This window comes from Marmota flaviventris, chromosome 2 (genome assembly GCF_047511675.1).
Source record: "Marmota flaviventris isolate mMarFla1 chromosome 2, mMarFla1.hap1, whole genome shotgun sequence".
NCBI lineage: Eukaryota > Metazoa > Chordata > Mammalia > Rodentia > Sciuridae > Marmota > Marmota flaviventris.
In genome coordinates this window covers 89,750,952-89,980,306 of record NC_092499.1, presented here as the reverse complement: position 1 = coordinate 89,980,306, position 229,355 = coordinate 89,750,952, and the positions used below count along the sequence as shown (strand labels likewise).

Below are 229,355 nucleotides of genomic sequence, written 5' to 3'. Positions count from 1 at the left end.
CCAATACCTAAATAAATAAACAAATGAATAAATAAATAAATTGGAGGATGGATTAAAAAGGGGCAAGAATTATATGTGGATGTCTTCTATAAAAATTCTGTCACTGTTAGGCATAGTGATGCATCCCTGTAATCCCAGCTACTTGTGAGGCTGAAGCAGGAACATCATAAGATCCAGGCCAACATGGGCAACTTAGTGAGATCCAAATGTTCAAAATGGAAATAAAAATGACTGGGGGGTGTAGCTCAGTGGTAGAGTATCCCTGGATTCAATCCCTAGTACAAAAACAAAAAAACAAACAAACAAACAAAAGAACTAAATGACTAACTGACTATGATATGGGTGAAGAGATTGGTGTCTTGGTTGACTCCTAGATTTTTGGTGGGCATCTGTTTAGGAATTGGTGCCTTTTAAAGAGAGGAATACATTAAGGGAATAGTTGAGGAAATGTGATTTGATATAAATTGAATTCTATGTGCTTCTCATTTCTCACTTGGAATTTCTAAATGGAAATATCTAATAAGCAGCTGGATATATGGGGAATAGAAAAGAAAAATGATCCAAGACAGATTGTAGTATGTAAATGGCTCTTAAATTCATGGACATGTACAATATTTTCCATGGTTTGATCATAGAGTGTAAAAGAAAAGAAACAAGAAAAAATTATATTCTAAAAAGAAGTGTAAAGGGGAAGAGATTACACTGAAGCCAAAAAGAAAAAAACAAATAGTAAGAAAATTAGAATAATATCATGTAAATAGAAGATAATTCATTTGTAGTTTGATGAATACTCATTGTGAGTACATAAAGCATGAATTATTGTAACTAATCTTTATAATTCACCATTGAAAGTATACAATTCATTATTTTAGTATGTTCACAGGGGTGTACAACCATTACCATATCTAATATTAGATTTTTTTTAATATACTGGGATTGAGCCTTGGGGCATTCTATCCCTGAGCTGTATTCCCAGACCTTTTTTAATTTTTCACTTTTTTTTTTTATACTGAGGATTGAACCCAGGGGTGCTTGGCTTCTGAGCTATGACTCCAGGTTTATTTTTTTATTTTAAGACAGGGTCTCACTAAGTAGCTGAGGCTAGCTCAAACGTGCAATCCTACTGCCTCAGCTCCATGAGTAGCACATGGAATTACATGCATGTGCCACTGTATTCAGTTAATTTAAAAATATTTTATCTCCCCTAAAAGAAAGACTATATCCACTAGCTGTCACTTTCCATCTCTCCTCCACCTTTTCCCAGACCTGAGCAACCAGCACTTTGGATAATTCAATGAATGAAAGCATATAATCTGGTAATTTGTGACTGGCTTTTTTTTTTTTTAAGATATTGATGCATCTTTATTTTATTCATTTATTTATATGCGGTGCTGAGAGAGTTGAACCCAGTGCCTCACACATGCTAGGCAAGAGCTCTACCACTGAGCCACAACCCCAGCCCCAATGACTGGCTTTTTTCACTTAGCACAATGTTTTCAAGGGTTATTTATGTTCTTGTATATATCAGTACACCATTCCTGCTATGATTTGGATATAGTTTGAATTTGTTCCCCATGGGTTCATTTGTTGAGAGCTTGGTATTTAGTGTGGTGATGTTAATAGATGATAGGTCTTTTAAAAGATGGAGCCTAATGGGAGGTCCTTATGGCTCCTCCTCTCACTTTGGCTTCTTCTTCCTTTTTTATTATATGTTAATGACCTTTATGTTATTCATTTATTTATGTTCGGTGCTGAGAATTAAACCCAGTGCCTCATACATTCTAGACAAGCTCTCTACTACTGAGCCACAACCCTAGCCCATGGGTTCTTGTATTTCTGTGATCTCTCTCTTTCCCACTTGGAGCATTGATTGGTGAAGTGAGTTACAACCCAGTTCTTTGCACTTTAAAAGGTCAGTTTTCCTGGGTATAAAATGGTTGATTCACATTGTCAATGATTGAGTGTTTCAATATGTTACTCCATTTTCTTCTGGCATAAAATTTGGCTGTTGAAGGCTATTAGTTAACTGATTTTATTTCTAATTTTGTGTCACATGGTATTCTTGCCAGATACTCCAAGGATTTTTGTCTTTTTTCTTTAAAGTGAAATAATTTTTCTAGAGTTTAATGTGGTGGTTCATGCCTGTAATCCCAGTAACACACAAGGATGAGGCAAGAGAATCACAATTTCAAGGTCAGCTTGGGCAATGTGAGGAGATCCTGTCTCAAAATAAAAAATAAAAAGGACTGGGGGATGTAGCTCAGAGACAGGGCACTCTAGGTTTCCATACCCAGTACCACAAATAATAATAATGATAATAATAATTTTTCTAGATTGTATCTTAGTGTTGGTCATTCTGGACTAACAATTTCAGAATCAGAGCATGCTTAATATTTATTTATTTATTTATTGGTACTGGGGATCCAACCCAGGGGTGCTTAACCACTGAGTCACATCCCCTTTTTTATATTTTGTTTAGAGACACGGTGTAAGTTGCTGAGGCTAGCTTTGAAATCATGATCCTCCTGCCTTAGCCTCCCAAGCCAACACATCTGGTCAGAACATGCTTCTTCTTTTTTCTTTTAATATTTATTTTTTAGTTGTAGTTGGACACAATACCTTTATTTCACTTATTTATTTTTATGTGGTGAAGAGGATCGAACCCAGGGTCTCACACGAGTGAGACGAGCGCTTTACCGCTGAGCCCCAGCCCCAGCGATGCTTTTTTAAAATATTATTTTAGTTGTCAATGGACACTTATTTTATTTGTTTATGTGTGGTGCTGAAAATTGAACCCAGTGCCTCACACATGCTAGGCAAGTGCTCTACCACTGAGCCACAACCCCAGCCTCCCCAGCTCATTTTTTAAAAATATTTTTTTCTAGTGTTGATGGATCTTTATTTTATTTATTTATATGTGGTGCTGAGAATCAAACCCAGTGCCTCACACATGCTAGGCAAGTGCTCTACCACTAAGCTACAACCCCAGCACCCCCAGCTCATTTTTTAAATTTTATTTTGAGGTAAGTTCTCACTAGGTTGCTGAGGATCTCACTAAATTCCTGAAAGTGGCCTCAAACTTGTGATTCTCCTGCCTCAGCCTCCCAAGTTACTGGGATTATAGGCATGTGCAGCCTCATCTTTTCTTTTTTTTTTAATATTTATTTTTTTAGTTGTGGTTGGACACAATATATTTATTTATTCATTTTTATGTGGTGCTGAGAATCAAACCTAGGACCCCACACTTTGTAGGTGAGCGCTCTACCAATGAACCACAACCCCAGCCCTGTTTCCTTTTTTAAAATAAAATATTTCACTGTGTAATTTGTTCTTGTGGTTTTTTTTATTCATTATTCTTTAAAAAAATTTTTTTAGTTGTAGATGGACACAATACCTTTATTTATTTATTTAATGTGATGCTGAGGGTCAAACCCAGTGTCTCATGTGTGCTAGGCAAGCACTCCACCACTGAGCTATAACCCCAGCCCCAGTTTAGTTGTTTTCTTTTCTTATTATATTTTTATGAGTTGTTGATGGACCATTAATTAATTAATTAATTAATTAATTTATTTATTTTATTTTATTTTATTTTTTTATTTTCATTTTTTGAAAGAGAGAGAGAGAGAGACAGAGAAATTTTTTTTTAATATTTATTTTGTAGTTTTCGGCAGACACAACATCTTTTTTTTTTTTTTTTTTCATTTCTAGGAATTTATTTTATGGAAAAGATTACGTGATGCATAAAGTCTTAAGTTTAAATATATCCTTCTTAGTGTTTATAGTAGTGAATATTTGGAAACAACATACATTTCCATTAGCATAGAACCTGCTGAATAAATTACGTGCAGCCCTACAATTGAATACAATGAGACATTTAAAAAAATAACAACATAAGTCTATCTTTAATGGCATGGGAGTACGTTCATTATATAACATTAGTAAATGAAAAAAAAAGTGGCATAAACATATTTAATATGACACCTTTTTCCAAAAGTATAATAAAGACATTTTTATTCTTAGAAAAAGGTGGACTATTTTGCATAAAATATAAATAGTAGTTATCTTTGGATAGTACATTGAAAATGATTATTTTCTTTATCATTTTAATGTTGTTTCTATATTTTTAATAATGGAAATTTAATACTCTTCTAATCAGAACCTTCCCTATCAAAACTACTAAAAACTAAGTAAATTGGTCTATGTTTTATTTTTTTTTATTGGTTGTTCAAAACATTTCAAAGCTCATGATATATCATCTTTCATACATTTGACTCAATTGGGTTATGAACTCCCATTTTTACCCCAAATACAAATTGCAGAATCACATCGGTTACACACTCACATTTTTACATAATGGCATATTAGTGACTGTTGTATTCTGCTACCTTTCCTATCCCCTATTATCCCCCCTCCCCTCCCCTCCCATCTTCCCTCTCTACCTCATCTGCTGTTGTTCAATTCTCTCCCTTGTTTCCCCCCCCCCCTTCCCCTCACAACCCTTATGTGTAATTTTGTGTAACATTGAGGGTCTCCTACCATTTCCATATGCTTTCCCTTCTCTCTCCCTTTCTCTCCCCCCACTCGTCTTTGTTTAATGTTAATCTTTTCCTCATGCTCTTCCTCCCTGTTCTGTTCTTAGTTGCTCTAAAGAGAGCGACACAACATCTTTGTTGTATGTGGTGCTGAGGATTGAACCCGGGCCACACGCATGCCAGGCGAGAGGGATACCGCTTGAGCACATCCCCAGCCCCTATTTAATTTATTTATTTGCATGCAGTACTGAGAATTAAACCAGTGCCTCACACATACTAGGCAAGTGCTCTACCACTTAGCCACTTCCCCAGCCTTATTTTGTATTTTACTTAGGGACAGGGTCTCACTGAGTTACTTAGCACCTTCTATTGCTGAGGCTGGCTTTGAACTCTAGATCCTTCTGTCTCTGCCTCCCGAGCTGCCTAGAGTACAGGTGTGCGCCACTGTGCCTGGCCTAGTCGTTATTCTTAACATGGTTTTAAACCCTATACCATTAATTAATTTTTTAGATTTTTGTCACCTCATTTCTGAATATTTCCTATCCTTATTTATGTTCTTTCATATCTTATATAATATTAATGCCTTTTAGCTTTTGTATGCAAAAATACATTAGAGTGTTTATTTGGTTTTGAATGTAACTTTCTGAAATGATTTTATTTGGATGTTACTTTTGCTTCTTAGAGTATACTTGCATGGAATTTGAATAGCAACTTTTTTTTCCCTCATATTTATGTGCAATTTTTTTTTCTTAAAAATTTAGAAGAGGCTAGGGTTGTGTCTCAGTGGTAGCGTGCTTGCCTTGCAGGCTTGAAACCCTGTTTGATCCTCAGCTTGACATAAATAAATAAAATAAAGGTATTGTGTCCAACTACAACTATTTTTTTTTTAACTTAGAAGAATACTTTATTCAATTTTTTTTTTTAACTTCAAAGTTTCCACTTTTCTTGTTTTTGTGTAGTCTTAAAACTATGGTGATTTTCTTTCTGAGATTTCCTGGTTCTCTTTTCCTCTTCTACCTTTATCTGTAGTTTCTTTTTCCTTCTCTCTTATCCCTTCCCTTCTCAGTTTTTATTTGATTTCTAGGAGTTTCTCCACATGGTGGGAACTTGTCCTGGAAGGGAGCCATGGTTGGTTATTTTCCACAGTTTATAGGGTCTAAATTACTCTTGCCTGTATAAATCTTCATACAGCAGAATCTTCACACTTGCTTGCTATTTAAGTGGGCAATACTTGGTTTCAGCAACTGTTCTTAAATTGGCCATTAATGTATTCTAGTTACTACCTGTTGGCTATTTTAGGGGTTCTTCTTAGGCCTGTCAAATACCTCAATACTTCCCTATTTTTTTCCTACATGGATGTTGATACATTTAGGTTTGTTCCTACCTGTTTATACTTTCAGGCTATGGGTCAACTTGTTTTGTAAATATTATTCTCTGGTCTTGCTTTCTTATCATTCTGTTTTTATGTGGGGATTTGGGAAGATCTGAAGACCATGCAATCAATTCTACTGCTACTATCTTTCCAGAATCTTGGTTAGATTTTAATCCTTACTGAAAGGCCTACTACTGTGGTTTCCATATTGAGTATACTTTGCTCTCTCTCAGATCACTTGCTCTGGGAATTCAGCTGCCCTGTTAGGAGAATATTCAGCCCTATGTAGAGGTCAACCTGCCAAAGAATTTAGGGTTCCAGCCAACCACCAGTAAGGGACTGTGTCTTCAAAAACCACATAAGTGAGTTTAGAATTGAACCCTCTTTTTGAGCCTTCAGATGACTGCAGCCCAGTCCACCATTGGCCTGCCACCTCATGAGAGAACCTGAACCAGAATTACCTAGCTCAACTGGTTCTGGATTACAGGCTCAAAGGAACTACAGGATAATAAATTTGCTTTTTGCTTCTTTAAACTGCTAAATTCTGGGTAGTTTGAAATAACTTATATATCTATGAACATGTGATCCCTCTTTGTGGGCCTAGAGGTCTTGCTGCTTCATTGATGTTTTTCTAACATTTTATCACACAACATTTCCCATCTACAGCAAAGTCAAAAGATTCTGTAGTGACCACTCACAAACACAATACCTAGATCTCTATTTTTTATTTTTTGGTACGATGCTTGAACCCAGGGGTGCTCTACCACTGAGCCTCACGCCGAGCCCTTTTTATTTTTTATTTTGAGACAGGGAAATATAAATAATATAAATAAAGTAATAATAATAATAATAATAATAAAAGTTGTTTAAGGCTTCTCTAAATTGGCTGAGGCTGGCCTCAAACTTGTCATCTTCCTGCTCAGTCTCCCATGTTACAGGCTTGTACCACATGTCAGGGTTCTTCCTAGTTTTTAGTTGAATTTTATTCATCTGAGTTTTCTGTAGTTCTCCCAAGTTCTAGGGAGAATAAATATATTTCTTCCATGTGATAGCAGTTTGCTTGGAGATGAGTATCGTGACTTTGCTGAGCTGCCTTTCACCTTTTAGTGCCCCTTTCTTATCCTTCCCTTGTTCTCCTGCTTCCACTATTTTTTAGCTGTGTTTGGCTAGTCGTGAGCAGTGGTGGAAGAAACCCAAAGGGAAAGACCAGGATATCACAACCCCCAATTCTGCCCTGGATGGTATCTCCAGCATTGGCTGGGTTGCGTCTCCTCCATGGCTCCTGCCATGTTTTCAGCTTCTAAACAAAGATTCAGATTCCTCAGTACTAGTAATACCACTTTTTCACTTACTTCCATCCGGCAAGTGTCTTCCTGCTGTTGATGATCTCTGGACTGCCGCATCATCCACCATTGGCTTTTCATCTCCTCCATTAGCTGTATAATTAATTCCCTGCGTTAATTACCTGTTTCAAATTCAAATACTTGGGTGCTTCCTGTTTTCCTGGTATGGAAACACACACACACATATCATATCATTTTTTAAGGAAGATATATGCCATAAGAAGACACCTGCAGTGCTTACCAAGTCATCTGTGATTTCTCCCAGAGATGGGACATTGTGTCATATGGATTTGTGTTAGCTGCCATCCATGTAATGACTGGAGGAATAAGAGAAATCTTGTTTTTGGAGATGCATTGCAGTTAGATGACAATAACTTTCAATAATGATATTTTGGAAAATCTTGTATTTATGGGCTGTAAATGTAGGGAAGGAAGTGAATTTTGGAGTAATATCCTAGAAGTGAGACCAGCAGAACAATGAAAACCAAGGAGGAATTAGGAAATTAATGTCAAGCAGATGACCAGAAAGCTTATTGTATTGAAAATCTCCCTTCAATAAGAAAAAATAAAAGGCCTAGTCAAAATGAAACACAAATACCAATGAAATTTTGTGAGTCATTGCTAATGTTTAAAAAACCAACAGGGAAATCAAAGTATTGTCCAGCAATAGTGTTTCTCGTTGTAAGATATAGGTTAAATATTCCATTTGTGTTATTTTTTTAAAATATTAATAATGTAACATTATTATTTTTTATATTTCCATGTATGCTGCAGATACTGAACAAATAATAGAAATTAGGAAAGAATGAGCACTAAATATTGAACTTCAAAAAATGTTTCTGGAAATCACCATATGCAACTGTGATCTCAACACTAATAAAATAATGGAATAAATATTTAAAAAGAAAAAATGTGTAAGCCTCTAAAGAATGAAGGAATCCTGACAAATCAACAGCAGTGTTGAATTGTAAACAGTGGACATTGCCAGATTGGTGTGAGTGGTTTTCTGGGGAGTTTTTGGATTAAGAATTCCAGGAACAAGAGAAGCAGCCAAGTGTTAGATACTCGGTATTGAGCTATCAGTATAGCATTTTGATCTACATCTTGTGAAATCTCAATTACGAAAATAATTGAAGTGATTTCCAGGTGAGAGTGATGACTGGAAATGTTCAAGGAAGTCTTAGAGGAACAAATGAGCAATGCCAGGGAATTTTTTTAAAAATTCTTTTTTATTGTGAAATATACATAGAAGTTAATATAAAAAAATATACTGTTTAAAGAAAATCTAAAGTAACACCAACTTTAAGAAATACACCTTGTTCTCACATTACAATTCCCTTTCCTCTCTCCACCCCTAGAGGTAACCTTATCCTGATTTTTTCAGGAAGAAGGAGACAGGGACTGGGAATTAAACCCAGAGGTACTTAACCACTGAGCTACATACCAGCCCTTTTAATTTTTTTATTTTGAGACAGGGTCTCACTAAGTTGCTTAGGGCCTTGCTAATTTGCTGAGGCTGGTTTTGAACTTCCAATCCTCCTCCCTCTGCCTCCCAAATTGCTGGGATTACAGGCGTGTGCCATTGCTCCCGACTTTGAAAATCAGTTCTATAAAATTAATCTGAAATGCAGGTATCATGTTCACCACATCATAATTGAAAAAAATTTTTTTTAGTTGTAGATGGACACAATACCTTTATTTTATTTATTTATATGTGATGCTGAGGATCAAACCCAGTACCTCACACATGCAAGGCAACTAGCACTCTACTACTGAGCCACAACCCTAGCCCCAATTGTGAAGAAAATGGAGATAACTTAGACATTATGGGCATAATTAAGTAAATTATCATAAATCTAAATAATGCATCTATTAATAAGGTTTGAAGAATTTTTAATAATGTGGGGAAATGGTCATATTACATATTTTAGAAAGCAATCATCAAAATTGAATATCAGGTGAGGGGATGGAGGGGAAAGTTTGATCAATGGGTACTAAGATCAAGGAGTAATAAGTGCTATTACAGAGTAGGGTGACTATAGAGACCAACAGTACGTTTTAAAAAACTCAAAGAGTATATTGGAAGTTTTCACCATAAAGAAATGATAAATATTTGGGAAAATAGATATGTTTAACCTGATTTAAACATTATATAATGTACACATGTATTGAAACATGTTATCAGTATGTACAATTTTTAGGAATGTGCCACTGTGCCCGGCTCAATTACCTATTTTATTTATTATTATTATTATTATTATTATTATTATTATTATTATTATTGGTATTGGAGATTGAATCCAGGGGTGCTTATCCACTGAGCCACATCCCCAAACCTTTTTATTTTTTATTTTAAAATAGGGTCTCACTAAGCTACTTAGGGCCTTGCTGAATTGCTGAGGCTGGCTTTGAACTTGGGATCCTCCTGCCTCAACCTCTTGAGTTGCTGGGATTATAGGCCTGTGACATCATGCCAGCTTAAGTATGTATTCTTTGTTTTGTTTTTTTTGGTGTTTGGGGGCGGGGAGAGAGGGTACCAGGATTGAACTCAGGGGCACTCAACTCCTGAGCCACATCCCCAGCCCTATTTTGTGTTTTATTTAGAGAGAGGGTCTCACTGAGTTGCTTAGGACCTCACTAAAATGCTGAGGCTGGCTTTGAACTCTTGATCCTCCTGCCTCAGCCTGGGATTACAGGCCACCATGCCTGGTTTCAAGTATGTATTCTTACTTCCCCATCTCACTGAGTTCCAAGAAAGAATCCTTAGTCATTGTAGAGCATGTTCCAGAGAGACTTCAGAATTGGAATTGCAGCTCTTGTTATCATTTACAATTAGGATAATATTTATATATTTTGTCTGATTTGTAGAAGTTTCTTTGGTTGGTAATCCCACTTCATCTGGGTTGAGAGAATTGAGAGTTTCTTGAGTGAGAATGATACTTTTATAAATTATCTAAAGTGATTTCTCTGAGGAAGAGAGATAGGATCAGCAACCCTTACTTAATTCTTGATGTTTCCTCGTGTATTCTGTCCTTCAGGAAATCTCTGATGCCCCCAGGCTGGAATAGATGTGTCACTTAGCTCCCTATCCATATTGCTACATTTGTATTCACTCTGTTCATAATGTTTGGCCACTGTGTTTGTTTTCTTCACCAGTTGACCTCCTTGAGGGCAGAACCAAGCTTTGCTCAACTTTGCATCCCATGTGTCTGGTACATGGTCAATATTCAATTTATTGGATGAATTAATAAAGAACAAATAAATGTATGGCAGATTGTACAACAGGCTGGTGAGAGTAGAACTGGATACAGGAGAATATCAGAAAGGAGATTTTGCAGACCATCATACTGAGGAGCCAAGAGAACAAGTATCAGATTTTGGGAGTCAGTCTTGGATGGACCAAATGGCAACATAGGGGAAGCATTCCCTGTGATGATGCTAGTCATCAGGGAATAATGGGAATTTACTGGCAAACAGATTATTTCTCAAGTCAGTCTTGATCAAAGTCTGGTTCCAGGCCTGCCTGCCTCACAATCACTATGTACTGATTTATAATGCAGATATCTAGGCCTCCTCTCAAACCCTTCTGAGGCCAAGGAATCTGCCTTTGGAACAGCTGCCCAAGTGGTACCCTTAAGTACCCTCCAGTCCACTGGAGTGGTGATTGAGTGCTACAATTTGAGCTCTGATAATTTACTTTGAAAAACAGGATGCGTGTCAATAACACCTGAGAAACATAAACCCACCACAACCATGAGTCTATGGCCATACTCTCCCTAATTGGTATTCATTAAGTCTAGTGTAAATCCTAAGGATATATATGTGACAAGTAGGTGACAAGTAGGAACGAGGATTTGAGGATTTAGCTCAGTTGGTAGAGTGCTTGCCTAGCATACATAAGACCCTATTTTCAATTCTTAGTACAACAAGAAAAAAAAAAGTGGTATAAACTCAGCAAACTGAGTATATTTTTGGACATTCCAAGTTATCCAGTTTGAGAACAAGAATACTTTTCCCCAGTAAATTATGAAAAAAGTATATATATATAAATATATATAAAGTATATATGAACACAGTGAATACAAATATGTATTCAAATATGGATAGGGAGCTAAGTGACACATCTAATCCAGCCTGGGGGCATCAGAGATTTCCTGAAGGACAGAATACATAAGGAAACATCAAGAACTAAGTAAGGGTTGCTGATCCTATCTCTTTTCCTCAGAGAAATCGCTTTAGAAAATTTATAAAAGTATCATTCTCACTCAAGAAACTCTAAATTCTCTCAAAATTATATTATATATATTATAATATATATATGTATATATAAATAAAATTTTCTTTTTTGCACTGGGGATGGAACCCAGGGGCACTTAACCACTGAGCCACATCCCCAACCCTTTTTATATTTTATTTAGAGACAGGGTCTCGCTGAGTTGCTTAGGGCCTTGCTAACATGCTGAGGCTGGTTTTGAACTTTCGATCCTCCTGCCTCAGCCTCCCCAACTGCTGGAATTACAAATGTGTACCATTGTACCAGCTTATCATATATTTTTACTGGTTTGTTACTTATATACTCTATGTAAATAGTACACTAAATACTATAAGAAATCCCCAGCACTGTGGGGGGAAAAAAGAAAGAAATACAATATTATTATATAATCTACAGATCTTTTTCAGATTTTGCCAATTGTCTTTATGATATCCTTAACAGCAAAAGAAACTCTAGGAATATATATATTGTATATAATTGTCATGTTTCTTTAGTATTCTTTATTCTAGAATAGATCCTGAATTTTTTTTTTAAAATTGTATTTCATAATGTTGGTATTTTTGAAAATTTATTCAAGTTATTTACTTTTTGCAGCAATGGGTATCAAACCTAGGGCTTTGAGCAGGGTAGGAAAGCACTCTATACCTCTGAGCTACACATCCAGAGTGCAAGTTGTTTCGTTCTTTTTTTAAATTTTTTTTTTTTTTTTTTAGTGTCGATGGACCTTTATTTTATTTATTTATTTATTTGCAGTGCTGAGAATTGAATCCAGTGCCTCACACATTTGAGGCAAGCACTCTACCACTTTTGAGCCCCAACCCCAGCCCCAACAAGTTGTTTCTTAATTGAGCTCTTATTTTGAGATGATTATAGAATTACATGCAGTTTAAAAAATAATGCAGGTCTGGGGTTGTGGCTCAGCGGTAGAACGCTTGCCTAGTATATATGAGGCCCTGGGTTTGATCCTCAGCACCACATAAAAATAAATAAACAAAATAAAGGTATTGTGTCCAACTACAACTAAAAAATAATTTTAAAAAAAGGAATAATGCAATAGAATGTGGTATAGCTCAGTAATAGAGAGCTTGCTCAGCACATGTGATGCCCTGGGCTGTACTCCTAGCACCACAAAAAGACAGGAAGAAAAGAAAAATAATACAGACAAATTTTGTGTACCCTTTACCCATTTCCCCCCAGGGTAATATCTTGAAAAACTATGGTATATTTCAAACCATGACATTGACATTAATAGTATCAAGATATAAAATATTTCCATCACCAGAAGGCTCCCTCATGTTCCCTTTTTCTAATCACTCCCACTTTTCTTCCCTGCTTCACCCTTCGTAAACTCTAGTAATCAGCAATCTGTTCCCATTTCTATAATTTCATAATTTCAGGAAAGTTCTAGCCAGGCTCCGTGGTGCACACCTGTAATTCCAGTGGCTCTGGAAGCTAAGGCAGGAGGATGGAGAGTTCAAAGCCAGCCTTAGCAACTTAGTGAGGCCCTAAGCAACTTAGTGAGATCCTGTCTCAAAAAAAATATAAAAAGGTCTGGGGATATGGCTCAGTGGTTAAGCAACTCTGGGTTCAATCCCTGATACAAAAGAGAAAAAGTTTTACAAACACAATCATACAGTATATAATCTTTTGGATTGCCTTTATCATGCATATTATGCTTTGGAGTTTCATCTAGGTTGCAAGTAGCAATAGTTCCCTCTTACTCAGTAGTATTCCATGGTATGGATTACCACAATTCTTTTAACCATTAACCTGTTGAAAAATATGTGGATTGTTTTGAATATTATGAAAAAAGCTGCTACAAACACTTGTGTGAAGTTTTCTTTGAGAACATGTCTTCATTTCTCTGGGATAAAGCCCAGAAGTGCAACTATTGGGCTGTTTGGATTTTTAAGAAACTGCAATTGTTTCCCAATGGCTGTACCATTTTTGTATTCCCTAAAGTGATCTGTTGTCTCCAAATCCTTACTAAAACTTGTACTGTTTCTCTTCTTTATTTTGGCAATGGGAATAAGAATGAGGTGTATCACCTCTATTTTGCATTTCCTGGTGGTTAATGATGTCAAATATCTTTTCCTATGTTTGTTTGCAATCTTCTTTGTTGAAATGTCACTTTGTGTCTCTTGCTCATGGATTGTGCTATGGTTTGAACATTGCCTCCAAAATTCATGTTAAAGTTTAATTGTCTGTAGTCTCAACTTCTCAGGAGGCTAAGACAGAAGGATTGCTTTACCCCAGGAGTTCAGGGTCAGCCTAGGCAACATAACAAGACTCCATTTCTTTTCTTTTCTTTTTTTTTTTTTTGGGTGGGGATTGGGGATTGAACCTGGGTCCCCCACCACTGAGTACATCCCAAAGCCCTTTTAATTTTATTTTGAGACAAGTCTCTCTAAGTTGCCTAGGTTAGCTTTGATCTTGTGATTTTCCTGCGTCAGCCTCCTGAGTAGGTGGAATGACAGACACATACCCATTGTCCCATTGTACCTGAGACTTCATTCTAAATAAATAAACAAACAAATAAATAAATGCCATTGTAACAGTATTAAGAAGTGGAAACTTTAAGAGGTTATTATGTCACAAGGGTTTTGCCCTCATGAATGCATTAATGCTATTTTTATGGGGTTGAGTTCCTGATAAAATGGATGAGTTGACACAACTTTCTCTATTTGCTTGCTTTCTCTTCTGCCATACTATGCCATGAGGCAGCACGAGGACCCTTACCACATGTGTTTCCATGCTCTTGGACATCTCAGCCTCTACAATCATGAGTCAAATAAAGTTCTATTGTTTATGATTTATCCAGTCCATGATATTCTGTTATAGTAGCAGAAAACAGACTAAAATAGATTATTTGGATTGTTTGCTTTCAGTTTCTTTCCTCTTTGCTACTGAGTTTTGAGTCTTCTTTATATATTCTAGTTACTTGTCCTTTGTCACATATGTGGTTTGCAAATATATTCTTCCAGCCTATAGCTTGTCTTTTCATGCTGTTTGTTTTTTGGGTATCGAGCATTGATCCCAGGAGCACTTTATCCCTGAGCTATACCCCCATCCTTTTAACTTTTAATTTGAGATAGGGCTAAGTTGCTGAGGCTGGCTTTGAACTTGCAATCCTTCTGCCTCAGCCTCCTGAGCTGCTGGGATTACAGGTATGGGCCACCTTGCCCAGCCACAATTTTGAGGTCAGCCTTGACAACTTAGTAAGACCTTTAGCAACTTACCAAGACATTGTATCAAAATAAAATAACAAGGATTGGGGATGTAGCTCAGTGATAAAACAGCTCTGGGTTCAAACCCCAATACCAAAAAGAAAAAAAAGGGGGCAGGGAATGGTGAACTGTATGGTAGGTTAATTATATACCTCAATACAGTTGTTGAAAAGTCAGGCACATATGGCTGGGATATAGCTCAGTTGGTAGAGTGTTTGCCTTGCATGCACAAGGCCCTGGGTTTGATCCCAGCACCCTAAAAAAAAAGGCACATATGTTCAGGTCTATATTTGGGGTTCTCTAGTCTGTTCCTTTGATATATGTGATATATCTGTGCATCTCTCACCAATACCATATAGTTTTTTTTTTCATTTTTTATTTATTATTTTTAGATATATATGACAATAGAGTGTATTTTGACATATTATACATATGTGGAATATAACTTATTTTAATAGGATTGCATTCTTGCAGTTATACATGATGTGGAGTTTTACTGGTCATACATTCCTATATGAACATAGGAAAGTTATGTCCAATTCATTCTACTGTGTTTCCTAGTCCCATCCTCCCTCCCTTCCTTTTATTCCCCTTTGTCTAATCCAATGAACTTCTATTCTCCCCGCCCCCATTGTTTCCTTTCTATTTAGAGAATTCCTTTAGCCAATTTTTCTAAGATAGGTTTGATGACTACAATTTCTCTTCATTTCCCATTTTTCTATGAATGACATTTTCTCTAGGTATAAGATTTTGGATTGTCAAGTTTTTAAAAAAATCTCTATAAAACATAATATTACTTTATTTTGCCTTCCATAATTTCTGATTAGAAATTCACTGCCAGGCTGGGGGGGAGGGTAGCTCAGTAGATAAGCACTTTCATGGCATTCATCAAGGCCCTAGGTTTGGTCTCCAGCATCTTATAAAAATTTTTTTCACTGTCATTCGAAATTTTTAAGTGATGTGTTATATATAATCTTGGCATTGACTTCTAGTAATTGTCTTTATTCATTATGAGGATTTTTCTGGTTCTGGGTGATTCTGCATTGAAACCTGGATATTTTCATATTAGATTCAGGATCTCATTCAAACAATATTTAGTTGGCTTTCTTCCATACTATTCCAGCCAGGGAAGGGTAGGGGACAGTCATCTTTTTACTGCCAAGTGGAGATAGAAGTCCTTGCTTTCTATTTATTTCCAAATGGGATGTTCCCCCTTACTACCTGTTGGGTGTTGAGAGTTCCAGATGCTCACAAGATCTCTGCTGATACCCTGGCATACAGGTCCTTGTTATCTCCAGATGGGGATGCATATCCCAGCTCCTTAGTTTATTTTCTCTGGTGCCATCTTAGAAAGAATATTGGGGTACCTTTTTACAGCCTTCCACAGAAGCCTAGGTTTTCCACCAGCATTTGCTGGCATCAATATGTGCTCGATGTTTTTCTTGTGGTATTTGGCTGGAGTTGTACAATTATTATGTAAACATTTTTTCTTACTATGCTGCCTCTTTCCTGGTCCTTTGGCAAGAGAAAGCAAGCTTTTATATCTGTATCCACTGACTTCATGATTGCCAGTTTCTTCAGATCCAAATCTGATATATGAGACAAAAGGAAACCACAGGGAATTCACCATGATATTGTTCCTTGAGTACTGAGGTCCTTTGTTGGTCTGTTTTCTCTCCACCTTTCCAACTCTTATGTTTATTTTACAACTAATATCTGGAGATATTAGTTGTAATTAGTGGTAGGAATAGGGAAAAAAAAGTTTGTCTACTCCACCTTCCTGGAAACCAATGATTTTGTGAGATAATGTTCATCAATTTGTTTTTCTGATATCCCCTCATGATTTTATTTTGGTTAATTTAGCTGTAATTCTACAGAAGTGATGTTGAGTTCTTTTCAGTGCATTATATTGGAAGGTACATGCTGGTTTTCAACATCAGTGGTGTTAACTTTGTTTTTACTTGGTAAAAGTGATGTTTGTGCCAGGCTTCTCCATTGTGAAGCTATTTTACCTTTTGTCAGTAACAAGTACCTTCCAGGGAGATACCTGACCTTTGAGGGCTATCTTCCTGAGTAGAGCACTCGCCAATAAGTGAAGGCTGTCAATAATTCTCACCCTGCCCCCAGCTGCCCATTGCTGAATCTAAGTTCTGGGCAAATGAGGAGGCTACCATCTTCTGCCCAGCCCCCATAACTGAAGGAGGTTATGTGTTGGGTGTGACTCTTCTGAAAACACTGGGGCTGGCTCTGAAGGTGGTGATTTCATACCAAAAGAGGCAAGCCAAAACTTGTGCCTACTGCACATCCATCCATCTAGCTCTCAGCTCCTAGGGTGCAAAGATCATTGGAGGAGAAGTGTGTCATTGTTCCTCCCTCAACCCAGAGATTCTGCCTAGAGATTTTGCCTGTTTGTCAAAAGACAAACACCAAATACCATCAACAAAATCCCCTATCGCCTAACATGCACAAGGCCCTGGGTTTGATCCCCTGCACTGGGATAAAAACACACACACACAAACACCCATACATGGAAAAAAAAATTAAAAACTATTAGAAACTTTCTGTATTTTCACACTCACAACTAAATTTATTGCATCTTTCCTCTTGCCAGCCTTCTGAATCAAGCATCATCTGAAAAAGATCAGTTGTCATTATCACTAAACATATCTAATTTATTTTCTTTGCATTTTGATTACTTAACCTACTGTCTTAAAGCTCCAATGTGCCCTAAGTATTTCAAAATCCTTGCATAGTGCCTCAGAGCTCTTCACCACAATGCTGATTTTCCCTTCCTTCCTTTCTCTTTCTTTGGAACCCAGGAGCATTCAACTACTGAGCTACATTCCTAGCCCTTTTAATTTTGAAGCAGTGTCTTACTAAATTACCCAGCCTAGCTTCAAACTTGTGATCCTCCTACATTGGCATCCTATGTCACTAGAATTCCAAGTATGCACCATTGGGTTGGCTCTTCTGCTTTTCTTTTATGATAAAACAAAAATTCTAAGACATCCTAAATTTAAATTACAAGGTCTGGAAAATGTTGTGAGGAAGAAATAAGGTAAGATAATTAGTTTACTGGTCAAGAAAAAACTTCCACATTCCTGAATGTTGAAATTTGACTAAAATTCTAAGATGGTTGACCACCAGGGAACACTGCTTCCAGTTTATGAATGAACTTTTCTATTTGCTACAACCTATATATAAGCAGCCAGTACTTTTCTTTGCTTACTATTCTATCCCCAAAATTCCCTGCTTCACATTATGTCATCCCACTTATCTATAGCCTATGTAGAGTCAATAAATATTTTATAATTTTTTCCCCCTAATTTTTATTATAAAAATGCTCTTGGTTCTGAGGCTGCGGATGTGGCTCAAGCGGTAGCGCGCTTGCCTGGCATGCGTGCGGCCCGGGTTAGATCCTCAGCACCACATAACAAAAATGCTCTTGGTTCTCAGGTTTGGTGGAGATCTTTCCAGCTAGTATTTAGCCTTGTAGCTAGTAATTGCAGATTTTTTCCTAGGAAGTAGTTTCTTTTTGAATAGCATCAGTTACAACTCAGTAAAAGCCCTCTTATATTTTTATTTTTTTTGGTACTGGGGATTGAACCCAGGGCCTCATGCATGTGAAGCAAGTACTCTACCAACTGAGCTATATCCCCAGCCCCAAGCCCTCTTTTATTTAAGAGAATCTTTTGTTTCAAGAATTTTGGTTTAGCCAGGCATGATGGCCCATACCTGTAATCCCAGTGACTTGGGAGGCTGAGGCAGGAGGATTGCAAGTTCAAAGCCAGCCTCAGCAACTTAGTGAGGCCCTAAACAGCTTCGTGAGACTCTGTCTAAAAATAAAAAATAAAAGGGCTGGGGAAGTGGCTCAGTGGTTAAGAGTCTTGGTTCAGTCCCCAGTACCAAAAAATAGAAAACAACAACAACAAACCGCAAAGAACTGCATCTTCTGTTGATGCCCATTATAAAACTGTCAGGACATTCCATCCTTTATTGTGAACAAGACTTTCCTCATGACTCAGGCTGTATCATAATTTTTTTAATATTTATTTTTTAGTTTTAGGTGGACACAATATCTTTGTTTTATTTTTATGTGGTGCTGAGGATTGAACCCAGTGCCTCATACATGCCAGGCGAGTGCTCTACCACTGAGCCACAGCCCTAGTCCTATACCATAATTTTTATGTGATAAAAATGTAGTTCATCTGGGGAGGCGGGGATAGAAGGGCATATCTATAAAAATTTTTTAGTATGGCCCTATGTATAAACATGGCTGTATAACCAATGTGATCTTGCAATCTGTACACGTGGAAAAATAAGATTAATAAGATTACGTACCCCATTTGAATCAAATGTATGATATGTCAAGATCATTGTAATGTTTTGAGCAACTAATAAAAAAATTTTAAAAAATGTAGTTCATCATTTCAATTAGGGATTTCAGTAAATATTTGAGTGCCAAGAACTTAAATTTGTGTGGGATTTTTGTTGTTGTTATTTATAAAGCCTTTTAGATGAAGATGCATATACCCCACAAATTAACAATTTGAATCATAGGTACACACCCCCAGGGACTCCTGAAGGAAGAATATACAATATAAAACAGAAGGCAGGGCTGGGGTTGTGGCTCAGCAGTAGAGCACTCGCCAAGCATGTGCGAGGCCCTGGGTTCGATCCTCAGCACCACATAAAAATAATAAATAAAATAAAGGTATTGTGTCAACTACAACTAAAAAATATTTTAAAAATAAATAAATAAAATAAACAGAAGGCAACTCTTACAACGTATTAACACATCAGATATAGCAATATCTGAGAATATCAAGAAATTAGGAATAAGTCTAATAAAAGTGGTCCAAGACTTCTACAGAAAAAATTATATATTATATATTAAGCCAGGAATACTCGTGCATGCCTATAATCCCAAAGACTCAGGAGACAGAGGTAGAAGAGGTTGAAATAAAATTAATAAATATAGGATACAATATTTGTGGGCAGATTTAATATCAGGAAATGCCAATTTTCTCTAAATGAATTCAATGTAGTAAAATCAAAATACCAACCATATTTTTAAATAAAATTTCTATTACTAAAATTTAAATGGAAGAGTAAGGGTAAAAGACCCAAAGTAGCCAAACACTTCTGAAGAAGGACTAAGGCGAGGGACTTGCCTACCAGGTATCAGGACTCATTTTGAAATTATAGTAATTAAGACAAACTGCCTCGGGCCAAGGAGAGACAAATTGATCAGTGGAATGCAATAAAGCACAGGAATAAACTGTTGTATGCTAGAACTTTAGTAAAAACCAGGGCATAATAGAGGAGTGGGAAAAGAGGCAAATGGGTTTGGGGCAAAAAAACGGAAAATGATGAAATTGGATTTTTGTTTTCTACTGTATGAAAAAGTCAATTCCACTTGAATTAGAAATATATATGAAAAAAATTAAACTCAGTGGAAAATATTGGTGAGGGCTAGGGATATAGCTCAGTTGGCAGAGTGCTTGCCTCACATACACAAGGCCCTAGGTTCAATCCCCAGCACCACACACACACACACACACACAAAAAAAAAAAAAAAAAAAAAAAGAAAAGAAAATATTGGTGGGTATTTATCAGACTTTGGACAAGGAAAACTATCTTAAACAAAGCATCAAAAATATTTTTGTAGGCCAGGTGCAGTGGTGCACACCTGTAATCCCAGTGATTTAGGAGGTTGATGCAGGATGATCCTAAGTTCAAAGTGTAAGGGTAAAAGAAATTGAAGTTAAAGCGTAAGTTAAAGGGTAAAAGACCGGGTGTTGTAAAGTTTCTAAGCTGCAAGGTCTGAGTTAAAATGTAAAGGATTAGGTATTGTTAGGTTTCTATGTTACCTGCAAAACCTGAAATCCCTGTAGCTGTTAGGACAATACTGGAATTGCCCAGTAAACATTTCCCCTGGCTGTTTGGTTATTTAATAACTGAAGGGCTCTGTGTAACTGGTCACATAGTCCTTTAGGCCCTAAAACCAATCAGTTTGAATGTGTACCCCGTTTAGAAATGACCTATCACTCCGGCCTGACCTGTTCCCGCCAATGAATGAACTAATCATGTTTAGGAGTTGTTGTTCAATTTTCCCGCGCCTCATGATGATTTGTTCTGATGTATACAAAGCCCTCCGCCCTCCCCAAAAAGTGTACTTAAGCAGTGCTCAGCCCCTGCTCGGGGCTCTGGGCTGCTTTCCCTTCTTGAGTGGGCACGGAGCCCCAGCATGCTGGTTCAATAAATCCCCTTCTGCCAATTGCATGAGTGGTCACTTGGTGGTCTCTTTCTCCGACGCTTTGCCTGACCCTTACAAAAGCCAGCCTCAGCAATTTATCAAGGCCCTAAGCAACTTAGCAAGACTTTGTCTCAAAATAAAAAATAAGGGCTGGGGTTGTGGCTCAGTGGGAGAGCACTTGCCTAGCATGTGTGAGGCATGAGGCACTGGGTTTGATTCTCAGCACCGCATACAAATAAATGAATAAAATAAAGGTCAATCAATGTTTAAAAAATATTAAATACAATTCACAATAGCAAGACTGTGGAACCAACCTAGATGCCCTTCAATAGACGAATGGATAAAAAAAATGTGGCATTTATACACAATGGAGTATTACTCTGCATTAAAAAATGACAAAATCATAGAATTTGCAGGGAAATGGATGGCATTAGAGCAGATTATGCTAAGTGAAGCTAGCCAATCCCTAAAAAACAAATGCCAAATGTCTCCTTTGATATAAGGAGAGTAACTAAGATCAGAGTAGGGACGAAGAGCAGGAGAAGAAGATTAACATTTAACAGGGATGAGAGGTGGGAGGGAAAGGGAGAGAGAAGGGAAATTGCATGGAAATGGAAGGAGACCCTCAGGGTTATACAGTGGAGGGGGTAGAGAGAGAGGAGGGGAGGGGAGGGGAGAGTTGGGGAGGGGGGAGGGTGGAGGATGGGAAAGGCAGCGGAGCACAATAGACACTAGTATGGCAATATGTAAATCAATGGATGTGTAACTGATGTGATTCTGCAATCTGTGTATGGGGTGAAGGTGGGACTTCATAACCCACTTGAATCAAAGTGTGGAATATGATATGTCAAGAAATTTGTAATGTTTTGAACAACCAACAATAAAAAATTAAAGAAAAAAAATTAAATAGGGTTGGGTATGTGGCTCAGTGGTTAAGTGCCTCTGGTTCAATTTCCAGCATGTATGCATGCACACACATATCGATCTATCATCTATTTTTTAGTGTGTATAGCTATCTATATTTATATCTTTGTAAAGCTAGGAATGGTGACACATGCCTATAGTCCCAGCACTTAAGAGGAGCCCTTAAGCCTATGAATTTGAGACCAGCCTGGGCAACACAAACCACAAGGCTGGACTTGATGTCATGTGCCTGTAATCCCAGAGACTCAGGAGGTTGAGACAGGAGAATGGCAAGTTGGAGGCCAGTTGTAGAAATTTAGTGAGATTCTGTATCAAAATAAAAAGGGTTGGGGATGTGGTGTCCCTGATTTCAGTCCACAATACCAAAAACAAATAAACAAAACCAACATTAAAAGCATTATTATAAAAGATTGATAAATTTAGCAGGATGCAGTGGTGCATATCTATAATCCCAGTGATTTAGGAGGCTGAGGCAGAAGGTTTGCCTCTTCAAGGTCAGTCTCAGTAACTTAGCAAGACCCTGTCTCAAAAGAAAAATAATGAAGGGCTAAGGATATAAGTTGGTGGTAGAGCCCCTTTGGGTTCAAATCCCAGTACCACAAAAATGAATAAAAAATAAATACATAAAAATAAAATATCAACAAATTTGAATGTATTAAAATCAAGAATTTTTCTTTAAAGAGGATATTCTGAAGAAAGTGAAAAGGTAAGTAGTAGTCTGAAGGAAGACATTCATGATAGAATTAGCAAACAACTTGTATGAAGAATAAATCAAGAACTTTTATAGGAAGGGCATTTTTGCAAAGAAAGTTGGTCAAATTATACAAAATTGCAGTTAGACAAGAAGCAATAAATTCAAGACAATATAGTGACTATAAAATCACTAAGAATAGATTTTTTTGGGGGGAGGGTGGGAGATTAATGGGGCTTAAACCTGGGTAATTAATCACTGAGCCACATCCCCAGCCTTTTTTATTGTTTTTTGTTTCTTATTCTGCTTTAATATACCAAAATATCTGTGCAAATGGGACTGTGCTACAAAACAAGTCAGAATCTGTAGACAAGTATGTCTCACTTAGAGGAAAACTGATTGGAGAGAAGGCACCGGAAATTACATTTTGTTGGATTACATGTAGACAGTAAACTGGGGGAAATATTCATCAAGGAGAATGGAACTTCTGCTGTCATTTTGTAGGCACATCCTAAAGAAGAAAGCTGGCCTCACTCGCTGATGCTCAGCCTCCACCTTGCACTGTTGTGTAAACAGTGTCTGATGCTAAGGAGAGATACCCACACAGCCTCAGTGCAGAAGGGCATGAAAAGGAACGGACATAAACCTGTGGGTCCTCTTCCCTCTCTCACACAGCTCCCGAGGGGACTCAATTGGAAGTGCTTTGCAATGTGCTGTTTATCAACAACTATGAAATGGAAAAATCAAATCCTAAAAATCTGGGTAGATACACTTTGTTTCTGTCCATATTCTTCAATCAGATGACATGGATAGGTCCTGGGATGGAAGGACATACAGCATCTGGCAGGTCTTCCTAGGTGATTACAGTGGGTGCAGTGTATCTTGTCTTCTCCTGGAACCGGGACACCTTTAGAGCAATAGAAATAAGTTGGGGTGGAGGGCGGGGGCGCACGACATGACCTGGGGGTTCTGATTGATTTTGGCAACATCCTTCTCAAAGCTGTCAATGTATAGTCGAATGGTGGGCCCTGCATTCCCAGTGCCATTTAGTTGGAAGATGATGTGAGAACTGTTTGCAAAAGTGACTCACAAGCTCTAATTTCTTGAAATGCTTCCTCCATGGGGTCCCTGAATTCAAAGTTATCAGCTTTCTCCAAAGTGTAGACTTTGTCACTTGCAGAGAACTGCTTCGCCACAAAGGAGCAAACATCAGTCTCCAGGTCCTTCCTCATCTTGCTTGCACCCTCTGCTTCCACCTTCTCGTAATCACACCTCGTAAAGAAGTTCAGGCCATACTTTTGCCAATGATCTCTACAAATATGCTTTGAACTGTGTTTGCAGGTGGCAAGAATGGAGAGCCCCGAAAGGATAGCCCACAGTCTACCTTTCTCACAAATGTGATCACAATCAGTGCCAAAGCCCTCGTCCTCTCAAAGGGACAGTTTACTTGCATCCATCAAATTCCCAAAAAAACTTCCAGCCAGTTGGGGTCTCATACAAAGCCATCTTTGCAGCGTTAGCCACCCAGTCCAGAGCACCACTTGTAGGCATGCTGCGTGCAAAGCCACAGACCCCAGTCCGCTGGAAATATGGAATGCTGCAGATATTGGCAGCAATGATAGCCACAGAGTCTGAAGGGTTCACAAAGAACCTATGCTTGCCCAGAATCATGTTTTGATTCCCATTTCCATTGAACACAGCCCAAAGTCATGCTCTCCAGACTTCATAGTCTCCACTTGGTCAGTTGGGGTCAGGGGAACACAATTTTTTTTTTTTTTTCTTAGAGAGAGAGAGAGAGAGAGAGAGAGAGAGAGAGAGAGAGAATTTTAATATTTATTTTTTAGTTTTCGGCGGACACAACATCTTTGTTTGTATGTGGTGCTGAGGATCGAACCCGGGCCGCACGCATGCCAGGTGAGTGCGCTACTGCTTGAGCCACATCCCCAGCCCCAAGGGGAACGCAATTAACTGCTGAATTTTCTGGGGTGCCGAGTGCCGAGTTCTTCAGAGATTCTTCTTTACGTATGGGCCCACAACTCCATGCATGGCATCCATATGGATCTTTAGCCTGTTCGGACAAGAAAGAAGTTCTTTCAGTGCATTGAAACCAAAGATATTTCTCAGCATTGAGGCATAAGCTTCCACTGAATTCACAATTTCCACTGTGAAAGGCTTTAACTTGTTTTCCAGGTCAAACTGTTGCTTGGCCAGAACACCAAGGTCCACTTTCAGATCAGAGCAAATTTCATACTGTTTGATAGCTTTGGAAATTTTTATCAGTAATTGCTTCTGGAGCAGGTTCTATGTTAAAAAACAGTAAATTTGATTCCAAAATCTCCATTAGGTCTCCTGGGTTGTGGCTGGCTGTCAGAATGATCCCACCAATGGCTTTGATTTTTCTAATGGTGTAGGATACAGCAGGGGGTAGAGAGATTCTATTCTCTCCATGCCCTTCTGACACATGCACTAATCTGATTATAAGTTTGCAAATCAAAATTTAACTGTTGTTCCCAATCAGTAAATTGTCCTGTACTAGTCAACATGTCTACCATAATATTATTAATTCCATGCCTTCTATTAACTTCTGCCTGCTTGGAGCAGAAATCCACCCAATTAGACCTCCACAGTAAACAAGCGCCTCTGGAAAGATGCACTTTTGCTAGTGTGACCCAATCATAATGTGGCAGAGCTTCACTAGATATTGATTCTATCAGGCTTTGAACAAAAGGTAAGTTCGAGCCATGTGGAACAAGCAAATTTTCATTCTTTTAATGTTTAAAAAAAATGGCAGAGGGGCTGGGGTTGTGGCTCAGTGGTACAGCACTTGCCTAGCATGTGTGAATCACTGGGTTCCATTCTCAGCACCACATATAAATGAATGAATAAAATAAAGGTCCATCAACATCTAAAAATTAAAAAAAAAATTTAAAAAAAAAAAAAGGAAAGAAAAGAAATGGCAGGGGGGTGGGGTAGGGCAAGCTAATCTGCCAGATCTAGCTTTCTCCACAAAAATGGAGCCTGTGCCTGCCTTATTTACATAGGCCTTACCATAGAATGTTCTCCACCAAAATAGGATAAAGCTGGGCTGTTTAGTTCTTAATAGGATACACCCATCTCCAGTACTACTGTGAGGGGCATTTCTAGCAGAGCGGAGGGGAAGTTCACGTGCTTTAGGCGATCTATTGACACCGGGAAAACAACGGAAAGTTCCCAGGTCCAGGCCTATCCCTCTCTGGCTCCATGCAGAGAAAAAACTATTTGTACAATGTGTGAAGCACACATCCCTAAAGCTCCATCCATTCCTTGTTATATGAGAAATTCTTTGGCTGAGAAGTTAATGTTCACCATTTTTTAAAGTTTTCTGGAGCCTCAGAACTGGCATCCATATAGCACTGGTATTCTTAATAGACAGAGCTCTGAAGGATCCTCCTGAGGTTTTTGTTTAACCTCTTGAACACTCTTAAGAATCTCTACTTTAGGGACTTTTCTTTGAAGTCCTGTCAGCACGCATCTACTATAATTTTTGAGATATGGCGATCCATGGTTATTATGTTGAAATTGGGTTCAATTGTATGGACACCTTTTTTTGGGTTCTGCTCTAGCATGATTAGATAGAGCCATGCGGCTCTAGTCATTATCATAATATTCACCAGAGCCTGAGTGTCAGCCCTGGTGGGTTGATTGATAAGTAGCAAAAATGGAGACAAATAAATCTTCCATGGTGGATCGATTGTTCTGATATGAAGGGCTATTGGTTGATTTGGAGCAGTTATTTCTTCGTCTTTCTCCCCTTCTGTACCAGAAAGTCTGGGCTCAGGTTTTCCTGCCTGTTGAAAACCATGATTTGCTATCTCCGTGAGCAGCTTCATTTTGATATAACATGAAGAAGTGCATATGGAACTTCTTTCCACTTACCTTCTCTCTTACAAAATAAATTTATATTGTCAGATGATATGATAACTTAAGGACCTGTTCATGGACCATTTCCTCCACAGCTAAAGCCCATTAAAACCAAGCAACAAAAAGAGATCATTTTCTTCCTTTTCAAAGGCTCATAATTGAAAGTAGTTGAACTCAAAAAGATACATCCTAATAGGCTACAATCTAAAACCAGATTTGAGTTGCCCACGACATCGGGGCAGACAAAAAACACAGTAAACAAAACAACTCCTGCAGGAAGATCTAAGGGCTTAAGTCCAACAATTCCTTACACTTATTCAAAGCGAGGATCCATTTATCAAACTGCCCTAGGCAGTCGATCCTTTTACATGATACCTAAGAAAACAACAAGGGAAAAAAGAATTCTGTGGTCGCACGTGCCGAGGCGACTCATCCGACTGCTTTAAATGGAATGTGCACCAAAGCTTACTCGTTTCTCTGTTCCAAGAAGTTTTAAGCCTGGGTGGGTGACACCGTCTGAAGACGATTTGGAGAAGTCCCCAGGCGAACGGTGCCCAGGCAGGTGCAGGCACCCTCAAGCGCCAATATCGTATCTGCATGCACCCACCAAAGCATAAAACTTACCGCTAGTTAGTCTCCCAATATTATCAGTGTTCGGTAGCCCCTCCCACCTCCTACCTCTGAGAACAAATATTCCCAGGATCCGGGGCGGTTCCCATTGACGTTATTTCCGGGAAAACTAACCTTTCTTTGGCGGTTGCGGATCTAAGAGCTCTCGCGAGATTTGCTCCCCCGAGATCTGCTTGCTCACTCTAGCGAAGACATCCTCCTCCTCCTCCCCGCCGCCTTTCGGCAATCTTCGCCAGTCCCAGCCCCAACCAATCTGCACGCAGATGGCATGGATGAGGGTCTCCCCCCGAACCCCGGTCCACGCGGGGCGTCAGGCGGCAGCCGCGGGGTACGAACTGCACGAGACTGACGACAGCGGCACTGCGAGCGGCCACGGGCTGGCGAGTAGCAGTGAGCGTGGGTGGGGCGGGGGTAAGCCAGCCGAGTAACGGCTCGATTGTTCTGGCCTGGCTATGGCGCCTCTCCTCCCCCCCGCCATGGCTCCCCGTGTCCCTGCTCCGCTCCTCTCAGTGAGTGAAAGTGGCCGCCGCCGCCGCCGGCCCAGCGCCCGCAGCCGCCTCAGCGCCGCCGCCATCTTGGGGTCCCAGGAGCCGCCGAGGGAGCGAGCTAGGAGCGTTCACGTCCACCGCAGTCACCGTCCCACGGCCTCAGAGAGCGAACCGCGGCTCCACCGTCGGCGGGGCGACCCCCCCCTCCAGACCCCGCCCGTACCCCGCCCCCCCTCCGCCGCCGTCGCGGCGGCGGGGCCCCGCGGCCCGAGGTGAGGTGATTAGATGTGGGCGGGCGAACGGAGGGGGGGTTGTGTAGGCCCCGTTGCGCCCCTCTCTGCGGGCGACGACTGGGCCGCGTCTTAAAGGGGCCGTCGCCCCCGGCCCCTGGATTTGTTGGGGATAGTAGGATGGGTGTGGACACTCCCCGCAGGGTTGGGACCTCTGGGACCTGGGCCTGGTCCTTCCCCTTCCCCCTCATACCTCTGGAGACCCAGGGTCACGCGATGACCTCAGATACCCGAGGAAGCCCGTGGGGCACCCACATGTTGGGAGTGTGTTAGACCAGGTGCACGTGGGACCCGGTGGGGCGGTGTCGGGCTAACACGTGTGTGGGTTTGGGGGTGGGTAGGGGCAGGGCGGAGGCTGCTCTTGCTGGAGTGGGAATCAGTGAGAGTTATGCCTGTCAATTTAAACAAATGAGATCTAAGAGCTTGAGTATTCAGTGTCAATTTATGGGGAGCAAGTTGGTATGTGGATGAATCGTGCACGTTGCTGGTTGTTTTTGGGTGGGGGCAGACTAACACGTGCACAGACTTAGGAGTGTGTAGGTGACATCCTTTCTGTTTTTTTTTTTTTTTTAGACTTTTGTAGTGCGTCTAAGCAAGTGTCATCTTATTTTGACGTTTCTTCTTGAGCTTGCTGATGAAAAGTACTACTTCCGTAATCACTGAGGATGGAAGCCCCCTACAGTTTAGGAGTGATAGAGCCTAAGAAGGGACTATTTTAGTTAGTAACCAACTGCTCAAAATTTTTTGATTCTCACTGTCCCCGTTTTCCTGTTCTTGTACTTGTTTGGAATGGAGGAGAGAATTTGGAGATGACCTCTCTTAACATAACAGATAATCAGCTTAGATTTCCAGTCAGTGACTTCCATGATTTCCTTGTGGCTTACCAGTGGGAACCTTTTTTTTTTTTTTAAGAATTAGGGAGGGCTGGGGTTGTGGCTCAGCGGTAGAGCGCTGGCCTATCATGTGTGAGGCGCTGGGTTTGATTCTCAGCACCACATAAAAATAAATAAAGTCATTGTGGCCATCTATAACTAAAGAAAAAAAAAACAACTCAGGGGTGCTTAACTACTGAGCCACCTTCCCAGCCCTTTTTAGTTTTTATTTTGGAACAGGGTCTCGCTCAGTTGCTAAGGCCTTTGCTTAGTTGCTGATGCTGGCTCTGAATTTGTGTTCCTCCAGCATCAGCTGCCTGTGCACCACTGTGCCCAGAAACATATTTTTTTAAGAGCTTTATTGAGATATGATTCACACATGCACGCACACACGAAAAAGTCAGCTGAATTAGGTACAATAAAGTGATTTTTAGTGTATACATAGAATTGTATAGTTATTACCACTATTTGTCACCCCCCAAAGAAGCTCCTATGCAGTCGCTCCCCATTTCCTCTCTTCCAGCTCCTTCCTTCCTTCCTTCCTTCCAGTTCCAGTAATACATAATATACTTTTCTTTCTCTTATTTTTGTCTATTTTGGACACTGCCATTTCATATAAAGGAAAATTTTACAATTGGTGTTCTTTTGTGACTGGCTTCTTTCATGATATTTTCAAGGTCCTTACCTGTTTTAGCATGTGGACTTTGTTCCTTTTTATTGCCGAATAATATTCCTTTTTGTTTATGTTTTGTTTGTTTGTTTTTTGTGGTGCTGGAGATTGAACCCAGGGCCTTGTACATGCAAGGCAAGCACTCTACCAACTGAGCTGTATATCCCCCAGCTCTTGGTTATGTTTTATAGTTGAAATTCTCAAGCCCTTCCTATAAGACAATTTTGAGATTATTATGAGTCATTATATCCATGAGTTCAGCATTCTTGGATATATCCAATTTTGGGTTGAAAATATTTTTCAAATTTCCAGAAAATTCCAAGAAACAAAACTTGAATTTGCTATGGGTCAAGCACTATGAAAATCCACAAGAATGAATTGATAAATAGACACTCTGCTGTCACTCCTCCCATTTCACAGATCCTTATTCTCTCTTCAACACTTGTTTGAGCATTGTTAACTTTGCATGTCTTTTTTTTTTTTTTTTTTAGTTGTTGGACCATTATTTTACTTATTTATATGTGGTGCTTAGAATTGAACCCAGTGCTTCACACATGCTAGGCAGGGGCTTTACCACTGAGCTAAAACCCCAGCCCACTTTGCATGTTTTTCTGTACTGTGTAGCTCCATCTGTGATGATTGTGTCTGGACTGTACACATAGACTTTTTTCCTTGTTCCCTGAACAATGCAGTATAATAATTTACATAGCATTTACATTGTGTTAGGTATTAAAAGTAACCCAGTGATGGTTTAAAGTATATGGAAGATGTGTGTAGGCTACATGTGAATACTATGTCATTTTATATAAGGGACTTGAACATTCTGGGATTTTGGTATGGGGGGAGGCCTGGAACCAATCTTCAGGATATTGAAAAATGACTGTGTAGTTAAGTGTCACAATGATATTTTGGTAAAAATTGAACTACATACACAGTGATGGCTGTGTGTAGCTGAGGTGTATAGTAGGTTATACTATCTAAGTTTGCATAAGCACACTCTGCAATGTTCACAGGACAGAAATAGCACATTACTTTCTCAGAATGTAAGTGAAGTATGACTGCATATGTAAATGTTGCATGCCTTTTAGATTCTAAAGTGAATTTTGTTTTTAAGGGATTGAATTCCATTATGTTAGTTTATTGTGTTCTTTTCCTTCACATTTTGTTTTAGAAGAATTCAAGCCTATTTTTGGTGCTCTGCATCTTTTGATAATAAATAGCTATAGAGAATACAAATGTGATTAGAAAAGTTTATAGCTAATAAAAACATTTTGAATGTGTCAAAGTGGAAAATGGGTTAAGTCAAGGCAACTGATCATAAACTGGTATTATAATTTTACTTAATCAAAGTTTGTCATGGTAATACTGAAGGAAGGTATGTTGGCTTTGACGGATGGTTTTTCCATCAACATGGGTAGGTAAGAAATAGACACCTTTTCTACCCATGAGAAGATAAAATTTGGCTTAGGAATTTAATGTCAGCATACAAGTACACAAAAAAAACATAAATGTCAAAATACTGTGATTTTTAGAGTAGTCACAATTGGATAGGATCAATGGGAAACTGCATTTGTGTAGGAAAGTAAGTGAAGTTAAAGACAAGTTTAAGGGCTAGGATTGTGGCTCAGCAGTAGAGTGCTTCACTGGCACATGGGAGGCCCTGGGTTCGATCCTCAGCACCACATAAAAAATAAATCAATAAAGATATTGTGTCCAACTTAAAAAATCTTTTTGTTTTTTTGGTACCAGGGATTAAACCCAGGTCACTTAGCCCCTGAGTCACATTCTCAGCACTTTTTTGTATTTGATTTAGAGACAGGGTCACTGTTAGTTGCTTAGGGTCTCTCTTAGTTGCTTAGGGCTTCGGTAATTTTTGCTGAGGCTGGCTTTGAACTTGTGATCCTCCTGCCTCAGCCTCCAGAGCCGCTGGGATTACAGGGGTGTGTGACTGTGCCCACCTAGAAGTTGGATCTTTTTTTTTTTTTTTAATATTTATTTTTTAGTTATAGGTAGACACAATATCTTTATTTATTTTGACGTGGTGCTGAGGATCGAATCCAGTGCTTCTTCACACATGGTTGGAGTCCTCTACCTCTGAGCCACAACCCCAGCCTAGAAGTCGGATCTTAAGTATCAGAATTTTAATATGGTAGGCTGTAGCGTGTAGAGAATGTAAAGAACTTATCACTGATATCAGGTAAAAACTTGTTAAGAGCCATATTATGGTTGGACATGTTGGCATACGACTGTATTCCCAGTTACTCTGGTGGCTGAGGCAGGAGAATTGCAAGTTAGAGGCCAAGCTCAGCAATTTAGTGAGGCTCTAAACAACTTTGTGAGATCCCCTGTCTCAAAATAAAAAAATAAAAAGGGCTGAGGTTGTGGCTCAGTGGTAAAGCAACTCTGGGTTTAATCTGCAGTACCCGCTTCCAAAAACAAAAAATGGCCATAGTATGTATCTTCTGATCATTTAATCCTCAAAAAACCCTCTCTATATATCCCATTTCACAGAAAACAATCTGTTCATAGATAACAATCTGTGAAATCAGCCAGTAAATGACAAAGTCAGTGTTCTCTTCTTTTTTAAAGCTCTTTGCCCTCCCACAAATGTTCTGGAGAGTATTTTGTATAGAAATATAAAGGTATCAATAAGATTTTTCATGTAATTCATATCAAGTTTCAGTTGTAGGAATAATGGATTTGGTTTCTGATCCTGAGAGAGTGGATTTACTTGGGGTGGAAAGTTGATCACAGAGAAGCTTAATTCTTGTGTCTTCAATAACTATATAAGGGAGATTTCCTATGTGTTAGGTCAGAGGTAGAAGATCAGTAATAGTAAGCTTAGTTGACAAATTAGATACAAAAATCATTGTGACTTAATGAGGTCTGTATTTTTTTTTTTTTTTTTTATGGTGCTGGGGATCGAACCCAGGGCCTTGTGGAGGTCTGTATTTTTTTTTTTTTTTAATATTTATCTTTTAGGTGTAATTGGACACAATGCCTTTATTTTATTTACTTATTTTTATGTGGTGTTGAGGATCGAACCCAGGGCCTCACATGTGCTAGGCGAGCGTTCTACCACTGACCCCCAGCCCCAGCGGTCTGTATTTTTAATGGACTAAAGGAAAATGAGTAAATGATGCTGTGCATTTATATAAAACCTTAACTAGCAAGGATTGATAAATAGTCTCTGTGATGGTGTCTAGAGCAGGGTTCTTAAATTTATATAGAGTATCTTTGATTCCTTGGCAGTCTGAAGCCTTTGAGCCCCTTCTCAGAACATGCCTTCTTTTGGTGGTGCTGCAGATTGAATCCAGGGCATTGCACATGCTAGGCAAATACTCTACAACTGGGCTATGTTCCTGTCTCAGAATATGACTTTTAAATGCAAAATACAGTTCATATATTTAAAAAATAATTTTTTAAAAAATATTTATTTTTTAGGTGTAGATGGACACAACACAATACCTTTATTTATTTATTTATTTTTTATGTGGTGCTGAGGATTGAACCCGGGTCCTGCTCGTGCTAGGCGAGCACTCTACCGCTGAGCCACAATCCCAGCCCCCCAAAATAATTTTTAATATGAGAAATTTTCTTATTATTATAAACTAATAATTAGAAGTAGCCCTGCTAATACTGCTATTAGCTGCCTATATTCCCAATAGTAGGAAATGCTAATTTCAATTATAGGTTAACAAAAATAAAAATGTAAATAATAATTGTTACTGTTATTATAGTAGTGGGGATTGAACCAGAGCCTCTGCACATGTAAGCAGGTGTTCTACCATTAAGCCACACCCTGAGCCCCTTTATTTTGAGACAGGATCTTGCTCATTTATTTGCCCAGGCTGATCTCAAATTTGCAATCCTCTTTCCTCTGCTTCTTGAGTAACTGGAACACCGTGCCTGGCAAAGATGTGAATTTTTTCCATCTGAGTTCATGGACCCCAGTTTAAGAACCCCTACCTTAGAGAGTCCTGGGCATATAACTAAGGTATTTCATATAGGGCACAATGGTGATTTCGGTAAGTAGGAATTTTTTTTTTTTTTTTGGTATCAGGGATTGAATGCAGGGGGCACTCAACTACTGAGCCACCTCCCTAGCCCTATTTTGTATTTTTAGAGATAGGGTCTCACTGAGTTGCTTAGTGCCTCGATTTGGCTGAGACTGGCTTTGAACTCAAGATCCTCCTGCCTTAGTCTCCTGAGCCATTGGGATTATAGGCATGTGCTACCGTGCCTGGCAGGATTGACTTTCGAGTCATGTTCACAAGAACATGAACATGACTCCTTATAGGAAAAGAGCTGTTCATAGTTTCCTTAAGGAAAAATCAGTTAGTATTGTGGGAAGATACTCACTGGTTTTGGACTTAAAAAGACCTTAGTTCGAGTTTCAATTCTTAATTGTAAAATGGAGATCATAATAATTTCTCCCGTCTGAAAGTTAATGATGTATTAATTTAAACAAAGCATATCAATAATGTTAATGGTTTTTCTTCTTTGAAGATATAAACATACTAAAAGCTGTGACATACATTTAGTTTTGATTTAGAGGAGGGGAAATTATTATAATGTAGGTAGGAACAACATGTATGGACATGAGGTTTTTCTCAGGGTATTCAAGTATATAGTATACCTTTTAGGAATGTCATGAAGAATATTTTTATTTCTTATAAAAGAAAAATAAGGTGCCTCCAGTTTGGTATGTTATAGTTAGGTTTTCTGGTAAGAAGTTAGTAACTAAGCAGAATAAAGTATGGATAAGTCTGTCATATTTGTATGAATGAATAGAAAAAATGGCTAGTAACAGTGTATCAAAAAGGATACTAGGCCAAATGGTCAGTTTATCCTTGAGAATTTTGCCTGAATATATTGCCAGAGAGCCAAATAAAATGTTAGACATGGACTGAGGTTGTGGTTCAGTGGTAGAGCGCTTACCTATCATGTGTGAGGCACTGGTTTTGATCCTCTGCACCTCATAAAAATAAATAAATAAATAAACAAAATAAAGGCATTGTGTCCATCTACAACTAAAAAACAATTTTTTAAAAATATTAAAGTCATTTCCAAGAAGAGAATGAAAAATAAAATTTGAAAATGTACTGTTGATAGCTCAGTAGTATATTACATGTGCTTAGCATGTATGTGCAAAGGTCCTGGGTTCAATCCTAAGTACACACCAAAAAAGAACTGCATCATCTTGTAAGAAACCACATGTATTCACTCTTAAACTTTTGAATGGTTTCCACTAATTTTAACTAAAGAAAGAACAAATTGAGCAGAAGAGAAATTTCCAGAAAGTGGCAGTAAAAATGAAGGTAATGGTCAGGCTTGGTGTCCAGCTTGGGTGTGGCTCAGTGGTAGAGCACTGGCCTAGGTTGCTTGAGGCCCGGAGTTTAATCGACAGACTGAAGTAGACTATGAATTTTTTTTTTTTTTTTAACATTTCTACCTACCTATCTATCTATCTATCTATCTATTTATCTGTTTATTTATTTTTATGTGGTACTGGGGATTGAACCCAGTTCCTCACACATACTAGGCAAGCGCTCTACCACTGAGACACAACCCACTATGAATTGTTTTGAGTTAAGAAAAACACGAGGGTTTGGGTATGTATCTCTGGTAGTCTGGTAGAGGAACACTTGCTTGGCATGTGCAAGGCCCTGGGTTCAATTTCTAGCACCACACACACACACACAAAAAAAAAAATACAATGAGAAAAAAAGAAAAGAAAAACATGAATAATACTGGAAAATTAGAACTAGTTTGAAAGATGAATATTGCTTGACTGAGCTTTAATAGTGAGTAGTTTGTTTTTGAAACTTACTAGAGCAGAAAGTAGTTAAAAACAGACCAGATATAATTTAAGGATTATAAAGCCAAAGACTTTTGCGATCCAGCCCTAGATCAGTTCTGGTTGATAAAACATTTATTGATATTTGTACCTAAGGGTTTATGAAACTCCTGTTTTGCAATATATTGAATTTTTTAGGTCAGTCTCTAAAATATTTTTGTCTAGGATGTCATTCTAATGTTGGTAATTATTTTTGTTTTAGAATCAGTACACAATACATAATATAATAATAGATTAGGCCCTAGAACAGGCCTTGGGCAGATTTTTCTATAAAGGGTCAGATAGTAAATGTCTTAGACCTTACAGCAACTCCTGCTATTGAAGTATAAGAGAATCCACAGTTGATGTGTAAGTGAAGGAGTGTTTTCTGATGAAACTTTATTTATTGATACTGAAAACTTAAATTTATATAATTTTTAGGTGTTACAAAATGCTGTTTTTTGTTTTTCCACCATTTAAAAATGTAAAATCCAGTTTAGCTTTTATAAAAAACTTTATCAAACTGGGTAGCAGGCAGGATTTAGCTTATAGGCCATTTCTGTTCCAACCCCTGTTCTAGAGTCTTGATTCTACCACTCTCTGCCTATGGTTACTTAACCTTTGAACCATAATTCTGTCTTGAAATGGGAATAAGAACAGACTCTACTTTATAGAGTTATTAGATATAAACAAGATAACCCATGTAAAGTGCTTAGAAAGTACCTGACACATAATAAATGGAATATATTATTATCATATTGAACACCTTTATTTTACAGTGAGGTTGTTGGGCCCCAAAAGGTGAGCTGATCGTGGTCTATGGCTTATCAATACATTTCAAGCTACAGCTCTTCAGCTACTCTTTCTACCCTATTGTGCTGCTTCCATCGTCACAGGAGGGTGGTACCATTTAATTCTATTAACATTACTGCTTGAGCCAGGTCTGGTAGTGTACACCTATAATTGCAGCAACTTGGGAAACTGAGGCAGGAAGGTTGCAAGTTTAAGTCTAGCCTCAGTAACTTGGTGAGACCCTCAGCAGCAATTGAATAAATTGAAATATTGCTTGAACTACTCCAATGGTGTGGTTCATGTCCTAGGAACCTCTTTGTGGCACTTTAGCCTACACACATACACACACTCACACACACTCTCTTGTCTGTCCTTCTATTCATCCATCCATCCAGTCCATTCTGGGGATCTAAACCAGGGGTGATCTGTCTTCCCAGGACTGGGAATCTAACCTAGGAATGATTTACCACTGAGCAGCATTCCCAGATCTGTTTTTATTTTTAGACAGGTTCTAAGTTGCTGAGGCTGGCCTGGAACTTAAAATCTTCCTGCCTTACTTAGCCTCCTGGGTTACTATTACTGGGATTACAGGTGTGTGCCATTCTGTACTGTTAGACAGTTTTGGAGTCAGACAATGGATTTTAATCCTGGCTTTGCTACTTCTGGCATTATGACCTTGGACAAGATACCTGGCCTTAGTTTCTTGTAAAATGGGATTATAATAGTATGTACCTGATACAAGGCTTGAGTTAATGCATATGTAAAATGTACATGTACATAAGATGTTTTTGGCACATCAGTAAAATGTGTGTGTAGCCTCATTATTACAACAATATCTGATAAGAAAAAAATCACAGAATTTGTACCAACCTTGGAATTCTTTGTAATGGAGGTTCCTCCTACCCTGAGACTTCTTGCATAGAGGAAAAAATGTCTGACATTAATTTAACAAATATTTATTAACTAGGACCTAGTTTAGTGTAAGCATATCCCCTTGCTCATATTTGTTAGACTGTATAGCAAAGAGAAGGAAAATAATTATATTTGCTGTTAATATAACCATTACAGACCTGAGTGGCTGAAATATCTAAAGATCTAAAAGCAAGACCCAATTAATGTATGATTCAACTCTTGTTTATTTACAGAAGGTTTGTCTATAGGATGAAATATCTGAACTTTGATTTTCGGTATTCCCTTGGGAACTAGTTCTATGCAACTTCTCTCTTGGCACTAACATCAGTTAAACAAGTCCATTCCCAAAGTAAAAAGTGACATTTAGTATAGGAAAACTAATTATAAAAGTCATTTGGAATATCAGCTGTTTCTGGATGTCTTTTACATTGTATTCTCTATAATTACCTATCATTTTTGTAATAATAGATGGTTAACTATAAAGAACTGGTAACTAAATTTCCCCACTCCTTTGTATGTGATTCCTATTTCTCACAAGTGACTGCTGAGTAAGCTAATGCTTTATTCCCTCTGCTGAGTTATGAACTGGGCTCTCAAGTTTCTTTGGGCTTTGAATTCAGTTCTTTATCGCTTCTGCAGGAGGTTTTTTTTTTTCTTCTCTGCTAATTCTGAATACGGTAAATGTTTTCATCGTTCGTGGTTCTAGCTTTGGAAGTTGTTGGAAGTCACTGGTTCTTCACTGAGAAGAATTTTTGGCTCTTTTTTTTGTTTTGTTTTTTTGGTTCTGAGGATCAAACCCAGGGCCTCATGTATGCTAAACATGTGCTTTACACTGAGCAACACTTCCATTTCAAATTCTTAATTGGATAAATTGTTTTTATTTATTTATTTATTTTTGTATCAAGTTTGGGTGCTTTAATACCAGAAGAGTGTGTTTTTTATGGAGCGGTACTGGGAATTGAACTGAGGGGCACTCAACCACTGAGCCACACACCCAGCTCATGAGTTGCTTAGTACCTCTATTTTGCTGAGGCTGGCTTTGAACTTGTAATCCTCCTGCCTCAGCCTCTCCAGCTGCTGGGATTATAGGCGTGTGCCTGGCCCAGAAGAGTTTTGAAGTGTATCCTAGGGGTCACTAACATAGCTATCTTTTTTTTTAGAATTATTATATGAAAAAATCTGTCAACTTTTTCAGGAAACATTTATCCCCTTTGAATTTCTTTTTAATTTTGGTTCTGGGGATTGAACCCAGGGGTATTTTACTACAAGCCCCATCCCTAGCCCTTTTTATTTTTTTTTAATTTTGAGACAGGGTCTCACTAAATTGCTTTAGACCTTGCCAAGGATGTGGGGGGAAGAAGAGAAGTTCAGTGGATTAGTCAAAGGGAAATGAAGGGAAGGCAGTGGGGATGGGAATAGCAAAGACAGAAGAATGAATCACACATAACTTTTTCTGTGTTCATTTATTAATACACCAGGGAATCATGTACAGCTATAAGAATGGGATCCTAATTAGAATAATTTATACTATGTCTATGTATAACATGTCAAAATACACTCTACTATCATTATATCTAAAAAGAAAAAAAGAATTTTAAAAAAACGCATGTGGTTAAAAATAAAAAAAGACCTTGCCAAATTGCTGAGGCTGACTTTGGGATCCTCCTGCCTCAGCCTCCCAAGCTACTGGGATTACAGGTGTGTACCATAGTGCCTGGATCCCCTTTAAAATTTCTCCATGTAGTAATACTTAGACCCTAAAATACTTTATAAAGAGGAATTAAACTTGTTTGGTCAATGTTGTGCCCCAGTTGTACAAGATAAAACTCCCCTGAGGCATTTGTGCTAATAAAAGCTATTTCTTTTATTGTCCTGATATTTTTGTTCTTTGCCTTCTTGAACATTATCTTCTAGGAAGTTGAAATGATTCTTTCCCAGAAGAAATCAAATGCATCATTATGGACTTTTTTGTTTGATTATATGGTCTCCGTTCCGTATCTGTGGTGTTCTGCAATTGAGGATTCAATTATTTGATTGAAAATACTTAGAAAAGCTTGAACATGTACAGACTTTTTTCTTACTATTCCTTGAAGAATGTAGTATAACAAGTATTTACATTGCTTTTACAGTATACTATAAGTAACTTAGAAATGTGTAGTGAAGTAATCTAGAAATGATCTAGTGAATAGGAGAATATACTTATAGTATATGCAGATTCTATGCTATTTAATATGAGAACTTGAACATCCATTAATTTGGGTCCAAGAACCACCTGTGGATACTGAGGATGACATATATTTAATTTGGGAAATAGTATTAAGAAAAAAGGAAGGGAAAATAAATGGGCATTTAAAAAATTTTTTCACATTTAAAATACAAGTACTATTTTTATCTTTGGAACTCTCTGCTTTGAGTAAACTCTAGGCTTGTGAATTTTCATGATTGTATAGTGATCCCTTCATTTAAGCAAGTTGTTTCTGGCCTCCATAAGAAGGCTCTGCCTGCCTCTTGTTGAGGGTAAGATCTTTTTCTTTGTTTCATTTTTAGTTATAGATAGACAGAATACCATTATTTATTTATTTTTATGTGGTGCTGAGTATTGAACCCAGTGCCTCACACATGCTCTGCAAATGCTCTACCACTAAGCCACAACCTCAGCCTTGAAGCTTTTTTAATCATTTTAATTTTTACTAATTTGTGGTGATGGGGATTGAATCCAGGGCCTCACAGATGTGGTAGGCAAGCACTGTACTGCTGAGCTACCCCCAGGTGCTTCTTTAAGTTTTCTTATTCTACAGCAGAGGCTGGTTGTGAAGAATTGGGCTTTGGAGTCATTGACAGTAGATTGAGTTTTAACTTAGTCAAGTCATTGAAATTAACCAAAACTAGACTAAAAGTTTATGACAATGAAGGTTCTCATACTGGTGGGCTCTTATTCTGTGTTATAGGCCATCAGGCCATAAGTAGAATTTTTACCTTCAACTGAGGCTAGTTTTGAATAGCTCTTTTTCTGGTGAATGGATTTGAGATTAAGTGAAACATTTCATAGAAATCAGAAAGGTTTTTCATATGAGCCATTGAGTTTTTGTTGTGAGATCATAGTATATTTATTGTGGACAGGAAACATCCTATCAAGCCTAATTATTCTTTAAATATTCATGAAAAACTTTCAATTTTTTTTGTAGAATTGCTTAAAAATACTTTAATAATTTAGATCTACCAAAATAAAGATGTCATTTTATGTCAACTAAATGGATAATGTAGGGCTGGGGTTGTGTGTGGCTCAGTGGTAGAGTGCTTGTCTAGCATGCATGAGGCACTGGGTTCAATCCCCAGCACCACATAAAAATAAATAAATAAAGATATTGTGTCCATCTACAACTAAAAAAATATTTTTTTAAAAAATGGGTAATATAAATGAATAAATGTTATTTAATAAAAAGTATAGTAATGAACATTTCATTAAATTTATCAATATTTATATTGTATAAAATTATATATGTTTTTATATTGTGTTACTTTCTCCCATATGAGGGTTTGATGTTTTACTAATTTAACCTATTTTAATTTATTTGTGGGGCTTTGTTGTGTTTTGTTTTGTTGGTGCTGAGTATTGAACATATACCTGGTACATGCTAGACAAGCACATCAAGCCACCCCGCAGTCCTGTGTTCTTTATAAAAAGAAACAAAAGAAAAGCAGTTTTTTTAATATGCTTTGTGCATTAGTACAGACATCCATGCTCTGCACTGAAGAGAACCGTTCTGATATTAAGAAAACTCCTTGTATTTTGTATGATTCCTTACTTGTTAAACAAAAGATAATTAGTTCATGCAAAAAGACTTATGATAGAGAACAGTTACAATACGTATTAAGCTAAGAGAACTAAGAGAAATGGGAATAATTTAGTGTGTTCATGTAAACACTAAGTTGTCATTTCCTTAAGAGAATTAAGGATGGGTCTCTTGCTTATTTTATCAGAAAGAGGTGCTAGTTACGTTCAGCTTATGCTATAGTATCCTTTAGTATTTCTACCTTAAACTGATACTGGAGAAACACAGAATTTAGAGCCAAAAGGCTGTAAATTGAATCCCAGTGTAAGCTGGCCAAGAGAAAGTATACCAGCATATATATACTGTATAATTCTGGGTGAGCTTGGCACCCATCACACTTCTTTGAGAAGTCTGGCAAAGTTATAATATTTGTATTAGAGGGAATTCATGCATTTAATTAGTGTAGAGTTGCATAGGATGCCACTTAGATACACTATTTGCTGTGTCTTCTACAGACTGATTTAAAAAATATTTTTGCAAACTGATAGGGAGTTAAACCAGAGAGAATGGTTATATATACATATATATATTTTTAATGCAGAAGTTTATCTACCCCATGATCTCAAAGATATGCTCTTAAGTTTTCTTTTAGAAACTTTATCAATTTAACTCTACATTTATCTGTGATTCATGTTAATTTCATTTTATTTATTTATTTATTTATTTTAGTTATCGGCGGATACAACATCTTTGTTTTGTATGTGGTGCTGAGGATCGAACCCGGGCCGCACGCATGCCAGGCAAGCACGCTACCGCTTGAGCCACATCCCCAGCCCCTTAATTTCATTTTTGTGTGTGGTATTCTGTAGGGATTTGAAGCTTATTGTTTTTCCCCATATAGATCTCCTTTCGGTTTGAAAAATTTTTCCTTGTTAGATTGTTTCATTGCTTTTGTTGCTGTTGATCATGTAGGTTTCTTTCTGTAATCTCTTCCATACCATTAGTCATTTTGTCTATACCAATGTAATGTCATCATGATTACTATAAATTTAGTCAATCATGGATTTAGGTTAGGTAAACTTTAACTTTCTCCATCTTCTCAAACTTGTTTGGAGAATCCTATGTCCTTTGTATTTCCATATCAATTTCACACTCAGTTACCAGTTTCTTCTAAAATCCTCTGGATTTTGATTGGGAATGTGTTGAATTTATAGATGAATTAGGAGAGAATTGATAATATCCATGAACACATGTAAATAATATGTATGTACATATATAGTAAAAGAATTGTCTATACTATATAAAGGACTTCAATAACTCAGTAATTAAAAAGAGAGCTATTTTTTTAAAGGTATTTAAAAAACTTATAAAAAGAAAGTTATACCTTAGGTTGAGGCTGTAGCTCAGTGGTAAAGTGCTTGCCTCCCATGTGCCCAGCACCAGAAAAAAAAAAGTGTATGGATTTGTTTTTTCTGGACATTTCATATAAATGGAATCAGAATATGTGGCCTTTGGTTACTGGCTTCCTTCACTTTGCATATGATTTCAAAGTACATCCATGTTATAGCATTTCTCAGTAATTCCTTTTTATTGTTGAATGATATTCCATTGGATACATGGATCACATTTTATTTGTCTATCATCAGTCAATGGACATTGGGGGTTTTTATCACTCTTGGCTATTGTGATACTACTGTGAAGATTTAGATACAAGTTTTTGTGTAAATGTTTTAATTTTTCTTGGGTATAGTGGATTTGCTAGGTCATATGGTAACTTTTTATAAATCTTCAGAGGAACTGCCAAACTTCCCAGTGCCTGCACCATTTTACATTCCCAGGGCAGTGATTTAGGGCTCCAGTTTCTTCACATCCTAGTCACCGCTTGTTATATTCTCTCTCTCTCTCTTTTTTTTTCTCTTTAATAGCCATCTTACTGCAAAGCAGTGCGTCATTGAGCGGTAGTTTTTTGTTTATTTGTTTTGTTTTGAGATGGAGTCTCACCACATTGCCCAGGCTGGCCTCAAACCCCTGGACTCAAACGATCATCCTGTCTCAACCTCCCAAGAGGCTGAACTACAGATAAATGGCGCTGCTTGTGATTTTGATTTATTGTGCATTTTGCCAATAGCTACCAGTGTTAAAGCATCTTTTCATGGGCTTGCCTTTGGCATATCTTCTTTGGAGAAGTACCTATTTCAAATCTTTTGTTCATTTTTATTTTTTCAATTAATTTATTTTTGCAGTGCTAGGGATTGAACCCAATTTGCTCATTTTTGAAATAGCTTATTGTCTTAAAAAAAATTTTTTTTTTTAGTTGTAGATGGACACAATGCTTTTATTTTATTTATTTATTTTTATGTGGTGCTGATGATTGAACCCAGTTCCTCTTATGTGCTAGGCAAGTGCTCTACCACTGAGTTAAAACCCCAGCCCAGCTTATTATCTTTTTATAATTGTTTTAAGAGTTTTAAAAATATATTCTGGATACTATTCATTATTAGCTAAATGATTTGGAGATATTTTCTCATGGGTTTTATTTTCAATATCTTCATGGTATCATTTATAACACTAAATTATTATTACTTTTGCTGTTGCTCAGACTGGCCTTGAACTCATGATCTTCCTGCCTCAGTCTCCCAAGTAGCTGGGATTACAAATGTGAACTGTATTAAGCCTAATTTATCTGTTTTTATTGCTTCTGCTATTGTTTTAACGCTAAGAAATGCTTACCTCATCCACTATTGCTGTTTTCTTCCAAGAGTTTTGTAGTTTAGCTCTTAAATTTAGATCTGTGATCTTTTCTGAGTTGACTTTTGTTTGCTTTAAAAGGAAGGGTCCAGGGACTGGTGTTGTGGCTCAGTGGTAGAGCGCTCGCCTAGCACATGTGAGGTGCTGGGTTTGATCCTCAGCACCACATAAAAACAAATAAATAAATAAAATAAAGGCATTGTGTCCAACTACAACTAAAAACAATAAAAATTAAAAAAGAAGGGGTCCATCTTCATTGTTAGCATGTGACTATCCAGTTGTTAACAGCACTATTTTTTGAAAAATTTTATTTCTTTGTTGGTTTATCTTGACATTCTTGTTGAAAATCACCTGATTATAAATGTAAAGATTTATTTCAGCGCTTTTGTTCTAGTCTATTATTGTATATATCTATCCTTTTGTAGTTTCTGCATTGCCTGAAATATTGCAGCTATTTAGTAAGCTTTGAAATTGAGAAATTCCAGCTCATACTTAAAAAAGAGTTATCTTTAAAATCCTTTTGGTTATCCCAAGTCCCTTGTATTTCCATAGGAATTTTAATTTAGCTTGCCTATTTAAAAAAGAAAAGAAAGCCAATTTGGATGTTGGTAGTTATTATATTAAATTTATATTTATTGTCATTTTAATAATTTATTGTATCATTTGATCCATGAACATGGAATGTCTTTCCATTTATTTAGTTCTTCCTCCTCCATCTTTTCTTTCCATTTTCTTCTTCTTATTATTTATTTATTTTTTAATGAGACAGTCTCTTGCTATATTGCCCCTTACCTCATTTGCTCAAGTGGTCCTCCTATCTCAGCCTGTTCAGTAGCTGGGATGACAGGAGTTAATTCTTTAATTTCTTAAAATAATGTCTTCCTGCTTTTGATATATAAGTATTGCACTTATTTGGGTAAATTTATTTGTAAGTATTTTGTCATTTTTAAGGCCTCTAAATGAAATTGTTTTCTTAATTTATTTTCAGATTGTTCACTCATAGTGTTTATAAATATAGTTCATTTTTATGTATTGATCTTATACCATGGAAGATTTCTGAGCTTATTCTAATCAATTTTTTTCCAGTTGATTTGTTAAAATCATGTTAACTATATAAATAGAGAAAGTTTTACTTCTTTGTCTCTAACTAGGTGCCCTTTTAAAAAATTTCTTGCCTCATTGGCCTGGCTAAAACTCTCAGTACAATTTTGAATACATATGATAAAAGTAGACATTCTTGTTTTGTTTCTGGTTTTAAAGGGAATAGCATTTTGCCTTTGCCACCAAATATGATATTAGCTTTGAAGTTTACATATATACCCTTTACCAAGTTCAGGAAATTTCTTTTTATGCCAAGTTTGTACAGTGTTTCTATCTTGAAAATGTGCTGGCTTGTGTCAAATAATTTTTCTGTGTCTATTTAGATGATCATGTATGTTGTACCCTTAGTTTTACTGATGTGTGTAGCACAATTGATTTCAGATGTTATACCAACTTCATTCCTAGGATAAATTCTGCTTGGTAGTAGTATATAATCATTTTTATGTGTTCCTGGATTTGGTTTGCTGATATTTTGTTGAGGAGTGTGTGTGTGTGTGTGTGTGTGTGTGTGTGTATTTTATAAGGGATATTGATATATAGTTTTCTTTATTTCTACTTGGTTTTGGGATCAGAGTGCTATTGGTCTCATAGAATAATTTTGGTAAGTGTTCTTATCTCTTCTAATTTGTAGAAGACTTTGTGAAGTATTTGTATTAATTCTATTTTAAATGTTTGGTAGAACTCATTGGTGAGCCATTCGGTTTGGGCATTGATTTTATATGATCATAATTACTAGACCTTTTTTTTTTTTTTTGGTGCCTGGATTGAACTCAGGGGTACTTAACCCCTGAGCCACATCTACAGCCTGATTTATATTTTATTGAGATACAGAGTCTTGCTAAGTTGCTCAGAGATTTGCCAAATTGCTGAGGCTAGCTTTGAACTTGTAATCCTCCTGCCTCTGCCTCCTGAGCTGCTGGGATTACAGGTGTGCCCTACCGCCCTGCTTAGACTTTTCATTTTCTGTTTTTAAGATCATATGTCCATGGAAGGACCTTCCATATCCCAGCCCATTATTTCTTCATCAAAAATTACAGATATTATAAAGGATGTAATCATTAGGTATATAAAATTTTCTTGAAACATTAATATAGTCTAATATCTAAGATAATCATTGTTTCCTAAAATCCTATAGCACTTTATCTAGGGATGGCTCAGAGGCAGAGTGCTTGCGTAGTGTTTATGAAGCCCTGGGTTTGATCCCCAGCATAACCAAGAAAACTAAACTATAACACTTTATCTGTACATCTCTTAAGTCGCCTAATCAAAAGTTTTTTTGTTTTTTTTTTTCCATTTTGCAATGCTGGGAATCAAACCCTAGGCTTTGCATACACTAGGCAAGTGCTCTACCCCTGAGCTATATCCCCCAACCCCTGTGTGTGTGCATGTGCATGTACACAGTACTTAGGATTGAACCAAGGGATGCTCTACCACTGAACTATATCTCTACCCCCCCGCCCCCCCCTTTTGAGACATTGTCTCACTGAGTTGTCCAGGCTGGCCTCAAATCTCTTACTCTGCAGCCTCCCAAGTAGCTGGAATTACAGTTATGTGCCACTGTGCCTGGCCCCAAGTATGCTTTTTATTGTAGTTATTCTATTGCAGTCTTACCTCTTGTGTTAAAAGAAGTTCTCTGAAGGAAATACCCTTTTCTACACCGCACTTAAAGATCATCATGCTGGTGACTGAAATGTTAATCTAGTGTTTGTATCATTTTTTAAAAAATATTTTTAGTTGTCAATGGACCATTATTTTATTTATCCATACGTGGTGCTAAGAATCGAACCATCTATTAAAATATTATGGAGTTTGTTTATTTGGCTTGATTCTGTTATTTATGGCTTAGCACTATGAATTATCAGTGTTACCTGTGGATCAGATCTGGACATAATAGATTTGGGCAACAGAATTTCTCAGATTTGGAGCACAGGTGGGAAATTTAGATTTTATAGTTCCTTAATATTTGGCCTTTTGTATAAAGCACTGTTTTTAACTAGCTTCATGCTGTCTGTCTTCATTTATTTTTAGTATGGGGATTGAATCCAGGGGATGCTAAGCCACATCCTCAGCCCTTTTTTTATGTTTTGTTTTTATTTTTTGGTACTGGGGGTTGAATTCAAAGGTACTTAACCACTGAGTCACATCCCCAGACCTTTTTATATTTTATTTAGAGACGGGGGTCTTGCTGAGTTGCTTAGGGCCTTGCTAAATTTCTGAGCCTGGCTTTGAATTTGGATGCTCCTGTTTCAGCCTTCTGAGCCACTGGGATTATAGATGTGCACCGCTGCACCCAGTTTATGTTTTATTTTAAGACAGGGTCTTGCCAAGTTGCTTTTAACGTTGCTAAATTTCTGTAACTGGCTTTGAATTTGTAATCCTCCTGCCTCAGCCTCCTCCTGAGTTATTTGGATTACAGACATGTGCCTTACCATTGAGCTTTTAATCATTTAAATGCTTTTTAAGTTACAGTTCTTTCCTTAAGAGGCATATTGCCTTTATTCAACCTTTTTTTATTTACATTTGATAAATTTGGGAGTTTTATTTAATTTTTTTTTTTTTTTTTTTTAAATGCTAGGGATTGAATCCAGGGCCTTGCAGTTATTAAGTATGCATTCTACCTTTGAGCCATACCCCTAACCCTTTTTATTTTGAGCCAGGGTCTCACTAAGTTGCCCAGCTGGCCTCCAACTTGCAGACCTCTGCTTCATGTAGAAATTAGTTCTTCAAGGCTGATATGATTTAATTTATGAGTTTAAATCAACATTCTTGAACTAATTTTCTCAGATATTTTGATAGGTATTTTGTCCCCCTCCCCCCCTCAAAAAAAAAAAAAAAAAAAAGGAAAAGAAAAAAAAAAGTCCACTAAGTTTGGAATTCCTAATGGAGAAGAGACAAAAGAGCACATTACCATAATGTAAATGATAAAATAAAATTAAAAAAATATAACTCTTAGGTCTAACTTTAATGCTTTATATTTTTAATATTAGTAGATATTTGTCTGTATTTTTTAATAGGAAGGGCCTTGTTGAGGGTTGAACCCAGGAAATCTAAATGTGTAAATAATAGGACACATTTGTAATGGTTATGATTGTAATTGTAGTAGTGTATGTGGTGTTCATTAGATGTCATTCTTTGTGTGTGGACATGGGGTGGGGCATGTGTGTGCTGGAAATTTAACCTAGAGCCTCATGCATTCTAAAAGCGTATGTTTTTCCACTTAGTTACATCACTAGTCTATATATTGTTTTTACCATTGAGTTAGGGAAAAACAATCAGTGCATTCTCACCCATCTTTAAACAAACAAATAAATGCAACCAAACTAAAAAGTGTTAGATTAAACTGCCATTTGAACAGCACCTCTTATTTCATTTCTATCTAGAGATCAAATTGCTTTCTCTTCAAATAGGTATCATTATTAGGCTCTTCATTTAGGGGAAGATATAAAAAGTTCTGTTCTTTTTGTTGGTGTGTTGGTGCACCCCTGTAATCTCAACAACTCAGGAGGCCGATGCAGAAGGATTGCAAATTTGAGGCTAGTCTCAGCAGCTTAGATCCTGTCTCAAAATAAAAATGAAAAGGATTGGAGATAGAGCTAAGTGGTGTAACATTCCTGGGTTCAGTCCCCACCCCCCATTCCTCCAAACAAAACAAAACAAACAAAAAAAGTCCTGTCCTCAGGTAAGAATTGGTGATTGGTGCAGGTGCATTTCAGGTTCTTGTCTAAAACTAAAACCTTGGTCTCACTTGCCCAATATTTAAAAACCTGTCTGAAACTCAGTTTTAATGATCATTTGTCTGAAAGACTATCAATTCATGGAATTCTCCTGTCCTTGCTCAGCAGAAGTAAGATAATGAATGATTGGACCCATTCTACTTCTTAACTTTTGTATCTTTTAGTTTGATTTAAACTTTTGTTCTCAAATGTATCCAAGATGGGGCTAGAGGCTAATGGTATTAACTGCAGATTGTCTTTATGTAGAATGTAACATTAGAGCTATAGTTTTGTAGCCTTGAAATTTAGACTGTGTATAAAAGTGGAAAATAGGGGACTGGGGTTGTGGCTGAGTGGTAGAACACTTGCCTAGCATGTGTGAGGCACTGGGTTCGATCCTCAGCACCACATAAAGATAAATAAATAAAGGTATTGTGTCCATCTACAACTGGTCATGAAGTGGCATACCTGTAATCCCATTTACTCAAGACCCTCAGGCAAGAGCATCATGAATTTGAGGCCAGTATGGACAATTTAGGAGAGGAGACCCTGCCTCAAAGTAAAAAATTTAAAAGGGCTGGGAATGCAGTACATTGCTTGCCTAGCATGTGCAAGTCCTAGATTCAATCTCTAGATCTTTCCTACTACTCCCCCCCAAAAAAAAGAAGGAAAAGGAAATTAATGTAATTATTTATAAAATATCAGAATCAAATAGATTCATGAGATATGAATTCCTTTCCCCAATAATTTAGAGTTTAATAGGGGAGATATCTATCTACACACACACACACACACACACTAAATAGAATATAAGATCATATAAGCACCATGTTTTCTATTACCATTCAAAAGTTCAGAGGAGAGAGAGAGAATAGTCTTAGCTAAAGATAATCTAAAAGTGTTTTCCATAACAATGTATTTCATTTTATCTTTGAAAGATTTTATTGCAACCTGGTAAAACATCTTAACAGGCATTTTCATAGGACAAGGGCAAGACATCATTAATAAAGATATAGCAGTAACTCTTAACTGTAAACTATCAGTCTAGGATCACTCATGAACACAGTCTGTTATATGTGGGTAAGGTTCAGAAGCAGATACTTTACTGTGTGGACAGTAGACTGTTATAAGAGGAACTGAAGTATGATCAGAGTCCAGTTTCAGGATAATTAGGATGAGAGAGCCTGTGGAAAGACCAGTCTACAGTGAATTACTTTGACAGCATATAATTTGAAAAAGCTTTTGAATTGAAGATTGGGGTGGGTCTACTAAGATGTTAGGAGATATTTTTACAGGAATTCTCAATTTATCTGTAGTGGGGCAGTAAAGATTAAATTGGAAAAGATAATTTGAAGCCAGATGGTAAGGTCTTTGAATTTCAGTCTGAATTATTTAGACTATTTAATTTTGGAAAAGTATTGAGGGGTAATGACATAGTCAGAATGATGTTTTGCGGGTACTGGTTTGACAATAGCTATGAGTATGAATAGATTAAGATGAACTTGGGAAACTACATTTGGAAGCAGTGGTCTAGATGTGAGTTAAGAATTTAAAGGAGAACTTTAATAGGGAAAGAAAGGTCTGGTACCAGACTTGGTTTCCAAAGAACAATCAACTACACATTGGTTACAAGGTAAGAAGAGAAGTAGAGGGGAGTATAAAAAGTGATTCCCTGAGTTTCGAGTCCAAATAACTATTAATGCCAGTGGCTCCGGAGGCTGAGACAGGAGGATCACAATTTCAAAGCCAACCTCAGGAGAAGTGCTAAGCAACTCAGTTGAGACCCTGTCTGTAAATAAAATACAAAATAGGCCTGGGGATGTGGCTTAGGGGTTGAATGCCCCTGAGTTCAATCCCTGGTACCAAACAACAACAGCAACAAAACAAAAACCCCCAAACCTGAAAACACATAAGAAAGAAAGAGGAACTAGCTGGTTTGGGGGCAGAGGAGAAATTTGAGTTTGTAGGTGCTAGTGGTAGAATAGGTACTATCTAGGGTAGAATTTCGGGGATGGGACTATAGCTCAGTGGCAGAGCACTTAGCCTAGCATGTGTGAGGCACTGGGTTCCGTCCTTATCACCACATAAAAATAAACAAAGGCATTCTGTCCATCTACAACTACCAAAAAAAAAATTTTTTTTTTTTTAAAGGGTGGAATATCCAACAAGCATCTAGAATGTGTACTTTGTAAGTTTGGGGCCAGGGAATCAATCACATAACTGTTCATTGAAGTCCTGGTTATAGATGAGATTTCCTAAGAGTAAAAAATGGATGAAGGAATGAGTGGACTTTACACAGTTACGCTAAAGAAGTTTCAACAGAGGGGATAAAGAAGGAATAGGACAGAAGTTTCCAAAGAGATGGAGAGTATCCAGAAATAAGATTTACTTAGTCAGCAATATCAGTCATTCTGATTTTCAAATTGGTTAGCTCTAATTCTGCCTTATTACAAGTATCTTATAATCTCTCTTTTTTTAATCACCAAATGAAATCTGTAGGTAGTATTATCTATAATTAAAAACAACACAGTATGCCCAGTTGTACTATATTGGAGAACCATAAATAACTTAAGAGTAAAATAATATTTTAAAACATGAATTCATGGGCATGGCACATAATGGATGACATAGGAAATAGATCCTTTGCACAAGTACACAGAATCACCTTGACTGAAGAGTTGCAATTGTAGACTGATAAAGTCAATCTGTCTTATTAACTCAAATACCACAAATAAGGAGGAAACCAGTGAGCTGAAGTCAGATTTTTTTTAAAAATGGAGATATTTGCTCCTCAAGCCCTTCCAAGGTGAGGAGGTGCATGACTTAAGAATTTTGAAGAAGAAAGGATTTGAAGTAATCTTTGTAGAGAGTGATAAGAAGTGGGTAAAAGGGCTGTTGAAGTGTCAAGTGCTCTGCTGAATTTGTATAACTAGTGGGTCAATTGGCCATGGCCCTGCAATTTTTTTGTAGAGAATAAAAGACAAATGTAGGAGTTGAATGTCTAAGGCTTTTAACAGGCCAATCAAGGCACCTGAGCTGAAACTAGAGTCCACCAATCTTTTTTTTTTTTAAATATTTTTAGTTGTAGATGGACATAATACCTTTTCTTTTGTTTATTTAGTTTTTTTTAAAAATATTTTTATGTGGTGCTGGGGATCAAACCCAGTGCATCATGCTTGTTAGGCAAGTGCTCTACCACTGAGCCACAACCCCAGCCCAAGTTCACCAATCTTAAAAGGGAGTTTAAAAATAAAAATTAAGGATAGTTGCACACCATTGTGAATATACTTAATGCCACTGCCTGTTAAAGTGGTTAAAATGGTAAATTTTATATATTACCACAATAAAAAAATAATTGAACACTTTAAAAATATTATTGCTTAAGTTTCCAGATACTGTCATGAAACCTTTTGTGGAGATTGGTCAAGAACTTCATGCCTGTAGCACCTTCTGGTAGCTCTGTGGACATAAGGGAATGATTACCATCAGGATTACCATTTCAGCCATCAGAGATGATTACCTACAGAAGTGATGCTGGGACAAATGATATTTTTTTATTTTTTTAATTAATTTATTTTTTTTTTAAAGAGAGAGATGAGAGAGAGAGAGAGAGGGAGGGAGGGAGGGAGAATTTTTAATATTTATTTTTTAGTTTTTGGCGGACACAACATCTTTGTTTTTGTATGTGGTGCTGAAGATTGAACCCGGGCCGCACGCATGCCAGGCGAGCACACTACCGCTTGAGCCACATCCCCAGCCCGACAAGTGAGATTTTAAGACTCATGACTAGGAAGTCACAGCATTTCATGAGTACTCATGTAACAAGGTTGTCTATGTTGAGCATTGTGCAATTATGGACATAATTAAGCTTTCCTGGAGAAATAGATTTTGACTTCACTTAGCCCAGTTACTGAGAAATTAATTTTGAAAATATTTTGTTTTGGTACCAGGGATTGAGCTACACATTCCCAGCCCTTTTTACTTTTTTTTTTTTTTTTTTATATTGAGACTGGGTCTCACTAAGTTGTTTAGGGCCTTGCTAAATTGCTAAGGCTGGCCTTGAGCTTGGGACTCTCCTGCCTCAGCCTCCTCAGTTGCTGGAATTACAGTCATGCCATACCATGCCCGGGGAATGAGGGAGTTTTGGTATTTTTTTATTAAAAACAAGTGAAACATGTTAGGTCTCAATTTACAGAGAAGAATTTATTGAGACCCCTTTTTTTAAGTTTTTTTTTAAATTTTATTTTTAGTTGTAGATGGACACAATAACCTTTATTTATTTCATTTTTTTTCATATGGTACTGAGGATCAAACCCAGTGTGTCTCATATGTGCTAGGCAAATGCTCTACCACTGAACTATAGCCCCAGCCTTTAAAAAAAGTGTTTTTAACATTCTTTTTTTCTTGAACTATGTTACCAAGACTGATAATTTAAATACCATGTAATTCATTTCAGTTTACAATTCATTGATGTTTAGTGAATTTTTTGGAATTCTACATCAACTACAATGTGGTTTTAGAACTCTGTGTGCGGGAGGGTGACGGGGGTTACTGGGGATTGAACCTAGGATTTTACATATGCTAGGTAAACATTATACCACTGAGCTACATCCCCAGCCCTAGAACATTTTTGAGCCTCCCCAAAAGATCTCTTATATCCATTTAGAGTCCATTCTCTTTGGTACTTCCAGACAACCCTAGTTTACTGTCTCTGTAACCTTTGTTTCCTGATTTTTTTTTTTTTTTTTTTGTGTGTGTGTGTGTGTGTATGTATGTATGTATTTGCACACAATACATATTGAATCTGGGGCACTCCACCACCAAGCTACATCCCCAGTCTTTCAAAAATTAGTATTATTATTTTCCCCTTGGGCTGGAAACCCAGGTCCTCACTTATGCCAAGCTAGTACTTTACCACTGAGCCATCCCAGCCCCTTTTTTGTTTTTTGAAACTGGGTCTTACTAAGTTGCTGAGGCTGGCCTCAAATTTATGATACTCTGCCTCAGCCTCCTGAGTTGCTGGGATTACAGCATGAACCACCATGGCCAGTGCTGAACACTTAATGTATGTGGAATCACAGAAAATGTGGTCTTCTATGTCTGGTTTCTTTTACTTAACAATCTTTTTTTTTTATTTTAATATTTTTTAGTTTTTGATGGACCTTTATTTTTTTTATTCACATGTGATGCTGAGAATCGAACCCAGTGCCTCACATATGTTAGGCAAGCACATAACATCCCTCTTCCCTATCTAGAATTCATCTTTGTTTTTAATTGTAGCCGTTCTAGAGGGTATAAAATTGTATCATGCTGTATCTTTAATTTGTATTATTTATTGATGTTGAACATCTTTTCATCTATCTAGGAGCCATTTGTATATCTTCATCATGAAATTTCAGAACCTTTTGTCAGTTTTAAATTGGGCTATTTGAGAGGTGTTTATATATTGTAGATATAAGACTTTAAAAAAAATATTTATTGTTTTTAATTGTAGTTGGACACAATACCTTTGTATTATTTATTTATTTTTATGTGGTGCTGAGGACTGAACCCAGGGCATCGTACACGCTAGGCAAGTGCTTTACTGCTGAGCCACAACCCCAGCCCCAGTATATAAGACTTTTATCCAATAGATGATTTGCAAATATTTTCTCCTAATCTGTGGTTTATCTTTGTTTTCTTAGATGGTGGCTTAATTGCTATATATTGTCATTTCATTATTTAATCCTAGCTAAATCCTGTAATTCTTTATAGATAGAAGGTATTACATAAAAGACAGTTGTGGGGAAAGTTGTGCTGATATGATAATTCCTCAAGTGAAGACATTTTGACTTCATGTTTAACAACATGAGGCAGCAAAAAGAATGCATAAGCTCTGCCTGTTTTTGTTTTTTTTTTGACCCTTCTATTCTTTTTGCTCCAGTTTTCTAAATCATTTTAAAATTAAACCCATTATGACATTTTTACAAGAGATTGTAAAAAACTCTGTCAATATGTCAATTCCGCTGTAAATAGAATACCTCTCACATGTGTTATATTAATGCAAAATGAAGAAGCAACAACTACTTCTAAGGTGATGCTGATAAGTACTCCTATAGTTCTCTCCTGTGAAGTGCATAGCAGTGAATTTGTTGTATAGATTCGGGTAGTTATTTACTCATAGTTATTATAAGTCGTTGTTAATTGTAGGAGAAAAGGGTACTATTTCAAAAATGTGTAATACAAATTTTCATTGTAACATGACAGTGTTACTATATTTTGGTATTCATCCTATGCTTTTAATTTCTGCCTTAGCACTAACAGGCATTGTCTAAGGAGTTTTTTTTTTATTATTATTTATTTATTTTTTTTAGTTATCGGCGGACACAACATCTTTGTTTGTATATGGTGCTGAGGATCGAACCCGGGCCGCACGCATGCCAGGCGAGCGCGCTACCACTTGAGCCACATCCCCAGCCCTGTCTAAGGAGTTTTATCATGATCCTTCTACATTGTTTTATGTTTTTTAAAATATTTTAAAATTTTTGATGGACCTTTGTTTCATGCTATCTTCTCAGTATCTTGTGTTCTAGATGGTCTGACTTGTCTTCATTTTGTGAGAGAGTAGGCAAGAGAAAGAAAATGAATAGTCTTTTTCATTTTTTTACTACTTATCTCTGTTCCTCAGCTGTGTAGTTGGAGGCCCTTGTGCATGAAGACAGATTTGTTCTATGGCCTCAGAGTTGGGTGCCGGGGACGATGGCGGCTGCAGTGAGCTGGCAAAGCCCCTCTATCTTCAGTATCTGGAGAGGGCCCTCCGGTTGGACCATTTCCTGCGACAAACATCAGCCATCTTCAACAGGAATATTTCTAGGTATGTTATTTCATCTTTGTAATCTTATAATGTACCGCATTTCTGATTCCTTTTATCCCTGTAAACTTTAGGGTTAAAGTATTTTAGGACTTTTGTTATCTTTGATGTTTTCTTTTTTCTTCTTTTAAGTAAAATACAGTTAGCCTTTTCTAAGAATCAATTTCTTCTATAAAATATCCAGTTTTACTAACTTTAAAGTATAATGTTTTGCTGGAGGAACTGTGACTATTGACTTGCTATTCAATTTATAGCGATGATAGTGAAGATGGACTGGATGACAGCAATCCCTTATTGCCCCAGTCTGGGGATCCCTTAATACAAGTAAAGGAAGAACCTCCAAATTCATTGCTTGGTGAAACTTCTGGAGCAAGCAGTTCTGGAATGTTAAACCCGTACTCGCTGAATGGAGTTCTGCAGTCAGGTCTGTGTGGCTTGAGATCCCTCTTTGGTCTAGCAGTTCTCTTGGTGTAGTCATTCTTTCATTTTTATTTCATTTTATTTTTGTTTCTTTATACAGAATCAAAATCTGACAAGGGGAATTTGTATAACTTCTCTAAGTTGAAGAAAAGCAGAAAGTGGCTAAAGGTAAGAAATAAGGCAGAATGTTTACAATTCAAATAATCTGCTGATATTGCTAATAGAGGGCAAGTTGTTAACTCATTTTTATAGATTGACAGATTGTTTTTATTTCTCATGCTGGTCCTGGGGATGCACATTCTAGGCAAGTGCCCTACTACTTAGCTATACACCCTAGGGGCCTAGGGGTTCTTGGTTGTGGTATTTTGAAGAAGGTTCAGTGACATCATTTTAGCAAACATTGGTAAAGCACAGTGGAGAAAGGAATATAGTAATCAAATTAGATAAGATCTTTGCCCTTGTTGGCTCATGTCATCAGGAATATCAATTTTCCATCAGTCCATGAGTAGTTCAATCATGCAATAAATGTTGATTGAGTGCATTCATGTGCCAGGAGCCATTGAACATGGACTGGTTTCTTGCCCTGTGGAGCTTATATTCTAAATGAGGAGGTAGTGAGTAAGCCTGTAAACAAGTAAACTTTCAAACAAGAAAACTTTCAAACAAGTCAACTAGGAAGTCACGGCATTTCAACTAACTTGTGAATGACCAGAGAGAATCATGTGAGGGTCTAATTGTAAGAGCATTTCAAATAGAAGAAACAACTGTGGGATTCATGAGTTAAAAAAGCACCTTAGGGGGCTGGGGCTTTGGCTCAGCAGTGGAGCACTCGCCTAGCATGTGTGAAGCGCTGGGTTCAATCCTCAGCACCACATAAAAATAAATTAATTAATTAAAAAAACAAAAGTATTGTCAATTGCAACTTAAAAAATATTGAAAAAAAAAGAAAAAACACCTTAGTGCTGGGTGAGGTGGCACACACCTATAATCCCAGTGACTTTGGAGGCTGAGGAAGGAAGATTGCAAGTTCTAGATCAAATTCAGCAACTTAACAATACCCTGTCTCAAAATTAAAAATAAAAGGGGCTATAGGTGGGGCAGGGGCTGTAGGTGGAGCTCAGTGGTTATGTGCCCCTAGTTTTAATCCCCAGTACCAAAAAGAAAAGAATCAACTTGGTATGTCTAGGGGAAAAGGAAGGCCAGTGTGGCCAGTCTGTTGGAGCACGGTGAATGGAGGGCAGAGGTAAAAGATGAGATTGGAGGCTGTGATAACACAAGGCCTCATATATCCACTTAAGGAATTTGTATTTAATCTAATAATAATCATAAGCCATTGGAGTTTTAACAAGCAGCACCAGTGGTATAATATCATTTACATTTCTTACAATGTTACTATTAATGGCCAGACTTGAATTTAGGATAGTATTTCTTCTGAAAACTATTTGGGGCTGGAATTGTAGCTCAGTGATGGCAGCTACTTGTCTAGCATTTGTGAAACAACTACGTTCGATCCCTAGCACCACATAAAAATACATAAATAAAGGTATTGTATCAGTCTACAACTAAAACAAATTAAAAAAATAAAGACTAATTGTTTTTCCCTTAGCACGCACAAGGTCATCAGTTCAATCCCAAGCGCCAAAATAAATAAATAAAATAAAACTAATTATTTCACTGTTTCATTCTTTTCCTGTGAAAAGCTAAACGAAGTGTAAATTCTTTACTATTACCTCGTGCACTTTAAAAGGCTCATGTGTAAAAGGTCTGATTTACTCAACGTCAGTAAGGCTTTGTTCTGGTAGAAATGCATAAATCTTTATACGTAGCCATGACATTTTAAAAAATTTAGATACACTTCACTTGCCATAAAATTTAACCTTTTAAAACATACAGTTTAGTAGTTTTTCGTGTGTTCACAAGGTGGTTCTCAGACATAACCACTGTCTAATTTGAGAACATTTCATTACTTCATAAAGAAGCTGTGTAGTCATTAATAGCCACTCCCTACTCTCTAGTTCCCCTAGTCCCTGCCAGCCACTAATCTGCTTTCTGTCTCTTTTGATTTGTCAATTTTGGAAATTTAACATAAATTGAATCATCATTTGTGGTCCTAGCTTCTTTCAATTAGCATAATTTTTTAAGCTTCTTTATTTTTGTGACACATATTAGTACTTTTTTTTTATAGCTAAGTAATATTTCATTATCTGGATATTCCACATTTTGTTTATCCATTCATCAATTAACGGCTATTTGTTTTTTTTCCCTTTTTTTGTTATTGTGGCTTACTTTTTCTTATTCTTCTATATTCTATAGGTAGATTTTGGTTTGGTTTTGTTTGCCTTGGAATTTAAAATTTAGCTTGAGAATCTTATGTATAGTGTACTCAGTGCAATATAACCTTCCTATTAGGTTTAATAGTATCCTTTTTTGTTTTTCAGTTGAATTAGTAAATGGAATATAAAGGAAACTGAAATGACTGTTCTCCAGCTGTTTTTGTCATTGTTTTAGGATCTGGGGAAAAAATTCTTGGATTATAAATTGAATAACAACATAGCGAAAATTATATTTTCATTTTTTCCATTTTCCAGAACATTCTTTTAAGTGATGAATCCAGTGAAGCAGATTCTCAGAGTGAAGACAATGATGATGATGAAGAAGAACTCAATCTTAGCAGAGAAGAACTTCACAACATGCTTCGACTACACAAATATAAGAAACTTCACCAAAATAAGTATAGCAAAGACAAGGAGGTGAGGGTTTCAAGAGAAAACTCAGACCTTCATGCTGGGTGTTTACTCTCTCTGGTTTGTAGTCATTAATGAGATATATATTTAAACTTTATATTTAGGTGGTGGTGGTTGTGAACAGCTTATTGAGACATAATCCATACACCCAAAATTCAGCTTTTAAACACTTGCTAATCAATAGTTTTTGGTATATTTATAGCATTATGTTAGAATCATCATTAATTTTGTAAAATATTTTCATCACTCTGGAAAGAAAACTCATATTCCTGAGCTGTTGCCATTCATTTTCTTCTTTTTCTTTAGTGTCAGGCAACTATCAGGCAACTTCCAGTCTATCTTATTTGTTTGGGGGCTGTGCTTGATGTCAAATCAAGGGACTTAAGAATGTACCTTTTTTTTCTGTAAATGTTCCCATTCTCAACATTTCGTACAAATGGATTTATACAACGGTATCTTTTGAGTGTGCAGCTTCTCTCAATATAATTTTTTCAAAGTCCATCCCTTTTATAGCCTGTATTGTACTACATTCCTTTTTATTGCCAAATGTTCTGTTGCATATATACCATATTTATCTGTTCTTCAGTTGATCAACTGATTGGCTTATTTCTGCTTCTTGCTACTTATGAATAGTACTGCTGTGAAGATTTGTGTGTAAGTATTAGTGTGGATATATGTTTTCAATTCTCTTAGGTGTGATCTTAGCACAGGAATTGCAGGGTCATATGGTAACTATGTTTATTTAACCCTTTGAGGATCTGCCAGAATGTTTACATGCAACTGCTCTTTTTTTTTTTTTTTTTTTTTAAAGAGAGAGTGAAAGAGGGAGAGAGAGAGAGAGACAGAGAATTTTAATATTTATTTTTTAGTTATTGGCGGACACAACATCTTTGTTTTGTATGTGGTGCTGAGGATCGAACCCGGGCCGCACGCATGCCAGGCAAGCGCGCTACCGCTTGAACCACATCCCCAGCCCCGCAACTGCTCTTTAAAAGTGTTCTGTCTTGGAAAATTCCTTTTTTTCACCTACTAACATTAAAATGATGATAGTTTTAAGTGATAACTATTTGACACTCTTACTAAAGTGTTTTGATTTTTGCCGGAAGTATAATTCATTGTCTGTATGAAAAATAGCATATTTGGAAACAAACAGTTTTCCAGCAATTTCTTATAGTCCAAAGTTAGTTCAGAAAGCTTTGAATATAATATGCTGAAACTTATAATCTGATAGAAGTGATAAGGAGAATTCCTGAAAAATTTAATTCAAATTGTGTTTTTTTTTTTGTTTGTTTATTATAGTCTAGTGATAAGGCATGTAACTTCAAATTTCCTCACTTTAAAAATTGAGGTATAGCGGGTGGGGTTCTGGCTCAGTGGAAAGGTGCTTGCCTAGCACATGCGAGGCCCTGGGTTCAATCCTCAGCACCACATATAAATAAATAAATTAAATAAAGATATTGTGTCCAACTAAAATAAATATTTAAAAAAAAATTGAGGTACAGGGCTGGGGTTGTGGCTCAGAAGCAGAGCGCTTGCCTACCACGCGTGAGGTACTGGGTTCAATTTTCAGCACCAAATAAAAAATAAAATAACTAAAAAAAAAAAAAAAACTAAAAAATAAGTATTTTTTAAAAAATTGGTACAGAATACCTGTAGAAAAGAACACAAACTAAGCATACAGCTTGATGAGGGCTCATTTAATTTTGACCTTTGAGAATCTTGTAAGAGTTCTTCATATTACACTTCCATTCTAGTTTCAGTCCTTGGACAATACTTTGTCTATAATCCAGGTAAAAATGTCAATTGTGGACTACCTGATTTTAATTAATTTTCATATTTATGCATTAGCAATAAATAAGACAGAATTAATGTGAGATTTGGCTGTCAATTTAAGTGAAATTTTGAAATGATTCCTGGATGGAAACAATTAGATTATTCATGTTAGAATTCTGGTAATACAGGAACTATCCATAATAATGGTAGACTCTCTTAATGGGAGACAAATAGAGAAGACTTGAAAGATTGAAGAATTTGGTTGACTGGTAAAGGTCAGACTGTCAAGCATCAGGAACCTGGGGACCTATTATTGGTAAGAGAAATATTTCCAAGGGGAGATCTTTCTGTCAGGAATTAATTTTATCTCAGGTATATCAGGAGCAAATAAATTATCTGGTATAAATTCAGAAGCCTCAAGATTTTTTCCTAAAGTTTTTTTTTTTTTTTTTTTCAGCATTCTGTATTATGCATAGCAGTTAAAGTTATTTTGCTTTGAAGTTAAGGAAATTCCCTTTGATGTAATAAATTCTTACTGATCTCTGTAGGAAGAATATTTTATTTAGGAGCTATGATTTCCTATGGTTCAGCTTTCTTTCACAGTGATGATTTTAAGGCTGGTCTGTACAACATAGGCAGGCCTATTACACACTTTGCATTTTTCAGTTGCAGCAGTACCAGTACTACAGTGCAGGCCTGCTTTCTACATATGACCCTTTTTATGAGCAACAACGACACTTACTTGGACCCAAAAAAAAGAAATTCAAGGAGGACAAAAAGCTTAAAGGTGAGCATGTTGATCTGCCTTCCACATATACTCATCCTTAATTTTCAGAATTTTGTGTGGCTGGCTGGACACTGTGGTGCATGCATATAATCCCAGCTCCTTGAGAGGCTGAGGCAGGTGGATTGCAAGTTCAAGGCCAGTTTGGGCATCTTAATGAGACCCTGTCTCAAAAAAAAAAAAAGGTGTGGGGGATAGGGCACTGTGTGTATAGCTTTGTGGTTCAACACCCCTGGGTTTAATCCATAGTACAAGAAAAGAATGAATTATGGGTGTCCTGCTAAAACATAAGCATAATATATATACAGTAAAAATTTGCTTTACCTGAAAAACTCTAGTCTCCTTTCTGTTCGGAAGTATTAACCTTATTTCATATTTGGTTTATGGTCTTTTTGAGAGTTGGAAAAACGTAACTAGAGATTCCTGGTCAAAGATTTTCAGCAAATTAATGTATTTGTTGTTTTCTCTATGCACTCTGGCAATGTTGAAAGTGATTTGGAGGCCGGGGTTGTGGCTCAGTGGTAGGGCACTTGCCTAGCATGCATGAGGCACTGGGTTCGTTCCCCAGCTCCACATAAAAATAAATAAAATAAAGATATTGTGTCCATCCAAAAAAAAAAAAAAGAAAGTGATCTAGGATGGGAAAAAGTTGCTTATGCATCATTAGGTATGACGAGTAACCTGAAATATATGGAGTAAGTTATAATTGTTGTTGGCTGAGGTGATTTAAAATAGATCACATCCTGATGATCTCCTGTAGTGTTTGCAGTTTTATATCTTTCTTCTCTTGTTGAGCTCTAAGCAGCTGGAAACCAGGAAGGAAACAGGAAGGGAGAGTCTTAAACTATCTGTGGAAGGCAAATTTTATTCCCTTGAAGGTATGAGTTGAAGTCAAAAAACGTCTTTTTAGGTTTCCTCCCTTCTTATCTCCCACATCCTCCTTTTATATCTGTTTTCTCATTTTCTATTCACTCGCCCCACTAGCTTTTCGCACAGATTTTAGTGTCATATAACTTAATGTATTTAGTGTCATATCACTTAATGTTACTTTTCTTCAGCTTACATGACCACCAAATACAAATTGGTTTCCTTTTTTATTTAATAACTCCCTTATTAAATACAGTGTTAGTAATGGACTACCTGATTCACTTATATGGCCACCAAATACAAATAGGTTTCTTCCTTGAGCCTGATGATATTTGTAAGCCTTTTCTAGTGTTGAGTTCAAAAAGAAATTTGGTTCTAGGGCTTTATTATATATTTCTCTTTCATGGAAACAGATGGAGTATCCAGTATTCTTTTCCAAGTTAGTGAGATTTTTCTCTTGGTATATTTATGGGCCTGCATAGATAAAGGGAGCAATGTTGCCAGCTTCAGGTAGAATGAGGAAAGCACCGAGAGTTTTCTTGTAGTGATGAGGTTTCTGTATGGAATGGAAGAAATATAGCTTCATAAGCATCTGTTTTCCTTTTTAGCCAAGTTGAAAAAAGTAAAGAAAAAAAGACGAAGAGATGAAGAGCTTTCCTCTGAAGAATCCCCTCGTCGCCACCACCATCAGACCAAAGTATTTGCCAAATTTTCTCATGATGCGCCTCCCCCTGGCACTAAGAAGAAGCACTTATCCATTGAGCAGCTTAATGCTCGACGTAGGAAAGTGTGGCTCAGCATTGTGAAAAAGGAATTACCAAAGGTAAATGAATTACCAAAGCTTTTTCTTCCCACCCTCTAAGAAGCATTTGTGAGAGCTAGATCCTTTCAGGAAAGGAAGTAAAAATAATGAAGGTAATCTGTTGAAATTAAGAGAATAGTAATAGGATTCTCTTTAGTTAACTTTTCCCAGAATTTGGTCAGAATTCACAAGACAGTTTCATCATATTCCTTGGTTAAAAGAAAAAAAAAATGGAGAAGTGTAAAACTTTCATGACTTGGACATACAGTAATTGTGTGTGTGTGTGTGTGTGTGTTTTCCCGTTCAAAAAATTACAGCATAAAACAAAATGCCAGAGGGGAAACCTCTTTGGTGGACGAATAACTAGCTTTCTTTTTTCTTTTTTTAAATGTAGATGAATGTAATATCTTTATTTATTTTTTTAACGTGGTACTGAGAATCGAACCCAGTGCTTCACATGTATAGGCAAATGCTCCTAGCTTTCTTTTTTTTTTTTTTTTTTTTTTGTGCTGAGGATTTAGTCCAGGGAGTTTTACTATTGAGATGCATACCTAGCCAGTTTTGTTTTTTTATTTTGAGACAGGGACTCACTAAGTTGCTGAGGCTGGCCTTGAACTTACAACCCTCCTGTGTCAGCCTCCTGAACTGCTAGATTTACAGTTATATACCACCATTCCCAGTGCTTTCTTTTCTTTTCTGATGCTGGGGATTGGACCAGGGCCTTATACATGCTAGGCAGGCGCTCTGCCACTGAAATTTGTGCCCAGCTCAGCTTTTTTTTTTAAAGTATTTATATATTTGTTTATTTTAGTTTTAGGTGGACACAATATCTCTATTTTAAATTTATGTGGTGCTGAGGATCGAACCCAGTGCCTTATGCATGCTAGGCGAGCACTCTACCACTGGGCCATAACCCCAGAACCCCTCAGCTCAGTTTTTTAATTTTATTTTGAGACAGGATCTCACTAGTGTGCCCAGGTTCACCTCAAATTTATCTTGCCCCTGCCTCAGTCTCCTGAGTAACCGTGATTATAGGCATGCGCCACAGCACTTGGCAAGAAAACAGTTTTCTTAAAAATAGCAATAGATACTTGACAGCAAATGGATAGGTGTTAATAGAGAAAATTAAGTAAAAAGGAGATGTTTCTTAGAGAATCCATACACACTTAGATAACATTTTATTCTGATATTATTTCAAAGTTAAAAGTAGTAAGGATAGTTCACCACTCAGATTTACAACTTGTTTGCTTTTTACCCTTTATGTAAATTGAGTATATCTTGATAAGATGAAATATTTCATTATAAGTAGGATATTTTCTAAACAGGATATTTTATGAATTGAGAAAAATTGATACTAAAGTTTATATGGATACAGTCAGTATTCAGGAGTAGCTAGGGAATATTGGAAAAGCCCTGTTAAACATTGAAACATGGTATAAAACCTCTATAATTAAAAAAAGTCTGGTATTGACACATGCATAAGCAAATAGTCTGGTAGAATAAACTAATGAACTTTCTGATTAATGGTTTTGGGACAATTAGATAGCCATTTGGAAATAGATAATATAAGATGTGTATTTCACAAATATGTTATATGCCCCAAAGGGAGTAGAGACCTCAATTCGAAGAAAAAAATAAATCCTACAAATGCTGAAAGAGACATGATTGCATTCCTCATAAAATTTACATGAGCAAGAAATAACTAAAATTAGAAAACAACAGACAAAAAATTGGGAGAAATTATTTCTATTAAATATCACATTCAGAGGGCTGTTTACTCTGATATATTAAGAAATCTTGTTGGATGTAGTTGTATATGCCTATAATCCTAGCTACTCAGGAAACTGAGGCTGGAGGGTTAAAAGTTGTAGATCATCCTTGGCAGCTTACTGAGACCCTTTCTCAAAAAAACAAATAGAAAATGGCCTAGGGAGGTAACTTAGTGGTAAAGTGCTCCTAGGTTCAATTGCCAGTAATACCAAAAAACAAAACAAAACAAAACAAAAAACCAACCTCTTGAAAGTCGAAAGACAAAGGACAGACATGTTTATTACATTGGTAAAAAATTTGAAAGTGAACACATTCTATTAGGAATGCTGTGGAGAAAGGCATTCTGATGCATTACATGTGCATAATAATATTTATCACAGCAGTATTTGTAGTTATGAAATAATGGAAACAACCTAAAGGCCCATCCTTGAAAGAATACCTGAGTAAAACTGTGATAGATTCACACAATGAAGCACTATGCAGCTGTTAAAAAATATCAGACTTCTCTTTGTTCTGATATAGAGTGATTTCTAAGGTACACTGTTAAGTAAGGAAAAAAGCACAATCGTGTATATTACTCTTCATGTAAGAAAAATGAGGATACAAGTAAATACACAAATAGTTGCTCAGTTCTACAAAAAAAAATTCAATAAGGGTAAACAAAAATTAAGTAATTTTCTTTGCAGACCCGTGAAAGAGATTTTTATGAAAGGGATTTATGGGAACAGGGCAGCAGGAATGAAGAGGAGTCTTGAAGTCTATCTTTTAGTGTAGGGATCACTTTTAGAAACATTAATATTTCAGACACTCCTCACGCATCCCAAAATAAATAGAACAGATAAAACTAACCAAGATGTAGATAGATATGTATGTAATACTGTATTGCGGCAAGTGAAATACAAACACTAATAAATGAACTTAATTGTGTTTAAAAATGTATATCAATCACATTTTAGGGAGTGGAAAAGAAATGAATTAACCAAAGTAGCAGAAGAAAACAGTGACTGTATATGAGAGGCTAAAGACCAAAAGAAGTCGGCAGAAAGGCTAAAGTTAACATTGTAAATGTGTTTCTCAAAGGGGATGGATTAGCAATTTAAAAATTGTATAGCTGGGTGCAGTGGCACTCTGCCAGTAATCCCAGTGGCTCCGAGACTGAGGCAGGAGGGTTGCATGTTTAAAGCCAGCCTCAACCATTTTGTGAAGCCCTAAGTAATTTCTTAGTGAGACCCTGTCTTGAAACAGAAAAACTAAAGGGCTGGGGGATATGACACAGTTTGTAAGCATTCCTGGGTTCGGTTCTTGGTACAAAAACAAAACAAAACAACAACAACAAAAAACTATGAACAACTGAGGTAATTGTATTGTAGATGAGAGCCACTTTCGTACTGTGTGATAGTGAAGTTATAAATAAAGATTGGGAAAGCAAAATGAAGCCTGGAGTTAAATTTGAATCAAAGATCTTTCTGTGAACTCATGGTGACATACATACAGAGGATACAGAAATATAGGTGAATGTATTAATTTTCCAAACTGGCAGAAAGTGTCTTAATCAAATATTCAAATAAACATCACTAATACTTTAAATCTTGACATCAGGAATCCCTCGATTTAATGCACTAAGATGAACACATTGTTTCTGTGTTACTTGTATCAAAATACACAACCTCATTTTTATCATAAAAAATAACAGAGCTGGGGTTGTGGCTCAGTGGTAGAGTGCACACCTAGCATGCATGAGGCACTGGGTTCGATCCTCAGCACCACATAAAAGTTAAAAAATATATTGTGTCCACCTAAAACTAAAAAATAAATATTAAAAATTAATTCCCGCTTTCAAAACAAAGAAGTTTAAAAACAAAACAAAACAAAACAAACAAAAAACCCCAAACCCCAAATTGGAGGATATTTTTCATAAATGATTAGTACGTTTCAAAAGTGCCAAGGAGCATGGCACATGCCTGTAATCCTAGTGGCTCAGGAGGCTGAGGCAGGAGGATTGATAGTTCAAAGCCAGCCTCAGCAAAAGCGAAGTGCTAAGCACTCAGTGAGACTTTGTCTCTAAATAAAATACAAAATAGTGTTGGGGATGTGGTTCAGTGGTCTAGTGCCCCAGAGTTCAATCCCTAGTGCCAAAAAAAAAAAAAGACGTCAAGGACACAAAAGAAAAGACCTACACACAGAGAGAAAAGATGAATTGCTATGTGGGATTGTGCATATAATCTTGGAACAATAAGAAGATATGAGTTGAAAAATTCTTAACCTTCCAATAAGATCTGTAGTTCAGGTAATAATTTCGTAGCCTCCCCAGGGGAGTATGTAGCTCAGTGTTAGAGCCTTTGCATAACATGTAGGAGGCACTGGGTTCAATTCCCCATGTTTCTTACAAAATTATAATAGTAATAATATATCACTGTTAAGTTTCCTTTTCCTAATAATTATTCTGAGTTTATGTATAAGCTGTTAAATTAGGGAAGCAGGTGGAAGTGTAAGAAAATGTACTATTTTGCAACTGTTTTTAAATCTAAAATTAATTCAAAAATTTAAAACATGGCAAGAATAAATCAAGGATCTGCCAAATATATTTTAAAATTCACACTTAGCAATTGTTTGTCTCATTAGCTTCTGTTATGTACATATGTATCTTTTTTTCTTTTCCCTCAACTATTTTCAGTTTTTATTTTCATTCAACTATATATTTTGAGACAGTCTGTTAAACTTATTCCTAATACTTCATTGTGTTTTTTAAGGAAAAGGAATTCTCATACAAAAGCACAATGCAGTTATAAGATTAGGAACTTATAGTGACATAATAATATTATCTGATCCATAGTCCATATTAAAATTTCATTAGTTGTCTCAATAATTCCTTTATATCCCTTTTTTTCTCTGAATTGAATACAGAATACAATCTAGGACTACATGTTGCATTTAGTCGTTAAATCTCTTGAATCTGAAACAGTTCCTCAGTGTTTTGTGAAATTGTTATTTTTGAAGATGTTTTTGAATTTGGATTTGTCTGCTTTTATCAGGTGATTATGTTTGGGTTATCCATTTTGGTAGGATTATCATAGAAGTCATATGTCCTTGGTATATCAGGTGACACATGATATATCTGCCCCAATATGATAATACTAGCTTTGATTCCTTGGTATGATGGTGCTTCACCACTACAAAAATTATTCTTTTTTCCCCCCATAGTATTTCTAGAAATCGTTTATGTCTGATTATTCTTAATAGGAAAGTTAATGGGAAACCTGGCTTTAGTACCTGATGAAGGAATTTTAGATGATGATGTTCCAATGATAAAGGCTTTTCAGTGGGAATGTTTGAGATTGTTGGCTTAGCTACTGATTCTTAAAGAAAGTATTAAGAGGAAATTTTTGATTAAAGGCTTAAAAGTTCCTGTAAGCAGGCTATCTGAGGTAGGGATATTATAAAAATGGCCTCTGGCTGTCTGTAACTTTGAATCCATTGTTTCTTTAGCATCAGAGGAAGTGGCTGAATTGTCAGAGAATCTTTTCTATATTCTTCCATGTTAAATGGACACAAGAAATTGGGTTTCTTTATTGAGGTTTGTTTTGTTTTGTTTTTTAAGTTGGAGTGGAAATTGTTTTTCTTTTTTTTTGGGGGGGGGGTTAATCAGGAATTGAACCCAGGAGCACTCAACCACTGAGCCATATCCCCAGCACTTTTTGTATTTTATTTAGTGACAGGGTCTTGCTAAGTTGCTTAGGACCTTGCTAAGTTGACAAGGCTAGCTTTGAATTCATGATCCTCCTGCCTTAGCCTCCTAAGCCACTGTGATTACATGCTTGGCATGGAGTGGAAGATTTTAAAAGCTGTAGACTGGATTCTGGACTGTCAGTCATCTTATGTTAGGTCTGCCTCGGAGAAAATGAGACTTTGAGAAATAGTGGCAGTAGGTTTGTCCTGGTTGGTGGTGGGACTGTTGAAGGTGGAACTGGAAAGTTAATTTACTTTCCTCATAACGGTCTTGGATCTGGGTATCTGGGTGTACTAACAGCCTTGCAGGTTGGTCCTGGAAAGCAGTGTGCTGTAGTCAGGGTAGATTAAAGTTTGGATGTAATATATTCTCTTGGTCTACTTCAAGACTTATAACTTAAATTCTTTTCATTTATATTCATAATATTTAGGCCAACTATGGCACTAGGTTCTTCTTAATGCTACTTTATTAGCTTTGTGTGTGATTCCAAAACAGTACATCTGTATAACTTTTAGAGGTAATGTATATTGCATTTACTTGACATTTTATTTTTCAGTCCTCTAGAAATTAAATAAAAGACACTGTCAGGCTACATAATCTTATTTGAAAAATGAATCCTAAATGAAATATTACTTTTAAATGTTTTAGGCCAACAAGCAGAAAGCTTCAGCTCGTAACCTGTTTCTCACCAATAGCCGAAAGGTAACATTGCAGTTTTGTATTTCCATTTCATGTTTTGCTGGTATAAATATGTTCCTGTTCTTTGGATCCATTCTTCCTGCCATTGTCTGTTAGGACCTGTTGATTATAAATCTAATAATACCTAAGAGAGTTTCTAAATATCCTCAATCTACTTAATAAGTAAAATTATTATTCTTCACATTACTGGTATCTGGGGGTCTTTTTTTCATAAGACCATCAATAGTCTGTTTATTTCCTTGGACAAATTATTGTGCTCCAGCTTCTTTATCTAAGAAATGATGTTATGAAAATCTTTTCTTAAAGGGAAACAATAGAACTTTTGTCTTGAAGATCAGATGAGGTAATGCTACTAGTTGTATTTCTGTGGACTAGTCATTCAGGCTTTATGTTTTCTCATCTATAAAATGAAATAATAACAATTTCATGGGTTTGGGAAGATTGAATTAATGTATGTTAACTTTAAAATAGTATAAAAATTAGTGATAGGTATTCACTATTAATATGTGTGATAATGCTTGATAACTTCCCTGATCCTTCTTAGTAATTATACTTTGTTTCATCTTTTAAGGTTGTAGATGTGGATAGATTTCTTATCCTTGATATTACCTCAGAATCTAAGCCTGGGTTATAGTATTGTACCAGGGACATTAATCAAGTTTGGGAAGAAAGATGTGACCATAGGAGGAGTGTTCATACTGAACACTCCTCCTGTGGTCACATACTGTCCAGAGAGAACTGTCACTTAGTGTTTGTGTCTCCCATCATGGCAACGTTGTATCTTGTAGCTTGCCCACCAGTGCATGAAGGAGGTACGTCGAGCAGCTTTGCAGGCCCAGAAGAATTGTAAGGAAACTTTGCCTCGTGCTCGCCGCCTCACTAAGGAGATGCTTCTGTACTGGAAGAAATATGAGAAGGTGGAGAAGGAACACCGCAAGCGGGCCGAGAAGGAAGCTCTGGAGCAGCGGAAGTTGGATGAGGAAATGCGGGAGGTAGGACAAGAGCATAAAATTTTGAAGATCATAATTACTTCCACCCTATCAATGCTTTGAACATTGTACATCTAATTAACCAATGAAATTATCAAGGCAAAAAAAATTTATTTTTGTGGTATCTGGGGGATTGAACCCAGTGGTGCATGCATACCAGGTAAGTGCTCTAACTGCTGAGCTACACTCCCACCTCTAGAAATCTTTTAAAGATCTAATTTTGAGGATAGTGACTACTCCACTAAACCAATTTCTGTTTTTATTCTTCACTAAGGCCTTCCTCTGGCCTTTTGCCTCTTTTCTTTATGCTATCTTCTTCTGTTCTATAAATCTCATTCCTGTATGTGTCTGGAGGAACAACATCAGCAAAGGAATGAATAAAAGGAAAAGAAAATAGCTTATCGTTTATCTTAACTTGTTTCTGTGTATTGACTGTAGTTTCAGTTTATTGGATTATGGGCCAGATTTAGATCAGAGAGGTTCAATAGACAATTAACTCAGTTTTCTAAGACCTCCCTCTATCTCACAGTAGCTTGGTTTGCAAAACCATCTAGGTTTGTGAGACCTACATTCTCTTGACTTATTGGTAGATAACTGATGGTAGTTTCAGTCGCGGTTATGTTGATTTGTATGTTTTCTTCTCAGAATTTTTGAAATAAACTTTTTGATGTATCTTTATTGTTCCCTTAATACTTTGTTCAATTAAACCAAGTAATAGGGCTGGGGTTGTGGCTCAACAGTAGAGCACTCGCCTGGCATGCGTGAGGCCCTTGGTTCGATCCTCAACACCACACAAAAATAAATAAACAAAATAAACGTATTGTGTACAACTAAAAAATAAATAAATAAAATAAGTTTAAAAAAAAACAAGTAATAGTTAACTTTAAGGTGAAAAGGAGATCTCGTGTTTTAAAGTGTTTTAGTGTTGAAAGATTTTTTTAAAATCTTTTAGTGTTGAAAGATTTTCTTGATGACACTTTGGCTTTTAAAATTTTCTTTTGATTTGAATTTGGCTCAAGTACAATAATGTCTTAAAGAGAAAAGGGGGACCTGGGGTTGTGGCTTAGTGGTAGAGTGCCCACCTAACATGCAGGAGGCACTGGATTCAATCCTCAGCACCATATAAATGTAAAATAAAGATATTGTGTCCACCTAAAACTTAAGAATGAATATTTAAAAAAAAAAAAAGAGAGAGAGAAAAGGGTCAATTTTATATAGAGTACTTCTTCGTAAAGTAGTACTTTAGAACTTCAGACCTTACTTTGCAGTATGCCTTATTTTATGTTTTCCTTTTGGGGAGGTGTATTAAGAACAAATCAAGTATACTTCATTTGAATTTTGTTATAAAATATTCAAAATTATGAATTTGGTTTCATAATTATAGTATTTACTATATTCCATATAATTCAGGATTGTTGTTTTGATTATTTACTCATTGTTTATCTTAAGGATGATTTTATTTATTGACACAATGATTTTTTTTTTCTTTACCTATTTTTTTTTCTTTTAATTTTTTCACATTTTCAAGAAAGCACTATAGGGCTGGGGTGTAACCCATTTATCAAATGCTGGTTACCAGAAGCAAGGCCCTGGGTTCAATAACCAGAACTTCCCCCATCTAAAAAGTATGTGTTTGTGTGTATGTGTGTCCATATTGGTCCACATTCATGTTTTTGTTCTTTGGTGATGGTATATTACTGTGTTACCCAAGCTGGCCTTGAACTCCTAGACTTAAATTGTCCTCCTTCAGCCTCAGCTTCCTATGTTCTGGGCCTATACCCAATTGCTATTGTGTTAGTTTATATTCATGTTTTGCTTATATTTATCATTATTACAGATGAAGTATAGATTGTTTTGGAGAGGGTTTTTTTTTTCCTTTGTCCTATTGTTCCCACATACTGACTTTGAGAATAATTTATAGCTTCTACTCACTTATTTTGCCTTTTAGTTATTATTATTATTATTATTATTATTATTTGTACTAGGGATTGAACCCAGGGGCACTTAAGTACTGAGCTACATCCCCTAAATATTTTTAGGGCCAGGGTATCACTGAGTTGCTTAGGACCTTGCTAAGTTGCTGAAGCTGGCTTTGAACTCAGGATCCTCCTGCTACCATGCCTGGCTAGAGAAGAGTTTTTAACACATTTTTTTAAATAATAAAGCTATACATATTACCACCCGGATTATAACATCTGTTTAAATTCAGTTGATGTCCCAGTGCCATTATCAAAAAGTAATGTAGCAAAGACATAAACATTTTATACAAAAATCTGTGGGACGAAAGTTTTCATGTTGTAAAGAGAGGAAAATACCAGTTATTATTAAACTATAAATGAAAATTATTCCTTCTTGCATTTATTACCAGTGACTTGGCTAAATAGAATTGTTCACTGGTGGTTCTACCTTCTTAATGTTAAAAGGGTAACTTTTTAACACCAGCTAGTAGCTCACACTTGTAATTCCACCACTTTGGGAGACTGAGGCAGAGGATCACTAATTCAAAGCCAGCCTCAGTAACTTACCAAGGCCCTAAGTAACTTTTTTTTTTTTATAATTTTTATTGTTGGTTGTTCAAGACATTACATGGTTCTTGATATATCATATTTCCCCTCCCCTCCCCTCCCCTCTTCTCTCTCTACCCCATCTACTGTAATTCATTTCTCCCCCCCCCTTTTTATTTTTCCCTTTCCCCTCACTTCCTCTTGTATGTAATTTTGTATAACCCTGAGGGTCTCCTTCCATTTCCATGCAATTTCCCTTCTCTCTCCCTTTCCCTCCCACCTCTCATCCCTGTTTAATGTTAATCTTCTTCTCATGCTCTTCCTCCCTACTCTGTTCTTATATCAAAGAAGACATTTGGCATTTGTTTTTTAGGGATTGGCTAGCTTCACTTAGCATAATCTGCTCTAATGCCATCCATTTCCCTGCAAATTCTATGATTTTGCCATTTTTTAATGCAGAGTAATACTCCATTGTGTATAAATGCCACATTTTTTTATCCATTCGTCTATTGAAGGGCATCTAGGTTGGTTCCACAGTTTTGCTATTGTGAATTGTGCTGCTATGAACATCGATGTAGCAGTGTCCCTGTAGTATGCTCTTTTTAGGTCTTTAGGGAATAGACCGAGAAGGGGAATAGCTGGGTCAAATGGTGGATCCATTCCCATCTTTCCAAGAAATCTCCATACTGCTTTCCAAATTGGCCGCACCAATTTGCAGTCCCACCAGCATTGTACAAGTGTACCCTTTTCCCCACATCCTCGCCAGCACTTGTTGTTGTTTGACTTCATAATGGCTGCCAATCTTACTTGAGTGAGATGGTATCTTTAGGTGGTTTTGATTTGTATTTCTCTGACTGCTAGAGATGGTGAGCATTTTTTCATGTACTTGTTGATTGATTGTATGTCCTCCTCTGAGAAGTGTCTGTTCAGGTCCTTGGCCCATTTGTTGATTGGGTTATTTGTTTTCTTATTGTTTAATTTTTTGAGTTCTTTGTATACTCTGGATATTAGGGCTCTATCTGAAGTGTGAGGAGTAAAGATTTGTTCCCAGGATGTAGGCTCCCTATTTACCTCTCTTATTGTTTCTTTTGCTGAGAAAAAACTTTTTAGTTTTTTACCGTGCCTGCAAGGTAGGCAGACCTGCGACCGACCGGCAGAACAGGCCCAGCGACGCGCCGGCATGGTAGACACGTCGGCCCTAAGTAACTTAATGAGACCCTGTCTCAAAATAAAATATTAAAAATGTGGGGGATGTGGCTCAGTGGTTAAGCACTCATGGGTTCAATTCCTGGTACCAAAAAATAAAGTCAAAGGGCTTGTTAAGTAATTTTTGCAAAGTGTATGAAATTTTGACAAATTCTGTTGACCACCAATGATTTTGATCTATTTTTACTTTTAACTTTCCCCTGGTTTAGGCTAAGAGACAGCAGCGAAAACTCAACTTCTTAATCACCCAGACAGAGTTGTATGCCCATTTCATGAGTCGCAAGCGAGATATGGGTCATGATGGGATCCAGGAAGAAATCTTAAGGAAACTGGAAGACACTTCTACCCAGAGACAAATTGACATTGGTGGAGGCGTTGTAGTTAACATCACACAGGAAGATTATGGTGAGTACTGAGCCAGAAGCTAGACAAAGCAGGTTCTCTCCATTTTTCATATCTAAGGTTATTAATTCTTTTAAGCTTTGTTTTGATTCATAGGTAATATTGGTTAGAAAAGGGGAATTGATTGTATTAGAGAAGAGAGGGTGTTTCTAGAGAAGATGCCTATAAAATGACTGATAAAAGAATTTGCAAAGGAAAGGATATGGTTATGAGATCTTGCAAGTTTTGGAATATATTATGTTTTGGAATATATTATATTTTGTGATTTGTTATTAGAAATTTAGTAAACTTTTGTAGCAGAGAAATTCACCTCTTACATAACAAGATCCTTGGTGATAAAAGCATGAGAAAGAGACTAGTCAGTTTTGGTATATTTGTGACCACAAGGGGAAGGAGAAATCGGAATGAAGTTTGAGAAGAATTTCACAGATAGTAGTGATCAAGATTATGTAGTCCTAGATATAAATAAGAATGGGAGCGTTTTAGAGTATATTGGGGTCATACACACCTTTGTTGCCCAATGTGGTATCATATTGTAGAAGAAACCCCAGTACTGAGAGACAGTGGATCTCTATGCCCAGTGGTTTTTATGAGCTGGCTTTGGCTATGGAAGACCAAGGCAGCCCTCTGCCTCTGTTATGTTTCTAACTCTGTCAAAGAATTTAGCCTTTCTTCTCCTCCATCCTTTGTGATCTTAGGGATTAGTAGAATGGGGAAATCAGGGATCCATATGTTGGCCTGAATTGTCTTTGAAGGAGATGTGGTGTGATAATCTACAGGTTTTCCTTTTCAGATAGTAACCATTTTAAAGCCCAAGCCCTGAAGAATGCTGAAAATGCTTACCATATTCACCAAGCTCGGGTGAGTCTTAAAAATGAAAAGGTGTGGTATAATTGGCCCTGGAAATAAAGTATAACCTTTAACTTTGGTGTTTGCCCTTTATTCTTATCACATTTTCAATTAAAAGCATTAGCCAATATGTCATTGTGTATATAGGGTGGTAATTGCGCGTCTCATTACTTCAGAATAGTGGAACTACTTTAAGAAAAACAGAATAATGAATGTTCACTTTTCTAAGCATTAAGAGTATATTGATAGAAGTCAAAACAGTTTGCTTCCCCCCACCTTCCTTGAGTAATATGGTTAGTATATGAAATGTATCATGGTTGTTTTAGTTAAAAAGATCACAGTGTTGGCTTATTGAAAGAGTAATATGCCTTAAGGAAAATGCTAGCTATTGTTCACTTTAGTAATTACTTGCTCTCTGTTATTACCTTATATGGAGATATTTAATAAAATCAGAAAAAGTACAGTTAAGTTGAATTAAGAAAATGTAGTTAAATATATTGTGTAGGAGACTCTTCGTTACTTTCACAGGGTCCAGATCAAGGATCAATATAAATGCCTTCACCCACCACCTCCAATCAGTCAAACAAATTTTATATTGAATCTTTAATAAATTTCTTGATGTAACAAGTAATATTGTAATGTGGTTTAGTGTATGTGCATTGAAAACATGATATTAAAATATTCTTAATATAATTGTATGTTAGATAATATCAGTAATATGCTTATAGTATATTATGAATAATGTGATAGAATATCAAATTATAATATCAGAAATTTTGTTTCCATTTTCTTAGTACAGTAGATATCTTGTTTTGAATTTTATTTGCATTTAATATTTTTTTCTACTATTATTCTTTATTTCTAGACGAGGTCATTTGACGAAGATGCAAAAGAAAGTCGAGCAGCTGCCCTACGAGCAGCAAACAAGTCTGGCACTGGGTTTGGGGAGAGTTACAGCTTGGCAAACCCATCTATCCGGGCTGGTGAAGATATTCCACAGCCCACAATTTTTAATGGGAAGTTGAAAGGTTACCAACTGAAAGGCATGAATTGGTTGGCCAATCTGTATGAACAGGTGAATTTTAGAACTATGTCATTCCCATTCTTTTTTGTTCATTGTCTGTTTTTCTTTTGGTTATGTAATTGTGAAACAAATATACGGTTAGATTTTAACTCTTTTCAAAAACTTTCTGTTGACAAGGGGCAGAAAGCATTTTCTATGTTTATAACCTGGAGAGTCTTCTGAAGAATGTTTATATCATGCATGTAGTTTTGTCTTTTGTGGTCTCGATAAACCTGATTGTTTGCCTCTGAGTATGGGTTAGATGAACTAAGGAACTGGCCATGGCCTATTGGTCTCATATATCAGTGCTGTAGGTTTGGCAGAATACATCATTATAGACTTTGGTGATAGTACCAAGGCTGTGTATCTGCACTCACTTTTGTTTGATCAAGTCTGATAGTTGTTTTGGGCAGTAGATGGAATTCTGTGTGATGAAAGGTACGAGGTGTTTAACATGTATTCCTCCCCTCTCTTTCCCCCATCCAGGGTATTAATGGCATTCTTGCTGATGAAATGGGCCTTGGTAAAACAGTACAGAGCATTGCCCTCCTGGCCCATCTGGCTGAGGTGAGTAGATGCAGCCTCTCAGTCTTTTGCTCTCCAAAACTGAGGGTCATTTTTATATTGAGAAAGTTACTATAGGCTCCGTAGCATAACGAGAATATGACTTGATCTTTGTCCTGAAGCTCTTTACAGAACAGAATGGTTCTGTGTAACATTTTGATTTTCAAGGGGAGCCAGGACAGTATTGAATATGTGTGGTTTGAATCACTGTCTCTCACCGCCCCCCCTTCATTGACATCTACCAGTGTAGTAGCCAGTAAGTATACTCTGATTATTAGATCAGAAGTTCTGTGTTCATGTCAAGGTTGTACCCTACCTGCAGAGTACACTTGAGCAATCCATTTAACCTTCTGAAGCTGATTTCACTTTAATTGTGTGAGACTTAGTTTCCTTTTCTGTAAAATAGGGATATCATACTTAATTACATTTTTTTTAGTTTTCCTTCAGTTGCCTTACCCAGTTTTTCTGTTGCAGAGAGAGAACATTTGGGGACCTTTCTTAATAATTTCACCTGCTTCTACACTTAACAATTGGCACCAGGAGTTTACTAGATTTGTTCCTAAATTTAAGGTAAAATCAATCTAACAAAAAACTTATTGCTCTTTAAGGTAAACTTTCTGACTCTTCTTTTGTTTCCTTGCTAATATAATTACTCTCCTTTAAAATTTCTTATATTTATTATATGTTTCTGAAATGCCTATGTCCAGTCCCTATAAAAATTACTTATGGGAACAATAAGAGAGTATATTACATCTTTACATTTAATAAGTTAGAAAGCCAAAGTCCTGTTTGAATACATTGCTGTATTTGTTGCTCCTGGTCACATTGTCATATTATACCCTTATTTGGTTATGAGTTTGGCAAGTCTTATGAAGATACATATCCTAGATGGACATGGTGTAGCACACCTATAATCCCAGCAGCTTAGAAGGCTAAGGCAGGAGGGTTGTAAATTCAAAGCCAGCCTCAGCAATTTAGCAAGGCTCTAAGCAACTTAACGAAATCCTGTCTCTTTAAAAAAAACTTGGGGTGGAGTGATGGTTTCGTGGTCAAGTACTCTGGGTTCAATCTCCAGTATCAAAAAACAAACAAACAAACAAAAAACCGTAATTTGTACATTGCTCCCTCCTTTCTAAGCATTTATGAATTGCCTGTTCTTAAACTTTTTTTTCTTTTCCTTTTCTTTAGACTGGGTATTTCTGTGTTGTCAAGGGTGTTCTCTAACTTCTGGATTCAAGGGATCTTCCTGTCTTAGTCTCCTGAGTAGCTTACAGGTGTGCCTGTAGGCTCTGGCCAGTCCATCTGGATCAAAGCCAGATCTTTGGTCCTTATAATTCCTGAGGTAGATAATGTAAAAATTGATATAACTAATTTAGAAGAACAGAATTGATATTGAGGAAGGAAGTGATAAGCAGGGAAGCAATGTTGCATCAAGTTGGCAAGACATGGACACAATTTAAACAGGAATTTAGGACTAGGGGATAGCTCAACAGTAGAGTGCTTACTCTAGTGTAGTCCCTAGATTTGATCCCAGCCCCACAAAACAAAACAAATATTCAGTTATGGAATATTTTACGGATTTAAGATAGAAGAAGGGGGGCTGGGGTTGTGGCTCAGGGGTAGAGCGTTTGCCTAGCATACGTGAAGCACTGGGTTCAATCCTCAGCACCTCATAAAAATAAAACAAAGATATTGTGTATATACCTATAACTAAAAAAATAATAAATATTTTTAAAAAGGAAGAGGTGGGATAGGATTGATTACATTGCTTATAATTTAGAAGGATGGAAATGAATTAAATATGTGATCTGTCTTTAAAGACTAATGATAATGAGGTTGCTTGCTGTATAGGGAGAATTTCTTGGAGACTATATATTAAGACTATATATTAATTTCCTGGAGACTATATATGTTGACGTAATCTTTTGATTTTTATTCTTTTTTTTTTAAAGTCATAGATGGACACAATATCTTTATTTATGTATTCTTTGAGGATTGAACCCAATGCCTCACAGATGCAAGGCAGGCACTCTACCATTGAGCTACAGCCCCAGCTCCTGATTTGTATTCTTTATAGTGGTCATGGGTTGCATACAGTTTAAAGGGTAGGGGTTAGAGTGGAGATAAAAGATATTTTTCTGGCATGTTTTATAAGGAATAGGAATATGGTTGGGATTTCTCACTGTGGAGCAGCTTTATGACTGCTCTTTGTGGCTGAATTATAGATATAGAAACTGTTTACAAGGAATACTAAGTATATAGCTTTTAACTTGGTGCACTCATTTTTTAATTGTAAGGAGAAGGTGAGACCATTCTAACAGTTTTTGAATATTTTCGCTTGAATTCTTATCCTTGTGGAATATGGAGATCAATTTCTTTTTTCTACTTCTTTTTCATACAATGTTTGGTACATGGTGAACAATCAAGTTGCTGAAAAATAAAATCTTTAAAATTTCTACCAAACTACTTGTTTTCACTTTCTCCTCCATTTGCTGTTAGATAACAATGTAGTACTACTTTTGTCATTGAACCTCTGATTTTATTTTTCTATGCCTGAAGCTGAGCTCCCTGTATATGTTGAGCTTCTTTTTCTTCTTTTTTAATACCTTTATTTTTACTTATTCATTTTATGTGGTGCTGAGGATCAAACACAGTGCCTCACACATGCGAGGCAAGTGCTCTGCCACTGAACCACAACCCCAGCCCCTTGAGCCTCTTTTTTAATACTCTAGTATGGGGTATGTAAAATAGAGCCTGTAGATCAATTCTAGTTGCCACTATTTTATTTATTTATTTATTTTTAGGAGGTACTACGGATTGAACCCAGGGTGCTTTACCACTGAGATACGTCCCCAGTCTCTGTACCTGGCTGATTTTTTTTTTCTATATTGTATAGTCTTTATATTTGGTTAAAATTTTAATTTTAACCATTTACAAGTATACATTTTGGAGCAATAAGTATATTTGTAGTATTGTACATCATCACTTCTAAGTAATTCAAGGACTTTTTCATTATCCTAAGCCAAACAAAACCTCATACCCATTAAATAGTCATTCCCTATTCTCTTCTTCCTCCAGCCTCTGGTGGCCACAAGTCTGCTTTCTCTATAGCTAGATTTGCTTATTTTAGATATTAAAAGCAAATAGAAACTATGCAATTTATGGCCTTTTATATTTGATTTTTTTCAGGTAGCAAAGTTTTCAAAGTTCCACCATGCTGTATGATGATGCTTCATTGCCTTTTTTTTTTTTTTTTAATACTTTTTAAGTTGCTGATAGGCCTTTATTTCATTTATTTACTCATGGGAATCGAACCCAGTGCCTCACACATTCTAGGCAAGTGCTCTACCACTGAGCCACTTCCCAGCCTGCTTCATTGCCTTTCATAACTAAATATTTAAATATTCCATTAGGTTGAGTGTATCGTGTTGTTTATCCATTCACGTGTTCATAGATATTTTGTGTTTTTTCCACCTCTTGGCTGTTGTCAACAGTACTGATGTGAACATTCATGTATAGTTTTTCTTTGAATATCTGTCTTGTTTTCATTGCTTTTAGGTGTATTCCTACATGGATTTGCTAGGTCATATGGTAATCCTACTTATTGAGGAATGCACCACATATTTTCTGTGGCCTAAGAACTAAGAATAAATTGTATTTTTTAAAACTGTTGATAAAAAATATTTTTGTCACAGAACATGAAATTCAAATAAATATCTATTGGAACCTAGTGATACTCTTTTGTTTATATGTTACTTATGGCTTAATTTGCACTATAACAGCAGAGTTGAATTTTGTCAGAAACCTTATGGGCTGAGGTATGTAAAATATTTACAGAAAAGGTTTGCTGAGCCCAAGTTATATCGATGCATTGGTTTTTTGTTTGTTTTGTGTACTGGAGATTCAACCCAGGTGTATACTCATTCTAATGAGTTACATTCCCAGATATTTTTATGTTTGATTTTGATATAGGGTCTTGTTAAGTTGTAGAGCCCCATCTGGAATTTGGCAATCCTCTTGCCTCAGCTTCCTGAGTAGCTGGGTATAAAGCCTGCACCACCACACAGCTGATTTATTGTTTCTGTTGCTATTACCCTTAGATTGTTGGAAATATTTTTACTTTTCGACAGTATACAGTTAGATGTATACTTTTCTCAGGTTTATAGCTTGATTATATTCAAAGATACTTAGGTTTTTGATAATACCTAAAAGTTTATTGTATTTGACAGGCATCTGAGTAATATTCTTCATAGTTCTATTATGATCAGGGCCTCTAACATCTTCCTTTTTTCTCGGCTTTTTTTAACCCAGGCAGTGGGATTTTTTTCTTTTTAATGGTACTTGTTCCATTTTTCATTCCTGAAATTGGTGTATTTCATGTATTTTTACTGTTTTTATTTTTTCTCTACTTTTCTTCATAAACGTTTTTCTAATATTTTGAGATTTTTCAGTTTTTTATTTGTTCATTTAATGGGGTGTTAATTGCTTTCTTTGCATGACTTTAACCAAAGTTTTGATGTGTTATATGTTCATTATCTTTCCATTCAAAGTAATCTCTAACTCCTACTCCATATTCTTTCCTAGCATATGGTCAGGTTTTATATGCATATAAATGTTTTGAAGTTATAGGTATTCTCCTTTTGTTTGGTGCCATGTTATTTTTATATATATATATATATATATATATATATATATATATACACACACACATATATATATATATGTATATATATATATATATATTTAGAGAGAGAGAGAATTTTTTTTTTTAATATTTATTTTTTAGTTTTCGATGGACACAACATCTTTGTTTGTATGTGGTGCTGAGGATCGAACCCCGGGCCGCACGCATGGCAGGCAAGCGTGCTACCGCTTGAGCCACATCCCCAGCCCTGTTCTAGATATTTTTACATACATATATATGGATATGTTGATTAGTCAAATTTCTTAACATATTTTGGTGGTTTTGTATCTTTTCTGATACATATATGTATTTTGTTTTGTTTTGCCTGCTTGTTTTATCATAGACTTGAGACTTAAGTTAAAAATGACCATGACTGTGGATTTGTCTGTTTCTATTCTGTTCATATATTTTGTAGCTTTAAGATGTATACAAATTGGGCTGGGGGTATAACCAGTATTAGAATGCTTGATTAGCATGCACAGGGTCCATTAAAAAAGAGAAAGGAAATAAAAAAAGAAGAAAGAAAAATATACACAGATTTATATTCTTGGTAAATTGAATCTTTTATTACTATGAAATTCTTTTTTACTTTTTTGTATTTGAATCCATTTTTCATAATATGTAAACTAGCTTTAACTTAATTTTTTATAGTATCTTTTTTTTCTTTTTGACCATTTTCTATCCTTACATTTAAGGTATATTTCTTGCCTTTATTTGAAATATTTGTGCTTTTAATGTAATTTTTGATCTTTTGACATAAGTCTTATTACTTTCTACTTATTTTACCTCTTCAGCTTTCCCTTTTCTTTCTTGTGCCCTCTTGGGAAATATTTTTTTCTTTTCTTTTCTTTTTTTTTTTAATAGTACTGCAGATTGAACCCAGTGGTGCACTACCACTGAACTACATCCATAGTTCTTTTTCTTTTGATTGAAACAAGATCTCGCAAAATTACTGAGGCTGGCCTTGAACTTGAGATCCTCATGCCTTAGCCTCTTGAGTAGCCAGAATTACAGGCATATGCCACCTTGTCCAGCTCTTGTGTCCTTTTGAATTGATCATAGTTTATTACTTTTTATCCTCCCTTAGCTTGCTGGCTTTCTTATATATTCATTTGATCTTTAGTAAATAATCTGGAGAATACATCATATATTCTTTTTTTTTTATATATTTATTTTTTAGTTGTAGGTGGACACAATATCTTTCTTTTTATGTGGAGCTGAGGATTGAACCCAGTGCCACTCGCATGCTGGGTGAGCACTTTACCTCTGAGCCACAACCCCAGCCCACATCATATATTCTTGTCTTTTTAAGAAAATATGGTATTACCTAAAGTGTTATTACTTTTCAGATGGTACAAAGACCCTAGTATATTTTTAGGTATATCACCCTTCCCTAGTATTATGTACTGTTGGTTTTGTGTGTTTTTGTTTTGGTTGACACCAGGGAGTTAACCCAGGGGTGCTTAACCACTAAGCCACATCCCCAACCCCCCTTTTTTAAAAAATTTTTTTAGTTATACATGGACACAATATCTTTATTTTGTTTATTTATTTATTTTTATGTGGTGCTGAGGATGGAACCCAGGGTCTCTCATGTGCAAGGTGGGCGCTCTACCACTGAGCCACAACCCCAGCCCCCCCAACCCTTGTTTAGATTTTATTTAGAGATAGGGTCTTGCTGAATTGCTCAGGACTTTGCTAAATTGCTAAGGCTGGCTTTGAACTCATGATCCTCCTGCTTCAGCCTCCTGAGCTGCTGGGATTAGAGGCATGTACCACCATGCCCACTTCTTTTGTGTATTTTTTAATATTTTAATACTCATGAAATATTTTATTATTTACGCACTTTATATTCATATATTCATTTGAACATATTCATATTGCATAGTTTTATTGATCTTCATTTTTTTTATATACCTTTATTTTATTTGTTTATGTGGTACGGAGGATCAAATCCAGTGCCTCATGGATGTTAGGCAAGCGCTCTACTACTGAGCCACAAGCCTCGTCCCTGATCTTCATTTCTTTATATTTGTACTTTGATTTGGCTGAAAGTTTTTAAAAACCCAGAAGACAAGATGGATAAAGAGAAAAGAAACCCTTTTCTAGGAGTATAACTGAAAAGGACACTGAATTTTGCATTCTTTTTTTGTTTATTTTTTAATCTAGATGTTTTCTTCTGATCTATCATTTTGTTCACTAAGTGGGTCTTCTGCATTTAATTTCTCATTAATCCTATTCATTGAATTTTCAAATTTATTGTATTTTTTCACTTATAAAAATTCCCTTTGGTTCTTTCTTCCCTTGTTTCTTCCTTTTCTTTTTTTTTCTTTCCATGTTTTGGTTCTGGGAAATTAACTAACCCCGGGCACTCTACCACTGAGCTACATCCCCAGCCAGTCTTGTTAAACTGCTGAGGCTGGCCTCAAATTTGTGATTCTTCAGTCTCAGCTTCTCAAGTCACTGGGATTACAGGTGTGTGCCACTGCACTTGCCTTTTGATTCTTTTATAGTTTATAGTACACTACTGAAATTCTCCATCTTGTTTCTCATGAACAAATTAGCATATTTTTTAGGAAGTCTTTTTTTGTTTGTTTTTTTGAAGTCTTAATTCTCATATTTTTATCATTTTGATCTCCTCTGACTTTGTTTATTTTTTTAATATTTTTATGTAGTGCTGAGAATCAAACCCAGTGCCTCACACATGCCAGGCAAGCAAAAGAGCCACAACCCAGCCCTGGTTTTTAGTTTTATGATACTGTCTTTCCATGACTGTTTTTTTTTTTTTTTTTTTTTAATTGTATGCCACACATTGTGCAGGGAAAACTCTATAGAGATATTCATGGGCTGTGATTAATGTTTTCTTCCAGACAGGATTTATATGAGGTTTTATTTATTTATTGCCAATAGCAAATTTTTTTCCCTCAGTACATAAATAATCCAAAGTCATCTTAAATTGAGTTCTTGAGATGATTCAAGACTGAGATTCAGTACCCATTAAGGCAAGTATATGTGTGGTTTACCTTTACTAGTAGTGTTAACCCTTAGCTTAGAGCCAGTGATGTCAGTGCTTAACAGAGTTCCATCTTGAAATGTGTGGTTTTGTTTTTGTTTTCTGAGTCCTACATCTCCTTTTAAAAAAGAAACAAACAAAAAAAAAAACTCAAGTTTCTTATCCTCTCAACTAGAACTTTTGGAATGGATCAACACCAGCAGAGAGAAAATACACCACATTCCTCTGTGGGCTGTCTTTTTAATTCCTGTGTTGGTTCCATAATTCTCCATTGCCTCAGTAGCTCTCAGTATTATTAGCTGCTTTTAAAAATCATTCTGAATAACATTTGTCATGATACTTTTATGGTTATCAGTAAAAGATAATATACATATTATCCTCTTTTTCAGGTGCTACCATATTGGGGTAATCCTCATGATAGAAAAGTTATCAGGAGATTCTGGAGTCAGGTAACTTTCAACTACCTATATACATATGTATACATACATGCAGTTAGTATTCTCCATTTGATACGAATAATTTCTCATACATAAGATCTCATAAATGATATATTTCTCCATGCTGGGCCCAGTGTACTTTACTGATGCAGTGTTTTTCCTGTTACAGGCACCACCTGGACTTAAGTCCAGGGTTTTTTAAAAACAACTTTTTTTCTTCAATAAGCTGGAGATTATTTGTTAAAATACTTTATTACTGCTTTGAAAACATTCATAGTTCATCTCACTGCACATCTCCCTACTATGTGGGAGAAGTATCTTTAGGGTTGTCTTGAGCTTCTTGTCCCTAAAAACTAAACCATACTTCATTATTTTATTTTGAATTGTGAGATACCCCTTTTTACCTTCTGCATCTTATGTTTACAGAAGACCCTCTACACTCAGGATGCCCCCTTCCATGTGGTTATCACCAGCTACCAGCTGGTGGTACAGGATGTAAAATATTTCCAACGGGTCAAGTGGCAATACATGGTACTGGACGAGGCTCAGGCGCTCAAGAGTAGTTCCAGGTAACATATGTTGTAGAAACCAAACTCTATAGATAGCAATGAAAACAAACACATAAACACAAAGATTAGAGAAGTGTTAGAACATGGCATGATGTGGTCTATGCCATAACTGTATACGAAGAACAAAATTCTCATTTATAGGCTAGGGTTGTAGCTCAGTGGTTAGAGTGCTTGCCTAGCATGAAGAGGCCCTGGGTTCCATCCTCAGCACCACATAAAAACAAATAAATAAAGGATAAAATTTTTTATTTTTATTTTTTTGAGAGAGAGAGAATTTTAAAAAAATATTTATTTTGTAGTTTTCGGTGGCCACAACATCGTTATTTTTTATTTTTATGTGGTGCTGAGGATCGAACCCAGCACCCCTCGCATGCCAGGCGAGGGTGTTACCACTTGAGCCACATCCCCAGCCCCAAGGATAAATTCTTAAAATATTTTTTTCACATTTTGTATTGGGATACAAACATTGATGCTTAATGTACATAGTCTTTTTTTTAAACTTTTATTTTCCCTTTCAGTCATTATGACATCCTAACAAATCCTTTTCTGCAGGGAAAATTGCTGTATAGAAGAAGTCTTTGCCTTTTGTTTTAATCATTTTAGACTAGAGTTCTTGGTAAGAAGTGGAATATTAAATTCGAAGGACTGAAGTTTCTGTCTTTATTTATTTATTTAAGAGAGAGAGAATTTTTTAATATTTATTTTTCAGTTTTCAGTGGACACGACATCTTTATCTTATTTTTATGTGGTGCTGAGAATGGAACCCAGCGCCCTGCGCATGCCAGGCGAGCGTGTTACCGCTTGAGCCACATCCCCAGTCCTCTGTCTTGTTTTATATGGGTTATCTTAATTCTTGCATGATTTATTAGATCTCTAAGAATCTTTATTGTAAGATATATGTTTTAAGTATTTCAGTACCTTTAAGGTTTCAAACCAAATATAAATGTTTGAGTTCTATATGTTGTTATTTGGTGTTATTAAACCTTGAGTGAGATGTATTTCTAACTCTTGATGAGTCCGTGGGACTTTTAAGAGGTCTATACTAACCAGCACATGGTTGTTTTAAGTTGTCAATAGACCTTTATTTTACTTATTTATATGTGGTGCTGAGGATCGAACCCCCTGCCTCGCATATGTGAGGCAAGCAGAACTCTGCCACTGAGCTACAGTCCCAGCCCCAGCACATGGTATTTTTTCATGGAACCTTTTCATCCTTTGAAGGGTATTATTTCATATTGTACTTTTGAAAGAGGACATGCCTGTGGCCAGGAGCAGTGGATACTCACTTTACATCTTCTTCCCACATTCTTCTCCTTCCTACATTGCTCCCTCTTAATTCACAGTGGAAGAGCACAGATTAATAGTTTTAACACTATTATAGGTAAATGCCTTTTAAGTAAATGAGTTTTGTTTTAAAATAAAAAACAGATCAAGGGTGGTAGAAGGCTTCTAACACAAGAAAGAATCCTGCTTGTCTTATTCATGGGCTGTTTTTTTTTTTTTTTTTTTTTTTTGACACCCTAAAACCATGTTTTTAATGTAGAGGAGTTAATCCTGCTGAAATTGAATATTATTTTGCAGTTGTTTACATGATGGACTACATAATTCTGAGTGTTGTATGAAAAGCATTTTTAGAAATATGAGGTTGCAGCACTGTAACTAAGAAAGATAATATTGCTTACTTGGAATTCATAACTTACTTTACAGTGTTCGTTGGAAGATCCTCTTACAGTTCCAGTGTCGCAATCGGCTTTTGTTAACTGGGACCCCCATTCAGAACACCATGGCAGAGGTAAGCAAGTCAAGGTCCCATATTTATGTCTTTATAAGACAGAGTTTCAGCACAGCATAGAATTCCTTACCCTTATTTCCCTAGAATGCTATTGCTTTGTACAAATTATATTCCCCACATCGAATGAAAAATTGACTGCAATTTTCCTTAAGTAGTCTTTTAGTCATCATTTTTTTATTTTGTTTTTATTATTTCTTTTAATATATTCTTATTTCTTATTATTTTATTCCTTTATGTTTATGTAATAGTGACCATAACAGAAATGTTACACATCTAATTCAGAGATGTTTTTATGCAGAATTGAAAGGTAATACGTTAATACTTAACACCAAAAGGAACTAAATTCTTTCTTTAAGGAAGACAGTTCATTCTCATCTAGAATAATCTTTAGAAGACTTTCTGTAAAGGTCCAGATAGTAAATATATTGAAATATTTTAGTCCATACACTTACTGTTGCAACTACTCTAAGGTTTTGCCTGTGTAATGTGAAAGCAACCATAGTTATGGATGTGTTACCATAAAATTTTATATAAAAAAGTAGATGACATGGGCTGGGGATGTGGCTCAAGCGGTAGCGCGCTCGCCTGGCATGCCTGTGGCCCATGTTCAATCCTCAGCACCACATACAAACAAAGATATTGTGTCCACCGAAAACTAAAAAAAAATAAATAAATAAATATTAAAATTCTCTCTCTCTCTTAAAAAAAAGTAGATGACAGAACAGACTTGGCCCCAGAGGCTATAATTTTGTGTAGCAAGTTATGGTACCTCAGATTGTGTTCAATTGTGGAATGGATTTTTTAATATATAGACTTGTGTGTGTCTTTAAAACTATCCTGCTGTAATACTAAAGCAGTACTTGTACTTTTTGTCTTATTGTTTTAAATCATATTTTCCTACAATACCTAATAGAATTAGGATTGATTAATGAAGCATAAACTTGTTCTCATTTACTTTCCTATAACTTACACAGGTACAAATATTAACACACACACACACACACCCATGACTATCTATCTTCAAACCCTAATGTATCATCACACACTGATACTTTGTTACTTTACAGCCATTTATTTTATCCTTTATTTTTAGCTCTGGGCTCTGCTACATTTCATTATGCCAACATTATTTGATTCCCATGAAGAATTTAACGAATGGTTTTCCAAGGACATTGAGAGCCATGCTGAAAACAAATCCGCCATTGATGAGAGTGAGTACTACTAAGAGCTTTCTTTTCATTCTACCTATTAGTGTGATTAACTGCATTGTGATGTATTTTCTTCTGTGAAAAGAATTTTTCTTACATTAAACATAGAATAATCTGGGGGGGAGTATTTTCTCCTATAAAATAATAATGTACTTTAGATGTGTTTTAGAGACAAAATGAACTAATTTAGGTAATAGCTATCTAGTCTTTTGATTTTAATCAAGAAAAACAAACAGTACATAAAATACTATATTTTGGCTCATAGAGTCCTCATTTACCATATATATCCTGAAAAACTCATATCAGAATTATATTCCCTGTGTAATGTTCATGATTTTTTTCTTTCTTTTTTTTTAAATTTATTTTTTAGTTGTAGTTGAACAGAATACCTTTGTTTTATTTATTTTTATATGGTGCTGAGAATCGAACCCAAGGCCTTGCATGTGCTAGGCAAGCGTACTACTGCTTAGCCACAATCCCAGCGCCTCATGACTTTTTTCTTAAGATCAAAACCAAAATTACTAGAAGGGTCATTTTTGTTATTCACTATATATTTTTTTCTTTGCCGTTCTTTGTTGAAGAAACATAAAACTTTGTTTATCAATACTTTTGGCCTCATTGAATGATATCTGCCTGATATTAAGAATAGTCTGGGATGTTTACTACATAAACATAAGGTGACATATACCAACTGTAAGAAAAAGTTCTTTAACCTGGTGTTGAACACCTATAATCCCAGCCTCTACGGAGGCTGAGGCAGGAGGGTCACAAATTCAAATCTAACCTCAGCAAGTTAGTGAGGCCCTATGCAACTTAGTGAGACCTTATCTCTAAATAAAAACTGTAAAAGGGGCTGGGGATATGGTGTAGTGGTTAAGTGCCCCTGGGTTCAATCCTTAACACCAAAATAAATAAATAAATAGATAGATAAATAAGTTTTTAAATGATTTACACTATAGGTTAATTTGTCATCATCCTTTGAAAAATCATTTTTTTGGAATAAATAACTTTCATTAGACGTATATTAGGAAACTATTTAATGAAATGTTCCAAAAATGCTCTAAAAGTAAATTCTAATAAAAATAGAACCATGCACTGGGGATGTAGCTCAATGATAGAGTACTTGCCTAGTGTACGCGAGGCCCCAGGTTCAGTCTCCAGTATCATACACCATAAAAATGAAAAGAAAACATCCTAATGTATGTGCCAAGATCCTCTAGAAAATTTAAATTCCTTGGTTTTTCCTACTTGAGAAAAAGTTCTAATTTTCTTTCAGAAAATCATTAAACTGGAAGGTAAGTTTGGAGAGTTTAGGAGAGATGAGTATGATGTTTATTTTGGTTGGTTGTATTAAATCAATTTGATATATTATTGTTTTATCAGATCAACTCTCTCGCTTACACATGATCTTGAAGCCATTTATGCTGCGGAGAATCAAGAAAGATGTAGAGAATGAATTGTCTGATAAGGTAAGGAAAGAAGCTTCAGAAGGCTCAAAATTATTATTGGGGGGGTACTTGATGTATTTATTGGAAGGGTAATTAGTTTGAGAGAAGGCCTTTAAAGTTGAGTGGTTTAAAGTTAAAGAGGACTTAAAATAAGTCAAATAATCAAGGAAGGTAACATTTTATTCCTTCGTTTTGTTTTATACTTATGTTAGTGGAGAATTTGAAGCATTAGAAAAGTAGAAAGAATAGTATAATGAATTCCCTTTAACCTATGTATATCACCAACAATGATCATTTGTGATTATCCATACCCCTCTGGATTATTCTCATGCAAACCCCAGATATTTTATTTCATTCACAAATATTTTTATAGTATCTCTGAAAGATTTGCTCTAAAAAACAAAAGACAATCCCTATACAATTACCACTTTTCCTAAAAAAAGCAGTAGTTCTATAACAATATTGCATATCCAGTCAGTGCCCAAATATCGTTTGTTGTCTTTAGATCTGTTTGTGTCTATCTCAAATTTAAGCGAGGTCCACAGATAGCATAGGTGGTATGTAGTTTTTGATCACTGTCTTCTTTTTTCTTTGCCGTTCTTTGTTGAAGAAACTGAGTTGTGCTGTTGAGTTTTCCATAAACTAGATTTTGTTGATTGTATCTATTGTGGTATTATCTAACATGTTTCTTTGTCTTTTGTACTTCTGCAAATTAAGAATTGTAGAAATTTAGTTTGCTTTGGAGTTTTTAACTTTTTTTTACTAATACAAAACCAGTGATTTTAGTTTGTTAAAAGTTGCTTTTTTTTTTAATCCTTCTCAAACTTCTGTAATTTTCTGTTAACTCCTTGAATCCTTCCTATCAGTCTTTCTTCTTTTTCTCATGGTTTCCAGTCCTTTAGGGGTTTTCCTCATTTTCCCTGTATTGCACCTGTTATAATTCTCTCTGCCTAAAAGCCTTCTTCCCTGATTGTTGGTACTATCCTCTATTCACTGACAGAAGATTTGGTCATACTGAAATCAGTGACTCCTTGGAAGATTGTTGTGTGGGAATATGGCTTCAAGGAGAGGAGTAGAACCATCTCTCTCTTGTTTTATTCCTTTTTCTAACATCTTAGTTACTTTTTGTGAAATTTCTGGTTTTAATAACAGCCATAATATTAGGAAAACATTTTATGAAATATGGATCCTTGAAATATTTAAATCAAAAAGGGTTTTTCAAATAATAACAGCATCATAACTTCTGATGTTTAGTGGTAAAGGGAAGTGATCAGATACAGTGTGGTTTTTTTGTTTGTTTGTTTTTGTTATTGTTGGTTGGTTGTTTTTTGTACCAGGGAGGCTGGCATTGAACTTGCAATTCTCCTGCCTCAGCCTCCTGAATCACTGGGATTACAGGTGTGCACCACCACGCCCGGCTGTGGTATGGTTCTTAACCACTATAGATAGTATACATTCTTTTCTTTTTTTGTAGTTGTAGATGGACAGAATGCCTTTATTTTATTTTTTTGTGTGTGGTGCTGAGGATGGAACCTAGTGCCTCACTCATGCTAGGCAAGCTCTCTGCCCTTGAGCTACAGCCCCAGCCCAATTTCTTTTCTTTAACACATATTTCTTCTTTTAATGGATGCAAAGTGGGATTCATTATGCCATTTTCATATTGATGCTAAACAAAACAGAGATTGTTAGAGATGAAAATAGGAAAGTAAACATTCAAGGTTGGTATCCTCATCATTTCATAGACAGATGTCTACATAGTACAGTGTTTTCTTACCATTTCCCTTTCTCTTAGGTGTGTAATCACCCAGTTATTTGAATGGCCATTTTCATATATGTGTGTAACATAATTTGATAAATCTCATTGTTTTAGACATAATTTAATGTTTCTTTTTTAATGCATTTTTGTAGTTGTAGATGAACAGTATGTCTTTATATTATTTGCTTCATTTTTATGTGGTGCTATGGATTGAACCCAGTGCTTCACACATGCTAGGCAAGCACTCTACCGCTGAGCTACAGCCCCAGCCCCTGTAATTTAATGTTTCTGATCTCTATAGTTCAGTTAGGGAAGATTAGAGAAGGTATCAAAGCAGAGATAACTTTTGAGCTGGGTCTCCAATGATAAGCTGTCATATTCTAGAAAAATATGGTATGTATGAAAGATTAGGCAACAAAGGTAGAACAGTGTTCAAACATGTAGTGTATTTTGCCAAACAGTATTCAGATCAGCATGGCTAAATTGTTAAGAGGAGGTAGTCTGGGAGGATAAGGTGGATTACAGTATGGGAGTCCTTTTCTGCCTAGAGGAAAAGTTTTTAATATTTTACCTTAGGCAGTAACACTTATTGTGGGTTTTATAGGAGTTGAATTACTTTGGAAGGTTTTTATGAGAAATGTTAGAACCAGAAGAGACTAAAGGCAGGAAGACCCCAAAATAAACTAAATCTGATGAGCTATGGGAGTGGTCAGAAAGGGTGGATAGTGACAAATTCCCAGGTAAAGTTCAAGATCTGGGAAATAATAAAACACAGAGAGAGGTATAGGGGGCAGTGGGCTAGAGAGAGATATCAAAAGCTGATCCAAGTTTGTCTTTGGACAACTGAATTAATGGTAATGCTATTAACCCATTTAGTAAACTGTGGAAAAGGTAATTTTCCCCACCCTGATATGTCCACATATGCAGTTGTTGCAGACTGACTGGTACCTTCATAGTTGGTACTTAAATATTGGGCTGGGGTTGTTTGGAAATATATTTTCCCAAGTTACTGTGAAGAGTGATAGTTAATGTTATCAGAAATCCAAGAGACTGTCGAGAGAGAGAGAGAGTGTGTGTGTGTATGTGTGTGTGTGTGTGTGTGAATAACAACAGAAAGGTCAAGGAAAGAACATTGTTTCTGAATGAAAATCCACATCATAGGTTTATAGAGATTATGAGTTCATAATCTGGTTTGCATGTGTTTTCAAGTTTAGGTTGATATTAAATTTTCTTACAAGCATTTTTTTCCAAATAATTTATTGATTTTTAGATCGAGATTCTAATGTACTGCCAACTGACCAGCCGACAAAAGCTATTATATCAGGCACTAAAGAACAAAATTTCCATTGAGGATTTATTGCAGTCTTCTATGGGCTCTACCCAGCAAGCACAGAACACCACCAGCAGCCTCATGAATCTAGTCATGCAGTTTAGGAAGGTAAGAGTTTAGGTCAGCTGTCTTGATGTCTTTATAAACACATTTCAAGAAAAAGGCTCTAAGATTAATGCTAAACAAAACAGAGATTGTTAGAGATGAAAATAGGAAAGTAAATATTCAAGGTTGGTATCCTCATCATTTCATAGACAGGTGTCTACACAGTATAATGTTTTCTTACCATTTTCCTTTCTCATAGGTGTGTAATCACCCAGAGTTATTTGAACGGCAAGAAACGTGGTCTCCATTTCACATTTCCCTAAAGCCATATGAGATTTCAAAGTTTATCTACCGTCATGGACAGATCAGGGTCTTCAACCATTCACGAGACAGGTGAAAAAAATACTAGTATCTGTTCAGTCTGAGTGTCTTTTGTAATTTGGAGTTTTTTGGCTTTGAGGATAAATTTAATGGAAATTTTGCAAGTTTTTGCTGAGGCTGGCCTTGAACTTGTGATCCTCTTTTCTAAGCCTCCCAAGTTACTGAGATTACAGGCATATGCCCCTATGCCCAGCTACTGGACTTTTTCATGTGCTCCCAAAGGATTCTTTTGTATACCAACATTTGAGAAACATGAACTTATAAATTTCCCTTTGTAGAGAAACATTATAAACCATGTTATAAAAATAATCATAAGCATGGCCTAATGAAACTGAAATTAAGATGTATTCCATGGGTTTGACTTTGAGTTCTTTGTGATAGCTCCAGGTTAATGCTTAATTAGATGAGCAGCGAAAAACAGGCCAAAACTGTAGTAGTGCTTTTTATTTAATAGAGTATTTGATCATTTATAATGCTAGAATTATTCTCTGAAATAGACTGTTTGAACTTGTGTTATCCTTTTCATTATTAAGTATTTTGTACTTTGACATTTATGCCATGATTTGCCTGGTAATGTTACAAGAAACTTCTTAAAACTAGAAACACTTTGAAACCTAAAGGATTTTTCTTAGTTTGGAACCTCCCATTTATTTAATTTTTCAGTATGTATATTTGGGCTTGGATTTATTTTATTTACTTACTTTTTAGGTGGTTAAGGGTTCTTCTTTCTCCATTTGCACCAGACTATATACAACAGTCTCTCTTCCACAGAAAAGGTAGGTTTTTTTTTTGTTTGTTTTGTTTTTTTATCTTTGGAAGGAAGGAGTGTCAGGGAGGGACTTTCCCCTATGCTCTTTGTTTTGCTGAGTGACTGATTTGTACCTATTAGTGGTTTTGCCTATATACTAGCTTTTTATTTATAATGTCTTAATAAGATTTAACTAAGCAAATTAATTATCTTCATTTCCAGGCACTAAGTTTTGTGGGTGTAATAGGAAGCACTATAAAGTGGTTTCTCTGACTTTCTGTCTTTATTTTATACCTGCCTCTTAAGAATTTCTTTTATTTTTATTTATTTTTTAGTTTTTGATGGGCCTTTATTTTATTTATTTGTATGTGGTGCTGAGAATCAAACCCAGTGCCTCACACACACATGCTAGGCAAGTGCGTTACTACTGAGCCACAACCCCAGTACCATCTCTTAAGAATTTCTTACCCTTGGGCAAAGTGAAAACTGAACTCTTATTAATGAGACTTCCTTCCTCCTGAGTCAGCTTGAGGAAAAGAGGCTGCTCAACTTCATGCATTGTCCAAAATATTAAAGCCAGAACCTTTGACCTCTGTTCTGTTATTTTCTATTTCTTGGCATGATAAAAGAGAGAAGAAGGTAGTTAACCAAGGATCTAAAACTCCCAAAGGTGACTGATGAGCCATCACCATTCTGGTTTATATAAGCCCTATTTCATGGGCCTGCTTTTTCTACCTGTGATTTTAGTACAAACATGTGACACTGTAGCTAGGTCAGAATCTTTTTTTGGGGGGGGAAGGGGGAGTACCAGGGATTGAACTTGGGTACTCAACCACTGAGCCACATCCCCAGCCCTACACTTTTGTATTTTATTTAGATACAGGGTCTCACTGAGTTGCTTAGTGCCTCATTGTTGCTGAGGCTGGTTTTGAAATCATGATGCTCCTGCCTCAGCCTCATGAGCCGCTGAGATTATGGGCATGTGCCATTGCGCTTTCAGTGCTTAAGTCAAAATTCAGCAGTTTAGCAGGCTATGGTAGAGTATTATCTCTAGGTTTGCTATTGGATTGGTTTTTTTGTTTTGTTTTGTTTATTTTTTTGGGTGCTGAGGATTGAACCTAGGGCCTTATGCATCCAAGGCAAGCACTCTACCAACTGAGCTATATCACCAGCCCTTGACATTGTTTTCTGATATTACAGGTATTAATGAAGAAAGCTGTTTCTCTTTCCTTCGTTTTATTGATGTATCTCCAGCAGAAATGGCAAACCTCATGCTTCAGGGACTTTTGGCCAGGTGAGAAGTTTTATTATTATTTGATAAGAGAAAGAGTGGGAATAAACAGGGATAAAGTTGAAGTACTGTGAAATTAAATATTTAATATTATCTTTGCCTCTCATTCTTTTTCAGTTGTTAAGATTTTTTTTTATAAGGGAGCTGTAATTTTCTTTTGATTGTTTAATTTCATAATATTCCTTAAATAAAGAGTATATAGACTTCTGTATGCTACCAGAAGATCTTCAAACTGTGTAATATTGGATTAGTTTATTCTGTTTTACTTGCTTGTACAGGGCAATTGGTGGCTGGTGATTCATTTAGCTAGTGGTAATTGTAGCATAACCAGCCTCAGGTGTTATGGGAAATTTAGTTCTGTGTTCTTATACCTAGGCATAATGGGTTTCATTGACTTTTACTTTGTATTCATGTAACAGGGACCTCAATAGAAACTCCTCTCTCCCTATTATGAAGATATTTTCATGATATGAGTTTTCATGATAGATATGAATATTCCTGAATTTTGAGAAGAGCTTTCCAGAAGCTTTTAATTTCATAGTAGCAAACTAAGTCATGCCAAAAAAATTGTAGAACAGATGTATAAAATACTTGCTTTATCTGAAAGTAAGAAAGAACTATTTCTAAAATGCTCATAATTTACCAAAGAAATGTGTAATGAGAGATATCCCTTGGAGAGTTCCTCACTGCTGTGAATGACCCTCAGACTTCCTTGGAGCATTGAATAAGCGTATCTGCTGTGGTTTGTTTCAGATGGTTAGCTCTTTTCCTGTCTCTGAAAGCCTCCTACAGGCTCCATCAGCTGCGCTCATGGGGAGAGTCAGAAGGGGGAAGCCAGCAGAGTTATATGAGAAACAAAGATTTCCTTCTTGGAGTTGATTTTCCACTCTCCTTTCCCAACCTTTGTAGCTGCCCTTTGTTAAAGGTAAGCAATTATTTGAGCATACATTATCTTAACATTGCATTAGCCTCCTTTTCCCTTGGTCTTTGAGTCAGTAAAAATGGGAAATGTCCTGATAGAAACAAAACGTTCCCAAGGGAGTGTGTGTAGTATATTGAATTATAACTTAATGTATTATGGATTATTTTTTGCCTGTGTTTGAACTTTCTGTAAAATAGAATTATATCATATATACTCTGATGTCTGGGTCCTTTTACTCAACGTTATTATCATAGGTTCCTCTGTGTTGTATGAAAGGATTTTGTTTGTATTACCACAAATTGTTTTATTGTCTGCATGAATCACAGTTTATTAATGTGTTCTACATATGAATGGTGGACGTTTAAATTCTTTAGAGTTTGGGGCTCTTATGAATAAATAGCTCTTCATATTCTTGCAAATGTTTCAGCATAAAGAAATGCTTCATCATCAGTTACTTGGTAGGGGCTCTTATGAATAAATAGCTCTTCATATTCTTGCAAAAGTTTCAGCATAAAGAAATGCTTCATCATCAGTTACTTGGTAGTAATGCTGCAAAACATTTGATTTTCTAAATTTATACATGCAACAGTGGTTAAAAATTGCTATTCTTCATCCTTGCCTACACTGATGCTGCCAATTCTTTTCATGTTAGCCACTTTTATGAATTTAAGTCATATCTCATTTTGATTTTACATTGCATGTCCATGAAAAAAATTAATGTTGCATTCTTTTTCCTGCAGTTGTTGGAGGTTGCGATGTAGGTGAAAGGCTAAGTAGCAAGAAATGAAGTTATAGGCATAGGTCCAGGTTATGGGTGGCCTCATAAGTACTGCTAAGGATTTGGATTTTATTCTGAATGAAATGGGTCCTACCTGGAGAAGGAAAGTAATTGTTTGTATGTTTTAGTCCTTCAGCTAGGTTTATGTGTTTATTCTTCTAGTACTGGTCATTGAACCTAGGGCCACTAAGCTATATCACCAACACTTTTAATTTTTTATTTTTGAGACAGTAGCTGGGATTATAGGTATGTGCCATCACACACAACCGCCTTGACTAGATTTAAAGTTTAGAAGCTAGATTATTTTTCTTGGGTCCTCTAGAAAGTCTTATAGTTGTTTTAAAGTTAACTACTATGGAAGGTAGGAATAGAAAGAAAATATGGATTTTTCAGCATACAGGATGCAAATATTTGATATAGCTATAGCCAATAACTAATCCTTATGAACAATTTTTTTCATTGCAAACTGTTTCGTTCTGGATTTTGCTATAGCCAGTGTCAAATATTTGCCCCCTGTACTTTGCAAACCCCATATTTTCCTTCTATTTTCCCAATTGGTTAACACTTAGAGGTGTTTAGGACAATGTTTAGGGTTTTTAAAAATCTCTTACTTAATATGAATACTTTTCTGACATTGCCTTCTCTCATATTTGTTGAGCAAAACCCAGCATCATTTCCTGTATTCTATTTACTTTCCATTGTGTTCCATATTGCGTTATTGTTGAATTTCAGTATGGAATAGTATGTAGTTCAAAACTTTCATAAATTTATTCTCACACATACCTTCTTCCCAAGTGTGGTACTCTGGTCAGATCTCTTCCTCTATTGTTTTGCAGAGGGGGAAGAGTACTGAGAGTGTAAAGAGTATTGCATGTCATATATAAGGAATTTTTTTCAATCTTTTGCTTAAAAGAGTAAAAACAAAATCTGGAAAAACACCATTTTTTCTTTGTTGAGGCAGAACATACCATATTAAAACTATATCATACTAAAAATGATGTATGGCAGACATGAAGTACCAGTATCATTCTAACTTCTATCTCAGTGAACAGTTGTCATGGTAATGGTCTACTTAAGCATATGGATGTTGAAAACTTTATATATTCTACAATTATAGTGATCTAACTAATTTATAGAAATTAGGGATGTTTCAGATTTTCTAATTTAAAATATACAAAAGTTTCAGCATAAAGAATTGTTTTTGAGTCAGGTGTAGTCAGAATTACACTTGTAATTCCAGCAACTCTGGAGGCTGAGGCAGGAAGTTTGCAAATTTAAGGCCATCCTCAGCAACTAAACAAGACCCAATCTCAAAATAAAAATAAAAAGAAGAGGATGTCGTTCAATGGTAGAGCACTTCTGGATTCAATCCTTTACTGAAAGGAGAGGGGAGTTGTTTGAAAAGAGTGGCCTATGCTTAGATTTTAAACACTGTTCTCTGTTAAATCCTTAAAAGAACTTTAACTGGCTATTGATGAAGAAGCCCTCAAACAGGAAATTTTCAAAAACTCCTCCGCTAAGTGTTAAATTTTTCAGCTGTGGTATCTATATCTATCATCATTTCCTGAGATAATGAGAGCTGCCAACGCCCTTTATGGAAAGCTCTGGGAAACCATTGTGTTTTTCTGTATTTTATTTTCCCCCTTTTTGTTTGGATACTTAAAATATCTGTGAAAGTAGAATCCATGTACTCTGGCGGTTGATTTATAAACACTGTACCCTTTCATTTAACATGAGACCTTTTCTTTAATTTTTGAAATGGACCCTTTTCTTTAATTTTTGAAATGGAGAACAATGCACGGCCCCTTGTTAAATGAATAAAACTACACCTAAAGGAAAAACATCTGTGTGTTTTCTATGTTACACTGTGGCAAGGAGTGGGCACCTGTGGGGGCCTGCCATCCTGGCCTGCTTGTTTTCACTTGAGGCTTTTACATGGTGCCAAGAGACTCTTTAGAGAAGCCTAACTTCACTACTATGTGCATATTTGGTTCTGGCAGCTAGATGCACACAGCTGCCAGTGCTTACAGGGTAATGAGACATTCAAGAGCATGAAAAAGGGACAACAGGATAGCAAAAACTGTGACCACATTAAAATCAAGTCACTTTCCCCATAGTGTGAAATTCTGTTAACTTTCTAGGATTTTTTTTTCTTTTTTCTTTTTTTTTTTTGTGTGTGTGGCCAAAATAGACCAAAGAAGTAAGAACCTTATTTTCTATTTCTACCCTCCAACCATATTATATAATGGTATTTGAGGTGTTTTTTATCTCAAACATTAATTTTTTCTTTGTCCAGTGGTTCATGTCATTAAATGGAAGGGAATTAATGTGCTACAAAAGACCACTGGATTAAGGAGGAATTGATGGAGCTAATGTTAGAGAAACGAATCTAGAAAAGTATAAGTATAATATTCTAGGAATAGTCAGGATTTCTCTAAAGTAAAGGCTGTATGTTGAATGAACATTTTGAACTGCTGATTTTGGGTGTGTTGTTTTTTTTTTTTTTTTTTCCCCAGTACTAGGGGGATTGAATGCAACAGGGTTCTCTACCATAGAGCTACTCACCCCCCAGACTTTTATAATTTTTATTTTGAAACAGTCTTACTAAGTTGCTAAGGCTGGCTTTGAACTTGCAATCCTCCTGCCTCAGCCTCCTTGAGTACCTGGGAATTATAGACATGTTCCCTAATGTCCTGCTGTTTTGTTTTGTTTTAAATCTAGAATTAGAAAGGAATATATCAGGGGCTAGGGATATGACTCAAGTGGTAGCATGTTCGCCTAGCATGCGTGAGACACTAGGTTCGATTCTCAGCACTAAATAAAAACAAAGATATTGTGTCCACCTAAAACTAACTAACTAACTAACTAAATAAATAAATAAATAAATATTTTTAAGGAATATATCACCTTGGCTTAGTGACTTCAATAAGAATTCCATTTTTTTCCTGTCCCATGTAAGATATAAGTAAATGTGTTCTAATTTGGGAATGACGACCCTGGCAATATAATTATTACTAGACAGACTTTTCCCAGAAAGGTACCTCTAATAATATTTTGTTAAGAGGACCCCCCCCCATGATAAATATTTTATCTCTTTCTTAGTAATAACTATTTTGTTGAAGGGAAGAGATTGGAGGAAATGTTCATTCTACTTTTATTTATTTATTTTTAGTTATTGGTAGATCTTTGTTTGTTTATATGCAGTGCTAAGAATCAAATCCAGTACCTCACATGCTAGGCAAGTGCTCTGTCACTGAGCTACAGCGCTAGCCCCTACTTTTATATCTTTGCCATGTACTAAGAAACAGATTTCTGCTGAATTTTGCCATTTGATGATTCGTAAAATGAGAACAACTTACAGAAATCCCTGACATTGTTTACTTTCTCTAGAAGTTAGTAAAGAATTCAGATGTCTTCAGGCCATCTCGATTGCTGCCTCAGCCATCTGCGGAGGGATGGTCTGAGGCAGTGGGCTTCCCAGCTAGCAGCCCTGAACTACTTTTCTAGCTAGCTGAGATGAACAGAAGTTGGTAGACCTGTGTCATTTCTCCAACCGCAGGAGGGTCAAGGTCAGAAATATGCTTTGGGGAACAAAACAAACTTGGAGGCCTTTTTTTTTTTAAAACCTTTGTCTCTGCAGTAACAGTAGTGTTTTTTGAATAATGTTCCTTGTATTCAGTATTCAAAGAACGAGGTAACAGCTAGACTTAACAATCTTCATAATTATCCTCATACTAGGCATTCAGATGGTAAAGGACATAAGCATGTAAAGAAATAGATGAACTTCAGTGCACATTCCAGTCAAGATGAGAACACAGATGGTATCGGAAAACTGCCAGAAGGTCAAAATTCTTTCCTGGGTATTGACCAGGACTTCAGCATCTATGGACAAAGCCAAACATGTCAAAGTTACGCATGTAACTTTTTACTCATGTAGCTCTGCAAAACAAATGTTGTAAAAACTTCCATGTTTGTGATTAGAAACCACCAAAGACAGTTCTACTCTGCTGAGAAATAGCAAAAGTCTTTGAGTTTTTTCATAACCATTATTCAGAACATGTGATTAGTTCATTAAAACAGATGTTGATGCATATGTCCTACTAGAGAACTTGAGATGACTTCACTCAAATCATGATCCTGAGAAACTCTTTTATTTCAGGAGCTTTAAGCCCTGGGTAAAATAGGCCCATATGAATGGAAGAACAGGATATGTACTGAAAAAAACATCAGAAAGATGTTACTGCAGTTATAACTGTCATTCTCTTGCAGCATCATGGTTGCTATTCTTATAGTTTGTTTTTTGACCTTAAAACTGTGTATAAATTTGACTAGTTTGTGTTCTGTCTTCATCCCTATCGTTTTTAGGATTATCACCCATCTTACTTAAAAACCACTAAAACAAATGAAATAATCAAGATTGAATACCCAAAGATAAAAAATCTAACATTGTTCTAATGAAAGAACTTCTGTGTTTACAACATAGAACTATGATCTCACTGTAGGCTTCTCTTTTGTGTGAACATTCCATGCTTAAAATCTTTTGTATGAATGGCAGCTATGAAGACTCTTTAATATAATAATTTAAGTCAGGAATTTATATTTTTAAGTGATTATGAGATAGGTGTTCCAAATGGATATTGTTTGCTTTTCCTGACCACTTATATTTATGTTTCTTTAAAATAAAGAAAACATCTACCTTTGCTAGAACTATACTGCACTATATTGGTACTCATGATGCTAAATTGCCTTAAATTTTTAGGTAAATAATGTTGGTCATCATTGTCTTTAATTCAAGATGTGAGTTTGAATCCACAGTATAACGAATGAACTAAATTTTCCCTGTGTACACTTTCTTTTTTAACATACAATTTTTAAGAATTTATTAAATACGCATAGGTCATGGACCTAAGGTTACAAACTTGTGTGTAAGATTAAAAGACATGAACTTTGATTCAAGCATCAAATAGTTTCAATTAAGATATAGTTATTACCTTGATTACAGTAAAAACAACATAATTAATTAAGCTAGCATTTTTCAAAATGTGCTCTTTAGTTAAATGATTTTGCCAGGTATGAAAATATGTTACATTAAAAGTCTTTCCCTTGAGCTGGGGATGTGGCTCAAGTGGTAGCGCGCTCGCCTGGCATGCTTGCGGCCCAGGTTCGATCCTCAGCACCACATACAAAACAAAGATGTTGTGTCCACCAAAAACTAAAAAATAAACACTAAAATTCTCTCTCTCTCTCTCTCTCCCCTCTTTAAAAAAACAAAACAAAGATTTTGTGTACGCCAAAAACTAAAAAATAAATATTAAAAAAAATTCTCTCTCTCTCTCTCTCTCACTTTCTTAAAAAAAAAAAGTCTTTCCCTTGCTCTGTAGTCAGATAAAGTTTTTAAAATGTTATGCTACACAGAAGTTAAAAAATACAAACTGCTTTCTCTTGAAAAGGAATTCCTCAGATCCTTTAATATATGAATGTGTATTTTGATTATTCAAGAAGGAAAATAACCATAGAGGGTTTGCAAAATATATTTGCATAGTGATTTTTTTTTAAATTTTCTCTTTCATGGAGCATCTCATAAAAAAATAGTATTTCTTTGATTCTTGAATTTAGAAAATGTTGCATTGAGCTTTTCAAATTATACAATAAAATTTTTCTTTAGCGATGTAACTATGTTAGGCAGCTATTGTAAATGTTTTAACACAATTGAATCAAGTTTTTATTTTTGCATATTGACACATTTTATAAACTCTCAGAAGTGAGTGCTGAATTTGAAATTTTAAGAGGCACTGGGTCCTATGTACACTTTTGTATTTTAAAATTTTGCTGTGTCTATTTATAATCAACAGTATTATCTTCCAGGTGTAGAATTAGTTATACCACTTAAGGTATACCAACAGAAGCACATTTTGAAATCAATATGGACATCATCTATATTACATACTTGGTTCTAATTAGTATCTAATTGTTTATTAGAATTAATAGTATTGGTTAAGACAAACATTAATTCAGATACTTAATGAGGTTTTGTTTTGTTTGCTCTTCATTTTGCTTCTGTCCTGGCACTAACTTGCATTTTTGTTTTGAAGTCTCTTGTTTTCAGCAGCCACTGTAAAGCCGTGAGTGGCTACTCAGACCAGGTTGTCCATCAGCGGAGATCAGCTACCTCTTCACTTCGTTGCTGCCTGCTCACTGAGCTGCCATCTTTTTTGTGTGTGGCCAGTCCACGTGTAAGTGCCACAAGAGGGGAAGAGATTAAATGAATAGTACTAGAAGAAATAAAACAAATTTCAAAGAGTCTGCTTCGTAAACAGAACTGTTTTAAGGCTATTTGAACCTTAAGGGAACATATAAGTCATAGTATTTAAAAAGGATGACATCCATGGTCCTGGCCTTCACAAGACAGCATTTCTTTATCTTGCATTGTGTAGATTTGAGAATAGTTTATTGTGGATAGCTGCTGCTTCTCATTTTATCAGGGGTTCTAAACTACAATAGGAACAAGCCATCTGTCGGGTTGATTATCACTCAACTGCAGGGTCAGGGGAGAGGGAGCCATTTGTCACGTGCATTGAGGTTTTAAAGGATTTTCATAGGAGGGACCCCAATTAGGGGGGAAATTTGATCTGGGCCTTATCACCTCAGTACAGTTTTCACATAATAAAAGGAAATATTAAACTCCAGAATCAAGCAGTTTCTCATTCTGATGTTTTCTCACTTCCTAAGCAGTCTTGCCTACATTGGAGGTTCACAAGTTTATTCTATCTAAAAGGTGACTGTTGCATCTATTCCCCATTCAGCAGTTATACATTTATTTGCAGAGCGGGAGTAATTTCTATTGTGGTTCAACTTTGAGCAGCTGGCTGGATCCTTCCTAATACCCTGTTTATCAAAACATTACTTCCATGATTGCTAACAAGTATCACTGCAAAGGCTTCCATTGGCTCAATGAGTTGTTTACTTTGCCTATATCTTCACTGCCTTTCCTATCCATGTTGATCAGAGCCAGACAAAAGCTCTACAAAGAAGTAATCATGGGAGAAAGGCAGAATAGACATGTGGCTAGACTAAGTAATTAGAGAAAAGAGTAAGTTTCTGTTTACCCAGTTTGTTTTCTTTTGCTGCAGTGGACAACTTCTAGTTGGCCAGGCAGCTCTCTGAGACTGACATTTTCTTCTTTTATATTTATCTATATGTATGTATATATATGTGTGTATATATATACATATATATGTATGTATGAATGTATATACATATGTATATGTATAATACATATATATGTATTTTTTTTTAACTTTCTTTTTCCTTTTCCTTTTTTTGGTACAATATAGTTGTATGTAATGATGAGATTTATTGTTACTTACTTAATTTGGCCATTATCATTCCTCAGTACTTCCTCCTACCTCCCCACTTCCTACGCCTTGGTCCCTTTCCTCTACTGATCTCCCTTTGATTTTTTTAAGATTTACCCTCACCTTCTTTTTCCTTTTTCCTCTCTAGCTTCTGCATATTATGAGAGAAAACACACTACCCTTAATCTTTTGAATTTGACTTATTTCCCTTAACCTGATGGTTTGTAATTTTATCCATTTTTTCCTGCAAATAATATAATTTCATTTTTCTTTATGGCTGAATAAAATTTCATTGTGTATATATGCCGCATTTTCTGTATCTATCCATTCATTGATGGACACCTAGGCTGCTGGTTCCATAGTTTGGCTATTTTGAATTGTGCCTCTGTGAACATGGGTATTCATGTATCACTGTTGTATAATAACTTTAATTCTTCTTGATAAATACTGAGGAGTCGTATATATGGGTCAGTCTCCTGGAAAACATTTTCTACCATTATTTTTATTGGCTTGCATCTTTAAGTTTATTTAAAAAAAAAAACAACACCAGAATCTGGCATATTCCAAAGAAATGATGAATGGAAATAAGGTATTGAATCCCACTGACTCCTGCCTGCCTAGATTTCTTTCTACTAGTCCTTTGATGTGTGAACTTCATTCTCTTGCCACTATCATCTTCATTGGGTTTATTTGGCTATCTAGAAAGAATTTAGAGTTTGTATGTATCCTGCTTTTCCAAAATACTCTTGGTCTTAGAAGCTTAAGTTGACTTAGGGAAGTATACTTACACTAGACAGCATCTAAAGCCATGTTTCCATAGAAGACAGCCTTACACCTCTGGTTTTTTGGTTTTGTTTTAATTAATTTTTTTAATTTCAATTTTTAATTTGTTCTAATTAGTTATATATGACAGTGGAATGCATCTGGACACAGTGTACCCAAATAGAGCACAACTTCTCATTCCTCTGGCTATACATGATGCAGAGTCACACCAGTACTGTAATCATAGATATGTATATAGGGTAATAATGTCAGTCTCATTCTACCATCCTTTTCCCCACAGCCCCACTCCACCCTTTACTCCCCTCTGCACAAAAAGTTCCCAGGGCTGGAGTTGCAGCTCAGTGGTGGAACACTTGCCTAGCACCTGTGAGGCACTGGGTTTGAGCCTCAGCACCACATAAAAAAATAATTAATTAAAGGCATTGTGTGTATCTACAACTAAAAAAAAAATTTTTAAGTTTTTTTTTTTCAGTCTCTTCCCTACCCTACCCCCCTCCAATTATGAATCAGCATCCACTTATCAGAGAAAACATTCAACCTTTGTTTTTTTGGAATCTGCTTATTTCACTTAGCATGATATTCTTTAGTTCCATCCATTTACCAGCAAAATGCCATAATTTAATTCTTCTTTAAAGCTGAGTAATATTCCATTGTATATATGTACCACATTTTCTTTATCCATTCATCTGTTGAAGGGCATCTAGGATGGTTCCATAGTTTAACTATTGGGAATTTAGCTACTATAAATATTATTGTGGCTATGTCACCATAGTATCTTGATTTTAAGTCTTTTGGGTATAAACCAAGGAGTGGGATAGCTGGGCCAAATGGTGGTTCATTCCAAGTTTTCTGAGGAATCTCCATACTGCTTTCCATAGTGGTTGCACCAGTTTTGCAGTCCCACCATCAATGAGTGTATCTTTTTTCCACACACCCTTGCCAACACTTACTAGTGCTTGTATTCTTGATCATTGCCATTCTGACTGGAGTGAGATGGAATCTCAGAGTTGTTTTGATTTGCATTTCTCTAATTGCTGGAGATACACTTCTGGTTTTGTTCTTCCTAGTAGAGGAAGTTTAGATTTCTGGGAGACGGATATCAAGGCTTTATTTCTCACATTCCCAATATTTTATAGAGCCAATAAAAATGAACTATTTTGACCTGTAGTTGCATTTACGGACATAAAAATTCTTTGTTACTGGGCTGGGGTTGTGGCTCAGTGGTAGAACACTTGCTTAGCATGTGTGAGGCACTGGGTTCGATCTTCAGCACCACATAAAAATAAAAGAAAGGTTTCATTTCCATCTACAACTAAAAAAAGGTTAATTTTTTTTTTTTTTAAATTCTTCATTACTACTGAATCCTCCTATGTTCTATAACCAACTACTCGTTTTTCTGAAAAGCTACTCCCCAGCACCCTCCTTTCCTCCTGAGACCCTCTCATCTTTGTAAAGTTTTATCATATAGCCTGTGCTGAACCTGAAAATGGCAGTAATTACATCAAGATTATGAAGATAGTAAGAATTCTAAGCGTGTCTGAATGTTACATGTACATATATGTAGTTATCACCTTCAGATCAGTCTTAGAGTGAATGATGATTTATCATGACATATTTTAATTATCTTGTGTTATCTTTTTTTCTTCTTCTTTCCTAAGATACTAGGAATTCAACCCAGGGCTTTGCACATGCTAGGCAAGTATTCTACCACGAAGCTACATCCCCAGCCCTTTTTATTTTACTCTGAGACAGGATCTTGCTAAGTTGCCAAGTAGTCTGGCCTTGAACGTCTGATACTCTTGCCTCAACTTCTGGAGTAGCTACCATTATAGGCATGTGCCACCATTTTCCAGCTCTTCTATGAATTTTCATCCCATCTGTGGTGGGATGAGAGAAAATTATTTCCTTTGAAGCTTCAACCTGGGCCATCAGGAAGGCCATTTAGGGTTAGCAGAATGGGTGAAAGCTGTCTAGAATGGAGCTGACTTGGAAGTGGGATTGATTCTAAGCAGAAAAGGATTTTTTTTGCCCTCTTTAGGACCCCACAAGTACACTCCTTACTACTTAGAACATGACATCTGTGATTCTGCATATATCTTGATCCAAGGTTCCTAGCCAAAGAAGCTTATCAAAACATTAAAAAATATTTCACTATTGCTTTCAGCCCTGGTCTTGGAAGGATATCAGCAAAGTGGAAATTGAAAAACTAGGTGAAAGTTCATAAGTGGAAAAGGTTGTTTTGTTTTTAAACTATTAAGAGTGCCTAGCCAGGTACGATGGCACATGCCTGTAATCCCAGCGGCTCAGTAGTCTTAGACAAGAGGATCGCGAGTTCAAAGTCAGTCTCAGCAAAAAGCAAGGCACTAAACAACTCAGTGAGACCCTGTCTCTAAATTTAAAAAAAAAAAAAAAGGGTTGGGGGCTGGGGATGTAGCTCAGTGGACAAGTGCCCCTGAGTTAAATCCCCACGACCCTCCCCTCCCTAAAAAGAGTACCTAGACAGTAGAATGAATTAGACAAAACTTTCCTATGTTCATATATGAATACACCAACAGTGAAACTCCACATCATGTACAACCACAAGAATGGGATCCCAATTAGAATAAGTTGTACTCTATGTGGGTATGTCAAAATATACTCTACTGTCATGTATATCTAAAAAAAGGACAAGTTAAAAAAAAAAAGTGCTTAGAAGTGAGTCCTCAGCAGAAAGCATCCTTTCTCACTGTTCTCTACCTATTCATCCTGAGTTTCTAGCTCTTAATTTTTCTTTTAAGAGTATTGGCCCCAAATCTTTATGTATAGTTCCCAGGTGAGTTCTGCTTTTTATAAAAAAGAAAAGCAATTGTCATTGAATGTACAATTGCTCATTATCAGTCTCTCATTAGAAAAGACCAAGTATGCTTTACTTCAAGAGTATGCATGCTGTTGGAAATATATAAAGCTGATCATATTTCTGATGTCCAGGCCACTACTACTTTAGCTGTTTTTGTTGTTTTAAATATTTTCAGTTGTACATGGACACAATACCTTTATTTTACTTATTTATATGAGGTGACGAGGATTGAACTTAGCACCTAGGCAAGCACTCTACCACTGAGCTTCAACCCTAGCCCTACTTTAGCTGTTTTTATTGAAGTATAGGTATTATGAATCATGAGGTTATGGGACTCACATCCTACATGGAGAATGTCTACTCTGGCTCAGAGACTTCCTGGGGTCTTACGAGGGCAAACAATAACAGGGAGGAGAGATCTAATTTTTATGCTTGTGCTATGTATTTCAGTCTTTTATTTTCCTAAGCTCAAGTATCAATGGGAAGGCACATACATTGGAGTCAAGAAAACAAGCTCTGGATAGATATAAGTGGTGTGATCTCCTAGGACTGTCTGGATAAAGTTATTTCTTTAGTGAACCTGGGTGGATTTTAGAATTCTGAGCCCCATTTGCAATGGCACTTTGTAATTTTGCATATGGACTATAGATGGCACTGTTCCCTAGCAAACTCCATTTCACTTCATCCGCCCCCAGAGAGGTTATTGTCTGATTATTGGTAAATGATGTTCTTTCTCTGATCTTGATACCTTCTTGTTCCCAGTAGAAACACTTACAGCTACAGGTTCATTTATGTACCTGATTGTTTATGTACCCCAATGCAGTATTTTTCAAGGCGTAGCTTGATAATCTGGGGTGTATTAAAAACCTAGACCAGGCCTTCTATATTAAAATGCTCACTTTTGATACATTCCCACTCAACTGCTTATGCATGCAAAAACTTCAGAACTGTTGCTCTCATAAATCCATTGATGTAAAAATAGAATAGTTAATAGCCTACTTCTAAGAAGTAATAAGAGTTACAGTCAATGCTTTATGTTCTTGTTTTCTTTCATATTCTTGCCCTTATTCCTTATGCCCAGTTTCTCTGTGTCTCAGTCTAGCTCCAAGGTTCTTGTGACCAATTCATTGCTTGTAATAGGCTTTAGCATTATTAATCATTCTTGGCCTCTACATTTTGACAAGAGGTAGCTTTGTCATTTTCAGTAGGCTCCTTATCAGATGATGCCACAGCCATCTGAATATACCACTATTTTATTAGGGTGGCATCATACTGTTGTTGGGCTGCACCTTTTTTATTGTTGTTATTGTTACCAGGCAATAAAACCAGGGGCACTTAACCATTGAGCCATATCCCCAGCCCTTTTTTATGGTTTATTTAGAAACAGGATCTTGCTGAGTTTCTAAGGGCCTTGCTAAGTTTCTGAGGCTGGCTTTGAACTCTTGATCCTCTTGCTCCAGCCTCCTGAACCACTGGGATTACAGGCATGCACCACTGCACCAGGCCAAATAATCTACATTTAAAACACCTTTTGAGGGGCTGGGGATGTGGCTCAAGCGGTAGCGTGCTCGCCTGGCATGCGTGCGACCTGGGTTCAATCCTCAGCACCACATACAAACTACGATGTTGTATCTGCCAAAAAATAAAAAAATATTTAAAAAATAAATAAATAAATAAATAAAACACCTTTTGATAAGAATTGTGCAGTCTCTTACTTAGCCAGGCCATGAATCTTCACCCCATTGACCCCCTCTTTCCTAGCTTATAGCTTGAAAGAAAGTTTCTTTTATCTTCCATTAGGTTTGACAGTGAGAAAATTGGTCAGAGAAACAGAAAGAAGTATTGATAAACTTGGGAATTTTGCTACTGGAGCATTAAAGATGGCTCCAGATGTGCCAGGCCAATACTCTTCTAGTTCTTTAATGATGACTAGCTCCAGCTGTCTTTTAGGTATCGCCATGATGTGTATCACTAGTAGCACTTTACCAGGAACATAATCTAGCAATGAATGGAGGTGGTGGAATGATGGGACGTATATCTTTATTTTGTTTGCAGATTCATGTTACTAGAGTTGGCCTTTTAATCTGGAGAAGCTCATTAAGTCAGTATCTGGGACGCTTAATTTGTCAGTACAGGGTATTTAAAACTGTCAGCCTAAGAATTTTCCATATCAGTCTGGTTTCAGAGTCCCAAAAACTTAATGTGTATGAAAAATGTGAAAGCTGTCTTGTGTGAATCTTTGCAGGTCACCGCAGTGCCATTGGATTCTTATTGCAATGACCGAAGTGCAGAATATGAGAGGCGAGTTCTAAAGGAAGGAGGGAGTCTGGCAGCCAAGCAGTGTTTGTTGAATGGGGCCCCTGAACTGGCTGCAGACTGGCTAAATCGACGATCTCAGTTCTTCCCAGAGCCAGCCGGAGGACTGTGGAGCATCAGGCCCCAGAATGGTTGGTCTTTCATCAGGATTCCAGGTGAGTTATACATTCTCTTGGAATGTGTTCTCAGCTTTAGCAAAAGGAGGATACATGAGATATTCCCTGTGGTGGTTTTGCAGAGTTATTGAGGTTTCTATCTCATTTTTAGTTCTTAGTAATTTTTAAGTGAAAATACTAATTCTTTAAGACTTGGAGAGATAAATGTTTTCTTAGGAGAGAGGAATGCTACTCTTTGGGGAGGGGGGGAGTGAGTGAGTGGAACTGGAATGAAGCACAATAGTAGAGAATTTGCCCAGCATGCACAAAGCCATGGGTTCCATCCCCAGTACAGCAGGGGGGACGGGAAAAAAGAGTGGGGGAAGCATGGTAGGAGGAAAGGATTCAGGTAGAATGAATTCATTTGTCTATGTCATTGCCAGTTGAATGAATGAGAATGTCGTCACTCCCAGAAAGCCTCATTTAAGTAGCATAAACAGTGTCCTGCACGGAACACTAGAGATCTGAATGATAACAAAAGGAAAAACAGCGTGTTTTGTGCCAAAATTCTAGCAGATTCCCAGACCCCCTAGGGTCAAGGTCAGGGGTTGAGAGGAAACTAGGTTTTCATCTTTGCTTTGGTGAGACTACTTGTAAGGAAGTTGAACATAAAGAGAGTTCATAATCTCTGTGTTCAACTTATAATGCTCATAATCTTTACTTACACCTGCTGGCATACTGGCGTATGAACTTGGAGCTACGGTATTAGTTATGGTTGTTCTAATTCTCTGATATCTTGAGTATATTCATCTTACTGACATGAAATGGAAGTAAACTAGAGTTAAACATTCAAAAGGGAACATCTGTTATTTCTAAAAGTTATTGGATTCCAGTGCTGAAGGCCTGGTTTTTCCATTTATTCCACTTTATTACAAGTGTCAAGGGGCTTTGTGTCAAGGCTTCTTGTAATTTGTTGAAGCTCTGACTGGAAGATGCCTTTTTTGATATGTAAAAGCACTATTGCTGGGCTGGGGTTGTGGCTCAGTGGTAGAATACTCTCCTAGCACAGTAGGGCCCTGGGTTCGATCCTCAGCACCACATAACAATAAAATAAAGGTATTTTGTTCAAATTAAAAAAAAAAAAATTTAAAGCACTGTTGCATACTCAGAACTGATTTAGAACACATGAATATGGTGGATGTATATTGTTTGGAAATCAGGGGAAAGCCCAAGTGTAGAAAGCCTAGGCAGGAGGTGAGTGCAGGTATCAAAATAAGCAGGATAGCACCTTATTTCTTCTTCATTCTGGTTTCTTAGTTCCCAGTACAGGAGTTAGAAGGCTTATTGCTGGCGCTGTGGGAATCTCTTGTGGCTTTTCCTGTTCTTTGAAAGAAAAATGGACCTTGTTTAAATAGCAGGAAGTGTCTGAGTTCTTTTTGCATCGATAAAAAGCACCAGCCTCACTGGCTGTTTACTGTGAGAACCAACCAGCTCCTCACTGACCCCATTGTGCTCTGTAGACTCTCTGGGCCAGTGGTGGGCGCGGAGGCGGGTGTCACTGGAACCTGTATTTTATCTCTCTTTTCTTTATACTTTCACATTTTTTGTTACACTGGGAAGTGTTGGTTCTTTTACATTCCTTGGAGAGACTGAACCAAAATCTCCTGGGTTTCTCACCTTGATTGCTTCCCCATGCTTCACCAGGTGGATATAAGATCCTTTCAGAAGGCTCCCTTCATTGGAAAACAGAGATTATTTAATCTGTTACCCTAATTTTACTGTCACTGGCTACATTTTTTTGTTTTGTTTCGTTTTGTCTCTGAATAGTATTGTAAACTGTGGAAAGTACGAACCTAAATCTAAATGAAAATAACAGTAGCATTATAGGAGAGATTATAAGGGTAGGATACATCTGTTTCAACATTGAGCTCCTGTTTTAAAGAACAGGCTGGGCCTTGGTTTGACTTGGCAGAATCATTCCGATTTCTATGGAATTGTGCTCCTCCTGGCTCTGTGCCCTGCTTAGCAACAGGTGGTGCTCTTGTCCAGTGCGACTTTTGGTAGCTCCTCAAAATCGGGTGATGTATGCCAGACACAGAAGACAACAGCATATGCAGAAAAAGAAGTTTGTTTTTTTCTACATTCTTTACTAGGACAAATACTTGAGACTGATTTTCCCTGCCTAGCACACTTACCAGAGAATCTAAGGTTTTCTCATTTTTAAGCCCTTGCTGCTATTTTTTTCTTAGGCTTTTTCCTTCAGGCCAGTCCAAAGAAGTCCAGTCCAAACATTTCTGCCTCCCCCACTCCCATAATAATAAGCTGGCAATAGACACCATTTCTTACTTTTTCGGGGGTGCATCAGAGTTTATCCTTGTAAGTGTATGCACATCTTCATTCCTGAGTGTTTCTGATCTTCGCATCAGGTCATTCTGGTTAGCAGTCAATGTAGAAAGTGGAATGCGTGAAAACCATTTAATCATGATTTTGAAATCAATTGAAGCTTCTCAAAATTCAGACATCATGTTCCTTATTCAGGACATAAACACTTAACAACAGAACTAATAGAAACCTATCTGGAGATAGTCAAAGAAAAAAGAAAACAGATTTTTCAGTTTACTTTATAGCAGGTATGACATAGACATCACTCATAGATGCCCACACTTTAATATTTATGCTGGGGGAGTATATATGGAAATAGTAGATAAGTAGACTGCAGAAATCTGGAGAGCTAAGCTTGCCCACTCATTCAGTGGCTTAAAATATGTGTGCTTGCCAGGCATGGTTATGCATCTTGTAATCCTAATGATTTGGGAGCCTGGTAGAGAAGGATCACGAATTTGAGGCCAGCCTCAGCAACTTAACTAGGCTAAGCAACTTGTCTCAAAATAAGAAGGGTTGGGAATGTAGTTCAGTGGGTTAAATTAAATCCCTAGTCCCCCCCACCATACACACTTATACACATGGGCTTGCTAGACATGGTCATGCACACCTGTAATCCCAGAAAAAGAATACACACACACATTTAGACTTCTTGTGCTTTTAATGAGAACAAAAAGAACATAATATCTGAAGCAGATTGGTAGGTAGCTCATTGGGGATTATTTAGGAACAATCAAAATTGAGATACCCCTAGCAATCTAGTTAAAAAAGGGTAATTATGATAGAAAGAAAATTTCAAGTTGTTAACAGAACTATGTTGCTGCCTGATCAGACTTGGAATTTATACAGGCCTCCTTGTTTGGTGTCATGGAGGGGGCTTAATAGTCTCTTCTGTCCCAGCTGTAGTCGTTTGTGCTGTTAAGACAACAAAATGAAGAGCATTTCAATAATCTAAACAAGACCAAACAAAGAAGCTGAAAAAAAGGTGTATGTCACAAAGACAGGGAAGGATTGGGAAGGGAGAGATGTGACCTGGCAGTATTCCGAAGGTGGGAAAAGGCAGCCTGTGGCACAGAGGAGTAAACATCCAGAACCCATAGCTTTGTAGCATAAACAGGGTCTGATGATTTGTTATGGTGCTATCAGCACATCCGTTCTTATTCGGTTTAGACAATAATTATGCACTTGGCAAATAGTGGCGAGAATGACAGTTGAGAACTCTTGGACTACTCTCAATAGTCAGCCTCTTTAGTTCTGGGAAAAAAAAAATCCATACGTTCAGGGTTGGGGCTGGGGCTCAGCAGTAGAGCACTTGCCTGGCATGTGTGAGGAACTGGGTTCAATTCTCAGCACCACATATAAATAAATAAAATAAAGGTCTAACAACAACAAAAAATCTAAAAAAAAAAAAAAAATTCATGGGTTTAAACCCAGATACTAAGGATGCACAAAGCAATTTCCTTTATAATTTTCTCCTTGACTTTCAGTTAGTTTTTTTTTTTACTTTTTTAATGTTTATTTTTTAGTTTTAGGTGGATACAATATCTTTATTTTATTTTTATGTGGTGTTGAGGATCGAACCCAGCGCCCCGCGCATGCCAGGCGAGAATGCTACCACTTGAGCCACATCCCCAGCCCCAGTTGTTAGTTTTCAATGTATGATCTCCATCCTTTTTGTGTCCCCGAGCCACTTCCATATGTACTCTTATCCAACCTCTCAAGCTTCTTCTTTTATCCTCTAATGGCAGCAATTGTTCAGGGCATGTTTATGGACCAGTCTGCAAACAGGAAACTCTGCTTCCTGAAATATGATGGGAGTTGAATGATACTGAATGGATGAGATGAAAATTTGTGAGTTCCAAGTGTTCTTTAAAGTTCTGTGGCTGAATGCATTTCTTATGGGAAGAGGAAAGGAAAAAATGCACGTTAGCAAGTGAAAGCAACTTCATTTCACAGAAATCGAGAACCAGTCCTTCTAAAAGCTGAACAAGCCCTTATGTCTTTATTGAATTATATCTTGGGTTAACGACATTTACTAGCCAGCCTTTTGAAATCATCAGAAGAGGGAGTTTTGGTGGTTGATTTTGTGTTGTTGTTGTTGTTTTGTTGGTTAGTCAGGTTTTAACAACAAAACAAAAACCTCAATGGCCTGAGGACGTAATTCAGTCATAGAGCATGTGCCTGGCATGCACAGTGTACTGAACTTGATCCCCAGCACTGCAGAACAATAAAAAATTTTAATGAAAGGTCAAGTGTGGATATGTGTGTTTGCATTTCTTAGTGTTTATATTTCTCCAAGAGAAGGCAGGAACAGCCGTTTTTCCTATATATTCTCATGTTCCTTATTCAGGACATAAACACTTAACAACAGAACTAATAGAAACCTATCTGGAGATAGTCAAAGAAAAAAAAACAGATTTTTCAGTTTACTTTATAGCAGGTATGACATAGACATCACTCATAGATGCCCACATGAACCTGGTGTCCCCTGCATAAGAATGTGGAACAGAGAAACTTCCAGATTTCTTTGCAGCAGACAAAGAAATCAATTGAAGCTTCTCAAAATTCAGACATCATGTTCCTTATTCAGAACATAAACACTTAACAACAGAACTAATTGGGAATTGTCTGATTGGGAGCTGTCAGCTGAGAGAAAGTCTATACCTACCTCTTTAGAATGTCGAGTACTCCTGGAGTCATGATTTAACAGGACTTTGCACTCTTCTTCAGATGCATTTTCCTGTTCTCATGATAAAAGGTATCCTGGATATAATAATTTTGCCTGCATACAGCTTTGCAGTGAGTGATTTTTGTTGCTTCAATTAAATAGTTTGTCCCCTCCTCCTTTTTCTTCTCCCCAGGCAAGGAGAGCCTCATCACTGACAGTGGAAAACTATATGCCCTTGATGTCCTGCTGACTCGGCTCAAATCTCAAGGACATAGGGTCCTTATCTACTCCCAGATGACCAGGATGATAGATCTGCTGGAGGTAGGAGAAGGAATCTTGGGGGCCTAAGCTTCCTTGGCATTTACATTGGCGGAATCAGATATTCATGACTAGTATTAATCCTATTTAATGAGAACCCCCAAATTTCTTTCTGTGCTTTTAGTCAACATAGGGAACAGAACCAGCTCCTGGCAGATGGAGAGTATGCAAAAAAAATTCTTCTATCTCCTTCCTTACAGCCAAAGTAAAACATCCTTTTCCAAGGGACAAAATTCTCTAATTTTTCCCCTTTTGACTGGGAGGGTAGGGTGCATACTAGTGATTGATCCCAACAGCATTTTACCACTGAGCTAACTATATCCCAGTCCTTTTTATTATTTTTTTGAGACATGGTCTTGCTGAGTTACTGAGGCTGGTCTTACAGTTGCAATCTTCTGCCCCAAATTCCCAAATTGCTGGTATCACAGTTATGTGCCACCATACCTGGTGAAATTCCCCAATATTAAAGCAATTCACAGCCCAGGAATCTTTGAAAAGTTTCTTAAAATTCTGTATGGAAACCAAGATTGGGAGCTGGGCACTATGGCGCACACCCGTGATCCCAACAACTTGGAAAGGCTACAGCAAAAAAATCACAAGTTCAAAGGCAGCCTCAGCAGCTTAGCAAGACTCTATCTCTAAAAAAATAAAGAACTGGAAATGCGGCTCAGTGGTTGAGCAACCCTGGCTTCTATCTCTTCTATTGAATAAAAAAACAAAAAGCCCACAAGATTGGGATTAGTTTTTCTATATAGAAAACCAGAGAGCCAGTATTCAACCTTAATTAATGGAATGATTCTTGACTACATATTGCAGTTACCTAGTAAGCTTTTAAAAAATGCTGACATCTGATCTCAACTCCAGAGATTCTTATTTAGGAAGTTTGGAATGTAACTTGGGCATCAGGATATTTAAAATTTCCTGAAGTGATTATAATATACATCCAGGATTCACAACCACTGGATTAGTGGTGAAAAATATTTACAGGAAAGCAGGGGTTTTTTTTCCTTTAATTATTTTCACATTCAGGTTCTCACTCTTTCTGCCTTAATAGAGGAGATCATGGATATAGAAATAGGAGAGTGAGAATGAGAATAAATAATCATAAACCACTAGATTAAGTCTTTATACAAGAATGTTGGAGAGGCTAAAGTGCCTAGTTGTGAGGAGTATATAAATGCTTTTATGTTTTTCCTTGAGTATAATATTTGTAAGGCTTTATATTCCAGTAAATGGAAATTGGACCATGACATCCCTGTCTATGAATAAGGGTATAGGGACCGTAGAAGTGCAAAAGGAACAAAGGTACCTGTAAGGAAGGTTTTTAGGATCTTGGGAAGCCAAGATTGATTTATTGAATTTTACAGTGAGTTTATCCAAATTGGGTGTCAGGCTCCTTTTATTAATTTAGTAACTTCTTTGTGCAAGAGACATATGTGCGGGGCTGGGGACGTGGCTCAAGCAGTAGCGCGCTCGCCTGGCATGCGTGCGGCCTGGGTTCGATCCTTAGCACCACATACAAACAAAGATGTTGTGTCTGCTGAAAACTAAAAAATAAATATTAAAAAAAAAAAAGAGAGAGAGACATATGTGCTATTTGAAGTCAGTTTAATCACCAAGTCTTAGGTTTCATAATAATGTTTAGCCCCTTGAATGCCATTGATAAGACAAACTTTCTGGTTTGTGTTTAGAATAGATCACCTATTTTTGAAGATTGAAAATAATGCTAATAAGCTATAAGTCATAAGTATTTAAACCATTATGTTTGATATAAATTTTGACTATGTTAAAGGTACTGACAGCAGCAATCCAAAATAAAAGGGCTGCCTGCATCTCTAATGTTCTGTTCAAACCCAGTGATGCCAACAACCAAAACAATTTTCCTACACTGATGCCTTTTTTAGGTAAAGTACACTTGTCTTGTCCTTAAGAGTCAGGGACAGTACAGGTAAAGTAGTGTTCTTCAGATGCTAAGAATTACGAAAAATCAATAATGCTACATGCAGATTTAGTAAGGGAGGTGATGATCTTTTTTTTCCAAGGCATTATCAGTAGAGAGTCTTGAAAGTTCATTTGTATTAAAGGGAATTTCTAAGGGAATCTGGGCAGCAACCCATAAATAAGCTAGCTCTGTCAGATGAAGGTGAATATAGGTAGTTTAATTTAGCCCTACATTTTTATTTGTCATTCTGTGTATTGCACACTTGTAGGTACTTATTAAATATTACTAAAGTAAAATACTTTAAAGTATGATGAGTTTTGTTCAGGAAGTATGCTGTAAAGCCCCACCCATAGGTCACTTCTATCTAATCCAGTATTTACTTGAGGGAGTAGGACATAGTTTATAGGATTTGCAAACAAGGCATCTTGTGAGAACCTTCTTAAATGTAAATGCATCTCTCTATGAGGAATTCTAAGGGAAAAGCAATTTAAAGCATGAATTTTACAACTGCTGACATTCCTTAACCATATGTACAGCCCACATCTATGTTGAAGCCAGAGAATGTTGCAACTGTTAGTATGTTTCCAAAACTGAAATGGAAGTGTTCTCTAGTTTTCCTAGTACTATATTTTACTAATGTTGTTTCTTCAATGTTATATTCTTTTATGAAAATGTATTCTTTTTTTGTTCATTTGTATTAATGTTTTTCATTCAAATGAACCACATTCTATATTCCAAGAAACTAGTTCTCAGTAGAATTTGTTTTGTGAGCATGGAATTATAATGGCTACAGTGTTCTTCTATGTCTAATCATTTTTTGAAATGTAAACATATTGTGAATGTTGGTATAATGCATGATTATGTCTCCATTTATATTTCAGAGTATGTTGATTGTTTTGGTTTTTATAGGAGTCTCTCTTTTTTTTTTTTTTCCATTGACATCTTATACCATACAAAGAGGGATAGAAAAGTTTCCAATAGAGTAGGAGTTAGAAACTCACATGGAAGCATCGAAGTTTTGTTGTGTAGCTGTGGAACATGTTAGCATTTCTCTTTTATTTGGCATTTTTTCCCCATGTTATTGTTTTTTGTTAGTTAGCCTTAGCTGACCATCTCTTTATTTCTGGAACTCAGCAGAAATAGATGGCAGTAAAGATTCACATGCTTGGTTTCCATTCTGTAAGAAAAATTAGTTCTAGGCACTTTAGTATTTGCTTAGTATTTTCTAAAGAGAATGATAGTGTTCTTTTTCCCTTGGGTACAAATATGAAATTAATTGAAATTGCTTGTGTAAATATCAGAACTTCTTTCAAATAGAATTCTTTATTCAGGAATGTCTTATTCTTTCCCATGACTTCTAAATATTCTGGATTAGAGGATTGTCAAAAGGGTGATTGCTGGGCTGGGGATATAGCTCAGTAAGTAGAGTGCTTGCCTCTCAGATGCACAAAGGCCTGGGTTCAATCTCCAGCACCACAAAAAAAAAAAAAAAGTGATCACTTAATTTCTAGGATCAAGAATTTTTAGTTTGCAGTAGGTATAAGTTAAACATGGTAGAGGGGCTGGGGTTGTAGCTCAGAGGTAGAGCGCTTGCCAAGCATGCGTGAGGCATAGGGCTCAATCCTCAGTACCATATAAAAATAAAATAAAGATATTGTGTCCACCTATAACTAAAAACAAATAAATATTTTTCTAAAAAAGTATAAAGATGTGGTAGATCATTAAATGTTATATGTTAGTAGATTTATTTTATGCTTACTGAGTCCCCTGTGGTGTCTGCCTATTCAGAGTACTATGGAAATAGACATAATCCCTGTGCATTGGGATGATGGTACAGACATGGGCAAAACTCTTTTTCTCCTGACCGGTATATCATAGTTGGGGACCCCTTCCATATCCAATAGTTGCAAAGTGCTTACACATGACTTACCTTATCTCTGGGTTTCCTCTTTTGAAATTTATTCTTGTTGCATCAAGCAACTAAGTCTGTATTTTAAGGAAATAAGCCATATGGTCTTTTTTTTTTTTAATGCAATACAGAAGTACTTGGAAAGGGTCAGCCAACTGATGCTATGTGTAGTGTGATTATTATTAAGTACTGAAACCCAGACAAATCTTCCAATAGTACATCATAGAGTTTAAAAGTAAATAGTCCATAATAAATGGTGACATTTGAAATACTGGGAAGCTAAATATTCCAAAACTGCCCCCATAAAATGAAAAGCAAATTGGGTTGCTGTGAACTGGAATTTTCATAAGATCTTAAGAATGAAAGAGGGAAATTTGTCAGCTTACTATCACAGTATTTGTAGAGTTCTTCCTCTCATCCTATGGCACCCATGAGTAAAGCTTTTTGTTTGTTTGTTTGTTTTGGGTAGTGCTGGGGATTGAACCCAGGGCCTTGTGCATGCAAGGCAAGCACTCTACCAACTGAGCTATATCCCCAGCCCGTGAGTAAAGCAGATGTGAAGGTCAGTTAAACCTGTCTTTGACTTCAAGGAAACACATACATACAGAAATGATCATCAGATGAACCTTAATATTAGTGCCCAAGTGAAGCATTGACAAAGTTAAGAACAGCAAAAGGGGATACATTTATTTTATATTCTATCAGGGTCACTATTGAGAAAAGTTTCATATAGACTGTGATATCTGAACTTAAACGGAATATTAACCATTAGGGAGGAAGGGAATTTAAGACAAAAGAAGCCTAGTATAAAAAGGCAAAAAGACCCAAAGGTACAAGACATTTGAGGGAAGTAGCCCAGTGATACTAGAATGTATGGTCTAGGAGAAAAGGAAACATGTTAAGTAGGTTGAAGGCAGATTATGATGGGCCCAGGAAGGCCTTGTGATAGGAACATGCTGTGAAGGGCTCTCTCTATTACATAGAGAAGTGTGGCCGTCATATTTCATTCTCTTGGTGCTATTTGGTTGGACTGCAAAGAAATTGTGATGCCCATGGAGAAAAGCCTAACTTTTTCCTGGTGTTATACCCCAAAGATGGAAAGCATGTCCAAGAAAATTAAAGTTAACCCAGGTCTAAAGGTTTGTTGATTATCCTTGGTTCTTTTCTCAGATTGTTTTATGAAAGTGAAATTGGGTTAGAATGAACTTCAAAGACAACTGTGAAATAGAAGTTTCAGAATAGAAGGTTGATAATAGGGGTGTGTCAACATTTGCCTTTATTTTTCCAAGTGTTTAATTTTTCTGATGATAATGGCTAGGTCTTGTGGATAGAATGTAATAAGAAATTTAGTATTAGTGGGATTCCCTCCACCTCTTCCCCCACCCCCCCGCCCCCAGTAGTGGTGAACATTCTTTTCATTTGGGAAGCAATAGAAGGATTAAGCTGAGGGCTCTGGATTCAGTCCACTTGAGTTCCAGTTCTTGGTCTACTCCCTAGTTTTGCTTTAGAGACCTTACTTAACATCTGAAAAATGGGATAATAATACTACTTTAAAGATTATCTTAGGATTAGATAAGCTAAACCAGATAAAGTACATAAAACAGTGACTATAACTTAGTGAATATTATTAGTGAATATTTAGTAAATGCCATAATTATCACTGCTACTCAAGTGAGCCTAGTCCCTTTATATTATACTACAGAGTGCATGTATATTTGTTTTTATTTATACCTTAAAGTGGTGAAAAATCATTTATAAAACTATCTTGAGTTATGTTGACACATCTACATATTACTGCTTAACAAGTAGGACTTGTGGATATGATCCAGAACTGAAATATCTTCTTGCATTAAAAACAGTGGTTTTCAGGGCTGGAGTTGTGGCTCAAGGGGTAGAGTGATCACCTAGCATGCATGAGGCGCTGGGTTCGATCCTCAGCACCACATAAAAATAAAATAAAGGTATTGGTGTCCACCTATAACTAAAAATAAATGTTTTTTAAAAAACAGTAGTTTTCAGCTGGGGTTGAAGCTCAGTGGTAGAGCGCTTGCCTAGCGCATGTGAAGCACTGGGTTCAATCCTCAGCACCACATGAAAATAAATAAATAAAATAAAGGTATTGTGTCCAACTACAACTAAAAACATATTAAGGAGAGAAAAGAAACAGTGGTTTTTAAACTAATGGGATGTGGTACGCAAAGGACAGGTAAAGATTAAGCAGATGGGTCCTTGAACTTTCCTCCCTTCTTTGTCAACCAGAATAGTAATGCTTCTCTATTTTATATGTTAGAAGGATTCTTTATAAGAATCTTACTTTATAAATAGTGTATTTTTTAGTCCCCATGCTTTAAAAATAGCATATGTTCTACAACAGTTTGTGACTTGCAAGTCATACATTATTAAAATACAGATTGTGGTTCACTGTTCATAGGGTGTGTCCCTCTATCCTGCATTTTTGACAAACTTTAGATATTGGGCCATATTGTATAAGAAGGATCAAAGGGACCCTGCCCTGCTTTCCTTCTATAGTGTCTCAACTGCTGGTATGTGGTGTCTATTGGTATCAACTTTGAAATGGCCAACTTTAAATGAGGTATAGTTGCTAAATAAAAATTGTGTGTATTTAATGTGGACAGCATAATTTTGTTGTTGTTGTTGTTTGTTTGTTTTTGATACTGAGTATTGAGCCCAGGAGTGCTTTACCTTACCATTTAGCTATGTCCCCAGCCCTATTTTTTGGGGGGTGCTGGGGCAGGGTCTCATTAAGTTGCTTAGGGCTTTGCTAAGTTGTTGATGCTGGCCTTGAACTTGTGATCCTCCTGCATCAACCATCTCAGTCACTGAGATTAAAGGCCACGTGCCAAGACACCACTTTGGACCACTTTTTTTTTTTTTTTTTTTTTTTTGTACTGGGGATTGGAACCCAGGGGATGCTTAACTACTGAGCCACATCCCCAACCCTTTTTTGAATTTTATTTAATGACAAGGTCTTGCTGTGTTGTTTAGGGCCTTGCTGAGTTGCTGAGTCTGGCTTTGAACTCATAATCCTCCTGTCTCGGCCTCCTAAGCCACTGGGATTACAGGCATGCGCCACCATGCCCAGCTCCATAACATATTTTAATACACATATGCATTGTGAAATCATTGCTGTAGTCAAGCTAATTAATATATTCATCACCTATGTAGTTATAATTTTGTATGTTATGAGAACATTTAGAAATGGACTCTTACCAAATTTTAAGCATGCAATACAGTATTATTAACTATATGTAGTTACTGTGCTATGCATTAGATCTTCAGAACTTTTTTGTCCTGCATAACTGAACTGTTGCCCAACATAGCTCCAGTCCCTAATACCTACCTTTCTATTCTCTGCTTTCATGAATTTGACTTAATAGGTTTACTTTTGTATAACATCCTTGAGATTTATACATGTTGTCATAAATAGCAGGATTTCCTTCTTATTTTTAAACTGAATAATATTACATATGTGTAATACTTACATACACATAGCACATTTTCTTTATCCATTCCTCTGTTGATGAACATTTCTTGACTGTAACAAATAATTCTGCAGTGAACATGGGGGTACAATTATCTCTTTGAGATAATAATTTCATTTCCTTTGACTGTATACCCAGAAGTGGGCATCTCAGATAATATGGTACTTCTATTCTGTTTTCCATGATGGCTGCACTAATTTATATTCCCACCAGCAATGTACAAGGATTCCATTTTTCAACAACCTCATCAGCATTTGTTATCTTTTGTCTTCCTGATAATAGCAATTCTAACAAAATAAATCAGTATGGGCCCCAGTCCTCCCACAAAATCAGAATCACCAGCATAGATCCCAGCTTATGTATTTTTAATCCTATTTAAGAATCACTACTCAAATGCCAATAGTACATGTTATCAATAATGCCTTTTACTTCTTCAGTAATTATTTTTGTTAATTTTTTTCTTTTTTTAAATTTTCTTTTTTAAAGTAATTTTAAAATTAAAACAATGCCTATTAAAACTGTATAGTTCTCAATACTTCCTAAATGCTAAACACTACATTTTATTAGTTCAAGTAGCATTCACTTTGGTTCATAATTATTGATCCATAGTAGTCTATTTGTGAGTACTGATGTTCATATCTGTTTAATCAAAGGAGAGAACTTTAAAGCTATAGGAAAGGAAATTATACATTTTGGTTCTATTCTGCTGCTGCCTTAAATGGAGCAGAAGGAATTCTGCTTGCTTTTAGAGGCTTCAGGAAACTTAATCATACTAATTGGTTATCCTTTACTAAATGCCAATAATGGATATAGGTGGAATATCCTTGATTTCTACAAAGTTCCTTGTGTATAGAATTGGGTGATAATTGAGAGCTGAGGGTGTGACTTGGTGTAGGGTGCTTACCTAGCATGCACAAGATCCTGGGCTCAATCTCCAGCATTGCAAAAAATAAAATAAGGGCTGGGGGTGAGGCTCATTCGGTAATGCGCTTGCCTGGCGTGCCGGGGCACTGGGTTCGATCTTCAGCACTGCTTAAAAATAAAATAAAGATGTTGTTTCCACCGAAAACTAAAAAATAAATATTTAAAAATAAATAAATAAAATAAAAATCTAAAAAATTTTGGTGTCTTTTTTTTTTTTTTTTGTCCCATAAATCCTCCTTAATGCTCAGAAGTGCTTTAATGCACAAGTACTACAAACCTCGTAAATGTTAAATTTAATCATCCACAGTAGTCCTCAGATAAAAGAGTGTACTATAGGGAATTGAAGGATAAATGGGAATGGTTGTACCATTTTTAAGCCATACCTAGGCTGCAAAATTCAGCAAAAGTTTTTGATTAACTGAATCTCAGCTGCAGGGTTTGAAAAGAATATAGTAAGGAAGGGTCTAACAACAGATTTTAGGAAAATCTTTTGGTGTTGCAATTGGTGAGTGTTGATAGTTTTTTGAGGTAGATTTTTATAATTTTCAAATGTGCTATGAATACTATAAAATCATTTGTTAGAGGATTTTAACTGTATAGAATTGAATTGTATACTCAAATATTAAGATTTCTTTCATATAATATGAAAAAGGTTATGTAAAAACTAAGAATGGAAGTGGGTACAGTTCTTGAAATTAACACTTGGAAGGAATTAAGAATTTCTTTCCAAATAAGCATTTGACTGTATTATCTTTTGCTAAACAGCTTGGAATTTTAGAAAGACACTGGAGTCACTTTGGAATGTTCAGAATTGGTGAATAAAAGAAGCATTAGAAGCTAGGCGTGGTGTAATCCCAGCAACTCAAGAGGCTGAGGCAAGCAGATTGCAACTCCAAAGCCAGCCTCAGCAATTTAGCGAATCCTGGGTAATTTAGTGAGACACTGTCTCAGGATAAAAATAAAAGAACTAGTGATGTGGCTCAATGGTAAAGTGCCCCTGGTTTAATCCTTAGTGCCTCCCCCCCTCCAAAAAAAAATCATTGTATTGCTTTTTTAGCATAGTCTTTTGTCTTTGAGGTGTTTTTCTATAGTATGAAAATTAGATATTTCCCTGTCCAGCTTTTAACAGATTTTTACATGTCCATTTACTTAATATCTTGAAGCTGTTTGCTGAAGTAGGATCTTAACTCATCTAAAGCCTTCTGAAATCCCATTTCTCCCCTTCTAAGAGCTAAGTTTTGAAGTAGTAAAAACGAAAGATTCACTTCTGCTGCCTCTGTAAGAGGCTTTCTGTAATCAGGGTTGGTCTAGGATTAATGTCCCTGGTGTTTTGCTAACCTTGAAATATTGAGTATGTGAGCAGCAAGATTTACAAGAAGCCAGGTGGTATAATCTTAGCCATTCTAGCAAGAAGATCACAACTTTGAGGATGGCCTCCAAGACTTAGGAAAACGGTATCTCAATATAAAAAAATAAAAAGGACTGTGGATGTACTTCTGTGTAGAGCACCCTGGTTTTAATCCCAAGTACCCTCCAAATTTTTTTAAAGAAATTTATTATTAGTGCTTTCATGAGTTTAGAAGTTCTGGTTTAAAAGGCAAAAGAGTGCTTGTGTGGGCTAGGCACAGGTATACACACTTGTAATTCCAACTACTGAAGAGGCTGAGAAAAGAGGGTTTCAAGTTCAAGGCCAGTCTGGGCCATGTAGCAGAGATTAAAATAAATTTTTTGTTGTATATCAAAATGAAATTTTTGGAAAGATCTTGAGATGTAGCTAAGTGGCAGAACACTTGTCTACTCTGTTGAGGCCCTGGGTTTAATCCCCAGTACTTAAAAAAGCCAACCTTTTTTTGTTAGATTTAAATTTGTGGGATGGATGACTCTGTAAACTGTCCTGGTATAGTCTGTTTATTTTGTTGTCTTGGATTGCAGCATTTCCTGATTGGATTAGCTGCCAAGGTATGAGTGGGCTTCTTATGAGCTGTCTTTGAGGTGTTTTTCTATAGTATGAAAATTAGATATTCCCCTGTCCAGCTTTTAACAGATTTTTGCATGTTCATTTACTAATTTTTTTTGTTAGTTGTAAATTTGTGGGATGCTACTGTTTTCATCTTCTATCCTGAATTCCTTCTCATCTACCATTAATCCAGTCCAATTGTAGGGCTTTTACCACTAAGTGTAACCTTGAAATTTTACTTTGGTTGAATGTTTTCTGTCCCTATTTGATTATCAGAGCCATTAGGGAACTACCCCAAGACAGGGGAAAAAAATAGTTAAAACAAACAAACACCATAAAACACAGTGAAATATATGTGCCTCAGTGCCCTAATGTAGTTGGTTGACCAGCTTCACCTCAATGATACCCTAGCCCAAGACCTCCGTCAAGTTCTTTACAATCATTTGCTCTTTGTTGTTATTTTTAGTTATATATAACACTAGAGTGTATTTTGAGATATTTATACAAACATGGAGTGCATCTTATTCTAATTAGGATCCTAGTCTGTGGTTATATATGATGTGGATATTATTTTTATTTATTTATTTATTTATTTTATTGGTTGTTCAAAACATTACAAAGCTCATGACATATCATCTTTCATACATTTGACTCAATTGGGTTATGAACTCCCATTTTTACCCCAAATACAAATTGCAGAATCACATCGGTTACATACTCACATTTTTACATAATGGCATATTAGTGACTGTTGTATTCTGCTACTTTTCCTATCCCCTACTATCCACCCTCATGATGTGGATATTATTGTGGTATATTCATATGTGCACATAGGAAAGTTAAGTCAGATTCATTCCACTGTCTTCTATTTCCTGTCTCCCCTCCCTTCCTCATTCTCCTTTGTCTAATCTACTGAACTTCTATTCTTTTTTCACCTCCTCTTGTTGTGTGTTAGCATCCACATATCAGAGAGAACATCTGACCTGTGGTTTTGGGGGATTGGCTTATTTTGCTTTGCATATAATAGTCTCCAGATCATCCATTTTCCAGGAAATGTCATAAAGTCATTCTTTTTTATGGTTGAGTAATATTCCATTGTGTATATACCATATTTCTTTATCCATTCATCTGTTAAAGGGTACCTAGGTTGGTCCCATAGCTTAGCTGTTGTGAATTGAGCTGCTATAAACATTGATGTGGCTGTGTCCCTGTAGTACGTTGATTTTAAGTACTTTGGGTATAAACTGAGGAGTGGGATAGTGGATAGCTGGGCCAAATGGTAGTTTGATTTCAAGTTTTCTGAGGAATCTCCATTCTGCTTTACAGAGTGATTGCACCAATTTGCAGTCCCACCAGCAATGTATTAGTGTATCCTTTTCTCTACATCCTCACCAACACTTTTTCTGAGTGGAGTGAGATTAAATCTCAAGTGTAGTTTTAATTTGCATTTCTCTAATTGCTAGAGATGTTGAACATCATTTGCTCTTAATAGGCTGCCACATACACTGCACTAGCCATACCAAACTTCAGTAACCTTATGTCAAAAATACATATGAGGGGCTGGGGATGTGGCTCAAGCGGTAGCGCGCTCGCCTGGCATGTGTGCGGCCTGGGTTCGATCCTCAGCACCACATACAAACAAAGATGTTGTGTCCGCCGAAAACTAAAAAATAAATATTAAAAAAAAATACATATGAGAATATTAGTAAAAGAATATTTGAGCCCAGAGACTAATATAACCATTTTCCAAAAGTAGAAATATTTAGTCTCAGAGAAGAGATAAGATAGCAAAAAGATAGAGGGAAGATCAGAGCAGAAAAAGGAGAATTAAGAGGGAGGGAGGAAGGAAGGGAAGGGGGAAGATAATGAATTTAACAAAATTACATTGTATTCATGTTTAAAGTTATCAAAGAGAATTCAACCTTTATAATATGTTGAAGAGAAAAAGTTTAGTAGAGAGGGAGGAGGGAAGGAAAGGAGGGGAATGGGAATTTAAATCAAATTTCTTGCATGTATGATTTTGTCAAAATGAACCCAGTTATTATGTATAATTATGATGCTCTAATTTTTAAAAACTTGCTTAGTTTTTTAAAATAGATTAAAGTATCCTCTAGATAAGGGGGGGCCTTTAGATAGGACAGTCTCCCCCATATCTGTGGAGGATACATTCATTCTAAGAACCTCATCTTGTGCCTAATCTTATCAAATACCATACATATTTTTTGCCTGTACATACTTGATAGTTTATAAATTAGTAAGATTAACAAGAGCTAGTAATAAAATGGAATAATTACAACAGTAAACTATAGTACAAGTTATTCATAACATATAAATTGTTTATTTCTGGAATTTTCCATTTAATATTTACAGGCAGTGGTTTACCACAGGTAACTGAAATCATGTATAAGGAAGGACTACTATAACTGTCTCTTGTTTTTGCTTATAAATAGGCATTGGCTTTTCCACAGTGGACTATTTATAATATTACCAATGCAACCAGAAGGTCACAAAGAGGAAATCAGTGTTCATTTGAACATCATCTATAAGAGGAATTGCAAATTCTAAAAATAGGAAGACATTCTGTCCACTGCATCTCTTGAAGTCTTTTCTTTTTTTAGTTGTAGATTGACACAATACCTTTATTTTTATGTGGTGCTGAGGACTGGACCCAGTGCCTCATACATGCTAACCAAGCGCTCTACCACCGATCTACAATCATAGCCCCCTCCTCTTTATAGATGATGTCAAGAAGATTCTCTGCCAGACAAGAAATTATCTTGTTTTCTGTTCCGCTCTGATAAGGAGGCTATAAATTCAAAAACGTTGGTCAGCCAGGATTTGCTTGTGTGGGGTTGTTGTGGGCACTATAATGTGAATCTTTTTTTTTTTTTAATTGGTGCATTATCGTTGTACATAATGGTGGGATTTGTTGTTACATATTCATACATGCACACAATATAACAAAACAGTTTGGCCACTATCACTCCCTAGCACTTCCTCCTCTCCCTCCCAACCTCCTGTCCACTTGTCTCTTTCCTCTACTGATTTCCTGTTGGTTTTCAGGAGATCCTACCCCCTCCCACCACCCTCTTTTCTTTGTTTCTTTCTGGCTTCAACCTATGATAGAAAACATGATCCTTGACCTGAATTTTGCTTATTTCACTTAACATATTGCTCTCTAGATCCATCCAAATAACAAGATTTTTAAAATTTGTGGCTGAATAAAACTCTGTTGTATGTGTGTATGTGTGTGTATATCACATTTTCTTTATCCTTTGTGTACATATACTGTTACAATACCATCTAAGGTGGTTCCAAAGTTTGGCTATGGTGGGTTGTGCTGCTATAAACATGGGTATGCATGTATCAATATAGTATGATAACTTTAATACTTGAGAATAAATACCAAGGAGTGGTATAGCTGGGTCATATGGTATTTCCTTGCTAGTCTTTCGAGGAACTTCCATATTGATTTCAATAGTGACTGTACAAATTTATAATCTCACAAACAGTGTAAAAGTGTTCCTTTTTCTTCATATCCTCTGCAGCATTTATTATTATTTGTATTCTTGATGGTTTCCATTCTGAGTGGTATGAGATAAAATTTCAGTGTAGTTTTGATTTGCATTTCCCTGATTGCTGATGATGTTGTCCATTTTTCATATATTTTTATTTAATGTATTTTCATATATTTTATTTATTGGCCATTTGTATTTCTTCTTTTGAAAACTTTATTTTTCATTTGCCCCTTATTAATAGGGTTATTCGGTTTTTGGTATTTAATATCTAGAATAAAGAAATCACAAAACTATAATCTTTTGTCAGAAGAATAGCTAGCAAAGATTTTTTTCCCATCCTATAGGTTCTGTCTTTACATTCCTAATTGTTTCCTTTGCTGTGCAGAAGCTTTTTAATTTGATGCCATCTTATTTACTAACTCCTGGCATTATTCCTTGAGTGTTAGGGGTCCTATTAAGAACATTGTTGACTCTTCTAGGAGTCGCATACTTTGTGGTCTTAATTCCTAGGTCTTTTTTTTTTTTAAAGAGAGAGAGAGTGAGAGAGAGAGAAAGAGAATTTTAACATTTATTTTTTAGTTTTCGGCAGACACAACATCTCTGTTTGTATGTGGTGCTGAGGATTGAACCCGGGCCGCACGCATGCCAGGCGAGCGCGCTACCGCTTGAGCCACATCCCCAGCCCAATTCCTAGGTCTCTGATCCATTTTGAGTTGATGTTGGTGTAGGGTGAGAGGTAAGGGTCTAGTTTCATTCTTCCACATAAAGATAACAAGTTTTTCCAGCATCATTTGTTTAAAAGGCTGTTCTTTCTCCAGTAGAGGTTTTTAGCACCTTTGTGAAGGATCAGATGACTACAGATAAACAGTTTGTTTCTGTGTCTTCTATTCTATGCCATTGTTCTATTGGTCTATGTTTTATGTCAGTACCATGCAGTTTTTGTTGCTATAGCTCTGTAGTATAATTGGAAGTCAGATATTGTGATGCCTCCCACATTGCTTTTTTGGCTTAGAATTGCTTTGGCTATTCTGGGTCTTTTATTCCAAATAAATTTTGGGAGTGTTTTTTCTAGTTTGTGAAGAATGCCATTGGTATTTTAATGGAGATTACATTGAATCTGTATATTGCTTTTGTTAGTAAGGCCATTTTAACAATATTAATTCTGCCTCTCCATGAACATGGGATTTCTGCTGTCTTCTTCAATTTCTAGTGTGAACCTTAATCACTGAAAGAAAACAGTATATGTTCCTATCTATGAAAAACATCTGGTTGGTAACTGAATGCCATTTTGATTTGGGTATTTCTTCTTTTTTTTTTTTTTCCTTTTGTGGTGCTGGGGTTGAATCCACTGCTTTGTATGTGCTAGATGTTGGGAAAAGTATAAACGGCAGCCATACCCCAGAGAAAAAACCCCAACATGGCGCCTAAGCACCTCTTCTTCCTACCTTCTTCTTTTCTGCAGTGGCGCGAAAAGTTCCCACCCGTGTGAACTCTCCCGCCGGCGCCAATTTCAAATCTCGCTGGCGGGGAACCTTAGCCCCAATGAGAACTAATTCCTGGGCTCCGGAGCTGATATCTGAAAGAACTTGCCAATAAACGGGTTGCCTGCCATTTATCTAAGCCCTATCATCTCCCCCTTAGTTCTATATAAGCACACTGCTTTTTGCAATAAAATTGGAATTCTCCCGGCGAAGTGTCTTTGCGTGGGGAATTCTTTCACTAGACAAGCACACTACCAACTGAGCTATATCCCCAGCCCCTGGGTATTTCATTTTGAGGGTTGTTTTTGTTTTTCACTTGGAAATTTTTTTCTTAGTAAAGTCTACTGAAATCTGTAGGAATAAAATTAGGTTCCATGTTGAATTTGAGGGTGCAGTTTGTTCTTGATTCCCATATAATGGCAGTAAACTCATATACAATTAATTTCTTGTGCTTTGGGGATTGCTTTCTCCCCATACTGGATATAATGACTTACATTCGGTAAGTGTATGGATGAAGTAGAAGGTGGGTAGATGTTTGTGAGAATTATAATGCAGTAGTTTGCATCAGACTTACTATATCCTTTTCTCTTGGTTGATAGGAATATATGGTTTACAGGAAGCATACCTACATGAGGCTTGATGGCTCATCCAAGATCTCAGAGAGACGGGACATGGTTGCTGATTTTCAGAACAGGTAAGGTTAATAGAAATTACAAAAATTCTTATTTTGATTTTGAAATGGTGAGTTAAAAAGAAATACCATTTTATCTTAGATTGTTAAGCAATCACAGTAAAGTACTTGCCATTTAGAGGTTGCTATATTTGCTTATAGTGTTTCATATTTATGTGTCTGAGTAAAAGAGAAAATGAGAATATCCACCTGGTCATTTTTATTTTAAATATGCCTTCTTACCATGCCAGTGCCTATTTATTTGGGTAACAAAAGGATTTCTGAATGTGAATGAAGATCCTCCTCAGTGGATAATGTGTATGTAGGAAAAAAGTCCACAGGGCTTTAGGGTGTATTCCTGAATGTTAACAATAGCCAGCCAGCTTTACTCTGTTGACTTAGGGTTGGTTTTCCCAGCCGCCCCCCCCCCCCCCCATTGGACCCAAGGGCACTTATCCACTGAGCCACATTTCTAGCCCTTTTTTATCTTTTATTTTGAGAGATGGTCTTGCTAAGTTGCTGAGGATAGTTTTGAACTTGTGATCCTCCTGCCTCAGCCTTGATTTTTTATACTGGGGATTTAACTCAGGTGAGGGCTTTTACCCCTGGGTTACATCACTAGCCCTCTTTTGGGGTTGTTTTTTTTGTTTGTTTGTTTGTTTTTTGAGACAGGGTCTTGCTAAGTTGCTAAAGCTGGCCTCAAACTTGAAATTCTTATTCCTTAGCCTCCCTAGTCACTGGAATTACAGATGTGCACCTCTGTGCCCAGCTTGTATTGAGTTTTATTTTGTTTTTGCATTTCATTTTGTATGAATTTAAGGGAAAATATCTTTCCTTTTCATGCTTTCTTCAAGCATTGCTGGCAATTTAATAAATTGCAGTAGTTTACAATCAGCCAGTGGCTCTTAGTCACAGAACCTCTCCCACCTGCTAATGAACCTATGAAATTTCAAATACCACCTGCTGAATGCTGATGGTTTACAGAGCCATAATTATCCTAAGTGCTGGTTCTTAAGTAAGCAGAGTCTGGTTACTGCTTTCTCCACAGAGAAAGCCAAACTTCATTGATGACAGATCTGCTGAACTTCACCCTTAATTTTCTTCTTTAAACCTGGAGAATTGAAAAATAAAGTAGATCTTAATGTCTAAATCAGAATAGTTTTAACTTTCTGACCTTTAATTGTATGGCCAATTAACTAATAATTATTAATTCTTGGGAAGAAAATTAAGCACATAGCCATTTATATTTATGTTACAATTTTTAATTTTATTTGTGTTTTAGAACATGATTTAACTCGAATATAAAACAGTTTAAGATAGAAGACATCCATAGCTCAACAAAAGTGCCTCTTCTGATTCAGAATTTTTGCCATTGCCATTTTTGCTGTCCTTTACAATGGAGGTGAAGAGTCATAGCCTGATGTTTTGGTTTACAGTATATACCCAGTTAGGCTGATAACTCCTAAGTTAAAACTGCACACAAGAATTCCAGATGGCTGTTCAGCCAACAGTGGAAGGGAAGATCCACTTTGAAACTATTTCAGTTTGTTACCTTGGAGTAGCTGTGGAGATAGACTGACATAATTTCTTACTTAGCAGAAGTAATCAGATTTCAGAATTGATTTGAAACTTATAAGCATAGCAGTGCCTGTTAGCCCACCACCTTGTTGTGGCAACTGTCTCAAAATAAAAAACTGAAAAGACCGGATGTAGGTCAATGGTAAAGTGCCTCAGTACAATAAATAAATAGATAGATAGATAGTGTATTATAGAGTATGCAGTTCCCTAGGAAGTCTTTCTTTTCTCATCACATAGACACATTATTGGTATGTTGTATGAGGTTTATACATTGTTATAAGAAAAGCCATTAAGTAATAGTTATTTCACCAGTTCTCCGTTTACTTCCCACTAGTATATTTGATAGTGTTCATTTAAGGATCTCATTTTTTACATATCTTTTAAAGTTCTTTGCAATCATTATTATATATATTTTGGTACTATGGGTTTGAACCTGGGGTACTTTACCACTAGCCTACATTCCCAGACCCTTTTTACTTTATCTTCTTACTTTTAAGACCATATCTTTGCATATAAAACTTTGTCACTATTTCAAATTATCTTCTTTTCATAGATTCAAACAAGGAAATCACTAGGTGAAGGGATAAGCCTTTAAGATTCTATGCAGATAGTTGCTTTGCAGAAAAGTTCTATTGATTTAGACTCTAATCAGAGCTAGATTGGGCTTCCAAGTTGTAGAGCTGTTCTTGTAACCAATTCATTTCCAGAAAACTGGGCTATAACCTTTTATTTTTTTAATTTTTTAAGTTGTAGATGACACAATATCTTTATTTTATGTATTTATTTTTATGTGGTGCTGAGGATTGAACCCAGTTCCTCACACGTGCTAGGCAAGCGCTTTACCACTGAGCTACAACCCCAGCCCTGCTACAACCTTTTAATGGAAAAATAAAAAGAGTAGATATATCTAATTTATTACATCTACAGTCTCTTGATTAATTTGTGAAACACTTATTTGGGCAGTCCTGGAAATGCATAGTAGTTTTAGAAAACATAGCTCTTAAAAAAAAAAAGTATTTTTACCACTAAATTGTACTATCTCTGCTTAGTAAAAATATTTGCACATCGTTAACTGGGAAACCTTACTTGAGCCTCCAGGCTCTATAACTGAAAATTACTAAGATAATAGTGAGTTATTTATGAGTTATTTAATTATCAAAGCAGATAATTTATGATTCAACATCTGGGTACCATCATTTCACCCTGTATCTAGGATTAGGAGGAAAAAAGAGACTATTTGTGCCTTCTGGTCTATTTGTGCATTATTAGCTAGATTCTTAGAGTTGAGGCTATGGCTCAGAAATAATCTGCTTTTCATGTATGTTCTCTGAATATGCCTCTGCTGACCAGAAGGTTAGTAAACTGACCCCTCCAAATCAGGAAGGAGTTCTCAGCTTATACATTTTTTTTATTTATTTATTTGTTTTTTAGTTGTAGTTGGTCACGATGGCTTTATTTTATTTATTTTTATGTGGTGCTGAGGATCGAACCCAGGGCCTCGCGCGTACTAGGCGAGTGCTCTACCGCTGAGCCACAACCCCAGCCCCTCTCAGCTTATGCTTTTAAGTGGCAATGGTAGCCCAATATACAGAAAAGGGCAGGTGTTTTTGAAAACAAAAAGCCATGTCTTGCCAAATATTTTTATTATTATTAATGAAAAGACATCAAAAGAAAAAAGTGTAGTTTCAACTGGAAAGCCCTGTGGCTCAAAGGTCAGCCAGAGTAAACAAGAACTCCTATAAAAAGCCATTTACATTCCCTTCATACAAGATTTATTTATGAGGGATCCTTCCAGGAAAAAGTCTGACTGAGACTAAAGACTGTTTGGCCAGGATGTCCTGACTGGGCAACATTCAGAACATGTGACCAGAGCATGATCCTAGAAGCCATTCACAAGGTCTTTGCACTCTGGTGCCTTGGCCCTTACTTCACTTACTCACCCCATGAACTTTTTTTAAATGGATCCCCTACTTATTCCCCTACCATGGTTTTCTGACCATTCAAGATGACCCTTTAGAACATATGAGAAAAAGTGGCTGTAGCATGGGTTTCTCTTTTTTGGTAAGAGTGTTATAAAGATCCAATATCTTCTTTCATTCTGGTTCTTTTTTAGTCAGTCAACAAGCCTTTACTGTAGTCTTTGGTAACTAGCACTGCCTGGACACTTTGGTTGAGAGTCTTCCTTAAAGATGTGAGAGTAAGACCTAAGCAGGTCTTTGTTGTTTGGTTTCACAGGCTCCTATACAGACCACCCAGAAACCTGAGGCCTCTTTCGACAGAAACCCTGAGAGAGATTCCTTTTCAGCCTCTAGAGGGCACCCAGACCACCCCCATTGCCTTCCAGAATTTTGTTTTCTTCTATTTAATCAGAATTCTCAAAACATTAACTCACATTATAAATACTGGATTTATTAAGAATAATAGAACTTCTCAGCAGTTTAATCTATATATTTTTGTTATAAATAATCCAGAATGGAAGCTGATATCTTTGATTATACCAACCCAAGACTTCTATAATTCTTATTTTCCACAACAGTATAATAAAATAACATTGAATGCAGCCAGTCTTTGTAGCATACATGTACATCATCAAAGGGCATCTTCTCAATACATAATTGTATCTAAAAGAAGCCTTTTCTACCATTATATTTCTAATTTTTTTAGAATTCTTTTTATCTACATTGCGTTGACCAGTATTTTTATGTTTATAGCCCTATTTGTAAGTGGCTACTACATCTCCAACTGATTTCCCTTAGACTATGGGAAATGGCCTTTCTTTCTGCTTCCACACTTTTCTTTTGTCTTCTGTCTACCTCCTTGTTCCATTCCAGTGTTTCCCTCATCCCACTCTGACCCATGTTCTTATACTGGGCTTCTTCAAAAATTACCAAAAAAAAGTCCTGGCCATTGGAAGACTGTCACCTCTCACACAAGTATTAGAGAAGCCTCTCACCCCCTGCCTCTGTACTTACCAAAGCAGAAGAAGAAATATGCAATAATCTCGGTGCCAGAGTGAGAGAGACACTAATAGGGCCCTAAAAAGTTTTTTTCTCTGTATGATTCAATCATAAAAGAGAATGTAAATTCAGTAAAAATTTTTTTGAAAACTTTATTATGAAATTCAAGATTAGAGGTTAGGGTTTTAGCTTAGTTGGGTAGAGTATATGCTTACCTTTTGTGGAATCCAGGGTTTAGTCCCCAACTCTATAGAAGCAACAGTGATTTAAAAAAAGAAAAAGAAACAAACCCAAAAAAAGTTCTTCGAAAGATTTCAAGGATAAAGCAGGCCAGGTATGGTAGCACATACCTATAATCCCAGCAACTCCGGAGGCTAAAAAGAGCTCTGGCTTCAATCCCCAGCACTCCTGTGCACTGCTCCCCCACCCCCCCCACACACACACAACAGTAGAACTTTCCTAGGAATACCAAGCTCTGCAGACATTTTATAATCCATGCCTCCCTCTAGGAAAGTTGTATTTAATTTCTATCATGACCAATATAATGATTAATCAGGATGCTTATTTCAGAATAGCTCATTCCTTCACTGATATTCATATTTGATGTTGATGTCATCAGTTAGTCACTTCAGTTATATTCATGATATCCTGATTTCTGCAGTCAAATGACTTCACTAAGGAAGAATAGGCTGAAGGGATGGGAACATCCTGATGTCAGTATGTTTTTATTTTTTTTCCAAAACCTCATAATAATATTTGTTTTACATTGTGATTTAGTACCTATATACCATGTTTAAAACTTTACAGAATGGTACCCTTGTGGCTGTAATGCACTAGAAAATTTTTTAATCTAGTCTTTATTTTTTTAAATGCATCCAGATCCACCAAACTTATTTCATGACCAAGAATAAGTGTGACCTGCAGTTTAACCCTGATCTGAATGAATATCTAGTTGTATTCCTCACTACAGCTAGGAAGAACGGGGATTGGCAACTTGATTTAGTGGATTTTCAGGTTTACTTAGTGGTATGATGCAGTTCCTTTCCCTCAGAAATGTTCTGAATATAATCTAGGATAAGAACATGAAAGTGTATGATGATCTTAAGATATAGTACTGGGCTATAGCTGAGCCCCTCCTTATTTAAGATAAATCTTACAGTCAGAATCCTGTTCCTTGTAATCTGGCATGAGCTTTGTTCCTAGAAAATACTGTATTCAGTAATTATTTGTTGCCTGAATGAGTGATGGTGTAACCTATTGGTTTGTTTGTAATTCTGTTTCTTTAAAAGGACTTGGGGTATAAATTGAAGAAAATTTTAACTCTGTGTGTGTGTGTGTGTGTGTGTGTGTGTGCGCGCGCGCGCATGCACACAAGAGCTGTGTTGGCATACATCCAAAAGCCCTTTAATTATAGCCTATCATCAAGAATTAATCCCAAATTCAATTTTATACATAGATGACATAGCCTAGGTCTTAGTCTGACTTCAGTTCATTTTTCTGGGACTTATATTCTTCATCTTAAAATGAGTTCTTTGCTATAATGATCATAAGTTTCCAAAGTATTGGAATTCATGATTCCTAAGGAAAACATCAGGGAATACTGATTTATTTGCTCTTAGTTCATAAAGAGAAAGAGGTCTCTACTTCATGGTAGCATTATTTTTCTAGTATATTTGCTACACGTTTTTACTTGTGTGCTGAGCAATTAGATATTGATGGGCAGCAAGTTTCTGTTCAAATTAGAAGGTGACTCCCATCATTTTATTTTAGGAATAGTGCACCTTTGTGTAGTGTTTTAAGGGAATATCAGCAGGCCTTGATAACCACCAAAACTCTTTCCAGCACTAGATTCCATGTTCTGTATTCAGAGACCTCTCTTTTCTTCCCACATTCTATTTTTTTCTTTTCAGTTTTTCCTCTTAACATGTTCCTCCCTTTTCTACAGGAATGACATCTTTGTGTTCCTGTTAAGCACAAGAGCTGGAGGACTGGGTATTAATCTCACTGCTGCAGATACAGTAAGTTATAATGAGAACATAATACACTGCTTAACTTTCTTACACATTTACTCAACAAGTATTTGATGAATGTCTACTCTGTGTCTCATACTGTTCTAAATAAACAGACTAGAGGAAAAAAAAAGTAATCCCACTAGATTTGTTTTAGGAACTGTAACTGAATAGATAAAAAAAAAAACAAAATGATAATTTCATTATTTTTATGCATTATTCCACTACTGGAAAAACTCACATTTTTTAACATCCTGAACTTCAAAAGTTTGTTAGAGAGTAATGAGATTGCTAATCTAAGAAATAAAATAGCAGGAAGGGGTGTGGCTTAGTGGTAGAGAGCTTGCCTAGCATACATAAGGCCCTTGGTTCAGTTGCCAGCACCACCAATAATAGTAAAATTAAAATATAGGCATGGCAGCACAAACCTGTAATCCCAACAAAATGGAGGCTGAGGCAGGTGGATCACAAATTCGAGGCTAGCCTCAGCAATTTAACAGGACCTTATCTCAAAATAAAAATTTAAAAGGCTGGGGGCTGGGGTTGTGGCTTAGCGGTGGAATGCTTGCTTCACACATATGAGGTACTGGGTTCGATCCTCAGCACTACATAAAAAATTAATTAATTAAGTAAATAAAGATTTTTAAAAAAATTCAAAAGGCTGGGTAAGTAGCTTAGTGGTAGAGTACTTGCCTTGCTTGCTCAAGGCCCTGGGTTCAATTGTACTGGGGTACAACAACAACAACAACAAAATCCCCCACATGTGAAGAGGATGCAAAGATGCAAACTCAGGAGTGTCATGAAAAAAATCAAGTACAGGTGGAGATTCTTGAAGAGACAGAACCAAAACTGGAACTAGATCCTGCATCTTTCAGTCTCCATTTCTAGGCTGGGTTCACTCTCTTTATTGTGTACTATATGTTTAACTCCCTGTCTTCGTAGGATCCAGCTCTACCTTTCTTGCCCTCTAAATCTCCACCAGTTACCAGTTAGCCAGGTGGGGTAGAGCTTCAATGCCTGAGGATTGCTGCAGGCATAGTTGCACATCATCAATCACTCATCTCTGGGTAGGTTGTCAGTGGTGGTAGATCCTGTTCTTGTGGGTTCTCTGATGTGGTAGTTCACTCAATGCCATATCAGATAGTAGAAATTTGTCCTTATTTTTCTTGGTTTTCTGCTCTATTTTTCAAGCATTTTATATGGGTTCTGTATGAGTACAGATTCACTGCTTTCTCCTTGCTGATCTTTTGAGCTCCAGTCTCAGTCCCTAGCTCCATACCTGTTAACCAAGATCCATTCTTTGCTGTGCTGATTATTAAGTTTGTTTATATTCTTCTCCCCCTCTCCTGTTTTGTTTTGTTTTATTCCTTTCTTCCCTTCCCACCAACCCCGCTCCACCTTTCCTGTACAGGGAATTGAACCGAGATGCTTTCCCACTGAGCTATATCTACCTCTCTAGCCTTTTTTTAACATTTATTTTTTAGTTGTAGTTGGACACAATACCTTTATTTTGTTTGTTTATTTTTATGTGGTGCTGAGGATCGAACCCAGGGCCTCGAACATGTTAGGCAAGTGCTCTACTGCTGAGCCACAACCCCAGCCTGTAGCCTTTTATCTGCTTTTCCAGCCTAATTTCCAGACTACTTTCCCTTCTAAAATTTATGTTCCAGAAATAAATGATTGACTTTTGTTTTTTTGTTTTTAGTACACCATGCTATTTCACACTATTGGGTTAACTGTTCCCTCAGTGTAGATTGTCCTGTGAGCCACCTCTTTCTTCTGGTAAACTTATTTGCTTATCAAAACCCCATTCAGGTGTCACATTCCTTTCCAGTTCCCTCCCCTACTCAAGTTAATCACATTATATTGTAATTAATTATTTTACATAATGAATTTAGATCTCATCAGTAGAAGGAAGTCTTATTTCTAGTGCATGAAATCATTCGTTCAACAGATGTTTAATGAGCATCATTCAAGGGCCTGGCATTGTTTTAGGCAGTAGGATTCAGCATGCAACACAATGAAGTTCCATTCCTGTCCTCATAATTATTAAAAATTATATTTCTAGTAAAGGTAGGGGATGAGATATGAACAAAATTTAAAGAACTATTTAATATGAATGTTACAAAGAGACATATAGCAAATAAGGAGTGGTAGAGTGATCAGGGTTGCTGTTTTATGTGGGTGGTAAAGCCTCTCTGATAGTGTGATATTTGAGCCAAGATCTGAAGAAAGCAAGGACATGAGCCAAGTGTCTATCTGACAAGAGCATTCCAAGCTGAGGCGATAAGTGCAAAGCCCTGGGGTGAGAACATGCTTGGCATAATCAAGCAACAGCCAGAAGCCCAGAGTAGGTAGGCAGAATCAATGAGGGAAGACTGGTAAGAGGTATGTGTCACAGAAGCAGAGCATGCAAGGCTAAGTAAGCCATAGGAAATGGAGAATTTGGAAGAATTTGACAGATGAGTAACATGGTCTAGCTTGGGGTTTGTATGTTTGTTATTGAGATAAATTCTCATTGTGTCTCCAGGCCACCCTCAAACTCCCAGGCTCAAGCGATTCTCTGACCTCAGCATCCCAAGTGCTAGGACTATAGCCACACACCACCATGTTCACCTTTGCTTGGATTTCACATGTGCCCCCCTGGCTTCTGTTGGGGGTCAGTACAAAACACTGAGAAAGGTAGAAGCAAGAAAATTGGGAATATCAGACATTAAGTGAAATGTTGCCCAGGCAGCAGGGTTTAGAATTCAGGAGAAAGATTGTGACTAAATATGTATTTTGGAACCAGTCATAGGTAATATTTAAGACTGAGGCTACGTGGGATCACCTGGGGAGGTCTAACATTTGTATTTCCCTTCCTATCTTGCCTGTCTTAGGTTTGGCTATGCTTTCTTAAGAAATAGTTCCTCTAGTTGTTTTGTTTACTTGAATGGTCAAAATGATAAGCAGGTTTGCAGAGTGACCTATATTATGCTTGCAAGGTTCACATAATTTGTCCTATGGGGGTAAGGACCTCCTGCCACAAAGAACCAAAGTACTAGGCCTCTAACCCATAGCAAAAGGAATAAAAGTTAATTCCTTTTCCATCTGAGGGCTAGAGAGAGACTCTGAATACTCTGAATTCCAAAATAATTTGATCTGGGGGAGGCTTGTGATTCACTTGTAAATTAGAAGCTCCTGGAATATTCCTTAGAGATATGGGACAGTAAGATTGAAATTAATTCTCAATGTTTTGTGTGAACTCAAGTTTTGCTCTGTGTGTGTGTGTGTGTTAGAGAACAATAGTTTTAGCTGCTTGTCTGGCATTTTCCTTTGCTTCAAGATTTATTTATCTCTGGGAGATCCCTAGAACCATTTATGGACAAGGAAGAGGTTAGTCAGCCTAAAATGTCAGGAAAAACTTAATGTCTTGTGATTGAGAGCCCATAGGTAAGCATGTATTCTATCTGGCCCACTTGTTTAGTAAATATGTTTTTAGCATGGGGATATCTTTGCATTTAATTCTGTTTAGTGAGGGTTGTTATGATAAATTCCCCTGTTTTTGTTTCTATTAGACCTGTCTCAAATGCTTACATATAATGAGAATGAGTAGCAAGATGACAAGACGTATGTCCAATGGGTCAACTTTTAGCCCTCCCAAGGGACTAAACTTTCACACATTCTCTTGGGAGAAAAGCGCCACCCTCCAAATATTGGTCCAGCTTTTTCCAATTATTCTATAGAAATTTTCCTGTTTTCCATTTCACTCTCTCATCTCCTGGAACTCCCTCTCATCCACCTGTATTATAGCTGGGCCTCTACACCACATCTCTACTCTCCCTTCCCTCCCCCATGCCTGCCTGGCTTGGGTTTTACAACTTCATGAAGGTGTTGACTATTCATATATTTCCACTTAGTCATTGCTAGGCCATGCATTGTAGCTTTAATCTTTTAAAGATTAATCTGTAGCTTTTAATCTTTCCTAGGTATGTCAGTTGTTCTAGTCCTATAATTATTAGTTGTTTTTCTCTAGTGTGTCTCACTGAACTCACTAAACCTGATTATAAAATACAGGTGTATCTCTGTCCTACTGTGGTACAGTGTCTCCATCATTCCCCCAGTTCACATGGGTGATCCGGCATTCATTGGTTGTCAAAATAGATAAACATCTGTTTTGGTTTTTCATTCTTTGTATGTGTATGTGTTGAGGGTTGGTGCTGGGATTGAACACTTGTCTCATTCTCTTATTCTTCTCTCTCTCTCTCTCTCTCTCTCTCTCTGTGTGTGTGTGTGTGTGTGTGTGTGTGTACACTTACTGGGACTTGAAACCAAGGACACTTTACGACTGATCTACATTCCCAGGCATTTTATTTTTATTTGTTTTTTGTTTGTTTAATTTTGAGACAGACTAAGTTTCCTAGGAGCTTTGCTAAATTACTAAGGCTGGCCTCTAACTTGTGATCCTCCTACCTCAGCCTTCCAAGTTGCTGGCATTCTAGCCATGCACCATTGTGCCTGACCTTATTCTTATGTTAACCTGTTTATGAGCTTTTACATAGTTTATTATTCTTTTTCCCCTTTGTATTTTTTCTTTCCTTCCCTTCTTTTCTTTCTGTACTAGAGATCAAACCTAGAAGCACTCTATCTCTGAACCCACAGTCCCAGCTCTTTTGAGATAGAGTGTTGGTGAGTTGCCCAGGCTGGCCTCAAACTTCCTGCCTTATCCTTCTAAGTAGCTGGGATTACTGGTGTGTGCAACCACACCTGGCTTTCCCTGTTTGTTTTTCAAAAAATCCCTGTTTTTAATTCTTTTTTTTTTTCCCCTAATCCCTCATTTCTTTTAATCCATTTAAAGGATATACAGCCACTAAATTTGGGGGTTTTTTCAAGGCTAAATTGTTAATTTATCTTCTTTGGCTTTAATCTTCTTATTGTTTGTGATCCCAAAAGAACCCAAGTTAAATCAAGGATTTGGTTGACACTGAAATTTATAGGGGAAAATTGTAAGTATTAAGTAAGATGATTCATGATATAAGCCTCTTCATTTTGAATGTATATGGAACCATTCCCCAGGCTTGGACATCTCAAGGTACAATCTTTGAGTATGATGTCAGCCCTCAATTGCTATATGTGTATCATTTTATTTTTATTTTTTCATTAGAGCATTTTAGTTATATATAATAGTTGGGTTTATCCCGACAAACTCATACATGCATGGAATTCCATTTCATTTGATAGGTTCTTTCTACCTATGCATAAAGGTGAAGTTTCCTGTAGTATATTTATATATACACATAACATGGTTTTATTTAAGAATTCATTTTGCATTGCCTCTCCTTACCTTGTATGTATCATTCTAGGTATATTGGTTTCTAGAGTTTTGTATGTCTTATTTGAAACTCCATAATATGTCTTATGGTAATATAGTAATGCTGTGACAAGCATTGTGTATTTGCAAATCAGGTTTGTGGACACTGCATTAATAATAATAAGCTTTTATAATACTTTTTTTTTTTTGAAACTGAATTACCAAGGCTGGGCTTGAATTTATAATCATCTTGCCTCAGCCTCCCCCGAGTTGCTGGAATTACAGGGTGTGCACCACCTCACCTGGCTTACAATGATGTGTGTGTGTGTGTGTGTGTTTTGATAGATGGACAGAATGCATTTATTTGTTTATTATGTGGTACTAAGGATCAAACCCAGTGCCTCACACATGCTAGGCAGGCGCTCTGCCACTGAGCTGCAGCCCCAGCCCCTGTAGTGACTTTTTCTTTGAGAGTTTGTAGTTTTCTCCCCAAGGATTCTAAACTATGCTAAAAAATGAAGGATAATGCCACACAAAAGCCAGACCAAGAGGACACCATAAGAAAGAGCAAGAGCCAGATATGGTGGTACACAGCTAATAATCCCAGCAATTTTTTAAGACCAACTATGTCTTAAAAAAATAAGAAAGGGGGCTGGGCTCAGCAGTAGAGCGCTCACCTAGCTCATGCAAGACCCTGGGTTCAATCCCCAGCATCACCTAAAAATAAAATAAAGATATTATATCCAACTACAACTAAAAAATAAATATTTAAAAAAAATAAGAAAGGGCTGGGATTGTAGCTCAGTAGCAAAGGTTTAGTCCCCAGTACCCCCCCCATACACACACACACACACACAAAAAAAAAAATTTTTTTTTAATAATTGAACATCCGTGGAAGATAGTGATTAAGTGGGAACTTACACCAAGGTGGTAAGCAACATGAAGTACTGTGCTAGTGTTGAAGGCAACTGTTTGGTCAAACCCCAGCTCAGCCACTTGCTGTGGTCTCAGTCCAGTATCTCTTCCTTTTTAGTAAGATGGAGGCTATTCACAGGATTGTTGCAAGAATTCAGATAGATATGTATATACCCTAGCGTCATACTCAGTAAAAAGAAAGAGCTCTTATTCTCTCTCATGCTGTCCTCTTGGTCTGGCTTTTTTGTGGCATTATCCTTCATTTTTTTAGCATAGTTTAGAATCCTTGGGGAGAAAACTGTAAAATCCCAGACAAAGAAAAAGTCACTGTAGGGGCTGGGGCTGGAGCTCAGTGGTGGAGCACTTGCCTAGTATGTGTGAGGCACTGGGTTCTATCCTTAGCACCACACAATAAATTCAGCTCAGCAGAATTTAGCCTTTATTATTTCTAATAGATATTTAGAGGAATTAGGAATAGGAAAAAGAGACATCATTATTATAGGTGACAGAAATTAAGGAGGCCTTCTTAGAAATGTTAAAGCTAGAACTATAAAGATAAAAGGATCAATGAAGAAAAGTAGTGGCACACACATGTTATCCCAGTGGCTCAGGAAGCTGAGTCAGGAGGATCATGAGTTCAAAAGCCAGCCTCAGCAACTTAGCAAGGCCTTAAACAATTTAGCAAGACCCTGTCTCTAAATAAAATATTAAAAGAGCTGGGGATGTGGCTCAGTGGTTAAGCACCCCTCATTTAATCCTTGGTACCAAAACAAACAAACAAAAAAAAAATCATGAGGGGAATTTTATTCCTGCCAGACTCCTAAATTGTACAGAGCTTAGAGTGCAATTGGGAAGGCAGAATTGCCAGTAGATCATTTTGTCCCAATGTAAAACACCACAGAGAAAGCCAAGGAGGAATCAATGATGAAGGCTGAAGAGGAGATGCTTAAGGGGAGTGTTTGGAGAAAATCCCAGGATTGGGATCTCACACACACACACACACACACACACACACACACACCTGCCAAAAAAAGAAAGTAGAGGGATTCTAGGTTAGAGAAACAACTTGGGCAAAAAGAGGGGCAAACAAATACAAATAAGGAACTCATCTAATTAAAGGGAAGAGACATATTGTATTGGGGAAAAATATACAAATAGGATACGAAGTTAATTCAGTATAGCAGGGCTCAGTTTGAATTTGGTTTGTTACCGCTTAACTGATAGAAGGAGTCGTCTGTAGTGGAACCCACAATAGACTGAAGAAGACAGAAAATGAGATCTAGGAAGCCCATTGATAGAACAGAGCACTATCCAGAAGAAGGCAGTGAGGGCCCAGTTCAGGATGGTGACAGTGTGATTGTAGAAAGCACAACTTCATTTCTGAAGAAGCACTGGCTAGATTTTGGTGACAAAAGAGATGATGAGGACATTTTGAACTGGGGATTCTTTTAGAATGTCCACATGTGGGATGGTAGTAGACTCAATAACTAAAGACTAGCAGTCTAGATTTTAGAATCACTTAGTGTTATGTTTTGTTATTTGCTTATTTGTTTTTCAACAAACTAAAAATAGCTTCCGGGGATTCCTTTAAACACTCTATTCTATCCGTGAAATTAATGTAACAGGAAATGATCCTATGATGAGAACCCAAGAATGCACTGAAAGCCATGCCTGTCCCTTTCCAAGGTAGCCCCAGTGCTTAAGAGAAAGCAGAAGGCTTTCTCATCTCCTACACCAAGCCCATCACTTACTTAGCCTGTGCAGTCTTTAAATTCTCTAATTTCTCTGCACTGCAGTCTCCTCATCTGTAAAATGGAGGGTCGTTTTGGGGTTTTTTGTTTTTTTTTTTTTTTTATGAGAGTGTGTGCTTGGGATTGAACCCAGGTCCTTATGCTTGCTTAGTATGGGCTCTAGCACTGAGCCACAACCCCAGCCCTAAAATAGAGGTTTTAATAGTACCCAAGGTATGGAGATTGCGAGGTGAGTTAATACACTTGAAAAATTGCTGCGTTAAGGATTAGTAAGTACTAAATGTTAACATAAATGTTAATTAACAATGTTATGTTAGCTACTGCTATAATTGAGTGTGTGTGCGTGTGCGCGCGCGCATTTGCGTTTATATTTTTGTTTTTTTGTCAGTACTTGAAATTAAACCCAGGGCCTCACGGCATGCTAGGCAAGTGCTCTGCCAGTAACTACTATCCCTTTTTTCCTTCCCTTCCCTTTTTTTTTTTTTAAGAAAGTGACTTGATTCCTTTTCTAGGCTGGCCTTACACTCCTGGGCTCAAGCAATGCTTCTACCTCAGCTTCTTAAGTGCTGAGACTATAGGGGTACCACAACACTTGGCTTGGTTTTTCTGTTTTGTTTTCAGTACTGGGATTGAATCCAGGGTGCTCTGCCACTAAGCTACATCCCCAGCCGACTGCCTTTGTATTTAATCCTATTTTGTTTTGTTTAATTTTAAAGATAGGGTCTTACTAAGTTACCTAGGCTGACTTTGAACCTGCTATCCTCCTGCCTCAGTCTTCTGAGTCACTGGGATTACAGGCATGCACCACCATGCCCAGCTTATTCCTTCTTTTGAAATGAAAACTGTGCAAAGGCCAGGAGCATGTCTCTTGCCCAGAGCAAATGAAGGAATGGCTTGGTTCTCTGAGACAATATGTCTTTTCATTCTAGCATAGAAAGAAGCTTGACCCTGCTGATGCTAATCCATTACAAACAATATGAGTGACTGGGTTGCCCCCAGAGTTTCTGGTCCTGCCTTGAGAATGCTTTAGTCTTTGCTATATTCTCATCTTGCCTGTGTAGGTAATATTCTATGACAGTGACTGGAACCCCACTGTAGACCAGCAGGCCATGGATAGGGCCCACCGCTTGGGGCAGACAAAGCAGGTTACAGTATATCGGCTCATCTGTAAAGGCACAATTGAGGAACGCATTCTGCAGAGAGCCAAGGAGAAGAGTGAGGTAAGCACAAGGGAAAAGGATGGTTGTCCTGGTGGAGAGAATACGAAGTCAGCAACACTGACTGGATTAAGACTGTTTGAGACTGTTGCCTTTCATTGGATATGAAGAAACAAATTTCTTCAAAATCAGAACTTGTACAGTAGCAGTCTTAGCTGCTGCTCATGTGCATACTGACACTAATAAGGACCTTCATGACTAACACCCTGTCACCTTCAGAAGAAGGAATGACATTTTTGAGCTTGCTTCCTGGCATTCTAACTTAGCTACCTCTGACTTGCATTCCAAATCTGCTAGTTTCCAAGGTAATAATTTGTTTTGTTTTTTGTGTTTCCATCCTGATTCAGTATTATTAGGTTTTCTACTTTCGAATTAATAGTCCCAAGCAAAGAAATTTTTATTGTTATTTCTGTTGGGCAAATAATCTGGAGGAGCAAACAAGGAGGTGAACAAGAAAGAAATAGGGAAACCAGAGCCCTCATCTGAGGAGCAGGTTGAGAAAGACATTTATTTCTTTCTCTATATTTGCTGTTTGGTAATGGATTCCTGGAGGTGATGTTTTGATTTGCTTTATGTAGATTCAGCGAATGGTGATTTCAGGTGGGAACTTCAAACCAGATACCTTGAAACCGAAAGAGGTGGTTAGTCTTCTTCTAGATGATGAAGAGTTGGAGAAGAAACGTACGTACTCTAACCACTTTGTGCCCTCTCCTCTCCGGTCCCACACATCTAAAAATGGGAGGAGCACTTGCATGTATTCCAGGGCTAGACAAAACCAGAGGCCATATTGAGGAGGAACATTTTTATATTAATACTTCTTATTAATTTCCAAACACAGATGTTTGTGAAATAAAGGGCAGAATTTGTATATACTTTAAAAGCAAATATACTTAAAATATACTTTTAGCTTGCACAAGGAAGGCTCTGCCCAATTCCTCAGCAATAATGAATTTACTCTTTTGCCCAGAAAATGTTTTTGTAGGGAAGGAAGAAGCACACTGCTATAATCATTCAAATCTCTCTCCCCTGTGTTTCTAGCTTTTGAGAACATTGGGTTTTAGATTTATCCTGTGAGTTTCTTAGGGCTTTCATAGGACCCCATTAGAAAATAAGCTCACATTTGGCAGCACCTTCTAAAAACCTTTTGTTGATCTGTGTATTGCAGATATTTAAATACTAAGGAGAATGGGAGTGAGGACACAGATAAGGAAAGGTTTATAATACTTGTGGTACAGTCAAGCGTGGTGGCACATGCCTATAATTGGCTGAGGCAGGAGATCGCAAGTTCAAGTCAGCAACTTAACATGACCCTGTCTCAAAATAAAAATGAAAAGGGAGGGTCAGGGGAATGTAGCTCACTGGTAGAGTCCCCTAGGTTCAATCCCAGTACTGAAAAAAATAATAAGTATAATAATGGTTTGAACCCAAAATCTGTTGAGATTCACAAATTCTTCAGTTAGAAAACTACCAGTTATCTGCCTTAAATAGATTAAAGTTATATTTTGGAACATAAGTATCAGATGGGGCCTCCTTCATTTTCAGAGAATGAGGATTATGATTGCCACACTTACTTTATCTGGTGTTTTGTTTGTTTTGGTTTGATTTGGTTTCTCTTGGTAGTGAGACTGCGGCAGGAAGAAAAACGGCAGCAGGAGGAAACCAACCGAGTGAAGGAACGCAAGCGCAAGCGGGAAAAGTATGCAGAGAAGGTATCTCCACCCTGGGGTATTGGTAGGGGCCAGGCAGGTTGTCCTCTTGGTCATTGGTTGGTATCCAGCTCTAGCTGTGATTTATACCAGTTCCATGATATTTGATCAAGAGAAACAGCATTGGTAGGTAGGGCTGTACTCATCTCAAAGACCCACCTTGTTGATGGCCACAGTTTGATTATAGAAACTACTTTTCACTGCTAAATGTGGGTAAAATTGATGTTACACACATATATTATTAGATTTCATAGGATTTTAAGAAAGGGCCTTGTGTCTCTTTAGCCATAAAGCTTTGATGGTCAGCAACGTAGGATCCTGTCTGTATTACATTATCATCTTCCTGTAGATGTCCTAGCTTTCCCTGTTACAGAATTCATGTCCTTGATTGGACCTACTCTAGGCCAAACTCTCTTTAGCCTAAAGGATGCCCCTGGTACTCACTTCATTTACGAAACAGAAAAATCCTGAAAATGAAGAATCTAGATCTGTATAAGACTGAGCTGCCATCTCTATTTCCCCAAGCTCTTTTATCTCTCTACCCTCAAATATCTAACCCATTATTTACCACTATTTAAAATACAAATGGCTTTAATATCCAGAAACAATGTCATGAATTAACAGTTTACATCAGGTCATCCCTGCTCAAAGTGTAGAATAGACGATGCCCACTGAAAATATAAACTTCACAGAGACATCATATATTAACCCTACAACAGATGTAAATACAAACACAGTGGTGCAGTGGATTGGTGAGATTCTCAGATGTATCCAAACACATTCTATGATTCCAGATCCCTAATCTGTGACAGAGCCCTGCTGAACTTGATCCTGAACTGCCTAATATTGCTTAGTCACTCAAGAGCTTACATGAAATTGAGGAGATAATGATAAAAGCAATCCAAAAATAAAGTTTTAAAAACATACATAGGAGCTATAACTCAGTGGTAGAGTTCATGTTCAGCATATATGCGTTCAGTTGTCAGTACCAGAAAAACTGTGTGTGTGTGTGTATGTGTGTGTGTGTCTGTGTAAAACACTGTTCTTCCCTTTTGTGAGAGTGCATTCATTCTATAATTGCTGCTGCTTAGATATATCAGAGGCATCCTTTGCCCACTTATTAGTTCAGGGTAGTTGGCCTACCTTTAAACTGTTTTGGGAAGGGGGGTGGGGGGTTGGGGGGTGTTTCTCATTGGTAGAATACATACTTTGTATGTATGAGGCTCTGGATTCAATCCCCAGAGCCTAAAAAAACAGCTCTGTATTTCAGGACTAAAATACACATAAGCTTTTAAAGTATCCCTTTTCTCCTTCCTTAAGAGTTTTTAATTCCCTAAAAATATAGTAATAGAGGAGCCTGGGTATAGTTGGTTAGCAAAGCCTTTGCCTCGCATGTGCAAGGCCCTGGACTTGATCACCAGTGCTTCAAAAAAAGAAGAAAAAAAATGACAATTTTGTGAAAAATAAATAGAGGTTTGGTCATAATTTTCTTCCCTAATCCCACTTCTCTCTTGGGGTATATCTTTATGGTTTTTCCACATAGCCTAATCTTTGTGTTTTCAGAAGAAAAAAGAAGATGAGTTGGATGGGAAAAGGAGAAAAGAGGGTGTGAACCTGGTGATCCCATTTGTTCCTTCGGCTGATAACTCTAACCTCTCTGCTGACGGGGACGACTCCTTCATTAGTGTGGACTCAGCTATGCCCAGCCCTTTCAGTGAGGTGAGGCTCCTTGATGCCTTCATCACAGCAGTGGAACTGCATCCTGACCTTGTACCAGGGACACACTGCTGGGCATCCTTTGCTTCTGGAGTCTTCCTGCCTCACGGAAGGGGGTTGCACATGGGATTCATAAGGAGAAAAGCAAATGTGGACAGGCTGGCTACTCAGAAGCAAAGCAGGGGGATCTGAACCTCAACAGTGAACCTTTCCAGGCAGGAAAGAGAAATACGGGCAAGTCCTGTAAAGTGTGTTCTCGCTTGGGTGCCAGTGCTGTGGACTGGGCACTAAGAGTAGTAGTGATCTCAACTCTTCTACTTCTAGATCTCCATCAGCAGTGAGCTGCACACAGGCTCCATTCCCCCAGATGAGAGCAGCAGTGACATGCTAGTCATTGTGGATGACCCAGCCTCCTCAGCCCCTCAGTCTCGAGCCACCAACTCTCCTGCTTCCATAACAGGTTCCTCTGTCTCAGATACCGTGAATGGTGAGTGTTGCTGGTGTCCCAGATGGTCAGAGCTGTTTCACTACCTCGCAGAAAGCATTAGTTTGGTAATGGGTGGAGGTCCTGATTCGTTATACAAAAAGGGAATTTTCATTCTTTAAAGAAGAGTAAAAAGGGGCTGGGGTTGTGGCTCAGTGGTAGAGCGTTTGCCTAGCATGTGTAAGGCACTGGGTTTGATTCTCAGCACTACATATATATAAATAAAGGTCCATCAATAACTAATATTTTTTAAAAAAGAAGAGTAAAAGGGAGCAAAAAGATTTTATGATGTTATTTTTTCAATAAGCTTATCAAGTGAATGGAGGAAAGAGGTTTAGCAAGGCTTGGTGGTGCAAACCTATAATTCTAGCAACTCGGGAGGCAGAATCGCAAATTAGCAAGTTAGTGAGACCTTATCTCAAGAATGAAAAAAAGGCCAGGCACAAGTGCCCCTGAGTTCAATTCCCAGTACCAAAAAAAGAATGAAAAAAGGACCCTGTGTTTAATTAGAAGGAAGGAAGTAGTGAGGGAGGGAACTAAGGAGGGAGGGAGAAAGGAGAGAAGGTTTAGAGAAAGCAAAGTAAGAACTTCATAAAGATTTGAAATTTATTTTCTAGTCATTTCCATCTTTTGTAGTTCACTTATTTTTGCTACTTTTTAGTTAAAGTTAGCTTGTCTGGGCATTTCTTGCTTGTCATGTGGGGCCCACTGTTGCTGGGTTTGTTTGTTTGTTTTTTAGAGAACTCTAAATCTAAAACCTAAAAGTAGGGCTCAAGGGTTGGGGATATAGCTCATGGTAGAGTACTTGCCTAGCATGTGTAAGGCTCTGGGTTTGATCCCAGCACCATCAAAACCAAAAAGGAAAGAAAAGAAAGCAAGGCTTGAGTTGAAACTTGGTGGTAGAGCACTTGCCCACCTGGGCAACATGCCAAGACCCGTTTCACAATGAAAAAGAAGAAAAACACCTGAGAACAAGCTTTCTGTTGGGGGAGAATCATGTTAACATTTTAATGATGTTCATTTTGACCCCCTTCTTGGCCATTTGTTCCCACAGGAATTTCCATTCAGGAAATGCCAGCTGCAGGTCGTGGTCACTCAGCTCGAAGCCGAGGCCGCCCCAAAGGTTCAGGAAGCACAGCCAAAGGAGCAGGGAAAGGCCGAAGCCGGAAGTCCACGGCAGGCAGTGCCGCTGCAATGGCAGGAGCCAAAGCAGGAGCTGCAGCAGCCTCCGCAGCTGCCTATGCTGCATACGGGTACAATGTGTCTAAAGGTGAGGAAGTCAGGGGTGGCTACAGACTGTCAAGAGGCAGTCTGGAAGTCTGTTTTTTGTTGTTGTTGTTCAAATTAGTTACACATGACAGTAGAATGCATCTTGTCAGATCATATATAAATGGAATATAACTTCTCATTCTTCTGGTTGTATATGATATAGAATTACACCAGTCGTATAATCATATATCCACATAGGATAATAATGTTCTATTCATTCTACTATCCTTCCTACACCTATACCCACTCCCTCCTTTCACTTCTTTCTGCCTAATCCAAAGTAACTATTCTTCCCAAACCCCCTCCCCCATTATTGTGAATTAGCATCAGCATATCAGAGAAAGCATTTAGTCTTTGGTTTTGGGGAATTGGCTTATTCCACTTAGCATGATATTCTCTAGTTCCATCCATTTACCAGCAAAATGTCAAAATTCCATTCTTTAAGGCTGAGTAACGGGCTGGGGATGTGGCTCAAGCAGTAGCACGCTCGCCTGGCATGCGTGTGGCCTGGGTTCGATCCTCAGCACCACATACAAACAAAGATGTTGTGTCCTCCAAGAACTAAAAAATAAAAAGATTTTTAAAAAAAAGGCTGAGTAACATTCCATTGTATAAATACACTACATTTTCTTTATCCATTCATCTATTGAAGGGCACTTAGGTTGGTTCCATAGTTCAGCTATTATGAATTGAGTTGCTATAAACATTGATGTGGGTGTGTCACTGCAGTATGCTAATTTTAAGTCCTTTGGGTATAAACCAAGGAGTGGGATAACTGAGTCAAATGGTAGTTCCATTTCAAGTTTTCTGAGGAATCTCTATAGTGCTTTCCATAGTAGTTGCACCAATTTGCACTCCCACCAACAGTGTATGAATATACCTTTTTCCCCGCATCCTTACCATCATCTGTTGTTGCTTGTATTCTTAATGACTGCCATTCTGTGATTGGAATGAGATGAAATCTCAGTGTAGTTTTAATTTGCATTTCTCTATTTGCTAGAGATGTTGAACATTTTTTCATATATATATATGTTGATGATTATATTTCTTCTGTGAAGTGCCTGTTCAATTCCTTAGCCCATTTATTGATTGGGTTTTTGGTTTTTTTAGTGTTAAGTTTTTTGAGTTCTTTTTATATCTGGAAGTCTATAATTGAGAGTACTACCAGGGAGAAATGTGGCATGCCTCCAGACCAGAAGCTTCCTTCCCAGAGCTCAGACTCAGATTCCGCTTCTTTGCATTGAGCAGTCTTGACTCTTCCCTTGCCCTTCTTATTTGATACAGTGCCACCTTTGAATTAGAAATAGCTGTGAAAAGAGAGCTGAGTTATGAACTATACTGCTTTAAACATCCACAAGCTTTCCTGCTTGAGAGTTGTTTTTTTTTTTTAATTCCTAGATATTTTTCCCCCTAATGCCCACATTTTTAATATTCAGACTAACAAAAGTTAATAACATTCATCCAGCAATGTGATCTATCACCTTAGGTATTAAGCACATGTTATGTGCATAAGAATATAAAATGTGAGCCTTGCTCTTGAGTGTAATAGAAGTGAGAAGGGGAGTATGTTTAATAGCAATAGAAGGCAATATACAGATAAATGAAAAAAAAGAGAAGGCTTATTTGTGGTTGTAGATCAGGATGGGAAGAACCATGAAGCTGCTGATAAGGATTCTAGACTGTAATTCAAAAAGGAGATGGATAAGGAAAGATTTGGACAGACAAAAAAGAATTGGCAAGAACCAACGTGCATTGGGAGTCACCAAGCTGGTCAGTTGGACCAAAGAGGACCAGAGAAAGTCAAGGTTGGAAAGATATAGCAAGTTCTGATGGGCAAGAGCTTAGCAGGTATATGTAAGCAGCTACAGACAGTTTGTGAAGAGAAATGGCTGTTGTGACTGAGCCAAGAGGAATAATTGTTCTGTGGAATGCTAGACATCTAAATATGGTGAGAAGGGGAGAATTCATTCATAGAACTCTGTCCCCATTTAAAACACTAGGTTAGCATTAGCTCATAGAATTATTGTAGCATACAAAGTCATTCTTGGATAGAAAGTGTTTGGCCAGTAGTAAATGTTCTAAATATTAGTTCACCTCCCTACTGCAGAAATCTCAGCTTTCATTTATTAATTCATTCAGAAAATACGATGTACAATAGTCTGGCCTGGTGTTTCTTTGCCAACTCATCACATCCTTGGAAAACAACAGGCATTCCAATAGTGAAGGCTGCCATGACAGCGCCTCATCCATGGATAGGGCAGAGCATGCTGCTCATCAGGTTTTCTTTTGGAAACCTAAACTAAAGGAGGGATGCAGAAAGCAAAGGGATAGTATAGCACAAGATAAATCAAGAATACTAGCTAGACATAATGGTACATACCTGTAATTCCAGCTACTCAAGAAGCAGAAGTAGAAGGATTACAAGTTCAAGGCCAGTCTAGGCAACTTAGCAAAACCGTGTCTCAAAATAAAATTTTAAAAAGGGTTGGAGATGTAGTTCAGTGGTAGAGCATTTGCTTAGTATGTGTGAGGCCTTGAGCTCAATCCCCACTACTAAGTGGGGCGGGGGGGGGGGGGGGAATACAGTGCTTGTTAACTGGGGATGGAAAGCAAGGGAAGGAACTAGTTAGAAGTTACCTGCAGTTCCCCTGTGGATGAACCTGTCTGTCCACCAAGCACTTAGAATTCCTTTTTAGAAAAGTAAAATTGTACATAAGAAACATTGATGAATCGTTGTATCAGACGAAAGTTGATTTAGCTCATATTAGAAAAAGGGTATATTCACTGTTGCCCAGGCAGCAAGCCATCAACAAAGATGAGGGATTTCACCTGGGTTCTTGAAGTGGCAAGTCTTGGAGTGTAGGAGTGGTCATAGCCAATGTCAGGAAAATGGACACACAAGATAAGAGAGTGGACAGGCTTATGCCCTCAGGCCAAACTTATGGGGAGTAGAGAAAGAATATGCATGAAATCGAGAAGGAATCAGGTAATCTCAAGTGGTGTCAAAAGAGAAGACAGGACTGGGTATGGTGATGCAATCCCAATAATTTGGGAGGCTGAAGCAAGAAGATTGCAAGTTCGAAGCTAGCCTCAGCAACTTAACAAGGCTCTAGGTAATATAGGGAGACCCTGTCTCAAAAAAATTTAAAGGGAATGGGGCTGGGGATGTGGTTTAGTGGTTAAGCACTCCTGGTTCAATCCTTAGGTCTCCCCCCACCAAAAAAAAGAAAAGAGAGAGAAGGTAGATGCATTAGCGCCTAGTAAGTTATAATTCTTACTCATTCTGTAGCCCTGGCATCTCCAATTATATGTGTGCTCTGTCCAGAGTCCCAAGAGGGCATTTTACTCTCAGTAAGATAATGTAGTGAGTGCTGGTTTGTTGTCATTTTCTTTTCAAAACTAATCCCTCTTACTGAAAAGATAGTTGACAGGAAGAGCAAGCAAAAATGTCAGGAATAGGGTGGCAGGGAAGGATTCCCCACCCCTGTCCTCCAGCCCAGATTCTGGTAACCAACATCACAGGTTCACACTTAACTGGTGCTTACAAATCATTCTCTTTCTCCATTCCCACAGGAATCTCTGCCAGCAGTCCTCTGCAGACATCCCTTGTCAGGCCTGCTGGTCTTGCTGACTTTGGACCTTCAAGCGCCTCTTCTCCCTTGAGTTCCCCTTTGAGCAAAGGAAATAATGTTCCTGGGACTCCCAAGAGCCTCCACTTGACCAGCAGCCTAGCCTCAGACTCTATGGTCCGGAAACAGGGCAAAGGCACCATCCCCTCTGGAGGACGGTAACCATCTGGGCCCTCCAGCTTCCTTCAACCAAACCAGGGGCTAGAGTCCTGGCCTGCAGATGGACTTTGGATCGCTTGCCCAGTGCAGCATCTTACATCCCAAGTCAGAGGGTAGAGAGGACAAGTTGCAGCAAGGGAAAGACAGGTGGTTAGTGTGAGCACTTTCATCACCTATTTCCAAAGGAGTGTTCTGGGGTAGCCTATAGGAAGAGGGCCCAAGGACAGGGTCAGCCCCACAACATCCCCAATAAACTCTGTGGCCAAGTCTTAAACCTTCTACTGGGGAAGGGCCTGACATAGACACTCTTTAGATGCTCAGGCATGCTGTCTCCAGCCCCATTCCACCCTTCAGCTCTGACCATGTCCCTTACAAAGGCTCTGCAGGTGCTGTGAAGAGCCTTCCGTGGTGGAGACTTCGTATAAGGTTGTGATTTCCTGGAGGACTAGGAAGGGAGAAAATTGTGTACCTGGTGTCCACAATCTTTGGACAGCTCCTCAGGCCTACAAACTCTATTTGCCACTGTGTCATTGTTGAAGAGAGAGCAGTATGTGCCAGAGAATGTGGTGGCTTATAAGGATGACAAAAGGCCAAAGGAAGCAGACCCACAGGCAGTTGTTTTTCCAGCATTTCCTCCCCTGTCCTGCATGGTTCACACCAGGGAACCTTCAGGTCCCACCAGCAACAGTAGCAGCAACTCCCACCCCAGGGACTCCCAGAAGCCAGTAAAGAGACCAGGAGCCACCTCAATCAGCAGGACATCCTCACTGCCCCTCTTACAGATGCCCCTGTGCCCATCCTGAATGCACAGTCTCCCCACCCTTGCCCTTCAGCCCCTGCTTGGCTGTATGCACTGTCTGTATTGCACTGAGAAAGGAAGGGGCAACAGGAATGAGGTAGAGAGGGTGGAGGAGGAGGAAAGCTCAGCACCAACCCTCCCATCCCCAACCCAACCAGCCTGAGCTTGCTGGCCTCCAAGAGAGGCAAGGGGGTGGTATCTGACGGAAGGGGTTCCCGCTTGCCCACCACCTGATGTCCCTGGTGGAGCAGGTGCTTCCAGTTGGGCCAGCCTCTAATTTGCACACCTGAAAATCGCGGAATTGAGTTTAGATAGATTGATTTTTAAATTTTTTTTTTTTGGAGTAGGGGTTCTAGGGGAACCATTTAATTTAAATCATTAAGATTCCCCTGACCAAACCCAGACTCCTGTGTACAGATGCTATTTAGAGGGAATCAGAAAAATGCCAAGCCTTTTTTCTCTTTGAATGTGCTGTCTATTTTTATAACTGAACTTGTACATATGTATAAAGAGAGACACTTCTTTCTTTTACTAACTGGATCAAAAAAAAATCTTAAATAAAATGGAGTGAGATAATTTTATGTAAATCAGGGTGTCTGTGTTCTTTTTAGCTGCTGCTTTGGGGGACAAACTAAGGCCCTTGTGGGATGTGGCAGAATAAAGAGAAGGTGGAGCCCTGTTGTCTTTCTGTGATCAGAGGATAGGGTTAATGGAACAAGGAGTGCATTGTGGGTGTTTCCTCAGTAGCAGTCTTTATTGGACTTAGGATTTTGCCTCCAGCCATCAGAAAGAAGGCTTGACCAAGTCCCTGGCATGTAGCAGCCAAGGGCCTGGGGATGTGGGACTCTTTGTGACTCTGGACCTAGGTATAGACAGCTTGGTCCATTACATAGTGATAATCATACTACTGATAGTGTCTCCAAGTTAGCTTTACTTTCAAGAATTATGACGGAAAACAGTAAAATGTGTTCCTAGGAATTCGAGAGATATCCAGGCTATGAAAACGTAGCTCAGTGATCAGCTGAGAAAAGAGCAGTTGCTCCTAGCCTAGGCTGACATTCAGTGATTCTATGATTGAACTAAAACACTAATGTGTTCTTGCATCACCTTTGAGTAGGGCTCATACTGTTCCCACGTTAGCTGGCTGTGTGTCCTCCCTAGCATTGGCTTACTCTGCATGCTTTAATCAGGGTGGGCAGTCTCCTGGACAGCTGCTGCTCACCTCCTAGTCACGAGGATCAGCCTTTCTTCATTATGTGGTTCTCAGGTAGCACTAGCAGATACTCCAGATCTTGTTTTTCTTGATGGTAAGCATACCCAAGGCTTTATACAGTACAAACCAGCATCAGTTTCCTAATTTACCCTGCCTTGTGGCTGTCACCACTGTGGCTGCTATGATCTAGAGAGTTAATAGAGCCCACTAGGATGGGCTCTCTCATTTTCATCTCAGCAAGGCCTCTGGTGTATTCCTACAAAAACCTTGCCAAGGTTAGCAGCAGCACCTCCCTGGGGATCTGACAGCTCTTGAGGACCTAAAGCAGCTTCATGCATATTCGATTAAGCCATTCCTCTTCTGAAATGGATGTGAAGTTTTTATATTTTATTTTGTCTGCAGGTATGTTCATTCATAGTCTTCTGTCGGCAGACTTTTATAATACTTGTTCAACCACTTCAATCTAGTCACTGAAGACAGGTAATATATTGTATTGAGGCAAACTTGTAGCCTTAATGTTCTCCTCACCTGTCCCTCCCTTACCTTACTTTTTTTTTTTTTTTTTTTTTTTTTTTGTACCAGGGATTGAACCCAGGGGCACTTAAACACTAAGCCACATTCCCAGTCCCCATGCTTTTAAAAAAAAAAAAAAAAAAGTTGTTGATGGACCATTATTATTATTTTTTTTATTATTTATATGTGGTGCTGAGAATCAAACCCAGTGCCTCACATATGCTAGGTAAGGGCTGTACCACTGAGCCACACCCCCATCCCCCCCAGCTATTTTTCTTTTATTTTTCAGTGAAATAAGCTTTATTACATCAAATAATAAATATATACAACGATGCAAACAGTTTTAGTCATTTTCTTCCAGATGTTTTGATCAACTGACAGTAAACACAAAACTGAAATCTATAAACAGTCAGTATAAAAATTTTCAGGGTTCTTGTTAGATATCATAGGTTGTTCTTTCTTGCATGTTTGTAACTTGTACACTCTTAAAATTGACTTCAAAGCACTAAGAGTCATGCAAATCCTCAAGCAAAAAAGAAGTGCCAGGGAGCTGTGGCTCAGTGGTAGAGCGCTTGCCTAGCATGTGTGAGGCACTGGGTTTGATCCTCAGCACTGCACATAACAAATGAATAAAATAAAGGTCCATCAATATTTTTTTTAAAAAAGTGCTGGGGCTGGGGTTGTAGCTCAGTGGTAGAGCATGTGCCTCACACGTGTGAGGCCCTGGGTTTGTTCCTCAGCATCTCGTAAAAATAAATAAATAAAAATAAAGATATTGTGTCCATCTACAACAACAACAAAATATATAGAGAGAGAGAAGAAGAAGTGCCATTAAGCAGAATCTACTGTATGGCACATGGGACCAGCTAAGTGAAGCAGGTGGTCAGGATGCATTAAAACAAAGTCCTTGGGATCAAATGAACTTAAGAAAAGAAACAAAGAACAATTTGGGTGACAAAGTATTCAAAACAATTAAAAGGAGACAGTTATCTTGGAGCCAAACAACAATTTGCTGTAAAATAACACCCCAGCCCTTTTTTATATTTTATTTAGAGATGGTCTTGCTGGGTTACTGAGGCTGGCTTTGAACTCAAAATCCTCCTGCCTCAATCTCCTGAGCCACCGGGATTACAGGCATGAACCACGCCCAGCTCTGATTTAAATAAAGGCTTCAAACTCATTAATAACTTGTTCATTTCCCCAGCTGTCCACTTCCAGGATGTGTCAGTCTTCCACATGAGCAGTAGCTCAACTCAACAGAAATTTTTTTCTTGAACACTGAAAAAATGCTAGGGAGAGCTCCAGTCTGGCTGAAAGAAGTACCCTCAGTAGAATCAGAAATCTAATACTGGGCTTGGGATGTGACTCAGTGGTAGAGCACTCACCTCGCACGTGCGAGATCCTGGGTTCGGTCCTCAGCACCTCATAAAAATAAATAAGTGAAATAAAAGTATTGTGTCCAACTACAACTAAAAAATAAATTAAAAAAAAAAAATCTAGTACTACATAAAGGCCTGGGTTGGATCAGTGAACCAGTCCCTTTTGCCAGGGTCACCTTGCCATGTTAGCCTAGGTTAGTGTATCTTTTAAGATTGTGGTTCTGGCCTGGGGATGTGGCTCAAGCGGTAGCGCGCTCACCTGGCATGCGTGCAACCCAGGTTCGATCCTCAGCACCACATACAAACAAAGATGTTATGTATGCCGAAAACTAAATATTTTAAAAATTCTCTCTCTCTTAAAAAAAAAAAAAAAAAAGATTGTGGTTCTGTCTGGGCACAGTGGTTCATGCCTATAATCACAGTTGCTCTGGAGACTGAAGCAAAAGGATTACTTTTATTTATTTTTGGGGGGTACTGGGAAATGATCATAGGGGTCCTTAACCACTGAGCCACATCCCCAGCCCTTTTTTTTAATATATTTTACTTTGAGACAGGGCTCACTAAGTTGCTTAGAGCCCCGCCAAGTTGCTGAGGCTGGCTTTGACTTATGATCTTCCTAAGCCACTGGAATTAAAGGTATGTGCCACTGCACCCAGCAGAAGGATCACAAGTTCAAAGTCAGCCTCAACTGCGGGTGTGGGTGTAGCTCAATGGTACAGCACTTAGGTCTAACATACACAAAGAAGCCCTGGGTTTAATCCCAAGTTCAAAAAAAAAAAAAAATTACACACAGTCACCCTTGGAAATCCAGGGTCTAAACTGGACTAACTATGGCCCAGTACCCCCCTCCCCCCCCAAAAAAAAAATGATAATCCTTTTGCTTCAGTCTCCAGAGCAACTGTGATTATAGGCATGAACCTCTGTGCCCAGCCAGACCCACTAACACCTTTATGTAGGAGTTTATCTAAGCTTCCAGGACTCTGGGTACTGGCTCCTAAACTGACTTAGGCCTGAGAGGTTGGGCTGGGCTGCAGGTGGGCAGAACAAACTGAGCAATGGATTTAGTGTGTTCTGCACAGGCTTACCTTTGTGCCAGCAGGTATGTTCCATTCACAGTCTTGTTGGCTTTCAAGTGCAGTCCATATGCCCTCATCTCTGTGTCCCTCACAGTAGACCACCTGGCCCTTAGAAGCAGATCTTGGTTTCCTTAAATGCACAATCAGGAGCTCAGACTAGATTAGTAGGTTTTAGCTGTCTGGTGGATTTTAGAGAATCTCACATGTGCTTCCAGGGCTGGTACAAACCCACTCCCTACTCCATCGGAACACAGCCGCTGTTTCTAACATGCTGTAAAGCAAAATAAACTTGAAATATTACTTGTAAGGTGATATTTCTCAAACTTTATATGTATATGAATTACCTTGGGGTCTTCTTTAAATTGCAAGTTCCGCTTCTGTCTTCAGTGACGCCTGAGACTGAATTTCTAACAAGATCCCAGATGATGGCCGTTCTGCCAATCAGAATAAACTCTCATCATTGTTTGTCCAACCTTAGACAGGAGGCCCTTAGGTGCTGGGGATCAATCCCAGGGCCTTGTGCATGTTAGGTAAGCACTGTACTACTGAGCTACATCTCTAGTCCTTTTTTAAAATAAATCTATTTATTTACTCATTTATTTAAATTATCCTGGCTGGCCTCAAATTTGTAATCCTCCCAAGTAGTTGGGAGTCTAGGTGTGTACCACCATGCCCAGAGAAAGTGCAACTCTCCATTTTCTATTACTCAATTGACCTGATGACCCAAAAAAAAAAAAAAAAAAATGAAACCCTAGCATTTTTAGGAAAACACAGTCCTGTATGCATTTTCTCAGGTTATTTTGTTTTTGTTTTTTTTTTTATTTTAAAACTGTCAGTTCATTATTTTCTCCACTGAGGTCCTCTCCTTGGATTTCACCTCCACTAGATATGTAGATATGCAAGAAGATCTCTAATTTACTGCTGCCACTCTCCTGTGTGCCCTTTACCAAGATGCAACCTGTCTCACTATAGGGTCTGTTTCCTGGACTGTCTCCTATACAATGTGTCTTTTTATGGGGACTGCCAGACTTCTTCAGGGTCAGTCAACTTTCTCAGCTAATTCCTGAGCTCTTCTCAGGAACATGGAGAGATTTGACTGCCTTCCATGCTTCTCTGAGATTGCTAGGGAGTGGCAAAACCCTGCAATCTGGAACACTGCATAATTAGTGCTGGTTGCCCAATCCAACCATCTTCATGATGCACCTTCAAATCACTTAGATGTACAGGGCAGGTTCTGTTCTAAAGACAGAGCCTCTGGCTGTGCCAAGATGCTTGCTCTAAGGTAGCAAATGGTGCTAAGAAAGGCATCTGACTAGGGGAGAGCCCCCTGCACAGAGGTCCCTGAAGACTCAAGTGGCAAGAACTTGGACTATTTTGGACCTCCCTCATGAGAATGGCTCACCCATTTGCCACTCGGGAACTATCTGGGGAAACAGCCCCAGGAGCAGGCTATAGAAATGACAATCCTAAATGACAATCCCCAAGACTAGGTGTCAGAATGGTGGAAGGTAGAAGGAAAGGGAGGAGGGAAGGTGTGTCTGAGGTCCACTTCCTGGTGGTTGAGGAACCTTGAGGAAACTGGATGCCTTGCTTATTACCAACCCATGGCCTCTCCTGTGTCCCTTTACTTCCTTGCTTCAGGTCCTGAGGCTTGGCTGGCTTCCTTATCCTTAACCACCAATTTCCCCTCATGGCAAGCTGCTGGGAATGGACTTCTCTCCTAGCTGCTGCCTCAAAGGAGCATCTTGCTGCGGTGTGTGTGTGTGTGTGTGTGTGTGTGTGTGTGTGTATACACATGCCTCGTACATATAAGGCAAGCACTCTACCACTGAGCTACAGCCCCTTTTTATTTTGAGTCAGGGTCTTGTTAATTTGCCCAGGCTGGCCCCAAATTTGTGATCCTTCTGCCTCAGTGCTCAAAGTAGCTGGGTTTACAGGTGTATACCACCATGCCCAGCTAATTTAAGGGTTTCCTTACTTATCAAAAGAAGGACACCAGCCGAGCTCAATGGTTCATGCCTGTAATCCTAGTGGCTCAGAAGGCTGAGGCAGTAAGATCACAAGTTCAAAGCCCCCCTCAGCAACTTAGTGTGACCCTGTCTCAAAATAAACATAAAAAGGACTGAGGATGTGGCTCAGTGGTTAAACACCCCTGGGTTCTATCTCTAGAACCAAAAAACAAAAACAAGGATACCAAGTAAAAACAATATTGGACAGGGGAAGTTACAAAGTTTACATATTTCACATTTCTCACAGAATCCCTGGTCCACAGTTCCTGGTACCTTGGGTGAAAGAATTAGGCTTTCTTTTATTTTTATTTTTTTTATTTTTGTTTTTTTAGTTGTTGATGGACCTTTATTTTATTCATTTATTATATGTGGTGCTAAGAATTGAACCCAGTGCTTCATACATGCTAGGCAAGTGCTCTACCACTGAGCCACAACCCCAGCCCAAGAAGTATTCTTTCTGAATGTGATACTCCCCAATTCTTACCTGAACTCCCAGGGAGCTACCAAATTTCTTCCAAAAGCGGGTAGGGGTTGGGAATGTGCTGTTGTGATTGCTCTCAAGACCTATGCCTCTGCTCTCCTACCTCTCGGGATTTCTTTGTCCTGAGACCCAAAGCTCAAAAATGAATGCCTAAGGGCTGGGATTGTGGCTCAGTGGTTGAATGCTCACCTAGCCTGGGCGGGACCCGGGCTCAATCCTCAGCACCACATAAAAATAAAGGCATTGTGTTGTGTCCATCTACACCAAACAAAATAAATAAATATATTTTTTAAACATTTTCTTTTTTATTTTTATTTTTATTTTTCAGTTTTCGGTGGACACAACATCTTTATTTTATTTTTTTATGTGGTGCTGAGGATTGAACCCAGCGCCCCGCGCATGCCAGGCGAGCGCGTTACCGCTTGAGCCACATCCTCAGCCCCATAAATAAATATTTTTAAAAAATGAATGTCTGGCCAGGTACAGTGGCACCTGTAATCCCAGTTACTTGGGAGGCTGCAACAGGAAGATCACAAGTTCAAGACCAGCCTCAGCAACTTACATACTCAGCAACTTAGCAAGAACTGTCTCAAAAAATAAAAAGGACTAGGGATATAATTCAGTGGTAAAGTGCTCCTGGGTTTAATCCCCAATACCAAAAGTAAAAAAGACCCAGAGTGGCTGCCCCAGCCTGACCTCATCAAGGGCTGGGGCAGCTACCCTGGTCTAACTTGGATGGAAGATTGGCCTCAAGGGAAGAGAGAAACCAAATCAGAGCACAGGAGTTCAACCTGGCAGCCTTTGGGGAGTTTTCTAAACTCCCCCAGCCCAACTCATGATCTCCAAGAACTGTTCTCTAGAGAAATAGCCAGAAGCAGCTCAGGCTCCTGTGGTATAGATGTAGTCTGTACCCCCAAGGGTTCATATGGTAGAAGTTTGACCCTCAGTGTTGTGATATTGGGAGGTGATAGTGCCTTCAACAAGTAGAGCCTAGTGGGAGGTGGTTAGGTAGTTGCAGGCACTGCCCCTGGAAGAGATGATGATAGTTCCTCTGGGTCCCTGGTTTGTTCCCAGAAGAGTGAATATTTTAAAAATTTATTTATTTAGGTACTGGTTCTAAAGATTGAACCCTGAGTGCTTGTGTTTTTGTTTGTTTTTTGGTTGTGTTTTGTTTGTTTTGTTGTTTTTAATTTTATATATATATATTTTAGTTTTAGTTGGACATAATACCTTTATTTTATTTATTTTATGTTGTGCTGAGAATCGAACCCAGGTCCTCGCTAGGCACCTGCACAACAGCTGAGCCACATTCCCAGCTCCTGTTGTTTTTAATTTTGAGACAGTTTCACTAAGTGGCTCAAGGCCTTGTTAAATTGCTAGGATTGGCCTCCAATTTATGATCCTCCTGCCTCAGCCTCCAGAGTTGTTGAAATTACAGGTGTGAGCCATCATACCCAGTGAGTAAATTGTTTTAAAAGAGCAAACCAGACCCCTGACTCTCTCTCTGGCCTCCTGTATCGCATGTGACCACTCTTGCACAAACTCCAATGATACCATCCACTGTGAAACCCCCACCAGAGGTTGAATTGTTGGAGCTGCTTAGTCTTTGACTTTGAGCCTCCCTAACTGTGAGTTAAATTAGACTCTTTTTATAGGGGCTGGGGTTCTGGCTCAGAGGTAGAGCACTTGCCTAGCATGCATGAGGCACTGGGTTCGAACCTCAGCACCATATAAAAATAAAATAAAAATATATTGTGTCCATCTATAATTTAAAAATAAACATTTAAAAAAATAAGACTCTTTTTATAAGGTTCCAAGCCTCAGGTATTTTGTGACTGAGATGGAAAATGGACTAATACAGAACATTTGACCCATTCCCCCAGCACAGAGTACAAACCCGGAATCATGGACTCATCCTGCAGCAGTTCCGACTGCCAGAAAAGAGAGGGGCTCCCCTCTTATTTCCCAGGTGAGAGGTCCTGGAAGACCCTGGGTGACACTTATGCCTTGCACCCCTGAAGAGATGGTGCTGTTTGCGTGAGGATATATGAGGAGGCCGTGGGGAGGAGAAGAGGTCCAATCCATGGACAGACAGTACAGTTCAGCTTTGCAGTCTTGCTTTGCCTTCAAACTCAATGGGATTTGGAAAAGATAGTGTATAATACTTATCCAGAATTTTTTTTGAACAGTTAATAAAGGAAAATTGGGGAGAGATTGACATTTTAATCTTTTTAAGTACCTAATCTTGGTAGATTCCCTCTTAGGGATTTTATGACTGTTCCTGCTTAGTTAACCAAAATATACTGCACATACCTTTACCTTTCCTGAGAGTTAAGTCATTGAGCATCTGTGCTCCCAGGCCCACTTCAGTATGACTTCCATTTGCCCAGCACTGAATCATGCCAGTACCTACTCTGGCACAATTCTGTAGTTGGCTTTGAGAACCAAAAACACTTAAGTGGTTTTGAACCTGTACAAGACAACCTTTCCTTTTCTAAATTCTTGGGAGCTTGGAAACCATTTTGCCAAATATAGAACTTCTGAATAATGAGAAAAACTCAGAAAAGAAAATTTGTGGGGGTGAACTAGAAACCGAGTAATTGAACTTCAGTGAATGCTTTCCATCAGCTGCCTTCTGGCCCTCTGCAGTACCTGTATTCTGGATAAATAACATGTACTAGAGAAGGGTGTTCTGGATTGAACCAATTTTTTGTTTATTTTACCTTTTTAATTATTATTTTTTTGGGGGGAAGAGGAAGTACCAGGGGTTGAAACAACAGGTGCTTTAACCCTGAGCCACCTCCCCAGCCGCCCCCGCCCCCTTTTTTTTTTTAATTTTGAGACAGGGTCTCCCTGTGTTGCTTAGGATCTCACTAAGTTGTTGAAGCTGGCTTAGAAATTCCTGCCTCAGCCTCCCCAACTGCTGGGATTACAGGTGTGCACCATTGACTGCACCCAGCTTTGTTTTTTTAATTCTTAAAAATAACAAAAACTGTATTGATCAATTTAATTTAAACACCTAGGAACACCTCTACCAAAAGGTCTGAATGATAGACCTGTGCATGTTGATTTTTAGAATTCAATCTAAAGTCGATATAAGCCAATGTAGTACATCATCAGAATTTAGTGGGAGCAAGAAAATAAAATGGATGATCTCTAAGGCCAATGTCACTGAATCTAATTCTTCTTTCTGATTCATCTTTATGTGGGTCTAAGCTACTCATGCATAGAAAGCAATTGCAGATGTCTACTGCTTGGGCCATGAAGTATTCTCTGACCAAGTAATATCATTGTTTGTATTAATTAGGATAGCACACCTTGCTTTAACAGAGACCCCAAAATGGTTAAAATTTTTAAAAAATATATTTCCCTCTCACGTAAGAGTTTGAATTTGCAACTGGGGATGTAGCTCAGTGGGAGAATAGATGTGAAGCCCTGGGTTTGACCCTTGCCACTGCAAAAGAAAAAAAAAAAGTGTTTGAATTTGCATCTGCTCTTGACAGTCATTCAAGGTCTGAGTTTTCTTCCATCTTGTTTCTCTGCCATCCCTAGGCTTTGTTCTCATCTGCATGGTCAGTATTGGTTTGCAGAAACATCTTATAGGAAAAAGAAAGACTGAAGAGGAGATTTCCTGCTATCTTCAGACTTAGACCTTTAAGTTGGCTTACATTCTATCAGAGAACTTCAGACCAACCACCCATGTACTGCAAAAAAGTTTACCATATAATTATGGAAGAAGACAACAAATTTGAATGGTCAGCTGTTGGTCTTAGATACAATACCTCAGTAGAAAATGGGCAAAAATATTTATTCAAGATTTATTTTTTAAGCACCTTCTGTGTGTCATACACTATACACAAATAGAAAATGTGTCAGGCATCGTGGTCCACACCTGTAATCCCAGCTACTCAAGAGGCTGATTTACTATGAAATATTGTAGATTCAGCTTCAGAACTTCTCATTGAGGGGAGCCTTTGCATAAGTGGCACAGATGCCTGGCTCTAGTCTGGCACCCTCTGTGCCTTGGAAGAGGTCCTGGGGTTGCCCCTCTACTTCCAATGACAAATTCCCCTGGTTGTCATCATCCAACATGCAGACTCCATTGTTGACCTCAAAGAGAATGATCTGAACAAGATACTATTCCACCATGACCCCATTTTCATGGCCAATGAGTCCCCCAAAGACAGGTATGGTGGGGGGTGGAAAAAAGAGCAGTGAGGACCTAGCTGTCTGAAACAGCTGCCCTAAAGGGCAATTCCTACAAGATTAATGAACAATTGTGAACATGTATCAGGAAACAATTTAAGGGTAGCAATGGGAAAGTTTCCAGAATTATCAATAATAAAAATTTTGTATCCGACATTATAAAAAATAAAAGGACCACATTTTCTATTTATTCTTTTTTAGAAAGTGATATTGCAATATCATTATTGCTCAAAAGTCAAAGAATATGCAGCACTTTTGACATCACTAGAATGGCTATAATCAAGATGCAATCACACATGCAGTGGCACACACCTGTTATCCCAGTGGTTTAGGAGGCTGAGACAGGAGGATCACAAGTTCAACTGATCGAGGTCCTAAGCAACTCAGCAAGACCCTGTCTCAACATAAAATGTAAAAAAGGGCCGAGGATGTGGCTCAGCACCCTTGAGTTCAATCCCTGGTACCAAAAAAAAAAAAAAAAAAAAACTCAAGCGTTAAGGACAGAGAAATTAAAATCATTCACTGTGATAGTAATGTAAAATGGGTAGTACTTTGGAAAATAGTTTGGCAGTTCCTCTAAAAGTTAAGAATATACCTATTGGGCTGGGGGTGTGGCTCAGTGGCAGAGCGCTTGTCTGGGGCGTGTGAGGCTGTGGGTTTGCTCCTCAGCACCACATAAAAATAAATAAAATAAAGGTATCATGTCTGTCTACAACTAAAAAATATTAAAAAAGGAAAAACAGAATATACCTATTGTGGGCTGGGGTTGTGGCTCACATAGCATATGTGAGGCACTGGGTTCTATCTTCGGCACCACATAAAAATAAATAAATAAAATAAAGATATTAAAAAAATACAATTAAAAAAATATTTTTAAAATAAAGAAAAAGAATACTTATTCTGATGTTTTAATTTTATATGTCAACTTGACTGGTTACAGAGTGATCAGATATTTGGTCAAACATTATTCTGGTTATTTCTGTGAGGGTGTTTTTGGATGAGATCAACATTTATATGTATTGATATCAGGCACAATGGCACATGCCTGATTACATGCCTGCAATTTGGGAGGCTAAAGCAGGAGGATCACAAGTTTGAGGCCAGCCTCTGCAACTTATTGAGGCCCTGTCTCAAAATAAAATATAAAAAGGGCTAGGGATGTGCTTCAGTGGATTCAATCCCTGGTACAAAAACAAAAAAAACTTATATATATATCCTCTTGGTTTTGTTTCTTTGGAGAACTCTCATATAGTTACCACGTGACTCAGGAATTCCTCTCCTAGGTACACACCCAAGAGAAATGAAAACATGTGCACACAAAAACCTGAACGTGAATGTTCATAGCAGCATTATTCATAACAGCCAAAAAGTAGAAGCAATTCAAATATTCATTAACTGGTAAATAGATGAATAAAATGTATGGCTGTATAATGCAATTTCAACAATAAAAAAAATTGGGGGATATCAGAGGCCAGGCGCCATGGTATATGCCTATAATCCCAGCAGCTCGGGAGGCAGAGGCAGGAGAATTGCAAGTTAAAACCAGCCTCAGCAATTTAGCAAGGCACTAAGCAACTCAGTGAGAGCTTGTCTCTAATAAAATACAGAATAGGGCTGAGGATGAGGCTCTGTCGAGTGCCCCTGAGTTCAATTCCCGGTATCCCCCACCAAAAAAATATATTGGGGTGATATAGTGTTTGCCTAGCATGCTTGAGACCCTGGGTTCAATGTCCAGCACCAATAAATAAATACATACATACATACATAAACGAATCAATGAAATATTATAGGTGCTACAATATGGATAAAGCTTGAAAAAAAAAACATTAATTGAAAGAAGTCAGACACAAAAGAAAAAGATCTTATATTGTATGATTATACAAAGTCCAGATGGCCAGCATTGTGTGCATGCCAATAATGCCAGCTTCTCTGGAAACTGAGGCAGGTAGATTACAAGTTCAAAGCTAGCCTGGGCTATCTATCAAATCTCTGTCTCAAAATAAAAAATGTTAAGGATGTAGTTTAGTGGTAGAGCACTTGCCTAGCATGCGTAGAGTCCTGGGTTCAATCCCAGGCACTGCAAAATAAATAAAAACAAAAAGTCCAGAATAGGCAAATTGCCAGGGTAAATGGCACATGCCTATAATCCTAGCACCTCAGGAGGCTGAGGCAGGAGAATCCCAAGTTCCAAGCAAGCCTCAGCAACTTAGTGAGGCCCTGTATCAAAAATAAAATAATAAAAAAAGGACTAGGGATGTAGTTCAATGGTTAGAGGGACCCTGGTTTCAATCCCCAGTATCCCTCACTCCCCGCAAAAGAGGCAAATAGATAAAAAACAGAGTAGGAGCATGGTTGCGTAGGGATGTGGAGATTAGTGTAAGCTGGGTTTCTTTTTGTTCTAATGAAAATTCTCAAAAATTTATTGTGACAATAGTTGCATTTCTGTGAATATACAGTAAAAACTATTGAGTTGTACACTTTGTGGGATGAGTTGTATGGTATGTGAATTCTAATAGTGTTTTGTTGTTATTTCTGGTACTAGCTTCCAGAAACTGAACCCTGGGGGGGTGCGGTTATCACTGAGCCACACATTCTTAGCCCTTTTTATTTTTTATTTTTAGACAGGCTCTTACTGAATTGCTTATGGCCTCAATAAATTGCTGAGAATGGCTTTGAACTCATGATCCTCCTGCCTCAGCCTCCTGAGTATGTGAAGATTTTCAATACATAGTAAGGAGGTAAACTCCTGGATAATGCAATCGTGAATGTTTTAAAAATTGTGTATATTTCTATTCTGTATTTTCCAAATTTGCTACTATGATTGTGTGCTATTTTACCAATACTATTAGTAAGAAAGTTTATGTTTTTAAGAGAAATTCAGAGTAAACTCAAAAGCAAAAATAATCCCTGGGCATGGTGGCTCTGGAGACTGAGGCAGGAGGATCTCAAGTTCAAAGCTAGTCTCAGCAATTTAGCAAGGCACTAAGCAATCTAGCACACCCTGTCTGAAAATGAAGAATAAAAAAGAACTGAGGATGTAGCTCAGTGGTAAAGTGCCCCTGGATTCAATTTCCAGTACCAAAAATAAGTAAATGAATAAGCAAAAATAATCCTTAATCAAAAATCTTTTTGAGCCAGGTGTGGTGGCACATGCCTATAATTCCAGGGACTCAGGAGGCTGAGGCAGTAAGATTGAGAGTTTAAGCCTACCCTGGATTATTTAGCAAAACCCTGTCTCAAAATAAAAAGGGTTAGGAGGGCTGGGGTTGTGGCTCAGTGGCAAAGCATTTGCCTCACACATGTGAGGCACTGGGTTTGATCCTCACCACCACAAAAATAAATAAAACAAAATAAAAATATTTTAATTAAAAAAAAAAGGGTTAGGAATGTAGCTCTGTGGTCATGTACTTGCCTAGCATATCTGAGGCTTTGGGCTCAACCTCCAGTACTGGGTTGGGGCATGATAAAATGGTAACCTGGAAATGTCACCTGACCCTGCAGGTTTTCAAGGGAAAAGAGCTGCAGATCAGATCAATGAGTGACTAGAGGCTGAAATTTCAGATCTTGGGAGTATATTTTAAGGCAGTTACTTCTTTGTGATATCTGAAGTTAGATACAGATACTTTGTTTGCAAGTCTGCTGTTTTGATTTACTAGCTTCTCCCTACCACCACCCTTCCCCTGGGTAGAAAAGGGAGTTCCCTGCACAACCCACCACCAAAATGAGTACTCTTAACTTAGGTGGGTTATTTCCATGTAGCCCCTCTTTGGGTATAAGGTTTTTCTTTTTTCAGATCTGCATTTTTTTTTTCTTTTTTAGTGGGGTTAGGTACTGGGGATTGAACCCAGGGGCACTGTACCACTGAGCTCCATCACTAGCTCTTTTTATTTTTATTTTAAGAGAGAATATTGGTAAGTTGCTGAAGCTGTCCTCAAAACTTATTCTCCTGCCACCTGTCACTAGGATTGCAGGCATGTGCCATTACACTTGGCAGATCTTCATTGTATTATATTTTTTTTACTTATTGACTTATGAACAGGCAATACACTTGCACAGTTCAAAATCAAAAACAGCTGGGCACAGTGACGCATGCCTGTAATCCCAGCAATTTGGGAAGCTGACGCAGGAGAACGGCAAGTTTGAGATCAACCTTAGCAATTTAGCAAGATCCTGTCTTAAAAAATAAAAAATGCTGGGAATATAGCTCAGCAGTAAAGTGCCCCTGGGTTCAATTTCCAGTACCAAGGGGGAAAAAAATCAAAACATGAAAAGGCATGAGAGGAGAAAAATCTCTCTCCCTTCCTATCCTCTGATCCCCAGTTCCCCTCCTGGGAGGTAAACTGTGTTGACAGTTTCTTGTGATTCCTTCCACATATATTTCTATACTTTTTTTAGATGTATTTTTATTTGTTGATAGACCTTTATTTTATTTAGTTATTTATATACAGAGCTGAGAATCAAACCCAGTGCCTCACACATGCTAGGCAAGTGCTCTACCACTGAGCGATAACCCCAGCCCTATTTCTATGCTTTTTAAAGGACATGATAGCACTCACACTGTACCTAATTCTTGTGCTCTTTTCACTAGACATTGTACAGTAATAACATTGACCAAGAGTAAAATATTCTCTTGACATTCATAAATAATGCAAATATGCTCACAAAGAGAGATGACCCATTTTGTTGTCCTACAGCTGGACAGTTAGGGTTTCCTCCCTGACATCCTCTGATTCTGTCCAGGATGAAACTATCCACATGGAATCATCCAGTAATTGCAGCTTTGTTTGGACTTAAAGTAACCATTTGTACCCTGGGGACACAGGACTCTGGGGTCAGGACAAGACCCAGGGCCCAACCCCAAGGGATGAGTGGGGTGGTCCCTGGTCTGTGTGACCTTCAGGGGCCAGCTGTGTGGTCCAAGCCAGCAGAGCAGATATATTTAGCTGGATCAGATGCTACTGCTGTCATGACCCAGAACTGTAGTGTTAGTAAACAAATCAGAAGGGCCTGGCTGAAGCCAGCCTTCTCCCTCCTCCCTCTCCCTTCCTTGCTGGAGAGGGGCAGTGAGGCTCATAAACAGGGATCTCCTGTAGCTTGTCACCTGCCCTCAGCAACGTGGCATAACCTGGACCGCCCAGGAGGCACTGACCCTGTTCCCACACTTCTCTTTTTCCCCTCCATCCCAGGAAATCCTATTTGTCCTGCTAAGTTAATTCATTCATGTGTTCATTCATTCTGTAGAACTCATGTATCCATTTATTTGTTCATTTAAAAAAATTTCTTTTAGTAGAGGACATTAAACTCAGGGACTCTTTACCACTGGCTACATCCCCAGTTCTTTTTATATATATATATATATATATATTTTTTTTTTTTTTTGAGATAGGGTCTTACTAAGTTGCTAAGGCTGCCCTTGAACTTGCCGTCCTCCTGCCTCAGCCTCCTGAGCTGCACAAGAGCAACTGGCCTGTTCAGCAAAATTTTTGAGGGCCTGAAATAAGTCAGGCTCTGAGCTGAGCAGCAAAGAACAGGGGAGTTCCATCTCTTGTCCTCATAGTGCTTCATCCTAGTATGAGAGATAATCTAAAAACTTATGAAGTATTGGTGAAAAATAACAGTGACGAGAACAATAATGACCAACACTCACATGGTGCTTTAAAGTATGTGGAATGTTTCCCTTTATCTAATTCCAAGAATCTGAGAGGAAGTTGTGGTTCTCAGTCTTGCTTTCCAGTTGAGGAATTCCAGTTTAGAGATATTAAATAACCTGGCCAAGGACTTTACAGCAGGCAAGTATAGCTCTAGTTTGGTGGGTTTTGTTTGGTTTGGTTTGGTGCTGGAGCTTGAACCCAGGAGCCCTCTATCATTGAACTACATTTGGTCCCTGCCCTTTTTGTTTTTTTATTTCAAGACAGGGTCTTTCCAAGTTACTAAGGGCCTTGCTGAGTTGCCCAGGCTGGCTTCAAACTTGTGATCCTGCCTCAGCCTCCAGAGTCACTGGGATTATAGTTGGGCATCACTGTGCCCAGCTATCTCTAGTGCTAAGTAGCTGGGACTGGAGGCACATACCACCTCACCCTGCTGGAGCCCTGGTTCTTTTTGTGGGGGCTGGGTCAAGGTACCAGGGATTGAACTCAGGGGCACTCGACCACTAAGCCACATCCCCACATCTCACTGAGTTGCTTACTACCTCACTTCCGCTGAGGCTGGCTTTGAACTTGAGATATTCCTGCCTCAGCCTCCCGAGCTGCTGGAATTACAGGCATGTGCCACCATGCCTGGCTGAGCCTTAGTTCTTGAACTGACTTCAAGCTCACATCCATCCTGAAAAAGAGGAGCCATTAGGACTAGACAGGAACTAGTTTCTGGTCCAGCTGTACATTTTACATTTGAGCAGATATCCAGATAAATTAAAGATGCCTTGCCTAAGACACACTGCATAAAACATGGATAAGAACTTACAGACTCCCAGCCCAGTGCACTTGCTTTGCATCTGAGTGACAATCCAGTGTCCCTGCCCAGGGTGAGGCCCTAGCATCTTTGAGGTGGACCATGACCATGGGGTGCTACCAGCCCACCTCATTTGTTGCATAGTCCCTCATCTAGGTAACAGCTCAAAGTGCCCCTCCCAGCTCCTCCCCTTTCCTCACCAGTGCCTCTTGCCAAGTGAGTGGGCTTTTGGTCAACCAGAATGATGTAACCATCTATTGTATGCAAGACCTGCTGGGATACCTCAAGACAGATTTGGTCCCTGCCCTCAAGGGCTGTCTCCTGGGGAGCCAACAAGAATGGAGAGGATCTGACAATCTGACAAAGATATGGTGCAGTCAATGGATTAATGTGCAAGAGAAAGGGCACAGATATCAGAGACACATTGCAGAATACCCAAATCAGGCCTTACTGGTTGTGACTAGAGGTGGTTCAGGTGGTTCACCTCCTGGAGGTGATATCTAAACTGAGCCCTGAAATCTGAGGGGAAAATGAGCCATGCCAGAGCTGGTGGGGAAGAGACTTTCAGGGTGAGAGCAGAGGCGCGTGACCCAAGGTAAAAGGCCCCCCTGCATGTGGCAGGAATGTGGCAGGTTTCTGCCCATCAGCTCCCATCTATTCAGTGTAAATCATACTTTTCAGGCTGAGTGGCCTGTGAGCAGAATCCAGGTCTTTCCTCCAGAAACCTCATGGGTGAGGGCCTACTCTTAATGGGGTGATGCAGGCCCCATTAACCAGCTTGTCATTTGCTTGCACCACCATGGATTCACCATCCCTTCCAGCCAGCAACCCTCCCCATCTCCTGCTGCCTCCTGACCTGGGCCAGGGCATGACTGGGCCCACGAGGGGCTGTGCTTGGCTAGAGGCTTGGACCTGTGGGGAGAAGCTACTGGTGGCTATGTTACTGACCCGGATTCCCTTCCTTCACATCTCCACCACCATTGTGCTGTGCCCAGGAAGGCCAGCCCCTCCTATAGCGACAGGAGAGGGATGGTGGGAAGGGGGAAGTACCACTCCATGATTGAAGGGCAATCCCTCCAGTTTAGCACCCTGAATTGGGGGGACTAGTAAAGGATAGCCCCTTTCCCATGGCCTGTGTTTAAGGTCCTTGCCTTGACAGACTGAGGTAGAAAGGGGCCTACTCAAGATGGCAGTCCTGTGGGGTGGCACTGCCCATTTCTGGCTGGTTTTCCTTGCCCCAGTGATGTCATGTTCACATTCCTGGGCTTTTCGCATGAATGTTCATATGGAATATTAGCCTGGGGAGGTGGCTTAGCTTTCACCCTTGGTTATGGTTGAACATTTTATGGGGTGTTTCCCTCCAAGGTGACGTGTGACATTGCATTCAGAAGGGCCATTTCCAAAGGCTGGGGGGTGTAGCTCAGCGGTAGAGTACTTGCCTAACATGTGTGAAGCCCTGGCTTCAATTCCCATCACCTCAGAACCAAACAAAACAGAGTAGAAGAGTCATTTCCCATATGTCCCCTGTGCTCCCACTCCCCCAGGGTCTGGTGCTGTGCTTTGTGCTGGGATACATAGTTCTGGCCCTTGGGGACGTTTGATTTAGTAGAGACAGAACTACAAGCAGATTTTGTCCATACAACATGCTGAGCACAAAACAGAGGTGGACAGAGATGGCAGGACTGCACTGGACACAGCAGCAGCAAGGTGCCACATTAGGTGATGAAAGGTGGGAGAAGGTGTCTGTCAGAAGGGCGCCTAGGTGGGGATAGCAGTGGGAGCAGAGTCCAAGTGGTTGGAAATGGAGCAAGGCAGGAGGAGATGACAGGCAGATTGGTTTACAGGGGTAAAGGTGGAAGGGTCAAGGGTGGGCATTACTGCCAGGAACGCTGGGTCCAGGGTGCTGTGACACTTGTGCTGAGGGCCAGGAATCAATGTTGGAGGCCATCAGAGTGGGAGGGTTGTGTGTGGCCAGATTTGCATCTTGAATAATGTGGAAAATGAATCCACCAAGGAGATGCCAGGATAATGGGCAGGATCCAGAACAAAGCCAAGAACAGGGACTAAAGTGCTAGTCAGAGGAGGAGAGCTCCAAAGGGTGAAAGTCAGGAGTGTGCACACAGTCCCCAGCTGAGAGGGTGGGAAGAGAGAGGCCCAGGGTAAAGAAGGCGCTACCAAGAAGGGCTGATAACCTAGCTGAACCTTCAGTGTGTCAAGCTCCCAAACCTAAGGAAATGATTGGAGTAGGGCTGAGGCCTGAGGTGGCCTGGACTGGGGAAGTGTGAGGAAGGTCAGGCCTGGTGGGGACTCTCCACAGGGAGCCAGAAGGAAGGACAGGCTGCCACCTCAGGCTTTGTGCCCTGAGTTGGGCCTCTGCCACTAGGGGGGCAGGTGAAGGGTTCAGTCCTATAGAGAGGAGGGCAGAGGACAAGCACAGCCACGCAGGCTTTGACCAAGCCCCTCTGATAGCCACTGGCTCTACTAATAACCAAAGCCACCCACTCTCTGCTTCTCTGACAACTGATATGGGCACAGCTACTCTCTTCAGGAGAACCACAGCCCCCAGAAAAATGTGATCCTTCCTGTGGCCCAATGGGGTCAACCAGGAGAAGCCCCTCAGAGCTTGAAAGACACACAGAAACCAGACGTATTTGCCACATCCTCTTATCTGTCCACAGCTCCTATTGGCTGGTGTTCCTGTCCTCTCTGCAAAGCCTCCTCCCCACTGCATGCCTCACATTTGCAACTAGCTGCCAAGAAGCAGGCACCTCCAATGCCCTCAGGTCCTTGGCTTTCTTCCAGCCCTCACCAATCCTTGCCCAGAACGGGAGTCACAACAGGCTCCTCAGCTCTAGCAGCCTGCAACCTATCTTTTCCCCACTACAAGCATAAGTTTCACCATAGCCTGAACACAACACTCATGCCCGCCTACTTTAAAGAAGACAAAACAAACAGAACAAAAACAAACAAAAGATCCTTCTGTGGGAGGAAAAACATGAAAAAACAAAAACATCACCACAGAACTGACTTTCCTGCAAGAAAACGCCTAACACTTCCTTCTACATCTGACCCCAAGGTGGCTTCCGGTCTCCTCTCCAACACCCCAAAGTTTCTACCACTCAGCTGCATGCCAAGTCCTGCAGTGCCTCCCTCCTTTCCTGGAGGGCCTCTCCACCTGTTGGGCTCCTACCACTTCTTGAAGGCCCTTCACTGAGTGAAGCAGAACAGCTTTGCCCCATTCCCAGAGTTCCAGGTGCGAGGGTGGGGCTGTTTGTCTCCCACAGCTGGAGGTCAAGGGCCCTCCTGCATGTTGCAGACTCAACAAATGGCAATTGAATTGACTTATCCTTCCCACTAACTCCTGGTTGTCCAGGAAGATGCCCTGGCGGGATGGACAGGATGATTTCTGAGGTCTCTATTAACTCTGAAATTCCTCATTGCTGATGTCCAAAGTGGGGCACCCAACCTTCACCCCTCTCAAGACTCTCTCAACTAAAAAAGGACATAAGAAGTTTTCCAAGTTGGCTCAGAGACCCCTAAGGGTCCCCAAAACACCTCTCAGGTGAATGTAAACTCAAAACTATGTCTATAATAAAACCAAGGGGTTGTCTTCTCTCTCTTTCCTTAGCAGTGCATGGTAGAGTTTTCTAGAAGCTACATGTGAATCTGCAACAGAGTGGATGCAGGAGCAGATGAGCTCTCAGCAGGTTCAATTAAGCCAGACTTTAAAAATAAAAAATAAAGCCACTTTTTCACTACTTTGCTTTGATAAGTACAATCTTTTTTCTCTAAAAATGTCAACATGTAGCCGGGCGCAGTGGCATAGGTCTGTAATCCCAGAGGCTTGGGAGGCTAAGGCAGGCGAATCGCGAGTTCAAAGCCAGCCTCAGCAACTGTGAGGCGCTAAGCAACTCAGTGAGACCCTGTCTCCAATGAAATACAAAATAGGGCTTTGGATGTGGCTCAGTGGTTGAGTACTCCTGAGTTCAATCCCTGGTACCAAAAAGAAAAAAACATATTTTAAATTTTAACTAACGTTTTAAACATGTGCCAGGCATGGTGGTACATGCCTGTAATCCTAGCATTCAAGAGATGCAGAAGAATAACTTGAGCCCAGGAGTTCAAGGCCAGCCTGGGCAATATAGTGAGACCCTCCCCCTCATCTCAAAAAAGAGAGAGAAAAGTAAAATGTAGCTGGTTTATTGTATGTATGTAATCATTTATGTATTTATTTATTTAAATTTTTATTATTTATTTATTTATTTTCAGTGCTGAGGATTGAACCCAGGGCTTGATGCAAGCTAAACATTTATTCTACCACTGAACTCCACCCCAGCCTTGTTTTTATTTTTAATTTTTTTTAACTTCATTTTTTTTAATGTGGTGCTGAGGATCGAACCCAGTGCCTCACTTGTGCTAGGCAAGCACTCTGCCACTGAACCACAACCCCAGCCCCTTGTTTTTATTTTTAATTTTGAGTATGTTTTAAACCTCTCATTTTCCATTTCTAGCATAGTAAATACGGAACACTGTATTCCACATAAAGAAAACCCTCAGGGTCTTCAACAATCTTTTTGTAAAGGGGTCCTGAGACCCCAACACCTTCCCACATCCTCACTCACCCCTTTGCTTCTCTCTCCTCTTGGTGGCCACATCTGAAACCCATCTGCTTTCCCCCACTGGCCCAGGAGGGCCTGGCCTTGTGGCTTCTCACCACTGCTCCTGCAGTTCCTCACACTGAGACCCCCCAGGGACCCGCTGGTGTTTCATCCAGTGGACTTTCCTCTGTCATTTACCTCAACATCCTGGCAGCATAACAATGTTTCACACTCCTAGAGACACCCATCTCTTTCCTGGTTCTCCTCTTACCCTCCAGTTTTGTGTTCCCAATTCCTCTTGCTTTACTCAGACCGCCAGGCCTGGGGACCTCAACACTAAGCCTGCCCCATCCTCTTTTTCCCTCCCCTTATGGCCTCAAGCACCAATTGCATGTATCTAATACAACTCTAGCCCAGATTTCTCTCCTGTGTTTCACAGCAACATATCTAGCTGTCCCCAACATCCATGTGGATGGCCTCTCCCACAGGCAACCCCAACTTATGCCCAGGGTAGATCTTTACCCTTCCCTTTCCGGTTCCAAGGAGCCTGGCCCTCCTGGCTCTACCCTCACCTTTATGATATGATGATATACATATATGTTTTCATTCATAGTGCCTGGCTCATAACTCCCTCTCCAAGATAGGTCATAGAAACTCTAACATTCTCTGACATGTCTGATAGTAGATGATAAGACCCCCTGAAGGGGTCCCGATCCATAGCTGCAAGGAAGGAGTGCTGAAGAAGCTGAAGAAGCTGGCATGGTGACACATGATTATAATTCCAGAGGCTCGGGAGACTGAGGTAAGAGAATCACAAGTTCAAAGCCAGCCTCAGCAACTTAGCAAGGCCCTAAGCAACTCAGAGAGACCCTGTCTCAAAATGAAAAATAAAAAGGGCTGGGGATGTGGCTCAGTGGTAACAGCTCCTGGGTTCAATCTCCAGTACCAAAAACAAATAAACAAAAGCAAAAACTTGGTGTGTACTCCTGGCATCAGAAGTGAGGGGTTGGTCTTGGGGACTGAACCCTCAGCCTGTGGGATCACCAGGAGTGTCAGAATCAAATTGGCTTCCAGGACACCCTGCTGGGTTCCTGCTACAGAATTGCTTGCTTACTCAGTGTGTAGGGAAAACCCACCCACATCTGGGCTCCGAAGTGGTCTGTATTGTTTAGTAGAAGAAACTGAGCCTGAGTTTGAGCTGCTTTTCCCTACTATATCTTCAGACCCTCACTCTGCTCAACCAGTCTGTCACCAAATCCTATCAATCTCACCCCTAAATCACACTCAGATCCACACCGCTGCCCATGCCTCTTGCACGGCTCGCACCATCACCTCCTGCTGACTGGCCTTCCTCCTCCAGTGTGACACAGCAACCAGAGTTTCCTCATTAGCACACCAGAATCCACTGGAGGTCCGCCACTGACCCAGGAGGAATGCCACCTGCACAGCCCAGCACAGTCACTAGGGCAGCTGGCCCCAGTCCTTCCCTCTATGCAGCCTCATGTCCCCTCCCCTGCTGCTGGGCCAGCCTGTCTGACCTTGTCTCCCAGTCAAGCACATGCTGTTCTCTGACTCCCTGTTCCCAGAGGTCCCATTTCAGGCTCCCTCCCCCAGAAAGTCTTCCCTGACTGCCTGTTCACTCAGCTCAGGGCTCCTTTCGACTTGCTCCCATTTCATATGGAATGGTCACCATCAGTTCTAGACTCCAGGTTCCTTAAGGAGGAAGATCCTGGGCTGGGGCTGTAGCCCAGTGGTAGAGTGCTTGCCTAGCATGTGTGAGGCCCTGGGTTCAATCTCCAGCACCACTAAAAAAAAAAAAAAAAGAGAGAGAGGACCCTTTTATTGTTGTATCCCCAGTGCCTAGAACAGTGCCTGACACAATGACTTGAGGAACATGTTTAGCTGACAAATAGCCCTCCCCACCCAGTTCAACCTCCAGTCTAGAGCCAGGCTCTGCTGTGATGCAGGAAGCCCCAGAGGTGGCTGCCCAGGGATTTCTGTCACACACTTGTTGTGTTGTCCTGACCAGGTTCCCAGAAGAACCTGGCTGAACTCCACACTTTTCCCATCAATGGCTAAGATTACAAGGCTGCCAAGACATGGGCACACGACTCAGCATGGCACCCTCCCCAGGCACAACACCTGCCCAACTTGATCGGAACTGACCCTGCTGGGGACACCAGACCAATCCAGGGCACTGGCCACAACAGCAGTACATACCACACAGCCTGTCCCCATCCATCATTTCATGGGATCTGTCCCCTCATAGGGTGAAGTGCTCAGAGAGCTAGGTACTTCTCTGAGGTCTCTAGGTAGTGAAGGAAGGGGTGGTTTGGACAGAGACTCTTCTGCTAAATCCTGTCATCTTGGCCCCACTCCCATCTTGCAGGTCCAGGAGACCCTCATAGGAGCCATTCATTGTTAAAGAGGGGCAGACCAGGCTGACATCTAGGTACTGTGACCTCCCTGGAGCCAGAACCTGAGGAAGAGTACACAGGGAGAGGCAGGGGGTAAATATGCAGCAACAAGAGAGCATCTTACAACTTATCCCAATATGGGCAAGTCTTGGCAGCTTGGGACAGGAGAAGGGACAGCCAATAACTGCAGCCCCAGGAGGCAGCTGTGAGCACTCTGACCCTGGAAGTAAAAGGGACCTCAGGTCCTACAGGCCACAGAATCCCACTGTCAGTGTTGCCCAGAAGTTGTCATCCCCATACCCTAATCCACATGCTCCTTTAGTAGGAAGCCAGAGTTCTGGCCCACCTGCCAGGAAGAGCTAGCAGCTGGCCCTGCAGCTGAAGGAAGACCTGGTATAGGGTCCAAGCCTTTTCCCTCCTAGGAAACTTCTAGGGTATACCTCTTGCTTACCCCAACCCTCATGTAAAGAAAGAAGCACATCCCAGCACAGCAGAGATAATAAGAGATCAATTTATGAATAACAGTATGAGACAGAGAGGGAAGGAGCAAGGGCCTATGGTGATGAGCTTCCCAGAAACAGACCAACAGATATACAAAAGTGGTCCAGACAGACAAGGAGACAGAGTCGGAGAAACAAAACCCAAAAGGTAAGAGGCCCAGGCCCAGTCTCAGCAGTTTTGTCTAGGCAACAGATCCAGCTCTGCCCTGGGACTCTAGTGGGTGAGTGGGATTGGAAGGGGCCTGAGTCCTTGTAGGGCTCCCTCTGCTCACTTCCCACTGCCCCTCCCGCTGGCTGGGAACTTGGGCAGGTAATATTTCCAAGGCTGGGAAATGGTTGGTCTGGATGGACAGAAAATCAAGGCTCTTAGAGGCTCCCTGGAGAGGTGGAGGCCTGTGTAGTGTGGGGTTAGCAGCAGCAATGAGGGAAATCTGGTCAGGCACCAGGGCCTGAGGTGGAGCCACTGCGCAGCAGGGCCATGTCCAGGGCAGGCCCCCCCCACCCACCCTGCCACCACACCAACATGGTGCAATAAATAAAGTGTTCAGAAGTCAGTGTCAAGCAAGAGAGCTAGAAGCTGGCAGACTGACAGGGGCTTAGGAAGAGAAGTCCCCAGTTGTCTACCATGACATCTCAGGAATTCTAGCTGTATCAAGTTTGTATCAAGCACTGTGGTGGGCACCTGGCCCTGATGTCCACATGGGCACTCCCTGCAGGGGCTCAGCCCCTCACACCAGCGCCAGAGCTTGCTCTGTCGGGCAGAAGCAGGGCAGCATGGTGCCTACAGCATCCACGATGGCTTCCAGATGCTCATCCTGGGCCTGAGGCCCACAGAGCTGCATGAAGTCTGCAAGACGCAGCAAGTACTCAAGATTGTGACCAGAGAAGCCTCGGCAGGCCAGGATCTGTGTAGCAATGGCCTCTTCTGGAGCAGGGCCCAAGTAGCCAGGGTTCTGTGGGGTGGCCACATAAGCCAATGCCTTGAGTGGTTGATCAGGTGTATCTTGAGGATAGAAAGTGACTTCCTTGGTGTCATAGCCACCAAGCACTGCCTCTCGCACATTCAGGTACTTCAGGGCCTCGCTCACCTGCTCACCTTGGACCTGGTATGCCACACCCCAAGTGCAGCCCTAGGAGGAAATAAAGATATTTCTGATCAGTCACAGCAACTGTTTGCTGGTCCCTCCTTCATTACAGAATGCTATTCCCCCACCCCCACCCCACCCCCCGTGACCCAAGGACTGTACTTTTTTTTTTTCTTTTTTGTGGTGGTACTAGGGAGCCCAGGGCTGCTTTACCACCAAGCTATAACTCCACTCTATATATCTGTTTGCTTGCTTATTTATTTTTCTTAAAATATGTTTAGTTGTAGATGGAGACAATACCTTTATTTTATTTATTTATTTTTTTAAGTGATGCTCAGGTTCAAACCCTGTGCCTCATACTTGCTAGGCAAGCACTCTACCACGGAGCTACAACTCCAGCTCTTGTTTATTTATTTTTTGAGACAGGGTCCCACTAAGTTGCCCAGGCTTACTTCAAACTTGGGATCCTCCTGCCTCAACTTCCCCAATTCCCTGGGTTAACAGGTGTGCACCACCAGGCCTGGCTTATGCCTCTTTTCTTAAAAGGTGGTCTAATCCCAGGGAGGACAGGATTTCTATTCATAGTGTGGTTCAGAAACATGTAATGGCATCACCTGTAAGCTTGTTAGAAATGGTGCACCTCAGACCTCATTCCAATCCTACTGAATTAAATTCTGCAGATCCTACATAACTCTGAGAAACACTGAGCCAAAACATACTTCCACTCTGCCAGACAAGCAACAGCTATAGCTTACAGTCATGGGCCCAAAAAGCTCTGTGTGTGGTACCCTTCCACATTGGGTGCTGGGTCCCCCTTTTCCCAGAGCACTTACCTCACGATCTTCAAGGAGGGTCACCACACGACCAGGCTAGGGAGGGAAGGAAGATTTTGAAAGACAAGTTAGAAATCAGTTCTGCCATCAACGCAGAGAAAGCCTTATCATTCTGTTGGCTAGGACTCAGAGAGTCCTATTCATACAGAGGGATGAGCAGCGAGTGATGTAGGGATACAGGAGAAATAGTAAGCAGATAGATGGCAATGGTCCAGATTGGTAATCAACCCAGGGATCCACAGGTTTACCGACTCCAGGCATCAATCACACAGTGATCACTTGGGCACACAAATTTAAGCCACAAAGCCAGACACAGTTTTACACATTGGCCCAGAGAGCCCAGGCTATTCCAAGGCACCGGCGCCCACAATGCTACCCACCGCCCTCACCCCCCTGGGCACAGTCAGATTCTCACCATCTTGTCGTTGCCCCGATGGAAGGTGTCTCCTTGCCAGAAACGGCGGCTGTAGCCTCGCACGAAGCCCACACGGCTGTCACTGTAAGCGAAGTCGGGCCTCCACACTAGGGAGCCATACCCGAAAATCCAAAGTGCTGGAGGGTCGCCATCCTCCTGGGGGGACTGCGCGGATGCGTTCGGAGACGGCGAGGGGGGCGGGGTGTTCTGGGCTGCAGGCTCTTGCTTCATGGTGCCGGGCACAGGGACGGGCCCGGGCGGCCTCCGGGGCTGGTCTCCGGCGCGGGCACGGAAGGACCGACGGACGCGCACACCTGGCCTGGCACCGGTCGGTCGCTCCAGCTGAGTGGCCCCCACGGAGGTGCCCTTTAAACCCTCCGGCGGAGGGACCCCCCCCGCCCGCCGCGGCCAGCTGCCGCGGTGATTGGGGCGGGGCAAATCCTCTTTGGGCCAATCATCTTCGGATTTTGCTTCTCGGTTAACCGCGCTACTCTTCAAGTGGGTGGCTGAGTGGCCTGCCCCGGGCTCAGTGCGCTCGCTGATTGGTTCGGCTCCACCTCGTGGCAAACCTGGCAGAAGTGATGCAACGGCAGCGAAGGTTTCCCCAGCGCCCGCATGCAGCAAGGGCGCCTCGGATTGCGTCAGGCGGCGGGCAGTGGGCATGGGCCCGGCGTGGTCACGGGCAGTGGGCTTCTCCTTGGCAACTCCTCCTGGCCCGGGCCATGCAGGAGCCATAGCTGGTGGGTTTAAGGCGATGTCTCCTCAGCAGTCCTGCGGGTGATGTGGCCGAGTCACTGCCACCCCAAGACTGTCCTGGGGCCGGAGCAGGACATAGCCAGAATGAGCACTCTGGGCGTTGTAAACTCCTGAGAGCACGCACCCACGGCCGACAGCGAGGAAGCTGTAGGAAGCACCGTCCGCATTCCACTCCGGTGCCTCACGCCGTTGGCTCGCGTGAGCAAATGGAGAAACTGAGTCACGGGGGCGCGAAGGGGTTCTACAGAGGCTGCGGTTGAGTCAAGTCAGGCAGTCAAGGTTTGCAGACCTCACGTGAGGTCCACGTCCGGGCCGGGTGTGGAACCTCCTGAGCCCAGGCAGGTTTGAGGAAGATCCAGCCAGAGCGATTGGGACAGCAGTCACTTTGGCTTCCCCGGGCATCTGTGGTGAAAGGCCTTAACGTGAACGCCAGACCAGCTTTGCCCTAAGGCCATGGGTTTAGCTTTTCCCAGACTTGAGAATTTGTGGTAATGGTTAATCCTTAGAGTGTGATGCACTGACAGCAGCTACAGGCCTTTTCCTTTGGCTACTCACCAGCCAGTGGAGACTCCCACAGGCCATCTGGGATCAACTCCTTAAGCAGTAGAAAGGGGCTGCCAGATGGGGGTGTTTTTGATTAGAAAAGAGAAACAGAGGCCGCAGAAGGCCTTCCCCGGGTGGAACTGACTCCCAGAGATTGTTGTTGAGGTTAGGGTGAGCCCTCTGGCAGGGGAAGTGGACAATATTAGTTCAGTTCCTAATTATTGAAATTAAACATTATCTGCACCCTAAGTGATTGTATTCATTCCAAAGGTGAGTGTGTAGCAGGAAGCTATACCTTTAAAAATAAATTATTGGGGGGCTGGAGTTGTGGCTCAGTGGTAGAACACTTGCCTGGCATGTGTGAGGCACTGGGTTTGATTCTCAGCACCACATATAAATAAATAAAGTTCTATTAAGAACTAAAAAATTAAAAATAAGTTATTAGGCCGGGTATCTTGGCACAGGTCTGTAATCCCAGCAACTGGGGACAATGAGGCAGGAGGATTGCAAGTTCCAGGCCAGCATCAGCAACTTAGTGAAGCCCTGAGCAACATAGCAAAACCCTGTCTCAAATTTAAAAAAAAAAAAAAAAAAAGTGAAAGAAAAAAGAAAGGGGACTGGGGAGATGGCTCATTGGTTACTTAACCCCTGAGTTAGATTCCTGGTACCAAAAAAAAAAAAAAAAGTTATTGATCTGATGAAGGCTGAGGTGTAGCTCAGTAGTAAAGCACTTGCCAAGTATGCAGGAGGCCCTGGGTTCAATCCCCAGCACCAGGAAAACAAACAAAAATACTCACAAGATTTTTAGTAGTATTTGTGTAAAAATCTGAAGATAAGGCTGGGGGTATGTATAGCTCAGGGATATAGTACTTACATAGCAAACTCAAGGTCATGGGTTCCAAAAAAAAAGAAAGAAAAAATACTGAAGATGGTACCTAAATTGTAAGCTGACATCAAAGGAGGCCTGGGTTTCCTTGTTTGGTTGCTTGGTTGGTTGCTTTTTTTTTTTGGTACTAGGGATGGATTTAACTCAGAGGAGCTTAACCAATGAGCCACATCCCAGCCCTCAAAGGAGGATTTTGTGTAGTAAATTCTAATTTATGAAAAAGTCTGGGTTCTTTACAATGAACATGAGGAAAATAATTCAAACAAAATGGTCTTTTCTGGTCACTCCTTTCTCTTTCTCTTTGCCTGTTCCCCAGGTTCACTCTATCCTTTTTTCTCCCTATCTGTTCCTGTTAGTCCACCTGAGCACCTCCTTTGCTTAGAAAAAAATATCCTCTTCTCTTCTCACCACCTTTGTAAGTGAATGGAAAATGGGAAGCTGATAACAGCACATTGCTGGAAGTATCTGAACAGGCCCAAACAACCCTCTGAGAAAGCAGCTTAGTGATACAATCAAGAACCATAAAATGTCCCTGCCCTCTGACCCAATACTTCCACTCCAGGAAATTATTCAAAATATGGGAAAAGCCACATGTCTGAAGATTTCCAATGCATTGTTATTTATTATAGCAAAAACAAAAGAAAAACTACTTAAATATCCAAAAATAGCCAAATGTTTAAGTAAATTATGGTCAATTCACGTGATGGAGAAGAACACACACACACACACACACACAAGTGCCAGAGCATGTACAGGCACAGGGACAACGTAAACATCCAGTGATAGATGTTTACATAAACTTGAGATTAGTTCATTAAATTGGTGAAGCCACTAGAAATAATTGTATATGTCTATACTGATTGACATGGAAATATTTGTCTGTGATGTATAATTAAGTGAAAAGACAGGGTATAAAATAACCTGCTAAAACTTCTTAAACTTAAAAGTCTGGGGATAGGCGTGGGTATGGAGTAACATCCTTATAATCTCCATGACTCCAGAGGTTAAGGCAGGAGGATCGAAAGTCTGAGGACAGCCTGGACTGGGCAATTTAACTAGACTGTCTCAAAATACAAAAAAGGCTAGGCATGTAGGTCAGTGTAAAGTGCCCCTGGGTTCATCCCTAGTACCACCAAAAAAAAAAAAGGCTGGGGCTGGGGATATGAGGAGAGCACTTGCCTAGAATGTTTGGGGCCCTGGGTTCAATCCCCAGTTCTGGGAGCAGGGGAGGCTAAATGTGCTTATTTGCTTAGAACAATTCTGGAAGAACACTTGTGCTCAAAGTGATTGAGTTAAAAGATTTGCGTATTCTTTTGTATACTGATTCTGAATGAAACTTTATAAAAAGAACATGAACATTTAAAAAGAAGGCTATTTCTAGTTCATTGATCAAAATTCATTATGAAAACAATGTAGTAAAAATGCCAGTGATGCATAGTTTAAAAATGCAAAATATGAACTATCACATTTACTATGATTAACATTTAAAAACAAGATGTATGAGGAAGGGGCTGGGGATGTGGCTCAAGCGGTAGCACGCTCACCTGGCATGCGTGCGGCCAGGGTTCGATCCTCAGCACCACATACAAAACAAAGATGTTGTGTCCGCCGAAAACAAAAATAAATAAATATTTTTTAAAAAAAGATGTATGAGGAATAAAGGTTGGGACATCAAATACTAGTGTTAGACTATTGGTATTATGGGTGAATCTTTTCTCTATTTCCAGGTTTTGTGAAATTTAATTTGATTATTATTAAATAATTTGATTATTATTAAACCTTGTGGGGGGTACTGAAACTGATCTCAGGGGTGCTTTACCACTAAGCTATATCCTCAGTCCTTTTTATTTTTATTTTTTATTTTGACACAGATTTTCACTAAGTTGCCCAGGCTGGCCTCAAACTTGCAATCCTCCTTCCTTAGCCTTCCAAGTCCCTGGGATTACAGGTGTGTGCCACCACACCCAGCAAAATACAATTTTTAAATAATGAAAAGTTACCTTAAAAGAGCAAATAGATGCTTTTCTGATGGGTTAAGGAGTAGACGACCTATCAGCTTATCTGAATCATCTGAGTAACATTTTAAAGATATTCATTTTTTCCCCTCAATACTGGTGATTAAACCTAGGGGTGCCCTATCACTGAATTACACATGGTGTTCATTCTTGGCCTTCTCCCACCCCAAGTAAAGCCCAGAATCTTCATGACTTCTTATTCCTGTCCTCAGTAACCTGAACTTGCTCCAGGCAGTTAGGCACTTTCCCCTGTAGGCTCCCACAACCCCTTAGGACACATTTGTTTATTTATCTGATCCTTCCACTTCATAACAAACATGATGCTTACCATATGGTGGGGCAGTTTGCTAGACACTTTTACATCCATTCTAATTATAAACTTCTCTCCTCCTTTGTGAAGTAAACCATCAGTTCACAGATAAGCCAATAGGAAAGTTAAGTAACCTACTAACTTCGACAGTGTAAGTAGTAGAACCTGGGTCTAAAGGCAGATGGTCCAGCTCTGAGTCTCCTCACTGATAATCACTGGACATCCTGCCTTCCATGAACCTGAGAGCTCTTAGAGAAGGACCAGGGGAGCCAACACAGTATTGACATGTAGAAGGTTCTCTACAAACATAGTTAGAATAAAGGCCATGGCAATGTCTCATGTACTGCATGTCACAGTTTCAGCCTTGACCTTCTCAAACTAGGATCTCTACAAAAGCTGGCCAAGGGGATCTTCAGCACCTTCCTGTGAACATGGCTTGCCTATTCCCGTTCCTTCCTTCTCCTTTCCAACAACATCTGTCTTCTTCCCTCCCCTGTGGGACACACCCAAGCAACAAACCACCCACTTAGCTGGTTCCTCTCAATTAAAAAAAAAAAAAAAATCCAACCTATTTTTTCTTCTAAAATCCCTTCAGGAGAAGGCTGCTGATGTCATGCCCATACAGATGCCATCATCTCAGGAGAGGTGATGGGCCCAGGCATCACCTTCAGCTTGTAGAGTTACACATGATTGGCACATGATGCACACGTGATGGCTTCCTCTTTTAGACCTTTTCCCAAATTGTTCTTTCCTTATTATTCCCCTGCAGGTGGTCACTTCTCATTTCCTTATGATATGTTCCTTCTCGCTTCTCATTCCTGACACTGTGATCAACTTTTGCTGTTAGCAAGTATGATTATCTGAAATCAGGTAAGAGTGTGTTTGGGGGAGTTATGGAATTAGGTGAATTTAATTTACATGAAGTTGTTTTATAAAGCTGCTGATTCCAGAAGGATGCAAATCCTGCCCAGACACAGGCTCTAAACTCAGCTTGCTCAGATTTGAGTCCCACTCCACAATGTACTAACCATGTGGTCATTGGTCCTCAATTTTATCAACTGTGAAATTAGTAATAATAATAATAGTAGTAGTAGTAGTAGTAGTATGCACCTTGTAGGATCTGAAAAAGATTGAAATAAATAACTTGTTAGCCAAAGCTGGGTACATGGGCATGCTCAGTAAATATTAGCGCACGTGCACGTGTATGTTTCAGGATTGGGGTTGCTAAAATAAGTTAACAAAATAAATGAAGGCTCACACCTCCCACAGAGTTCTGAGAAATAAGTGTGTCCTCAGGTTCCTGGTCCATGTGCAAGGAGTACATAGCTCCACCAACATTCTGTCAAGAGGAGGGGAAAGTGGAGCAGTGGAGTCCCTCCACTCAGTGAGTAGGGGAGGGAAGACTTTTCTTCTACCTTTTGAGGGTTCATTAATTGAGTCTGAAATAGACAGCAGGCAGATTAATAGGAGAAAAGGCATATAAATTTATTATATGCCCAGAGCCATCTTATGAAGGAAAATTGAATAACCAAAAACCCAGGATAGGAGGGAGGAGGGAAGTAAGCAATTAGGGAAGGGTAAATGATTTTTCAGAAAGATGAATGGACCATCAGAAGAATAGGTGACAGCCTGTGATAAACTGTGACTGAACTGGGGTTGTGGTTCAGTAGTAGAGCACTTGTCTAGCATGGATGAGGTGCTGGGTTCCATTCCCAGCACTGCAAAGAAAAAAAGAAATGAAAATCTGCCTGGGTATGGAATTGGCCTCCAGCATCCTCTCCTGTGATACAAACTTAATCCTTCCTGGTTGATGAAGTTCCAGGGAGGGCTCATGACAATTGAGCTCCTTCTGGAGGACCTGTTTTTAGGCGGATAAGGGAAGTCAGTGAAAGTCCCTGCCTGCATTTACTATTCCCCAAGTGTCCTCAAGTTTGGAGCAGCATGCTGAGTTTGGAGCAGTCCACCTCACAAGAGAATCAGAGGTGGGTAGTTCTGCTGCTTATGCAGCTACCTCCAGGGCCAGGGAAAGGTGCTTGGCCCTCTGCCCACAAAAGCAGGGACTGTAAGGATTTACTCATATCCTACAGAAGTGCATGGGATGGTGGGAAAACCTGGCTCCCTTCCCATCGTCCAGCTCCCAAGCAAGGAGAGACCCAGCTGACAGGGCACCTCTGGGAACCAGTGTTTTACTTATTCAGAACTCAGTCCTACTCTACCTAGAAGGGGAGGGTTCAGGGCTCTAAGAGAGGGCTGGGGTAGAGAGTTGCACCCCTAATTCCAAGGAGAGATGAAGATATAATTTATGTGGGCAGGAAGCAACAACTGAAGAGCTAGGGAGAAGCTGCTGTGGGGAGCATTTCAGTGGAGTTGAATAAGAATTTTGGGGTACAAAAAAGATAGTCTGAGACTCAAAAATGACAGGGCAGGTGAGCTGTTAGAATGCAGGAAAAGCCCTGAGCCTTTGAATTGCAAAAATTTTCCTGTGCAAACTGGCCCGTGGCTCTTGCCCTTGGCCCAAGCCCTTGGTCCACACCCTTGACTCATGTCCTTGCATGCAAAATAATACAAGGACACTGCACAAGTGCTAGAAAAACCGTTGTGAAGTTATGTAATTCTGCCTTGACTCCACCTCTGTTTCAGCCTTAGTTACTGTCCCTCTATAAATAATACCACAATCTACGGCCATACCACCCTGAACGCGCCCGATCTCGTCTAAATAATACCACAGACCAAGGTCCTATCTCTTCCTCTGGAGGTGGCTCATATTATTCCTTGAATGTGTCTTCCTCATGTAACCCCCAAAACTTCTCACCCTCAAGATAGTCCCAATTATCCCTTGAATGTTTATTTCTTTACCCCGAAAGATATTAGATAGTCTGCATTCTCCCTTGAAAGTACATCTGCTTTCCTAAATAAATCTGTCTGGAGCATGCTGAAGTTCTTTTTGTGTCACATATCCCTACATATCCTAAGTTAAGGTCTCTCTCTCTCAGTGAACCCCTGAGATGATAGAGTGACTGGGCTGCATAGAAAGTGTCCATGGGCTCAAAGCTGAATGTCAGACCCTGTAGAAATACTGCAGTGTGACAGGCTATGGCTTTAGAAGAGAACCCTAGAAAACCAGGCTCTGTGGGGAAGTATGACTGTTGAATGTTCAATTTGTTCAACATTTTCTGAGAGGGTGCAGACTCTGAGGCCCATGGACAGCCAAGAAAGCCCCTTAAATGAGAATAGCTGGGATATCATTGCCCCAGAGCCCACTGTTAATGGGAAGAGAAAGATCCCAGAAGCTTTAAGATTTTTTTTTTATTTTATTTTTTTTTTAGCAGAAAAATAAAGAGGAGCACTGAGAGAAGAGAACCATCTGTGGATGTATGAAACTGACCTGGGCCTAAGAAGATATGTGTGGCCCAAATATCTGTCTCTGAGGAAAATGGACAGCAATCTTCAGATAAGTAAACTTCCAATTTGAGCTCAGGCAGAGGGACCACTGGAGACACACAGGCTGGCCATGTCTGTTGGGGCTGTGGCTCTGCCCTGCAGAAAGTGTCATGACAAAAGGCAGGCCTAGGACCTGAGCCAACCTGTTGCTAAATCAAGATTCCTGAGATCTCAGCTGGTTACCTTCTGTGATACTATAAGGTGTTTTTTTTGTTTTGTTTTGGTTTGGGGCACTAGGGATTGAACCCAGGGATGTTTTACCATTGAACTACATTCCCAGTCCTTTTAATTTTTTTAATGTTTTTTTTTTAAGGGCCTTGTGCATGTAAAGCAAGCATTCTACCAACTGAGCTATATCCCCAGCCCTTTTTTTTTTTTTTTTTTTTGAGAAAGGGCCTTGTCAACTTGCTGAGGCTGACCTTGAACCTTTGGTCTTCCTGCCTCAGCCTCCCAAGTTGCTGGAATTAAAGGTACATGCTACTGTGTTGGCAACACTATGAAATACATATTTGGTCTTCCTCCAGTTTCCTGGCATACAACTCCTAAAACCTTTGAAATCTAAAAAGTAATAAATGTCTTTTTGCATGCTAATGAGCTGACTAATGGCTAGCAGCCAAGAAGCTTCAGGATGAGGGATGGTCACAAGATGATAGACCAAAGCCTGATTAGAGGTTTGACACTTTCAGCCCCATCCTCCAAACTTAGAGGAGGGAGAAGGGCTAAAAGTTGAGTTGATCACCAATGGCTAATTATTTAATCAGTCATGCTTATGTAGTGAGATCTCCACAAAAACCCAAAAGCATAGAATTGGGTGAGCTTCCAGAATGCTGAACACATGGAGGGTCCTAGATGGTGGAGCATCCAGACAGGGCATGGCAGCTCTGCATCCCATCCTTCATATCTTACCCAGTGCATCTCTTCATCTGTATCCTTTATAATAAACTAGTACATGTAATTAAAGTGTTCCCCCAAGCTCTGTGAGCCACTCTAGCAAATTAGTCAAACAGGAGGAAGGGGTTATGGGAACCCTAATTCATAACTGATTAGTGGAAGCACAATTAAACCAAACTCAGACTTGTGATTGGCATTGGAAGTGGGGGGCAGTCTTGTGCAGCTGAACCATTAACATGTAGGATTCAATAATATTTCCAGGTAGATGTGTAAGAATTGAATTGAACTACAGAACACACAGCTGCTATCTGCTGCAGAAAGATTGATTGGTTCCTGGTGAGGAGAAATCCCCATTTGCATCTTGGTAACCAGAGGTCACAGAATTGTTCTGTTTATTGTGTTGTGAGGGTAAAGTTGTGTGTGGGGGGGAATCTATGTTTCCTCTCAGACCTTGTGCCTGGTTGTAGCCGTGGCTGGCTTTTTGGCCCCTGTGTCCTAGCCTTTGGGGATGGAGGCAACAAGCCAAGCCCACTCTTGGCCAGGGTGTTAAGGAGTGCAGTGTCCCTGAGGCCAGGGAAAAGGTGACAAAAAAAATCACTTGTGGCAGATCTCCAAGAGGGAAGGTGACTTTTTTTTTCCTTTTCCCAGCTAGAGGGATTGAACCCAGGGATGCTCTACCACTAAGTTATGTTCACAGGCCTTTTTATTTATTTATTTATTGAGACAAGGTCTCACTAAAGTGCCCAGGTTGGCCTCAAACTTGTGTCCTCCTGCTTCAGCCTCCTACAGGTGCAGGAAAGTGACTCTTCTTGGAGTCTTGCTGCTCCTTCCCACAGCAAAGGCCTCCCTTTCACAACCGCCCACTTCAGAGAAGGATGACCAGCCTAGCCCGGGTTCCTCAAAGACAGCACAAATGGGAGCAAAAGTGGAGGCAACTGCCTCACATGCTCCTGAGTCTACTGCTGGGATTATTTAAGCAGACTCCAACCCCACTAGAGCCCACCTCGGTGCTGTGGGCAGGGGGAGTAGCAGCTCTAGAAAGTGGTATACCTACATACATTTAAGGATTAACCAACCAGGAGCTAAAACAGTGCTCACAAGTGTTATATATTAACTCATTTCAACCTTAGAAATGTACAAGAATGGGGGCTGGGGATGTGGCTCAAGCCGTAGCGCGCTCGCCTGGCATGTGTGCGGCCCAGGTTTGATCCTCAGCACCACATACAAACAAAGATGTTGTGTCCGCTGAAAAACTAAAAAATAAATATTAAAAACTCTCTCTCTTTTAAAAAAAAACAACTATGATTATTAAAGAAAAAAAGAAATGTACAAGAAGTATTATCTTCAGAAAGGTCAAAGATAGTTAATTTCCCCGGATGGGAGAACATGTTTTGCCGCCAATGCCTGATTTATAATAAGTGCTCAATCCGTGCTGAAGGAAGAAAGTAAAGGATGGACTTGTCCCAGTAGATCACCTGGCAATAAGGGGTGGTGCTGGAAGGGACCTTCAGCCCTCTAACTCAACAGTTTCTGTCCAGGCCCCATTCCCTTCCATTCTGGCTGCCCATTGGATGAAAGTGGCAGAACTGTGGAGGGGAGAGCTGACTGGCCGAGCCCAGGAGGCGGCTGCTGCGCTGGCTAGAGCAGGTGCTGCAGCTCTGCTGCTCCTCTGGAATCCCTGGGGATATTTGGAGGAAAGTATCGCACTAGGCTCCCTCCAGTTTACCCCTCGGCTTAGGGGCGCCGAGCCTAACAGAGCTCTCTAAAGCCCCCAAACGCAAAAGATTCAAGCTTTCCTCGGCTTGGACATTGCTTTTCCGCGGCTGTACGGTTGGCTCCAGACGGCAGCCCTCCTCAGCCCCAAGGCCGCACAGCGCCCTCTAGTGTCAGACCTCGGGCCGCGCGGTTCCACTCGCAACTACGGCTTCTCGCAGCAGCAGCCCCGCGCGGACTCCCAGGTTGGGGCGGGATTTGGGAAAGGAGGAGGAGGAGCCCAGGGGGCCGGCGAGTCTCCGAGAAACTTGCGGCCTTCGACGTTTTCCCGGCCCGGGAAGTGAGCCGGGGTCGGCGGCCGCAAACAGGAAGTCGGGCTATAACAAAGGGCGCGGGGGGGCAGGGAGCCTCTGAGCTCCAGGGCGTGAGGAGGCAGGTGGAGGGCTGACCCCGGCAAGCGGGCGCACCTGTCTCTTCCGCTGCAGCTCCAGGCCTGCCGGGATCTATCCGGGCCACAGGGCCAGGCAGTGCGCCCTGGGCGCGAGGGAGGGCGCGGCCTCTCGGGAAAGGCCACTGGGACCTCCCAGGCGCATCACCTCCCCGGGAAGGGACAGTCACAGTTCCCTGAGTGAATCACTTCCATCCCCTTCCCGGAATGTAGAAGGCCACGTGGATCTGCTGATGCTGTGGGGGAACTGCAGGGAAATAGTCTACTGAGGGCGGGCGTTGTGGGACCAGGTCAGAGATGGACCCTCCTTACTACCCAGTTGAGTCAAGTGTCTTCATCTAGCCTAAGTGGAAGTAGATATGGGCCACGGTCCTTTTTTCTTTTGCCCTCTTACCAGCTCAACCCTGAGGCAGGCCTTGTCTGTACAAGCCTTCTTCACAGCCCCTCCCTAACTGTTCCACAGTGATCTCCAGGTAGAGTTGAAGAAGTCTTGGAAAAGCCACTGTCCTCAGGGCTGGAGGTCACTGTGGGGTCAGATTGATTCTCTAGGCAGCATACTGGCTCCAGACTGATACTAAGCTCAGAGTTCTCTTGGGAAATATGCATGCACACCAAACATGAGCATTTGCTAACCCATGCAAAGAAATTCATGGTTAACCTAGAGTCATGGTCTAGTCTGGTACATCTGTACACCTGAACATTCAAATGGTCAGGAAAGCTTCGAGTACCTTTCCTATGAGAGGAAATCCCTAGGAGAGTCAAGCTGTGGCTTGTTTGCACCCCAAGTGTCTGGCCTGGCTTCTGCTGAGGTGAAGTAGCAAAGCCTAGGCTCCAACCTGCAGCCCACACCACATCCATGGTCCTCACTTTGCCCAAGAAGCCAACATGTTGGGAGGTTTTGGTGAGTGAGTTTAGCCAGCAGCCAGCACTCCAAGGCTCTTCTCGTGCAGCCCAGCACAGCCTGGTTGTGTGGACGTGCAGTCCTGCGGGTGTCCTACCTGTCCCCCACATGGGAGCCTCGTCATCTTGCCTTCTGTCCCAGCCCAGTTTCCCCCGCCCCCCAGGGCCCGAGAGCTGCTTTCCTGTTTCATTTTGGGCAGGAAGAGTGAGGTCGTGTTGTTCTTCCCCCTGCTGCCGGCTCAGGCTGTGGGAACAGTTCCCTGAGTGCTTTCCTGTTTGATACCCTGTGTGTGCAGTGAAGGGAATGGGGAGCGATGAGCAAGGCATGAAGCTTGTGCACGCTCCTGAAACTGGCACAAACACCAAGGTCCAGGGTCAGGGGAGGAGAAAAGGGGAGGCAAGTTCACTGTGTATACTTGCACTCCACAAGGAGTGAGGTATTTGGTGGGTCTATTTTGCTTTACTGTGGACAGGCTAAGAGCTGGGAGCATCTGCTCAGCTTTTTATCAATGGCTCATTTTGTCATCATTTGCTCTCCATAGAGTATGTTTGTGGCTGTAAAGAGAGGACTCTGGCACCCTAGGGACTATCCTGTGCCTTAGAGGAAACTGGGCATGGAGTAGACTGGAAACTCCCTCATTAGTGCCTCAGTCAGAGAAACCCAGGCTCCAACTCCTCCCCTCTTTACAGTCTCCAGTAAACTCCAGCAGCTCTGGGCTAACAAGGAAACCAGACCCTCTATTCTCTGTCCACCTGCAAGAAGGACAAACCCAAGGCAAACCCCTCAAAGACCAGAAAAGAGCAGGTACAATCCACATGAAACCTTGCAACAGCAGGTGAAAGGCCCCAGATATCTTCATGGCTCAGAGACCCCATTCTCTGAGAAGAGAATCTTGTTGGATAAAAGAAACACAGGCAGTGTATGGTGGTGCATGCCTACGCAGGAGGCTGAAGCAGGAGGATCATAAGTTTGAGGCCAGCCTTGGCAACTTAGGGAGACTTTGTCTTAAATAAAAGGGGCTCGGAATGTGACTCAGTGGTAGAGTGCACCTGGGTCAATACCAAATACCAAAAAGAAAAAAAGAAAGAAAAGGAGATAGAGGGACAGGACAAAGGATCTCCACATAAGCTTTTTCAGGCTTGAGGAAAGAAGGAGAGAGATTCTGGGCAGGGAAAATATTCCCCAAGGAGTACTGGAAGCATAAAGGAGAAAGTGGGGCGTAGCAACCAGCCTCAGAGTCATCAGGCAAGGAAGGCTGGCCCAGAGTGGGGTGAAATGGGTGAGATGCATGCTCCTGTAACTGGCACAAACACCAAGTGACTGGATGGGAACAAGGGGTCTTCATATAACATGTCAAATTCAAGTGTATGCACAGTCCCAGTGGGGCACTTCGTGGCAGTATGAGAAAGGGGTGTTAAGAATTCTTTGGGTTGAGAAGGCTGGAGAATTCCCATTCCTACCACAACAAAGACAGGACCCAAGAAGTAATAAATTCCTATACACATCTGTTCCATATTATAAATACACATTATATACAAAATAATGTTATAAAATGTAGAAAGGCCAGTGCTTCTGATTCTTAAATTATCGAAATACTAGATTCCAAAATAAACTACAAAAAAAAAAAATAAAACTCATATTATTGATTTCTGAAGATGGGCTTCGGGGGTGTTCTGGGAGCAGTAATGGGCATGGGCGGAGCCCAGGCTCATGGTTGTAGGAATGGGTTTGAGGCAGGAAGAAGCTCAGGTGACAGCAGCACCTGATTTCTCCCTTGTTGGCATTTCCAACATAACTGCCCTGAGCTCACCAGTGGCACCCCTGGCTGGCAGAAGGGTCAGGCCCTCACCCCATCTGCTCCCAGGGCCAGAAGGTGGTAGAATCTGGGTAAGATTTATCAATGCTCTTGCCCAGTGGGCCTAGGCCAGCAAGAGGCTGGGTGGCATTTCCAGGCAAGGCCCACATGCAGTGCTTAGAGGCATGGGGCAGAAAGTGCTCCTCTTTCTTCTTGTGTTCCTTCACCTGCAGGGCAACCCCTGACAAGAGCTGTACCCAGTGGCTTTCCTGCCCAAAGGAAGACCTGCCCTTACTGGCCCCCTTTCTCCTTTCTGATTTGGGCCCAGTTATCACTTTGGAGCCTGGGCCAAAGGCACTTGGGAAACACAGATGCCAGTGGATGCCACAGCAGCTCCGAGCCCCATGGGGCCACTGCCACTCTCTAGAAAACAGGCCAGAGCCCCAGAAAGAGCCCTCTGAAGGCCACTGCTGAAAGAGCAGGCCCAAGTGGCACCTCTCCTCTCCTCTGTTCCCTTGGCTGGCACAGCTGCTAATCTGATGCCAGACAGATACTCAAAGGTATGCAGGGGCGGTGCATCTCTTGGCAAGTTCACAATCTGTCCAGTTCACGCCATCCCCTCCTCCTCCTGAGAGCAGCACGGTGCATATTAAAGACGTCCCATCCAGGATGCAATGTAAACAATGCAGAAGGAAGGTCCAGCTGCTGGGCCAAAGCTGGGGTATTCTGGGTAGGCTTATGCCTTATACCTGTGGAAGGTACAAATGGGGAAATGTGTTACCCTGGGCATAAGCATTTCATCTGGAACTTCCCTGGACCTTCCTGGGAGAAGCCAATGGAGCAGACAGGGAAGATGGGAAGGGAAGACAGTTCCCCTAGGCTTCTACTCCAACAAAAACAGATGCCTGGGAGCTTTCACTCATGAGGTAGTCCAGTGGAGGAATCCAGGGAAGTGAGAAGAGGTCATGAGGCAACCATTCTCACCCATCAGCACCTGGGAAATGGCCAGGTATTGTGGTTTCCCTGCCTAGAACCAACGCAGCAAGAGAGACCAGGCCAAGTGTGCCACCTGACTCCTGTTTCAAACCCTCTTTAGCAACAAGGCCAGCAGAGACCAAAAACCACTGAATGTGGTCTGCCAAGGAGGGGTTCTGATCGACCCTTCAGGAGTGGCTCATGGGGTCAAGAGTGACCAGACCACTTTCCCATCCACACAAAGCAGCGGGGGACAAGCTGGCAGGGAGGCAAGTCTAACACTCACCTCCGTGGCAATGACACATTCGTTCCTCTCTTCTGATATCAAACACACAGACTGGTACATGGAGTCCCTGGGGGAGCATATCGCTGATATTCGACACTCTGGCTTTTCACTGAGGGAACATAAGACCGGGTGAGTGTGAGGGAGAGAAGGAAGGAAAGATAGGGGGAGGGCAGGGGCAATAATCTGGACCCTGTAGAGCCAAAGAGCACTTACACAGGTGGTCCGGGGGGAAGAAATGGGCCAGAGGTACCCAATGGTGGCCTTTTAAGGGGGGCAGTTATCACAGGCTCCTGAGAGCTACAGGACCCCAACCATACCACTAACATTTAGAAAGTCAGCCTAGCTACTAGAGCCACACCATCGAAAATGGAAGTCATAAGAGAAACACTATGGGTCCTAGACATTTGTGAATGAATGAATGAATGAGAGGACTTTCCCTAGCAAAGGACCCCTATAGAATTTTTTTTTTCTTGGTGATAGAGTCTTTGTATGTTGCTAAGACTGATCTCAAACTCATGATGCTCCTGCCTCAGCCTCCAAAGTAGCTGTGATTATACCACTTATATCACTATACCTAGTCTCCTAGCAGAAATCTTGCCATTGGATCCTCCAGTCAGTAACAAAACCCCATTTGTTTAAAAGCAGTCAGGGCCTGGAGCCAGTCTCCCTCCATTACCTAGGAGCCTGGGCAAGACCACCTAGGAGTCCACGACCAGGCCCTGGGCCTTCAAGCGCAACTCACCTGTGTAACCGCAGTGGCACTTTCTCTCCTAAGCTCTTGTCACTGTGGGGATACTTTCCAGGTAAGGTTCCCCGCCCCAGGGGCCCTGGGGCCAGATTATAGTCCAATGTGTGGTTCTGCTGTTTGCCACAGTTGGACTTGTCCATGCCACAATCCACCTCTAATTCCTTCTTCTGGTTTGTGTTCTTGAGCTGGGCGGCAGGGATCAGGTTGTCCTTCTGAAAGTCCGACAAGTTGTTCATGGCCTCCCTGCTGCCATCATCTGGTCGCCGAAGCCGCAGTTGTCGCACAGCCACTGCTACCATGCCCAGCAACACCAGCACCACCACCAGTCCCACACCCAGGGAGACAGCCACCCACGGGAAGCTGGGTGGCAACCCCACAGGGAACTCGCAGCGGCTGCCCACAAAGCCATAAGGGCAGTTGCAGACAAAGTTGTCCAGGGAGAGGCCAGTGTAGCAGGTGGCCCCATTGAAGCAGGGCCCTGAGGCACAGGCATCACTGGGTATCCGCACCTCACAGCGCCTGCCAGAGAAGCCAGCAGGGCAGGTGCACATGAACCCATTCTGCAGGTCATGGCAAGTGCCACCATGGGCACAAGGGCTGCGGGCACAGTCACTGATGTGAATTTCACAGTGGGTGCCTGTAAATCCAGGACGGCAGCGGCACATGCGGCTTGGACCTCTGCTTAGGCACTGGCCCCCTGTGAGAAGACACAGAGCACAAGTCAACAAAAGTCTGGGAATCTCCAGGTGCAGGGGGTGGGGGACCCATCCCAGCAGTGAGTTTAAGCCCTTCCATCTCCATGCACACAACCAACATGGACAGAATCTACTGCAAAGAGAGAACTGTGCAAACACCCAAGAGACCTAGAGTTTGGGGTGAACCTAGTTCTCTATGCCTCAGTGGACTCATATATAAAAATAACTAGCATTTTGTAAAACCTTGGAATAAGACATATATGCTTAGGTTTTAATCTCAGCTGGCTCTCTCTAGCTGGGGATCTGATGCCTGTCACTTTACCTTATCCCTAAGCCTCAGCTATCCCCTCATAGAATACCTCTGAGGGTTAGGGAGGAAGGTTCATGAAGTCAAGAGCACCTTATGGTAAGTAGTAACTGCTCAAATAAATTTAATTATCATTGTTTCATTTCATCTTCACAGCCACATCAAAGACAGAGAATAGGAATTATATTTTCCCACTCAGTGGTGAAGAAATTGTGGCTCCAGGAAGTTCTAAGCTGGAGAAAGGGATGTTGGAGGCTTCATGTCCGTCCTCAAAGGAGGCTAGTGATGGATGCTAGTCAGCCCTGCTCTTGGAGGCCTCATCTTTTTTGGTGCCCACATAGAACAGTGTGGCACAAGGCATCTAGAATGTTCAGTACCTTTTTATGTACTGGGGATTGAATCCAGGGGCACTTTACCACTGTACTTATTTATTTTATTTTGAGATAGGGTCTCACTAAGTTGCTGAGGGCCTTGTTAAGTCGGTGACTCCAAACCTGCAATCCTCCTGCCTCTGCCTCACAGTTGCTGGGATTAAAGCATGCATCATTGTGCCTGGCTGTTCAGCATCTCCTCACCAGAAGGCTCTTAGCAAGGCAAGTGAACTTACCATTGGCACATGGATTACTGGTGCATCTGTCTACTTTCTTCTCACAGTTGGAGCCAGTGAAATTGGGGGGACATTCACAGGCATAACTGGCCCCTTGATTACGCTCACGGCAGGAGCCTCCATTGAAGCAGGGGGAGTCAGCACAGGTCAAGGTGCTATGTTCACAGTGTAGCCCATAGTAGCCAGGATGACACAGGCAGTGGTAGCCATTTTCCTGGTCCTAGAGAAAAAACATAAAGGGCAAAAGTCACACCCTGGGGGTGTGTGATGGGAGTGCTGGGCTCCAGTTGCCCACAGCGCCTATCCATGACTGCACATTAATTGGCTGCCTAGACTGGAGATGCCTGGATACCACCTGGCTAGACTTCTGTTTCTTATTCTGGCCTGGGCCTCACCTTACAGCTGCCTCCATTGCGACAAGGATTGCTGTCACATTCCTTGAGTTCCAGTTCACAGTCCACACCAGTGTAACCTGGGCGACATGTGCAGGTGTAACTCCTCTGGCCACTGTTGGAGCATGTTGCACCGTTCTTGCACGGGGAATGGTGGGTACAATAGTTGAGATCTGCAGAGACAGAAACCAACCAGCTGAGCAAAGCCAGAGATACTCCCACCTCCAGGCTCCTTATAGTGCAAATTCATCCCCATGGTTTGGCCCAAAGAGGCTTCAACTCAGTCTTCCAGGCACAATTATTGTTCCTTCCCTGCCAATGAAATCATGTATGTTGATGCACCTGGAACCAATATGACCAATGCAATCAATCAAGGCTGATAAAACAATTGGATAACTTCCTGCCAGGTAAGCTGATAAACACTTGCAGCCAGAGGAGGGTGAAGATAGGAAGAGGCAGAGGAAAGGAGAGCAAGGCCTTGGGTCAGGGAAGAAGTCACAAAAGGCTCCATGGAGGGCGAGAAGCCAAGAGAAACCTGAAAAGGGGTAAAATTTCAACAGGTGGAAATAGTACAGGGGAGATAAGAACTACCATAGGTAGTGACAAGCATTTTATTTTAATTAAAAAAAAATTTCAGTTGTAGATGGACAGCATGCCTTTATTTTATGTATTTATTTTTATGTGGTGCTAAAGATCAAAACCCAGTGTCTTACACATGCTAGGCAAGTGCTCTGCCACTGAGCTATAGCCTCAGCCCCAATGATCAAGCATTTTTTAAAGGAGGAGGTGTTAAAAGGGTATTTTGAATTGTAAGTATTTGTTTTCTTATTGGGGAAGGGTAGGGAGGGAGAACCAGACAGAGCAAATATAGAAACTGTGAGGGCTGTGTTTGCATATGATGAGTATATGATTGTGTCACCTGGGATCAAATGTGGACAGAGGAGAGAGAATGAGTAGGAACCAGGTGTGTGTGTGTTGGCGATGGGGGAATGGAGAGGAGAGGAATACACACACATACAAACACAATACAGTACAGGGACCTAATTTCGCTCCTTTGTCAATAGCAAGTCAGGGCCCAGGCAAGTTCTTTAAGCCTGGAAAATCCCTCCCCACTCTAACCAGTCTTATATAGTGTCTCTGAGGCAGCAAAGGTGTTTCTGGCACACCAAAGGACTCTGAAAATGGGAGGCACATGCTCTAGCTGGCTACTAGGATGTAGAAAGAAAGACCTTTCCCCAAAGTCAGGGCTCAAAGATTCATGTACAGTCAGAAGAATGACTAGCCCCAAATGCCAAGCAGAGACTGCATGGGCTGAAGCAGCTGCCTGGCAGGTGCCACGGGGGGAGAAGGAGAGGTTGTTTGTGCCCACACTGAAAAGTCAGTTGGATGTCACTCCCTCCACCCAGAGGCCCACCTCAGCCACAGCCCTGAGCGGCTGGTGGGCACACCCCACCAGACAGCTGTTTAGGGGAGAGCTGCTCAAACAGCCTTGCAAGGTAAGCAAACATTCAGAGGGTTAATAGGTAACTACAAGGCAGAAAGAGGAACTGAGCCTGGCATCTCTTTCCCTTTGGCTTTGCTAGAATTTATGAGTGCAACTTCCAGGCTGCCAATCTGTCACCCTCCTGGCTTCTTTAACCACCAGGTTTCTCTAGCACCTGGGGAAGGACCCACAAACTTATTTAAGGCTAGTTGTAAAGATTCTTTAAAAAGTCCCAAGGTCCTTGAAGGACAATGGCAAAGCCAAGTTAGCAGCTGCCATGGAAGAAGGGTCCAGACACTGTGTCTCATTTCCGGTCCCTGCCTCATCTCTCCCTCCCTGACTCACCTTGGTCACAGAACAGTCCTCCCCAACCTTCGTCACAGGTACACTGCCAGGGGATGCTGCAGGTGCCGTGGTGACAGCCATTGTGGGGGATACATTCATTGCACAGACGACCCTGCCAACCTGGGCGACAGCTGTGGGACAAAAGGAGGCTGAGAATGAGATAAGAGGCCTGGCCAAGGCAGGGTTCCCTGCCCCACTTCCTGTCCCTTACTCACAGGCACTCAGCTGGCTTGCTGCAGTAGCCGTTCTGTTCATGGCAGCCAGATAGACAGATAGCTAACGAAAGAAGACAGGGCTGGATGAGGATGGAGTACCAAGGATGCTGACACTCCACTCTCCCCTCCAGGCCTGGGGGTACCCCTGCTATCCTGGGCTCACTTCCCCATCTCAGCCTCCCAGAGAAGCCATGTCTTCTCAAAGGGAAACAATGACACAGGGAAAAAGAATCCATGCTGGATGGAATTCAATATGGGGATTCTTTGTGGGCTTTGGGATGATGGGGAGGAGGATTAGGAAGAGAGAAGAGGTCTGAGCACAAGCCCTGCTCAGCATCCGTAGGTGGCCCTGAGGCCTAGCTAGTAGGTAGCCCAGGCTTGCTCTGTGAGGGAGACAGGCAGAAGCCAAGAAAAGTTCACCATGCTTGCTGGGGGACCTCCCGTATGCACTTATAGGGGCTTGGCTGCTTACGCTGATCACAGTACTCCCCAGTCCAACCGGGCAAGCAGGATAGGCTGCCATCTGGCTGGCACACATAGTGGCCGAAGTGGTCATCGCGCTTCTTGCATAGGCGAGAGCAGTTTTCTCCATAGTAGTTGTCACTGCAGATGACCCGGTAAGAGTAGCGCAGCCTTGTCAGGGTGCTGTTTTGCTCATATGGTAACCAGTTCTGACCCACAGCTAGGGAACCATGGATGGCAATATTGCTGATGAGTGCATCTGGTGGCAAGGCCTCTGAAAGGACAGAGGGTCAGGTCAAGGTAAGGCAGCCTGTCCCAAGAGTGCAGGTAACTTACTGGCCAGTGCCCCTCTCCCCAGTTGTGATTATAATGGTCAGCCAACAAATAAGCCTAGTTGACCATATGACCCCCACTTGCCAGCAAGCACAGGCCAGAGGGACCCTGAGACACAAGTCCTACTGTTCAGCTGCTCTATGTGTATGCATGTGCAGGGGACCCGATATCATTCAAAAAGGGGACAATAGAAGGATGTTAGGATATCCCAGTGTTCTAGAGGCAGATAGGGAGGAAAAAGAGGAAAAGCAGACAGAGTGGAAAAAATGGGAGGGAAAAAAAGAAAGAAAAAGAAAAGCTTCCCAGGGCAAGAAGGACTGGGAGCAGGGGGGTCCTTTGGTATCCATTCAAGGGTTCTGCCCCCAGAGGTAGGTAATGGTTTTCTTTTTCCTTTTCAAAGTGAGAATTGTTGTGCTGCTGAAATATCCTTTTCCTCTGTGTCAGAACAACATCCCAAAGCCATTATTCCCTTTCCAAAGGAGCGGAATTCACGAAAGGTGTAAAATACAGGAAGAGGCCCGTCAGCGGTGCTGGCAGCTTCAGCCTTTCTCACCGCCGTGCTCCCCGCGTTCCCACGCCAAAAATAACCCTCAGGAAACGCAATTGTGCTCTGAGTCCAGGCAGCAAGCGGAATCCGAGCGTCCAGCGCGGCGCGCAGCTCCAGGCCAAGCTAAGCGTCCTGCCCCCCACTCCCAACCCCGCACTTCCCCCGCCTATAACAGGTTAACTCTTTCGGCGCTGTGCGGTGTCGCCCCCCTGTGGCTGAAGAAGAGCTACTCACCTGGTCGCAGGTCGTCTCCTGGCGTGTGCCAAGCTTCTATGATGAGTGAGAAGGTACCCTGGGAAGCGAAAGGGGGTGGGGGACCGAGAGAGAGAGAGTGAGATGAGCAGGGCGAGAGAGAAGGGGGTGCCTTGTGGCAGCCGATTTAATTAATCTAATTGCAGGATACAGTTACTGCGCCCGGGTCAACATAACGGGTCTGCCCACAGTGTAGTGCAGAAGCTGGGAAAACGAGAAGAGAACCCAAGAGTAGGGGGAGGGATGAAGGATGGAGGAGTGTAAGTGAAAGCCATGAGTGTAGGGGATGATTTCTGCTAAGCCAGAGTGGTAGATAATGCAAACAGTGTCCCAAGAGCTTGTGGGGGGGGGGGGGAGCGTAAAACTGGGAAGGCGGAGACTGGTGAGAGCCTTCTCCATGGATGAGATCCCAGGAGAGAATCGAAAAGAAAGGGCCAGGAGAGAATGCGTCCCTGGGCGTTTTTGAGGAAGCGGGGAGGAATTCTAGGGAGAGGGCTTTGGTCCCAGGGCACTCCCTCCTTTCGGCTTCCGTGACCTCCCAATGCACCCGGGCTGTGCTCACCGGCCAGGTGAAATTGAAGGGCAGTTGGAGAGGATTTCGGCCCCCGCCGCTACTGTCATCCTTGACCGCGAAGGAGTTGGTGCCCAATACCGGCGTGGAGACGCTGCCGAAGGTGCAGGGCCCGGGAGAGACGACAGCTTGGTAATGCTTAAGGCAGACGCGGAAGAAAGTCCGGCAACCGGGCTCACACGGCCGCCCACTGGCCAATAAGCCGCGCTCGTTGGCGAACTCCTGCAGCTGCAGCTGGAAGACGCCTGCGCCCGCCGCGCGCTATTGCACAGGGACCGAGGGAAGGAGGGAGGGGAGCGGTCAGCTCAGCGGGCGCCGGGGCTCAGGCCCGGAGCGTGGCGGGAGGGGGCGGAGAGGGCGCGGGACGTTACCTGCTGCCAAAGTGCCACCAGCAGCAGTAGCGCCCAGCCAAAGGCGCTCCTAACCGCGGCTGCCATCCCCTGGGGCGTCGCTTTCTCCACTCGCCGGCCCTGAACCTGGTTCTGTTGGGGATGCCGCTTTCCCGCGCGTCCTCCAGCCAACAGGATTCCTGAAAAAACTGGCTTCTCTCCGTATGCTGTTCTTTTGTCGCCCTCTCCCTAGCTCCGTTGCAGCTGCCTCGATAGGTAATCCAGGTGAGGGCGACTGGGCGGCGGCAGTGATAAGGACGTGTCCTCGAGCTAATCCTAGGGCTGCAAGTGGGCTGATGCCGAGGTACACTGCACCGAAGCGGCTTGAGCTTCGGCTCTCGGCCTCGTGTTCCTGGCCTGCGCACAGCGCCGCTACTGAAACCTGCGAGCTCCGGAGCCTTCCTTATATATATTGGCTCCTCTGCTCGCCGCCTGTCACTCAGACAGACTCATGGTCACTCTCCCCTCCCCTTCGGGCTTCTAGCCGCTACAGTCCCAGCACCGACCGGAGGGGGCCTCCGCCCCCGCTACCCCTTCCCCCCCGCTAGCCAGTCGCGCGCAAGTCCCCGCCCCTTGGTTCCTCTCTGAAACACTGGGCCCCCACCCCCCAGCTCTGCGCGTGCCGAGATGATCGCCTGGCTAAGGGCTGAGACCCTGGCTGCCGGAGGATAGGAGGGTGGCCGAGGGAAACAGAGGGGGGTCAGTGGGTGGTTCCCGGATGGTCCAGGAGGCGGAGACACTAGGGAGTCCCCGTAGGCGGTGCCTCGGCGGCGGGCGTTATTTACCTGCAGTCTTGGAGCAGGTAAAAAGAACTTAAGCCCAGAAAGCGAAAACCAGAACCGGAGGACCTCTATTTCCTTCTTTTCTTTCCCGGAGCTTCGAGAGTCCTCGCCTCATCGGCCTCCAACCTATCAGCGCCCACCCACCTAGCGTCCCCTGCTCAGCCGAGAAGCCAACGCACGCATTAACCTCTCAGTGACCACTCGGAGCAAGGCTAGGAGCCAAGCGTCTAAGATTCTGGTCTTCCAAGTATACCTGGTGGGCGTCTCCCTCTCTAGCTGCGGGGGCGTGCCCAGCGCGTGCCTACTCACTTCTGACCCCAGCCTGGGCTTGGCTCGTGCCAGTGCCCAGACACTTGGTCCCCGAGGTGGGGGAAGGCGGGGCGTGGTCCCCGAGGTAGGAGGGGGGCGCGTCCTCAGCTGTATGCTAATGAGGTTCTGACTCCTCCTTCAGGGCCTCCCTCACCTGGGTCCAGCTTCAGCTCCATCGCCTATTGCCCACCCTGTCCCCCCACTCCAGCAACCCCAAGCCCCCGCCCGCGTCCTGTAGCTCCGCTGGGGCAGGGAGGAACTCTCCTGACTCCAGAGTTGACTCGGGCCACTGGAGAGTCAAGGTGAGGGACTGAGACCAGGCAGGCCCGAGTACTCTCCTTCATAGGGCAGGATGTGAGGTGGAACTGGAGTCGCACCGAGTTGTTTGAGTTTGGGGCGGCTTCACTCGTCTCGCCCGCGCGACTCTCCCGGGTGGCCTCACTTCGAGAGGCAGCGGCGCAGCTGCTTTCCCGGAACCCGGCGTGATCCCTGGAGGCCGCAGACCGCGAGGGCCAGCTTCTCCCAGTCTCGAGGGTGCCCGGGAGGTCTCTCTCTCTTTGCGACGCTGAGGGCGGCGGGGGCCCTGTGGCTTCAGCTGTCAGCCCGCCCGCGCAGTGATGGCTGTCGCCGAACGATAAGATCAGTGCGGGGGGAGCGGGGACGCGTCGCGGGCCCGGGGGAGGCCGCAGGCAGGGAGGGGGGCGCGGCGCGGAGCCCAACAGCTGCCAATACCAAGCATGGTCTGATTTTTTGACTCGGGTGGTGGTGGTGGAGGATTGGGGGGCGGGAGGATGAGATACAAGAGGTTGGGAGCGTGGGTTGGGGGAGGGGCGAGGTGAGGCGACGGGCTCCGGGGTCCCCCACGCACGGCCACCCCTCCCAGCCACCATCTGGCGCGAGCGGGTTGGCGTGGGGAACCGAGGTGGGGCGGGGGCCGGCAGATGGGCCCAGGCTGCTCCGAGAGTTAATGTAGGTTATGGGCAGGCGGAGTCCCAGGCCCGAGGGAGGGGGAGCCCAGAGTGTGCCTCCCGGCAATCCTGGCAAGTGGGCTTCCAGATCCTCTCTCCGTGAATACTCTATGGCTCTCTAGACCTGCCTAGGATGCCAGAAGGTGCTCCTCGCTCTTCTCTGAGCTGGCATCCAGCCCCACCTAGCTCTGTCCGCTTCCATTCCTAAATCCTGGCCTGGGAGTTCATAAAAACATGATCCTTTTTTTGGATGTGGCACTTCCCTGACCCTCAAGAGAGACATCCATTTCCCCAGGAGGAATCTCTATCAATACTGGCAGATCTGGAACTTTCTCTATCCTCTTATACACCTGGACTAACATCCCCAAAACGTTTTGCCCATGGTCAAGGACCAAACAAAAGTTGGGATCACTGCAAGGGATTCTAGTGTTCTAGATAGTCTCTGAACCTGGAGGAAAACAGTAAATTTTCCTCCTTACCAGAAACACCTGTTTGCATGGGGCGCTGTCCAAAAGCTCACTACCTGGCCAGGACCCCATCCTTATCCCTGAGTACCTACTATTACTCCATTTTGCTGGGGTAGAATTTTGCCCAATTTGCTGAGCCGGAAAGGGTAACGCTGCAGGCAGGGAATCCAAGTGAACGGGCCTGAATGTTTCTGAACAGACACCCCAATTCTGGAACACCTCACTTCCACACTCCAGCGGAAGGATGAAATTTGCATTCTTGGGGCTCAAAAAAAGAGTAGGAAGCAGGGAAGCGATAAAGAGGCCGCAGATCACTTGGATTGGGGACTCTTCGTCAGAGTCTACAGATCCTATGACTGATGTAGACGCTTGACCACGCCCTGGAGAGTGGACTTCGACTTGGTTCAGACCAACCTGGGCTCCCACTAACTGCGAGTCTTTCTCGGATCCACAGTTCCTCAATCTCGACCCTGCCCAGCGTCGGAAGCCAGACCAGGGTGGAAGCCTGACTTCACACTGAGGACCACAGCCCCCGCCCCAAGAGGTCTTCTACTTTGCGGTCCTTTCAGCTTGGCTATTGTGCTACCACTACACATCATTCCCGCAGCAGGCAGAACTAGCACCTGGAGCCAGGAAACACCAAGGTTGCCTTCCGCAGTGCACTCAGACTGACCCCGGGTCACTGGAGTACGTCCGGAGCCGGAGCCGTAAGTCTCTGCACTTCTTCCCAGCTGTGTGGCCTACAAGCCTTGCGCAGAGTCGTGGGCGCAGCTCCGAGTTCTCTAGTAGTTTTACCCCTCATCCCACCTCCTCCATTCCTCCCAGGGGACAGCGCTCTCGACCCGGCACACTGCAAAAGGGTAGAAACACAGTGGGGTCCCTGCCACAGAGCCCGATGGGCAGGTTGGGGGCGGGGAAGCAGGCCTGGCTGGGGCGGAGCGCTTAAGCCTTGAGGGGCGCTGCTGTGGTGGATGCGGAGAAGGGGCCACGTGCAGGGAGCGGCGGCCCGAGAGCTGCACAGAAGGCGGGGAGATTTGCAAACTGTTGCTGCCACATGGCTGCTCCATTCGATCCATTCACATTGAAATGAGGCCGGCGCGTGCCTCATCTGCCGCAGGGCGCTGCCACGCGTCAGCCCGACCCGCCGCGTGCCAACTGGGGCAGTGGGGCTGGCAAAGTCTGCCAGCCGTGGGGGCTCAGCCCAGGCCCTACAGCCAGGAGGGGGTAGGGGAAGGGCGTCGAGCTACCCTAGCCACTCAGGCGCCACTGATTCTCGGACCTTGGCCCTGCAATTGCGATTGAGCCGGCAGAAAGGACTAGGACGGACGGTTTCAAAAGGGGGCCAGGATCGATGCCGCCGCTCCCCGCAGATGCGCCCCGGCAGCGCTACTCTCCATCTGCCGCTGCTCGCACCTGCCGGTCAATAAATCGATTTTACAATTTAATGCAGCAGCTTCCCGCCCGCCTGGGACAGATGCCGCCGCAGAACCACCTCCGCCTTCGCCCCTCCCCTCGAGGGGCGCCAGCGGTTAAGGACTGGATTCCCGCTCAGCTGGCAGCGCCCTGCGGGGCTTTGTGCACCTCTCTTGGGAGCCCCTACAAGGAACTGCCCGCTCCGGGTTTTTCCCGCGGACAGAGTGGGTTCCCCATAGGTCAGGCCTGAAGCTGGCCAAGGAGACCAAATGATGACTTGGCCGTGGCCTCGCTTGGGAGGGGGGGGCGGTTCAAGGAAGGAACAGGATGCAGTGACTGAAGATAAAATGTGAGGGCCCCTGTGAGAAGGAAGGGGAGGGCCTTGGGCACTGAGGGACACTGAGTTCTGAAGAATTTCAAGGGGGCTGAGCTGGGTGGAACACTGAGGTGGGATGAGGGTTCTGCCCACCTTTTCTTGTCAGTCTGGTAAATAAACATGATAGGGACTTGGCTCCCAGCACTTCCTAGCCATGTGTTCTTGGTCTTGTAATTACCTCAACCCAAACCTTAGTTTTCTCATCTGTGCAATGGAGATAATACTAGTGATCTGGGAGAGTGACCAAGGGACTATATCAGATTACCCATTTGCAAGGCCTAATAAATAATAATTTTCACCTTTCCCTCAGGTGACATGCAGCCAGCCAAGGGCAGACTTGGATTAGAGGGGTAATCTCTCACAGCAAATGAATTCCAGGGAGAAGGGGAAGAAAGAGGAGAGTCCAAGACAAACATTCATAGGGGATGAGACACAAGGAGCAAAGGGTAGGGGTAGAAAGAGAGAGGAAAGTGTGAAAAGGTCAATCATTTGAGGACCTTTCACGGGAAGAGGGTGTGACAAAGTTCTTGACTGGAGGGAGGAGACTGGAGTTTTGAGAATGGGTTTGGAGAAGATGTGAAATGTAAAACGATTGCCTGTGCCCTTAGCCTTCTAGAGATGACTCTCCCCCAAGGTCAAGAGTAAGTCTCAAGTTGGTACCTCTCCTCCTGGAGGCTGGTATTTCAGAGCAATGGCCATGAAGAGAAGAAGAGGCTGCTTCTGAATTGTCCTGATCTTTGAGGCTACTGTCAGCCTTCCCTGTGTCACCAAGAGAGAATACTCACTGGGCTAGACTGTCCACTGGCTGATGGCTCAAGACCCATGACCCAGATATGCCAAATAAAGGATGTCCAAGTAGGTGGGACCACTGGACATGAGTCAGAGTGGTATTCTGGCTTCTCCTGAGACCAGGAGTGCCTCCCATTGCCTCTCTTCCAGACACCCAGGAGCCTGGGGGGCCTAGGCTAGTTCCATGTCTCCTGGGCTTTCTCTAAAGACTCAGTATGGGTGGTATCTGGAACTCAGGTAACTGGTGCAGACCAGCTGTCTCCTCCATAAGAATGGCTTTGGTCTGCAGAGATAGTAGGAGCAAGAGAGAAGCTGAGGGTCCTGAAACCTTCTTTTTACTGTGACTCATGGTGGGTAGGAAGCTCTCCCCAGGTCTCCTGGGCACTGGCCTGGAGGAGAGAAGGGGAGAGAGGCGGGGCAGTGGAAAGACTTGGCAGCTACAGAGGCTGAGATAGGCCTGGCTGCAAGGGCTTGCTTGATGGTGACCCAGCAGCTGCCCCAGCTTCATCTGCCAAACCCAGGGGATGCCTGGAAAGCTGGGGCCAGGAGCCACGAGCGGGTATTTCCAGCCATGGAGGAGGCTGGGGTTTATGGCAGCCTTCACAGCAACTTTCCCAGAGCCCCTGGCTTCCCCTTCCCTACTCCTTCCTGTCCCCACCCTAGCCAGTGAGCAGGGAGGCTGGGGGGTGGCAGGGAGTGTCTGGAGAGAAGGTTCAGTCCTCTGTGTAGAGACCCCCCAGGCTAGAGTCCTTGCCTCAGCCAGTCCTTGCCTCCTGACTGGATTCCTAAAGGCTCGGAAGACTCAGAGGGGACTTACAGGGTGGGAGAAGAGAGGGCACAGGGGAAAGGTGCTCCTGAGATTCACTGGGCCAAGAGAACCTGTGCTGAAGGACACAGCAGAGTGGGGGAGCAGAATCTGAGTTTGAATCAGCCACCTCTTGGAACAACTTCCCTATCCTGAGGTTTTTCCTCCCTAGAGAGGCTTTCTTACCTGCCCATTGCCTGCCCTGGTCAGGCCAACCTTCATGGTCTTTTCCCCTACCCCCTCCCCAGCATACAGGTCCCCCATCCCTGCAACCTCTTTGTGACCTTTACTGGGTGGGAAGCCTTCCTATCTTCTGCTCAACCCTGGCTCCTCTCTTCTGCCTCTGGTCCTCTGTGAGTGAAGACCCATCCTCATCTCCACCCCTTGGAGTCCCTGATCCTTGTGTGCCCTCCCCCTTCCCTTGCTGAGGGACAACTCATCTCCTGGAAGCAACTCTGACCTCTCTTCATTTGCCCACACAACCTCTGATCTCTGATCTCTGATCCCAGCTGCCACCCAGGCCTTGAAGGAAACCACGAAGACATGGGGGATGGGACGACACCTCTGGCTCTCTCCAGCAGCTGGAACCTGGGAATGGGGCTTACTCAGACTAGCCTTAGTCCCCAGCAGTCTCCCTGGAAGGAAGGGTTAGGCCTGAACCAGGAAGTACTGTTTCAAATACTCTCATACACAGAGAAAGAAACCGGGGAAAGGAACTGGGGACAGGTGCCAACTCTGTGAACAGCTGCTTGAGCACACAGGTCACTGATCTTGGAGAAGGCTAAGGAGGAATCTGACTGCCATGGTCAAGTAGGTGATGGGTCTTAAGCTGAAAGTAATGACTGGCCGTCTCTATCTCCTACCATGGTCAGAATGAGAGGAAACTGGCTTAAATGGTTGCAGGAAGGATTTAGGTTAGACATATGGGAGAACTTCCTGTGACAGAGTGTCTACACTGTGTGTCCCAGTTGTTAATCCAAGTTGAACTCTCCCCTGGAGTTGATGAGAATTGCATGCTGATGCTTGCTAATGAATAACTTGTCTTCCTTGTGATTAGCAGAGAACCTCCTACCCAGAGAATTCTGGTGTCTAGACTGTCCACAGGAAGAAATCCACAGAGGTCTGAAGGCACCAAGAGCTGGGTTCCTTCTTTGTCCCAAAGAGTTTAGGCCACTATGAGCCCATGTAACATTGCCTCTCTTGCATCTAGACCTCTGAATGCCACTCTCAGAAAACCAAGCCTGATGGAGTTGTCCAGACACCTGAACTTTGCAGCAAAGGGACAGACTTTGAAGTCTCAGAATTTGAGGTCTGAGAGCTCATAGGCAATTCCAGAGTAATAGCATATAGGATCTACAGCATCAGGATTTCATTAACAGCTTGAGTAAACTCTGTACATTTAGAAGTAGACAAGCTTCAGCGGGGTGTGGTGGTGCACACCTGTAATACCAGCTGCTGGGGAGGCTAAGGCAGGAGGATCAAAGGTTGGAGGCCAGCCTGGGCTACTTATGGGAGCCAATCTCAAAGTGAAAAAATAAAAAGGGCTAAAGGGCTGGGGGATGTGGCTCAGTGATTAAATGCTTCTGGGTTAAACCTTGATACCAAAACAAAACCAAACAAAAACCATGCTACCAAGGGCTAGGGTTGAAACTCAGTGGTAGAGTGTGTACTCAGCAGGTACAAGGTCCTAGCTTTGATCCCCAGAACCACAAAACAAAACCCACCCCCCCACACAAAAACTTCTACAATAGAAAAGAAGGCAAGTAAAGTGCATGTTCTGTTCCATCTGGGGCATGGAGCTATAGAACCCATGGTCAGTCTTCCTGGGACCTGTGTGTGTATGCACACACATTCATGTGCAACACACATATACTCACAGTTTGGATCCAATAGCCATTCAGTTTCAGATGAGGTCTACCATGTGCCTTGCACTGTGTTCTGTTTAGTGAGGCCACTGAGGGACATATGATTTAGTTTGTATTGTCCATGGGATATGGAGATTAAGACTGAGGCATATGAGCCAGGCACAGTGGCGCAAGCTGGTAATCCTAGCTGATCAGGGGGACTGAGGCAGAAGGATCATGAGTTCAAAGACAGCCTCAGCAACAGCAAGGTGCTAAGCAACTCAGTGAGACCCTGTTTCTAAGTAAAATACAAAATAGTGCTGGGAGTGTGGCTCAGTGTTTGACTTCAATCCCCAGTAATCTCCCCCCAAAAAACAAACAAACAAACAAAAAGATTGAGGCACATGAAAAGGAGTGTGACAGTATGCAGAATCAGTATTCAGAGAGGGACTGGGGCCCCAAGGGTCACAGAAGGCTTCATGGGGGAGAAGGGAAAAAGAGCAGAACCTAGATAAAGAAGAGGGCATTCCTGGCAGGGAGCATGGGGAGATCATGGTGCAAATGAAGTAGGTACATCTCCCGGGGCAGAGTCTTCACATGCACAGGGTTAGATGTGAGTTAGGTAACTAGGGTATGGAAGTCTACCATGAATTCAGCAGATGAATTTGGACTTGACTGAGGCATTAGGGAGCCTGTGGCTCTTGAGCAGGAGAGGGTACACAGCAACCATCTGGCAGTGGCACACAGAGTAATCTGGGACAGGGAGGCACAGAGAGAAGACCAGAGGCAGTGAAGAATCTTTCTGCACTTGTGGCTGGTGTCCAAGTATGCACTGATGCCCAGGTCTTGGCCCTGAGCTGGCAGCTTCCACGAGTAGATGGCTGGGTACCTGAGAATGCCAGAGTCTTGATGACCTGCTGGGACAGGCCCCATACTTTCCTTGTGTTGGCAGCTGCTCCCTCCTTTAACCCCCTACTTTCCAGTAGACCCTTGCAAACATGAGAGTAACATCAGACTTTCCCAGCTCCTGTACTGTGAGTGGGGGGAGCTTAGATCATGTCACTCTACTGGCCAGCTCTCCCCAGCTCCCCCTGTATCCCTCAGAGGCCTGAGGCCCTGTCTGGCAGCCCAGGCAGAGCAGAAAGTATTGGATCAGGCCAGGAATTCACAAAGGGAGTTCAGAGGTATCTTGGGGGGCCCAATGTCTAGAAACTTCTAAATATAAGCTCAAGGTGAGCAAACTCTCAAGGGCATGTAGATCAATTCTATATAACTAACTATATAATTCTATATAAACTCCTCCAGGAATAGAATTCTCATCTCCTCCCTAAACTGCCCCATAATCTTTAGATGGTTCTGATCATAGAAAATGCATGCTCTTGTTTTGAGTCTTGTTGTGGTCAGTGTGTGCTAATGGTCTAGACATCAGTGAGGCTTCTGGAATAGCACAGTCAGAGGAAGGGTCCATAGTCAGAGGAAGGGTCTGGGATGGTTCTGCTTGGTCCCTGGTCCTGCCTGCTGCACCTGCTTGGCACCCAGGGCCAGGGCAGTTTAAGCGTGAGAAATGCTGATCCATTTCCAGCTTGGTCAGGGGTGGGGCAGCCAGGGTGAGGCTGCCCAGGTCAGCCCTTCTCAGCCTCATGGGGAAGGCCAGGCTCAGGTCAGCCTGTCTCATGGACCAACCCTCCCCAGGCTGAGATCATCGCCCTCCATGGCAGCCCCCACCCCCAGCTGAGCTCACTGCCCTGGCCTGCTGGGGGACATTGTTGTCCCTCGGGGCCCCTCCCCAGGCTCAATGAGCTGTTTGTTGGCATGTCCGGAGAGGGTAAGGGAGGGCGGGCACAGGGCGCCCGCACACAATGGGGATTCCGTCCATTCTGAGGTGGCTGCGGGAACCAGGCTGACTTTGTCCTGTGGACCCTCATTCCCACCATTTAGTGGAGCCGGAACTTTAAGCGGAAGGCCCCGTATAAGAACAACAATGTCGTCACCCTGTCTGTGGGGGAGGGCGCTACAAGGCAGACCTCCTAGGGATCCAAGAGAACCACAGCCTGGGTGTTTATAGCCCAAGACACATTTGGGATAGATAGGTCCCCGGTGCAGAGGCTGTGCCTCAAATCAGAGGCAGGCAGATGGTGCCCCCTCACCTGCCCTGCCAGCCCACCTGCACCCTGCAGCAAGCGTGGAAGTGGGCTCCCTGGCATCCCCAGCTGTGCTCAGCTCCTGCAAAAGCTACGAAGGTACAGAAAGGGCACATGCATCCTTGTTGGGTGGTGTGCAATAGAAAGGCTGAGTTGGGTGCAGTCTGACCCGTAGGACTTTGCCAGGATCAGGCCTGTTTCTGGGCCTCTATCCATGCCAGCTTGCCCCTTCGGAAATGGCGCTGGCTACTCAGACAACAAGTGTTTATTTTCCAGCGGGGGGGACAGGACGTCACAGCGTTTCCCTCCTGCCTGGTGCTGCAGTGGTTCTCACAGTCTGGGCAATGGTGACATCACCGGCCTTTCCTCCTCAGCCCTGGCCTCCTTGCCTCCTCCTCCTTACCCTGCACTCTGGCCAGGCCACAGGGTTCTGAAGCTCCTGCTTCCGGAGTGGGCACTTCTGAGTGGGCACTCATGGAGGGTGTGGGAGCCGTGAACTGGACCAGCCCCTCTTCACTCATTGCTCCAGGCCTGCAGGCCAAGCCCAGGGATAGCCCCTCTGTGCTCACTCCTGCCAGAGCAGTTCATGTCCCACTCAGGGCATGCTCCCAGAATGATGCTGGCCCTTTAAGGGTCTTGGGAAGCCAGAACAACAGGAAATCCAAACGGCCTCATTAGGCAGCTCAGAGCTCAGCACAGTAATTAGTGCCCTGAAAACAAAACAAGGAAAAGCAGGTGGTGGTGCCCCCCCCCCCAAGTCTCTGCTGCCCCAGCGGCCTGTTGTACCTACTGCTAGGCAGCTGGGGTTGGAGCCCTCCCTCCAGGCCCCCTTCTCCAGGCTCCCGAGGCCTGTTCCCCACTGTCCAGGCCAAGGGTCAGAGCCCAAGCTTACGGGGAGCCAGCGATGGCTTCTCCACCAGTCATGTCTCCCTGGGGACACAGAAGCCCCAGAGACGTCCACTGGGGCTTCCCCTCTCCCACAGCCAGGTGGCCATTTGTCCAAAGCATCTTCCACCTGTTTGGTAAACACTGTGATGGGGGCTGGGGCTGGTTTGGGCTCCTCCAGAGGGACAGGGGAGACCCCAGGCCATGTAAGACCTCTTAGGGGGAAGAAAAAGCTGCTCAGGGGTCCTGCCTCTTAGGCTGTCTAGTTATCCTTCGTGTGGGCAGAGGGTGTGGTGACCTATAGACCCTCTGGACAAACCCTGGGCACTCGCAAGCCCCCTTGGAAGCCAAAAACCTGGCTGAGTGCCAAAAGGGATCTTAATGAATTCTTCTTGGCCAGGCTATAGGCCCTGGCTCATTCTATTCTCCTTGCCCTCCAACATTTGTTACAATTGGAACTTTATTCTGCCTCTGACTCCTGAGATGTCGCTCTTTATCTTAATACCAGGGAAGGAACATTCTGTGCTCCACTTCAGCAAATATTCATTCAACAAACATTTATGGAGTAATTGCAATATTCCCTATACCATGCTGGAGTTCCTGGGAAGGTTTTGGGGAATTCAAATGACACTACCTTGTGTCCTTTCCTTTTCTCCTGAGAAGGCCTTTGAAAGCAGGAACTGTGACTTTCTCCATGTGCATATTTCTCACAGACTTAGCAGGTGATCACAGCACCTACCAGTGACTGGTGCATGTTATGAACAATCAAAAATGAACCAGGGGGCTGTGGTTGTGGCTCAGCAGTAAAGGGCTTGCCTTTTATGTGTGAGGCAATGGGTTTGATCCTCAGCCCACATAAAAATAAATAAAATCAAGCTCTTGTGTCCATCTATAACTAAAAACATTTAAAAGAAGAAGAAGAAGGGGCTGGGGATGTGGCTCAAGCGGTAGCGCGCTCGCCTGGCATGCGTGCGGCCCAGGTTCGATCCTCAGCACCACATACAAACAAAGATGTTGTGTCCGCCGAAAACTAAAAAATAAATATTAAAATTCCCTCTCTCTCTCTCTCTCTCTTTTAAAAAAAAGAAGAAGAAGCAGAGTTGGACACAGTAGTGCTCGCCTGGGGAGGCTGGGGCAGGAGGATCTTAAGTTTCAGGTCAGCTTGAGCAACTTAATGAGACTCTGTCTCAAAATAAAAAATAAAAATGGCTGGGGACATGGCTCAGTGGTAGAGCTCCTCTGGGCTCAATCTCCAGCAGTACTTAGAAAGAAAAAGAAAAGAAAGAAGAGAAAAAGAAAAGAACCAGAATCATCTCTGACTTTTGAGTTCACTATGGAAGCTCAGGATTTGGCATGCATAGCAGCAGCACCCTGTCAGAATCCTGGATGTTTGGGGAAGTCAGAGCTTATGTGCTCAAAGCCCAGAGCTCCCCAAGGGCACTATGTCATATATAGAAACACGGGTGAGCCGAGGGTATTATAGGGAAGGCACCCCAGGTCTTTTTGAAAACAAAGCAATGTGACCCTGGATGTAGGGGAAGTGCGCTGGGCTGGGCTGGGCTGGGCTGGGCTGCAGGTGGATGCTGAGCAGCAGAGGAAGACAAGTTGAGGAGGACAGTGGCCAGCCTATGGGGCTGAAACTGAACTGTGGGTAGGTCACACTCCTGTTGGCTGAGAACAAAGGCCCCAGGCCTCATTGCCTGGGGGGAGGAGAGGGAGCGGAGGGAGAGGGTGGGGTAACACAGAACCTGCTGTTGGGTTGGGCAGCTGGCCTCCAGCTGGGATTGGGAAATTCTGCAGGCACCTCAGGAGGACACTGGCTAGATGGTCACTTTGGAGGGGCTCCCATCTGAAACTGAGGGGCCAATTCTGATGGTACGTATGGGGGGCCAGAAAGTGACTGAAGTGTTTCAGGGTCGAGGAGCAGGTTTTCTCAGCTCTGGCCAATCACAAGAATTGCCTAAGGAGCTCCCTGGAGATTCCCGATGTAATTGGTTTGTGTGATGAGGCACTGGTATTTTCTAAAAAATCTCCCCAGGTGACCCAGTGAGCAACTAGGGTTGAGAGGTAGCACTAGTTGGAAGCCCAGGGCCATCACTGGGGCTTCCCTTCCTCCTTCCCTGCCCTCCCTCAGTGTGTTCTTTGTGCTCAGAAGGCACATCCACTCATCCACTGGATGGAGCAGCTGAGTGTCCCAGAGGGAAAGGGCCATAGAGTCTCTTGGACCAGGGATGAGGTCTTTGGAGAAGTCCTCCCTCCTTGACCCACTCCCCCCACCTGAGTGGAAAGTTACCCAGGGAAGCAGCCATGGGCAGTCAAAGTAAGAAGCCTGGGGGAGGGGTGCCTATTGGGGGCCCTTGGCCTCAGCCAGCAGTCCCTGAGAAGGACCTTCCTACCTTACCCCAAACCCCAGGACTTAGGGACTGTGAGGGAAGAGAGGTGGGCTCAGAGCACCTGAGCAAAGGGGTCTGGCTTGTATGGGGACGTGATCCTGTCCTGAATCATTTCCCGGATGTAGCTCAACAGCCCAGACTTCAAGGTTTTGGGGGGGAAATCTTTTTTCCAAGTTCCTCGATCTGTCATCCCCCTCCCCCGCTGGCCGGATAGGACTGGACCAGTGTCCTTTCTCTGCTCCCCCTCAGCCTCCCAGCTAGGACCTTCTCCACTAAGCTCTCCCTGGACATTGTTTCCCGCCTCAGGAAGTCTCTGATGCCCTACGCTGGATTTTGTTTTCCTTGTTATCGGGACAACTAATATTTTTTCCTGTGGGGGGGGGGAGAGAGAGAGAGATTTTCCCAAGCAGATTACAGCTGTCAGTGAGGGGGGAGGGGAGTTAGAGATTGAGCCCGCCTTCATCCTCCCCCTCTGCCACCCTCATAGGGCTGAGCTTTTGAATGAAGGAGGAAGCCCTGGCCCCAGAGCCAGCTGGGTGAACTGGAGCCTGGGGGCAGCTCTGGCCTGGAGGAAAAGCCAGGTCCCTCTCCTCAACTCCCTCCTTAGAGAGTTACCAACTATCTCAGCCACAAGTCAAAGGACAGAGAGAGGATACTGGACTAGCCTTCTCTCTAGTGGGGCAAGAAGGGCAGGCTACCCCCACCTCCACCTGTCCCCCACAGCTATGGGATTTGCCCTTGGGGACTGTTTCTTCCAGTTTAGAATTCAGAACCATCGCACAGTCCTATAGGACTAGGTCAGCAGAACATGAGGAGAGACTTCTTAGGAAAGGTGAGAGCACACAGGAGACCCAACTCTGCCAAACTATGGGCAATTTCCTGTGTTACCCTGTACCTTGGCTCCCTACCTCCAACATGGCCAGGTTGACATTGGGGGGGAAATCTTTTTTCCAAGTTCCTTGATCTGTCATCCCCCTCCCTCGCATGGCCAGATAGGACTGGACCTACCTCTGTTGTGAGGACAGAGATGAGATAATAAAGTATCTGATTCAATTTCAGGAGTTCTGATTTGCTCAGAAGAGTTAATGGCAGTACAGGTATCTCAGTACCTATGTGGCCTGAAGTCCAAAAAGCACAGGCTATCTATCCAATGAACATGTTTTACTTGAACAGCATACTTTGAATATACACATGAACACATAAGCGCATATGCAGGCTGCATTCCTCCTTGATAAACTCCCACTTTCTGCATTGGGAACTGTGATGCTAGGAAGAGTTGGCCTGGACCTTTAGGGTTGGGGCCTGCAGCATTACCACCATTGCAGCAATAGAGCCCTGCTTGAGATGACTAAGCTTCTTTTCAAGTTAATAATAACTAGCCTCATATGGTGGTGCACACCTGTAATTCCAGCAACTTGGGAGGCTGAGGCAGGAGGATCAACAGTTCAAAGTTAGGGTCAGCAATTTAGAGAAGACCCTGTCTCAAAATAAAACATAAAAAGGGCTGGGATGTGGCTCAGAGGTAAAGCACCCTCGGTTAAATCCCCAGTACACACACACCCACACCTACACACAAAAAAAATCCAGCAACAAACAGAAGGGCTTCAGCTATGATTTACTCAGTTATTTGTGGTTCACGATGTATGAAGAAAATTAGTGGCCCCTCATGCCTTGTGTTCTTCAAGTGACAGTCTGCCTCAAGAGAGGTTCCTCTACTCTCATTTATCAGAGGCTGGCTGCCACCATGGCTTTCTTGTAGAGGCTAGCAAGACATCTGTTTGGGGTGGGGGATAGAATTTCTGTTTAGAATTTTTTTTTTAAGCTAAAAACCAAATTGAACTTTCAAAAATTCAAAAATAAAAGCCAGGTTGGTGCCTGTAATCCCAGCAGCTCAGGAGGCTAAAACAGGGGGATAGAGAGTTCAAAGCCAGCTCCAGCAATGGTGAGGCACTAAGCAACTCAGTGAAAACCCCTCTAAATAAAATTCAAAATAGGACTGGTGATGTGGCTCAGTGGTTGAGTGACTCTGAGTTCAATCCCCAATATTCCCCTCAAAAAAAAAAAAAAAGTGGGGCATGGTGGTACACATCTGTAATCCCAGCAACTTGGGAGGCTAAGGCATGAGGATTGAAAGTTCAAAGCCAGTCTCAGCAGATTAGTGAGACACTTAGCAACTCAAATTAAAAAAAAAAAAAAAAAATATATATATATATATATATATATGTGTGTGTGTGTGTGTGTGTGTGTGTGTGTGTGTGTGTGTGTTTGCGCTGTAGAGTACAATCTATGCATAGTTTTTTATTTTGAGGTATAGTTGCGGGGGGGGGGGGGAATGGAACTCAACCCAGGACCTCTCTCATACTAGACAAGCCCTTTGTCACTGAGCTACACACCCAGCCTGCATAAATATTTAAATTCAAAAAAGTCTGGAGGGGCAAGGGATGTAGCTCAATGGCACAGTGCTTGTCTAGTATGCATGAGGCTCTGAGTTCCATCCCCAGACCCACAAAATAAATAAATAAATAAAAACTTTATTTCACTAGGCTCAGTGGTGTGAATCTACAGTTCCAGCACTTGGGAAGCTGAGGCAGGAGGATCTCTCAAGCCCAAGTATGGCCAAGCCTGGCAACAAAGCAATACCCTGTTTCAAAAATTAGAGAGAGGGGCAATAAAGTCATCTTGGAAGGTAGTGAGGTAGTGAGGGCTTTCTATCCTTTCAGAAGTCCCTTACAGCCTGGGTGTTAGGGGGAAGGGGCTGGTGAGCTCTAGGTACAGAACCACACGGGTCCTCATGGCCTGCTTGCTCCATGCCTGCATTGGGCCTGCTCAAGTCCCAGGTTGTACCATGCTCCTTGCAGGAGAGGGAGTGGTCTTGTGTGAATGGCACACTCTCCTTACCCCTAGGTTGGCTGGAGTACAGCTGGGAGGCTGTGGTCCCCATAGCTGCCCTGCATTCCGTGTCATCCCCATGAGAAAAGTCCCTGGCGGGAGGCGGCCTTCTGCCGGGAGGCTGTTTCCTCAAGCGGCCAAGGTAAGAAGTGGGGGATTTCCAGCCCAGCCCGCGGGGCTGAGTCCAGTACTGGGGGCTCCTCTCCTTTCTCATGTAGCCCAGCCTGGGATGGAGACAGAAACTCCATCAGGCTTGGTGTGTGACAGCGGGTGTGGGGGGCAGCAGAATCCACACACCTCTGGCTGTTACTCCCCACTCTGGAAGGAACCCCAGGCCTCAACATGGAACCCACAGGGACCCAACCCTGGAAGACCCCAAAGGGGTCTGGAAATCCAAAGCCATACTTACTCATGGGCCTGTGGGGAATGAGTCAAATCAATGAATGCCCCTGCCTAACCCCAGGTTCTGCCCCCAGGGCTTCTGGGTAGACCTGGTGGTTAGAGGAATGGCAGCTCTGAATCTCAGCCCACAAGCCTCCCCTAAATGACCAGCACTTTTAAGGTAGTTGGAGGGTCAAAGGAGCCACCATGGGCCCATCAGAAGCTGGGAGCCAGATGTCTCACATCCCAGACCATCTTGCCCTGAAAATTTGACTGCAAGAAAGAGGAGTGGTACCCAAAACAGCACTCTTTGTACTACTGGACCAAGCTCAGCTAGGCTGGGAGGATGGGTGCAATTCCAGAGATGAGTGGTGGTGACCTTGTTCTGGGGACCTACATATGTCCTAGCCCCAGTCAACCCCACTCAGACCCAGGTTCAGGTTTAGGAAACAACTAGACTCTTCCTCCACACTCTTGGAGCTTCCAGAGCTCCAGACACTTGTGAATCTCCTTTCATTACAGGAAAGGACATGGGAATGTGTGCTCTATGCACATATGTAGGTACATGTGGTTGAGGAATGCCAGATGAAGGAATATGCAGGGCTTTGTATGAAGGCCTTGGGGATCTGAAAAGTGAAATAATAAATTCAGCCACTCTAATGGTAGGCTAGCAACATGCCAAGCCCTGAGCCAGGGGTTTTACATGTGATATAAAACCAATTTGCATGCCAGCCAGCTCTAAGGGAGATATTATTATCTGCCTTTTACAAGTCAAGAAACAGAGTGAAGCTCAAAGAAGTTAAATGACCATTCTGAGGTCACCTGGTGAGTAAATCCAGGCCAGGATTTGCTCCCAGGTCAGCTTGAGGCCAAGCCAGAGATCTTTCCACCAGGCTCTCTTGGTGTGGCCCTCCTCAATTACGCTCCATCTGCTCCTTGTCTCTGAGGCCCTGACTGCCTTAGTCTGAGGTGACAAGCCCCTCCCCATATGTGTCTCCCCTCCCCACCAGTCAAGGTGGTCAAGCAGAGTCTATTCAAGGCTTTGTGGAGCCCAGGAAGCTCTGCATGGACCCTTAACTATGAAGCCAGGCTCCAGTTCAGAGAGGGTCTGGCTGGCCCTAGGCGGGATCAGCCAGGACTGAGCAGGGGCAGCTGTTTACAGTAAACAGAAAGCTCTGAGGAAGGAAGGAGGGGAGGGGCTGGGGTCGTCATGGAGACAGGGAAAGAGAGCAGGGATTCAGCCCAGATCCACAAGGCCTGGGAATGTATCCTTGCCCCTCTAGAGCCTGAGGAGGCCCAGAGAAGGTCTGGGCAGGACAGCCCAGCAGGATAGGTAGGGCAGACAGGCCCAGCCTCAAGGCAGCCTGCTGAGAACACACTCCCTCCTCATCTTGCTTTATATTTATTATTAACAATAACAACAACTATTTTTATTGAGCTTTTACAGCATGCTTGGCACTAGGCCCTTGCAAAATGTTTTCTTATTTAACCAGGTGGTAGGTACAAAAACCTCTAATTTATAGATGAGGAAATTGAAGTTCAGAAAGACTAAGCAATTTGTCAAGGTCACACAGATTATAGGTGACAGAGCAGAAATTTTGAAGTGAAAACTCTTTTACCCAGGCAGGTAGGAGATGATATAGTTAGTGATGCTCTGAGCCCCTTGGTGAATAGGGAAACTGAGTCCATAGGTGCCAAGGGGACTTTCCCAGGCTTCTGGCTTTAAAAAGATTGCTGGGGACATGCAGTCTAGCCCTAACCACTAGACCACACGGCCTTGCCACTGCTTAAACTGGGAAGGTCCAAAGAGAAACTCCCTTTCCAGCCCCAGCCTGGAGCATAGGCTCTTCCCCAGATAGCATGGCTGGCCCTGTGGAGGCCACATTGGGTCAGGGTGCGGTGGGGGATGCTGGGGGGTTTCTGCCCACGCATATGGTTTCCAGATTCCAGGGGATGAAAAGGAGGCCCTGAGGGGCGGAAATGGGGGATGTGTGATGACAAATTTAGACTGATTGCTTAAAAAAAAAAAAAAAAAGCCAAGAAACCTTAAAAAATAAAAGCAAAAATTCCACTAGAAAACCAAAGGGAATTATTTGATTGTGAAACCAAGTGTCAAGTGCCGGGAGGCACAGCACAGTTTAATGTGGAACAGTACCAAGGAACTTTGACTGCTCAGAGGATGCGGGGAGGGAAGGAGGCTATGTCTGTTGTTCTGCTTTGCCTTTTGGGGTTTGGGACTGGGATTGAGTTCAGTGGGACACCTAGGAGGATGCCTGGAGTCAGGAGAACTTATGTGTGGGGGCGGATGGGGGCAATCCTGGTGAAGCCTGAGCCCTTCAGACAGTCATATCCCAAGTGTCCTACTCGATGAGGCCAAGGATCTCCCCTGGCACATATGGGGAGCTTCCCCAGTGGAGACTCCTCCTGGTCTATCTATACTAGAAAGCATGGGAATGGATAAGTAATAAGGTGGGGGTTAAGGGTGTCTCTTGAGTTCCAGCTTTTAGGGAAATGACCAGGAGCAGAAGGTAAAAGAGAAGACATCTGCTTGGAATTCCTCTTGCAGCAGACTGAAGGGGTCAAGGGTCAAGGGGGGGACAAGGGGACTTCCTGAGACTCTCAGGGGAGTGCCAGCCAGCTAGGCTGTTATATAAGCTCTGGGATAGACCGTGAAGGGGAGGCTGGCAGAGGAGCCAGATCTGGTCAGTGGCCAGAATAAGTTCTGCCCATAATCCTATCAGTCCCCTCCTTCCTCTAGGAAACCAGGACTTGACCCCCAAAGGAACAATCCACCTAGGTGGCCACATTCTATATGCCTACCAGCTTCCTCATTTTCACCCTGAACTTCTCTTCCCTAGAGTCATCATTAGGCAAGAAGCTCTTCTCAACTTTTAATTCCTGAAGAAATCAGATAGGTTTGTGAGGCAAGAGCTACCAAGGGCCTTACAAAGTCCCAAACCGAAAAGAATGAGGCACAGAGTAAAGGGCAAGAGAAGCAAGCATCCAGGACTGCTCCGTGCTAGGCGCTGGGATAACTTTTCAGACTACTGCCCCATGCTCAGTGAAGCTTCTCAAGAGCCACTCAAGGTCTGTGGTATTCATTCCCATTTTACAGTTGAAGAAATTGAGGGGCATTATTAGCCTGACTTCTGGTAAGTGGCAGGGCAGAGACCTGCACTTGCTCAACCTCCCTCCCCCTTAGCTCAACAGACTGCCTGGAGATGGGAAATAAGCACCCTGGAGGGTCGAGGACAATATTTGGCTCACAACATGGGTATGGAATCACTACCAACGGATGCTGAATCTCATGGAGAAAGGACAGGACCCTGCATGGAGCCGCCTTTTAGCCACCAATATCTCCTCTTAGATTCAGCATCTGAAAAATCAGGAGGTAAATTAGTAGATCAGTGATTTCCAAACTGAGTTCCTGGGTATTCTGGCATCCCACAGAGATTGGAATGAGGAAGGAAAAGGACAGGCTGAATGAACAGGGGTGTGCACCCTCTAGCAGCCTAGCTTCCACCAGAGATGCTCAGTATATAAATTTCAGGTACTGACATTCATGAAAGTTTTTATTTGAACAAGTGTTCCACAGAATTCTATGGTCTCTATTCAAGGTCTCTGCAGCTCTGGTGGCAGCTCAGAAAGATCCTGAGCTGGAAAGAGAACCCAGAGGATCTGGTGAGGGAAGTCGGGTAGACCATGTGTTGGCTATGGTGAAGCCAGGGAAGAAGCAGATTGTGGGTTAGGGCCCTGAGATTGGGCTGATGAGCTGCAGAGATATATAGCACCTGCCTCTGCACCTGGGAAACAAACATACCTTTGGCCACAGCAGCCTGGGAACCACTCACTTTTCAGAGAGTTAGACCAGTGCCCCTTTCCCTTTTTCTGCCCTGATTCGTTCTCAGTGGACTCAAGTTGCTGATTGTCAACCTAGGGCTATTCAATCTCCCATGACCTCATGGTATGGTTCCTTACTGCTCAACTCAAGGATTACTACAGGGCAAAAGCTGTGCAAAAGAAAAGCTGTTCAGGAAGAGGCCAGCATCCACCCTTGGGCATTCAGAGGTGGCCAATCTCCTTGAAGGGGAAACTCTATGTAGTGTCCCTCTTACTGTTCATCCCAGACCAAAGTTTGTTCCTTTGCCCCAGTTTCCCGCTTTAGAATATGGACATGAGAAAGGTATCCCTCTCTTGGTGGCTTGAGCATGCATAGCTCCCTGAATATCATCATCTCCATGGTCCAGGTAGAGGAGAAACTAAGGGCTCCAGCTGCCCAAGCATTAGAACTATCCATCTTCCTTCTATTCCACTCCCCCCTTCCCCCTACCCCAGGCCTGCCTCTGACCACCATTCACCCTCAACCTGCTGCAGGGCCCAGCCTTGCTCCACATAAGTAAAGCTGCCAGCAGGGTCCTTTGTGGTGCTGCTCCCGTGTGGCACTGCCTAGGGGCCCCACCATGGGGCAACAGATGGACCTATGGTCTCTACAGAACAATGGTGGGGGAGGGGCCCTGGCATCGCCTGCCCCAAACAGGAAGCGCTGCATGAGCTTCAAAGGACTGGCAGGGCCAAGGGGCTGAGTGGTGGAGCCAGTGCCAGGATTGGCGGCTGCCTGAAGAGCTGCCTGCCAGCCTCGGGATGCCCAGCCTGGCCGTGGGGGCAGGGCTGTGGTGGTCAGAGCAGCTGGGGCTTGGGCAAAAGATGCCTTGCACCCTCAGGACAGCAGCCTCTGGCTTGGAAGCAGGTTGGGGAATGGGGGCTTGCACACTGGGCTGTTTCCCAGTTCAGCTGCCACTGTCACTGCGTGGGGGACTGCAGGTTCTCTCCCAGGCCAAAGTCAGTCTGGCTCTCCAGCAAGCAACCATGAGGGGCAGGGCTGGCATCAAGCCTGCAGCCCAGTCCCTGCCTCCTGATCCCAGCTGCTCTGCTCAGAGCCTTTTCCTCTCCACTTCCTGTTCACACAGGGGGGGGCGGGAAGTGGAGAGAGGAAGTTGGGGGAGGCGTGTAGGGGGGACCCATTGAATAAAAGGAATTAACCGTTTCCCTCCTCTGACCTCTGGGAATTTCCGCCTGTGAAAGTGTCTCGAAGAATCAGAGCTGCGGGAGTGGCGAGGAGGTGTGCCCCTTCAGGCCCCCTCCCCCCACCCGGGGGTGGTGGGGCCAGATAACTCCCTCTGGGCCCCTAACCTTTTGTTTCCCTGGCGCCAGGGGGGCAGCGTCAAGGGCAGCCTGCAGACTGGTGGCCTCAGAGCCCCCTCCCAACCAATAAGGTTGATGCCAGGCCCTCGGCAAGCGACCCGGGCCTTGGGAGGAGGGGCAGGAACCCAAGAATCGGTGGTCTCGGGAGGAATGAGCTCACATCTAGGCTGGCCAGGCTGAACCCCGCGCCTGTCAGGGCTGGTGCCCTTGGCTGGTCTGCCTTGGGAACAGGAGGAGGGAGGGCGGGTCGGCGGGGCCAGGGACAACCAGCGGGCACACCCTCCGGTGACCACTCCCCCAGAAACTGCGGTAGGGAGCGATGGGTTCGGGAATGCCAGTAGACAGCGCCTCCTAGTGCCGGAGGGCGACTGATCCCAGCGGCCCCTAGGGCCCTCTCAAGGGCGGGCCTCAGGAAGCACCTGCTCTTCAGGACCAGTGGCCGCCCTGTATCTCCCCCAGGTGGCTTCCTTGTTTACAGGCCTCCTGCCCTAGTCCCAGCGTCACTGCCTGTGGCCACTCCTCCTATTTCCAGTGACGGCTCCAGGAGCAGCTCATTCATCTTGGCCCCTGCCCACACAGCTGCTAACACCCGCCCCCCCCCCACATACACTTTTGGCCCTCCCCCAGGCTTAGGGCCAAAGTTCTGAGGACCTTCTCTGCGCTCCATTCCAAGCCTTGCTTGATTTCCAGGGATCTAAAAGCTGTGGCTTCCCGTTGCCCTGACTCACCGGAACCCCTTCTGTTAGTGCCAGAGAAGCCTGGGGCCTTTTCCCAGGAAAGAGGAAAAAGCCTAGGACCAGATGGGCTCACTTAGAAGACAGAAGGGGCAGGAGCATCCCAGGCTGCTTTAGCCAAGCCCTCTGGGAGTGGGGAGCAATAGGGCAGTATTTGTTTAACTAACATGTATTAGGCACCCATTATGTACAAGGACAGAAATCCCAAGCTGTTTTAGCTAAGTAAGCAACTGACCACACCAGTGGCAGACCAAGGTTTTATACTCAGTATTCATTGACAGTAGGGAAAAGGGAATCCCCTGAGCCCTCCTTTAGTTACATGTAGGTATGAGGGAGCCTTAGGCTACATACAGAGGAGAGGAGCCCCTCAAATCTTCTTGGAACGGTTTAAGGGATTAGGTCCCCCACAATGGGACCCCTCTCCTCTATCTGCTCCTACTCTTGCTTCTGGGGAAAGTTGGGAGCCTGGGAGTCATTAAATGGGCAGCTTCCACCCCTCTCAGTTGGCAGAGACTATAAAGAGATTCTATTCTAGAGGTTAGGGAACTCAGGAGGGTGATTCAACCAGGATTGTGGGAGATAAAACTCCTAGGAAA

General features: G+C 40.8%; 3 protein-coding genes, 2 long non-coding RNA genes, 1 other non-coding gene and 1 pseudogene across 11 annotated transcripts; 3 read left to right on the top strand and 4 right to left on the bottom strand.

Annotated features, from left to right (window-relative positions):
* Nucleotides 1–22,685: 22,685 nt before the first annotated feature.
* On the bottom strand, nucleotides 22,686–26,525 carry LOC114084191 (phosphoglucomutase-1-like; annotated as a pseudogene).
* Nucleotides 26,526–27,538: 1,013 nt separating this feature from the next.
* On the top strand, nucleotides 27,539–157,487 carry Ino80 (INO80 complex ATPase subunit). 3 transcript variants are annotated; one of them, XM_071608095.1, is made up of 36 exons: nucleotides 27,539–27,911; nucleotides 55,017–55,202; nucleotides 55,454–55,623; nucleotides 55,720–55,787; nucleotides 58,208–58,369; nucleotides 60,809–60,923; nucleotides 62,396–62,610; nucleotides 68,735–68,788; nucleotides 69,574–69,777; nucleotides 73,694–73,889; nucleotides 74,680–74,747; nucleotides 75,601–75,810; nucleotides 76,285–76,365; nucleotides 76,837–76,932; nucleotides 84,449–84,508; nucleotides 84,923–85,065; nucleotides 86,773–86,857; nucleotides 87,951–88,068; nucleotides 89,449–89,534; nucleotides 92,540–92,707; nucleotides 92,904–93,037; nucleotides 93,734–93,801; nucleotides 94,974–95,067; nucleotides 95,818–95,989; nucleotides 102,857–102,997; nucleotides 109,984–110,209; nucleotides 115,393–115,520; nucleotides 131,351–131,445; nucleotides 137,902–137,974; nucleotides 146,983–147,141; nucleotides 147,717–147,819; nucleotides 148,759–148,847; nucleotides 150,408–150,563; nucleotides 150,885–151,047; nucleotides 152,099–152,314; nucleotides 155,887–157,487. In XM_071608095.1, the coding sequence occupies exons 2-36, from the start codon at nucleotides 55,060–55,062 to the stop codon at nucleotides 156,102–156,104; spliced, it is 4,677 nt and encodes a 1,558-aa protein (XP_071464196.1). In that variant the 5' UTR covers nucleotides 27,539–27,911; nucleotides 55,017–55,059; the 3' UTR covers nucleotides 156,105–157,487. The 3 variants fall into 3 exon arrangements, with proteins under 3 accessions (XP_071464196.1, XP_027781166.1, XP_027781159.1); XM_027925365.2 differs by having other exon boundaries at nucleotides 60,803–60,923; nucleotides 150,411–150,563; XM_027925358.2 differs by having other exon boundaries at nucleotides 60,803–60,923.
* Trnat-agu (transfer RNA threonine (anticodon AGU)) lies at nucleotides 134,469–134,541 on the bottom strand. Its single transcript has one exon. It is a non-coding gene; the product is annotated as a tRNA-Thr (tRNA).
* Nucleotides 157,488–181,739: 24,252 nt separating the features above from the next.
* Nucleotides 181,740–184,494, bottom strand: Chac1 (ChaC glutathione specific gamma-glutamylcyclotransferase 1). Its single transcript, XM_027926251.2, has 3 exons — nucleotides 184,076–184,494; nucleotides 183,661–183,696; nucleotides 181,740–182,872 (listed from the first exon to the last, which is right to left on the bottom strand). The coding sequence occupies exons 1-3, from the start codon at nucleotides 184,304–184,306 to the stop codon at nucleotides 182,471–182,473; spliced, it is 669 nt and encodes a 222-aa protein (XP_027782052.1). The 5' UTR covers nucleotides 184,307–184,494; the 3' UTR covers nucleotides 181,740–182,470.
* Nucleotides 184,495–184,681: 187 nt separating this feature from the next.
* Nucleotides 184,682–194,370, top strand: LOC139704717 (uncharacterized). Its single transcript, XR_011706656.1, has 3 exons — nucleotides 184,682–184,815; nucleotides 189,355–189,455; nucleotides 191,912–194,370. It is a non-coding gene; the product is annotated as an uncharacterized lncRNA (long non-coding RNA).
* Nucleotides 189,350–206,805, bottom strand: Dll4 (delta like canonical Notch ligand 4). 3 transcript variants are annotated; one of them, XM_071608093.1, is made up of 11 exons: nucleotides 206,364–206,801; nucleotides 205,984–206,253; nucleotides 205,404–205,461; nucleotides 204,300–204,563; nucleotides 203,828–203,888; nucleotides 203,613–203,743; nucleotides 201,788–201,957; nucleotides 201,393–201,612; nucleotides 199,778–200,480; nucleotides 199,036–199,144; nucleotides 189,353–189,705 (listed from the first exon to the last, which is right to left on the bottom strand). In XM_071608093.1, exons 1-11 carry the CDS (start codon nucleotides 206,427–206,429, stop codon nucleotides 189,652–189,654), a joined length of 2,106 nt encoding a protein of 701 aa, XP_071464194.1. In that variant the 5' UTR covers nucleotides 206,430–206,801; the 3' UTR covers nucleotides 189,353–189,651. The 3 variants fall into 3 exon arrangements, with proteins under 3 accessions (XP_071464195.1, XP_071464194.1, XP_027781874.1); XM_027926073.2 differs by lacking the exon at nucleotides 189,353–189,705 and adding an exon at nucleotides 197,468–198,523 and having other exon boundaries at nucleotides 206,364–206,799; XM_071608094.1 differs by lacking the exon at nucleotides 199,036–199,144 and having other exon boundaries at nucleotides 189,350–189,705; nucleotides 206,364–206,805.
* Nucleotides 206,806–206,917: 112 nt separating this feature from the next.
* On the top strand, nucleotides 206,918–210,811 carry LOC139704718 (uncharacterized). Of its 2 annotated transcripts, XR_011706658.1 has the most exons (4): nucleotides 206,918–207,419; nucleotides 207,615–207,774; nucleotides 209,362–209,614; nucleotides 210,358–210,811. It is a non-coding gene; the product is annotated as an uncharacterized lncRNA (long non-coding RNA). The 2 variants fall into 2 exon arrangements; XR_011706657.1 differs by having other exon boundaries at nucleotides 209,362–210,811.
* The last annotated feature ends 18,544 nt before the right edge of the window (nucleotides 210,812–229,355 follow it).

Excerpts from the sequence above, each read along its gene's own strand:
- Chac1 (XM_027926251.2), bottom strand. The coding sequence starts at position 184,306 with ATGAAGCAAGAGCCTGCAGCCCAGAACACCCCGCCCCCCTCGCCGTCT. Across the intron at positions 183,697-184,075 it reads ATCGGGGCAACGACAAGATG|CCTGGTCGTGTGGTGACCCT; the intron begins GTGAGAATCTGA and ends TTCCCTCCCTAG. Across the intron at positions 182,873-183,660 it reads CCCTCCTTGAAGATCGTGAG|GGCTGCACTTGGGGTGTGGC; the intron begins GTAAGTGCTCTG and ends ATTTCCTCCTAG.
- Dll4 (XM_071608093.1), bottom strand. The coding sequence starts at position 206,429 with ATGGCAGCCGCGGTTAGGAGCGCCTTTGGCTGGGCGCTACTGCTGCTG. Across the intron at positions 203,744-203,827 it reads AGCAAGCCAGCTGAGTGCCT|CTGTCGCCCAGGTTGGCAGG; the intron begins GTGAGTAAGGGA and ends TTTGTCCCACAG. Across the intron at positions 200,481-201,392 it reads CAGTAATCCATGTGCCAATG|GGGGCCAGTGCCTAAGCAGA; the intron begins GTAAGTTCACTT and ends GTCTTCTCACAG.
- Ino80 (XM_027925358.2), top strand. The coding sequence starts at position 55,060 with ATGGCCTCAGAGTTGGGTGCCGGGGACGATGGCGGCTGCAGTGAGCTG. Across the intron at positions 86,858-87,950 it reads TTCAGAACACCATGGCAGAG|CTCTGGGCTCTGCTACATTT; the intron begins GTAAGCAAGTCA and ends CTTTATTTTTAG. Across the intron at positions 92,708-92,903 it reads TAGTCATGCAGTTTAGGAAG|GTGTGTAATCACCCAGAGTT; the intron begins GTAAGAGTTTAG and ends CCTTTCTCATAG.